The sequence below is a fragment of the Pteronotus mesoamericanus genome, unplaced genomic scaffold (genome assembly GCF_021234165.1).
Source record: "Pteronotus mesoamericanus isolate MK-2021 breed Mesoamerican mustached bat unplaced genomic scaffold, CSHL_Meso_final contig_78, whole genome shotgun sequence".
Lineage (NCBI taxonomy): Eukaryota > Metazoa > Chordata > Mammalia > Chiroptera > Mormoopidae > Pteronotus > Pteronotus mesoamericanus.
In genome coordinates this window covers 12,603,322-12,891,679 of record NW_026555258.1, presented here as the reverse complement: position 1 = coordinate 12,891,679, position 288,358 = coordinate 12,603,322, and the positions used below count along the sequence as shown (strand labels likewise).

Genomic DNA, 288,358 nt, shown 5'->3' with positions numbered 1-288,358 from the left:
ACTTCATCACAAGAGGACACAGTCATGAGCTCAGGAGTCAGAGAGTATGAATTTCACATCGAAACTATCATCTCCGTTGATCTCCTCAGTATCCCCGTGAGCTAAATCAATGATATTTTTCCAATCACAAACCCTGCTGCTACTATTACTGCCATTGCTACAACTTCTGGGAATCATTTCTAAAGTACCTGCCCCTGCTTTACGTAAAGCATATCTAAGCCTCACAACACATCCCTTCAGTTAAGGATGATTATCCCTCTTATACAACAACAAACTGAGGCTCAGAGGAGTTAAGTGGTGTATTAGTTGGCAAAGTACCACACACTGGGCGGTCTAAACAACAGAAATTTATCTCATTTCTGGAGGCTGGAAGTCACACGCGTCAGCATGGTTGGTTTCCCCCATAGCTCCCTCTTTGGCTTGCCGGTGGCTGTCTTCTCCCTGTGGCCTCATATCTTCCTTCCTCTGGGCCTGTGTGTTTCTAATCTCCTCTTTATACACGGACACTGGTCATATTGGAATAAGGCCTCCCCATATAAACTCATTGTACCTTATTTGCCTCTTTAAAGGTTGTATCACCAAATATGTTCATATCCTGAGGAACTGGGGGCTCAGAGCTCAGCATATGAATGAATGAATTTTGGTGGGACAATTCAGCCTGTAATAAGTACCCTGCACCCAGACAGGGCCCATATTTAATATAGGTTATTCTGATTCCAAGCCCACATATCATGCTTCTCCCTTCTAGCCATTAGTAAGGCTTGACCATGTGGTCAGCATCATGCCTGTTTTTTTCCTTCCTTTTTAAAATAGAGTGCTCAGAGGAAGTGTCGGCTCCTTTGGATAGACCAAGAAACTGGGGCTCATGGTAGGGGGTGATTTTTCCCAATTGGGTCACTATTGGATGCCTTGGGATGGGTCCATGTCTCCCGACCCTTGACTAGGAAGAAACTTTCTGTCCTACCTTGCTCCTTTGGATGAGGTAGTCCTTTTAAAATGATGTCATATCCATCACATAACCAATAGCAGCTTTTTAAACATTCCAATTATGTACAAACATGAAGACAGGCACTTAACACACAGAAAGCTGACACAATGCTAGTTTTCTAGGAAATGGCAACCTGGATGAAAAGGTAAGTAATAGGCAGGAAAATACAAATACCACTTGTTGTTCCTTGAGAAGTGCTGTCAGTGAATCCTATAAAAAAAAACTCAGGGGAAGATAGAAGTACTGTAGACTGCATATTCAGAGAATACCTTTCTACCAGGGTTTAAGGGATGCATTTGGCGGGGGGCGGGGGCGATGATTAGAATGCCAGCAACAACTGAGACAGAGGTTCTCTAGACCTCTCTGTGGGACAATTTCTGGTCATACTCTTGTTTATTTCTTAGTGGCTCACCATTGTCTGCACGGTAAAGTCCACGATTCTTGGTTTGCATTTTGCATCTGAACCACGTTATGCTTTAGGTTTATGGTCCACCTTTTCCCCTTTGTGCAACCATGGACTAAGATTCAGTCCCCAGCATGCCTTTCATTTCCTGCCTCTGATCCTCACCTGTGGACAGGCGCTGTGGCAGAGAGGAAAGCGCAGGGGCCTCGGGCAGGCAGGTCCAAGTGCTGGTTCCCCCACTTACTAACTAGTGGGACATTAACAAGTTATTTAATCTCTAATAACTACCTGGCAAGGGATATGTGAAGATTTAATGAAATGAAATATATAAAGCACCCAGCTTACTGCCTACTCTATTACATAGACTCAGGAAATGGTAGTTATCATTAAAATAATGATGCTTTTCTTGTGCCAGCAACTCACTTCTACTGCCTCTTAACCTAAATAATTCCCATAGCACTTTTTCATATTTATACCTTAGCATTCTATTACTGCATCGTATCACCTGTAGAAAGAAGCAGTACAATGTAGTTTTTAGAGGCTCAGTCCTGGAACAGCCTACTTACTTATTAACTGTGTGACTTTGGGCAAGTTATTTGGCCTCTCTGTGTCTCAGTTTTCTTTACTGGAAATTATAGCATCATTTCCTTCACAGAGACAGTTTGAAGATTGATAACATTTACATCATGGTGCCTGGCATAGAGTACATACTCCATAAATGCTAATTGTTATCTCCCGTTTATAGAGGAAGAAAGAAGTTACATACTTTGACCAAAGTTGAATGATTAGGGTGCAAGAAGTTTTAGCATCAGAATTTTGAGATGACTCCTAGGTCTGCGTTCTTAATCACCAGGCATTTGTTTTCTTTCATGAATAAGAAACACTTCCACCTCCGAGTCCTTCCCCACCGTCATTACCTGACACACGTACTTGACAAATCTGCGGGCCCGGCAACAATCAGACTGCACACAGGACAAGCTGGCTCCCGCTTTCATTCACTTGGTGAACAAATCTGCACCAGCACCAGCCAACTTCCTTTATCTACCCTCCACTCATACAGGCTTTGCTTAGGAAGACAGAAGGCTTAGTGGCGAAGCAACACGTGCAGAGTCACATAATTAAAGAGAGAAATGATCAAGTCCAAAATCCAGGTTACATTCAGACAACTGCTGATTTTTGAGCTCCTGCTAGTTGCCACATTTCATGTTAGGCACTGGTGTGGGAGACGGGGAAGTGCGCACACTCCATTATATTAGGACTGGGACCATGTTTGTCTCTGGCACAGAATGGTCATTCACTAAACATTTGCTGAATGAATTAATCCACATACCTACCTACTCATTCTCTCTTCTCTCTCTTCTTTCTTCTCTCTCCATCTACCTACCTGACAAAGCCTCTGCCTCATCTTACATAACATACCCTCACATGAAAGAGAATGTGATGAAAGCAAACACATAATGTATGTTACATCAAGAGCTGTGATAAGAGTGGGTGCTATAAGCACCAAACAAAGCTCTCATGACTAGCAAAATTGTACATCCTGCTCCACCCAAAGTGCCTTCCTGCCCACATGTATTTCTTCCACAGCAGCGCAAAAAGTCACGATTACAACGAAAGCTTATATAACGCTATAGTTATGCTCCTGGCAAGCCCAACAATCATGAAAAGAACTTTAAATACAAACAGAACAAAGAATGGAAGAAATCAAGTTGCATTCTCCAATATGAAAAAATACTGCTATTTTTCTTTTTTTGAAAAAAAAAAGTGGTTCAACATGAAGACCAGAAAAGTAAACACTGCCCTTTCTTAATGGTATGAATCATATACTCACTAAAATCTTTCCCCGTGGCCAAAACGTCTTACTTGGTACCTAAACAAACTTGACCTAATTTCTATTTTCTTTGTAAATTTTGTGTTTTTTAATTCTTCTCATTTCTCACTCTCTTATTTACCTTGAGTCTTTTGTTATTTGTTTTGGCTTGGTTTAGTTAAGTTTAAAGATCCATCAATGTTTTTACTTGTGTGCATGTATATATTTTTCCTTATTTGTCTAAGTAGAAAGCATATAGGCAAAATAAGGTAAATGTTACTTCATCTATATATCCATGCATTCTATGTTCAAAATAACCTCTTAGGACCCTTGATATTTTTCTCACTTTCACTTTTCACATCTTCATAGTCACCAAGTCTTGCCAATTCTGTACCCTATATTTCTCCCAAACTATCTCTTTCTAAGACCAGCCTCAGTCACTGCCTTACTGCAAACCCTCATCGACACACCAAGACTATTGCAATGGCACCTTAAGTATCGGGTCTCCATTTGCTCTCCGTAGAAATGCCATGGCTGCCCTACAATGCTGCCTGAGGCACTTTCCTGAAACCCAGATCTGATCATGCTTTCTGCCAGTTCGGTGGTTTCCACTTGTTAGAGGGTAAAGCCTGAGCTTCTTAGCATGGCCTGATGGGCTGACTTACTATGATCTGACTTCAGCTTCTGACTCCAATTTAGCACCTAACCCAGACCAATTAAAAGGTTGAGAGGAAACAACAATGGAAATTTAATTTTGTTCATTGTCAGCAAAATGACCTAAAACTGCTGGAAAAGTCTCCACAATGTATGTATTTCTGTTGTGTTTTTTTCCTAACTGCCAAAACTCAAAGATAATCTGTATCCTTGCAAAGAGCATTTATTACTACCCCCTCTTTTTTTTTTTTTAAACTACTAAAGCACCTTATGGATACTGCTACTTTTATATGGATTGCACTAAAATATTACCTAACAACTTTTTATGGTAGAATAATGTATGTGCTTTGTAAGACCTCTTGAAAAAAATCAAGAGACAGAATAAAAAATTAAAATTATTCATCATTTGGTCCACTCAGTTCCAAATATTGTTAACATTGTGGTGGACTCTACCTCTAGTCTTTTCTCCAAATGTATATAAGTATTTTGTTTGCAAAAATACAATATACTGTCCATATTGTTTTCTAATTGGCTTTTTGAAATGAAAGAACGTATTGTAAAAATCATCTCTGCCTCTAAAATTATTTTGTAATATCAGTGTCAGCAGTGAAAAGAATGTCCTTGGACGAATGAAACAATTTCCTATTGTTCAAACTACAGTTATGTCCAAATGTTTCACATTACAAACAAGAGAGAAATTACTCTTTTTATAGCTAAATCTTTGAATGTGATTACAATTATTTCTGTTTGACAAATTTTAACTGGAGGAATTTCTGGATCAATGAGGATGTATAAGTTTAAGCCTTTTGAAATACATTTCTACATTTTCTTCCAAAAGGATTTCATTAATTTGTACTCTCAAAAGCAAAGCATGCCCATTCCCTCACCAGGGTAATATAAATATATGCTACTTAATAACTGTTGAATAAGCAAAAATGTGGTCCTTGTTGATTTAACATAGCTCCTCTGTGAGGTGTATTTTCCGCTCCATATTGAACTCGTATACTTTTTTCTCTTTCGTGATTTTCTTAATTGGGTCCTCTGATTCATGTTCCCTTTGGTGCTTATCTTTTTTTTTTCCATTAGTTTTACATACCACCCTTTGCCTGTCACGTGTACCTCGCAGAAATTTTATCTCTTTTAACTGTCTACCTTTGAATCCGTAAATGATCTATGACACAATTCATCCAATCCCCATTGATTTGAAATGCTATCAATATTATATATTGATTCGTAAACAAGGTGGGACAAAAGTAGGTTTACTGTTATGAGTCCACAAAACTGTTTATTCTTTATTATTATTTATTATCATATTATTTTCCAGACAAACAACTGTAACCCTACTTTTGTCCCAACCTATATACACTCGGATCAGTTTATGAACATTTAAAAATGATCCATCAGTCAGTTTCTGTATCATTACTCTTTTTAAATTATTTTTGTTCATATCAATATTCTTCTTATTATTATTATTCACACTGTTATTATTTCAATAGCTACCATTTCCTGACCAAGGCCAACATATAATATTTAAGCATACTGTGCTAAATACTTTCACAAAATATATCTGATTTGGTTTTTTTTCCAAGCAACTCTGTGAAATAAGTACAATTATTATATGTATGTATCTGCTAAGGAAATGGAGACATATATTATATATTATCTAATCAGACAGAGATTAAGACTCAAGATGGCCTGATACCAAACCTACAAACTCAAATCTGTATAAATATTTCATTTTTATTCATCTTTAATATTTTGGGCCTATTCTCTGATGGTTTTCTCTTGGAGAGAAACTACTTACTAACTTTATAAAATCAGCCTTTGAGGGGTTTTTTAGTAAACTTTTTATTGTGTCATCAACATACATATATTCATAAAGACTTGCAAGCAAGGGTGTGGAACCTACACCCAGACAAAGAAATTCATCAGTGCATCAAAGGCCCCATCTCCCATTTATTTCCACTCCCCACCATAAACACTATTCTGACTTCTACACCATAAAAAAGTTTTACTTGGTTTTTGCTTTTTAAAGAAACACATACATTTATACTTATATTATCGTGTTTTCATGTGCCTTTCATTATTTATCTTCTATTATGAAATGTCTGTTCAAATCCTTTATTTTTAAATTTTATTTGTCTTAGTAAGTCCTTTATATATTCCTGATACTAGCTAGTCCTTTGTCAGATTAAATACAGACGTGTGTGTGTGTGTGTTTGCTATTTTACAACCCTTTCTTCTAAAAAAAAGAAAAGGTTTATTTTTGGCAGTGTCTTAACAAATCCATTTTTCCTATTATGGTAAATGCTTACCCTATGATCCTAAATTTTTTTCATATTTCTTCTAAAATTTTTATATTTTTAACTTTTATGTTTACATACGTATGATCCATTTTGATAGCATAATCTTGTGACTGTTGTGAGTTATTGGTCAAGGTTTATTTTTCTATAGAGATATATCATTATTTAAGCATCATTTATTGAAAATACTCTGTCTCCTTTGAATTACTTTCCGACTTTTCTATAAAATCAATTATACAAATATAAGTATGGACCTATTTCTTAACACTTTTGCCTGTTCCTTGATCTAAAAATCTACTCTTTTGCTAAAAGCACTTGAATTTGAAACTACATATTAAGTCTTAAAATCAAGTAGTGCAAAAGTTTGTAACTGTTCTTTGCTTTCAAAAACATTTTTCACTGTTCTAGGTCCTTTGCATTTCCACCTACATTTTAGAATCAGTTTGTTAACCTCTATTTAAAAAACAACTGCTGGGATTTTGGTTGGGATTACATTGAATCTATAGATTAGCATTGAATCCTAGTATTTTAGCAATGATTATGGTTCCTCTTCTTTTCCTGTTTCTGATCTCCAATGTTTGGTCAGCTGTAAGAGACTTGGGAAAGTGCACTGCATGCTATTCTCCTGACCCCTACAGTTTAGGAATTCAGCCGGTGTCACCAGGAAAAACCAACAATTGTTTTAACTTCTGTGACTTTTTCTTTTTATTAGGACCTTCGGCTTCCTAGGTCTTGGCTGCTAGGACAATCATAAGAGCATTTGTTGGTCCTCATATTCATTAGTTCACCACAAGCTGTGCTGGATTCTCTACCACCTAGCAAAGGCCTCTGGCTCCATATTCCGATGATTGGCAAGTGCCCTGAGGAATATTGTAGACGCTGTGTGAGCGCGAGCGAACCTCTCTGATTCTCTTCTTTATGGACTCTGGGAATCTCAGTCTCATTTCCCTCAGTAGTTCTCTTATGTCTTTTAATGTTTTTCTGTTTGTTCTCAGTGAGATATCGGTCTTATGCAAGTGACTACATTATAGCCTGAAGAGAACTCTCCTTTTTAAAACTAATTTGCCATTCTTGACATTTGTCAATTTTATTTAAATTTCATCAAATTTATTGGCTTAAAGTTGTTTATATTATTCACTAGTTATTTTTCAATGTTTGTAGGATGTTTCTTTCATTCCTGATATTGATAATTAGGATACTCTCTCTTCTTTCCTTTATCAGTCAAGCTAAATGTTAGTCAATTTTAATAGACTTTAAAAATAACGGGGCTTTGATTTTCAGTGATTTTCTCTATTATTTTCTCATTTCAAAAAAAAATAATAATGATCTCTCTTTAACATTTCCTTACTTTACTTACCTTGGACTTGCTTTTCTTCTTTTCCTCTAGCTTCCTGAGGCAGAAAATTAGATCATTGTTTTTAGACTTTTCCTTTGGCCTAATAAACCACTTAAAACTATAAATTTCCCAATAAACACTGATTTTTCATATATTGTCTTTTCACAACTTTTGATGTGGTATATTTTGATGTATATTTGAATTCAAATTACTTCCAAGTTTCTCATTTAATTTTGTCTTTCATCCATTGGTTGTTTAGAAGTGTGTTCTTTAAAATTCCAAATATTTGGAGAACTTGCAAATTTCCTTCTGTCAATCAATGAGCATGCTTTGTATAATTAATTTATTTTCAGTTTATTGAGACTTTTATGGTCTACAAAAACACCTTGATGAATTTTGCATGTGTTCTTGAAGATAGTGTACTCTCTTGGGATGGAATGTTCTAGAAACATCCAGTAATTGATAATGTTTAATTTTTCTATATTCTTGGTAAATTTCTTTCTGCTTATTCTGTCAGTTAATGAGAGATGTATTGACATCTCAAATACAATTTTTGTCTTTTTTCCTTTCAACTCTTTCATTTTTTGCTTCATATATTTTGTAGTATTGTTGTTAAATATATATAAATGCTAATTTTTTTATTTTCTTATCACAGTCACCCTTTTAAGTCATCATTTTATTATTATGAAATATTCTTTTTCTCTAGAAATATATATTTTAATATTTATTTTGTCTTTTAGTAATATAACTACTACAGGTTTCCTATACTGTGTACATGATTCCTGTTTCTGTAAGTTTAATTTCAAAATATTTGTATCTTGTGTCTAAACTATGTCTCTTATACGCAGCTTATATTTGAATATCTCTTTTGCATTGATAATCTCTGCCTTTTGGTCAGAGTATTTAATTCATCCACATTTAATGTAATTTTTTGTTTTCTGTTTTCTCTTTTTTGATCTTTTGTAAATTTTTAAATTTTTAATTTTCCTCTCACTTCTTTTTTTTTTTATTGTTCAAATACATTTGTTCCGATTTTCCTGCCACCACTTTCCCCTGCCCCACTCACCCCCACCTCCCACCCTCAATCCTTCTCCACTTTGGCTTGGTCTGTGGGTCCTTTACACATGTTCCTTGACTTGACCATTCCCCTTCTTTTCCTCATTACTCGCCTCTCTCCTTCCCTTTCATTACTGTCAGTTTCTTTTTTATTTCAATGTTCTTGGTTATATTTTTCTTGCTTGTTTGTTTTGTTGATTAGGTCCCACTTATAGGTGATATCATATGTTATTTGTCTTTCACCCCCTGGCTTATTTTACTTAGCATAATGCTCTCCAGTAAAATAGTTGGATTTAGGTCTACCAATTTAAATTTTTTAAATACTTTCTTCTTTTTTTTTTTTTGTTTTTTTTATCCTTTAGTGCTAAACTAAATTTTTTAATATTTAACTTGAATTCCAAAACAGAACTTTTGGTTACATTTCCTTATATTGTTTTTCTTTTGTTTGGTCTCAGAGTTACAACATACATATTTAAATCTACTTAAAATTAATATTGAATTTATTCTGGTTAAAACAAAAATAGATGATTCTGGATACAGTGAATTTCCAGTATCACCTTTCATCCTTTGTACTATTTTAGCATTTACATAATAGGTAGATCAATAGATGAACAGATCAATCAATAGAAATAGATAGATATATAAATTATATCTATAGTTGTACCTATAGCTACATCCACACCTGTATCTTATAATCTTATACAAGTATGTTACACTAAATGCTTGTGGTATCATTTTTTGCTTTAAATAACCATATATGTTTAAAGGAATCAACTGTGATGACTATGTGGACTCATGGATTGATTCTCCTTCAGGAATACAAGCGGATGGGATCATAGTTAACTAACAGTTTCAGGTAATGTTCCCATGAACATTCAGGTCAATCTTCCCCTGGGCCGCTCATAGACAATGACTGGGCAAGCTGGAGATATTAGTGCTGGCTTATTCCTGCTCAGCACGCAATTGCTCTGAGAAATAGCCCGGCTGAGATTTTTCTCTGAAATAGACTGTGCATTGGGGCCTTTCCTACCCAATTCCTCTTCCGTTCTCTCTATTCAAAGATATTGGACCTGCACTATAGTGTAAGGATTTCTGCCTACTCAAGTTCCTTCTTTATTAAATCTTCACAAATGTTTCCTGAAGATAATCTATCACATCTAAACTCATCTAGGTCTCTAATTCTTGGACTACTTAGTTTTATAAGAAGATTTAAATATATATTAAAAAATTTATATATATATATATATATATATATATATATCTCACTATTTCCAGTATACTGCAACCCTTCCTATATATACAAGGCACTTTCCAATATATGTTTTTCATCCTGAAAGATTTCCTTTAGCATTCCTTTAAATTGTGTTAATAGCAATAAGTTTGGTCAGTTTTTGTTTATCCGAAAATGTCTTTGTAACACCCTTTTTTCCAACATTTTACTTAAGTCCACTTTCTTCTGGCTTCATTGTTTCTGATAATAATTCAGCTATTAATTGTAAAATTGTGTATCTGCTTATAATGTGTGATTTTTATTTAGCTGATTTCATTTTTTTCTATTATTTTTGGTTTTCAGCAATTTTACTAAGATGTACTTTCATGTTTTTTTTAAATCTATACACATCTTGGGAGCTATTGAATTGAGCTTTTTAGATCTATAAATTAATGTATTTTTCAAACCACTTTGGAGAAATATTGACCATTATACATATTTCTGCACCATTCTATCTTCTGGGAGTTCAATTGTTAGACTGGTCAATATTGACTGTAGGTATCTGAGGCTAATATATATATATTCATTCTCTTATTTTGATTGAAAACTTTCTATTGATCTTTCTTCAAATTCACCAATTCTTTCTTCTTCCATCTCAAACTTATTGTTGAACTTATCTAGTATTTTTTTTACCTCAGTTGTTACACTTTTCAGAATTAATTTTCTTATGTTAGTTGCTTTGATATCTTTGCCTGCTAAATCCAAGAACTGGACACACTCAGTTTGTATTGACTGGATTTTACTTGTTGTTTGTTTTCCTGCATATTGATCATACTTCCTGGTTCTTTGAACATTTGATAATTTTTTAGTTAAAACTGAACATTGCAGATAATATGTTATGGAGATTCTGGAATCTGTTGTCTTTTTATGAGTATTTTAAGTTCTAAGAGGCAGTTACTTTGGCTGTAGTCATGCTGAATTGTGTCTTCCTGTGGTATGCAGCCACTGATATATTTGCTGTTTTTTGGTTTTGAGCTGTTGTTTTTTTAAGACATATATTCTAGATATTCCCCCTATCTGCTTATTTTAGTGATCAAAGTTTGGGCAGACTTTTACTTAGTTTTGGGGGCTCACCTTCTCTGTGATTCAAATAAAGTTTCTCCCTTAATTTTCTGGTTCCATTAACTTCTCATTCCTCTTCACTCACCCATTAAACCAAGAGGGCTTCCACTTGTCTGCACTGGAATTCTGTGACGTTTGGGCAGCGCCCTGCATGAGAAAGCACCAGTATCACCATTCTTTTCTGGTGCTGTAGCAGGTTTTGAAGTATAAGCTCCTCTGCAGTTTTGACCAGCTTTTTCTTATTTTTCAGTGTCTCCAAATTCTTGTTTTTATTTATTTTGTCTAGTTTTTAATCATTATTATCTATGTGAGAATCCTATCCTCAAAATGTGGCCATTACTGGAAATCGTGGCCATGACTTAATAGTATTTACCTCATGCTAGTTTCCACTTATATGTGTAGGTAAAATTATATGCTATATTTCTTATGTTTTGGAATAAATAAAATGTTTATTACAAATTCCAAAAATAAACTTTAAAACAACCCTTCCTCTTTTTGTACTTAAGAACGATTGAAATTATGTAGAAACTGTGTTTCTTAACGATTTTGAAACCTTTCCATGAAACATGCTGGGCTCTGCAGCGCCTCATATACTTGGGTGATTTTCACATTCCTTCCATGATCACTGTAGATTTCAGACATACAGCATATGCTTACATCAATCTTGATCATTTATATTTACTTAAAAAATAATTTTCTAGATATTTTAAAGTTTATTAGAAAAGGTTGCATATTGTATTCTCTCATCCATTTAAATAACTCCTCTCTATCCAGAAAGTTCCTTCTCTTTTCTAACATGGCCTACTTGAGTTTTTCCTTGTTTTCTATTGCATTCCAGTTGGCTAATTATACATCAGGCCTGTTCTTTACGCTCTGAACACCACGAAGTCAGGTATTAGGCTCTATGTCTAAAACATCTAGTCCAGTACCTTTCACAGTGTTGATCTTTATGAACTGTGTGAGCAAATGAACTCCAAAAATTGTTTGGGTTATTTAGGGAGAAATTACCTGTGAAGCTGACCCAACAGTTTCATTTTACCAGTGGTGAAACAAAGAGGAGAGCTGACTTGCCCAAGGTAACACAGAAAGTCTCTGGTAGAGCAGAGACTTCTTTGAAATAAACCATGCTGTCCTACTAAAATAGATTGGATCTAAGACAGCCTCAATTACCACCTCTTTCATACATATATATTCAATTAAAATATGTACTGATTCCAAAGCAATTTCAAGCTTTGAAATTATGAAAACCTTTCAATTAATATACTTCTCTGTAAAAATCATTGGTCTTAATGTTGTGTCATCCCAGGAACATGTCAGTGTGTGATGGATGTGGCTAATTTAGTGATTCTTCACAACTTTAGAGAATTGCCCTGCCAGTTTTTGGAAAGAGGGTTTGTTTTATTAAACTTGGAATCTACCATCCAGGATAAATAATGTCTCTGTCTGTCCCATTTTAGGAATGTGTTCCAATGGAGAGAAATAAATAAGCTGTCTCTCTCTCTTTTTTTTAATCTCAGCCATATCTATTTGTTTTTATATGACAATAAATATAGAAAACTGGATGAGGGCTTAGGGTGGATGTCAGGAGACCTGGGTTCTGGACACAACTCTGCCATTAAGTGGCTGATGGTTTATTTCCCTTCTAGAGATCACAGATTTCTTATCTTTCTTACATTTCTTAAATTAAAGTGCTTAAATAGGTACACTGAAACTGAGCATACCTTAGAAATGCTTCAGAGGGCTCTATTTCATTGATAAGTCCAGAAAAGCTTTCAGAAGCCCTATCTTTGTGTAACCCCAGAATATAAAAGGGAGGCCCAGTTTTTTAGAGAAGATTTTTTTAAAAAGAGATTTTGCCACTCATCAGGAAGTCAAAAAATAGCACCCCTATTGCAATAGAAGCCATTCACCAAAAGTTTCACAAGGGGAATACAGCAAGTAAGTTTTAAACATTCAAATGACTGAGAGGTGGTGGGTTGGGAGAAGCATGAGGCAAGGCTATATATAACAGGTGGCATTTGAGATCATCCTAGAGGAGTGAATAAGATTTTCATATCCATTGATTAGTTCATTCATTCCTCTAGCATTTCATTTATTCAGTATTTGATTATTGAGATCCTACTATGTACCAGGCACTATGCTAGTCATTGAGGAAACCACAATGAGCATTATGGAGCTGATAGTCTAGAGAAGAAATAGATATTACTCTAATAATCACATGTATCATGACAGAGGACTGTATCTTTACACAATTTACAGTGTGACTTGATATAATCCATTGAGGGTGGGGAGGGAGGGCCTCCTTCCTTGAAGAAGTGACACAGGTGCTGATCTCTGACATTCCCTGGGCTCAGGGGAGGTGGGGAGCGAGACCGAGAAAGGATCTTGAAGAGGGAGGGAGCATGGCGCCCTAAGGGGGTGGAAATGAGGTCAGTGAGTCAGGAGGGGACGTTGTAAAACAACATTATGGCCTAAGAGAATGTGGAAAAGAATGTCGCTTGTCCTGAGGATTATGTGTGATTGCATTTGGGACAGGTTTTTAATACCTGAGTAAGAGAAGACATTTTTGAGGGAAAAGTAGGTTGAGTTGGTATTATAGAGAGGTTTAGTTGACATGTTAAATAATCTGGGCTTAAGCACCATGTGTTAGAGAGAGTCTGAGAAGTTTTATAGACCTTGCAGCCTGCTTTTACAATCTTACATTTGTTGCCAGATGAGAAGGTAAAAAAAAAAAAAAAAAAAAAGTAAGAAAGAAAAGAAGAAAAGCACCCTTCACTCTAAGAAATGGGCTCTGTGAGGGACACAATGTATGCAGGCAGCTGGATGAGGATCGGCACCGGAGCCGCCACACGCCTTGTGGGGCCTTTTATGTGGCTAGTTGCGAAAACGTGTGAGGGATGGAAACTTAGCCTCTCCCTTTTCATCACCGATGCCGTTTGTTGTTGCTTTCTGCCTTTTTTTCTTCCTTGAGGTGTCACCCAAGCAGTACAAAGTGACACGGGGAAAAATAAAAGCATCCCTTTTTCATAGCTGAGTTACAGTAACAGATGGTCATGTTCATTCAGCAAAGACAAATAGCTCAAGTAATAAACACAACAGGGTTGAGAGGTATGGGAGGAAGGGTTTGCCAGGATCCCCATTCATAGCTGGCTCTGGAGAGAAAGCAGTCTGCTTTTCTAGGTGTCGGGAGGGGGACTTGACTGCCTGCCCTGGAATGGGTGTGAGCCCAACAGAGAGCGGAGGAGCCTGCTAAGATGGCTTTTGTCCTGCCAGGGGAGGTAGGGCCCACCCGTGCCCCCTCAGCGTCTGTATCCAGTCTCTCACCAGGTCCCAGGTCTGAGTCGTAAACGTCTGTCTCTCTCTTCTACCAATTTCTTCAGGCCTCTATTACTGCTTGTCTATGTCATTTCTTATTTCTAAATTGTGATTCTCCTTGTTGTTCACTATCTTTCAATTTCAGTAATTAAATGCAATATCCCCCCGACTCAAATGAGCACAAAATAAACTGTTAAACCTAAATTATATCTGTGCCTAAGTCTGTTCTATAGACAATCCTTCCTTTCAATTATTGAATTTTAATTGATGAATAAAATTGTAAGATAAAGTGTACATTGTGATAATTTGATATATGTATACGTTGTAAAAGGATTCCCCACCTAATTAATTAACACATCCATTATTTCACATGTTTACCTTTTATAAATGAGAACATTTAAGTTCTACTCTCTTAGCAAATTTAAATTACACAATACACTGTTATCAACTGTAGTCACCATGTTATACATTAGAGTCTCAAACCTTATTCACGCTGTAGCTGAAAATTTTTACCTTTTACTAACCTGTCCCTATAATCTCCCCACCCCACAGCTCCCAGCAACCACTTTCTGCCATTTTCTACTATTTCCATAAGTTTGCCTTTTTAAAAAAGATTCCCCAGATAGCGATTCCATGAGGTATTTGTCTTTCTCTGTCTGGCTTATTGCATTTAGCATAATGCCTCAGGGTCTGTTCATGTTGCTGCAAATAGCAAGATTTCTTTCTCATGGCTGAATAACAGTCCACGTATTCTTTATATGTGAATAATGTTCCACATATTCTTTATTCATCTGTTGACAGACACTTTGGTTGCTTTTATATCTCGGACACTGCAAATGATACTGCAGGAATGAACATGGGAATGAAGATACGTCTGATCTCCTGTGCTCATTTCCTTTTTATTTACACAGAGGAGTGGGGTTGTTGGACTATGTCTCTATTATTTTCATAGCTCCCTAATACTCTTCTTTGCAACTTCTTTCTTCCTTTCTAGTATCTGAGCTGCTGGCAAAGCCATCTTCCTAAAATGAAGATCTGACCATGTGCCCCTCCCATTTCTGTCTGTTCGCTGACTGATGGCCTACTTGCAGTTCCGTGGTTGTTCTGAATAATCCCATGCTTTCTCTTTCCAGTCCGCTTTTACTGGAGTAGCTTTCTCAGCTCCTACTCACCCGTCAAAACCCTATTCAGCGTTTCCTATCTCTGACGTCTGCTTTGAGCTTGTCTTTTTTTTAGCATCCACAAATCTCTTTGGCTTTGCCATTAATAATTGTAATATGTTTGAATTATTTGTTAAAGTGAGAATTTCCCTATTATTTTGAGGCTTCTTGGAGAAAAAGGGGATTCTTTCACAGTCATGCTTTGTCCCAGAGGCCACTCTGAGCTCTCTGAGCAGCAATGCTAATAGTTAACGTTTATGGAAGGCTGTGAGCCAGGCATTGTGCTAAGGCCTCCTTTCAATGGCAGGGTATTAGGAGCTTAATAATGTTGGGGTTTTCTTTATTCCAATTTGATCATCTAATAGAGTATGATCTATTTGCTGATTCGCAAGTGATAAGAACAACAAATTGTGTCTTTAAAAACATATTCAGCTAAGGACTTGAGATGGAAAGGACAATTAGGAGATGAAGGAAACAAGTCATACATCCGCCATCAAGAGGTTCAGTCTTCCTTAAGGAGTTTGATAAAATACCTGCTGCATACCCAACCTTGAACTAAGCAATGTACCAGGTGTTTGTTTCAATAGAGGTGCTCTACCTTACTCAAAGTCAATGTTTCCAATAAAAGTACAGGGTCTGGCAGAAGTAAGGTCTGCTTGAGTGTGGTTGGTAGGATAATACCATGAGTGTAATAATTTATAGTTTTAATTTGAACCTTTCACCTAAAATGTCATATGGTGTGCTTGAGTGTGATATTGTTATATTATAGAATTATATGTTCATGATTTTGTAATAAAAGAGTTTATAATAAAAAGTGAGCGTCATTTGTGCCCAACCCTGTATATTAGTATTTTGATCATTGTGTTTAAATTCCATGCACATAAAAGGTCACGGCAGGGTCTCAGTGCTGAACCGAAGTCTGAGTTCAATGCTGAGCACTTAGTGTAAGACAAAGAGCATTCGCCTAGGAATCAAGGGTCCTGTCCCATTTGGCTACTTTCTCACTGTGTGATCCTGGGCTAGACTCTCCCTCTGTATCTCAGTTTCTTTTCACCATCTTGAAATTGAGAAAAACTGTAGGGGTGGGCCCTCTGGTGTCTTCCATCTTTGATATGATCTATGGTTCTATGGTTCCCTCCTCAGATGTTTTGTTTTGTGGTTTTACATGCTTTTTTTTCTTTACCTCAGACTGAAACAAACCTCTGCCAGTCTTTCAGGAGTCAATACAAGAGAAGCTACAAGTAACACCAAAGGCTCCTCTCCTGAAGCTAAGACTTTCATATGACTTTTTTGGAGAGTGAGATGTGTTCTTGGGACCAAGAAATGGACCTGCAAATAACCTGTTTCTGGGCCTTGTGTTGTTGTGATGTCACGTGTTCTTACGGAGGCACTAGAGAAACTAGAGAGGTCGTCCTGACGTTACAAAGTCTGAAATCATATCTCAGTTCCACCAACACTGTGACCTGAGGTGAGAAGCTCAATCTCTCTCGCCATGTCTCATTTTTCTCAATATCAAAATAGGATCAATAATGCATAAGCTAATTTTTTTAGTAAATGCTTGTATAGTATTTAGAACAGTTTGGCATATTATGAGAGCCTGTGAAATATTATTATGGTACATATCATTAATCAAAGCGCTACATTTAACATAGAAGAAAACTAAGGCCCAGGGAGGTGATAGGACATTTATGTCATCATAGAGCAAGCCCCTTCACTAAACTAACTAACTAACTAACTAAATAAATAAATAAATAAATAAAATATAAAAGAAGGATCACTGTCACAGCAACTGATATTCTATAACATTTCAGGGTTGCCAGTGTCATCAGATAGGAGCACATTCTCACTTTGCAAGAGAAGAACCCAGTTTGGTGAGGTGAATTGACTTGCCCAAGGTTGCATAGATTATTCATAGAAAAGCTGGGATATGAGCCTGGATAATTCAATACCAAAGTCTTTCCCTAGTCTATTAAATTCACAGAATTAAGAGTAAATATAAGCCCCCACCGCATCCCAAGCCCCAAAGTGCCTCTGTGAATTCTTGGCACTTGGGTGAGCTCCATAACAAAGCTTTGGAAAATTTGGACGTGAGAATGTCACAAGGTCCATGTATCTGTCAAGGTGTCTGTTTATCTGCCTATCCATCATTTGTCCTCCAGTTGTTTTCAGGGGGTGGTGCTGGGGCATGGGGTTGGGAGGATATTAAGCTTGGATTGGGCTTTGCAAAATATGCCTCATCTCTCTTCTCCAGAGTCTGCCTCCTCAAGTGCTCCTTTGAACCTACTGGGAACCTTGATGTTTTCTTGAAACTCATACCCCATACCTCCAAACATATGTCCAAGGACTTTTGCTCACTTAAAACCCTGCTCAAGACGTTTAAGGATCCAACTATCTCCCTATCAGCCTCTCTGAAACATGCATTATCCATCCGTCCTTGAAGCAGTTCCCCTGGTACAATGATTAAAACAGTCCCATGTTGGATAAAACCGATGCAATTTTCCAAAAGTCATCATCTCGGCATTTCCCCCGCCACAGCGGAGCACCTCGCCTCCCATTTCTTGGCTCGCTCATTTGTTTTCCTTCAGGCAATCTTGAAGACACTCTTCCCAGTGACCTCTGCTAAGGGAAGGGAACAGTACACTCTTATCCTGATATTATGCGGACACAATGACAAATAGGTCTATTTTTTATGCTTGACAGAAATGGTAGGGGTGGGAAATAGGAGAGACGTTTTCACTCGTGATATCTTTAACCACTGGTAGAATTTGGAGAAATGTGATTTTTTCTCCTTTTTTTCTTTTTCTTTTTTGTACATATTTACACTTATTTACAAGAGCCAACCCTTTCTACCGTATGTTATATTATAAAGTACTGGGGACAAGGTAGAAACTAAAGCTTGCTTGTTCTGCTTTAGGTTGGACTTTCTTTTTTCTTAAGTTTCCCTCCTTATAGCTGTTCTCATGTGTTCTTCCTTCAATTAGTCCTGGAACATGACAACATTTCCAAAGGAGGCTGCAATCCTACTAGATTTTTGAAGGTAATATGACCAAGAACAAATTCATCATTAGTCTCTCAAACCGGCTCCTCCTAACTTTCTCCCCAACCTATCTTTTTTAGTGACAGAGTCACTCTCCAAGTTAGCTTCTATTCAAACGCTGGAGTCCTTGTTACCCCACCTTCTTTTTCATTTGGCAGGTCATTAAATCCTATCAATTCTTCTTTAGGAATATGGGTTTGTTTTTTTTTTTTAATTTTTTTGTTCATCTCTCTGCATTTCTACTGCGTGTTCCTATTGATGAAGGGGTGACTCTCCTGCATCTCCTTCTATAACCTGTGCTATTTCAATCACATTTTCCTACATTACATAGTCATCTGTTGTTGTGCATTGGATTTTAATGAAAGTAAAGCGTGGCTGCACTAACTACGCTTCCTCACCCTTATCGGTGTTGCATTCGTGTTCTTCCCTCAGAGGGACAGTCACTCACGTGTTATCCTCCTCTATGTCTCTCATATCAAAGAGCAACCAAAAAAGAATGAGCTCTAGACGGAAAGCCTGATAAGAATTTCTTTTTTGTGCTCTTGATCATGGAGGGGTCAAGGTGGCGAAAAGGATATTCCATGAGGTGAATTGTAGGATGGAATGTCCACTTAGAAATAGATCAGGAGATACAGGAGGAGGAACCAGGAGAGTGACCTGCTGAATTACTCCCTCCTGGGGGCTGTGTCTCTCATTCCCTGCCCCACCATCACTGCACCCATCCTCCCGTGCACTCATTAACTCCGCACTCATCCACGCCCTACAAAGGACCATGAACTCCTTGGAAGACAAGAACTTGACCTTTTCTAATCAAGGTACCCTCAGGCCCTAGCAGAGTTTCCAGTGTTTCTTAATAAAGGCTTACTACTTATAAATTGAGTTGAATTATGACAATCTTTGGGGCTAGAGACTTTATAACAACTTTCATTTAAAAGTATCACTTTTTCTCTTCTGTGTTTATTTTCCTTTTGTTCCTGCATGGTACTTCAAGTTCTTCTTCCTTTTTTTTTTCTTTAATTGTAACTGGGAAAAGCTGCATTAATGAAAAAGGAAAGGAAGAACCATCCCCCGGTAGGCTATGGTGGTGAATTAGGGAGGAGTCTATTGCTGAGACACTATTGCATTCCAAGCAATAAAATCCATCAAAGAAGGTAAATCTCCTGAAAAAGTAGTAAATCATTTGCTCAGGATTTTAGTTGCTAGAATTATGGTTGCAAGTAAAAAAGAAAAACTGATGTAAACTGACACATACGAAAATGGCATTTATTATTTCACATCATAAAATATCCAGAACTGGGAGAGATGTGAAGCTGAATAGATTCAAAGAACTTGAGTTATATCCTTCTCTCTTTTTTGCTATCCTTGGAGTATATTCTTGATCCTCAGACTCATTCTTCTAAAATTCATGAGATCGTGGCCAGCAGCAAATGGGCATTGTGGTTCCTTATTCACGTTAAGTAGAGAAACAAGATTTCCAGTCTTGAAACATGTTCTTCCCTTTAGCCAATTTAGAAAGTATGCTGACCCCAAGGTGAATAGTAGACATGAACAGAATGTGACATTCATTGGCTCGTGTGGATTTCACTGGATTCCTGAACCCATCTGTGGCAAATAGGGAAAAGTTACAATGATTGGCTTAGACCAAGATTCCTCAACTATGACACTATTGACATTTTAGGACAAGATCATTCTTGTCCTGGAAACGCTGTCCTATGCATTGAAGAAGCAGTATCTGACTTGCTAGACATCAGTAGCATCCCTCCCAGTTGTAACAAAAAAAAAATCTCTATACATTGTCATATGTCCACCTGAGGGTAAAATCACCCTCAGGTTGAGAACCACTGGCTTGTAGATCAAGTGACTTGTGTATTGAGAATCAACCTCAATGCCAGCCATAATCAATTACCTCTCTGTTCACAAATTTTCTTCTTTGAGAAATACACTTTTGAAGTTACAACTTTTGTTTTAAAATGCATGTTCTATACTTTCAAGATCTTTATCATGGTATGCCCAGATTATTGCACAATCTAACTAGTCTCTTGGATATTTGCTTCTGAAGGTCAGGATGTAGTCTGCAATGGCTACATGTCACCTACCTGTCTCCCTAATTCTACCTTATTCTAACTGCTAATTTCTCATATGGAACCTCTTTGGTACCCAAATTGGAGAGGTGCTCTCTAAGGAGGGACACCTGTTTCAGAATAGTTGGTGTTGCTATGTTGGGGGTGTGGTGGGATGAGAAGGAGAAAAATGTGAAGTGTAGGGGCAAACAAACTTCTTCATACTCATTAGAATAATTACCATTGCTCGGCTTCCATTCTGTAAACAAGCCCCGTGCCAAAAGCTTAATGTGCACTGTCTTATTTAACCCACAATAATGCATGTAGTTTCTGAATTTGTATACCCATTTTACAAGGGAAAGATAAGAAGCCAAGATATGTTTTATTCTTGCCTAAGGTCAGAACTCTTGCATTCATGTAGCATGTATGACATAGAAACACTATTTGAACCCTAACTTCTGCTACTGTAAGCACTATTTTTCAGTCCAATGTCTGCCAGTATCTATGTCACTCTCCTTTTATGAGCCCACCCCTGGGAGTTCTAACTCTCTAGGAGTCTATCATTCATGAGAACAGGGATACTGAACACAGGAAGCCAGAGGAGAGTGGTTGGGGATTGCTCAGAAAGGAAAGGGAGGCTATTGAATGAAAGCCTGAATCTGCCTTACAAACTCGTCTTCACAGGGCTGGCTTCTGACTCATGTGATAAATCCTGCTCCCCCAAGTCCCTTTCTTCAGCCACAGCTGCACACAACACAGTAATCACCATCAGAGGGGTCATCTCCAAATTGCAAAGGACAGCCCAGCAGAGGAAATTATAACAGATACCACACAGTGCCTCTGTAGATCCATCACGCACACAGGTGCTGCATACAGAAATCTAACTCCATCCCCGTGTTTCTCCTCGGCCTTCCTTCCCCTGCTCCAAGCGCACTGGTTTGCACCACATTTTTCAAAAGTCCCCCACTGGTCTTCCTGCTACTTCTCTTTCCTTTCCAATCCATTTTACTTAATTGGATTAATTTCCTTTCCTAAGCCACTTAGCATTTCACTCCTCTGCTACCAAAAATGAACAAACTAATAAAGAACAAGAGTAAAAAGAAACTAAGCGACGGCTTCTCATCTCATTGTCACAAAGCCGCTGGCATGACATCCTCGTCCTCCTGTGATCTGGCCCCAGCTCTGATCTCACTGTCCTTCTGCAGGCCTTCCGATCCCAGTACCCTGAGCCCCGCCCCCTTCACCTCAAGACTGTCCCCCACGACCTTTGTCTCTGCTTCTCCTCCTCCTTAGGGTGCTGTCTGATAGCTGTCTGTGTGGCCTGATGGCCCTGGGTTGGCAATCCTACTTTCTTCCCCAGCATTACCCTAAGATGCTAAAGTCATCACACCCATTTTGGTCCAACAAGGGAATAAACGTTATAAAATCCAAAATACAAGTTAATGCTGTTTGTAGGTTGCAGAGCAGGAGACTGAAATCCACGTCTTCTGACCTTCTAATTATTCATCTGATGTAGTAATGGCCATCATTTTCCACCACACAATTCAAGCATAAAAATGTACAGTTGACTCTTGAACAACATGGGCGTGAGGAGTGCTAGCGTCCTGTGAGGATAACTTTTGATTCCCCGCAAACTCAACGACTGATACCCTACTGTTGATCAGAAGCCTTACTGATAACACAAACAGTTGGTTAACACATATTTTGTATGTTATATGTACTATTTACTATATTGGTACAATAAATTAAGCTAAAGAAAACAAAATGTTATTATGAAAATTATAAGGAAGAAGAATACATTTACAGTATTCATTGAAAAAATGCGCTTATCCCTCATAGACCTCAGCACTTCAAACCAATGTTATTCAAGGTCAGCTGTGTAGTCGAAACTGCTCCAGTCCCCTTTCGCATAGTGATGTTCTTTTCAGACTTCACCTGGTAATATCAGCTCAGCCCTTTTAAGAGCATTATCAGCACACCCTCTTTTCTCTTCCTTTGTCCTAAACTCAAAGGAACCATCTCCATGAGATTAATTCTGAAGCTGCTGGAGCATTTGTATAGGTGATGCTATCTTCAGTTATCTTAATTGCATATTTAGGCAACCCGCCCTACGCCTGCTTCATGTGGCACACCATTTGGTGTTTATGACCATTGCATGAGAGTTAACAGCATATGGGGAGTTCACCCACTCTGAATACTAAGCTTATCCAATCTCTCTTCCACAACCGACATGAGAAATAACTAATAAAAATGATGACAATAATAGAGGGTTATATAAATGCCAAACACAATCGCTATTTTTCATTCTAAAGTTTCTTAATAAATATCTCTTCTCTGCCAACATCATAAAAGTGGGGGAGGGAAAAGTCAAGATATTATTCATAAATAATTAGAAATATTTCTTCAAGCTCTGTTTCAAATCCTTCTATGAAGAACTAAAGTTCCATTTTAGGGTCAACCTGAAGGTGAGGCCAAGTTTCAGGGATAATTGAAGTTGAAACTGTGTGACCTTCCCCAAGAAGTCTCTTTGTATTTATGCATTTTTCTCCAACCAATAATAATATAAAGAGATACAAGATTAACACAACTAAATCAGATGCAGGTGGCTATTTTATCAAGCAGAGGCAATTTTTTTATCATTTTAAAAGCTTTTGTTTTGTGAAGGAAAGAAAATGGACCATGTTCCCTTGCTTTTTTTTTTTTTAAAGAGGAAAAAGCATATGTTTTTTAATTTGAAAGGGAGTATGAATGGTGTTATCTCCAGAGAATTGCTATGCTGGAGTGAATTGTAGAAAATGCATTTACTTGCAAGCTTTCTGGTAAATTCTTCTCTGACTTACAGAGTTAGTGGCATATTATATCAGTCTACCTTTCTAAGAATACTGTACACACATCCTGAGAGTCAATTTCCTGAGCCTCTTTTACTAGATCATCTTGTTTCCTTTGTTTATATTATTGATTTAGGAAAAATCATTTGGCGAATATTGAGTGTTCATTTAAATGAAAATGGTAATATGTAGCAAGAAGCAGAAAGGGTGAGAATATCACTGGGACAATAAAACCTTGTACCTGCACTGCAATTTATGGTTTGCATTATCCTATTTGAACCACTCTGCCCCTGAGAGCGATGGGGACAGAGACTATCACCCCAGTTTTATACATCAGAAGGAGAGGCATGGAGAGTTTCCGTGGCTGTCCTGTGGGCCCCACCTCATCACTAGCTGATAATTGAAGCAGGACTAGAACTTTCTCCAGTCAATTTAATATTTCCTCTTTTACACAGAAGTTGCCTCTTGATTAAAAGCCAACCAGTCCATTCAGAAGCATTTATGGAACACCAACCTTTTAGCTGGCACTACAGTTCAAACAGTGACAGAAGTAATAGTGTTGTGAGTACTGCCTCAGCACACAAGGTGTTTACCATTGAGTCTAAAAGAGAAAACACTTAGCATAATGTTGTCCAGGTCCATCCGTGCTGTTGCAAATGGTAAAGTTGTCCTCTTTTTTTACAGCTGAGTAGCATTCCATTCTGTACATGTCCCATAGTTTTTGATCCAGCCATCTGTTGAGGGACCCTCGGGCTGCTTCCATATCTGTGCTATTGTAACAATGCTGCTATGAACATAGGGGTACATATGTTCTTTCAGATTCCTGTTTCAGGTTTGTTCAGATAAATTCCCAAAAGTGGAATCACTGGATGGACCTGAGAAGGGTGTGCTAAGTGAAATAAGCCAGTCAGAGAAAGACAAGTACCCCATGATTTTACTCACATGTGATATCTAATGAATAAACTGAACTAACAAGCAAAATAGAGACAGACTCATAGATGGAGCGCAGGCTGACAGCTCCGGTTGGAGGTTGGAGGTGGGGAGGGGGGTGGAGGGATCGAGCAAGAAGGAGAAAGAACTCACGGACGTGGACGACACTGTGGTGACTGCGGGGGGGCGGGGGGGGAAGGAGGCAAAAGAGGGATGAAGGGTAATGGACAAAGACACAGTAAAAATGAATAAATAAACATAATTTACAAATTTAAAGAAGAAATAAAACAGAAATGTACACAGTACTGCATAGGATATGAGTATGAAAACTGCAAGATTCTTAGCGGTAGGCAATGCACACTGGGAATGCACAGAGAATTAATGATGACATGCGCTAATACTCGTGGAGCAGTTACTATGTCCCAGTCACTTCAGTGGTAACTTCTCTCACTGATTAGACAAACATGTTCCCGTGTTGACCCAGAGAAGGTATTTTGGAAACTTGCAGGAAAGGAATCCTAGCTCTGGCACTTTTAACTAACATGCCCAGGAGCCTGTGGTTTCACTGCTTGGGGCCTCATTGTATTCATCTGAAAAACTCTCTTTAGAAGAATTACCCAATTTAAAAAGTTCCTGTAAATAGTGTGTACAATCAAATAAAATATTGGCCAATAACAGTGACCCTATAATAATTGGGGGTTTCTGTAATTAGTGGAGTTGTTTTTACTATTATTACTCTGTGGTGAGGCCTGGAGATGCAGAACTGAGTAAGAAAATGCCCCAGTCTTAAGAAACTCCATCTCACAAGAAAGATTTTCATAACTCTCTCTTCCTCCCTCCCTCTTTCCCTCCTCCCTCCCACATCCCTTCCTTCCAATCCTCTTTTTCACTTGTTATTGCTTCCTTTTTTCTTCCACCATTATTTATTGATGAGTGCCTCCCCTGTGCTGGAAAAAGCCCTAGGTTCTTGTTTTTCCAGGATGTATTGGGGACTGACCAAGCCCTGAAGGGGAGCTCAGTCTAGAGAAGGAAATAGCTCACAACAGACAGTCACAACGGAGGGATAGAAATGCTGAGATAGAGGTACCCCGAGACCCCAGGGCAGCACAGCTCAGTGGAAGGGAGGTTAGAGAGAGTTGCAGAGAGCTTCTCCAGAGATAGGAGATCTGTCCTGAACCCTAAAATACATTTAGGAATCAGCCAGACAAATGAGCACTACCTATTTTACTAGGCGTGGGCACTGCTATTATACTAGGAGGCTGAAACTCAGGACGCTCATGCTGTCAAGGGTCCTGCAGGGACTAAATGGCCAAGCAAAATTGTTCTGACTCCGTATCCTATATCATCTCTGTCTACTCTGAGTGTTACATCTCCTTGGCATTTCAGACCTCAATTTCTCTAGCTGGAAAATCACAGTATTAATCCAAAGTTTTCTAAGGGGCCTTCTATCTTGAATATTAAAAACTTTCATGGTCTATGTAGCAATTGCATCGAGATCTTCATTTGGGGTCTTCTCATTATTTGCATCCCTTCCTTGGAAATGCGTTTTACCCCAAGGCTTCACAGATCCCTAAAGACTCCCAAATGTAGATACTCAGTCACAAATTCTCTCAAGACTCCTCTGTTAAAGTCCGTACATCCACTTGGATATCTAATAGTCATTTCCAATGTAACATCTCCGAAGTCAAAATCTTGACTATTTTCAATGTTCTGTCATCTCCTAATCAGTAAATGGTGCCAACACTCACGTAGTTGCTCCAATTAGAAGTCTCTGCTCATGTTCTCCTCTCCCATCTAACAGCCAGCCCATCCACCCTCCAAAATATTTCCTCCTCTAATGAGACCATACCGATGAAGGCACCACTCCTCTGTGGCTGTTTAAACTACTAGGTAAGAAGTTGGTGGGGATCTTAATAAAGGATGAGCCATAAAAATAGCACCAGAAAGCACTGCTCAATCTTAACATCACTTAATGAGTGACAACCAGGCTACGTGTCCCCTGAGATGCAATGGAAAGCCCCAGTCATCATCTGTGAACCGGAATGTAACCAATCCTCTAGATAGAATTTTCAGATCTTAGGAAATTCAGGGGATAAAAGAACATATTGAGGACATTATGAATATGCAATCAGATAAATATGAAATGTGGGGAAATCTACATGACAAAAGATCCAGCTTTTAAAAAATAAAAATAATGTTAATTTTATAAGACATGGAAGAGTTTTTCTTTTTTCTAAGTAACTCAAAAGCAGGCAAAACCACAAAGAACAGAATGGTAGTTCCTTTGGGGAGGGGGTGGGTATTGACTAGGAAGGCATGTCCCTCAAAATTACCTGGCTCATAATTGGCAAAGTTCTTATATGGGTGTTTAAAATTTATAGAGCTCTATTCTTGGGACTTGTGTAAATTATACCACAAACAAAAACATTTTAATTAACTATATGAAGAGGGAGAGAAATTGTTATAGATTAAAGCACACTTAAGAGACAGAGCAACCTCAATGTGCAAATTTTATTTGGATTCTAACTTGGGAAAAAATAACTTAAGCACATCATCTATCTAATTTGAGTAACCAATGTCACTCCAATAAGTTTAATTTAAAAATAAATAATAATAAGTTATTAAAAACCTGTAAAACAGAAACATTTTTGATACAATGGGGAAATATTAAACACAGATATTAGATAACAATAAGAACCTCAAAATTCTATGTGTGATCATAGTAATATAGTAACAAAACAACAAATAGGAGAGGGAGGGAGAAGAAGAAGAGACAGCTGATCTGTTAGAGATCCTTTCTGAATTCAATTCTGGTAAATGTTGGGTGGTATTTACCTCATAAGATTTTAAGCCAGGGTTTAACAAGCTGTGGCCCATGGATTGAATCCAGCTACGACCTGTTTTTGTCAAGTGTTTTTCGAGCTCACCCGCTCCCCTTAATTTACATATTGCCTAGGGCTGCTTTTGTATCTGGAGGGCAGGAGGGAAAGGAAGGGAAGAGAAGGGAAGGGGAAAGGAAAGAGGAAGAAGGAGGGAGAGAGAAGAAGATTACAGGAGGAAAAAGAAAACAGAAAGCCATGGAATATTGAGTAAGTGGGTAATGACTACACACAAGTTTCTTTTTCTAGTCTTCCCACTTTTATAAATATTTGAAGAGTTCCATAATTTTTTTTATATCTTAAATGCAAACACATCTCACCACACCCATAACTGCCCCGCGGGAACCATCACCACTCCTGCACTTCTTCCACGGCTTCTGTTCTTCCAGCTTCCTCTCTTGTCCTCCTCCCCTCTTTTCATTGAACCTAAGCAAGAGTGATCCCTTTATAATGTAAACAGAATCATTTCAGTGTCTGTATTAAAGTGTCCAGTGGAAACCCTAGTGTCTTTTTTAAACTCCACACTTTAGCGTATAAAATAACCATGAATGAACCGACACTCTCACACTCAGGGGCTTCCTTTTCTTATTCTCTGCAGCAGCCTTTGCGCGCTATTCTCTGTAAACTCCAACCCAATCCCAATTCAGGACCTTTTACATGCTGTCCAATTACCTGGGAATCCTCTTGCCTGACTCTTTGATTGATTTCTTCCGATACACAAGTCTCATCAGAGAAGACTTCCACCTTATTAAAATAGCCATCTACCTTAATTAATCAATATTCTCATTCATCTTACACTATTTGATTTTCTCCGTGTATGTATATTTACGAGTAGCTTTTATACAGTTTTCTCATCCACTAGAAAGTAAGCTACTTATAAACAGAAACTAAACTTTCTTATTCCTTAATTTGTTTTCAGCCCTTAGAACAGAAGCATAGCAGAGGGAGTGGGGGGGGGAAAAAGAAAGAAAAGGATAAACTGAGAAATTAACAGATTCATGCTGAGTAGACAGAGATATTTTAAAGCAAGAATTCTAGAGCCTCGTGAAGTCAAAGCAGCAGAACACTGCCAGGTATAGGAAGCTCTGCAGTGCGCAAGTCCCGGAGAGAAGAGAGAAATAGCAGTGCCATTTTCAGCTCACCAGACACTGACAGAACACTCATTGGGTAAAAGATGTGATGCCAGGAGCTGGGAATATAGAAACATCTAATGCAAATTCCTTGGTACTCAGTGGAGTGCTAAAAATGATGAGAATAATGATAGCGAACCTGCTAACCAGTACTGATCATTTCCTGGGTTCAGGCCCGACTCTAAGGACTCTCCTCTGTGCTGTCCCTTGGCATTTCTTTCTCACACTAACACTGTAACTACTATTAGAATCTCCATTTTAAGAAAAGGAAATTGAGACATAAAGAAATAGAGTGACTCACCAAGAGCCAGTAGGCAGAATACTTACAAATAGCTACCGATGTAAAAAAAAAAAAAAAAGAAAGAAAGAAAGAAAAGGAAAAAAGAAAGAAAAGAAAAAACTCTATTGCTGAAGTATTTGCCACATCCCTCCGCGGGATTGAAGGGTAGGAATGATCTGTCAGGACATGTCAGAGGAGACTTCATTGATGAGACAGGTCACAGGTTGTGTGCGTCTGGGGGGATGGGAAAGGCATTGCTACCTGCAATGGGGCTGCAGTCTCTCCAGTGAAGTGAAGGCCATAACACCCCAGAGATGCCAAAACACAGGTAGAATGTGGAACTGCTGGAGCTCTAGAATCTGATAGAGTTCAGAGTTCAAATCCCCTTTTGATATGTACAAGTTCTATGACCCTATGATCACGGTCATAGCCCTAATTTCTTACTCCATAAAAGCCCCTTTTCTGCTGGGTAGTGTTGGGAATTTCTGTGAACCTTGCGTTTGCCGCGCAGCGATCCCTGCAACGTTTTCAGCTCTTACTCCTTCCAGTTTAGGAGCAGTAAATATGAAAAGCACGTCACTCAAGAAATAGTGTGATACGAGTCTGTGAAAAGTAATCCGAGGCCAGTGCCCTGAAAGCTGCGAATGTGGGAAGTTTGGACTTAGTTCCATAGGCTAGAGTTTTAACCTCACATAAAAGGTACCGAGCGCACTAAGCAGGAGATTCTATGCGGTTGTGGTTTTGAGGTGAAGTCAATAGGGAACTTCAAAGTATCATGATGATGATGATGATGATGATGATGATTATACATTGTTCATAGCTAAATGAAACAAAATCTAATTGAGAGTCAAAAGCAGTCCTCTTGCAACTGATGTGAGACCTCTCTAGAAAGAGCGGTGATCTTTTGGGGAAAAAAATCACACTCCAGTTTATTTTTGGAAATGCCATTCTGGCACCAGTCGGGAGGATAGACGGTGGTGTCTGGAACTTCAGTCAGGAGGTCATTTTGAAGGTTGTTTGGAACAAGTGAGCAGCAAACACCTGAGAAAAGGAGCTGCAGAGAATCTGAGAAGACAAGGGTGATGGGACACGCCCTCGTGTCCAAAGGAATTAATGAGGCAGAACCCAAACTGGACATTAGAAAACACACGCAATGGTGGCAATAAAAATAACCTCGAATCTCCAAAAGTTCTAAAGTTGTTCAAAGCAACTCTTGGGACAACTGGATTTGCTCCTGGGACCACAGATAACCTAGAGTTGGTGATGTTGCTGACAAGAGTCTGAGGGTGCAAAGACCTCTGTCCCGGGGTGATGCTGGTGACTTTGCTGCACTATGTGTCATGTAGTTATGGAGGCAGAAAAGGAGGCATTAAAATGTCAACACTGAATACCAGAAACTGGCATTTAGAAAAGGTGATAGGGTGACCAATTAAGACTTTCTTCCATAGTACATCAGCTTCTTCTACATCACAGCAGAAAAGTCTGTCCTCAAAGCTTCGTAAACCTGTGTCTTCCATGGAAGCATTTATTGAAATAATTCTTCCCAAGAGGCCTCACTGAGCACCATTGTACAAATGATTGTACCCTAGGCAGTGGGGGTGATGTCAAGGTCAAAATCCAGGCCCCTTAACCTACATTGTCTCTAGTTTTGCACTGTGAAATATAATAACCACCAGGAACATGAGGCTACTGAGAACTTGAAATGAGACTAATTTAAATTGAGATGTTCTCGAAATGTGTAATACACCACAGAATTTAAGATTTTGAATTTAAAAATGTGAAAAGACTTAGGAATATATTCTATTAGATGTTGAAATCATCATATTTTGGATATGAGTTAAAATATAGGATTAGCAATAATTTCATCTGTTTCTTTTTACTTTTCTAATGTGGTTACTTGGAAAATAATTGCAATTGGCTTTCATTTGTGGCTCATTATGTTTCTATTGGATGGTGCTATTCTAGAAGGTGCTAGCCAATTGGACTCCCTGCTGCCCCTTAGTGTAACTGGCATATTTATGGCCTCACATCTTAGTGCATGCTCATCCATCAAAAATTCCTGAAACCCACCTGAAAGAACATCATTTCTATTTTTCTGACATCTCTAACTACATGTAATACTCTCTCTTCAACTTCTAGAGGACTTTGCTTTTATAATGTATTTCTCTTTAGTTTTTCATTTATTTTGCCAGAATGTAAATTCTTTGAAGACAAGCATCATATATTACACATTTTTATGACCCATGGAGCCTAGCACAGTGCTTCATACATCTTTTTCTCCTGAGTTTAAAATAACTTAAGGATTCTGCAATTGGTTATGGAGTCATGATGCTTCAGGGATCCCATACACTCTGATATATAAAAGAGAGACATTTATCCCCTTGCTTCTGCGTTTGTGATATTGTAGCTAATAATGTAGACTGTCAACAGCTTTGGACAGGGAAAAATAGATGATAAATGAGTTCCTAGGAATCAGAAAGCTTAAACTTGGAATGCAGGCCATAAAAGAGAAGTTAGTAAAACATATATCCATGTACAAGACAGTGGACAGAAAGAGAGGTAGAGAGAGAAAGAGGGACAGCGGTTGGAAAAACTCTGGTTTGCTTTTCATGCTAGGGAACAGCACAAGCCTGATTGGTCAGATTTTAGACATTACTCAAACTAGTCTATAACCCTTAACTTTCAACAGCTTAATGAGATAAAAGTTCAAAGTTCATTTTCCTTTACAGAACAATCCAACGTGGAAAATCAGGAGTCGAGGGCAGGCTCTGCTCTGCACCATCCTTCGGGGACCCAAATTCCCATTGTTTCCCTCATTTTGTGCCTTCTCCTTCCTTCAGGTCATAGCAGGAATCTCCATTCAGCTATTGCAAAAGGATAAAAGAGAGACTGGGAGGTTTATTAATGGCTTATCTAGGAAGAGTCATAAGCAAATTCTATTTACATCCCATTGAACCAAAGTTAGTCATATGGGCACACTTGACCTTAAGGGGCAGCAGGGAAACATGGCCCAGATGCAGGTTAAAGCAGAAGAGATCATGTTGGTTCATGCTGGTGAAAGCTGAAGTCTTTTAGCACAATAGAGTGCAGGTAGGATAGGACCTTCAATCATTTGTTCTTTCATGCAGTCCTTTAATACAGGATTTCTCAACCTTGACACTGTTGACATTTGGGCTGGACAGTTCTTTGTTATAAGGGCTATCCTGTGCACTGTGGAATGTTTACTAGCATTCCTGGCCTTCGCCTTCCAGATAGCACTCCCTCTACTCAGTTATGTCAATGAAACATGTCTCCAAATATTTCCTTATGTCCTGTAGGGGGCGGGGATCACTCCTTGTTAATTTAACATTACTGTATTGAATATCCTCTGAATGCCATGAAATATCTCCTATTTGCTCAAGTGGTAAAAGTATAGAATCCTTGATGCAAAGCCATCAGGAGTCTTATTTTTTTTTCCCTTGTCCTTTATACCCTGCTGTCCTTCATGGATCACACCAGGGAGAAAGGAACTATAGACAACAGATCTTATCGCAATTTTCAGCCCATTTATATGCCTGCATATAATATTAATTCCTACTTTTATTTCCCTGGTTCTCTTGTTTCATGATCAATAATTTGCCTCTGGATTATCTTCTATTTTTAATCCCCATTTAGTCATATTATTCAAAAATATTGAGTTCACCTTCCCACAACTCTTGAGTCATCGTGTTTAGTCCAAGGTACAGTCCTTTTCCTCTTTTCTAACAGGATCTAGAAATCATAAAAGAACTAAAAATACTCTGTCCTAGGAATGTCAAAATATTGTCACTCATGCTGACGTTACCACATCCTGCACTCTTGGTAGTCAACACTAACCAATCGTAATACTCTTTCCTCCTGAACCTGGAGTCCACCTCAGAATCTAGGCAACACTTCTGGTCACTATTGATTGAACAGGATTGGAACGGGACATTAAAATTATTTGATCTCCCAGCTCTGGTCCCACTTCTTCATTTTAGAGATAAGGAAACTGAGACCCAGGTGAGGAAATGGATTTCCCAGGCCACACAGAGTTTTGGTTTGCTGGACTCTTGTTTCTTCAAACAAGGCTTACCCAAGTCCTGTGAGACTTCATTGGAAGTGTAACCTTGGAAAAACTTGCTAAAAGCAGAAGCATTGCTTAGAAGGGTGGTTGGGGTGAACTTGAGTTGAACTAGAGTCTCTTTTCTTTGCTTTTTGAACAAACAAAGTATGTTGAGCAGAGATTGCAGGGGTATAATTACCCCCGCCACTATGATTTTTAAGAGATCAAAGAGAAAAATATGATTCTGAATGCTAACTAAATGCCTGAATTTAAAATTCAAGAAAAATAAGACGTAGTCACATGAGAATAGGGTTAACCACTGCAGAATGCGTGGAGGGTGAATGTGGCATGTATATTTCCATGAAAGAATTTGAGATTCAGTGTTAGCCACAGTCTTTTTTGGAAAAAAATCATCAAAGTCTGGTGGGAAATCAGAGGCTGTTTATGCTTTATTGTTTGTATACAATAAAATACATTGGGAAGAAAAATTGATCCTGGTTTATTTTCTCATCTGGGTTTTATTTCCCTACCTTCAGCTTTCCTCGCTGAGGCTCATACCGTCTGTTTATGTGAAATGGGTTGATGGCTCGCAGCTTGCCTTTCAATAATTATAGGTCTCCCCAGGAAAATGGCTTTACAGGGGAATTTTATAAAGGTTTTAAAGATTTTATGATGAAGGATTCAGCCCTTCCACAATTATTAGTTTTAAAAGGTGCTCTGTAGCCATTGCTAGGAGAACAGCTATCGATCCTTTTGCCAACGGAAGACTGACTCGCACACCCACGTGAGCACTGTACCTTGGCATCTTTTAAAGTGATGTCATAATGGGGTGACATAAAAGGATCATTTTCCTGATTAGAGGGCCTCTTATCCCTGCTAATGGTGACAGAATTAACTTTAGGCCTACGGGCAATAGTAACCACAAATTTCACTTTGGTTTTAGCAGTTACACTGGAGGCTGCAATCAACTTCACATTGTGACATGAAGTTTGCTCAGGAGGCGATGGCCAAACTTGTGAAATAGACACCCTACTAAGTATTTCTGGACTCAATCATTTCTCCTCTGTCATCGCTGCCTTTGCCACCATCTCCTTTGGCTGTCACTACTGAAACAGCTTCTCAGTGGGTCTTTGTTCTGGTTGTGTGGTCCCCTGCTGAAATTGTTTACTGCCTCTTCTCCATTGCTTATGGGAGTGACTGCAAAATGGAACCATCTGCAGGCAAAGCCCCTGGTGCTCTGGTTCTTATATACTTTGTCTGTGAACTTGCTCCCACATGAATCTCGTGAATGAGCCTAACAAATTAATGATCATATCATATCTCATTTGATGGGACGAAATAGTTTATGACATGTCTTTCAAGGCAGCGCTACAGTCGAATCAATGGCTTGGAAGTTTTATAAATTTTAATTTTTGTTTCTTTACTTAGTGAATGACCTTGAGAAAATCATTTAATCTCTGAAATCTCATGTCCTAAAATAAGTATAATACTAAGAACAAACAGATGGAAGGGGCCAGACACAGTAACTGACACGTCATTGCTATGGCATAAAAAGGTACTGTATTTCCATGTGTTATATTGTTTTGGTATAGCATATACATGGCAGGTAGGCCAGCCAGGTTTTATCTTCTCAGTTTTCTCATCTGTAAAGTAGGGATCATGAAAAGGGCCTAGATGGGTTGTTAGGGTAAAATGTAATAATAGATATAACAAGTCTTGTACAGTGCCCCAAATTCATTATTAAACTGTATTTCAACAATGCAATGTTAGTAGTAAGTTAGAGTTGAATTCATGCATGTTGGCCATTTATCCACTCACTTTCTTTAGTGAGAGTTCTTTTAAATGACCGCTGTGGTCCAACTATGTTTCCAGGTGACGGAAGTACAGAGAGGACTGTTATACCTCTTATTCATAAAGGGCTCTGAGTCTACTGAAGCTTTTCAAAAAGGCAGAACATGAAATAGACATGTGGGAAACACTCAGACAGCATTCTATAAATACAAACGTGTGAAAACCAATTGCAGCAAAGAAAGCAGCATGGGAACACTGGCAATTTGAGCATGAAGGAGGAACGGCATCCCAGCAAGCAGCGGTTGGAGTAAGGACAGGCCACAGTGTGAGCAGAGGCACAGGGATGAGAAGGGCCTGTGAATGCAGGAGCCCAGGGGAGGGCAGGGAATGGGATGTCACAGGGCTGGACACGTCTGTTGGCAAGAGTTGGAAGCTCAGGCTGGAGGTAATAGAGATCATTGAAGACTTTCAAATAGCAGAGCAACGTGGTCAGAAAAATGTTTTGAGAAAGTGAAGGTAAGAGAAAGTATAGGAGGAGGGATAAGATGGAGATTTGGAGATCAGTAAGAAGGCTGGTGGAATAATCCGGGTCAGGTAACAAGGGAGCTAAGGTGCATATAGTGGAGATAAAAGGAAAATCCAGATGTGAGACAGACTGCAGCTGTTCTAAGGGAGAAAACATGTAGTCAGTTATTACTATGTGGGGAACACTGTACCCTTTGTTAATTATTGGTCTGTTCTGGCTTATAAACTCAATAATGATTTTGATGCTGAAACAACAAAAGTTTGTCTCATCAAAAGTAAATTTGATTAGTGAATAAGGTCAACTGAATAACTTATCGTCACACTGCAGGAGATGTTGGAACCAAGGTGAGAATCTAGGTTGGTCTGTGGAAAACAGTATGTAGGCTCCTCAAAAATCTAAAAATAAATCTCCCGTCCAATTCAGCAATTCCACTTCTGGGTATATACCCGAAGGAAATGAAAACAGGATTTCAATAAGATTTATGGACACCCATGTTTATTGCAGCATTATTTACAATAGCCAAGATGTGGAAACAACCCAAATGCCCACCAACAGATGAGTGGATTTAAAAGGATGTGATACTTATACAGAACAGAGTATTACTATTCAGCCATGAGAAAGGGGTATATCCTGCCATGTTCAACAACATGATGGACATTGAGCACATTATGTTAAGTGAAATAAGTCAGATACCACTTACATGTGGAATCTAAAAAAGTCAAACCTGTAAAAAACCAGGGAATAACAGTGGTTACCAGAGGATGAGGAGGTGAGGGCTTAAGACTGATAATGTTTAAGGGTACAAACTTGTAACAAGTAGTAAATAAACCATAGAAATCCTATGCACAGTATAATGAACATAGACAATAACATTGTGCCAAATTATGTAATGTGATAAATATTGCTTCAATGGAAATCATAATATATAAATATATGAAAGTTACACACTGCACACCTTAAATTTAGACAATGAAACATGTTAAATTTATCACATTGAAAGAAAAGAATGCAGGTCAGTCTGGACCCAAAGTTTATGTGCGTTCCACATGTGTCCTGCCCCACTGCCTCCTGGGAAGACGTGTGCTGGGATCCTTTTCTCTGATGGGCGAGGCATGGCAGGGGCATGAAGGGCATGGGGCGTGTGCTGGGAGCCAGATCCATGCAGATTCAACCATGCAAAGCCTCCTGTCAAATACGATGACATTGGGCCCTGTGGGCGATGCGGCAATGGATGTGCTTGGGAAATTTCGCAAGTTTAAGACACATGAACACGGGAAATAATGGTGATAAGGAGATAATATATAGGGAATTGTTGCAAAGATTCAGGCAGATAATACATTAGCTTGAACTAAGGTTGGCAGTGGGACAGAACTGGACTTATCAAGGCAGAAGATAGATATTGGCAATGTAAGCTAAGGCGTAACAGCAGGTTTCCCAATAATACGAATCCCACTTTGCATTTAGGAGATAAATAGATATATCTGCATCCTTACATGGCAGTTCCCCCCCACCCCCTGTCTCTCTCTCTCTCTCATTGTGTGTGTGTGTGTGTGTCTCACTCCGTAGTGTCTTCACATGTAATCCCGGGGTGAGAGGATGGCTGTCATTTTTCTCCCTGCTCTTTTTGATTATAGTTAATATGTTATAAGTAATTTCTGTGTCAGAAACTGTGCTAAGAGCTTTATGGCCATTTGCTTATTTAATCTTATAATAGTTTTATGAGGTAGGTGCTAATGTAATTACCGCTGTTAGTATTGCTATTGTCATCCCCATTCTAATGTGGAATCCAGGTTCATGGAAGGTAAGCAAGCTGCCTGGGGACGGTCGCTTGGCTGAGTGGATGAACACAGAGCATGTGTATTTCAGCAGCAGGGCAAGAACCCCCACCGCCGCCTGCCTGCCTCCATGGAGTAATCTTGTAGCCACCATGTGATGCATTATAAGTCATCTAATAGTTCCTTTTGTTCAAGATAAAATATATTTTATACATTTGTAAATTGATTCACAGAGCCTATAAAACATTCTTTACAGATAATAGTGTCATCTCACTCTCACTGTTCATAGAAATAAAAGGCCATTTTGTTTCTTTTAAAACTTTTATTATAAAATAAATGCATACACATGGTAAAAATTTAAATACTTTAAAGGGTAAAATAATAAAAAACAAGTCTCCCTGAAATGTCAGCCTCATATCCACACCCCAAATAGTACTGCCAACTGTTTGTGTGCGTGTATGTGTTTGTGTGTGTGAATCCTTCCAGAAATGTTGGAAGCACAAGCAAGCGTAAGTATGTATCCTTTATTTAATTTGTTAAAAACAGGACAGATCATACTGTATACTGTTTTACACATTGGTTATGTTTTTTTTTCCCTAAATGTGGATTAAAGATCCTCCTATAATTGCACATAAGAAAATTCTTAATCTTTTCAATGGTTATAAAATATCTCATTGTATGGATACACCTTAATTAACTTGATTAGTCTTTTATGAACATTCAAAGAAAATTCTTACATGTCTGTGACTAACAGTACCTATAGGATAAATTCTTAGAAGTTAAATGGATGTGTAAAAGAATCTGTACATGTTTAATTTTAATTGAGATAGCCAAACTGACTTTTTTAAAAATTGATTTGAGGGGGGAGAGAGATCAATTTGTTGATGTACTTATTTATGCATTCACCAGTTGTTTCTTGTATGTGACCTAAGTGGGGATGGAACCACACACGTGACGTATCGGGCACAATAGTCTAGCCAACTGAGCTACCCTGCGAGGGCGAGCCACATTGACTTATAGTACATGTGTTCATCAGCAGTGCGTGAGAGTGTCAGTTTTCCTATACACTTGTTAACACTTTTTGATCTCTGGCAAAATGATTAAGAAGATGTCTAGTTATTAATTTGTTCTCTAATTAGGAATTTTGGAAATTTTTCTTTTACATATGTTTAGTAGCTATTTTTGTGTATCTTTGCATGAGTGAATTTTTCTATGAACTGTTCTTTTATGTCCTTTTGAGTTTCCCATTGGGCAATATTTTTTTTCTTAGTGATTGACAAGAGTTCCTTATTAAGAAAATTATCTCTTTCCCCTGTGTATCGCATATCAAATTGTGATGTTTTACTCTTTTGTTTTGGTTATAATTTTAAATATTGCACAGAGCATTTACGTATGTACACTTAATAATCTGTATTTGAGTAGTTTTTAGTTTTGGGTTAAATATAGTAAGACATTGCCACCTCAAAGTTTCTTTTAATGATTTTTTTCTTTATGTTTACAGTTGCACACTTAATCTTAAATCTTTGCTACATCTAGAATTCATTTTGGCCTGAAAAATAAGATAAGAATTTAGTTTTCACTCCTCTACTCACACCAAATGTCTAGTTTATTGTCCAAAAAAAAAAAAAAAAAACTATTCAATGAACCATCTTTCCTTCTCATATTTGAAACTCTATATCAATCCATTTTTTAAATGTTTGTTTAGGCCTATTTAGAGAATTTTCATTATGCTCCCCTAATTTGTTAGCTTATTCTTGCTACAGTAACACATAGTTTTATTACTACCATATTTTGCCGTGTACTTTTTTGCCCAAATTTTTGAGGGAGAAAAAAGGATGCACATTATATATGGGAATTAGTGCTGAAATGTGGGTGTGCATTATACACAGCAAAATATGGTATATCCTAGTAATGCATTTTACTATCTGATGGTGCTAAGCCCTTCTCATTTCTCTTCTTTTTCAAAATGGTTCTGGCAGTTTCCTTATACTTATTTTCCAGGTGAATTTTGGAGTTATATATATATATATATATATATATATATATATTCAAACTCCAAAGTGAAATATTATATTAATGTATTTTTTAGGATTAACTTGGATATTTAAATTAATATAATTAATTTTTAAAATCATTTACACATTCTTATTTAAGAATGCTAATGTCCACTTATGTATTGAAGTTTTCTTTCATGTTTATCAGTGGAGTTTTAAGTTGGTTTTTTTTTATATAGACCTTACATATATCTTGCTATCCAGAAAGTTAATTTTTATTATTACTGTTATAAATGAGATGTGTTTTACATTTAATTTAGTAATTATGTGTTATTGAATTTATTAATAATTTTGGGCAATTACATTATCTTCTAATAATTTAAGCCATTGCTCTGAGTTTTTAATGATATATAGTTTTGTGTGTTGATAATAATTTTCCATTTTTCCTTTTTTATATGTCTTAATTTCTTTTCTCCTCTAAATGCTATGGCTAGAACTTCCAGAACAATGTTAAATAATAACACAATATTTTTCTTGCTTTGTTCTTGGTTTTAATGGAAATGCTTCTATTGTTACAAAATTAATAAGCTTTTGCTTGACATAGGATTAAGGAAGTATCCATCTATTTCATATTTTATTAAGCATCTAAAAATCAGGTGTAGGTAAATTTAAACATTTACCTGTTTCAGTATTTATTGAGATAACCACATGCTGAACCTCTTTTTGTTTGATTTGTTAAGATATTGAACAATATTAACTTAATACCTAATCTTAAATAGTTGTTTCCTTCCTAGGGAAATATTTCTGCTTGGTTATACTTTGTTATATATTAGTTCATGTAAAAAAGGATTCTATTTTCTAGGGATTTAGGATTTTTATATCAATATTCAGGTATGGGATATATCTGCATTTTCTTATTTTGTCCTAATTGTCTGGTTTGGGTATCAGTATGGTCTCTTTTCAGTCACCTACCCCTCTGCTTAACACACATAAACACACACACACTTCTTTTAAGTTGATAGTCAATGAATGGTCTAATTTTTTTCCCCCAAAACAACCACCTTTCATTGTATTTATTAAGTCTACTGTGCTGCTATTTTCAAAGTCATTAATTTTGTTTTTTACTTATTAATTCTCACCTTTTGCCTTTCTCTTTTTTATATTTTATTTTCTAAACTTTTTAGTTGGATAATTAATTCATTTATTTTCATGACTTTTTATATAGTGATGTGTATACAGAGCTATGAACTGTTCTCCAAGCATAATTAGATTGTTTCCTAAGGCCCGGTCTCTGGCATTTTCATTATTGTTATTTCCTAGATATTCAGCAATTTTAGCTGTGCTTTTCTCTTTGTTCTGGGTCCACTAATGAAGAGGGTGGGATGGGTGGGCTTTCTGATCTCGTCCCTGTCCTGGCAAACCCACTAGAATTTATTGTGATCAGCAAATGTAATCTTCCAATTTCTACTTCTGATCAACTATTGATGTTCTAATGGAAAACAAATACCAGTCTGAAATATGTAAAGGTTCCATGGGCACTTGTAAAGAATGGCTATTGGCTGTACGCTGGTATGGAAGTAATAACAGCCGCCTCGTTGGTTTTATTATTTAGGCAAAATCTCATCTATTTTATTTCTTCTATTTGATAGAGGGGAAGTGTCATTCTTAATCTGAAAGTTTAATTAAGAAACTTCACCACTGTTGTGTTTATGTACTAATTTGGACATTTTCTACATTTTTAATGTAAATGCTGTGATATTAGGAACATAAAAATCCATGGCAACGAGCTTTCCATCATTGTATCACCAAAAAGTACCTTTTTTTTTGTCTTGCCTAGTTCTTTTTCCTATTTGGGCTTGCAACTTAATCCCTGGTTTGTTTTGAATAGTATGTCTTTATTCAGTAATTTACAATCTTTCAAAGGCACTCATTTTAACAACTTATAACTCCGTGTTTTTCTCTGAATCTCTATTATGATCTTTTAAAAATAATTTATGGGTTTATCTCATTGTAATTAAATAGTATGTCTTGATTTTGTTTTCGTTCTATCGTGTTATTTTATGTTAATTTCTTATATTTGTTCTCATTAACTCTTTTATTATTTGCTTTTGGATATGTTCTTTTGTATTTGTTATTTTCTTCTGATAAATTGGAAAGTTTTTTGACAATAAAAACAGTAACACCCTATATGTTATATTTATAGTTAGTAATGATGTATCTAAATATGTTTCCCTCAATTTAACAAATGCAAGTAATATTTATAGGACCCTCCTACCACAGTGAAAAGGAACATCAGCACCACAAACACACACGCAGAGACGCGCTCTTCCTTCCGCCTCCCATGTTCCCATCTCCAGTTTTTGTTAGTTTCGTTGTCTTATGTATCTTCTTCATGGTTGATAGCAGTGACATTGTGCATAGGAACCAAAATTCTCACAGTTCTTTAACCTTAGTTCTACATTAAAATGAAGTCAGTGCAAAAATAATTGTTTTCATAGTTGCTCCTTTCGATGTCTTTTATTCTGCTTCATTTCTTGGTCAACTGGATTTTATGACCATGCCTTTTTTTTTTTCAAGAGAGGCTCACGGGTGACATTTCCTGAATTCTACCACATATAAAAATGGCTTGCAGTTGCCTTCATGCTTGAACACCAACTTGGCATGGGGTAAAATTCTTGTGCCACCCCCCTTCCCCTTGGACCAAGGTGGGCACTGTTTGCACGCTTCGCTTCCCTGCCTGCCAGCGCTGAGTGTTGCCTGGACGACGGCAGAAGCCCGCCTCTCCCCCAGGCCCCTCTCTGCAGGGGATTACCCGCGTGTGAGAATGCCTTTAGGGGATATTTCTTCAATTCAATATTTTTCTGTTATGTTATAAAAATATTGGGGCTTTTGTCTAATCGGTTCTCTTTTTCAGGAACATTAATCATCCATATTTTGCCATCTTCTCTGTTTCACAGCTCTATTTTTCTTTTTGATCACTTTTACTCTTTATTGTTTCTATTATTTTTTAAACCTGTCCTCTATAACTTTGTTTTTGGTATTCAGTGAAGTCTTAACTCTATTTTTTTTAAACTTCTCATGGTGATTTAAGTTTTACACTAGAATTCTAATTATTTGTTTATTCTCCTCTATTTTCTATGTCCTCTTCCTTGGGTTCATTCTCCTCCTTAGGGATTGATCTCTCTGTTTCTGTAACAATGTCTGTTGTGCTTCCCTGAATTCCTGAATGATCATGGCTTTCTAGGCGAAGATTTAGATCTGGTTATCTTCATTCAGTTAATCACGCCATGTTAAAAAAAAAAAAATGTACAGAGATGTGTTAGCAGTAAACCTGTGTCCAAAGAGATATTCAGGAGATGAATTCAGAGATGGCTGCGAAGGGCTGGTTGCAGTTCCTAAGCGGTGGGTGGAGTCCCAGTTTTTATCAGCTGACTTTCAGGTGTGTAATGGGTGTGTATTTTATATAGCACAACTCTGCACAGAAGCCCATCCAGTCATCATGATTTAAATCATCTCTTCCGTCACATCACCACGTTACCAGCTACCCCCACACCCCTGCCTAGAGCAAACAAGCCCCTCGTCATCTGCTAAACAACTATGTGGCTATTGCCACGTTCACCCCAAAATGGTTGCAGGTTAAAAGTATGCCTAACCACTACACATTAGAATGGCTGATACAAAAACCTGGCAGTAGCAATACCAAATGCCGGTAAGAATACAAAACAGCAGGGAATCTCTTTTGTTGCTGCTATGAATACAAATGGTAAAGCTACTTTCAAGGGATAGTTTGGCAGTTTCTTACAAAATCAAATAGAGTCTTACCATGCAAGAAAACATTCGATGCACGTGGGTTTTTTCTCAGTTAATTTGGAAACTTATACCCATATAATACCTGCATGTAAATGTTTGTAGCAGCTGCATTATAATTGCCCCAAACTGGGAACTTCTCAGGTGTCCTTCAGTAGATGAATGGATAAACAGATTGTGGTATAACCACAAAATGGAGCAGTTCAAGGAAATAAGCTATTACACCATTGAGGACATGGACTCACCTTAAACGCATACCGCTATGTGGAAAATCCAGTCTCAAAAGGCTGCATACTTTACGCCATCCTGGTAAAGGGAGAGCAATAGAGACAATACAAATATTAATAGTTTCCAGGTGGAGAGTGGAACAGGGAGGGTTAAGTAGGGAATTTTTAGAAAGGTGAATCTCTTCTGTATTATGCTGTAATGGTGGATACGTGACATTATGCGTTAGTCAAGCCAATGGAACTTTACAGCACAAAGAGCAGCCCTTAATATATGCAAATTAAAAAATAATTTAGAAGCTTGGTCATTCCAGGAAGGAATGCACACTGTGACAAGAGAATTAAACTGTAATACAAATGTATGAAGCAGCCTCAGTGAAGATGGTGGTAGAAGGGAAATGCTGACTTAATTTGGAAATGAGTAGAGTCTGTAAGACAAAAGACAAAGAAACTGCACGTGAACACTGTACTCTAGCAGATGAAGTTGTTTCCGTGGGCATTTTGAGTACAGAGAATTCGGCATCACATGCTTAGACCTGCGAGGGGCAGGTGATCATGAAAATGAATATGCTTTTCATTAGAAATTACATTAGTAAAAAGAAAAATTTCTGAGGTATACAAAACTCTTTATTTCATTTATTCTTCCCATCAGCTCTATATTTTGACCATTCTACCAAAAATTGAGGTTTAAAGAGATTAAGCACAAAGCTCAAGATCATGCATATATTTAATTAGTAGCAGAATCAGCACTCAAAATTCAGAATGTCTGACCTCTAGTCTGGTGCTCTTTCTATATGATTTTTTCTTTCTCTGAGCCTAAAATTATGTGCCCGTCTCAAGTGGCGTTATCTGGTTAATCACCCAAGCTTATCTCAAGAATCCACCGCTGAAATTTAAGAATGACCAGCAAGCACTAGGGGCTCTTTAGAGTCCCCACTGCACTGTCTAGACAGATGGAGGCCATCTAGGCGCAGGCTGGTTGGTAGGCTTGTGGCCGCCAGTGCCTCACAGTGCTTATGGCAGGGCCTTTGTGCTGGCTGGCCTGGTTGGAATATGACCTCTATTATGTGTCAGCTGTGGGAACCTGGGCAACTTATTTGATATCCCTGAGCATCCATCCGTGATTATTTGTAGGAAAAAAAAAGTAAATTTTGTCTGGAAAATGCATGGAAAATTACCCAGCACAAGTAAGATTTTCAATGCAGTGGCAATAATTGTAATGATCTCCAGTAGTCGTTGGCGGACTTCTGTAGAGGTAGTTAGGGCTCTTCGTGGCTTACAAGGCCTCATGTGATCACACGGTCTACTGCGCTGTGGGTGAGCAGCCTCTGTTTGCGACTGTGACACTGAGGAGCTCCTGTAGAAGAAACGTGAGGACAGCTTCAAGCTGTCCTCCTCACCTAACACAATCCTGACCACAGAATATAGATGCTTGCTGTTACAAAACGAGAAGGAGTCTTGGATCATTTCATTTTCTAAACTGATTTCAGGGTCTAGTTGCCTCCAAAAGAATGGCAAGAAGATAAGTTGTGGCCTTAAGAAGATAAGTTATAAGCCAGCTTCTCTCTCTGCCCACCAAGTTGGTTTGTTTTTTTTTTAATTCATAAAGGCTGAGTATGAATCGACTTTATTCTGCTGGGGTCCAGGGCGAGTCACCTCCAAATATGCCCACAATGGCCTATTGAGTTAAATTTACTTGAAAAGCAGCCTGTAGTAGAAAGATGTGTTGACTCTCCTCTGTTTCCTTGAATGCAGAAAATAGACCTCCCTGGGAAAGGTGCCCTCCTTGCTCCAGGGTGGCTGGAAGAGACACCCTGATTGCCAGATTAAGGAATTCAGAGCCTAAGAGCCTGTATAAACAGACCTTATTACATACTTCTTTATAAATTTACTACCCCAAGCCGTCCTCCTGTTCAGATTTCTTACAAATGAGCACCCAAACCTAAGTTTCTTTTCCTGTCAAATCTTCAAAAATTCGTTGTTCCTGTGTCTAAAAAGTTTTCAGAGCTGCCTGCCTTGATCATTTCTCTGCAGATCATTTATGATCTTCCATGTGCACCATATGGAATTGGTTTTTCCCCTGGCAATCTGATCTTGTGTCAATGTTATTACTAGGCCAGCCATAAGAGCTCAAGGATGGGGGGTTGAGGATGGAGTTTCCCCCTTCCCAACGATTCCACACGAGGTGTCTGGAAAAAGTCCAACAATTGTTAATATAATGAGAGTGGTTTGTGCGGCATTGATGTAACCTGGCAGCCAAGGAGAGTGGACTGCAATCCACGTGCATGAACAGTGACGACTTCACTGGACTAGTCAGTGAGAGCAGTAGACACCACTGAGTGAGCATGTGTACTGACGGTGTGGCCATCACATTCAAAATGACTGAGTGAGTAGAGCAACAAATCTGCATCAATTTTTGCATTAAGCTGCCCTGGCTGGTGTAGCCCAGTGGATTGGGTGTGGGCCTGCGAACCAAAGGGTCGCTTGTTTGATTCTTCAGCCTAGGGCACATGCCTGGGTTACAAGCCATGTTCCCAGTAGGGGGTGCACAAGAGGCAACCACACATTGATGTTTCTCTGCCAATCTTCTCCCTCCCTTCCCCTCTTTAAAAATAAATAAAATATTTTAAAAAGTATTTCTTTTGTTAAGTTTGAACATTCCTCCGTGGAAACTATTCGGATGATTCAGAAGGCTGCAGCTATGGGCAGCTAGTGATTGACAGCTTCATCACGAGAACGTGCCTGCTCACGCATCACGTCTCGTGCTGTGTTTTGATGAAACATCAAATCACCCAGGTGACTTAGCCTCCCTACAGCCCAGATTTGGTGCCCTGCAACTTATGGATTTTCCCAAAACTAAAATCACCTTTTAAAGAAAAGAGACTTCAGACGATTGATGAGATTCAGCAAAATACAACGGGGTGGCTGATGGTGACAGAGAACTCTGTGAGGTCCCAAGGTGCCTACTTTCAAGGGGACCGAGGCGTCATTTTCCTATGTACAATGTTTCTCATATCTTGTATCATCTTCAATAAATGTTTCTATTTTTCATAGCACATGGCTGGATACTTTCTGGACACACTTCATAGAAACTATATGGAGAAAAACACCCGTTAAATATTAGAAAATCTTAATGATTTTTTACACTTTTATGTTGATAAAATAAGAGTTCATTACAGAAAATACTTACAAAGTAGAGAATAAAAATTATGTTTGACACCACCAACCATAAATATTCTACTTCGTTTTAGGATGTTTGCATTGTATTTTTAATGTTATATGTAGTTACAATATCTCTATAATACTTTAGCATTGTAGAGGGGAGTGGATTTGATGAATATTTTGAAAGACTTATATAGCCTTACTGTTTTTCAACTGTACCGAATAACAAACCAAAGGAAACATTTGCCAAATAGGGAATTATTGTTTGAAGAACAAGACTTTAGCCTTAATGAACAAACACAGAGGAAATTCTTTATATGTTGATGGTCCTTCTGGAATCCTTAAAGGTATTTGGGAACATTGCTTTTTAAACAGGTGAAACTTTCTCCTCCTTATTTCTATCATCAATTTACTTAGAAAATCTTTTTACTTCTAGATAACACAAAGTTATGTTTCCATCCAGCCTGAATTAGTGGAGTCTGAATTAATGAGGTTTGCCTGTATCGACTTCAGCTTCTCTAAGCATGTGTCCCTCCTGATAAAATCACCTTGGATGCAAAAACAAAACAGTGAGAATTAAAATATGCACCAGCAGAGTGCCAGCTCTATGCATGCCTTAAGAAATCAATGAGACACCATTAAGACTTTAAATCTCGCCCCACTACCAGGAGGTGAGTGGATTGTGTTTCCACTTGGATAAGCAATTCCAGGGCACAGGCTTGCCATAGGAAGTGCCCTACAGGCACTAGGTCTCTGGAGGTACAATTTGGGTTCTATCAGCAAGAACCTGGCAGCAAAAGATGATAAGGCAGGCCCAGCCCAAATTTGAATGGCACCTGCCTTTGATACAAGTTGAGCAATGGGCTGGTGTTCAATGGAGCATTTGATGTAAACCATCATGGTTGGTGAGAGATCCAGGTACTGAGGACATCTGCCAGATCACAGTAGATGTTGGGAATAATTGGGGAGTGGAAGGGAAAAAAATGCAAATAGCAGTTGAGAAGGCAGAAAAACAATAGACTATTTTTTGCAATGCAACTAGGAGATAATTGCCCTAGGAATGGACAACCCTCATTTTTACCTTGACTTTCTCCCGCAAAAGCTCCTATCACCATTCTCAGTACACATACTTATGTTCTTTGTGAGTGTGCCCCACTTCCTGCAACTGAGAGTAAACCCTTTGATGTAACGACTTTGTTGCTGTTGTATCTGGAAAAAACAGACTAACATCTGACACATGGCTAATGCTTCATGAATGTTCATTTAATAATAAAGGAAGGAATAGGCACAGAACCCCTATGTCTCAGAAGAGTGTTTTTAGTATGTAAAGATGGAGAGAGGTGAATTAGGGCTAGGAAGTGGTTGACCTAGAATATCTGTACTGTATTATGTTGTGGGGCAATTTGAGCACAATTAAAGGTTTGTCTTAAACCTTTAAAGATGCTTATGTTAAGTATCAGGTATGGGCTTTGGGAAATCATCCTAGGTCTGAAGGAACAGGAGTTGGTTTCCCTAAATAGGTGGTGTTAAGTTCAGTGGAGGTGACTTAGGGTTTTTACATTTTAAGGTTCTATAGTAACTTACACCTTCAAAACCCTGAGACTCAGAAGTCAACAATGAAAAGCGCAGTGCTTGCCACAAAGTTGGCATAGAATTGTGTTGGAGGACGCATCCTGGATTCCAGGACCACTGGGGATTCTAGTCCTGGTAGCATCACTTACTTCCTGGCTGATTAAGTCCAAGAAGAAGGACATCCATGAGTTAGAAGCACTCTGCAGGCCACTGTCCACCTCATCATTTATTCCTCACATGGCAGCAGGATGAACATTCTAGTGGTTGTGTTTGGAAGAGTGAGTGAGCTTCCTTCTGTGGGATCTGGGTACGTGTATAGTAGTATGCTGGTCTTCTCCCCAATGTGCCAGTACTTGGGATGGAAGCTTTATCTTCAAGGAGAGAAGCCCGTGGTTGTCCAGTGCCATTTTGTGATTGGGTGGGCATATCTGTAATTCTGGTGCACACCTAAATCATCTCTTCCAATCTTTATCAGTGTGACAGGTAATATTTAAATTTTCAACTCCCGATCTCCACTGGCTTAGAATGCAGGTGATGTTGGGCCCCTAAAAACATCATCCGATGCACTTGACCTCAGGGAGTCGAGGATTCCTCAACCATGAAATAGATACACCAGTGCAGGGGCTCTCTGGGGTGTGATGAGGAACAGAGAAGTTGGTGGATGGAGAAATGGATGGTTGTTTCAGAGATGCCCAAACCACCCCGAGGCTCAATGATCTAAAAAAACTCACAGGGACTCAGAAATTGTTATACTCACTTTACAGTTTATTACGGTAAATGAACACATTAAAATTAGCAAAAGGAAAAGGTCAGAGGGTGAAGTCCAGAAGAAACCATATGCAAGCTTCCTGGTGCCTCCTAGCAAAGATGTGTAACAGATGTGTGAAGGATTGCTACCCAGAGAAGCTCACCCAAACACTGGTCTCGGGAATGTCACTGGGATCAGTTACACAGGCTGCAGTGTTTATGTGACTGACCTCAGCTATTCTTACTGCAGGCCCTCAGAGCAAAAACAGACATTCACTCTTAAATCACATTTGTTAGCACCAACTATCTGGTCAGCCTGGTACAGTTGTCCCAAGGCACCAGGCCTACAGAAACACTTCTATCAGGCAGAATGTTCAAAGAGCTTAGAGCGCATCTCCTGGGAGTTGGCCAAGAGCCAACCCTGAAGACAGGCCTTTCTTACAAATGTGCATGGTTTGAGCAACCCAGGGCTGCTAAGTTAGTCCTTTCCTGCATAATGGCCAATTTTAAGTACAATAGCGTAGCCCTCGCTTATCTGCAGGAGATGTGTTTCATGCTCTCCAGTGGATGCCTGAAATCACACATAGCACTGAACACTATATGCACCTCTACATACATACCTATAATAAAGTTTAATTTAGAAATCAGGCACAGTAAGAGATTAACAACACTAACTAAGAATAAAATAGAACAATTATGACACTATGCTGTAATAAAATTTTTGTGAATGTGGTCTTTTTCTCTCTGATAACCAACCAGATAACTGAAGTGGCTACCAAGTGCCTAATGGACAGGCAGGGTGGATATACTGCACAAAGGGGTGATTCGCATCCCGCACAGGATAGAGAGGGGCAGCACGAGATTTTACCATGCTACTCAGAACAGCGCGCAATTTAAAACTTATGAATGGTTTATTTCCAGGATTTTCCATTTAATGTTTTCAGACCATAGTTGACCACGGGTAAGAAACTGTGGAAAGCGAAACCCCAGATAAGGGGGCATTAACTACTGTTCACATCTATAAGGCTAGGTTTGTTCATATGGAAAAGTACCAAAAAAAAAAAAATGAGGCCCATATTTCAACTAGAAGACTGCTATCCTAAAAAATAGCATGAAAGCTTCCTGGTTGGGGGCGGGGGGGATCCACCATTTCCTCATTTCCTTTTGAGACAGCAAGGCAGTAATTATAGCGCCAAGCATAGCAGGTGCTTGAGAAGTGAGCTCAGGTTAAGTAGACAGAGAAGGTATGACTCCAGCTCATCCCAAGTCCCAGAGCCAAAGACTGTTACTGAGACTCAGTGTCTATGTCTTTAAAATGAGAATGGCTAGAATGCAGGGGAGGATGGTTATGCCTATCTTTCTTGCAAGGTCATTTGGAGAATTAGAGATATGATCCTACAGCTCCACGCCTGGCACATAAACAATAAATCAGTCCTGCTTCTTGAGGCACAGTCAGAAGTCAATCCATCCTGAGGGTGAAATCCTAGGGAGGCCCACGGCTTTCCTACTACTTCACCCCCATGTGCTGAACTGGTATCAGAGCAAACCACAGAAAGGCTTAACCGAGGATGTCACCAAGCCAGACCTTTGCTCGAGCAATTGAGAGAAGTGTGCCATGTACCATGTATGAGTGTCGTCTAACACAGCAACTTTCAACATTTTTCAGCTTATGGCACACATAAACTAATTACTAAAGTTCTATGGCATGCACAAAATATGGGTTTTTTTTGCTGATCTGATGAAAATAATAAGTATAATTTTGATTCATTCATACCAGACAATTATTGTGTTGGCTGTTGTCATTTTTTTTACTTGACAATCTAGGGGAAAAGAGGTCAGTGCCCTTGACTAAATAGTCAGGTATTGCATGTTTTAAAAATTCTTGTGGTCCTGGGCAGTGTCACTCAGTTGGTTAGGGCATTATTCCATAAACCAGAAGGTTGTGGGTTTGATTCCCAGTCTGGGCACATGCCTAGGTTGCAGGATCAGACCTTGGTTGAGGACTGCACAGGAGGCAGTTGATCAATGTTTCTCTCTCACACTGATGTTTCTCTCCCTCTCTCTCTATCCATTCTTCAGTCTCTAAAATCAATAAGCATATCCTTGGGTGAGGATAAAAATTTTTTTTTTTAATTTTGTGGCACACCAGTTGAAATCGCTGTTCTGATAGAACAGGATTCTTGCTTTCTAGACTCAGTATGATGCCTCCATTCACTTTGCTTCTTATCAGGTGTCTGAAAAGTACATATTAAGACTTCAAAAAATTTTATTTTTTAATCAGCTTATTGGAGAGTTCCACGCACAATAAAACCATTACATGGCAACATACCGTAGCTGCTGTGAAGGGTTCCTTGCAGCATGACAGGGTTAGGGTCAGTGTCACCAACAAATATCCAGATTGATGTTGCCAGCTTTCTGTTCACAAAAGAGCAAATTCCCTCTGCAAGGGGACAGAGGGAGAGAGGGTTGGTCATACTAGGTCATTCTGCCCATGCATTGGCCTTGCCAGGCAGAATCCTGAATCAGATGCTCCTGGACAAAGGATGTTAAATATCTCCATAGACTTTGAGAGGAGCCCTGGAATGTAAGTGAAATGTTTTTATCCCTGACTTGTATTATGAACAGAATGTTTATGCCCCTCCCCCAATTCATTTCTTGACCCCTGTAACTCAATCTGATGATATTTAGAAGTGAGGCCTTTGGGAGGTAATTAGGCTTAGATGAGGTCATGAGATGGAGCCCCCAAGATGGGATTAGTGTCCTTGTAAGAGGAAAAAGAACCTTGAGCTCTCATTGTCCTGCATGTGAAGACAAGGCAAGAAGATGGTCATCTGTAAACCAGGAAGAAGGCCCTGGCCGGGAACTGAATCTCTGGCACCTTGACTTTAGACTTCTCAGCCACCAGAATGTGAGAAATAAATGTTTGGTATTTAAGCAACCTACTCTACAATAACTTGTCTTAAAGCCCCAACTAAGACAACTCATGTCTGCCAATGGCTCAAGGTTACTGTGTGACCTTGGCTAGGTCTCTTTTACTGCTCTGAGCCTCTGTCTGAAATAAAGAAAATAACACATGGGTAATCCATTTTTTTCCTTCAACAGATATTTACAGAGCACATAGCTGATGGCAGGTACTGTGTTGAAATTATAGGTACAGCAGAGATCAAAATAAACATGCCCCTTACACTAATACATATCTGTGCCTTCTTCTCTGTCCTGCCCACTTAGTATAGTGGATATTAGTTTATTCAACACCCTGCAGGTGCCAGAAATATTACGTTTCTTTTTTTAAAGAAAATTACATAGTTCTGAGTTGTTGCTTACCGGATGAGCAGAATGACTACCACACTCACTAATGGAGTCGCGTTCAACCCTCTCTTAGCTTAATTGTGCACATACATAGTCCCAACAAAATGAGGCAGAGGCCTGGTCCTGGGTCTCTACTGACCACCACCTTGCAACCATTACCTGAAGACACTGTGGAGGACTCCTGCATGCTTCTGCTACAGGAGGTCATGCTGCGGTCACTCATAGGTTCCTCTCATGCTTCAGAGTCTTCACAAGGTTACCCGAATGCTCCCTCGAGGACACACACCGGCTGTTCATTCTCCGAGGCATCGAGCCCAGCAGTTGCATCAGAGGCCCCGTTCCCCATGGGGAAGCAAGGAGCAGTCTCACCTCTTTATCAGGAAACCCAACCACCGTGTCATCCCCCAAAGAACCAGTTCTCTCTAGTGATTCAAGAGCCTGTCTTTCGCCACCTACCTCCATGAGGACTGCAGTCTAACTCTCTGATGGACAATTGTGAGACTTCCTAAACTCCACAGACTAGGTAGCTTAAACCACAGAAATGTGTTTTCTCATGGTTCTGGAAGCTAGAAGTCTACACAAGTTCTTTGCACTGTTTTCATGCATCACTGGTGTCTCCTTGTGTATCTAAATGTCTTCTTGTATAACACCAGTCAGGTTGCGTGAGGGCCCACCCATCACAGCCTCATTTTACCTTCATCGCTTCCCCAAAACTGTCACATTCTGTGGTACTGGGGGTTAGAACTTCAGTATAGGAAACTGGGGGGAAACAGCGCAGCATCTGACGGCCATCATCTCTATCTACTACTTAGTACCTGAGATGCCATTCCCCCTCCTCCTCCTCCTTTTCTTGAGGACGATACCCATGGCGTGGTGCAACGTGGCCATTCTGCTAACCTCCCCCGTGGACTCCCCTGCAGCATGGCCTCTGAAGCCAAAGGCTTCGCTCAAGGCTTGAGGAGAGCTCTTGGAGGGCAAATGCTGTGCTTTGCGGGTGGTGTATGTGAATGCACGGAAAGGACAGTCATAATGGGTGGTTACTTGTTTATGTATGGTGAGCTTGTATCCGAGAAAATAAGACACAGTTAAATCTCAATCAGGATACTCTACTTCATTAATGATAATAATTGATAATAATAGCTTGTGTTTACTATGTACCTGGTGCTTTACATGCATAATCTTCTTTAATCCTCCAATCTTAGGAAGTCATTGTAAGGATCGAAACCAGAAATGTAAGCAGATAATGCACCTTCAAGGGAAGAGTGGAGAAGAATATTTATTTTACTCCCACTCTGTGAGTGGTGCTATTTTAGGTATTTTCTCGGCATTAAGTTGTTTTTTTTTTAAATCTTCAAAACAACCCCCATAATATTGCCCCCCTGGGTAATATCTTCACATAAGGATGATGGAACCAGACTCAGAGACGTGAGCTAACTTGTTAAGGGTCACACGGCTAAGCCTGGGCGCAGGCCAGGCTCCACCCTCCAGGGGAGCTGACCCCAGAGTTTGTACCCTTAATCACTGCCCTAAACAGATAGTTGGCCAGATGGATTTGTTGCTTTATCACTAGGCCGGCCAGAACCTGATGTCAGACAAATCCTTTGAAGTGGATCCATTCCTGGGCACGTGGTGGGCTCAGCACCGCTGCTGCAGGCTGTGGGAAGATGAGTACTTGGTGGGCTTTCCCAGGTATCAGCAGGATGAAGAAAGCAATAGTGAGTGACTGAGAGGTAGTCTAAGCAAATGGCATCAGGGGAAGTCATAATGGTACAAGGGTACGAACAGAAGGGACAGGCCCTTTGGCTGAGGGTCTTTAAACAGGCAAAGTCACAAGGGAAGGCAGGTAAATGGATGACACATGGGGTCACGTTCAAAAGTAAAACCTCCATTCCTCAGGGTACTAAGCAGAAGACCAAAGCAAGGAGAGACTGGACCGGGGACCCAGTACAGGGATCCCAGTATAGAGTGGCGGAGCAGAGGGCTGACTGGTTTCCAGTACATTTGATCTCATGTTATACTTGAAATCCTGCCATGGCTGCCGCTTGCTCTTAGGGTGAATCCAGAGTCCTCATATGAGTTGCAAAACCCTTCATCATATGACTACATAATACTCTTACCTTCTGCTACTCCTCCTCCACATCCCCATCCCCAGTTCTCTCTCTGCCTCTCTTTTCCTCCCCTCCAGCTGAACTGGACCATTGCATGAACAGTTTCCTCAGCATGGAATGATGTTTCCTTCTTCTCTTTGTTCAACGATGACTTATCATTCAAGACTTTTATTAAACATCAGATTTCCTGGTGCTTCCCATGAACTTACTGAACTCCTGTCCAATCCAGGTTATGTGACAGACTCCTATAGCATCTTACACCCTATTCCTTAACACATGTCACACTTAGAAATTAATGCCTGTCTTGCCCCTTTAATCTGCAAACTTCAAAAAATGTTTGTTGAATGAATGAATACGGACTTGGACTCTAACACCTTCAATCTCCACTAAGAACAGTATTTTCTCCAGCTCTTGCTTTGAGGCTGAATTTGTGGGTGGTAATCAAGTGCCTGCAGCTGTTGGGGGGAGGTGGCCTACATGAATTAGAAACCAGGCATGTCCTGCCGGCCTTAATTACCACATCAACATTCAATGAAGCACACTCACCAAGTCCTTAGCTTGGCAGACCATCCTTAGCACATCAAGTTTCTGCAGTGTTTGAAAGATGTGAAAAATAACTCTTTCTGTTTTTCCACTGATGTAGACCAAGTATTTCCCCCCTTTGTCTGCCTTCTGCTCAGCCTAACCTTGCAGAAGAGACTCTCCTCCCAGGTGCTTCCCATTTACAGGTATCCCTTGTGCTATAGGCGGGTTTTTAAGCGAAAGTTTGGTCCTTTTCAGGACAGCAGTAGCAGCCTTTAATGCACCAGGGAGCGCTGAGCTCACTCTGCTGGTCTGGGCTGGTTGCTAGGCAACATCCCTGCTTGCCTGGAAATGGGGTGAGGCTGTACCAGGCTTTGGCAGAGAGCATGCAGGGAACAGTGACTTGGAGCCGCTTCTCGTCATTACTCCTCTTACAAACTCAGCCTTTCACTCTTCCCTTCCCTGATTCCACTTTTTATCATTAACAACAATATCTTTGTGGACTGTGTCCTACCCGTTTCGGGTTTTAAGCGTATGCGTTGTAATGAGTGGCCTGTAAACTTTTGGAAGACGGAGATTTGCCTAACTCATCCACTCAGTTCCTGTGCTGTTGATCATTGCAGAGGAGCTCCACCCGGAACAGGGCACGCCAAGTGCCAGTCTTGAGCCACACTAGGCCCACTGGCAGGATGAAAGCTAACTTTTGCTGAGTGCTCACTGTGTAGCAGAGAAGGACTAGGCAGGTGCTTATCTGCACTCACTGATGTAAAGGGTGAAAATATGGCCAAAGAAACGCCGTCATGGCAACCCAATGAAGTGGCAGTTATTACTCTCCCCACGTGAAAGGTGATGAATCTGAGGTACACGGAGGCTAAGTAACTTTCCAAGGTCGCGGAGTTTGTAAAGGGAGCTGAGAATTGAACCTCTGCGGACTCTAGATCTCACGCTGCTAACCGCTTCATCTTTATCGTTTCCTTTTGTGCTAGATAAATACATTGTGGGGCTGATCCGAAGTTGCCTGACTTTTTTGGTGCCCTGGTTTGAGGTAAATAGTAACTTTTTCTCAGGGGTTTATGAGGATTGAGTTAGATGCATGTGAAGTACCTGGGACTACCAGGGGCACGGTTTACACTACATCCATTTTCCCCCTTCAGTAAATGTGTCCTGAGTCTCACTTCCTAAGACCCCGGTGGCCTTACAAGGTTAGGAGGAGAGATTGGCGTTTATAGTCCGCTTTCCATAGACATTACTTGAGAAAATGTAAAGAAGTGATATTTTTGTAAACATTTAATCTCCTTTAGTCACCATACAGTTTATTCATTCTGCCTTTCTGTCAGTGAAGTCCCCCTGCCACTGTAAGAGAAGGAAAATAGCTTTGCATCTTATGGATGAGAATTCTGGATGTGAGATTCTGGGACTTCTGGGGTAAGGGAGAGGCAAATAGGTTGAGGGTGTCCATAACAGCAGGAAACTGAACCAGGAACAACGTGGGTGTCTTCGTAGAGCCCCACCTACCGTTTATCGAAGTGACTGTCCCTCCGCCCATTCATTCTAAAGATCCCCTCCAGCGGTGAGAGTCTCCACGGGCTGGGCCTGGGATGGGCTTTCGGGAGCCTGGGGTCAGATTGGTGCCAGCTCCGCCCACTGTGTTGAAAGGTGGGAATGGGTCAGCCTGGAGATGGGAGGCTTCCTGTTTGTAAGACAGCTGGGAGGAACAGACTAGGGTTTTCACCTCCTGCCCCCACCTGCCCATTTCACAGCCAGGGAAGAGTCAATAGCACTTTGCCTAAAGAGCCTGCGGGCCTACCTGGAACCAGTGGGCTTCCCCAGTGCTTGAGAAGGTGTTGTATACACATCCGAAATGGGTCTGGGCTCCGAGCCTGACCCCGCTCTTTTCAGAGTTTGGTCTGCCCATTCCTCCCATGTCCCTGCAGAAGCTCGGTGATTAACTTAATGCTACCTGGATGCCCTCCACTCTGGCTCAGAGTGATTTAATGGTTATATATTAGAGTGGTGCCAGGTGGCTTTTAAGGTTTGGGGCATTCTTACAGATAACTTTTTTAGACCCCTTATTTGCTCTAATTGGGGGAAATGTGTGGCATAGTCAGGAGACCTGATTTTGGAGACCTACAAATCAAAATTCCATCATTAGCAACCTGGCCACAGACGAACTGTTTCCATTTCTTCCTGTGTAAAACTGAGTTGGTAATTAGGCCCACCCCGTTCGGTTGCCGTGAAGTTAAATGAGTAACTCACATCAAGTTCTTAACATATTGTTGGGCCTATAAAATGAGGTCAATTGATTTTTAGCTATTATTATTAATTTGTATATTACCTAAAGCATATTTTTATTTATCATTTAGCAAGCATAAACTTTCAGTATACCAGTCACTCTTCTAGGCTCTTTAAATGGACTTAATTCTCCTACCAACCTTATTAGACAGGACCTATTAAGCTCGTTTCTACCGAAGAGATAGTTGATGCCGAGAGGTGAACTGTCTCAGTCACTGCACGGGTGGAGGGTAGAGTGCTCCTGTCTCCAGGTCTGTGCCCTCAGCCAGAGCCCTGTGCTGCCAGTGCTTGTCAGGTCAGGAATCACGTGGAGTGTATTGGTTAAATCCCTACCCTGGGAACTGGGAACCCCGAGTCCTAATGCTGCTTCTGTAGGTGCCTAGCAATTCAGAAAAACCCAGCTCTTGGGTCTAGGTTTTAAGGGCATCGTTTTTGCACGCTAACAAAATATTAGGTGATGCAATTATTAATTGATAATATTATGTTATACAGTTAACGCCATGTCATTAGCAATCCCCTGGCAGTGTCTCTAGTCGTTCTCTAACTGAGAAGAACACCACAGCCCCCTCGCTCACGCAAGCCTGCGGGGCAACCAGGCCGACGCTCCGTCCCCAGGTCAGGCTTGCAGCCATCGCTCAGCACGGCATCCTGCGGACATCGCTGTGAAAATGTAGACCTCCCTCCTTATCTTCAGCTCTGAAGCTTTTAAAAACCTTTTTTTTTTTTTATCAAAGCTATTGTCTTCTTGGGGTAACTGACTCCAGTTAGAAGTTTTATGGAGACTGTGAAGGGGCTCCTTGTTCGCTCTTAGGGAAACATTGGCCCTTGGAGGGAGCCCATGCGGTTTTGGTGGTGACCTACCAAGCAAGAAAGTTTGGGGGTAGAGATCAGCTACTCACCTCAGAGAGCAATGCCATGTGTGGCTCATGAAGCTCATTCATTTATTCCAAGCTACTTACGAGAAGCGTTTCTTTTACTAACTTAACACTGTTGTAGACTGAATGTTTGTGGTCCCCCCAAATATGTTGCTATCCTAGCCCCCAAAGTGATGATGGCACTAGAAGAGGCAGAAAGGTGATTAGGTCATGAGGGTAGAGTCCTAATGAATGAGCTCTCTGCCCTTACGGAAGAGGCCCAAGCGAGTTCTTCTGCACTGTGAGGACACAGTGGAGAGATGGCCCTCTACGAACAAGGACGTGGATTTCCACCAGACACCAAATCTGCCGCCACCTTGCTCTTGGACCTTTCAGCCTCCAGGAAGGTGAGAAATAAATGTGGTTGTCTGTGGTATTTTTGTTTTAGTACACTGAATTGACTAAGACCCTGTCTTTTAAACTTCAGGTATTGCTCGTTGTACAGGGTTCACGGATTAGGTTCTGTGACCACTGGTGATGTGATACTTATCAGTGCATCCTTTATCCAAATGCATTACTTTCCAGTTTAGCAACTTCTTTTTTTAGTGCTTATAAAGAACATATTTACTTAATACATTTGGGATTTCATATATGTTGGGTTTTGTTAAAGTGAAAATAACTACCATCAAGATATTTATCCTTATGTTAAAAACTGCCTTTTTTTGAGGGCGGGAATCTACTGTATGAACTACATTAACTTGATATGTGAACTAGGCCAAAATAAGCTTGAGATAGCGTAAAGGGAACTAAATTCATGCTCAGTGTTCAAACTTGTAGAATAACTTCAAGCAAACTCATCACCTCTGAAGGCTGAAGATCTGCAGGTCTTAATGACCCCTCGGGCCCTGCCGGTCTGGGCTCCATGTGTCCACTCCCTTCCCCGCCTTCCCTGGTAAATCGGCCATCTTTAAACCCAGTAATGTATTTTGCCTTGAAGTTTATTTTGACTGATATTAACAGTGCTACATCACTTCCATTTTGCTCATATTTATCTAGTATGTCTTATCGATCCTTTTACTTTCAACTTCTTTCCTTTTTTTTTTTAAATTTATAGTTTGTAGGCTGACTACCTGTCTTTTTAATGGCCAGTTTTTTCCAATTACATTTATTGTGATTATCTGTGTGGTAAGTTGTGTTATTATGTCTAGGTGTCCAACTGTTTTGTAAGTTTTTCACCTTTTCTGCTTTTTTTCATTTGTAAAAGTTTCCCCTATTAATTTGAAAGCTATATACACTCTATCTATTATTTTAGAGGTTAATCACTTCTCATTCTTTTACTCTACGATCTCTTCCCCCAATTGTTTATCACCATCTAGTGGATCTACATTATTCTTTCCACAGAAAAGAGGAGAAAATGTCATTGCGATAATTTTATCAGCATAGACAACCTAACAAGATACTCCATATTTAAAGTTATATTCTTGGACTTGGATAACCCAAAGCCTCTTTCCTTCTATTGTGTCTATTTGTTTTATTTCTCAATTTTTCTCTCATTCAGTGACATGTAGTCTCTGTGCTACTATGATGTTAATCACTGAAGGGAGCCTTGCTCTAAGTGTGACCTCTTCACGGCCTCCTCTTTGAAGGGAGCAGATATGCCAGGGTCCAGAATTTTCCAATGATTTTGTTTGATAGCTAATTAATGGCCTTCTGTGGTTTCCATGGCAATGCCACGCTTTGCTGCCAGGCCTTATCCAAATGGGCATTCTGTTCAGTCTTTTGCCTTAGCATCAGCATATTAATCAGACACCACAGGTCCTTGGTTGCTGCATCAAATTGGTAAGACACTAATTGAATTAAAATCTCACTTGAAGGCTTCAGGCTTTTCTTCCTCCCAGCTGGGGGGTGGGGTGGAGGACTTTGTTAGCTGAAAGGGCCAGAATAAAACAGGAGACATTTGGAAATCCACAGAACTTTGTGTCCTTTTACAGCGAAGTGTTTTCCTTTTGCCTTTGAATAAATATTTTGATGTCTGACTCTCTCTCTCTCCTGGAAAATTTCTGTATTTCCCTGAACTTTTCAATGTAGTCTCTTTGTAATATGAAGTGGTGTTAGTATTTTCAGGGTGAAGGGAGGATACCTCTCTCTCTCTCTCTCTCTCTCTCTCTCTCTCTGTGCGCGCACACGCACACAGTTGGTGAAGTCTAGGGGCAGAACTCAGGCTGAAGGCCTTAACGGAGCTGCGATAAGGATTAGGTAGCACAGTGCATATGACGCTTTCCTAGTAATCTGTAAAGTGCTGTGCAGACAGAGGGGTTATTAGGGTGTGAGTCTCTGGGAGATAGAGATGAAAGGGGGGAGAAAGAGAGGCAACTGAGGGATGATCAGTCTTAAATTCATTCTTCAGCTTATAAAGATTATGCATGATTATGTCAACCTCTGACACAGAGTCAAAATCCTCACTGTCCTTGGTAGACTTACCTTTTAAAATGATACCTTTCGATAACTATTATTGCAACTGACCCTAAAGTATACCATGCCTATTTATCCCTTTGTGCTTTTGCATTCTCTGTTCCTCGGCCCTCTGCCCCTTTATATCTGCCCCCCTCCTATTCATTAGGGATCAACACTCAGAATGAACTTGCCCATGGAATAAATGCCTTCACCAACCCTCTGAACAGAGTTCATCACTTCTTCAGGGCTCCTCTCTGGATACCTGACCCACAATAGCTCTCATCATCATATACTGTAATTATTGTTGAGTTTTTAATTGGCCATATGTCTGTCTTTTTCATTAGTTTGTGAGTGGCACAAAAGCATGAACCATTCCCTGCAAATCTTTATTTTTCTGACATGCCCCATTCGTGTATTAGGAGTTGAAAACGTTTCATGATTACTGGCCTGCAGAATCTTGTGCTTGATGAAATAGCTGCTATTGGGAATGAAGAATTTCCAACCTAAATGAAGAGTGAATCCTCTCAAAATCTGAGGTCCAAAAACCTCTATTAATGTGAAGTGCATGTTAAATGTTAAAACTGGTTTAAACATATATGCTAATTCATACTAAAAAAAACTAGACCATTAAAGTTGGAATTTACCACTGTGAAATACCTCCTAAACACACAAGTAAACTAGGTAGTTCTTTACCTCTTAGGCACTGTAGCTCTCTCCTTTCATCTTAAACTATGTTGGGAATGGTGTTCTCTTTGAGTCACATTATCATAGACTCTGGCAACCTCTGAGATAGGCCTATTTTATCTAGGGTAGCATTTCTGTGAGGGAGAAATGCACATTCCTGAACTGGAACCAGTGGGTGGAAGGTATGCAAAAGCTGGTCAAGGTATGGGGGGACTATCGATTTTTTTTTGGTAAGATACCTGGAATGCGCACTATTACTCCCCTTCAGTAAAACAAGAATCCACAGAATGTGGAAGGTAGAACTAAATTGCTTCCTGTCCCTGAAATGGCCCAGTCAGCCAACAGCGGTTCTCCTCCTAAGATGGTAAAGAGGATATTTGCACTGGGCAGAAGTTTAGACCACAGGTGTTCTACCTTCTCTTCCAGCCCTAAAACGTGTGATCCTGTTTTACTGCCAATACAGGAATGAAGATCCAGATGCTCAGAGGCACCTCCAGCAAGTACCACCTTAGCCAAGAGATAAACACAGCATTCCTGGAGATGGAGTGGCGTCGGCCCAAACCCTTTACAGGTGTGCTTTCTTGAGTCTCTCCTTTCACAGTGACCCTCCTAGTCCCACACAAGGCTTCTCAGCGTTCATAGATGCCAAAGAATGGCAGTGTTATTTTATGTTATGTGTGTGTACTTTGAGTTAATCAAAAAATAATTTTTTAGCTACTTCCTCAGGGAAGTCAGTTTGGCAGACCGATGCAATATTTAAACCTACCTATTTTATTTTGGTTATTGATTTTTATTCAAATTAAAATTTAATATATGTAGCATTTTTAGGAAATCTGACATCATTCTTTTTGGAGAAAGTAAGTGAAGAGGGTTTCTTGCTTAAAAGATAACAAAAAACTATCAAAACTATCAAAACAACCTGAGACTGAAATAGACTGTGTCCCTTGGCAGTTTGCTTGGAGGAGAAAGCCCTAAGGCGGCAGCATGATTGGGGGGCGGGGCGCAGGAGGCGGGGGGCAGCTGCAGACCTCGCGCAGGCAGTAACTGTGTAGCCCAGGGCATGCCTTCCTCTCTGAGTCTATTTCCCAAAAGAAATCGAGGGGTTTGACCGCTGATGTCTAAGGTGGTGGTTGTTTTTAACTCTGTGTGATTATGCCTTGCTCCCCAGTCCCACGTGTTGTCCAGTGTCTAGAAGCTTCAGTTTATTCAGCATGACAGATGCTTGTGGGGGGGGGGGGGAGGTAGCACCATCATTGTGTCCCCACCCATGTGTGGAAATGAGTCAAAAGAACCACAAAGAATTAAGCATAAAGAGGGAAGAAATCGTAACCGAAGAAATATCTTCTTTATCTATGTCCATTTCCTCCCACAAGGAAAAATGGCAGTGTCGGTTGTACATTACATATAGCTCTCTCTCTCTCTTTTACTGTTTCATCTTAGCACCTGCACAGCAGAGACCTTTTCAGTTCATTGCATATGCTCTCCCCCTCCTCCCCTTCCACACAGAACCTGAGGCCTAAGAAGCAACTCCCTCCAAGCTCCTCAAAAGGCTGAGACCCTTCTTCATGACATAGGACAGACATAACAAACATGCCCCACGGTTTTATACAGTCGCTAGAACATTTTTAGTTTCCAACGAATGAAGATTTTCCTCCTTTTTCTTTGAATATTAATTACATTTTACAAATTTTTTTATTTATTTCGCTCTGTTTCGTCCTGTTACGTTTGTACAACAAAAGGGAAAGTCCGTGGCCAGGAGTCCCAGGTTAACAGAGCTTGGCTGTCATCTGGTCCGACTGTTTGAGGATCTCCGTGTTGTAGAGGTCCAAGGCGTGGTTCACCCTGATGATCTCGCTGCTGGTCAGTTTCAGCCGGTGTTTCAGCATACAGGAGAACAAGTCCAGCTGGGGTTTCCCCGGGGCCACAGGAGGGGCCAGGCGATTGATTCGGTCCCGAATATCCAACAAGAGGAGCATCACCGACGACGAGGAGTAGAACTGGCCACCCTGTGTGTAGGACTGGTTGACCTGCTGCACCGCGCTGCGGAGGAGGTCAGCGTTGAACCTCAGGCTGTAGCCGAACACCTGCACGTCCGAGATCTTGATGTAGAACTGCCTCTTGTTGGGGTCGGACAGGTCCACGGGGCCCTGGCCGGTCTCATTCCGCAGGACGGTGGTTAGCCGAGTCCGACTACGCAGGTAGATATGGACCGTCTCGAAAAACGTTTTCCACCGATTGCCCAGCAAGAGAGTCCAGTTGTAGCACTGGCTGTTTTGGAGACGGATCTTCTCCCAGCGCGGGTAGCCAAATTCCCCGAAGGGCATGTTCCAGCCCTCGGAGTGGCTCCCGCTGAAGGGGTTGACATAGACAAAGAACATGGGGTCCAGGCTGCTGTTGCGCATCTGGCAGATGCGCATTGACATGCCGATCACCATGTGGATGAAGTCCATGCGGTTCTTGTTGCTTTTGAGAGTGAGGGACATGCGCTTGCGCCACCGCGGGTCAAAGAAGGTGTCGAGGCGGATCTCGTTGCTGACGAAGGTGGTGTGGACATAGAGGCGCGAGTCCATCTTCTGCAGCAGGTACTTCAGCTCCAGGTCCTGGAAGTCCAGGTCGGTCTCGAAGCTGATGAACTGCTCGCTCCGCTCCGAGTCCACATTCTGGGGTTCGCAGCGGCCTCGGTACAGCTTATAGCCCTTGTTGCAGGAGCCACAGAGCGAGATGTTGGCCAGGCTGCACATGGCACAGCTGTTGTTCCCGCCAATGATGCAGGGGATAGGGCGCTGGCACAGCGTCGTGCTCCCGTGGCACACGCAGCTCCGCTGGCTCTCCAGGAAGCTTCCCCAAAACCCGTTCTCATTGCAGTAGAGAAGCGACTGGACCCTTGCCAGCCACTGCTGAATTGTCCTGGGGGAGAGAAGGAAAACAGAGAATGTTAACCATCACAGGCAGGCTGTGCATGATGGTCGTCCACCTGATAAGGAACATGGAGCCACCCAACGAATGAAAGGACTGGGAGCAACAGTTACAACAGGAAGGGCTCCGAGTGTAAATGATGAGAACGCACTGTCTGTTCTCCTAATGCCACAGGCCAGCTATACGACACCGTCCCTGGTAAGTTCTGTGTCCTCATCTGTAAAGGGAAGGGTTGGAGTGCAGGTTCTTAAGGGACCTCCTAACTCTCCGATTCCATTATACATGAACCCCAGATAAGTTTAATTTGGGAAATTAAAGTGTCTAAACTCAGACATCCCTGGCTGGATAACAGATTGTAAAAAAAAAAAAAATTCTGCAACAGATAGTAACTTTAACCAACATCAGATGTTTCACCCCTGCTCACAGATTCTCCCACAAGGTTCTGTAACATGCAACCTCAACGAAAACAAATTACATTTTATCATTTATATCACTCTAGAGAGGGTGTAGTGCTTCCATATTGATGATCTTACATGATCCTGATAGTGACTTTTAAAAACATGTAAGAAAGATGTTATTACACCCATTTTTCCAGCGCTCCCAACTCTCAATTCAATGGAATTTCCATCACAACATGTATCGCCAGGTCTCCCTCCCCACTGCCCCTCAACACTTTTATAAGTGACAGCCAAGCCTGTCCCCAGGTTCCAGCCACTAAACCATTCCAGGTAAGAGATGCTCTACCAGACAGGAAGAACAGAAGAGTAGGTGAAAATATGGAAGGCAGTCAGCTCAGCGGCCTCTCGCTTTCCTCATTTCTGTGCAAGTTGCTTCTTGGCCGTCTTCCATGCTACGAATAATCCCTTACATGCGTCTCATACTTCTCACCCTGCACGGGGCACATTCACTCCCATTTTCTCACTTGAGCCTCACAAAAAACACCCTGAGAATAGCGTGGGACTTGAGGTCAGAGAGCACTGAAAATCCTGGCTCCTGCGCATGGGAGCCAAGGTAACGCCGGGCAGTTTTCCTCACTTCCCTAAGCGTCCAGACCACATGGGCTGTTGTGAGGATTACATGAATTATGTGAAAGCTTACCCCCTAGCTTGGTAAGTGTTCAGGGCTCGATAAAAGTTTGCCCTTGTTATTCCTGCAAAGGGACTGTCAGCTCCATTTTATAGACATGGCAATAGAAGCTCAGAGGTGAAATGACGGCTAAAAGTCGTGCAGTGAGTGAGCAGAGAAGTCTCCTGGCCCCCCCTCGCTGTGCTCTTTTTTTTTTTTCAATTAAATGTCAAGTGTCACGAAAGCCCTTCTTAAGGCTGTCGCGGGCTGTGGTGATGATGGTGGCAGTTCTGATCTGGCTTTAGGAGGCTGGAAACAGAAGCTCGTTTGCATTGTACTGCCTGCGGTAGGAAGGGGCAACAATCATTTAATGGATCGTTTCAAAGGTCAAGCCGCAATGGCCACGCCCAAGAACCAAACAGAGCGTTGGCAGCAGAGCCCAATGTTGAAAAGCGTGTGTGATGGCCCAAGTGGAACTGAGTTCAAAGCCCAGTTCTGTAACCAGAAACAAGTCACTTCATGTGTTTAAGCCTCAATATTCGTATCTGAAATGAGAATAGTAAAGCCCATCTTATGCGGTGGGTGAGAGGATTGGGTGAGATAATATATTTAAAGCCCAGAGCCTGGCATAGAGCAGTTATTGAAAAGGTAATAATAATAAGTACTCTTATCCCAAGGAATAAGCTATTCCTTTGAAGGTATTGAGACACTCTCGGGGATTTCACTATCTCTCTGGAGTCTGAGGAAAACCATTTTGTCATATGGGACATTTGAAAACGGATACTGTTGAAACGGCCTCCCCGGATGCTTTGCTTTGAATGAGTTGCTTATCAGCTGAGAGAAAATGGAGGAATAATTAGTGCGCTCCTTTGAAATTGCTCTGCTTTTTAAATCCACAGAACCTTCCAGCCCCTGGCAATAAAACCTCCCTCACACCATTCAAAACACTGTACTGAAACACCTCGTTTTCTTGTCAGTTTCCCTTCCAGGCTCGAAGGCTTGAGAAGGAGGAGCCCTTCTTCCCTGAGCATCTAACCAAAAGACTGACTCCCTCTTAGTGTTTGTTGAATGGATGAACAAACAAAATTAATATTTTTTCTTCTTATTTTTCATTAAGAAAATCCAACTTCTCTTCTCCCCTCCTGACTGCAGTGTTAGTTTCCATACCGTCCGCCCACACAGCTCAGCCCCGCCAGTCTGCTGCGCGAGACCAGCCCTACCACAGCCTGGAGAACAGCAGCGGGCCCAGCCTTCAGGAAACGCAGCTGGAATGATAATGAGCTATGCGGGTCCCATCTCCCAGACCAGAACATTGACTGAATATTGGCTATGAGTCATCTGATAGTTTTGTGAGCTGCAGGGACCTGTCACACGTCTCTGATTGCACGGTTCCATCTGACAAGAGCGCAATTTCAAAATGCCTCTTTCAAATGGCCCACACTTGCCCCTGTCACTCCCTCTCCAAGTGACAGGACAGTACCCCATTTAGAGCTCCTCTGTTCCCATCTGCAAGGCATTCTATAACCCCGCAGAGCGCCCCCTCTCTCGTGTCTCATCATTGGGGTCCTTTGTCAGGACCGCAGCCCCCACTCCTTGAATCAATGCTTCATTGTGAGGGAACTCTCAGAATCCTCAGTGGGGGAAATAAAAAGATGAAAGTTCCTGGTCATGCTGCAACAAGCAAAGGAGCTAGTGGCACATTAGGATTCCAGCCCTGTCGAGCAGGAGGCACTGGGGACAGAGGCCCTCTGAGGCGCGTTAGTGAGCTGAATGGCACCTGCAGCTCCTGACCTCAGAATAATCATGAGGTTGTGGGCTGTATCAATGAAGGCATTAATGATACAGCGAGAGGACTTAGAACAAGGCGGAGTGCAGGGAGGGGGGCAGGGAGGGAGGCCCCGGGAAGGAGGAAAGGGAGAAGGGAGAGAGGTGGAGTGTGGGGGAGGGTGATCGGAGAGGAGAAAAGGATGTGATAGGATGTTTGAGCTGGTGGGGGGAGACGAAGGCGTTGGAGCTAGACGAGCAGGCGAGGCAATGCATGTAGGAGAAGGCGACAGAAAGAAGTTAGACGGGGCAGGAGAGAAACAAAGAAGTGCGGCCACACCTTCTATTGTCATAACTCACAGAGTCAGAGAACGTGGACCCTGCATGGGCCACTCGAGGGCAAGTCGTTCTTTTCTCAAGAGGTGGGGAGAGGGGGCCAGAGGGGAGGCAGTGTTACTATTGAGTCCTTATTCCCAAAGTCAGTGACCTTTCCTTTGCTTTTTAATAATTTTGAGAAGAGTAAAACCAGAAATACAAACTCATTCCAGTTTTTTGATGTTTTTGTTCTTAACAAGCAACTTCTAACAATGAGGAATCTGCCTGAATGAGATCAATCTCCTCTACCTTCCCCATCTCCAGCCCAATAAATACGTGGTACTTACTGATATTCAGAAACCCTGCAATGCTCAAAGGCAGGCAGCACCCTAAACCGGCCAAGGCAATCAGTGGCTACAACTATTGAGCATTCACTGGATACCAGGCATTGTGCTGGAGGCTCCATGAGCATAACCAACCTTCTGCATTACAGATGAAGACAGCGAGGCCTGGAGATGTGAGAGAGCTTGTCTCAGATCACTAAGTGCCTCCCCATTCAGATACCAGGGTCTCTAACTCCAGCCTGGGCGCACTTTCTGCAATGGACCATAAGGTAGAGTAACAATAAGGCAAGCAAGAAGAAAGAAGTAAGCCGGCCACAGAAAAGAGAAATGAATTAAAATAATGGAAAAATACTGAAAGTTTGAGCATGTGAAGGGCCTATTATCACATCCCCAGCTTCCTCTGGACCTGCCAGGATCCCTCTCCTCCATTCACAGATAATTGGAGCTCACAACAAGTGCATAGGGAGAGGCTGGGGACCAGGGTAGTAGGAACTGCGATCTATAAATACCATTTCCCAGGCTAGCTGGTGACAGCCTGCCTCAACCCTGGCAACAGAGGAGTGGCTTAATAGGTCCGCTGGAGGGAGAGGTCTCACCAAGAACCAACACAGCCCGACTGCAAGGCAGTTGGTTGGAGGCAGTGAGGACCAAGTTTTAAAACGCTTTTCTCTGTCCCTGGGGATCCAAAGCATCTTCCGTTTGCAACCAAAGCTGAACTCCGATACATCTAAATCAGCATCTTTCTGTTGGATGGGATTTCAATTCATGCTGAAGGGGGACTGAGGGGAGGGTGAAGAGAGGAAGGAAGGGAGGGCAGGAAAAGGCACTCTGATTTCTAAAGCCGATTGGCCAGCACCCACAGAGGCTCACACGAAGCAGCCTGGACCACAGGAGCGAAAGCCCTGGAAATGTTCACCCCATCTCCCTCCTGTTTAGACCCGAGTCCTGAAACCCAGACGCTTTGGTGGAGGATCCATGTCTCCTAAGTGCTCTCTACATCATGGCGGTTATCCCTTTATCCTCCCATCAAGCCCATGAGCTAGGACTTCCTGGTGATGACTTCCATTTCACTGATGTGGCTTTGAAGGCCAGAGAGGGACTCTGCCTCGGCCACGGTCACATAGCATGGGCGCAGCCCACCAGAGCGCAGGATTTCTGGATCCAAATGCAACGCTCCCTCAGTTGGCCCGCTGTGCTCTCCCTGTGCTCGAACACCCAGACAGGAGAAGCCAGGAGAAGCTGGGCTCCGGGCCCTGGGGACACCTCCGCTGCTCACCTGCAGGCCGTCTTTGCCTCGGCCTGGATTTCCTGGCAACAGGACCGGTCTCCCAGTGACACAGCGTGGAGTCACTCATCATTCAAGAAGGGTGGCTATGCCACCCAGGGCGTCCCATCAGTATTTTCAAAGGCACACATCTCCCTTTCAGAGCCACCTGGGTGGGGAGCCGGGGCTGGTATTCCTAATGCAAGCAAACTCCCTGCTGATTTTAATTGGAGGTTTTGCCTCAGATAGGAATGCAACATGGGCCAGTGGCATTTTAGGGAAGATCATACAAATTGGGTGCCAAGCGGGGAGGGGAACAGATCTAGGCTAAAATAGAAAACTATAATCCATAATTCCCATTTGCCTACCAGGAGCGTTTATTTTAAAGTGGAGAGGAAATGAAAAAAAAAATATTGGAGTTCTGAATTATTCTGTTGTTTATGACCTGTGCTTCATCCTTGGCATTTTTTTTTTTTTTTTTTGACATTGTAATGGGTGTCTGAGTGATTCGTGAGACTCCACAAAATGTATATGCTAGAGACCTCAGACTAGATGGGGAAGACATAGTTGTTTCTAGGTTTCTGGTGATGTGCTGTTTTTTGGTTGTGTTGTGTGTGACTCTGCGTGTGCGTGTGTGCGCTAAGGGCACGGCGCTGAAAAGGGACGACTACATCGATGGTGCCGGAGTGCTTGGGGCTCCACGGAAAGTGACCTTGGTTTACGGATGTGCTGGTATGAATTATAACTGGACATCAGGCCCACTCTGTGTTCACCATTTTTCCCAGATACATATTTAGCTTGTTCATCATTCCCTTGTTGAGATTCTATCATTTCCTTAATAACCTGCTTACCCTTCTTTTTCTCAGCTCTTCATATGAGGTCAGAGCCTCGTTGAATGGCTCATAGCAATAAGGAAGGAGAGACCAAAAGAAGAATTCTGTGGTGCCCTGCCACAACAAAGATGCTCTCTGGTTTGGTTTCGTGGAGGCAACCGGTCTTGTCTGGAGAGGACAGAGGCCAAGAGTCGAGGAGGAATGGGGAGAACAGCAAGTAAAAATCCAATAGGGGACTCTTTCAAATTAGGTTGTCGGGAGCTTCAATGGAGAGGATTATGGAACACTTTTTGCAATTACACAGTTCTGTGTCTCCAAGAAGGTGACAGACAACATCAGCTACATAGCCAAATTCAGCGTTTTGATCTGGGCCATGGATGTGCTAGAGACAAGTGCAGGAGGGAGCCAGGAGCTTGTGGGGCTGGTGGCAGGGCTCAGAGAGGCGGAGGACTGCGAGAGGGGTCCGTTCTTCCTGGGCAGCGCTCAGGCGGGAGGACAAGGGACGCAAACAGAGAAGCTAGAAAGTAAGAAGGAGCCAACCCTGAAGTAGAATAATGGTCTTCTGGGGCAATCGTCTGGGCAGTGAGCTGGGGTGAGCACAGGTGCCAGGGTCAGTTAAGGACATGCCGGACTCTGCCCTATCACCATTTGGCCCTGGATGTTTGACCTTGGATTAGGCACTTCACCTCTTTGATGCTCAGATTCCTTATCTGTCAAATGGGGAAGGTAATGTCTACCTCACACTTTGTCTTCAGAACTGGAATTGAATGTGCAAAGGCTGCTGGAAGGTTTGCAGTGAAAGGAGGTTATGACTGACCATTAACCCTTATTGTCAGGGCAAAGAATACTTTGTTTTATAAATGTCCCAGGTAAAAACATTCCTTTCCCTTATTAGAAAGCCCAGTTCATTATAGCTTAATATCCTAGTCTCACTGGTCACTCCTCCCCCACAGTGTATAATGAATGCTGTCACCATGATGTTTGAGGAAAGTGCTAGGGACATGGGCTTTGGAGTCAGAAAAATTGGGTATTGAGTCATCGCTCCGCTACTCATTACTAACCTTGAGCTAATTGCTTGTCCTTTCAAAGCTTCAGTTTTTTCAACTACAGAACAGAATAATAACACAGTACTTGCAGGGTTGTTTGGAGGATCAGATAAGATAATGGATATAAAGCTTCCGACATATGGTAGGAGCACAGCATTTCACATGAAAATCAACGATTGTGTTCCTCCTGAGCTCACACAGAAAATGGCCCCTTAGAAACAGGTAATTATAGATTTAAAAAATCCAGGGAAAACGTTCAATAAATGTTACTGGGTCAGCTATTGATATTAAAACAGCAAAAACAACAAAACCTCTTTTTGACACTTAATCTCTTCTGTACCCCCAAATCATTAAGAGATGGATTATAGATCTAAATGTGAAAAGTAAATAATGATAATAGTACCAGCGTCAGAAAAACAACTTTTAGAAGAAAACATAGGGGAGCAGCATTATGCTATGGGAGGAGGCACAGATTTCTTAACACGGCTTGCCATAAAGGAAAAAAAATTAATAGCCATAATAAGATTAAAACATATCCATCAAAGAGTGAAAAGACAATCCTTAATTAGAGAATGTATTTGCAATTCCTCTAGCCAATCAAAGACTATTTATTTATAATACATATATAATTTCTGCACTGATTGGACGCTGGGGCTGGTCAAAGGTCTTTTATGCTGCCTGAGGTTTGCAACTCCTTTCTGGGTCTCTTTAAAGCACAGTAGATGCAATTATCACAATTTATATATATCTTGAGAAAGTTCTCACTGAATTATTTAATAATGTAATTTGTCCCAGGGAAAAAAAAACCCTACAAATCTGTGAGAAAAAGTCAGATAACCAAAAGGGAACATAGGCAAGTGATATGAACAGGCACCGCATGAAAGAGGATATTCAAAAGGCCAATAAGCACATGAAACTCCACTTGATTAGTCATCAGGACAATGCCAATTAAAATTGCAACTTGATACTATTACAATAGGATGGCTAAAATCAAATAATAAAAACAGAAAAGATGGGAAACACTGAGTACTGGCAAGGATACTACTGACGAGAAAGGAAATTGATTCAGCAAATTTCCAGGAAAACTGGAAGTATCTATTAAAGAACCCTGAAAGCTGAACTATGAACACTCTATGTCCCAGCAATTCTAATCCTAGTATGTATCCAACAAAAATGCATAGAGGGGGTCACCCGAAGACACATGTGAGACAACAGTGCTATTCATCATAGCCCCAAACTGGAGGCTATGCAAGCGACCATCAGCAGCACAACAGACTTCTACAAAAAAAAATACATGAGCCCAAACTACACAAAAGCACGTGGAGAGATTTCACAGAAGAATGAAAAGGTGAAAGAAGCCAGCCACAGAAGTGTCCACACTACAGAGAGAGGCAGACCTGCGCTGCGGGGGACTGGCAATGAGAGGACTTCCCTGGGACTGAAGGTCCCTAGTATCCCGCACAGGACACACGGGGTTCCTGCCGTGCTGACGACGCCTGACTCTCTTAAAATCTGGGTGCCGCTGGTTACATGTGTGAAATCGTTTTGTGCAAATTTATGCTACTGTACACTTATGATGTTATCACTTTCCATACCTCTGCAATACTGCTGTGAATCACTTACTCAAAAAATCATCCTTTAAAACAATCAGAATATCACTAAGGCAGCAATAGTTTACATTTTTATGTCACTTTTAAACTTCCTAAAGCTCTTCTGTGTGGTTCTCTAATTTTGATCCTCACAACTCTTCTGCGTCATGGGATGGGTGGAGTGGGTAACCTGAATCTCGTTTGAACGATATGAAAAGCGAGGCTCCGAGGGCAACGTGACTTCCTGCAGGGCCCCAGCAACTTCTCGCATCCCCGGGACTGTAACGCACCCACGTGTGAGCTGGCTGGCCGCGTGGCGGGCGGTCGTGGGAGGGGTGCAAGGTAGCTCTGACGGTGGATATGAAGGAGCTGCCCATAGAAAGTGTAAGAACCTAGTTCTGTTTCTGACTCAGTGCTCTGATCCTCCAGATTCTATTCCAAACAGGAAGCCACCTTTGAGCCCCAGGGAAGGGAAAAAAAAAAAAAAACACCCTAAAACAACGAAATGGGCCTGGAAATGCTTTTATTCTCTTGCCGCATTAGCAGAGTGAGTCAACTGCCCTCCTAACTGCAAGTGGAGAATGACAACCAGGGATGGGAACCCAGATCGGCCTGGTGTTTCATCACACAAACTCTGCACATCACTTAAGGTGAAGCTCAGCTGCTGGCATCTCCCTGCCCCTCAGCCACGTCATACACCCTTGGGTGGCTGCCAGGTTTAGCCCCACTAACTGCCTTCTTTTTACCCCCCTCCCCCACAGAAAACAAATGCCAAAGATATTCTTAGGTGGAAGCTTCACTGCCCCATGGTTGGGAGGGCACGGGTTAGCTTCTGTGACTGACAGCCTGCTGCCCCCTGGTAGCCTGGGCTGCTTGTGGGTTTGTACCTCTTCTTAAATAGGACAACTTAATACACACTTAAAGCAGGTCTTTGTCACCAGACTGCCACCCTCCCTTCTCATCCCCCCTTACCCCCAGCCCAAAATCAGTATGTCAGGGACTATCAAAGCAAGCAATTTACTCTAGGGGAAACTATGTGGGGTTAGGATGGCAATTTCCAGAATACTGGAGCCAAACGCTGTGTAGACAAAGCCTGGTCCATGGGAAAAAGCCCAGAGAGGTTTATGTGACTTAGAGGTTTATGTGACTTGCTTGAGGTCACACAAGAAGCTCCTGAAAACGCAGAACCAGAATGTCCCCCTTGGGGAAGGCCACCCGTGTATAGTCATTGTCTTTGCCCCGGCCTCTCTGAAAGGGGCTGACAGCATTGCCCTGGGTGGCTGTGCCTCGGGGAAAAAGGACTATTCACACTCTCCGAGGACTACTGGACGCTGGCTCTGAGCCAACACTGACTCGGCGAGACACAAAATGTGACTGCGCCCCTCTGGTTAGGGAGGTCAGCTGGTCAGCGGAGTTTTAGCTCAGGTCCTTCTCCCAGTGGGTCCTGTGGTCATTTCCTGTAGTTATTTCCCTGGTTCAGAATGCACACTTGGAATTATTCTGTAACTGGAATACTTAGCAATTGGCGGAACCACCTTCCTTCCCACTTTCGGTATCCACACTATACATATACTCACCAAATAGTAAAATAACATTATGGAACACTCTCCCATTAACCAGCTTCCAAGAAAAGAAAACAACAAAACATGCACTTAGGTTGAAGCTTGCGGCAAGCACATGCAACTTAAGATGAATCCACTAAACAACAATCATGGTTGACAATGGTTCTACAGGCCAGTTTTATATTACAAAATGCTTCCTCACAAGGGCCATGAAGAATGAAGTCCCCTCTGTACTAAAGTGTATCACAATGGAAAGAGAAACAAATGAAAAACCCCCTCTGTAGGGCAGGTGGGCACAGATCCTTTGACATGTCTTCCTTAGACAGGGAGAGGTCTATTTTCCCTCCCCTTGAATCTGCGCAGATTCTATCCCTGCTTTGACCGACACAAAAAGGCAGGCATGATTCAGGCAGTTTATGGATTCAGGTCTCAAGAGACTAGCAGCTTCCACCTCCTGCCTCTTGGAAAACTCCCTCATTGAGCTCTGAGACTGTGTATAAGCAATCTGACCACCGTGCTGGAGTGCCACTTGGAAAGACCCCGGAGAAGGGGAATTTCCCAATTGGGCCCAGCCTCTGCCACCTCCGCAAGGGCACCAGACATGTGAGTGGAGCTTTCTTGGAACCTCCAGCCCAGCCGCCCACTAAATATCAACGAGCGCCTTCGATCCACCCCACATGGAACAGAAGAGCTGCCCAGTCAGTCCTGGCACAAATTCCTCACCCACAGATCACGGGCATACTATGATGATTGCTGCTTAAAACCTCTGTGTTTGGGTCAGTTTGCTATATGGCAATAGATGTTCAAACAACTATATACCATGAGCTCCAAAGAAAACTCAGGGTATCTCTCCCCCCGTTCCATTACAACCAAGCCATGTTACTGTGCAGGCGGAATTCTATAAATGGGCCCTCCTTCCCCGAGATTCCAGGACCTTTGAATACGGTATCCCTTCCACAAGTGTGTCCTCATACATGGCACCATTGACCTAAAGTTGGGGAGGTTTTCTAAGTGGACCTGATCCAACCAGATGTGTCCTATAAACAGCAGAGAGTTTTCTCTGGCTGTCGCAGGAAGAGAACTCTTAAGAGTTCAAACGTGAGGAGGACTCCCTTCATCTTTGTTCCTTTGACAAGGCTGGGAACTGCAGAATGGTGTCCAGGAGCCCACAGCCAGCAAGGAAGAGGAGACTTCAGTCCTACAATCACAGTGAATTGTGACAACACCCTGAATGAGCAGGGAAGTGGCTCTTGCCCAGAACCTCAACGCCTTGATTGCTGCCCGGGACGGGGGAGCAGGAGGCCCAGCTGCGCCACGCCCAGACTCCCGGCCCAGGGAAACTGTAAAATAACGAAGGCCTGCTTCTTTCAGCCTCAAAGTTCGTGGTGATTTGTTATACAGCAGGACAAAACTAATATAGTTACTCTGGACTAAACACTTCCCCACTCTGTTTTATTATACGCTTTAATGAAATGACAGGAATAGATTAGATAATATTTAAGGTTTCCTGACAGAAATGGCATTTTATGATTTTGTAATTTAACCCTCCCGAGCCTCAGACTCCTATGGTAAAGCAGAGATGCAGGACCTGCCCAGTGCCAATTGTATCTTATCTGCTAAATTTCAGCCCATCTGTGAAAGAGACACCTTTTGTCTTATTCAGCACCCCTTGCATAGCGCCTGGGACTGAGCAGCTGATCACTAAATATTTGTTGAATGAAGCAAAGAATGGTTGAATGAATGAACATCCCATATAAATATCCCTGTAATTATTCTTTGACAAGAACACAGGGCTGTCAGATAGCAGCAGAGGGCCAGTCATTAATTTCTGTGCGCCTCAGTCTTCTCACCTGTAAATGGGGAGACTCATCCTTGCTCCAGCCCCCTCTCCGGTAATTACAAGGATCAGATCAGCTAACTGGTGTGAAAACCCTTTGCAAACTTTAAAATAAGCTGTGCATGAGGTATCTGTCTTGGTAATAGTGTATTGTTCGAGGATAGGAATGTCCCTAAGCCAATGGCATTAAACCTATTCCTTAATTACACCAGAAAGTGAGTGCCTTCCTGTCGCTATGGCTGCCACTGGCGAGCAGCTACCCCGCCCCTCGGCAGGAGTGGTGCCTGCTGGGGTACAAAGCCACCAGCATCCGCTTAAGACTGGCTGAAGGATGAGGATCTCCAGTGGCAGGAAGGGAACTCACAGGCTGAGGCACCGCCTCTTCACCTGGCGTAAGTGACTCTTTTCCAAAGTAGTGTACTAAGGAGCACCATCTCTTGAGAAAACATCAAAAAGAAGGGTACTATGGCCAAACTAGTTTTAAATACATGCATATTTGACCCCCTTTTCTATTTCTTTTCTAACGCAGCATTTCCTAAATGTATTCAATCAGACACTACTTCCTTTCCCACATCTCCCTCACAATGTCCTACAGGATTCATTTGGGGGAATGCATTTTTGCTTGGTTTCTACCAATTGCAGGGAAAATGAGGTGAGACCATACTTACAACAGTGAGGGGACTCTTCTAACCCGGGATTAGTGTGGTCCCCAGACCAGCAACGCTACATCATTTAGGGCCAGGACCCATCCCAGATCTACTGAATCAGAAGCCTTCGGGTGGGGCCCAGCAACCTGTGGTCAAAAAGCCTTCCAGGGGACTGTGGTGCCCTCTCCAGTGTGAGAACCATTCGAGAACCCACAGACCTGTGGCAAAGCTCATGTCGTCAGAGGGAGGAAACCCTGGATCCAGAGGAAGAGGTATAATGGCCACCAGAGAACATTTACTAAATGCACTCCTTCTACTTTCTTTCCAATGGCTACTCAACACCTATAGGGTAATATGCAAACTCCACAACTAGGTGTTCAATCCCTCCATAGCTCATCTCAACATACTGGAGGAATATTGATTCAATAACATGTAAGGGCAATTACATTAAGAGCTAATATTTACTGACCACATATGCTAAGAACTCTATACATTTCCTAAGTGATATCACAGGAACTTTGTGGATAAAGTTCTGTTATTTATTATCTTTGTTTTACAGGTGAGGACACACAAGGCCTTAAGACAATGAGAACACACACAGTTCACCAGGATTTAACAGCAGATTGTCTGACTCCAAAGCCCATGTACTCAATCTTGATTTATATGTTCTCTCTGATTTCTGATTTCCCATTTCTGGATGAAATTAATCTCACATTCAAATTTTCATAAGTACATGTTGTTTTCTTACCTGAAAAACCATTCTCCAACCCCCCCCCCTTCACTTTGTTGTCCCTCAACTCCTATCTCAAATGTGCCCTCACTTCAGTTTAGCAAATGCTATGTCATTAGGTGCCCGGCTCTTACCCTGTCACTTTGGGAAGAAGAGTACCCTGGTGAGCAAGAGAAAACAGAGTATCATGGAATCATGGAACTGCCATCATGGAATTTTTAGTCAAGGAGGGAAAGTCTGGGATTAAGCAGATAATGGCAAATATGCCAAGTATCAGAAAAATGCCCAGCAGGATGCAGTGAAGATCTACTGTATGACAGGGCAAACTGGTCCGTGAGCTGGACAAGCGTCCTTAAGAAATGGGGCTTTGATATGAAATTTCTAGGATGAATAGAGGAATCCATGCAAAGAGGGAAGGGAATTCTCCAGTCCTCCCAGTAGAAATGTGCGTCCCTCTTCTTACCATTGTTGCTATTCAAATTCTGTATTTTTAAAATGGAAAGTGTGATAGAATCTTACAGGGATGTATTGAAAGGATTAAATGAGATAATATGTGTAAGCACTGAAAACTATGTATGGTACATAATAAATGGTCCATCTCTGTTAACTATTATTTCCTCTTTTTTTTCTTACTCTATGACCTTGAGCAAGTTGCTCCAGTAACAGTGGCCAATTGCTAGTGATAAGAGCTCCTGTCTCAGGGCCAGCTCGCAGTTGACCTCCATGTGAGTGACTTACCACACACCTGACACCCTCCTTCCATCAGGGGCATGTGGTGAGTGAGGACCACAGCACGTCTGGCACTTGTGCTGGCTGGTCCCGGTCCCACTGAGCCCGTGTGCTTCTGTTCCCTCCATGTGACAAGCACACGTACCAAGTCAGTGTTGTGTGTTCCCAAACCTGTTCGCCAGTTGTATTTGCAATTATTTTATCATGGAATTAAAAGCAAATAAACTGATGAAATGTCAGCCTTTTCCATGGAAACTAACTTGAATTCTGTGGAAAAGTTCTACAAAGACCAACTGCTGAACATATTCCCATCCATTTAAATAAAGTGTATCCAAGAAAGTATGGAAGGGTTTAGAAAATTCTACAAACAGAGTATTTCTTAAGTGTCTTTAGATTACTGCTCCACTTTGAATAAGCTAAAATTGGAAATATTATACAATTATTGGTCAGGAGTATGCAAGGAAGCCAGTAAAATGTCAAATAGAATAAACCTGCACCCTACAAAAAGAATTTGGCCTTACTTGGAAAGGTTTGGCCTAGTAATATATATTTATATCTTTTAAGTTAAAATAAAATGTGTTCATGTATGAGCAGTGTATATACATTTTAGTGTTCTCTAATTTAACATACTTTTTTCAATTAACTGACAAATTATTGGTCTCTAATTTGTCTCATAAGGAGCCTTGTGCTTTTACTATATGCTAAAAGTAGCTTATATGTTCTTTTATTGACTTTCTATTAATACTAATTAGAAACTGAAGTTCAGACACCTTGATACAGTGCCAAGGTTACAATGCTAGAAATGGAAGCCACACACCTTGGCCTGTCAGACTTTAGGATCTGAAGTCTAAGTATCTTAAGGTCCATTGCCTCCCTGTTACCCTATTAGATTTTGTTGGGTGCAAGCTTGATCCTCTCTAATGGAAACATGAATTTCTGGGAAGCGGAAAGTGTCTTCATCAAACACCTAGGGTGTACTACTGCTGAGCTCTTGATTATATTAACATTATATCTGCTCATTTCTTTATAACTTATGAAGAGTTTCCACATACATCATATAATTGACTGGGTCACAAAACCCCACAGGGCAGCTACTCCTATTATCCCGATCATACAGATGAGGAAACAGAAGGCTCAGATAGGTTGAGATTTTTGGAGGTCATGCATCTAATAAGTGGCAGAGCAGGGTCTGTCAGCCTAATAAACTAAACCTGACTTCAGTTCAATAAAATATAAGAAGTCACATCTGTCTGCCCCCCTGTCCATGTCTACAGAGATGAAATCCAGAGGCAAGTATGTATAGGATTCAGAGAGAAGAATCAAAATCAGCATGGATATCGGGGGTCATCACAATAGAGATAATGATTATCTTGGTAGGCAGAAACTTTCCACAGACACCAATTAAGCACTGCACGGAACAGGAAATGTGTTAAAAGCTGACATGAGTTCAGAAGGTATGGCCCCAGGATTGGAGCTTGACGTGGAAGCCGCCAAGAGATTTTCATCTCAACAATGCATAATTACATTGTGGTTGGCTAAGGCCTGGACTAGACCGCTGGGTCAAGGCCATGTGAATATGGGAAGTAAAAATAAACCAAAGACCAAGAGTCATTGGAAAATGCCAATAATTAGACTGCCTGCCCTCAAATGAAGGTTCCATGAATCTGCTTTGCCTCACAATTCTATAACCTCTACTAAAACCAGGTGATGGGATATAAGGAAGAAGCGTCTAATCACAGTGACATTAAGCACCTACTTGATGCTAGGAATTTTTCTTCACTTCATTGAATTTAATAGACTCTAAGAAGTATCTATTTTTGCTCTCTTCCCCCGCCCCCCAGGAGGATATATTTCCTAAAGTAACTGATTCCTGAGAAACACTTTCAGGATTCCAATCCGGGTCAGTTGAAAACAATCTCCTTTTATAGTTCCCTTTGTACCGCACTGTCCAGACCATCACAGTCTGAGGGGGCCTGACTTTCAGTCATGGCCTGTTCACAGATTCCCTGAGTAACCTTGAACAAGTCACTTAACTCCCCTTACTTTCTTCATTTGTGAATGAGGAAGATGATAGAAACATGTACTACACGGGTGGCAAATCTGCAGATTATTTACATAGCAATGGGACATAATTTTAAGAGATTATGCCCACATGCCTTTGGGCTCCACTCCAAGCAGAAAATAACTGATCTGTTCATTCATTGAACAGTGTGACCTGAATAGCTCCCGTGGGCTAGGACATGACGCTGATGAGTGGTGGAGAACGTGGTTACGAACACTCGCCCAGAGCGGATGATCTCACAAAGAGGCAGGCGTTAATAAATAGACAGACAAGGGAATAATGGTAAACTGAGATTTGGGCTTCATTTGGGAAGCCAGAGTGCCAGGAAAGCGTGCCACACAGCCGTTTGGCACAAGGATCCATAGCTTTCTGCACTGAGATCTGAGAGACATGTAGAAGCTCCCATGACAAAGGGACAAGGAAGGCTCATTCCAGGTGGAGGGAACAGTCCGTGTGAAGCGATGGAGTGGGAGGGAACTGACAACACCTAGTGAACTGAGAGGAGATATACAGAGGATGTATTATAAAGCTGTACGCTTGAAACTTACTTAATCTTATGAACCAATGTCACCCCAATACATTTAATTTAAAAAAAGAAAAGAAAAAAGAAGGAGGGAAGTCGCGGAGCAGCTGAGAGAGCCACGGAAAGGCGGGGAGGCCAGCAGGAGCGACAGGCAGGGCCAGATCGTGGCAGCCCTGAAGGTCATCGTTAAGTTTCTGCTCTTCGAATCAAGATGGCGGAGGAGTGAGTGGAAGTCACACTGACCTCCTCCCAGGACCAACCTGGAATTACAACTAAATTGTGGAGACATTACCTGGAACAAACAGCTAAACAATAGCGAGAGAAGAGCCTTATAACCTCAGGGACAGAAGAATGAGCTTTAGCACAACCCAACTGGTAAGGAGTGTGGTAGAGGCTCAAGAAGGTGGGCGGGGTGCCCACGGGTGGCAGCACCAGAAGGATATTGAAACTGCCAGCTGGATCCCCCTGATAACCATAAAACCATAAGCAGGGATTGCCAGCCTACAGCACCAGGGCCCAAAAAGTACACAGAAAGCAGCCAGCTGCGAAAAGTGGCAGTGTGCTCTCCGCCTGAGACAGGCGGCTGTAGACACAAAGAGCCATTTAAAGGGCCAATGCATACATTTTTATTTGCAGCTACTTACCTGGGTCTCCAGCAAAGACAAAGGCTGGGTCAGAGTGGGCTAGAGACGCCAGAGGAGAGACTGGGGAAGGAGGCTTTGGGGAGAGAACTGAGAGAGTAGTCGGTGGGATCCTAGTGCTGACTCATGCCCCATGCGGCAGCAGCCATCTTGCTCAGGCAGACCACTCCCCTAAGTGGCAACAAAGTGAGAGGACCAAATAGCCCTGCCCTGAGGAGGGACTCAGCCCTGCTGAGTACAGAGTGGCAGCCATAGATAGCAGATCCCTGGCTAAAGGGGGTGCAGCGTGGACTTGAGACTCTTGAGGAGAGACTGGAGACAAAGGCTTTGAAGGGAGAACAGAGAGCAGCTGGTGGGATCCTGGTGCAGACTCCTCCCCCATATGGCAGCAGCCATCTGGCTCAGGCAGACCATGCCCCAGAGCAGCAGCTTGAGAGAACTCAATAACCCTGCCCCCAGAAAGGACTCTGCCCTGCCCTGTGGTATCTCTAAGTCAGCCTGCTGAGTCCAGAGTGACTAGATTAACAGCCGAAGGAAAGAGCCACAGACAATATATTCCTGGAAGTCTAGAACAGACTGCCTAAGGTCACACAGGGTCAACATCTGACAATATCAGAGGCAGACCCAGAAAGAAAAAAACAGCAGTCTCCTACCATAGCAATTCACACCACAAAGTCAGGAAATCAAGACAGATCCATTTAAGAAGCAGAAGCAAAAAAGAGGAGTCTCACAAATAATGTGAAGACAAAGAAAAACCCCCGAATCAAAGGGAAAGGGGGAATCCCCAGAAAGAGAACTAAACAAAATAGAGGCAAGTAAACTAGCAGATACTGAGTTCAAAACAACAGTTGTAAGGAAGCTCAATGAGCCCAGTGAACTCAAAGAGAACTACAAAAAACTACAGGGAAACTATGAGGAACTTAACTACATACTATATCAGCGTGATAAAGGACACAAGAACTACCAGTAAGAGACAAGAGGAAATTAAGAATACACGTTCTGAATTAAAAAACACAACAGAAGGACTCAAAAGCAAGCTAGATGAAGCAGAGGATCGAATCAGCAAGCTGGAGGAGAAGGTAGAAAAAAGCTCCAAGAAAGAGCAAGAAAAGGAAAAAAAGACTCAAAAAGAATGAAGAGGCGTTTAGGGAAATGCAGGACAACCTGAAATGTAATAATATCTGTATAATAGGGATACTAGAAGAAGAATAAGAGGAGCAAGGGATAGAGAACCTGTTTGAAAAAGTAATGATGGAAAACTTCCCTAATGTGAGGAGAGAAAAAGTCACACAAGTCCAGGAAGCACAGAGGGTCCTAATCAAGAGGAATCCAATGAGACCCACTCCAAGACACATCATCATTAAAATGGCAAATATCAAAGACAAACAGAGAATCCTAAAGGAAGCAAGAGAGAAAGAGGTAGTAACATATAAGCCCCAATAGGGCTAGCAGCTGACTTCTCAATAGAAGCACTACAAGTCAGAAGAGAATGGCAAGAAATATTCTAAGTAACAAAAAGCAAAGGCCTGCAACCAAGACTGCTCTACCCAGCAAAGTTCTCAATTAAAATGGAAGGTGAAATAAGGAGTTTGCCAGACAAAAGAAGACTAAAAGAATACACCTCCACCAAACCAGTATTGCAAAATATCCTAAAGGGACTGCTTTAAGAAGATGAAGAGTCTATTAATACCCAGTTCCTTTCAAAGTCACCAATACTTTATATAACCAATATTTTGAATACTTAATCTGATTGTGACAATGATGTCTTATTTTAATTGTTACTTTTTTATTTGTTGAAACTAAACCTGTTTTTGTAAATTTCTTACCTATGTCTATTATTTTTAAAAAGCTTTAAATGACTTTTTTGGTATTTTTATCCATTTTTTTATTAAATGTTTGTAGAATTTTTTCCTTAAAAAAATCCTATTAACTCTTTTTTAGATGTGTTGCAAATACTCTCCTATTCTATTACTTGTCCTTTAACTTTTTTTATACATATATTACTATATAGTCTTAAATGTTTAACATGGTCATATTATCAATATCTTACTTTATAGCTTCTGGGTATGAACATGTTACTTCAGGGTAAGAAAAATATTATTTTGTATTTTCTCCAAAAACTCCTTAGAGTTTACATATTGATTTTTAACTCACCTGAATATTTTTTGTTTAATGTGTGAAATAGGGCTCTATATTTGTTTTATTTCAAGTAATAGTGGTCCATGCACCTTACTTGTTGAATAAACCTTATTTCCCCATTGATTTGAAATATCAATTTAATCATATATTACATTGTTAGACAGATACATACACTTGTTTCTACAGTGCTCATTTTACTTCATTGATCTACTTGATTATTTCTGTGCTGGTGTCATGTTGTTTTAATTGCTGAGACTTTATAATGGATTACATTTTTTAATATTTTATAATGGATCTTGACATTTAAAAAAATAAATAAAATCAATTTGAATTAAAAAAAAAAGAAAGAAGGAACTCCTACCTTTTGTAACAACATGGATGAAACTGAAGAATATTAAGCTAAGTGAAATAAGCTAGTTGGTGAAAGACTAATACCATATGATCTCACCTATAAGTGGAATCTATTCAACGAAATAAACTAACGAACAAAATAAACCACAGACATGGAAACACGGAGCAGACTGACAGTGACCAGAGGGGAAGGGGAAGGAGGACAATGGTGAAAAGGAGAAGGGACTAAACAAACACGTATGAATGACCCATGGACATGGACAAGAGTGGGAATTGACTGTGGGAGAGGGGGGCAGGGTGGGATGGGTGGGGAGGGAAAAGGGGGAAAAATTGACAACTGTAATATAATAAACATGATTTAAAAAAAAAGTTTCTGCTCTTCCGCCTAAGAGTGGTGATCAGTCACCAAAAGGTTTTAAGCAGGTAGTGACAGGATAGAATGTGATTCTTAAGTAATAATCCTGACTGACGCCTGCAATATAAATTGGAAAGTGATTAGATTAAGAAAGATTTAGGTAAAAAGGCCATTGTGTTTTGGGGGAAGAAAGACCTTAGTTTGAACTCTAGGCTACGACTCATTAAAATAGACTAATTAGTATCACCTGAAAGCAATACTGCCCAAAGATCCAATTAGTGACCTTCTACCAATATTGGGGAGTTGAACTGTTACTCATTCCCTATGACACCCCTCCTACAGCTGGGAAGGACCTCAGAGAAACAGCCCAGTGACTTCCAGATGATTTTAGAAAAATAAAATAATGCATCACCTTAATTTTCCCAAATAAGTTTTAATTAGGAATTCCATAAGGAAAATGGACAACAGGTCGCTCTCAAGGTGCGGGGTAATTACCAGTTCACCACCCAGCCTGCACTCCGCCCCCACAAGGCGTGGGTACTGCGCCCAGGGTTCTCCAGAACACCTGCCCCAGGCCAGAGCCAGGGCTAGAACTCAGGCCTCCCAGTTCAAACCGGGTCCTCTTCAGCACGTTCTGATGTTAGAAACTGAGAGTTGGAGGACAAAGACCCTGCTGCTTGTGTCTCTCTTTTTATTTTTTAAATAGTAGACTTTTTTTTTTTTTTTGAGAGAGAGAGAGAGAGGGGTGTGGGGCGGGGAAGAAAGGGGAGAGAGGAAGAGAAACATGGATGTGAGAGAGAAATATCGATCTGCTGCCTCCTGCACACATCCTGACCTGTGACGGAACTTGACCAGAATTTGAACCCACGACCTTTCAGTTTACAGGCCACACCAGCCAGGGCCCTGTTGCTTGAGTCTTTAAATGCCTTCCAGCACCTGGCACAGGGCTGGAAGACCAGGTGGTCAATAAGCATTTACGGAATTGCACAGAAGTCAGCTAATTCAGAATTGCCTGTGCTGATTTGGGGCTCTTTTGCTCTCCCCCTTCCTCCCTTCTTTCCCACCTTCTTGTATCCTCTTTCTCTCCCTCTTTTCTTTCCTTTCTCCCTTCTCCCCTTCCCTTCTTTGCAATGAGAAGTGCTTTCCACTACAACACAGTATGTTATTCTAATCTAAGCAGGCCATCCATAACCTTGGATCATCTTGCCTCAGGCAGGTAAAACAGCACAGGTTACCAGAAAGGAGTCCTGCCTCTTATTTGCTGTATAAACTTTAGCAAATCATGTAGCATCTCTGTTTCTTAATTTCCCCATTCATAAAATAGGAAGTGTTAGTGCTACCTGATTCAATGAGGTAAAAGTGTGTTGAGTAGTGCCTGGTGCGTGGTAAATGTCTAAGAAGCATTAGCTATTAAATATTGCCTTGGACCTAAGCTCAGCCTCGCTCTCTTCCTTATGAATTTGGTTTCAAGTCTACCTTGCTTGCATTACCTCCTTTCCTACAATACTCAGAGTTTAAAAAGTGCTTCCAGACACAGGCCCTCTGAGGCAGGAATAAGAAATTATTATGCCCATTTTGCAGATGAGAAAACCAAGGTTCGGAAAGTCTCAGTGTCAATAATAGCAGGACCAAAGTCAAAGTCTACCTCCCAATCTTTCTCCCTTTTTAACTGTACCACGTAAGATCTCCTGGTAGCAAAACAATCTTCAGAAACCTTCCTTGTGGGTTCCGGCCTTCCCTCGACCTGTCCAATCACAGTGCCATGACATCAGGGCCGGCTCTTGCATAGGCTAAATGGATCCGTCATTGCCAAGCGTGATCTGGAAATATCTTGCATTCCAACAAGCACTACACTTGGGGTAGATGAGTCTGACTTTTCTTGGTGCTTCCAGAGCCCAGCACAGAATAAGCTCACAGGAAACGCTTGCTACGTTGACCTGCACTGAACCTGACCTCTTCTTTCTAACTACGGAAGATGTGCCTGATGTCTGCCTGGGCTTCAGAACTGATTCAGGGCTCTACACCGGGGCCATTTCCGTTATCTCTGCACACCACGTTAGAGACTATGAACTCTGATCCTGGCCCCCCAACCCATGACCTTGAGGAACTAACCCTGCCTTTGGCATCGACATACACTCAAACTAGGGAATCCAACCAAGCACAGCTGCCCCTCCCAGCTGCTGCACTCTGTTGAAAACCTGCACGGGGCTCTTAACCCCCAAGCCCACCAAATGAAAACAGTAAGACAATTCCAACTCCTGCCACTGAACCTGCCCTGTGACCTTGCACAGGCAATTACATATCAGACTCATCAGTTCCCTCATCTATGAAACAAATTCAACAGCATCAACTTCACAGAGAGATAGTGTGTGAGGATTAGATGAAAAAAATATATGCCATCATCATCGATACTCAAGCTCACTGAGCCTTACGGTGGGCTGAACAATTTATATGCAAAATATCAATGCCTGGTAAGAATAACAATAAGGAAAGTAGCTAACATGTATTGAGTGTTTTCCACCTGCCAGACACTGTTCTAAGTACTTCATGTGGATTATAGGATTTAATCTCCAAAACAGACTTAGGAGGTTGGTACTATTAGTAGTCCCATTTTACAGATGAGAACACTGAGGCTCAAAGATGGTAGTAAGTCCCCCAGGGCTCCTATGTAAGCAGGCCACAATGCTAGTTACACTAGCTACTCCATAAGCAATTGTTATTGGTTTGTGTTTGTTGTTATTATCACCATTAATCTTATTTGCCCAACAAATAGGATAGTCACCTGTAGCTCTAGTTATACTCAGTTTATCCTGTGGTAAATAACTCTCCAAAGAAGACTCCCTGTGCTCCCAGCAACCCATACCTCCCCGTATTCACACCCTTGAATCTGGGCTGGGCTTTTAGCCAACAGAACACAGTAGAGGTGATGCTCTCTGACTTCCAAAGCTGAGTTGTAAGAAGTTCTACAGCTTCCTTTTGGTCTCAGGGTGTTACCGTGTTGTAAGAACTCCGGGTTACGTGGAGAGGGCGGGTGCTCACACTCTGATTGGCAGCCCCACCTGAGATCCCAGGTGACAGCAGCATCACTGCCGGCTTTGGGAGTGAGCTGTCTTGGACATCAAGTTCAGTTAAGCCCCCAGATGACTCCAGCACCAACCAATCTGAGAAACCCCCCAGCTGGGTCCAGGGAACCTACAGAACCATGCCAAGTGATAACAGAGTGTTGTTTCGAGCCACTAGTCTTGGGGAGAACTGTTTAGCATGAGTTGATAAGCAGAACACCCTCTGCCTTGCAGCCCAATACACAGGTCCCAGCACACCTTGAAGCAAACTTCGCATGATCTGTATTTGACTTTTCACTATAGTTTATAGGTAAACACCTCTTTTGAGTAGCAATAAAATAATATATTTTACCTTTAATTATTTTTCAGTCACCATTTATCCACCCTGTGGGTGGAAGTCAAAGAGGGTATAGGGGGATAAATGGTGAATGAAAAAATAAAATTAAATAATAGTATTTATTGATCTTGGGCACATTATTTAACTCTGTGCATCAGTTCCCTTATCCATCAAATAAGAACAGTAAGACAGTAAGAACGCCTAGGTTCAAGGTCACAGTAAGGAGGAAATTAGTTAATTCATACCAGATGCACAGAACAGTGTCTGACATTTAGAATACATATACAAAGTGACAACTCTCTCCCCCTCTCTCTCCAACTCCCACCCTCTTAGTATGTCTTCCACTTTCTTTTAACTGAGTCAGGCATTTTACTAGGCTTTTTAAATTTTAAAATCTTAATTCTCACACTTAACCTGAAGGCAAGAGTTATTATGTCACACTGCAAACGAGGTGAGGGAGTTGCCTAAAGCCTGTTGGCTGATAAATGACGGAGCCAAGATCCAGACCCAGTCCATGTGTGGCTATAGCTCCTTCCCTCTCCTTCCTAGACTCCGCAACACCACCCCTCTGTGACCAAAGTGGGAATCCCCGTGACACACGCGGCGGTGGCAGTATCTGTTGGTGGACTCATCTCCCACAGAGCCTGGCACACAGACAAATGGCAGCCTAGCAGTCAGTTCATTTACAAATTCCAGCCCGTTCAACTCAGGTGGCCCCAGGTCCCCTGGGTTAGCGCCTCCGCCTGACACTGCTCCGTGGCAAGGAAGCATCCTGCCTGCTGGTGTGAGATAGGCTCGTGAAAGCCTTCGATTCGGATGTCAGGGAGCAGCCCCCCACCAGCAAGGAGGTTCGGCTTCAAATGGACCTGCACAGGCCAAGATTCTGTGCCCGCCTCCCCCAGAACCCAGCATTCAATACCCCATAAGTGAATGTAATTGCGCAGCTTGCCCAGGTGGAATTCCAGACATCCTGTCCAGGTGAGTGCAGGAGGGATGCTACGATTCGGGCAAGTTTTCTCATCTTACAAGGAGGGAAGGCAGCGCTGCGAGTTCCTTCTTGGAGGGCCTTGGTGGTGGCAGGACACCTCTAGCTGTCTACACCCGACAGCCTGTGCAGGAAGTGGGCCTCTGTGCTCAGAAAAGGGAAGTGACTTGCTCAAGGTCACAGAGCTCGCTAGTGGTAGGGTACGATCTCAAATTCAGCCGCCTGCCTATCCAAAGTGTTCTTTCTATCACTCAGTGCCGTTCCTCGTTCCTCCTCCCTCCTAATGCCTGTAGCTCCTGTCCCAGAGCTCCCACGCCTCCCCCAGGCCTGGCACACCCTGGGTGCTCTGTGCCCTGTGCCTGGACCTTCTTTTTACTTTTCATGAATGTCTTCCCAGTGTCTTTGGGCCCTTGGACCCCTCACTTCACTCTCTAAGGTGACAGTCAGCAACACTGAAGGTATATGTGCTTCAAACCAGGTAATGGTTACCATTTTCCACCCGATTTGCATTCAGTGCAGTCAGCCCTGGGGATGCAGAGTTTCTTTATCTAAAGATCTTATCAAAAGCCAGATGGTGTTTATGCTGCATCCTATCTCCCCACAATTCATACGTCCAAGTCCTCACCTCAGGGCCTCAGAATATGACTCTGTTTTAGAGGCAGGATCTTTAACGATGGAAATGAAGTTAAACGAGGTCCCTGAAATAAGCCCTAATCCAATAGGACGAGTATCCACAGCAGAAGAGGTGATTAGGACTCAGATGCACACAGAAGGATGGCCACGTGAACACGGGGAGAAGACGACCACCTACATGCCAAAGAGAGGCCTCGGAAGAAACCTACCCTGCCAACACCTCCATCTCAGACTTGCAGCCTCCGGAGCTCTGAGAAAATCGATATGCCATTTAAACCCCTCAGTGTGTGGCGCTTTGCTACGTCAGCCCTAGCAAGCCCTATCTGCGGAGTTTTCCTGATTGCCGACAGAACTCCTCACTCCTCCCGTAAAGACTTCTTCCACAGCGCTGTTTCCTGCGGTCATCCCTGCGTCTCTCAGAGTGCCCGCTCCAGGTCACAGGACACACCCCGGATGGATCTAAGCGGAGTCTCCCTCACACACTCACTCGTGGTGGCCGTTGGGGCGTCTGTTGCAGTTGACAAGGAAGCCATTTTGTGATGGAACCTCTTTCCTAGTCTCTGATTCTGCAGCACTGCAACAAGTGAGCAACTGCCAGAGAAATTCTGATTCACAAAATAATTATCACATACTCAGGGCAAAGCAAAAGGCTCAGAGTTGAAGAGAGTGGAGAGAGCAAGGATGAGCACAGAGAAGTGTAGAAGAAAGAGGTTTTACAATGGGAAAACACAGGAAAAATATGCTGACTGAGGCAGGGTTTTTAGGTTCATGGGATCTTGGGATCTTAAAATGAGGACAACCTTCTATATTGGCTGGTGCAATCTGGGAAGACTTCATGAAAGAGGCAGCATTTTATCTGAGTTTAGAAAAATTAGAGTAAAATGGGTGCCTGGATAGGGGTGTTTGGGACGGAGGGAGACTGTTTAGACAAGTACAGTGATTTTCAAATTGAGTGCCCATAGATCATGGCAATTAAGAACGTAGTATTTAGCTTCACAAAGTTGGGGCATCTTGTCTCTTCCTCTTACGTTTGGGTTTCCAAACCTCAATGCCACTGACTTCTAACTTTGTTGCTGCAGCCACCCTGGACAGTAGCACCTCCACCCCTGAGAAGATAATCATAAACGTCCTCAGACAGTTCTAAATGTGCCCTGGAACAAAATCACCTCCCCCTCATAGCCACTGACTTTTACACTGCAGCTTTGGACCAATCACTTCACTTCTCTGAGCTTCAGTTTTACAGTGTGTGTACGGGGGTAACACCCATACATACCAATATGTGGCTGGCAAAGAATCTGTTCAGTGAATGTGACTTAGCCACAGTCTTTTTAAAAAGCAGATCTCTTTTCAAATGTCATCGAACATGGAACTCCCACACATGAGGTGTGAGCTGCTCTGGCTGAAGCAGGGCAGAGAGTCCCCAAACCTGTGTTCTCGCTCTTCCTCAGTGCCCATGTGGAAGCCCCGAGCCACTGCCGCAGAAAACCCCGGATGCGCCTAGCTCACAAATGCCCTGGGAGACGGAATGTGAAAGACCTGGATATGAATCCCGACCCCTTCCCTCTGGGTCCCTGGGAGAGAAGACACCCCTAAATGCTGTCTGGCTTGTTCACCCTGCGTTTGCCATTCATCAGCACACCTGGTACATCAAGGGCAGGGCTGGGACTAGGGTGAGGCAAGGTGAGGCATCGGAGCATTTAAGGAGGAGCTCACCCTCAGGTGAGGACCCTGCACTCCCAGGACCCGGAGAGGGAGTGCTCCCTTAAATTTTTCATGGCAGGTGCCTTGCTTGCTTCACTCTACTCCTGCCCTGATCAAAGGCCCTCAGTAAACAGTTGACTAATTAATTAGGTAGGCCCGTTTCTTCACCCTTAAGATAGCAATCCTAACATCTGCTTTCCCAAGTAGTTATAAATTGAAAGAGAAAATGCATTTAAAGCAACCAGAATAATTTCCGGTAGCAGTCAAGGCTCTTGTTAGTTCCTTTCCTCAGTCAGATGGATTAGACAGAGCACAGAGGCTGAAAGTTCAGGGCAGAGTCAGAAAACAGTGAGAAATCCATTGTTTCAGTGCGGCCAGAGGCAGCAGGGGAGAAGCCAGAGACGGTGCAGAAAACTGTTGTTCTGGACCATGCAAGGCCTCTCTTGCCACCTCCAAATGCATCACCTGCACTGCACCTCCCTCTGCGGCAAGCGAACATAAGCTAGCACCAGGTCTGAGCCTGCAGAGGCGGTAGGGGGAGCCAGCACTTACCTCTCTCTAGGTAGCTGGTGGTTGGGATTGTGGCGGCAACGGACGCTAAGGCCGAAGAGCTTGCGGGCGGTGCGTTGGATCTTCTGCCTCTGGGCCTCCATGGAGCTCTGCAGGAGCTTGTAGCGGTTCTGCAGGTCCCAGTCGTTGCCCCAGTGCTGATGGATGCTCCCGATGGTCAGGAAGTGGTTGCTGGGGAGACGCTTCATAAAAGATTTAAACTCATCTAGTGGGAGACAAAGGCCAGGAGAGAAGGACTGAGCATGAGAGCCCCAGCTGAGGCGGCCCACAGACCAACAAAGGAGGCCTGCAAATGAAACTAACTTGCTGGAGACTCATGAACAGGGCACTGGCCTGCTCCGCTCCCAGGAGGGAGGGCTGGGGCTCCTGTGCTTTCCATAAGGGTCTTCAACTTGGCTGCTACGGGAGGGAACCCGCTTCCTGTAGGAGACAGGGCTTCCCAAACGTCGGTCATCTGAATGCCAACTGGACGACAATAGGCACCTATCACTTGGATTTATATTTACTCAGCATCGGTTAAACTCAATTTTTATCCAGTTCTATGCTACATAGAAAACCATGATCGCATGCCTTCAGTAGAAAGGGAGCTGTAAAAATCAGTATGATGACAACAATGTTAATAAATTCTGGCCAGATACTATTACCTGCTACCTGACCAAATCCCTGTACCTGCTCTCGCTTTGAAATACAGAGAAGCAGCAAGTGATAGATAGGCATCAAGGACATGCTTGTACCAACTGAAACATTCTCTTTCATGTAATCTTTAGGTATGAGAACTGAAATGGATCAACGTCCCCTGCTGTGTGACCCAGCCTCCTGGGAAGTTGTCTGTTCATGCCATCTTATGTCATGTCCCATTTTGGGAAACTCCAGCTTAAGAGATGGAGACAAACTCTTGAGTCTCCTGGGAGAAGGCTTCTGCCTCTGTGCCACTGAGTGAGTTTCCGGGTGTCAGCATGTGCTACGACTTGACACAGACTTAGAAATTATCTGGGTCAGCTTTTTCGTCCTGCATATCGGGAAACTGAAGTGCAAAGTGAGAAATGACTTTCTGAAGGTAGAACAGCCCATGAGTGCCAAGAGGCAGGACTGAAGCTGGGGCTGCTGTTTTCCGATCTAATTCTCCCTGGTCTACCGCTGCCACGTCCCCCTTCAACTGGTGCGGAAATTAAAAGAATTAAGCGGTTAATCATTCCGCAGGTGAAAAGGTAAAGTGATTAGATTATACATAAAATAAAATGCACGTGTATATGTATCTTGAGCCTAATATTTTCACTTTATGTTCTAAAACCTAAAAGGAAATTTCAGGTACATTAGGCATTCATTTTATGTTTTTAAAAAATGCTTGTACAGCTCTTGATAAGCCCCAGTTTCAGTCTTAAACACCTAACACAAAAAAAAACACATATAAGTGATTTTATAGCAAACCTACGAGGTGGGTACTTTTAGTGCCCCCTTTTCTAGAAACTAGGGCACAGAGAAGTTAATTAGCTTGTCAAGGCCACACAGCCAGTGATGAGAGAACTCCAGACTGGTTCCGAATCTGATGCTGTTAGAATGTTGCACTGACTCTCAACACAAAAAGGAGGATCAGTGTATTGGGAGAAACAAAGAAATAAAAGGCGCTGAACACATACGCACAGGAAAACTGCCTCTGACTCCTTGAGAACTCAGGCCCCTCATTCCTGACAGTCAGACACGCATATGCGCCTGCAGACTGCGTCTCACCACCCAGCAGCGGGGCCACCATGAATCTCTCAACGCTTCAATTTCCCCATCTGTCGAGCTGGTACAATAGCATCTAATTCAAATGTTGAGATGGTGACACAGGACTGCACCTGCCTAAATAGTTCCCGAAATATGGAAAGTGCTCAATGGATGGAAGCAGAAGATTGAAAGGGTGCCGCGGGGCTGCACTGATGGGTGCATTCAGGGAGCAGGCTGCAGGCAGGGCCCCGGCCCAGGCTCCGCTGCCCCGGCCGGGCCAACGTTCCTCCCGGGGAAGACACGCAGCTTACCCTGAAGGCGGCTCCGCTCACCTTGGAGGTGACAGTCCTTTCCATGAACCCAAATTTGGGTCAGATAAGAAAACATTAATTTACAAGTAAAATGATTTATTGAGTTGGCCAAAAATGTTTGTTTGGTTTTTTCCCGATTAGCGCTGAGTTGTCTTTCACTTCATTCTAAACAACTTTGTTAGATTGTATTGTGACAGCTGTCACATCAGCATTTTTTAAAAAAGTTTAATCAAAATTGGTAAATTTTTGCGTAGCCATTTTAATATTGAAGATGGGAGAAAACACCCAACACTTTTGGCATATTATGCTTTATTATTTCAAGAAAGGTAAAAATACAACTGAAACACACACAAAAAAAGATTTGTGCAGTGTATGGAGAAGGTGCTGTGACTGATTGAACACGCCAAAAGTGGTTTGCAAAGTATTGTGCTGGAGATTTCTCGCTGGATGATGCTCCATAGTTGGGTAGACCAGTTGAAGTTGATAGTGATCAAATCAAGACATTAACTGAGAACAATCAATGTCCTACCATGTGGGAGATGGCCGGCATACTCAAAAGACCGAAATCAATGAAGTTATTGGTGAAAATGAAAAATGTGTCTCTTACTTTACAGAAAACACGAAACAGACTTTTTGGCCAACCCAATACCTTCTTGACTAAAAGTGGAAGGGTTCCCTGTCAATAAGGACAAGCAGACCCCCATTTGCACGTGTGAATTTGGTCCTATTTGACCACCAAACTGTGGAGCCATCATCTGTGGCTTTTATCTTTGGCTGGTCATAAATCCCTCCAAATTACCCGGTGCTGAAAATGAGAAGGAGGCAAGTACACATGCGCATGCCACAAAGACATGTATGTATGGATGGATTTGTCTTAATGGGTAAAAACATTTCAAATGGATAAGGACAGGATATCTAGAGTAAACGTGTGCTCCTCTGGGGAGAAAGCATGGCGCTAATAATTTCCATGGACTGTTCAGCTTACCCTGCAAAATCTCAGCATCTTAGCATCCCACCCACCTCCTCAAAGTAGTTCTTTGCCTTGGGAATAAGGACTATATGCTAAAAACCCTTTTTGCTTGTGCACGGGGCTGACATTCTTCTCTGCTCTTTAGCAATGGGGAGAACCTCTTTGCAAAAGCATTTCATCAAACGCTGCTTTTGTTTGAGACCAAACAATCATCGCAATGCATTTCCGTCCTGACCCTCCCGCTTCTCTGCATTCCAAGGATTGTAAGTGGACTAATGGGTGCAGGTTTGTTAAGGCGTCCGCAGCTCCATTGGAGCTGCATGACCTTTTAAGAGCAGAATCACTGATGCATCATGTGCGCTCAGAGCTGGTTGGGGACTTACGAGTTCATGGAAACCAGTGGTTTTCAAATATAGCTTAACAGAGCTCAGCTTTTATCTCTGGTACACAGTGGCTCCAAGGTATGATTTTGTTTGATCAAAAGCGTTCTTGGCTACATATTTGAATAAATTCAAAAATTAAACACATAAACATGTCCTCTCATTTATCAGATGAGGGAGCTGAGGACTGGGGGATAAAGTAGAATTAATAAGGTTCAAAAGCTGCTGTGAGCACTGGGTTTAGAATCAGGGATTCCATTACCGACTCCATCATTTACTATGTAACCCTGGGGAAGGCACTGGGTCTGGGTGCCCTCCCTCCTCTGCAATACAGCAACATCATTACTTACTCTAATGCAGTTCTTGTAATAGATTTAAGGAATATAAAGTTGTTTTAAAAACAGTAATGCTCTCTGTATTTGTCCATTTATTTAACAGATATCTGAGTACATATTTTATGCCATTATTTGGCATCTCTTCGTGGAAGTCTCAAGGATTCCCAAGCTTTTCATGTCCAAAATAGAATACATAGTTTTCTTTCCAAACCTTGCAGGGTGTTCTAGCTCCGTGAATGGTACCAACATCCATCAAAGTATCTGACAGGCCCGCCTAAAAGAAGCTCTTAGATCTCATCTCACCCTTCCTTTCTCAAGTCCTGCTAATTCTCCCTTGTACATAGCTCAGCATCTTTGCATGTTTACCCTTTGACTCCCTATGCCATCGCCCTAACCTGCATCGCAGGCACCTCTCTCCTCGGCGCCTGGGGATGGCCTCCCCTGCTTGGCCCACACTCACCCTCCAAGCTCTGCATCACAGTCAGACGCACAGACTCCTGCTCTTCCTCAGGGCGGCCTCCCTGACCTTCCTGACCCCGTCAACCTCCAGCTCTACGCGACGGGCTCACAGAAGCTTCTTGTTCTTCAGATATGATTAAAATGTCAATTACCTGCATGGCTATGTGAGTAATGCCTGGTTTTTCCATTAACTAGAAGCTGCAGGAGGGCTGAGATCCAACTCTGCACCTCATCCACTTCATGGCCCTAGGTGGCTGCCTTTCCTCCCCAAGCCATGAAAAGCAGGAAATAGCTAAGTGACCTGAGCAGTGACTTCCGGCTTTGATGGTCTGTGAATTCTTTGGGTATCTGTATGAACATCTACATATATATGTATATACACATATACATATTTACACATATATGTGTGCTTATTTATTTAGAGAGACTGACAGACACGCAGACTCGGGAATTAATACAAATGCATTTAACTCTCCATTCTCCAGAGGCTTCCTGTGCACTGTGTGGCATTACTCTCTCTATCTTCTGGGTACAACAGAGACAATACATCACAGGACCACAAACCTGATTACACTATTCATTATCTCACTCACTGGCGATTTATTGAGTGCCTACCCCATGAGAGCTCTGGACTCTCCGAAGTGAAAGGGTGGGGGTGGGGGTCAGTCGCTGTTCTCTCCTCACAGCAGCCTGATCCCAGTCAGAGTTCCCTTTTCCAGACTGGGCTCAGGGCCGTTCACACAGCAGAACCAAGTTCGGCTGCATACCTGAATTCTCCAGGTCCTTGTAAGCTTCGGCCCAGGATTTGGCCATGTTGGCCAGCGTGTACTCCATGATCTGGATGTCGGTGATGGGGCAGTTGCACTGGGGGAACTCCTCCGCACACTGGCATCGGCACTGGCTGTTCTGGCACACGTACTCGCCCTCGCCGTTGCACATGATGTAGCTCAGGGCTGACTGGACAAACTTCTCCTGTAGATACTGTGGGAAGATGATCTGCAGACCTGTGTGAGAATAGCAAGAAGAGGAAACAGAGGGGTTTAAAAAGGTGTTTCATTAACAGCTTCAAAAGGTGATGGGTAGGAATCGGAAGCTGCTAGCTTTCCCCCTGTGTACGGGAACCAAAATATCTCAGGGCCTGCCTAGATCCAGACAGGGCGTAATCGGTGAGGCCTCCAGCTGCACTGCTTCTACTTCAACTTCTCAGGCCATGACCTTGGCCATCTCTGAAATGCATACTCTATTCAGTTATATTAAGACTGAGGTCTTAATATAGACACTTCTCCATTTTGGGAGAAAACTCTTATTGAAAGTACAAGATTACTGTTTATTTTTTCCTATTTCCTTCATTTCTTTCCTTTTCCTTTCTTCAAATATTTATGAACCCTATTTATGAAGCACAAGTCCTGAGCCAGGCACTAGGTCTACAGAGATAAAAAAAAAAAAAAAAAAAAAAGGAGATAAAAAAAAGACACGATCTCAGCCCTTGGGGAGTTTGCAATATAATCAGCAGGGATAGACACAGACACACATCATCATAACACAGCTTTATAGACCTGAAGCAGAGGCGGCCCTGCGAGGCAACGGGCAGCCGGAGACTGCAAATAACACGGCTTGGAGAGCAGGGAAACCTTTGTAGAGGAGATGGTATTTGGGCTGGTTGAAAGTAAATAAGGAATCACTGTGTAAAAAGAACAGGAAGAATATCCTGAAGAGAGGAACAGCAAGAACAAAGACCTAACGTGTCTGTGAACGCAATGAACTTGGGCGGGCGGGGGTGCCTGCTGTAGGGGAGCAGGTATCAGAAAGGAGCGGAGGGCGGAGTGCCAAGACCTTAAATACATACTAAGGAATTTGAACTTCATTCTGGGGCTCATGGGGATACTTTGGTAAATTTCAAGGGTAAGAATGACACATCAAGAGTGATACAATTTCATAAGACCATTGTACCTTAAAAAATAAAATATCAGCGGAAAAATGATATCAGAGTGAATTAATTTTCTCTCTTTTCTTTTCTTTTTTTTTTTTTAATGAAGCAGCCAGGGCCCACTGAGGGAAAGTGGCTAACCCGTGGTTGGTTGTGAGTACTCATGATCACATCTCATGATCTTTTGTCTATACTGGAGCTTATCGAAGTCTTACTCCTCAGAGCCAATGATGGAGAAGGGTTCATCTGGGCATGAGTTCTCCTCCTGTACCCTTGAAATGTCAGCGTAGCCTCTGGTGCCCAGATGGAAGGACAGCCCTGGGTTAAATTAGTTCATTAATGTACTTTCACCTGGGACATTTCTCTCTACCTCATTTGGAGCCGCTAACAGTTTTAGCCACGAATGCATATGAGCTTAATGGTTTTACTACCCACTGTGTAAAAGAGAACTGTTATTTGGATTAATTTTTTTTCATCATTCATGCTTCAGGGACACTCCCTACCCTGTTCATTAGGGATTTGCTGAATAAACTCAACATTTCTCTCACTCCCTGCTTCACAGTTGTGTTTCTAGATTTTTATCTTCCCCTCTCTCATCTTCAAATTATTTTAAAAAAACAAACTCCACCATTTCAACTTGTGTTCATATGGAATCTCAAAAAGACTATTGGAGAGAGGCATTATGGGAATGCAGCTTGGGCCTCTGGCATGGCGTACGGTTGGAAACCACAATAAGGGAGCTAAAAACGGGGCACGGCTAGAGTCTGGCTCCCCTCTCACTACTTGCGTCATCTCAAGCAAGTTATCCTCCCTTTCTAAGACTCCATTTTCTTTTCTAGAACAGTAAAATACTTTTAGTACCTACATCAGAAAGTTGCTGGGAGGACAAAGTGCAAGAATTTATGCAAAATGTCTGGAACAGTTCCTCGCAAGTAGCAAGTAAATGTTAATTATTCCTTTTGTTGATGAAGATGTGATAATGGTACTCCTCTGATTAAAGTTTTTTAAAGTTTCAACAGAACTGAACAGAATGAATGAACAATAGTTGTGGGTATTTACTCAGAAGAAGATAATACTCAGAAGGCAGTCTTTTGATATTTGGAGAGACTTCACAGAAGCAGGGTATAGAATTCTAGGCAGGGGTGGAAGGGCTATTCAGGAATGTGGATCCTATATCAACGTGCATGGAAGGCGCTCTAACAGAGCTTTATAGCTTGGGCGAGCCTGGGTGAGGGCCACATTGGTGAGCAAGGGTCCACGGGAGTTTGAGTGACTGCTTGGAAGGGTTTGCTGTACAGGGACATAATACAAATACCAAAAGGTGGGCAAAACAAGTCAAATCAAGCAGAAAAGTTCCTTCTAAACTAAGTCTGCAATCCTTTCCAAGTATGCATTATTGAGTCATTTTATCTGTATCACAATTTTTACTTCCAAAGCAAAAGCAAAATTTATTTTTAGCTGATCCCTATCCCCTATAGGCATCTGAGTCTATGGATTGGGGTTAAGTTTCTGTTGCTTAAAGGAATTCTATAGACTATACTCACAGTCCTATTTTTCTAGCTTGCTCATCATTTTCTTTCTCCCTTTTGTAGGGGATAAAATATTCTATTCTTGCTCCCAGCCCAAAAGGAATTTGGGGAGAGCATTTTTAGAAAATTGCGTCAAATCATTTCTCTGTTTGGCAAGGATACAAAAGGCAATATTACCTACCCCATTTAATGCAACGGAAAACAGATGAAGTTTGGGGTTGGGGGGTTTCTGGGAGAAGCTGAAATGCAAAACTGGCTGCTCTTTAAAAATGGAAACTCAGAACACATGAGCTGTCTCTGAGGCAGAATCTCCTGGGCAAATTTGAAAGAGAATAATGAAGACATAGCAATTAAAAAGCACTTTTCTGCAAAATGTCATTACTGTTTTAAAGTTACATAACCATTTCTACAGTGGCGGAGGTTCACAGAGCAGTCACTGCCAGGGTCGTCTCCTGATGACCTGCGTCCAACAAAGAGGCCCATTGCTGACCTCCTGGATGGGCACCTGAATCCGGCAGGCTTCAATGGGAGTCGTAAATAATTCGGAGGGGGGTTTGGCCTCTGGAACCACTGCTTGAAAGATATACAGCTGCTGGCTAGGCTAGAATATTCTGTCCCCACAGTTCTCAAAGACACACACACACACACACACACACACACAGAAAGGAAAACTGAGAAAATGAGAGAGAGAGAGAGAGAGAGAGAAAGGCCACCATTATTGCCAGGCATATAAATTTTGCTTCACAAAACCCAGGAAGGCAATAGTTGAGAGTTTCATTTGAACACTAGTTCACCCACGCTAAACATATGGAATATTTTCCCCTCAATCTCATTATACCTTGGGAAAGAAAAATCTTGTTATACTTTAAAATGGAATGTTTCAGTGTTCCGCAGAGTGAGTGGGCAACGTAGATGTGGGAACACCCACGTCGCCTTCTCTTTCCCTGCGTTTTGCCCCATTCTCCCCAGTCCTTCCTCCCACCTCGTGTTCAACACATACATCTTGCAGTGTGTTTTGTGTTTTTCATGCGGTCTGAGATATGATTTCTTCTCCCCTCTGGCACACAGTGGACTAGCTCTATTTTCTGGCCTCCCTCCTTCCTCTGATCTCCTAACATTCTCTTCTTTATTCAGAACACACCAGGCACCCTGTCCTTTTTCAGTCCCTGTGTGTGCCAGTCATATCCTCCCGACAGTCTCTGCCCTTGTCCCTCCATGGGCCTACAATATTCTTTTCCCAGACTCTTCATTCTGCCTTGTCCCACATTCCAACCTTCCCAGATCACCCATGTTAACATGCCTCTTTCTATTTTCTTCGTAGGATTCACTACTGACTGAAATTATCTTGTGACTTTGCTTTCATGTTTATTTTTCCATCTCCCCCAGTAGAGGGTGAGCTTTAGGGAGCAGCAGGGCCTTGCCTGTCCATTACAGCTCTGAGTGTAAATTAAGGTCAAGCCCAGTGTAGGCTCCAGGAACTCATTTGTTACATGACAAAAAAAAAACTATCCTATTTTTTTATCCCAACGGAAAAACATGTTGTTCTGTTAGATTTAGAAGATGTTAGAAATGAAAAGTTAGGTGATCTGCCCAAAGCCCCACAGCTAAAGTAAGAGACTCAGGACCCAAATCCAGGAATTCTAACTGAGTCCTGAAACACTGGAGGGTCCTCCCACCTCTCCAGTGTGCAAGTGTGGAAACTGAGACAAAATCCTGGCTTAGTGTTCCTACGGCTGCTCCAGCTCAGAGTGGCCTTCTGGGAATATTGTAGCCTCTCTAAACTCAGGTTTCTTACCTGTGAAGTTAAAATCCCAATATCCACCTTCCAGGGCTATTATGAGAAGTAAGTGAGGCTGGAAAAGGCATAAACACCACTTAAACAAGAACCTGGTTGTCATGGGCTGAATGTCTGCATCCCCCATGAATTCACTATGTTGAAACCCTTACCACTAATGTGGTACAGTGTGAGGAGGTGGGGCTATTGAGAGGTGATCTGTTCATGAGGGTGGGGCCTCCCTGATCAGATTAGTGCCTTTCTAAGAGGAGGAAGAGACAAGAAAACTCTCTCCCTCCCTCTTTTCTTCCCTTCCTCTTCCTTCCTTCCTTTCTTCGATTTTCCTTTTTTCTTCTCTCTTCCCTTCTTTCCACCCATATTGCTTAAGCCCTACTATGTGCCAGGCACCTCTGCCATGGATGCCAGGGTGAATAAGGCAGGCAACTCCCTGCCTTTGCAGACCTCATAGTGTAGGAAGGAGACAGACGTGCAACCAAGCTGCTTGGACACAGCGACACCAGTGCTCTTCCAGAAGCACAAGGTTTCTGGGGGACCAAGAGGAAGAACATCTAACCTAGGACAGAGTCGCGATGGTCAGAGAGGATCGCCTAGAAGAAGAGGCCTTTAGGCTGAGACCTAATGGATTAACAGGAATTACAGGATGAAAGATCCACAGGAAGAGAAGCCTAGAAAATGAAAATACCATGGACAAAGTTCTCAGGCGGCGGAACATCCAACTAAGAACTGACTTAACAATTACCTTTCTTTCTGATTAAGGTTCATCAGGTTTTGCTTGTTTGTTTGTTTGCTTGCTTCCAAGTTCCCAAGAGACGAAAAAAAAGAGTTCTGGTGCCTCAGAGAAGATCCTAACTCTGAAGGCAAAAATGACACAGAGCAGAGATCTGTCAACTCATTAGAGGATCAGCAACAAAAGTCAAGGATCCTTGTTCCTTACAGACAGGGAGTATACCTGAGATTGGGGTGAGCGGCAGGGAAGGCTCACTGTGCTGCTGAGTTTCAACCATGGGGGGTGGGGTGGCTAAAGTAACAAGAACGTTCAGGGAAACCCTGCACTGGATCCCTGTAGACCTTAAATAACATCTTCAATACTCTTACTGTCTAAAGCAAGTACCTGGTTTTGTTGACTGTTCTCAGTGAGGCTGGAGAACATGAAACAGCTAGAAAAGAAGACCTAATCAACAAAAGCTAAAGGAGCCCCTAAGATCTGGAGATTCTAATCCATACTCCCTCTCTTTTGCTGGCCAGGAACTCTTAGCCTCCAACAAGACACGCAGGGAATTGTTGAAGCAGATGCTTCCTACTTCCTAAGGACACAGGAGGGGCTACTTGGAGATCCGAAACTAAGGCACAAAATTTAAAAATAATAGACAAAAAACTTAATTGATAAGTGAAACATAAAAAGGAGCATCATGTCTGGTATACAGTAGCAGACTATATTTGATAAATATATTTCAAATATTGAATGTCAGTGATCTGTTAAGGAGATGAAAGAAAATAAGCCCACAGACAGAAATTATGGAAGACTTTGTGATGTGTGTCAGATGTGGGTATAGTCTTGAAACCTGAGCATGGTCTTGCATAGGCCAAGGGCAGCCCCCGTGTTCCAGGAGAAGGGCCCACCACGAGTCAAGATTAATGTGTGAATACCTTGGATCAATCAAAGTCTTGTTCAAAGCAAAGACCATGTATTTTCCTGGGATTTTTTTCTCAGCTTTGTTTTATTTTAGTTTATATCCTAATTGCTTAGTATAGTAATATTTTTTTGATGGACTCGCTCTTTTCTGACCTATTTCATTAGATATTAAATGCATGATCTCATACAGTGCTAAGAGGAAGGGAGGAAATCCAGGTTAGGTTCTATTTTGGTTGAATATAATTTTTTTCTATCCTGTTCTTGCATCAGAATGTGGCCCCCTGTAGTTACCTCTGAGCTTTTTCATTTATAAGAGTCCCAGCTGTTGTCGTGTACCTGCTAAGTTCTGCTTGTCAAATTCTGTCTATTTCTGAAAAGCACGAGGTAGGGAGAACAACAAGGACTGCACCTTTTGCTAAAAGTCATCCTGATCCCCTTCCTTGTGAAAGCCCGGGGATTTCAGACTGGCAGATAGAGGACTTTATGGCTCCAACAGCCATTCTGAACTCCAGCGTAATGAAGGCATGCAGGTCAATTACCCATCTGTTTGTGTTTCTATTGCTGTGAATTACGGTATCCATCGCTGACAGCTCATTGGAGTGGAATGAAAATAAGACGATAATTCACTGGGTGAAACTGTGCAGAAAGGGCAAAAAGGCTATGATCTCATTCAGAAGTTCAGCCCTGTCTCTGAGATGGGTCATTTGCTTTCTGGGAAATAAAGAAAGGCAGCTACCTGGGGGAAGAGTGGGTGGGTTCTGGCTCCCCCTTCTGGAGAGAGTAACCTTTTCTGTTCCAAGATACCATCACCTATTCTGTGGGATCACAAGGAGTAGACTTGGAGCCCTTGGATGAAAGATCCATTTTTAATTATCAGAAGTTCTGAAGTTCGATGAAACAGGTTGCTTTACTGGGTAGAGAACTCCTTCTTCAGCAGAATTTGAAGGCTGATACAGTAAGAATGCTTTAAAGAACCCAAGGTCCAAATGGCGTGCCGTAGATTGGATTGTCATTAACTCATATTCAGTGGCCCTACCTGCTGTGTCCTCCCTTTGAAAACATTATATGGCCCCCTCCCGAACTCAGGGGGTTTCACATAACATGTCGCGGCCAATTAAATGGTGGTGGGAGTGATGTGTGCAACTTGCAAAATGAAGTAGAAGAGCCAACATGTAGGTTCATCAGTTTGTCTTTCCCCATCTACATGGGAACAGCAATGTTCCATACTGAGGCCACCAGACCAGCGGAATCACCATGGGCTGTGACCACGTTGTAGCATCAGTAAGGAAGGAGCATTTCCTTTTGCCAACTGCTGAGATGCACGGGCTCTTTGTTCACACAGCATAGCCTCGTCTACACTGACAGACACAGGAGCAGGAAAACTATGACCCAGGTCCCAACTTATCCCACCACCTATTTTTGTAAATTGACTGCATTGGAGCACAGCCACTTAGATTTAACTATTGCCTATAGCAGCTTTCACATTACAAAGAAAGAGCTGAGTACTCGCAACAGAGGCTGAGTGAAGCCCACAAATCCTAAGACCATTTGGCTCTTTTCTGAAAATGTTTGCCAGCCCCTGAACTAATTGCTCATTAGGATTCTTTCAACCTTGATTTTCTAAGAGTCTACTATGTGCTGTCATTCATTCATTTATTAAGCAAAGATCAATTAGTGATCTTCATGTGTCAGGCACTCTTCTGGGCTCTGGAGAAAAGACCGGGAACTAGACACAAAATCCTTGCTCTCACGGAACCTTCCTTTCAGTGAGGGAGACACACAATAAACGGATACAGAAAAACACAGGAGGATTTATACTGACAAAGGTCTTAGGGGCAGGGAAGCTTCTAAATGACAATTTTAACTTTAAAAAAGAGAAAATGGTCTACCAGGGGTGTCCAACCTTTTGGCATCTCTGGGCCACACTGGAAGATGAAGGGTTGTTTTGGGTCACACATTAAATACATCGCAACAAAAATCACACACACACACACACAAAATCCCATAATGTTTTAAGCAAATTTATGATTTTGTGTTGGGCCACATTCACAGCCATCCTGGGATGCCTGCGGCCCATGGGCCACAGGTTAGACACCCCTGCCCACGAAATTACCAAGGATAAAGAGGTAAACTATACTTTTAAAATTAAATTTCATAAAATTTCAACATGAAGGACACCCTTCAAGCTTTAAGAAGAGCTTGATCTCATTTAAATAAAAGCTTCTGCATAGTAGTCATGATAAAAAACCAAGTCTGACACCCAGAAGACTCTTCGTGGCCTTGGTCCCTGGATCAGCAAATGTCTCCCTAAGTTGGCCCCTTTCCTGCCCCACCCTGCAACACCACTGCCTCTGTCCCCCGGGGGCCAAGTGCCCTCCTGCTCGAAATTGGGCCCAGCTGTTATTAGCTGCTTGCTCTCAGGAGGTTAAGGCTAAGAGGCTTAACTGCTCTGATTCTCAATTTCCTCATTAAAGCTGCTGCTGTTGGGCTGGCATAAAAATTAAATGAACAAGTTTGTATTTTGATTGTGCGGTATCTTGATTTTAGGATTGAGTATGTTTGTCAAATCACAGAACTCGTTCACCTCAGAAGGGTAAATTTTTTGGAATGTAAATTATACCTCATGAATTGGAAAACAAAACCAATTATCTAACACAGGCTAGAGTCCTAGCATGTGACAATTGTTCAACTAATATCATTTCCTGTCCTCACCTGTTTTCTGTTGCTTTCCCTGGAGGCCTTTCGCAGCCTCAGGCATCCTCCCGTTGGCATCTGAAAGTGCCCTGCTCGTATCTCAAATTTTACTAGATCACTGATCATATCATGCTATGTGTGTCTATGTTCATGTTCCCCCTGGTCTGTGAGCTCCTCGAATGGACAAGGCAATGCCTCATTCATCTCCATTTCCCGGTCACCTAGCACATAAATGGGCACCAGTAAATGTGTCTGAATGAAGGTAAACGTAGACAGAATGCGCTGCAGGGAGGACTGTGTCTCCCCGCTCTGTGCCCAGCATGCCCCGCCTCTCTCATCCCTCCCTCCCTCATGAGCAGGACCTGGTATCTTCCCCAACATCACAGCTGGAAACCTGAAGCTATACTGACTTCAGCTCAGGAGTGAAAGAGACAGGTGCTCAGATGATACGCAAGGACCTGACCACTAATTTCAGTACGTATTTGTTTTGAATCCATAGCTATAAATCATGATTCTTGAGGACTACCGCTGTTTTTAAAAATATTTCTCTGCATTCTTTCCAAGATACCAAGCACAGTGCTAGATCATAGTAGGTGGGCAAAAATAAAACTGCTCAACTCAGCAACTATTCGGAAAGTCCTTTCCCTCGTCACTTTATTAAGTCAGGTGTTGTCCTAGATCGACAGATACGGCAAATGAATAAGATGGAATTTGTAACCTCAAGAGTCAAGGGGACAGGAATGAACCTGAATGGCAGGTATAGTCCAGCATTAGCCAAGTTGTATGCCACAGAACCATAAATATGCAAAGTACCCAGAATCAAATAGTCAGGAAACTCTGTGTATTTAATCTACCTCTTGAGACTCATAATCCACATTAGCGCAGTGAAGGCCCTGAGAAGGCCTGCAGTGAGTGAGTTGAGTGAGTGTGGTTTATGCCATTTAATCCAGTGCTTCAGTAGCACTGAGCTTTCGTTACGTTACTGTGTGGAAATAAATAACCTCAGGATCTCAATGGCTTATAACCACAAAGGTTTATTTATTGCTCATGTTTCATGTTGGCTGGGCTTGACTCTTCCCCCCGAAGTCTTCCCTTAGGGTCTAGGCTGAAGGAGCAGCCTTCCTCAGACATATGGCATTCATACACCAGGGAGAAAAGAGCAAGAGCCAAGGCAATGTCTCCTGAAGTGTCTGCTGAGACGAGGCATGCACTTCGTCCTCTCACATTCCATTGGCCAAAGCAAACCCTACAGCCAAGTCCAATGTCAACTAGACGAGAGCGCGCACCACCCGTGGGATGGCGCCGCCAGTCACACAGCTATGTGCTGCCAGTCCCAAGAGGAAGCGAACAGTACAAGCATGTGATCTACCACAGAATAAACTTACTGTTATGCCAACCCTTTTTTTAAAAAAAAATGAATTATCATATTCTTCAGCAATTTCACTCTTAAGGTATATACCCAAAAGATTTGGAGACAGGTACTCAAACAAAAACATGTACACCAATGATCATAAGAGCACTATTCACAATAGTTAAAAGGTAGAAGCAACCCCAATGTCCACCAACCTAGGACTAGTAAACAAAATGCAGCACAGCCATAAAGTGAAATTTACGTTGGCCATGAGAAAATGAAGTACCGATACATGTTACATCATGGATGAACTTTGAAAACACCTTGTTAAAGAAGCCAGGCACAATAAAAACACATATTGCATGATTTCATTTATAGGAAATACCCAGAATAAGCAAATCCATAGAGACAGAAAGCAGATTAATACTTGCCAGGGGCTGAATAGAGGGAGGAATGGGGAGTGATTGTTTAATGGATACAGAATTTCCGTTCGGGGTGGCGATAAAGGTCTGGAATTAAATAGTGATGATAGCTGCACAACGCTGTGAATATACTTAATGCCACTGAACCGTGAATTTTACAATGGTTAAATAAACTTATGCTACATATATTTTACCACAATAAAAACTAAAAGATTCAAAACAAATTGATTTGACAGTTCAAATAAATTTAAATCAGTACTTATTTATTGAGTACCTACTAAGAGCAAAACATAGAACCAAGAAGAAGTGGAAAATGAACAAATAAAAAAAGGATATGGTTCTTCTCTCAGGGCTCTTAATTACCATTTAGTAGCAAATATGTACAATTGTGCACGTAAGACAAGGTAGAATGCATCTAGAATATAATAAAGGCACACCGAAACTGCTGTTCGCAGTGCCAAAGGAGAGCTTAATTCTGACTGAGATGATTTGGGGAAGTGGGGAATAAGGATTGACCTAACAATCTTAAAAAATAAACTGGTCCCATATCTATCAGAGTCAATGAATTAACTTCCACGAGTGCTCTATTTCAGTTTTCGCCGTCTTCTGCATGAAATGAGCTCAGCAAGGAACTGTATGGGACACAGCTGTTAAAGGAGATCATATCGCCACATTGACCACTCACCATGCAGGAACTCCATGCTGCACACCCAGCCAAGGGTCTATTGAAAGGTATGGCCCCAGATGACCCACACAAGAGCTGAGTCCTCTGAGACCCCTGGTCTCAACGGCAGCTTATAGCTCATCAGAATTTCTACCTCTTTGTGCAAGTCTAAGTCTTGAGCCACCAATTGATTCCAGATTCCCCCAGGTTAGAGGCAGCACTTTCTATAGCCCCATACACCCAGAATGCTGCAAGGCCCCAGTAATTAATTGTCTGTTGTAAAAGCGTTTCATCTCTTCTGGTTCTGGATCCTTGGGAGAGTATGAGAATAGCTATGGAAATGGCACACCTAGCCACATACACAAGTTGGCAAGTAATTTTAGGAAAATTTCAGGCTTTCTAAAGTAACTAGCAGAAACTGTAACCACTTTCTATAATAAAAACCATGCTTATGATTTATATGCTTCAGGGTGGTAAACAATATAATATACAGCTTAAGAGCACTGGTGTTGAGTGGACCTGGGTTCAAATTCTTGCTTTTCTACCTACAAGATAGTTAAGTTCTTGGAGCCTCAATTTCCAAATCTGGAAAATGGATCGGTGTTGAGGTGCGCATGAGATATTGATATTAAAAAATGAGCTCCACACCTGGGCACATGAGAATTATCCAGTAAAATGTAGCTATAATTATTATTTTCTATCCACCCCCTTGGTTTTTAGGTCAGGTGCTTTCTACATATTTTTCTATTAAATAGAGAATAATGGCTCCAAGGTAGAGGTGTTTTTATTCCCATTTTGCAGATTACAAGTCCCAAAGAAACCCAGAAACTTAATTCACCAGTCCAAACTCTTACCACTTTCCAATGTGCTCTCCTGACCCTCCTCATTCTATTTGGTTTCTAGTTGAGTCTTTAACTGACATTTCAATCCACTCTTCAAAAGGAACTCTGCGTTTCCTTCTGACGAAACAAAGAACAGCGTGCTCCTTGGCTCATAAAGGAAAACCAATACTTGGCTGCCTGCAGCTGGGTGGAAGCCAGCAGTCCCGTTGGCATGAAGGTGCTGCTCTGTTATCCGACAGACTTCACAGACAGAGTCATGGGAAGGCAGTAATGAGGATTCCCATCAGTGTCTCCCAGGCCCCTCCGGATGGAGAAGGAAGGACCTTTGTCATAAGCCATTGGCTACTGGGCTGGTTCTGGTGAGGACTCATCCCAAGGTGCACTGGCCGCAATCACTCAGTGGTCTACGCTGGGGTCACAAGGCCACGTGAGGTGACAGGGGTGTGGGAGAGGGGGGGGCTTATGAAAAGGAGACCTAATCATATCTTGTCCCCTCTTTCTTTCCTATCACAGTTGGACAGGGTCGTGTTACCATTCTACCTGCATCTAGAATGTGTTGTGCTGACTCATAGCTCCTTCCAGAAGGAAGGATCCCTGATGTGGGATGGACATTTGTGTTGGGCATTGAAAGATGAACTGAACTTGATTCAGAGAGAGGACAGAGGTCACTTAAGGCACTCTGGATGTGTGAGTGATAGGATAGAGAGCCTAATCTCGAAGGAGCTGAGGTTTTAGGCCGAGACAGAGGAAAAGAAAAAAAGAGAAGGAGAACAATGAAGGAGGAGGAAAGAAGTGAAGTAGCCCTAGGAGCCCACGTGACTAAGAACCAAAAGCTGGAGGACCTTGGGAAAGAGATTTTACCTTTCTGAGCGTAAGTTTCATCATATGTATAATGGGGAAGATAATCGTGTCTCTTCATTGGTGGGAGGAACAAATGGGCTAGTGGACATCAGCACATGTCTAAGAAGAAGAAGAAGTAACTAAAAAAAGTGTTCTTTCTGAACACTCCTACGCTCTCTGTTCCTTTCTTTCTACCTCTTGTTGCAAGATGATGTTGAAAATAATCATCTTCACTCCATCTGTGATGCCTGGTTGCTGAGGAAAGAGACTGGCGGTGCTGCTTCTCTCCCTGGGCCTCCTCCTCTCGCTTCTCCATCTCCTCCCCCCGCCCTCTTCCTCTCCTCCATCCTTTTTCCTTCCTTCCCTCCCTCTCTTCCTTCCTTTTTCTCCCTCTTCCCTTCTCCTCCTAGTGTCACTTTAGCACCAATCACACACAAAAATTCAATTCAGCAAACATGCACTGAGTTCCTATGTCCGTGGCACTCTGCTGAATATGAAGAAACAGCAAGTTGGCAAGGCACAGCCCTCTCTTACAGAGAAGAAATAAAACCAAAACACAATCAAATGTGTTGCAAGGTGAGTAGAAAAAAATAATCATACCATAAAAGAAGTCTTAAAAGAGGGTTTTCAGAAGAGGTGGTATTTGGAGGATTCGGGGACATGGTCCCAGTCTGGAAGATACAACAGCCAACTCTATAGAAGAGGCATCTGCACTTTGAAGATCGCTATCCCTGCAAGGTAGCACAGTGACTAGCACGCAGTCACTAGGCCCTCAGGAAATGGTCGTTAGGCTGAACTGGATCCAGAATGATGTGGAATGAGAGGTGTAAAAGTTTCAAGAAAGCAGAGCCCACTATGTTCAGGGCAATTCATTCATTTAGTTGTTCATTCATTCATAAATAAATTTAACAAATAATACTCTGAGCACTGTTTATGTACCATGTACTGTATGTTTTTCTAGAGACAGAGGAAGGTCTCTACCACTGAGGAATTCACACTTCAAGGGGAGTCAGATTGGTAATATAATGATGGGGGGGGGGGGGAACGGCGGCAGAGGGAGAGAGAGAGAGACAAATCCTAGAGAAGAAGGTGGGCGGGTTGCCTAACAACCTGGGCAGAGAAGGCAAGAAAACCTTTCTTGGACAAGTGGAAGTCCAGAAATTTAAGAGATGATATGCAAACATGCAAAGTAATACAAAATAAAAATTTAACAAGATGCCTGTAGTGAAATGTAGGAAATTCCATAGATCTGAAGTAAAGATATGAGTATGTGTTGGATTGTAAGATAAGACAAAGAAGTTAGGCAAAGGTTTGATTATGTTGCCTGGTGCCAAGTTAAGAAGTCTGAACTTCATACCAAAATCTCTACAGAGGAAGTCAAGGGTTTTAAGCAGAAACGTGACCGCACTGGATTTGATTTTAAGATCACACTTGTGTCTGCGGCGGGAATGGAGAGTAGGAGGGATGAGAGTCAGGAAGTCTGCCTGGCAATCACTGGAGCAGCCCACGGAAGGGAGGAATGATGGGGGAGTGGCTGAACCACGGCACGGGTGTGGAAGGGGTGTGGGGTGGACGTCTGTGTTGGGCATTGAAAGAAAGATGGACTGAACTTGGTTACAGAGAGGGCAGAGGTCACTTAAGGCACTCTGGATGCATGAGTGAGAGCAGATAGAGTCTCATCTTGAAGGAGGTGAGGTTTCAAGCAGAGACAGAGGAAAAGAAAAAAAAAGGAAGAGAAGGAGAACAATGAAGGAGGAGGAAAGAAGGAAGGAGAAGGGGGAAGAGGAGAAATAATTTGAGATCACAAGTGAAATAGGGAAATGGACCATTTGAAGGTGAATAATTAGAGGGAGGCTTTTAAGACACACTAGCGTCAGGTGGCCCTGCTTGGAGGTGCAGAGAGTCCATGGTGCCTCATGTCACCAGTGTCTCATCCCATATCCCTTAGCTGCCCAACCTCCCACCTTTCAAAGATCTTTATCTTCTTCCTGTTCAACTTTCTCTTCAGGAAGCTGAGAATAGGTTAATGACCTCATTCCTTTTTTTTTCCATTAAGAAAAATATCACATGCTATTGAATCTAAGATGCCATTCACTGTGAGACATATAATTGTTTTATGTTCACTAAGAAAACAACAGCCTGCCAATTAAACTATGACATGTCATTAGTTATAAGAAACATTCTAATTCCAGAGGTGCAACTTAAATCTATGAAAAGTAATCAGAAGAAAAGTTCACGAAAATGTCCCCGTTACCACATCTATGACCTGTAGCCACCTCGAGACCCCTATGTTCTCCCATCCTCCCTTCACTATGGATAAACTAGCAGGCTCTCTTAATTAAAGCAAGTAATTCCATTAATCCACAAGACCCTACTTACTCTTGCCTGCTCAACGTGGACCCTAAATCATCTCTCTGTCTTGCAGAAAAAAAAAAAGTTGATTCACCTACTTTTCCCTCTCTGAATAATAATTTCCATCAGTGTACAGGTTTTGTTGCTTCCCTATTTAAAAAGAAGAACTCCTCTGCTCCACACCACTTTCTGGTACCGTGCTTGTCCCTCCAATGCTGCTCTGCAGCTGGCTGTATCGCCTGCCTTCGCTCCCTCTCTTCCCATTTCCTCTAGACCGCATTGGACGCAGGCTTTCATCTTGGTAACTCCATGGAAACACTTTTGTCAAGATCACCAAAGACCCCATCTTGCTAAACCCACTTCTTAGGTCTCAGTCCTTATCTTAATTCTCATATCAGCAGCATGTGTCACAGTTGACCAGGATCTCTGTCTGAAAAAACATTTTTTACTTGGCTTCCAAGAGATACTATACTCTCTTGGATCTCTTCCCACCTCCTTGGCCACTTCTTCGCTTTCTTTTCTTGTTCCTCATTATCATCCCATTACCCCAAGCCTTCAATATTAAATTCTCCATGGCTCAATAACTGGATTCCTTCTCTTCTCTAACTATACTTTCTCCCAAGGTAATCTATCCAATCTCACATCATTAAATATCATCTCTATGCTAATTTATATCTTGGCTTCTCTCCTCTAACTTTCCAAATGCCTGTTCAATATATACATTTGTATATATAATAGATTTCTCCACCTTAGGTTAAAACTCAATTCCCCACCAAAACTTATCCCTCCCACAGTCTTCACCATATCAGCAAGACACTTCCATCATTGCATTGACTCAGGCAAAATGTGGGGATCATCTTCTGCTTCTCTCATACTCTCACAAGTTTCTCAATCCACTATTGAATACTAATGTCAGCACTAAAAAATATATCCATAATTCAATCATGTCTCACAACCCCGATTGTCACCGTCATGACCCAGGCCACCATTTTCCCTCAACGCGATATGCATAAAAGCCTCCTAACTAGGTTCCTTGTATGTGTTCTTTCCCTAAACAGTCTTTTCTGGTCTATAGGCATTGTGACTCACTTAAAATATAAGTCAGGTCAAGTTACTCCATGGTCTGCATTTGTAATGGCTTCTCATTTAATCTTGAGCAGTATCTAGGGTATTTTTCATGGTCTGCAAATTCCTACATGACCTGTTTCCTGACTGTCTCTGACTGTAAAGAAAATACATTTCTTTGTTTACTTGTTTATTGTCTGCTCCTCCCACATACTAAATATAAGCTCCAAAATCACTGAGACTTAGCTCATTCATCGCTGTATAGCCAGCTCTTAAATCAACACCTGACATAGAGCTGATGTTCAATAAACATTGCTAAGTAAATACATGAATGTATGAATGAAAAAATTTCTGGATCCTCCCTAGGTTTCAGCAAAATATTCTTTCTGCATCCCTTTCCACATCAGTGAGCTACTGAGGCAGAGCTCTGCTCTCTGTGTACCTCACCAGATGGAATACTTGATGAAATTATATGACAATGTCAGTAAAATGCTCCATGGGCTTCTTGGGGAGAGAAGTATAAAAGTAAGAAGTCATCATTATGCTGTTAGCATTATTACTACCAGAAGCCATTGCTTCTTTGACTACTAGTAGCCTCTGATCATTTCCACGATTCTTTTTTTTTTTCTTATTTTTAGTTTCCTCTAATCCTCTTCTTTCTCTTTCTTATTTATTCCTCTTTACCTCTGCCCTGTCTTGTGGACATTTTATGAAATACCACAAGGTAAATGTCATTAGAGTGCTGATCATTATCATCTCTATCTACAAAAATAAACCTCTGCAGACCCTCCCCTCCCAGCCTGGTTCGGGGGAATCGGGAGAGGAACGGAGAGCAACACCATTCTGAGAAGAAGCTCTGAAGTCACTGCCTTCATCCCCTTCCTCATCTACAGAACGGGGTGTCACGGATGCCTTTCTCATAGCGATGCTGTGAGGATTAAAAATGTAATACATACAACTATACAATACAAGTAAGTCTAAATTAAAATAAATATAAATATAATAACAATAAGTTAGCACAGTCCTTGTCTCATAAGGAAGGGCTGAATAAACAGCATCTATTGTCTAGCCTCTGTGCATGCAGCCCGTCCTCCTGCTGGGTTGGACCACCTGCTGCTTTCTCATGTCCCTGCTGCACTCATGGTTTTTCTTTCCAAAGGATGTCAAGATGGAGGACATTATTAAATACATTTTTTACTAGCTGGACATTATATACACAGAAATGCATGCATATACATCATGTGTGTGCAGCTGTATGTGTTCCCACAAAGTACACACACCCACGTATCACCACCCAGATCAAGCAGCAGAATGTCACCAGTACTTCCAAAAACACCTCTGGTCCTCCCCAGCCGTTAGTGCTCCTTGGATTCTAAAACAATGTAATTGTTTTTTACTAGTTTTGATGTATATGGGAATGGAATAATACTGTGCAGACTCATTTGTGTCTGGCTCTTTCACTCAATGTTATCTCCATGAGATTCTTTCGTATTGTTTCATGAAAGGGTATTTATTCTGTTCTCATTTTTGTGTTGTAGGCCATTGTGTGAATGTATGACTGTTTATCTGCTTTCTTGTTGATGGGCATTTGGGCCTACTTCCCTGTGGACATTTTGAGCAAAGCTGCTCTGAACATCCATATCTTTTGGTCAACGTAGGTAATGTCTCTGCTGGGCATACTCTTAGGAGCTGTAATTGCTAGGTCAGATGGCAAGGGCATACTGACTTTTTAGTAAATATTACAAAAGAGTTTTCCAAAGTAATTGTACTGACTTATTCCCCCTGCCCAACGCAATGCGTGTTAAGTTCCCATGGCTCCGCATTGTCACTCTTTGATATTGTCAGTATCTTTCATTTGAGCCCAACTGATCGCTGTGTTATGATATTGAATTGTGGTTTTAATTTACATTTTCTGAGGACTAGAAAAGTTAATTGCCTTTTCAAATGTTTATTTGCCACGTTGATATTCCTGCTGGTGAAGTGCCTGTTCATATCTTTTACCCATTTTCATGTCTTACTGGATTGTCTGTCTCCTTCTTATTGGTTTTAGGAGTTATTTATGTGTTTTGCAAAGAGTTCTCTGTCAGATACATATATCACAGATATTTCCTTCCACTAGGTAGCTTGCATTTTCATTCTATGAATAGCAGCTTCTGATGAACAGAAATTCTTAATTTCAACGCAGTCCAATTTATCAATCTTTCCCTTATACTTAGTGCTTTTTGTATTCTGTCAAATAAATATCAGACTATTGAAAAGTCATGAGATATTCTCCTGTCTTATATTTAACAAGCTTTTTTCTTTTACCTTCCTGCACCAGAAGATTATTCTCCCTCAGATATCATTTTTTTCCCTGTGATTCCTCTACCTAGACAAGACAGAATGAATTACTCCCTCTTCTGGACCTCCATAATAGTATGCATTACTTTCATTATCTCTATTATATATTACCTTGAATCATATGTATCTTCCTGTCCATTCTCTTTATCTCATCCCCACACTCCATTCACTCAATTATCTAAATTCTTCATGATCTTTTTACTAAATCCTAGTCATGATGCCTTCTAAGTATAATAACTCTAAAATTGGTCTATTTTTCTCCACCCCCAGTGTTACCTTCAGGTCTAAATTTGTGACATTTCATCTTAAGTACTGCAATAGCCTCTAACTGGTCACCAGACTGTACCCTATCCTTCTCTAATTAATTGACCACACACAAAAGCTGGCATGGTCTTCCAAAACATCAATCTCCTCATGCTACTTCCTTTGTGAAAACCCTTCCATGGTACCCATTACTGTCAAATTAACGTTCAACTCATTAGCATGCTGCAGAGGCCTTCCAGGACTTGAAGGGTTACTTTGTCTTTCTCACCACTGATGTCTCAGCTCTAATCTCTTAAGGCTTTTTCAGTTCCTCAAATGTCCCCTTCATAAGGACTCTTCTGTCTGCCTCCACATCCATGACCCCACCCTTGTCTTCATCCTTCAGGTCTCAGCCTATGCATCATTTTTAGCAAGAAAACTTCCTTGACTCCCTAGCAAATTAAGTCCCCATGTTAACTGGTATTATAAATCCCTCAGATTTTTCTCCATTAAAATGCATTATGCCTATCATTGTTTAAGTCCATCTTCTCTGTTAGACTGTGTATTTCCTTGGGGTAGAAGCTGAATCTTGTTTACTTCTGTATCCTTGTGCCAAGCTCGATGCAAATATGGCACCTTAAAAAGCATATATAGGGTAGGCAAAAGGAGGTTTACAGTTGTTCATATGGAAAATACTACAATTAATTAATAATAAAAGAATAAACTCTGTGTTTCATGTTCTCACAACTGTAAACTTATTTTTGCCCCACCCTGTATATAGTGAGTTGAAACAAACTGATTTGTGCTCATACGCCCATGGCCTAACACTGGATTTGGCACATAGCCAGTCTTAAGAAAAATCTTCATAAAACACTAGAATCAGTATCGGGAAGGTCTTAAGGACCACTATCTCCAATCACCCAATCCAATGGAATGATGATTAAGAAAACTCTCTAACATTCCAACCAAATGTCATCTACTTATAACCCAGAGAGTCACTAGATACTTCAGTTGACCATTCTAGGTTTGGCATGAATGTGCATTAGAAAATCTATTTTATACAGTGTTTAAACTGAGATCTATTTTATCTCAGTTAAAAGCTGGGGTCCTTGTAGTCTCCTCTAACTAGGTCAGGTCTAGCCTGTTTTACCCTTATTAATGAATTTGACTATCTTTTCTGCAAGACAATCCTGTAGGTATCTACCGACAAGTCCTCTTGCTCCAAAGCCATCCTTCTTCAGCTGTTTATCCTAAGACACCTGCCTTCAGGCACACCGTAGTTTCTTAATGTCCCTCTTGAGGTGTGATGCACAGACCTGAATCCAGTCCTCCAGGTGTGCTCTGACCAATCTAGAATAAGACAAACCTGTCACTTCCTTTTTTGTGGGTAATATATTTCTAACAATGTCACCAACGGAAGACTTGGGTTTTAGGGGACTGAGACTTATACTTCAGTTGCTTTGTGAAAAAAGTAATTCGAAATTAGGTATGAAAGTGCATATTCAGAATGGGAAAGACTGAGGACTTGGAAGATGAGGGAACCCTGGACCTCGAGCTTCATTAGTTTCAAGGTAAATCAGCCTCTCTAAATGTCCCTGTGATCTTAGTAACTTCCTAGTAACATCCTGTGAATCCCTTCTAAATGTATTCCAATTATAACTCCCAGGTCTCTCCTCCTCTAACATGCACAGCAGGGTGATCAATGCAGACTGAAGCCAAACTTCCTGGATTCAAAGCCTGCCGGCACCTTAAGGTCACTCTGGGTACCACAGGAGCCAACTAGTATCACTGGCACAGCCAAGGCAGTTCGGACTTTCTTCCTAGGCATTACTGAACTCATCTGTCTACTCTTCTCTCTGCTAAAGGAGGTAGGGTTATTCTTCATGTATCTGAGAATATGTTTTGTTTTAACACTAAACCACTTTCTCGGCCTGAATTTCCCTGAGGATTTTCATTCATTGCTCCCCACTGACACTTCCAAGCCCTCCCCGAACCATTTTCAAACCATCTTCTATAACAAGAGCATGAATCAAACAGTTGCCAAGGAACCAGAATATAAAAGTCACATTAAGCTCTGCTTAGCTCTACCTGCCAATCTCAACCCAACTTTCCTCCCACTGATATTCAGAATCACCTTTATCATATACCTTTCTAGAAGGTCACATTTTTAGTCTGCTCAAAGTTAAAGCAGTCATTTCTTTTTCTGACTATAAAGTTATTACATGATCAGAAAAGTTAGAAAAGGCACTGTAAGCCCAAAGTAAATCATCTATAACCCAACCATCCAGAGGTAACCTCTTTTTAACATCCTAGCATATTTGCTTGCAATATTATTTTTTCTTATTCTTTTACCCCATCATGCCATACACTTAGTCAGAAACTATCCATTTTTAAATTAACATTATAGCAAATCATTGTCGCATATACTTGTAAATTCTTTATAAACAACGTTTTAGTACCTGCCTAATATTATGTTGTATGGATGCTACATTAATTTACTTAGTTTCCTCATGTGGAAAATTGAGATTTTTACAATGTTTTTTGGTTATTATAAATTATGCTTTTTGAAACAGCACTATCTGTACTTAGAGCCTCGTTAATTTTTCCCTGGAATCTCCTCTCCATTTTATGATGAATTAATAAGGGTAATATTGCTATTTTAAGGGGTATATTATTCTAAGGTCATGAGTATACATGGAGCACCTAGCATGGACCTGACATATATCAGACATTAAACAAATACAAATACTTATATAGAGCAACAAGTTAATCCTTCTAATTGTTACATCGTCACTAGCAATGCCTAAGAGCATCTGTCTCTCTATACCCTAGACAGCACTGAGTGTTCCCATTTGTCAACTTGGCTAAAAACACATACACATGCACAAACACATGCGTGCATATGTGTATGAATACACAGAAGACCACAAAGTATTAAAAAAATAAGGGAAAACAAGATTACACAGAACCAAACATTTCGTAAATTGCCCTATCGCTCTTGGAATTCAAATGACACCTGCCAAAATACACTGAAAATCAAACACCACAATGCAGGAAACCCAGATGATATCATACGAAACTTTAATATATATTAGATCTGGGGCACCTATAAATAATACCTTTTAGACATTTTCATCAAAATAATCAGATAAAGCTCACATTTCCATACTTGATATCTGAAAACTAATTAATAACCGTTAGCTTAATGTCCTCTCTCCATTAAAATTTGTAATTGTATCATGACTGCCTTAGTTTTCACTGGTTTCCCTGTCTTTCTTCTTTCTCCCTGCACATGACACCTGTCCCCATGCGCCTCCCTCTCTGCCCTCAGGCCCCCAGCACCTACCTTGAAGATGAAGCTTACTCTCGGTGCTTTGCAGAAGGACGGAACTCACAGAGTCCAGATTGTCATAGCTGTTACAGCCCAGAGGCCCAGTGCGTGTCTCTGTGACCTGAAGGGGACATGAAGGGTGACAGATGTGGGACAGCCTTGTGTGGGACAAACCCTGTAAAGTCAGCCCCCAGCAGAGCAAATCTGGTAGAGAAAGTCATCTGCCCTGGGCCAATGGCCGCTTCCTGAGCACTTTGGCCGTGCCAAGGACCTTGCCAGGCCATCTCCAAGCAGACGACAAGGCAGCACACTGATCAAGCAGACAGTCTGGAGCTAGAATGCCCAGATTCTGTTCGTGGTACTCACTTCACAAAGTTGCCTTAAGTATTATACGAACTACTAAGTGAAAAGTAGAGTACACTTCAAACACCTGGGCTTTAGAATCAGGAGAGAATTGCTGTTAAATCCTGGCTGGTCCCTTTATTTGCTTTGTGACCTAAGAAAGTCACTTAACTTCTCTAACTTGAAGCTAGTAAATCCTTTCCAGTGAGGTTGGGAGACTAGACCTGATGGCCGTACGAGCCTAACACATGGCGTATATTCAAAAATGGGCACCTTACTGCCAAAAGTCTCTATAAATTGTAATGCATACATATGCATTATTATTAGGCAGAAACAATAAAATTATCCCCACTTTCGAAAACAACAACAACAACAATTTCAGCAAGGAACACAATCACCACCACAGAACAAAACATCCCAATCCTGTGCCGGTGGGTTTCCAAACCATTGTCTTAGAATAAGTGAGGTGGTAAACAACAGGGACGTGGCTATTCTAAAAGATAACTTTGAAACAGGACTAGTTTGGCATGAAAAGAGGTTTCTTCGTCCTGTGAGCCTTTGCTTCCCATTATTTACCACAGGCACATGTAGAATTGTTTTGAGATCTGCACCCAGCTCTAAAGACACAGCAGTGAGTGCCACAGGAAGCAATGGCTTGGGAAACAGCCACAGGGATCTCCAGACGCCTGCTCTGCTCTTTCCCAGCTGAGAGGCCAATGGTCTGTAACTTCCTTTTTCAAGCCTCAACGTCCTCATCTACAAAATGTTAGTAATATTCTCATCCACCTCAGTGGGGAAAGGGATCCTATGTTTCAAGTGTTTAGCACTTAGGAATCAGTAAATAAATGGAGGGCCATTAGCTTTAGATTTTTAACAAATAATTTATTCTTTTTCGAACAGAATAATAACATAGTTGTTAGAACATAGTTGTTATTGAGTGACCCAGGAAAAGGAAGTCATGGGCAAAACTTCCCCACCCGGGTCAGCTGTGCGTGTTGCACAGAGCTGGCAGTGAGACCCTACTGGCCATCTGGGGCTTGAGGGGGTGTCAAGAAATGGCAAGAAAAGCCAGAGTCCCAGGCTGAGTGGGGAAGGCAGTGGTCTTGTAAAAATGGCTTCCAGAATGGCCTCTGTGCGGTTTCTCCAAAAAAGGCCTTGGAGGGAGGCAGGCTGCTCTTCCAGAAGGCACAAAAGAGGATTATCCTGTGACAGGCTTCGATATCTCAATTCCACACCCCATCCAGTGGGGAGAGAACTGTTTGGTGATAATAAAAACCAGGCCTTTGCTTTGCTCTGACTCTGATGGCTTCATAAAGATCTGTCTCTCAGTGCCAAGTTCCCTAACAACATAATCCCCCCCAATATAGGCGATTCTTCTCGGATAAGTGGCTCTTTGTTTGTTGATCTGATTTATTACTCTTCTTCCCAGCTCCCTCCTCAGTAACTCTCTCCCTGCCACATTTTTTTCTTGCTTTGGTCAATGTCTGACTCATCTGCCTGAGTCGCCCCTCTTCACTCTCTCCCCACCCCACATACACGCGTAAACTTTTTCCCTAGAGGTATCTTTGAAAGTCTCAATATAAGGCTAGGTCTGCACTTTATTCAGAAAAAAATAGAGTCTGAAGATTGAGAAGTAAAAGGCAGAGATAATCTGGTTTAAAAAAAATTGAGATGCAAAAAATCTGCATTGAAACCCTCAGAAGAACTAATCAATTATATCAAAAATGTCCTCCCTTATTCTCTTTATAAAGGTGATCCCTGAATTTATTGCATTTAAAATGGAATGTATTTTTTTTAACATGGCTGTGCTGTCAGGCACTGAATTAAAAGTCTATAGCTGCTCTACTTAGTGCAGCTATCAAAATTAAAATTAATTAAAATGAAATAAACTTACAAATTTAGTTCCTTGGTAGCCACATTTCAAGGGCTCCATGACCCTAAATGACTAGTGGCTACTGTCTTGGCCAGGACAGACAGAGGGCATTTATGTCACCTTGGAAAGGTCTACTGGCTAGTGCTGGTGTAGATCAGTATGGAGTAGCTAAGAAGACAGACTGCCTGCTTTTGTAAATAAAGTTTTATTGGAACACAGCCACACCCATTTGTTTACATACTATCTATGCTTGATTTTTGTGCAACAGCAGCAGAATGATTTGTAGACCATATGACATGTAAAGCTTTAAATCCTTATTCTCTGGCCCTTTACCGAAAATGTCCACTCACTAACCCTGCTCTAGAGACTCAAGTTCCAGTCCCTGTGAAGGTTCTTTCCCCCCACCCCCTCTCTCTGTGAAATCCTGAGCAAATGTCTTTAACCCTTGGATTACAGTTTTCCACCTGTGACATGGGGGAGGGGAATAAAAAATGCAAGTGCTTAAAAAATGATTGTAGTTCAGTAATCCGACTCCTGCTAGCTCTGTGACTTTGGGAAAATCATGTCCCCATTGTTGCCCCAGTTCCTTCACTTAGGAAGAGAGCCTGAGAATCATCCACACAGGAGAACTTTAAGAGTGAAGGAGAGGATTGTTGCTAATTATGCCGTGGCCACAGCCGGGGCTGCCCCAGTAAATCAGTACCGATGATCGCACTGTGACAGCGCTCACGCAATTACAGGGCACTTGACGACATGAGTCAGAATGGTCGGCAGGGCGTGCTGTTAGGTACATGGGTGCGAAGCCAGGGATTGCGTCTGCCCATCAGCTCTCGGAATACGTGGGCCACAGTGCTGCTGTCTTAGGAACCTGTCACCTCAACCCACCCTCATCCTGTACCTTGATTGCTCCAGTTGATATCTGGATCTCATGGAGCCTCCTCATGGTGCCATCACGGTCGACAAAGTAGGATGATGCAAGCTGGTGCAGAGCTTCAACACTTTGAGTGGCATTCCCTGACTTCCTGTCGAGGCGACTTTTGTCCATGTACATGGTCAAGGCCTCCTCCCCTGCGCAGAACGGAAAGAAGCTCAGGTAGCCTGTCCAGCTTTGGGGTGGGAGGAACAGCTCCAGAGTGTGGAGGCTAAAAACACCCTCAAACCTCCCATTAATTTGCCCAAATTTCCTTCTGCTACTGAAAACTAAGGGCACAATGAAAGAGAAATAGCCCATAGGTGTCTGTAAGTGCAAAGCTCTGTTGAGACAAGGATCATGGAAAATCTCCTAGTCATCAAGTCCAGTCCCTACTAATCCGCTTCATAGTTCTCACCAGCATCAGCTCAGGACTTACCTCTTCTTTCTGAGGTTCAGTCTCTTCTGAAGATGAATTTGCCATAGATGATCCCCTCCCATTCCCTTCTCCTCCTCCTTTGTTTCCTCCTCATCAACCAGTCCCTCCTTTTCCCCTTCTCATCTCTCCCCCTCCTCTTCCCTCCTTCCTTCCTCCTTTCCTCTTTTTCCTGCTACCCCCTCCTAGACAGACAGGTGGGTGGGTGGATGGGTGGATGGATAAAGAGATAGATGATAGATAGATAGATAGATAGATAGATAGTTGAGAGATAGAGACAGAAAGGAAAAATGATGTGCTTATTATAGAGAAAATGCTAAGCCATCAGCTATGTGAAGTCAGACGCTGTCTGTATTAGCCACTTCTTTACCCCTTGTACAAAGCCCAGTGCTTAGTGTGTAGTAGTCAGTAAATAATTAATCCATCTTTTTTTTTATTCTTAAATACCTACATATACCAGGCACTGTGTTTCTGAGAATATAACAGAAAAGGGGTTACATCTAAGGGAGAGGGGAGATAACAACAAAGTTAGGTATAGGGAGGGGAAAGATGAAAGAGAGATAGAGATGAATATATAAATTTACACATTTCACTACATGAAGTTTTCCTTAGAAACACATGCATATGCAAAGATTAATAACAGAACTACCTTATGGTGCCTTTTATTTCACATAACAAGATATTTCACCAGAACTTCAGACAGGAAGCTCCAGATATACCAACTAAATAGATCTGATCATTGTACATCTGGTTCCACCCTCTGCTAACAGTGAACCAGGGGACGTTTCTTAACCTCTCTGTTCCTCAGTTTATTCATTAACAAGCTTAGGAGAAAAATAGCACCTACTCCATAGAGTTATTAAGAAGAGTAAATTAATTAATACATATGAAGTCCCTGTACCACTGTCTAGTGCGTTGTAGCAACCAAAAATCGCTTGGAGTGGTAGAAAGAAGGCCGGGACTTGAAATAGCGCCATGTGAGCAGGTTTCTTACCCGCCCCACGCTTCAGTTTCTTCATGTGTAAAATTGGGGATGCTAACTGTACTTACCTCATACAATCATCACAGGATTACATTAGTTATTCACATAAAGTGCCTGCCTACTGCCTGGCACATAGTGAGCACAATGGAAGGGCTAACTGCCATTATTTCATCACTGTAAAATATCGGTTGTATGAGATTCAGCCTTACATCTAATCAACCCAATACAATAGGATAGTCACAGAGCAAACACTGTTAATTTTTTTTTTTAAATGCTCACCTGAGGAGATTTTTTTTTCATTGCTTTTAGGGAGAGACGGAGGAAGAGAGAGAATATCGATGCAAGAGGGAAGCATTGATTGGTTGCTACCTATAAGTGCCCAGGCCGGGGATCTGTTCCCAGATCAAGGATCGTATGGGTCTGCACCTGCACCTAGACCAGGAATCGAACCCGCAACCTCTGTTTATGGGACGACACTCCAACCAACTGAGCCACATAGGCCAGGCCAAACACTATCAATACTTTCTGAGGACAAAGTCTGAAATCTAAGATAATTGAAATTTCTTTAGAATGCTGATGGTTTTATCAGTTGAAGAGAAAAAACAACTTACTTTCAGAAGGACAATGGCTATGGCGGGAAGTGGGCACGGTCCTGACCCACAGGTTAACTCCTCTGCCTCGGAGCCCGCCGTGACGGCTTCTAGAACACAGTTCCATTGCCGGAGTCCCCACAGGCAGCCTCCTGTCTGTCTCTGCAGTGCCATCTCTCCCCCTGTCCTGCCCATGCCATTCCTATGCCCCTGTGATTTATTCGTGGCAATCTTCTTCCCAGGCTTTCTTCGGCCTCTTTTTTATTTTTCATTTGTGTGTGTGTGTGCGCGCGTGTGTGTGTGGAATGCCATTCTCCTTCTACCTTAAATGTCTAACAGCCGACATCCTATCCAGCTTTCTGGAGCCAACTCACAGGTCACCTGCTCTTACTAGCCCTCCTCTGTCCTTGACCTGGCCAACTTCTAGGCTCCCCTCAGAAGACGTGCGCGCATTGCCTTCCTGGTGAGCTCCCCCCACCATACACTCCCCTAGCAGAGACTCATCACCTTCCCTCTCTCTGTCTTGCGCTTGTTTGTCCATTCAGTTTAGTTCAGCAGGCACTGGCTATTGTGTGTGTGCTGAGCACTTTGGCAGGCACTGGGGTGACAAATGAATCAGACATTGTCCCCATGCTTGAGTCACTAAGTGACTGGGCGCCTGCTGTCCAACACAGGAGCCGCCAGCCAAGTGTGACCGTCGAGCACTGAAACATGGCCAGTCCAACCTGAGATGCATGGTAGGTGTAAGCTATACAGCAGATACCCTCAAATGTTAAACAAAAACGAAATATCCGGGTAATAGCTTATTCTATCAATTACCTGTTGAAATGATAATATTGTTAAGTGAAATATACTTTTAAATTGATTCTCCCCTTTTTATCTCCACTTTGAAAAATGTGGTTGTGAGCAAATTTAAAATGGCAAATGTGGCTCACACTGTGACTCACATTTTATTCCTACTGGACAAGGCCGGTCTAAGGAAAGCAAGGCATATGGGGGTGATTTCAAGGTATCAGGTAAAGAGCGAAGGTACAGGGATGCACCCAGTGGGAAGCAGCTGAAAGAAGGGCACCTGCATCCCTGTTGCTAAGGTGGGACTTGGGGTCCTGCCGGTCTGGCCTTTCCAGCCGCCCCCATGCCACGCCCTACATATGCTCCATCCTGCACTAATGAACGCTGGTTCTCTTATTGTTTGAAGTCTGCTTTTCTGCTTTTCTCCTGCTAACTTCTACTCATCCCTCAGGGGTCGCCTAAGATGACATCTCCTCTGAGAAGTCTTCCCTGAATCCTCCACCTTTAAACTGATTAAGCACTCTAACCACCTGCTCCCGCTGTCTCTTATTTCTGTGAGACACCACCTATCACATTGTCTGGTGACTGCTTGTTCAACAGCTGTCTCCTTCACTAGAGGAGAAGCACTGTGAGGTCCGGGAGTATGTAAGAGACTTCCTTCATTTCATTGTTATTACCTAGCGCAATATGGGTATGTATTGTATTTTGCCATGTATAATGCATACTTTATTGCCCAAACTTTGAGGGAAAAATAAGAATATACATTATATATGGGTATCATGATTACATACCATGGGTATAATAATCCCATGTATAATGTGCACAAAAATGTGGACACACATTATACACAGCAAAATATGGTATTATATGCTTAACAAATGATCACAGTATTTTGGGGTAAATAAATAAATACGGAACTCATCCAGCCCTACAGCGTTCATTGATTGATACATCTGCCTCAATGACTAGACTGAAATCTCCCAGTAAGAAGATTCATCATCATCAAAATTAATCTCTGGGTTCCCTCTGCCTAGACATGAGTTGGGTTCAGAATAAGACACTCATGTTTGCAGTTTCCCTTGAAGCCTTCACCGGCCACCCAGGAGGGCATGATCTTGCATCCCTCGAATACCATAGAAACCTAAATAGATTTAACTTAAAAATGACTTTATATACAATTAGACTCTGAGTTCAGGGTGGTGGGTGGCGGCTTGGGGAACAAGGACTCTATCTGCTTCTCCTAGATCAGATTGAGAGAGATGTTCAGTTATCATTTGAAGGATAAATGGTGGATAGATGGATGGATGGCTGAATAGATGATTGAATGGGTACATGAAGAGATAGATGGGTGGAAAGGTAAATGATTAAATAAGTGAACAGGCTAGAAGTTAGAGGAAGGCGGCCGAGGAGATAAATATTCCAAGTGTCGGCTCAGGCTCTCTAAGGGGCCTGTGAAAGAGGAGGTGAAACAAGCCTGTTCCCTCTGGACTGAGAACTGGCAGCCGCAAACCTTAGATCAAGAGGGGTTAATGGGATTCTCACTGCATTATTAAGACTTAATTTCTTGTTTATTAAGAGAATGTTCTGTTTAGAGTTGTTTTCCCATTTGAGCATTCCTGCAAATTGCCTCTTCACCCCACACAGCCCTTTCCTCAGCCTCTGTCCTCCGGGGGGCCTTCGCCTCGCTCTCTGCAGTGCGACTTTCAGAGGGAAACAAAGTGGGACTTGGATGCACGGGGATGGGAGTTGAGGCGGGAGCTGTTCGTTTGACCTTTTGAGTCAATAGGGAGCTGCCAGATGGTGTTGGAGATGTCTGAACTGTAGGTTTCTGGGACACTTCTCATTCTTTTTCTTCTGAGCCCCTGTGACTTTATTCTCAGCCTTCCTCTTAGCCAAGGGGAGAGGTCTCAAAATGCAGGGTGGGAAATAGGGGACAGACACACAAACATACACACAAGTACAAAAACATAAAGCTTCATGCATAAAAAGACATTCGTGCAATATATACATTTACATGCATATGCAAGATCACATATACTAATATATGTGGGCATTGCATCCATATGCATGCATCCAATGAGCAAGCATGTGTGTACTGAGTGTGTATATATGTGCACTTACAGGTTAATGTATATCCAAGTACATGTGAGCACTTGCACACATCCGTCTATGCATGCATGAAAGCTTAACAATACACATCGCACAGATATCTGGGCTCTGAGGGCTTTCTTTGGGCCAAAATATGACCTTCCAAGGCCTAAAGGAAACTGAAAATCCTACGTGTTGACACAGACCCTCAAATTTTCTCTTCACCCCCTTCCATAAGAAAATCACTTATACAAAGCATGTTAGGAGTTTAGGAGATTTCACCAAAAATTTGAGGATCCTGTGGATACGTCTCAGCTGTCAGCACTCCCACTGCCTCCACTTGTTCTTCCTCACTCCATTTTCTTCCACTTTCCTCTCCCTCAGGAGCCATACGAATGCATTCACTTGTCCCACATGTGACAGTTTACAGATCATCGTTGTTGTTTGAGTATGCCCTTAGGAACTCACTTGACACCTCAAACAGCTTATCAAAGCGTTTCTCCTAAATAAATACAGTGTTCTCCTTAGGAAAAATTATAGTGAATAAAATTTTCTTCACCTCCTTCTATTTAGACCAGAAAACTCGTATCTAGACAGAAAAATTAATTTCTCAATGTCTCCCATTCATCCAGTGAGTGGTAGGAATGGGCTTTAATGCCAAGTCCCCATGTTCCTTAGCCCCACTAAATGATAGCAATAACAATATTAATAATAATAATAGCAGCAACAATTGGTTAGGTGCAAAACACTGCTCTGAACACTATTTGTAAAGATTTTATTTATTTATTTTTTAGAGAGCGGAGAAGGGAGGTAGAAGGAGAGGGAGAGAAATACAGATGTGCGAGAAACATCGATCGGCTGCCTCTCGCATGCCCCCAACCTGGGACCTGGCCCACAACACAAGCTTGTGACCTGGCCTGGCATTGAACCAGTGGCCTTTCCATTCACAGGCTGGGGCTCAGTCCACTGAGCCACACCAGCCAGGGCCATACTGAACACTTTTGATGCATCATTTTATTTCATCCTCACAATATAAATTAAGTTCTATAGTTATTTCTAGTCAAGGGAAAACCAAGGATCAGAGGAAGAGGGACTTGGTTGGCAAGGGGACATAAACCTCGGGAGGGGAAGGAGGCAGGAGGCAGGATTGGAATCCAAGCAATGGAACTCCAGAGCCTGCCCTTTCGTTCACTATAACTGACCGCCTCCCTCCTCTCCCATTGCATGGAGAAGCCCTTAAGAAATATTTTCCCATGAATTAATGAATGAACAAATGAATGACATGATGTGAGAAGGGCCTCCCTGGACCCTGGCACATTGTGCTCAACCAACAGTCAATCTTCTCCCCTCCCCTCCCCTCTTCTACATGGAGGGAATATCTAAGGCCTGCTGTCCAAAACCAGAGCTCACTCCAGAGCTCTGCATATTTTAAAATGGTGTGCCGTGGAAACAGGAGGGGAGCAAGGCTCTGTAAATAATTCACCACCTTGCCTTGGAGGAATTAGAAATATATTTCACTGCAAAAGAAAGGTCTTTGTTATTTGGGATTTCTAGAGACTTGGACAGAACACAGCGTCTAATGGAAGAGCTGAATTGGTCGCAATAATTTTTTTTGTTTTGAGGTAAAATGAGAAGTGGGAGAAGTTCACAGAAAAGGGTGCAGGTTAATGCAACACTCAATGTAGAAGTGATTTCACTTTCACTTTACAGAATAAAATTTATGCAGCCTGGTTTAACATTCAAAGTCTGACTTTACCTAATCTCTGACTAGCAGCAAGCAATAAATACGTGCTGGTTGCTTGTTTGGGGAAATAGGAGGGTCGGTGGATGAATTAGCTGGTTAAAGACATGACCAGTGCTGGGTCAAAAACTAATGCAGGCTTTGTGGACTGAAAGCCCTAAATTGAATTAAAAAAAAAAAAGAAACTCAGCTTTGTCACTTACTAGCCATCCCGCTTCCGAGTCTCAGCTTTCTTATCTATAAAATGCAGATAATTTGACTTACCATGCAGTTTCAGAGGACTAAAGGCAATGTGCAATGCCTACCCTGGGCAAACACTTAATAAGTAGTGGCTATTATTGTAAAAAAGAATAAACTTGCCAAATCAATCCACATTCCTCACATCACAAAATTCCTAATCTGATCTTCCTCAAAACACACTGGGGGCTCAGTCTAGGAAGCCTCGCACCTGCCTTCCCCCTGGGCAACTCCTGTCGAGCTGAACAGCTACTTCCTCCCTGAAGCACGTATAGACCGTGCTTCCACCTCGTGGTGCTCACCCTCCTCTGCGGGAGAAGATCGTCTGGTACAGTTAATCACACCTCAGTCCACCCAGCCTGCCTCCGTCCATACGCCACTCTTATTTAGCTGCCGTACGCCATATCCGAACGCAGCTCTCTGAGTAGGTGCCATGGAGCGCCATCACAAAGGGCTTTTCTCCAACTGTAGGAGACCCCATCATGTAGGGGCAGAGAACGGATAACTGAGGGATTGTAGCTTAAAATAGAAAATGACGTATGAAGGTGAGATCCAGAAGCATCTAAATGCATTACTCTCTACCACTCCCCCTCTCTTTTGCATTTCAGTGTTTCCCTTTTATTCTCCCCTCTTGTCCTTACTCCCCTAAAGACTGGCTGGACTTGGCGGGAGGGATGGGCAAGGCTGAGCAGGGCGGAGCAGTCAGCCGGCCTTCCTGGTAAAGTAGTCCAAGCCCATGGAAGATATAAATGATACTCCCTTTGTAAAATGCTAACCTCGAGTTATCGGTCCCGGCAGCTGACTTAAATTAACAGAAGAAATTCTCTAAACAACATATGAATTTTAATTATTTCCCCAGATTAGACTACATTCCAAAAGGGAATAATACAATAACCAAATTAAGCATTCCCAACAAACTGAGCTAATTCCAAGGTGAAGCCATGTTTCTGTAAGACAGTGAACTGTCAAGTTAGACTGCCCCAGAAAACAGAATCCACTGCTCCGATAGGATCACAGGAACCAAGATAACTTAGCTTATCTAGCAATATACGCTTTAGAGTGATGTATCGTGGCAGAGATGTTCATTCAGCTTTGATCCCAGGGCATCCCACCCTCCCCTCTGTCCCAGGCCCCAAGTCATGACAAGGCTACGGTGCCATGGCTGCTGACCTACCTCCCAAGGTGGCAGAAATGAGGAGGTGGGTGCCGTACTTTTTGATGATGGTGTCGATGAACTGCTGAGTGGTGGGTCTCCTGCCAAGCAGGCGGATGCTCCTTTGAAACTCTGGCATGAGGGGCACCGGGTGACGGACCAGGTCTCTCCTCTCGATGGCTGTGTTCCTCACCTTCCAACGGGCAAACTCCCTGGGCAGGAGACATGAATGAGACTCTTCGACTTACCACCTCTGCCTGGAGCCAAAGTCTACCCAACCACCCGACCCAGGTATCCCTCTCTAGGAGAGCGACTGACTACGATTATTTTTAATATTTGTTAAGTGATATTTAGAGCTAGGGCTCTCAATCTCTTCAGCCAACAAATATTTATTGAACACACTTCTCATCACGGGGATACTTTGATAAACCAGGTAGACACAGTCATGTTCTCATATTGCTTACAGAGCATCAGGGATACCCACAATCACTGTTGTCTAGGTGCTTATCCATCTCTCTCACTAGACTCTGAATGATACCATACAGGTGGAATCTTCCCACATACATGGTACATGTTACCTGGTAGGACTCATAAGAATGCTAGCTGGACAAATAAATAAATCATGGATGAAAGGAAAGAAGGGAGGGACAGAGGGAGGCTATGTAACGATAGAGAAGAGCTAAGACACAAAGCAAACTGAGACCTGTTCTAAGACAATTACGAAATCAAACAATAAGGCCAGAGCTCAGTTTAACTCAAAAATTAACATGAATTCATTGAACAACTACAACTTGGAAGAAACTAAACTGTGTTTTCAAGATTGTATGGGGGAGGGGGAGTTCCATTCTTCCCTCCACTAATGATAGAATGGCAAAACCAGAGAGCATTGAGCTTAGGAGTCCAACTCAGACTCTCATTCTGTCTCTTGAAAACTATGTGATGTGCTCTTGCGCAGAGCATGCCACTTCCCTGGACCTGCCTTTTCTTATCTGTAAGAGCCAACCGATGCCGTTTCCTATTGCTGGAGCATTGGTTCCATGAAACAGAGTGTGACCCAGGGACGTGGACAACAGGGCGGGAACTGACTGTGGGGGTCGGGGGTAGGATGGGCGGAGGAGGGCAGAGGGGGAAAAGTTGGGACATCTGTAATAGAAGAATAATAAAAACTGATTTAAAAAAAAAAACAAAAACATAAGAGTGTGAAAATGCCTTTGGAAACTGCCGGGCACTAATTCAGTGTGAAAGGTAGTTTTATAACTTTATTTCCTCACACATTCCCAGACATGTATCATTAAAAGTTCATGGATAATGAACAAGGAGCATGCACACTGAATACCAGTAGAAGTTTAAATGGCGTTGGTTCGGGTTACTTTTGCTTTAGTAATGACCTCTTTTCTACCAAAGACCAATCTCCCCAGGAACAACCGGCTCTCCAACCTGCATGAGTTACAAGTTCCAAGTCCCTTGAGAAAAACAGACCAGCCAAGAGGGATGTGAGTTCAGCCTAGATAAATGGTGGGAACCAGGGTTTAATGAAAAGGTCTCTCTCTCCTGCCACAAGATGGGAGAGACAAGCGAAGGAAGGGGCATGGAGCAAGAAGAGGCAGAAGAGGGTGCGAATCCCGCTGAGATGTGCCCAGGTAATTCAGCAGCGGAGCCTGACTCCTGATGCAGAGGACACTGGCTCTGAAGAAGGCTTTCACATCAGGACATGTTTCCAAGCCTCAGGGCTGGTGATCTGTCTGCTTGAGGAATCTGTCCATAATTCATAACATAGTTCAAATTTTACATAAAGTGAGCTGAGTACTTTATACATAGATACTTAAGTCAATGAGCTGCACTCAGCAAACCCTTGCAGAGCCCAAAGTATGATGGCCACAAGAGGGGGATGGGCATGTCACAGTCCCATGTCCTTAAGAAGCTCACAGTCTGGCAGAGAAGAGAAATTTCCAATTTATTGCAAATCAAGGGCTACAGGACGCAGAAGAAGGAACAGAGACTTTTCAGGCCTCTTGGAGATGCTTCAGAGAGGACGTCATAGCTGAACTATAGTTCTGAAGTTCACATGGGGCTTAGATAAATGGAAATATTGTTAACACACACACAACTATGCATATAAAGGAAAGGGCAGAGACAGAGTGAGTGAGGGGGATGCATAATGCATTGTGGGAAGAGCTAAATAGGACAGGAGGTGTGAGAAGAAGGGGATGTGGAAGGAGACAAGATGGGGCAAGTGAGTGACCAGGTAAAGGGAGAGGGTAGTGCGGCAGGTAGCGTGGACATGGGTCCCAATGATCCCAGCCCCGTGGTGTTCACATGCCCATGTAACCTCCTCCTATTGAGTATGGGCAGGGGTGGGCCCAGAAACTTGCTTCTAAAGAATAGAAAGGGAAGGTGATGGAATGTTGCTTTCATGATTAGGTCACAAAATATGGCAACTTTTTTCTCTCTCTCTCTCTTTCTCCCCCTCTTTCACTGCCATTTTGTGAGATGTTCCATAGAAACATCCACGTGGAGAGGACTCCAGGGAAGCCTCCGGCCAACGGCTTCTGAGGAACTGGGACTCACAAGGAACGGAGCTCTAACAGGAACCGTGGGCATGAGCTGAAAAGCAGGCTCTACACACTGAAGCCCTGAAATGAAAGGCACCCAGCTAAGCTATACCCTGTTCCTGACGCACAGAAACTGAAAGATTATAAATACTCTTGTATTAACCCACTGTTGTGCAGTAATTTGTCCCTCAGCATTAGATGACCAATGAAAGGCAATGAGAATCACCAGATATTTCTAAGCAAAGAGTCTTTTCTCATCAGATTGCCCCTGGAATTTATTAAATTATATACACATCAGTTATAGAAATATATATATGGAAATGTACATATATTCCATAGATATATAGCATAATAGATACATAGTTTTATATGTTATCCATTATAATTATACAACTATATTACATATATATTACTTTTATTTATAATTTATGACCTTGAGCTACTATTTTTTTATGTGAATATGGCTATGTTCCTCAAAACTAAGACATTGAGAAGGTACATAACATGTCAGAAGTCATAGAAGTAGTTAGTGGTAGACCTAAAAAGAGAAAACTAGCATGCTTATTTTTAATCACTCTTTTAATGTAGATATTGAGAAGTAGAATATAAAAACCATGGAAGAACCAGTTCTGATACAAAGGAATAATGCCACCCCCACCACCAAATGATAAGCCCATGACACAATTCCTGTTTGTTTGTCTGTTTGTTTAAACAGCCTCCCTCGCCTTCCTGATGCTCCCAGCTCCACACCCAGGGCCTGCTATCTGCGTCGCTTCCTTGAAAAGACTAGGGAAGATGATGCTAGGTTCCTGGTTCCTCCCCTGCAGGGTGGATGCAAGGCCTAATAGAGGGGATGCAAGCGGCCTACTGAATGCAGTGACTGGCTCTTGGGAAGAGTTCAGTCACTAGGGCTTGTTCTCCTGAAGCACTGGCTCTGAGCCAACCATGGCATGTTCAACATCAGGAACAGAGTTCCTGATCCTAAGGAACTCCATCTTACTGGGAAAAAGGGAATGTTTAGGAAAGCTATTTAATACAGTGTGCTATTTGCAATTGTCACTTTAGTCACAGAGTGGTCAGACAGGAGGGTCCCTGAGTAGTCTGGAGAGGGTGAGAGAAGAGATGTCAACGAATTCCCCTACAGAAGTTGAATTTTGAAGAGAATGTAGGATTTGGGCAAGGATAGTGAAAGAATGTTTCAGGAAGGAAAAGCTTTATGTGCAAAACTGAAGAGGAATGAGAGGAGATAAGGCAGTTGGAAAGTGAGGGATGCATATGTATCAGAAGCATTTGTGTGTATGTACACATGTGTGTGAACATGCATGGATTATAAAATGATAAGAAGGAGACACAGATTGTCAGGGATCACAGGACAAAGGGCTTTGTATGCCAAACTTTGTTATTACATTTTAGTCTACAAACTCTGTTCTTACTGGCCAACAACCCAGACTAAACATTTTCAAAGAATGAGTTCATGTGTCTCCGTGCCTATCATAGGGATATTAGACCAAAGACGGTAATAGTCACAGAATTCTATAATTTTATACTTTTTACCAACATATACCTATGCAAAAGGGCATTCTAGTACCCAGATCTATTCAAAAGTAGAATTAAACATTAGAATTGAAACAATTGATTTATGTTTTCAATATCTGAGCACCTACTATTCTTCCAGATCCGAGGATACAGCAGTAAACAAATTAAAAGCCCTGCTATCAAGGAGCATGTGTGCAGGTGAGTGTGGACAGATAATAAAGAAACAAATGTGTAACCCTTCATAGGGAGATACAGCATATGAAGACAAATGGAGCAGAGGAAGGAGGTCAGGATCCAGGGGCGGGTTTCTACAGATGGTCAGAAAAAGCCTTCCTGATCTGATGACCTTTAAGGAGAGACTTGAAGGAGATGAAGAAGAGACCGTGGAGCCACTGGCAGAAGAGTGATCTAGGGAGGAGAAACAGTAGGTGCAAAAGTCCTGAGGTAGAAATATATTCGCTAGGGTTGGGGAGCATCAAGAAGACAGGTTTAGGCCTAGATGAGTAGATGAGCAGAAGACATGAGATGAAAGAAAGGGTGATAGGGAAAAAACCCTCAAAATATGGAATCAAAAGATCTCAGAAGGCAATGTCAGATTTGGTAAAAAAACTTTGTATTTTTAAATTCTAAGCAATATAGAAAGTCAAAGGAAGGTTTTGTTTTTTAAGTATGTTTTATTGATTATGCCTTTACAGTTGTCCCATTTTTTCCTTCCCTTTATTGCTTCTGCCCAGTGCCCCCATTTCCTCCAGCATTTCCCCCCTTAGCTCATGTTCATGGATTGTACATAGAGGTTCTTTGGCTTCTCCATTCCCAATGCTACTCTTAACATCCCCCCGTCTATTTTGTACCTACCATTTATGCTTATTTCCTGTGCCTTTTCCCTCATTCTCCCCCTTACCTGTCTCTGCTGATAACCCTCCATGTGATCTCCATTTCTATGATTCTGCTCCTGTTCTAGTTGTTTGTTTTTGTTTTTGTTTTGTTTAGGTTCAGTTGTTGATAGCTGTAAGTTTGTTATTTTACTGTTCATAGTTTTGATCTTTTTTTTCTTAGATAAGTCCCTTTAACATTTCATATAATAAGGGCTTAGTGATGATGAACTCCTTTAATTTTACTTTGCCTGGGAAGCACTTTATCTGCCCTTCCATTCTAAATGATAGCTTTGCTGGAGAGAGTAATCTAGGTTGTAGGCCCTTGCTTTTCATGACTTTGAAAATTCCCTGCCAGCCCCATCTTGCCTTCAAGGTTTCTTTTGAGAAATCAGCTGACAGTCTTAGGGGAACTCCTTTGTAGGTAACTCTCTCCTTTTCTCTTGCTGCTTTTAAGATTCTCTCTTTATCTTTAATATTGAACAATGACCCAATTTGACATATGTTCTAAAAGAGGAGCAGGCAATCTTCTTTTCTGTGAAGGGCCATAGAGTAAATATTTTGGCTTTGCTACCATAAACAATACATAAATAAGTGAGCGTGGCTGTGCTCCAAAAAAACTGTGTTTACAAAAGCAGATGGCAGGCCCAATTTGGAGCAGAGGGAGTGTGACCCCAGTTCTAAAAGTGTCCCTGACTCCTTTCACAGAAGTCATCAAATTTAACGCACTCAACTCATGGATGGGAAAACGGAATTCAAAGACATACAGTTCTTTGCTCAAGATCACACAGCAAATGGCTGGCAGGGCTGAAATCAGAGCCTAGCTCATGACTTCAAGTATACTGCCCTTTCGAATGCAACATACCGCCTTTAAAAAACATAAAGTTTTGAAAAAAAGTGAAAAACAAGAGAGTGAGAAAGCCTTGTTTGCCATGTTGCCTAACTGCTCTGCCGGCCCAGGAATAATTCCATGTAAGTTTTCAGAGAATGGAACTCAACATAAAATACATCCTTCCTTCTGAGCCCACAGAGCAAGTCAATTCCCCTTGGAGGAGAAGGCAGAACTCACAAAGGCACAGGATCCGTGGAATGCGCTTATGCCCAATTAAGCCTCCCAGCAGGATGGGCAAACCAATTAGACTGAGATTAAAAAAGGATCCTGGATGGGAGGCGTGGGGTGGCTGCAGCAAGGCCCACCCCACCGAGGGAGCAGAAGACGGGAGGCTGGTGACGACAGAGGCGACGCTGGGTGAAGACTGGAGCCAGGGGGGCAGGATTTAAGATAAGCCTGGAGGAAAAAATCGTTAAGTCCAAAGCTCCGCAGTGACTTGGTAGGAATGCCCGCTCCTCCTCCTCACTAACCCTCCACTCTCCTACACACGTGCATGCATGCGTGCGTGCACACACATTCATTGCCATGCTGAGCATGAGGCAGCACTGAAGGACAAAGGACGCTAAGCCGGGCCTGAGGGCTGGCTCTGCGCCCTCGGGAAGGCGTTTGCTCCCCTGGGAAATGAGCAGATGGCTTAGGTGGTCTTCAGCTCTATCTCTCAGCCTGGGCTCTGGAGGTAGAAATCTTGTGCTAAGTGAAATAAGCCAGTCAGAGAAAGACAAATACCATATGATTTCACTCATATGTGGAATCTAATTAACAAAATAAACTAACAAGCAAAACAGAGACAGACTCACAGATGAGAGCACGATGCCAGCTAAGGTGGTAGGGTAGGGGGTGGAGGGATTGAGCAAAAAGGAAAAAGGACTCATGGACATGCACAACAGTGTGTGATTGGTCCGAAGGGGAGGGGGGGAAAGGGGACTAAATGGTAATGGAAAAAATACAATAAAAAATAAAAACATTTAAAAAAAAGAAATCTTGGGATGAAACCTGACTCTAGCACCTTAGCTGTGAGATAGTGGACAAGTTTGCTTACAGTCTATAGTATCTAGATGGGATCCAGGGGAAGCATTACTACCTTAGAGAGGTAGGTTTAGGATTATATTAATTCATGAAGCACAGTCAGTACCTAGGACATAATAAGCCCTCAATCAAATGTTAGCATTAAAGTTATTATCAATGTTATCATTGTTGCTATGCTTATGTGAGAGGCTACAAGAAGAAGTTGAGTGACAAGGTACAGATGGTGGGATGAGAGAGGAAAGAAAATAATCATGATCTTTTCAATGTCACTTGTAGGTAGAGCTTTCGGGATAGGTGGGATTTAAATGTTGTGGTGTGTGTTAAAAGAAATGAGTCTGAATTTAACAAACGAACCAACAGTGTATAAAGTCTCTCCAAGTCTACTTCCCCATATATGCCATGAAGACCAGAGACATGCATCTCCATAGATTGTGCTAAATTAAACAAAATGTTTCGAAAAGTTCTTTGTAAACTGCAACAGGGTATAAACAATTATAAGCTGCTGTTGGTAGTGTTTTTTATTTGCATAGAGCACATTTATAATGATGTTTCTATTGCTTAAATTTTTCTTTTCTGTTTCCCTGTGTAAAGTGGCGGGGGGGGGGGGTGACAATTTCTACTTCTCGGGGCTGTGAAAAGGGAAGTGGTAAGTGCTGGATAAACGTGAGCTTCCTCCTCTGCCTTCTAGATTACTAGGGCTCCCAACCACATTTGACTACGTGAAGGGTTGCTTTCCTCTTCTTTAAGGAGCATGTTTTACAGCGTGTTGTTGTTTTTTTTTAACTTAAATCTGACCTCATAACATAAGTAAGTGGTGGTGTTTTCCAAAACACGTATACCATATAGACTTAAAAGTATAGAAAACTGGAAAAGTAAAGAGAAAAAATAAATTTTGGGTTAAGCATGCAAAATTAATTCTATAAAGCCCTAAACACTTGCTAGAAAGGGACTACAAATGTCTCTGAGCTTCTTTGCAGCCAACAGAAAAAGGAACTTCCATCCAGAAGAGCCATAGAGTCAAGAAGATAACACAGCAGTTGTTGTTAAAAGTTATAAAAGAAACACAGATTTCCTGGATGCTACGATAAGACACAAGAATCTTGTATGGTTTCAAATAAAGAAATGGATGTGATGGCTGCTGGTAGGGGAGGTCTCCAACGATACCACAATGTTTGATTGGCTCGATATAGCCTAATGCACATGCCAAAGCACCATTCAGTAAAGCGATTCCATGAGAGTCAAACGCATTGCAGTCAAAATGTGTAGCTCTCTAGTGGTTTGACTTAATCCAAGGGGACATTTTAGAACAGTTTACAGACACTGTGCCCCCAATAAATGTTTACTGAAAGCATGACTGATTATGGTTACAGGATGTTTGCCTTTGTTTTACCCCTGGGTGGCTTATCCCATTGGTTGCATGAACTAATCTTCTGGAAGTGAACTAAAAACAAGCCTCTGAATATGGAGTGCTGGGGGCGAGGGGCCTAGGACCACCACTTTTATTGTTAGAGGCAAATTATCCCCACAGATGAACAAGGGGAATCACAGAGGAGGCTAGTGAGGAGAGGGAGTGGGGAGAGAGAGAAAGAGAGGAAATTTCTCTTGTCCACTGTTCCCAGTCTCTCCCCATATGACCCCTATTCAGCTCAGGGAAAAGTGAACTCAAGGGTGTATGTGAAGTGGAAATGATGCATCTTAACAAGTAGGGCGTCTCCAACAAATCTGCTGCCTGCCTCCATGCCCCGAAACATAAGTGAGAGTCAAGTGGATCTTGGGGGCATGATGACCCCAGAGGGAAGAGGAGAAGAAAAGCAGGGAAAAACCCTCTGAGCGATGCTTATAAATAGTTTTGTTTTAATCGTAAGACATTGGCTTCACTTTAGAGAGTAAAATAATGCATGCTTACAATATGCACATAAGCCTTTCCATTTTTCAAAGTGTGTTCACTTAAGTAAAAGCACTTTTATGCCTACCCCAACCTCAGTTCTGAAGGCTCTTATGAGTCAGGGAAATGGGGGCAACTAATCCAGGGGAAGCATCTTGGAGTGGACCTACCTGCTTCTCATTGAGTCGAGACTGGAGAGGGAAAAAGAGAAATACAACAAGCACACTTGGAATTACCCAGCTTTTATATAAATGGAGCATTTGCAGAAAAGCAAATGGATTCTTCATGGAGCGCCATCACAGAGGACAGGAGGCACTACGGAGGTCACGAGGATTCATCTGGGGAAGGCAGCTTAGAATGCGCTTGCTTGTTTTCCCCAGAGCAGCCAGTTTCCTGAGATGCCCTCAGGCAGCTGCGCTGCCTCACTGAGGAATCCAAACCATCCGATGGAAGGGCTTGGGAGTGATCATCCAAGGACATCACGGCCATCTCACGAGTGAGGAAATTGAGGCCCAGAGAGGAAATGGGACTTGCCCAAGGCCACAGCACCATCAGTGGTAAGAGGGGCTAGAATCTGGATTCCTAATCTCAGATTCAGTGTTCTCCAGCCTGATCCACTGCCCTGTCCCATAATCTCGATTTTGTGGGGTCTGGAGTGCACTTGGTCCTTTACAAAGCTCTGCCATCATATCGAGGATCTTCCTGATAACCGGGAAGATGAGGAGTAGTATTGTTATCTCCATCAGAAGTAGAGGAAACGGGCCTAGGCCCATGAAGGCCACATGGCAAAGCCATGCCAGAGCTGGGCCAGAAACTTGGATTGTAGGATTCTCTGCTGGGCTCTTCCCTGCTTCTTCCTGCCCCCTCCTCCTCCTCCTCTGCCCACTCTAGCCTCATGTCACCAGCCGAAGGATAGGTGTCAACTCTCCCAAACAACCTTGCAAGGAGCACTTCTGTGCTCTGCAGGAGAACGAGGATACCTATGATATCAAAGAAAAGCAAATGCCCATTCCCTGAGCATCTGAAAAAGAGACACACAGCAGGCTGTTTCCCAAACACCTGGCACTGTAGAGGAGCTCAGGTTAAAGTCAGAAAGGCCTGGCTTTGAACCTAGCAGAAAGCCGCGCAGCAGCTGAGCGATCCTTGGCAGATTGCTCAGCCTCTCTGAGCCTCTTATCAGTGCAACAGGAATCCCAGTATTTACCTTGCAGCGTTGCTGGGAGGAGTAAGCATAATGAATGCAATTAATCTGGCAGTAGTAGATACTCAATAAATGTTAGCTATTTATCCTTTGGCAAGGCATTCTAAACGGGGAGTTTGTAGCATAAAACATAACTTTTAATGGATATTTTAAATGATCTTAATATGCCCATGGGCTTCAGGGATTACACAAACTGCATATAAATAAAACATTTAAAATTCTGTTTACTGGGTTTGTCTCTCTGCTTATTTCCCAAGCATCTATTGTGAAAGCATGACTCATAACTAAATATAGATTAATAAAAGTTTGGAACAGCAATTATTTTCCAATTATCATAAATCCCATTAAACATTGCAATTATATGAATTTTCTTTTTCAGATCACAAAATTTGAATGCTCCAAGGGGCCACAGAGAACATCTTCACACTTCTTGAAACTTTCAATGGCAACATGGAGCCCCTGACAGGGTGGATGATGTTCCCAGGGACACATATCCGTTCTAAAATCCAGTTCACATGCACACAGGCCTTTGCTCACTTCCCTCAGCTATGGTGCATCTTCTTAGGAGAAAAATGAACAACTTCCCTGGGAAGCAATACTACATTTAACTGCCAATTCTTTCTTGTTAAATACTTAGAACTAACCAGTGTGCTGCTATCTCAGAGCCTCTCTGAAAGCCACACTTCCACTTAGGTGGTTCTTTTATCTCCCTGTGGAGAAAGCTCCCCTGTTCCTAGATATTTCCAGTTAAGAAATGTCTTTGTCTTCAACTCATTCAGTACACATTCACTGACCTTTTGGTCCTATGTCAAAAGTTGGGGATCTAAAGCCATGCTTTACCTAAATATATCAAAATCGCAAAAATGATTGAACTAAGGGGTTGCCAAACTACTGCCTACAGACCAGATTGGTTCCACTGTCTGTGCTGTAAATACGCTTTTATGGGCACACAGTCACACGCACTCGTTTCTGTACCATCCATGGCTGCTCTGACACTACAATGGCAGGGTGGAATAGCTGCAACAGAGACCATAAGGCCCACAAACTCTAAAATATTTACTATGTGGCCCATTAGAGAGAGAGTTTGCTGACCCTAATTTATCCCATTGACCTAGTCAGTCAGTCAAATAAAGTATTTTAAGAGAATAATCGAAGACGCGAGATCAAATATTTATAGATTGAACTACTCAAAGAGTAGATTGGTAGATTCTAAGTGTTTGTTGTTGTTTTTTATTAACAAAAAGACTTCCTTGCCTTAGAAATATTTGAAAACTACTGGGCCAAAGCAAATTAGAAAACAAGGACATTTTCCTACAGAACCTGCTTGGAGCACCTTTGAGCCTAAATAAAAATCACTACTTAAAATATAAATGAGAAGGAACTGATCAAAAATGCCGGGATCACACCTGATTATAAAAATAAACATGTTTCAAGTGGAATTTATGATTTGATGATTAAACACGGTAATTGATTTAATATATGCAATGATGAAAAAATACCATCTGTGGTGCCTAAGGCATTTTCAAAGGTACTTGATTGCTCAAACACCACAGGAAGAAGAAAGATAGCACCAATTTTCCGTTACAACGGGATGAGTTGTGATTCCATGAAAACATGACTCCAAGGGCTAGAACTAGGAGGCTGGGAGGTACTGACAGAAACACACAGCCCCATTTAACAAAACAAGCCCTTTCTGACTGTCGGAACCAATGAGAATAGAGCAGGATGCCCTGAGAAGCAGGGAGGCTCCTTCTGAAGATATGGAAGGGGAGCTTGAGTACGTGATTGATAGAGATGCTTCTGGGAGAAATTCGGAATCCACATAGTTGTTGGAAAGTGTTGCTGCTGCTGTATTTACTGACTGGGAAAACCAATGAGTTCCAGGAAAGAAAGATGTGTATGGAACATTAGAAACTGTCTTCTGAGTGCCCAGGTGAACTAGAAATGCTTCAGTCAGGAACTCGTAATTGTAACCACTGACAGGTACATTGGTTTTGAATAGGCAGCACCAGGATACTAAATGACAGTTATGGAAGAGGTTACCGACTTATCTGTTTTCATCTCTGAGTTAGTGATGATACTCCAAAGCACACTGAGACGTCAGCCCCCTGGGCTGTCCCACGGCTCCCCTGAGAACAGGAATTTTAATTCTATTCATTCTTCTTAAGCACATAATAATGGTTCCTCTCCATCAAATAGTCCTCCAATTCCTCCCTTTGAGTGTCCCCACAGATGGCTGGCAAATTTTATTATCCTTGAGCATAAAGGCATTTCAATGGCCACATGCTACAAAAGCCTGGCAACCACTCTTCTGCGAACTCACTTGGTACTTTCCAGTTAGTACCGACCCCTCTCTCTCATACGCTGGTGCCTTTCCACCTAAATCCACAGACTCAGCCATAGATAATATCTATTTTCCAACATAGGACATGCTTGATTCTTCAGATCCATGTGCCTAAGCATAAATATATATTGGTCACCCAACATGGGCCAGCTGCTTTGCATTAATATTCACAAATAACCCTGGAAGGTGGTTATAATCATCCCCATTTCACATATGAAGAAACTCAGGTTTAAGGACGCAGGAGAGGTAACTCTCTCTGTTACACTTTGGGCATACCAGATCTCACTTACAATGACTTGCAACCCAAGATTCTGTCTAGCATGCTAATTGCCTATTAAGAACCTCAAGTCCATGAATATATATGAACTGTTCTTAAACCACTTTGTATTTCTTATTTACCTCTTGCATTTCTGGCAAAGTGCTGCCAATATTTTGGCCTCCTTAATGGTCGGCATTGGGTCTAAAGGCACAGGTCTTGAACTTTGAGCAAAGGCATCGTAAATCCACCATCCACTTTACCATGATAAGCTGCACTACCTTAGACACACATCCTTTTTGTATTACATTTTCCCCATCTGTAAAATGGGCAGCTGAACTGGCTTACTGAACTTCAAATTTTTGTTTAGATATGAAACATTTGACCCATCAATTCATTCTTTTAAATAAGTATTTTTGTTTATTTTGAAGCATCTACTATGATTCTGTCTCTAAGTGGTAGGCAACAGAAGTGAACAATATCAACAAAGAACTTGCATTTTTCTGGGGAAAACACAAATAATAATAATATTCCAATAAATATTTTGTAAAATAGTGAGTAGGCAGAAGTAGAACTTCTCTGGGAATGGGGATGGCCGCAGAACCCCATCTCTCCCCCACCACCCCGTGCTTCAGGCTAAGGTGCGCAGTCAGAGTCGGATTCTACCTGTGGTTTGCAGAATGAGGCCCACAGGCCACCTCCATCAGACTTAGGTGGAAAGCCACGTGCAAACGCAGAAACAAGAGTTCACTCAAACGGCAAGTCACAGCCTCCATCTCTGCCTTTTGAACAAGACTCTGAGTGGCTTCTACAGAGTAAAACTGAGACCCCCAGAACTGATGGGACTCTCGGGGCTCCTCTGATTTGGACAATCTTCTGCATTCCCTCCTTGTAAACTCCTTTCCAACCTACTGAACCTCAGTTGGAAGTCACTGCTACAGGAAACTGTCCCCGACTACCCCAGCAAGCTCAAGTCTCCCTGAACCACTGCACGTCGCTAGCAATTATGTTCTTGTGTGATGATTTTATTGTCGTCCCTTCTACCAGGAACCTCCATGGGGTGAGTCTGTATTTTTCTCAGCACTAGTACATTTCTGGAACTTATAAAGTGCCCAATAAATAATTATTAAATAAATCAAGGCAGCACAAGGGAGTTTATGAATAGATTTCCAGCATTAAGAAACTCATGTTTTTGGACAGCTCCACCCCCGACAATCAGATTGTTATACTACCAACACTCAGCCCCTGGAATATGGCAAGTTACCAGGACTCTTATTTCCAAACTGCCCAAGTCTTCAGCGACTTCCTGTTTCTATACACAACTGTACCCTGTTCCATGTGTAGACAAAGGTGGCAATTTAAGCCTCAGGAGTGAGAAATTTTGGAATTAATCCTTAGCACCCTAGTGCTTTCATTTTCCCCTCTTCCAATCAGTAGCACATCTAATAAGTCCAAATATCTGCAGTAAAAGATTCTTATGGGATTAAATACAAAAAGGTTCTTAGCCAAGACACCTGGAGGTATAAATGTCACCCACCGGGTTCTTCAGTTCTACCTTGACAACCATACACTTCTCCTCCATATTACAGCCAGAATTCTCTCTCAAAGTAGGGCTTGGCTGATGACACCTTCTCCACCTTGCTGGGAAGCCATCAATGAATCCCCACTGTCTACACAATTCCTATTCAATATTCTCTAATTTCCAGCTCCTTCCTCTATTACCTGACTCCAGTCAGACCGAACAGCTCTTTGGACCTATTCATAACAATCGGCACCTCCTGCCTTCATTTCTTCCTCCCATTTTTATTAATTTTCAGAGACTGCCCACTACCTGAAATAGAGCCCAAAGTACTTCATTCCGAGTGCAGTGCCTACCGTGATCTTTCCTGCCCAGGACGGTCCAGCTTCTTCATGACACCTAATTTCCCCTGGCCCTGGCATGTACTCATCTTGTTTTTTATTGTTTTCTTGAGCCCCATCAAGTGTACAAACCCACTCTGACCTCCAGGCTCTCCTCCCTGTTGGCAAAACTCCCCTGCTTCTGCTGGTTTCTTCTCACTCGCCAACAGCACTTTGTACTTCTCCAATTAACGTGTGTCTGACCCTGCACTAAAATCGTCTGTTCACTGCTTCCTGTCCCTGCTCCATGATGCATTCTGCATGAGAATAAAAAAGGTAGCCTGTTCAGGGTATTCTCAGCACCAGGCTGAAGGCCTGGCGCAGAGCAGGTTCTGAAATATCTGTGGAAAGAACCACCGCATTGCTGCCACACTCGGTTGGCTCCACAACTCCCCATGTATTTATTCATTCATTCCACCGACTTCTGAGCACCTACAATGTTCAGGGTGGTCTTCTAAAGGAAGTAGATACAGCAGTGAAAAGGACAAATTGTTGCTCATATTCCAGGAGGACAGCCAGTCAATAAACAAACTAATGACTATGTAATGAAATGCCAGACAATGCTAAGTGTCATGGAAAAAATTTTTAAAAAAAGGTAAGAGGCTAGAAAATAACAGGGATGAAGAGGGTCCACTTTTATATGGGGCAGTAGGAGCTTTTCCGATGAGGAGAAACATGACTGAAGACCTGAACTAGGTAAAGGGGACTGAGGTCTGTTCAGGCAAAGGAAAAAGCAACTTCAAAACATCCAATTTGGTGAGTAAACAGAGAATTTGAACAATGACAAGAAGGTCACCTTGGAGAGGTAGGGAGAGGTGGCAGAGGCTACCTGAAGTGGGCGCTGGTGAACCATGATGAGGACTTTAGATTTTGTTAAGTACCATGAAAGCCAGTGAAGGAATCTGGGAGGGTAACAGGAGTTGAGTTAGGTTTCAGAAGATCACTCTGGCTGCTTTGTGGGGAGGAGTTGAAAGTGGGGATGGGACGCAAGTGGAAGCCAGGGTGGCACCAGGTGGCCTCTGCTGTGGTCCAGATGGAAGCACTGGTGGCCTGGATGAGGGTGAGAGTGATCAGAATGGCAACAATACTGCACATGTGTTTTATAAGTTAAACCTATAGGATTTGCTGGTGTGGAAGTCAAAGAATCTTGAACGCTTTGGGCTTGGGGTGCAAAAACTGGGTCAATAGTGATGCCATTGAACAAAATTGGAAACACTGGTAGAGGAGCACATTAGAAAGGAGAAGCCAAGAATTCAGACTTTGATATGACACAGTTAAGAAGGTTATTAAATAATTGGGCATATGAGTCTGGAGTTCAGGGGAGAGGTCTAAGCGGGGGACATAAATGTGAATTATCAGGACAGATGCTCTAAGGCCACAAGAATAAATTAGAACATATGAGATCATCAAAACATGGGTATATGTCGGTAAGAGGTCCAAGGGCAGTGACACCAGTGTTCCAATATCTAGAAATTGAAAAGAGAAGGATCCAGCAAAGGCACTGAGAAGGTGATCCAAGTCAACAAGGAGGATCAATGAAAGTGAAGGTGAATTTTAAAATTAATGTAAAACCAAAACTTCCTACCGCGGCTGACCTCTGCAGACCTCTCCAACTTCATCTTCTCCCATTCTTCTCCCATCAACTGCGTTCCAGCCACAGAGGCCTCGTTCAAACCTTAAATGGGCTTGGAGTAGATGCCTTGGCTTTCAGTGCCATTGTAGCCTGCAGGGGGCGCACTTCCCTCAGCTCTCTGCAATACTGCTCCCTCATCATTCAAAGCTCCTGGCCACCAGCTCAGAGAGACCATCTCTGACCACCAAAACTAAACTAGTCCCCATCCCATTATCCAGATTTTCATCTACCTATGTCAATTATGTCACTATCTGCAGTAATTTTATCCATTTGTTTACATTTTAGTATTTTCTCCACATGCCTGTACTCTCCGGGCCTCAGCCCTTTCTCCCGCTACAACATACTCCAAGGGGGAAAAAAAAAACCGTTGTCTTATTCACTGGACGGTTCATTGCATGAGCCTAATAACTGTGCCCAGCACTTAGTAGGTGCTCAGCAAATATTTGTTGAATACATGAATGAATTCACCTGTCCGAACCCCATCCATCAAGATGGAAATAAAATCCTACTTCATTTATGGAAACTTCTCTAATACCTCCATCTCAAACCAACATATGAGACCGACAGGAACATCTGGCAGAAAGAGAACAGGTCTGGAAATGAAGACAGAATTGGGGTTCAAAGCTCAGTACTGCCTCTAACCAGCTGGGTGGCTCTGTATCAGTCACAAATTTTCTGGACTTGTTTCCCGCACAGTGAGGATCATAAAGGTCCTTTCTCCACAGGTTTCCTATTAGACAAAATGTATGCAAAGGCCTGGCCACATGGAGGTGATCATAAAGGGTATTATCTTCTAATCATTATCCCTCCCTCCTCTGCATTCCCAGGCAGGCACCTGAACCTCTCATGACACTGGGTTACAATTCTTTTACATGTGGGGTTTGACCCCATCAAGCACTGTGAAATTATCAATACCAGTTCAACTCTGAGTGCAGTGACTTGCAATTTCCAAATTCCTTGAAAACGCTTATAGAATGAATCACCTTCCACTGCCTCAGGTGCATAAGGCATTTGTTCGCCCAAGTTTCTTCAGCTTCATTTTTACTGGTGCCTTATCCCCTTCAGGGCTTCACTGGGACCGCAGGACTTTGCCTATATAATCCTCTGCTGGTCACTCCTTCTTTGTGGTTTCTTTTTTTTTTTCTTTTCCCCTTCCTTTTTTAAGCTAACATCTATACAATGCCTTCCAGCTTGCAAAGCACATTTCAAATACCTCAGTTTAATCCTCAAGCTGTCCTATGCGTTGAGATTTTTACTTAGTCCATTTTTAAAATATAGAAACTGAAGCTCCATAGGCAACTCCAGGTATATGTGGCCTTAAATTCTCTGCTCTCTACACTTTGCCACATCATTCATTAATTCAGTGAATTTTTCATTTCTTCATTTGTGTGTACATTCACTCAGCACATATTGATTAAGCACCACACACTATTCTGAGCACTTGAGATATACAAGGGGGGGCCCCCAAAACTTGGAATTTATTTATAAAAAATTGTGTAGTTATTCTTACATGTTTAAACTTCGGTCACCTTCAAAATACTCTCCATTTGATGCAATAGACCTATCGAGATGTTTCTTCCACTGCTTAAAACAGTTTTTGAACTTGTAGATTTTGATTCCTTTTAGTGCTTCTGCCATTTTTGTTTCACATCTTCCACATCAGCAAAACATTTCCCTTTGAGGACTTTTTTCATCCGGAGAAACAAAAAAAGTCACTCAGAGCAAGATCAGGTGAATAGGGAGGGTGGGGCGGGGGGATCATGCCATTTTTGGGGGTCAAAAACTGCTTAACACTCCCTGCAGCGTGAGCAGGTGCGCTTGTAAATCACCCATCATGAAACAGGCAGGCGCACTGAAAGAGTCTTCCAAACAAACTCACTGAAGCCAAGTGCAGCCTCTCACAGCAACACCAGCTGGTGCACTGATCCAGGTGGGTGCCTAGGACACTCACCGAGCGAGGGAAGCCTGTACAACAGGGGCCGCCCTCCAGAAGAGAATCTGGTTTTCCTGGGCGGGGGTCCCCCCCCATATTAATGAACAAACCAGTCACAGAGGTGAAACCTCTCTTCTAGTAAGAGATGACAGACAAAAGATAATGAATACTTTAAGCAAAAAAAATAGAAAGTGATCAGTAGTATAGGAAAAAGAAAAGTTGGAGTAGGGTAAGGGAGGCTGGATGTGCTGGTCGAAGGGGTACAGTTTCAAATAGGATGGTCAGGGTCAGTGTGTCCCTAAGAAAAGATCTGAAAGGAGGTGGGGAGTGAGCTATGTATATTGACACCTGGTGGAAGAGCCTCCCAAACAGAGGGGACAGCAGGACTCCTGGGGACTAGACAACAGTGACTGAGAGGCAGGAGTAGTAGGAGGGCATGTGACAGAGAAAACCGGGGTCTGACCGTGTAAGACCTTCTTGACCACTGAGAGGATAGGGGTTTTTATTCTGAAATAAATGGGGAGCCATTGCAGGGCATTGAGCTCCATGAGTGACAGGACTGAACTCATGTTTTACAGAGATCACTCCACATAGAGCCTGGAATGGAGAGAAGCAGAAGCAGTGAAACTACACAGGAGGCTTCTGCCATAATCCCCACAGCAGCATGAACAGGGGAGTAGCAGGAGAGGAGATGAGACAGGGTCAGGTTCTGGATTTGAATTTTCAAGGGGGCAAAAGTAGAATTGACCGATGGATTAGATAAGGGGTGTGAAAGAACAAGGGAAATCAAGGAAGAGTAAAAAGGGTTTTAGCTTGAATAACTGGAAATGTAGGTCTTCCATCAAGTGAGATGCGAAAGCTATAGCAGGAGAGATTTGGCTGGTAGTAGGGAGGGGCGGTCGGAAGGCCAGGTGCCGACATGATATACTGGAGGCGCCCACCTGACATCTGGGCGAGAGGGACAGTGTGCGGCTGGGTGTGCAAATCTGGGCTTGGGAGATGTTCAGGCAGGAAACATTACTGAGTCCCCTTCGCCCCCTATGCACATTCTCACTTTCAAAAATGATCTGAGTGAAGACCCATTCCACCAACCAATACAGGCCTACTATTTACTAGGAACTGCTCTAGAGCCTGGCGTTGATATGGCTGGTCCAGTATGACTGGCCCTGCAAACTCTTTGATGGATGCTAGAAACATAAAGGTGAAAAAGACCAATCCTCCCCCTCCTCAAGGAACTGAATCGAGTATAGAAAGCTAAAATCTAAGCTCTGCAACATCAGGAACCACCAGGACTGCTGTGTATACTACATCATCCTGAGAACTCAGCCTCAGTGTGAATATTTATGGAAATGGTGCACCCCAAATCAAGGAGAAAGGTGAACAGGAATTCATATTGAGAATTCATATAGTGGAACAAACGCGTTCTGCTGAAGGCGATGGCAATTGAGATTTTACGTTCAGTAGATATGGACATGTAGCAAAGGGATGAAGGTGTTTAGGGTCACAGAGATGCCAACAATTATTTACAGTCTGGGAACTCAAGTGCCTCTCCTTCTGGGGCAGGATTTGCTTGTTCTCTCTTTGTTAGGCATGTATGTGCAGTAGCCTACACACAGTAGGAGAGGTGATGCCATGAGTGACAATGAGTGAACTTCTGGTTCTGTCTTCAAATTTTTCTGTGAACCTGAGCCAGTCATTTCTCTTATCTGGGCCTCAGTTTCCCCATCTATAAAATTGAAGGGTTGAATAATATTTCTCTGGAGTCCTTGTCAATATTTACTATGATTCTCTGACACAATTAGAGAACAAATGTGTATAAACCCTGAGTGATACTGAATCTTAATCCAAAATGAGGCCAGAGAAGTTCAGATGGGCAAATGGAAGAGGAAGACTTTCCTGGGTTTGGGGGCTGGTGAGGATTTGAGTAAAGAAAAGTGGTAAAGCAATGTCAGGAGTGGGGAGACTTGTGAGCAAGGCCCAGAGGCTGGACTGAAGCAGCGTGGGATGGGAAGGGGTGGGAAGGGGTGAAGCAGGCATGCAAGGACTGGCCCACTCTGTCCTGTTCATCCTGCCAGGCCAAGCACAGCGCCACCCTTTCCAGGAGCTCTTCCAGATCTCCAATAGCCACACTGCCTCTCTAGCCAGAATCAGAGCCTTGCGATCACCTCCTTAGTACTCATTAGTCGATACTAATTATTGACCACATACTCTGAGCCACATGTGTTCAAGAGAGTCTCACTCAACTGTTTTAGCCAAAAGGCCAGGATGAAGAGGAAAAATTTTCAGGCTCAGAGAGGCCATGTTACTTGTCCATGGTCATGTCGTCAGACTGGCTCTGTCTTCAAATTTTTCTGTGAACTTGGGCCAGTCGTTCCAACTATTTCCAACTCTCTTTCTGACTATTCATTCTATCTGTCCATGGTTTATATTCCCCCTGGATGAAGAGCTTCCCAAGGACAAGCCGCCTTTACCTCTATATTCCTTGGGCCTGACATAGAGTTGAAGCTGACTATCAAAATGCAAACTCAACCGAGATGATAGTGAATGTCGAGGCCTAGATACAGACTGCAGAAGCCGGTCAGCTAAAAGCAGAGAGTGACTGCAACTGGCAGCTTACCCTTCAGGCCACCACATTCTGTTTATCGTGAGTCCGCCCCCAGGTTGCCCAGTCAAGGAAACCTCTGCCCGCTTCTCCCCAGACCCACCAGCTGTGTTCTCTTAAATGGCAGGTGCTCTCCAGTTCAGAGAAATAGAGAGCACATCATAGGGAATGAGGGCGGAGGAAGAAGCCAGCTTCTGTCTTCTGGCCTTGAGTGATCCAGCCCTGGAAAGCAGGGCACTAGGAGAGGGCACATGAGGGAGAAGCAAACTCTAGTAGGAAAGACAAAATGAGGAGTAAACAGAGTTAAATGGCTCCCCCCCAGCAACTAAGAGATGGATTTGGTGGAGATTATAGAGAACGTTTAAGGGCCCATGTGCTTCTGCCAATGGACATGGCTGGAGGAGCCAGGATTCATTTCACTGGATGGGACCCCAGCTGCTGGCTCTGCTTTGGGACAGGCCACGTGCAGAGCTGGCAGAACTCATCCTTTATCTGGGCAATCTTGAGGATGTCCCGCTAACTTGCTGTGCCCCAGGGTCCTTCTCTGGAAAATGGGAGGGGTGGTTCCAGCCCTGCCTACCTCACAGGTCAGCCCCAGGGCCAAAAGGGGAGACTGTGCACAGAACCAAGGACTCAAGCTCAGTAAAAGGGGAGAATGTGCCACAAATCAGGAAACTGGGGCTCGAGGTAAGTGATGTCAGAATCATAAAGCATCAAGGAGTGGGTGGCTCCAGGTCACAGAGAATAAATTGAGCACTTACCTTGGAAGATCATCTAACTAAATTATATAGATACAGATATAGATACAGATATAGATAGATATAGAGACATGCACACACTACACGTATATGTATATATACTATATATGCAGTATATATACAAACATGTCTATGTGTACTATATATAAAATATATATGTAGTATATATACAAACATACACTGTGTACAGTATATATGTAGTAGTTTATACATTTTTATATATATAGTAGAATATGTAGTATATGTATAGTATGTATAAAATATATATGAAATACACACACATATGTAAATGTAAATACATGCTATGGATGTTACACAATTATAGTATTTAAGTTTCATCCTAACCTGTGGGTTAAATCACATCTCCAATTATATACATGAAAATGGAGGCTTTGACATTAAAGTGATTGCCCAAGGTCATGCATAAATAAAACCAGAGCTGGGGTTTGAACTCAGGTCTCTCTGACTCCAGGCCTTGTGTACCTAAACTATTTCAGAACTTATGCCTGATAATAGATGGATGGAGTTCATAACACATATCTAAAAGCAAAATTCATTTTTTTCTTTTGATAAATATCTTAGGCTTATAAAAGTCCAACTCCCAATGAACAGGATGCTTTCCAATCAATGAGGAAACATTGCAGTTTGTTAGCATCAAATCACCTCTGTATTTCTAATGATTCTGTCCTACCTTGAGTTATGTATATGTTCTTCACTCCCACCAGACTGTGAGCTTAACACTGTTAGGGTTCTAACCAATTCTGTTTATCCCTGCCCTCTCTGTCCTTGTTTAGCATAGTGCCCAGCACAGACTAGTTGCTCATGAAGTATGTGCTAAGCCCAGTAGGACCACATGGGCCCTCTATCCTGACTGATGAATTTAAATGACTCCAATGAGCAAAGAAGAGAGGTGGGGAGGTTTCGTGCACAGTCTCGATATGATAGACCCCCTAAGACTAATTCTGAAATGGGCATACTGCTGGATAGGTCCCGTGCAACTTCCACAGCCACATAAGGAGCAAGTGTCCAGTCCCACCTACAGGGCGAGGCCCACCAGTTTTTGCTGGATCCCTTAATCCCAAGGCAAGAGTCATGTTGCCTTGGTGGAGCACACTCTCTCGATGGCCCTCATTCTATCCGGCACAGCCATGGAGCCATCTCGGAACTGGAGCCTCGTACCAGGAAGGGTGTGATGTTATTCTGGCTTCCCTAGAAAGGAATCCTCCAACAGTGCAACGGAGCTGTAGCCTGCCTCCGGTCCTCCCCATCTGACCTCTCACTGACGTCTGCCCTGCAGTCTTTGCCTCCCTCACCTCTTCCCCTCTCTTCCAGTTTTTGTTTCTTTTCATTTTATCTCCTGTCTCTTTTATTGTATCGATTATCCTTTCTTCCTCACTGCCTTCTTCTTTCTTTCTTTCATGTTTCCCGCTCATGACAGCCAGACAAAACATCTTCATCGGAGGACTCATTTTCCTGAAAGATCTGTAACAGTCGTCTTAATTGGGTACTTTCCTAAACACATCCAAAACAAACTCCATGAGTTGCTCTCATAACATTTCCTAACGATGGTCCGATTATGTTTAATTATACAACCAATATGTGAATGCAATGTATTTGTTTTTTAAAAAGGTTTCAATTACAGGCAGTAGCCATTACCATGGTAAAACCTTCTTGATTTTTATGTTTGCATTCACATGTATATAAATATACTCTTAAAAATGTTAAGTATTGTTTTGTGTGTGTGCATGCATGTATGTGTTAAATATATGTGGGAAACACCACCATGTGGATTATTTTTATCTTGCTTTTTTTGTCTCAACAAAATCCTCTATAGGAATCTTTATGTCAGTAACAATAGTTGTGTTTTAATCTTTAGTGTTCTACACTATTAACAACCTGCACTGTATTTATGCATTGACCTCCTGGTGGATATCAAGGCCACTTCTAATATCTTCATTATTATTCTATAAATCATCTGGCACTGAACACCCTGGCCCATGTCTCCCAGTATATGGATGCATGTTTTCTCTAGGAAAGTACTAAGAGAGGGCATTGCTGGATCAGAAGACTTGCCCATTGCAAATGACATAAATTTTGCCCAATCGCTCTGCAAAGCTGCTGTATAAACATATATATTTTACCCTTAATTTTCTCTATAATTATCTGTGGATGCACCACAATTTGTTTATCCATTCACCCACTGAAGGATATTTGAACTGTTTCCTGTCATTACTTTTCATATCCTTCTTTCCTCTTCTCCCGGTACATTAACTTCTGCAACAGATGAGATGCAGTGAAACCTCCATGGAGGAAGCCAAGAGCACAGGTCCAGGGACTGGTTTGCAAAGTCAGTTCCTTCCCACTGGCTGGGGAAAGCTGATTGTGTGGCCCTCTTCCTAACTCCACATTTAGTGACATCAAGTAGCTTGATTATGAGAATGTTTCCATCATGAAAGTTGACAAACACTAATAATCAGAGCTTTTATAAGGGAGAAAAGTACACATTGCTAACAGTTGTTAAACATGCATTATGAGCACACCACTGATTCTGGAAGAAGAGCTGAAGAGAACAGAACCAGAGAAAAACCCGCAGCCTCTTCGAAGGTCCCAGCTGAGTGACCCACAATGACACAGATGAGTGTTAACTGCCTGACGGTCAGAGTCAGGGGCCCTGCATCTTGAAGTTGGGACAAAAAGGTTTTAACTTTTCAGAAAAAGAGAACAGTCCTCAGGAATTTAAGCATACTAGGAATCTCTCATGGCAGGAAGTATGGCATCTGTGACAAAGGAAGACCCACCCCACGTCCCACGCCTCACTTACTCCCCAGTGTCCTTGTCTGATGTATTTCAAAAGAGGCCCCCAACATCTGCTTAAATAAAGTTCACAGAAGCAGAGACTAGAATGGTAGTTGTCAGGGACTGCGAGGGAGAAGGAGTTTGGGGGAAGAGGGAAATATTGGCCATAGAAAGTTTCGCTTACCCAGGATGAGTACATGCTGTAGACCTAACATACAGCCCAGTGACTATAGTTCATAACACTGTGTTGTATACTTGAAAATTTGCTAAGAGAGTAAATATCAATTGTTCTCTCCAAAAGAAACAACCCCCCTCAAAAAACTAATGTAATCGGACATATTAATACCCTATGTAATCATTTCATAATGTATACATATATCAAAACATCACATTGTATGCATTACACATATACAATTTTTAGTTGGTAATTTTATCTCAGTAAGGCTGGGGCAGGACCCAGTAGCAGGCCACTCATGACCCGCTCCGGACCGAACCTCCTCTACGGGGTCCGGCAGAAGCAAGGCCTGCTCGAGTGCGCCCGGTAGTATATAGTATGGGTGTAATGATTTATAGTTTTAATTTGAACATTTCCCCTAAAATGTCATATGGTGTGCTTGAGTGTGATATTATTACGTTACAGGATTACATGTTTATGATTTTGTAATAAAAATAGGGGCGTTATTTGTGCCGGGCCCTGTATAATGACTCGCGCTGCACCCGGGGTCTTTTGTCCATTGTTCCTCTCCCTGGTGCTTGGTCCACAGAGACAAATCTTGCCTCTGCTCCTCTCCCTCTCTGGGACCTTCTTCTGTGTTTAGAATTTGGGGTTTGTACTGGATGACATCTCATGGCCTTTCCAGGACCCTGACTCCCCTAAGTCCCTGCCTGTCTTCCCGTGGGCTACCCCCTCCACTCCGCCTCCCTGCTCCCCTCCCACAGCCCCGCTGCACTGAGAGCACATGCGGAACTCAGAGCCTGTCTTCCCGAGCAGCGAACCATTCCCCACACAGTCAGAGGCAGCGCTGCCTCCCTGACTGATTGTTGGCTCATTTTGTTTGGCACTTCCTTTCTGGCCTCATATAGAGCTTATTAGGAAACCATTTTCATGTTACATAGATGGTATCTGCCACCCCACTCCAATGGGGAACTTCAAACAAAGGGATGGATGAAGGACTCCTGAGGAGCCAAGGGAGGCCCTGTATCAACTGAGTAAATAAGACAAACACATTTACCTTGCATCTTCTTAAAACTATTTAGAGCATTTTCTTTCAGTGTCTTTTTCATACTCTTAATGCCCTGACTTAAAAAAAAAACAAACAGACTTCCATTTTTTTGATGAAAAAACTGAGGTTCAGATACATCCCCTGATCTGACAAGGCTCAGACCAAATCACTAACAGAGCCAAGCTTAGGCCTCTGATCTTAGGTTCTTCCTGATGTTCTTTGCAGAGAAGAAAGCAAGCCATATGAATTCAGGCTGTTTGGGGGATGTTTAGTCTGAATTCATGAAAAGGCTGGGTCATTTAAATATTTGAAAGCAAACAAACACCATCTAGTACAGATAGTAGCTGAAATGTGTGTCCCACTGAAAGTCTTTGGTTGGTGAACTCCCGCTCCTTTAGAGCTCGGCCCAGCCAGAGGGTTAGTCCCGGAACTCTGGCTGGGCCCCCGGCTCTGTGAGGGGCCTCTCCAAGGTGCTGCCCCCGTCCTCCACCTCCCCGACCCACCGTGCTGCACCTGTCTGCCTGCCAGTCTCCTTTAAGAGACTTGAGCTTCTCGAGAGAAAAGGCCTTGTCTAATTTACCAGTGTCTTCAGCACCTAAAATAGTACCCCGCAAGTCTCAGGTGCTTAATTACATGTGTATCAAATGAAATCAGTGGGGGGACCCTCCAGAGGTAGCCAATGTCTCATTCACGTCAATGGTGTAGAAAAAGGTGGGAATTAGTTAACCAAGTGTTGATCATTGAAGGCTGCAGTAACGAACTGATGAGAATAAATTATAATGAACATATCAATTCCACATGCAAGAAAGAGGTGCCTATAAAAATGCTTAAAATGTTTGCAAGAAATACTGTCAATAGCACCTTGAAAACTGTGTTCATGCCAATTTACTATTTAGTGGTTTTCCTTTCAAAGAGAGAACAGGAGAAAGCTCACTACCTGCCCAAATCAGCACAAATTCTGAATTAGTGGGGTCAAAATTAATGAGGTTTATAAGAATGTTTATATGCTTTGACCTAATAATCCTTCTCCTGGGAATTTATCCTAAGGAAATAATTCAAAAGAAGAAAAATGTTATGGGCACAAAGAGGATTGTAACAGCCTCGGTTATAATTTTGAAAAAATGGCAATAAAATAAAATGTCCAACATAAGGAAAATGGTAGATAATCTCAGGAGAGACTTTTTTGAACCCAAGCCAGTGTTGAGAAAATTAATGTTGGAGCTATGGATATATGGTAACATACAGAGAAAAAGAACACAGTGGTTTCCAATACTGACAACATGAGTAAGATATCTAGTATTTTTAAATGCTGTTGAATTAAGTCCAATTGAAATTTAGTAGTAATTATTTAGTAGGCCTAACCGAACCAGGAATCTCGCTACTCAATTTATTGCCGAATCATTTCCCCCTCGTTCATCCTTTATTTCATTTGTTGAACATCTACTGTGTATAAAGAGGCACTCAGTATACATAGAAAATGACATGATTCCTATCCTCCAGAACCATCTCAGGTGAAGAACTGCCATTAAATAACTGCTCTAACACCAGAGCAGGTGAGGTTTGGTTTAATTCTGAAAGGAGACTTCAAGGAGGGGAAGCGTGCAGCCAGGTCCTGGCGACTGCTTAGGGTGTTCACAGATGGAGAAAACGTGAGTAAAGCCACAGAGTGTTGTCTAGGAAACGGGGACATACCCAGAGCCCCCAGCACGATGGTGCAGGAGAGGGAGGTGTTGGAGATAATTGTGGTTTGCGGATAAATGGCGGCAAAGCCTTGAGAGCCAAGCCACGGAGCCGAGCCGGCCCTGCTAACGCTGGCTCCGTGAGTGTAGAAATGAGACAGGCTACGGATAGGTCAGGAATTACACACGGTTCTCATTGCTCACTGCCTTTCATGCCTGGCCTGGCAGAGATAGTTCTCCTCATATGGGATATTTTATTCTGTTTTTAAGAGCTCTTCATTTGTCATTTGGGACAGAAAGTTGGAGCTGGTTGCAATCTGCAATCAATCAGCCTGCCTTTGCGGAAGAACTACCAGGAAACTAGTGTTCTTCCTCTGTGGGTCTTTCAGCATTGATGTAAGCATTCAAAAATCACTTATGCAGTGCGTATGAGGAAGGACAGAGGGAGGGAAGGAAGAAGGGAGAGGCAAAAAGAATGAGAGAGAGTGAGAGGGAGGGAAGAGTGATATCAAGGCTGAACAGGATTTCCTACAGGCAAGTAGGATAAATCAGCATTGCCAAGGAATACAGAGATGGATGGAAGGGAGATATTTTGAAAAATATTAAAAAGCACCCATTGTACTAGTTTATTATATATTTTAAATCTTTTATTTCTTTCACTTATGCTTATATAAATCTAGCACTTTGGCCTACAGACACGTAGTTTTTTAAAGCAAAAATCAAGTCATGTGTATATGTGCAACATGCTTTATTTTTCTCAAGACAATATATCATGATTTTTTCCAGATCACTACATATAGATTTCTCTATCCTTTTTACTGACTTTGTGGTATTATAAAGATGGACCCTAATTTATTTGAACAATCCTTACTGATAGATATTAAGGTTGCTTACATTTTTGGTCCTTTGTCGTCTAGTACAAACAGTGCTGCAGAAAATGTCACTGTAGGCACAGACCTCTGTACACATTGTGAGCCTTTCTTGACAACGACCCCTAAAGTGGAATTACAGAGCCGTAGGGCAGAGACATAATGAATTCTCCAAAATGCAGACTTGAACGTCTCTTAATAGGGCCTGAAAGCGTTGGCTTCTTTACATCCTCTACGAATTCCAACAGTTTTAACAAGGCCTTTCACCCCTGTCTCACCCACTCTGTCCCCTGCCTGGACTACACATGGGGGAGACGCCACTGTTGAGGGGTATGCAAACTCAAGTACGGGGCTGAGATGGAAAATGGCTGAGATCCATGGCGGGAAGGCATCGAGACACTGGGGTCGAGCCCCGCCCTGCAGCTGAGTAGAGCTAAGATCCTGACCAGGCCCTTCTAGAAGGTCCAACAATATATGGGGCTGAAGCTTTCTGGACCGTGGTTTTCCACTTGGGAGACAAGTATGTTGGACTTGGTGACTGAGGGCCTCTTTTGGTTCGGACATGCCCTGATTCCAGGAGAAGAACGAAGGAGGGAGAGGAAAGGGGGAAGGTGGAACCTAAAAGAGAAGAGAAATGGGAAGGAAGAAGAAAAACGGATAAAAAATGAAAAACAAAGAAACCAAAGAACAGAACAGTGAAGGATAAGCCCATCTCCACTGTCATTGTTAGAGAAAAGTCTTTTTAAAAATTCAATATGTAGCAATGCCAGAAGCTATAACCTTTGGAAGAAAAAGGAAGGAATTTTGAAAGGGGACAGAGAAAAAAAAGATGTTGTTCTTTTATTTTCTAATCCCCCAAATTTAATTTTGCCCAGATATAATGTTTTTCATGTTGAACAAGACCAAGGGGAGAGTAATAGCTGGTCACAGGGGAGGGAGCGAGGTGACAGATTACTTCTCCCATCCGCGTGTGTCTGTGTGCACCGCAGACACAGAAGTGCTCGGCCCCTGGGAAGCGGGTGGGGTCTTTTCTCTTCAAGGTTACATTAATCACAACTGCCCAAGTCATCATGCTCACTGACCACCTGTTTTTAGACTCCTCCTACACCTTTTTCAGGGACAGAAACCGGTGCCAGGACCTGACCAAGGATGCAGAGCTATGAGAAATAGAAAGAGAAGTGGCCTAGGAGTTAAGAGAGTTTGAGGCCTGAATCTGCCCCTCACTGGTCCTATAACTGTAAACAAAGTCATTTTCCCTCTCTGGGCCTCTTCTGATGTTCTCTAAAATGCAGGGGTCAAGAGAAAACAGTGGTCATCGAAGTCCCTGGATGCACCAGCAGCAGCAGCACCACCTGGAAACTTCCTAGAAATGCAGAATCCTTGGTCCTGCCCCAGACCTACCGGCTCAGAACCTCTGTGAGTGGGGTCCAGCAGTCTGTTCCAGCAAGCCCTGCAGGTGACTCTGATGTGGGCTAAAGTTGAAGAATCATAGAACCACAAAAGTACCTGCTAGTTTCCTGGAACCCAAGCTTAGCCTTAAGGATAAGGAGATGGGGAATATGATATTAAACAACACTTTCCTGGTCTCTGGTCCCCGGGGCCAATGGTGACAGACCTGATGCTGTCATCCCTTCTGCTTCCTCCTCTTTCTCACCACCTTGCTGCTTAAACTGCAGTCCTTGGACCAGCAGCATCCAGGTGTGTGGAAGCCTGCAAGAAATTCTGAATCCCAGGTCCCACTCCGGACCGCTGATTTTTAATAAGATGCTGAGCTGATGTGAATGCACATTCATGTCTGAGAAGCCTGACTCCAAACCCCTTCTGTCGCCCTCCTTCTCTTCCATTTCTTATTTCTTCGGCTTGCTCATTCTTCATCCCTCTTCTTTTTCTTTTACTTACCCTTGGAAATGCCTGTGCTTTCCAGAGGCACGGCTTAGACCTAGGCTGACCATCATGCTAAACAAATCATGCACTACCCACCCAGTGACTTGAATATCAGATCGCATATTCAGAATCGGAGGCTAATAAAGCTGCACTTTTCTCTTCTCCCGGTGGGAGGCAGTGTGGTACAGGCCAGAGTCCTGAACTCAGTCATCATCAGATCAGAGTTCCAGTCCCAGCTCTGCCCCATCTCGGTATTTGACAAAAACATTTAACCTTCAGAGCCTCATTTCTACACTGGAGATATCATCATGCCTTTTCCTTGGGTTTGTTGTGAAAATAAAATGAGATAATGGAAATGAATGTAAAAGGGCCTATTCAAATGCGAGGAATTGTAATAACTATTATCAAAGCAACTCTTTGCCTCGCCTCTTCCACAGCAGACCTCAATTTTGTGCCCTTCACCTCTGACTGCTGAATATGGGCACTGATTTCCACATTCCCGAGCCTGTCCCCGGGGTTTTTACTAGGAAAGCAAATACTAGATTGCTTCACTCCCTCCTTCTCAATAAATGTGTTTATCGCCCTGCATATTCCAACATATCGGTAGCTAGTTACAGAGAGAAAAGGTCGTCGCCAAGAAAAATGTGTCATTCCACAGGAAATTTGGATTTAATATGTACAAGGGAGCAGCACATGGAAATCTCTTTGGAAATGATAAAGTTCTATAATGAAAAATAACACTACAATCCTGGGCTCATTTCAGCAGATAAATATTTAATATAGATCAGGCAAGATTAATTGCCCGCTGCAACACGCCCGTCCTCTGGCTGGTGAGGAAAAAGAGCATCTTTACGTTAATTTACGACAGAGTTTTTGAAACAAGCAAAGCTTCACTTGTCCCGGGTTCGGTCTGCCTGCCATTGAGAAACGCACCACACCGTTCTCCAGGCCTCTGCTCTGCCCTGGCTCCTGCTGCAGAGTGAAGTGGACAGGTCGCTCCTTTGCATACTAATCAGTTCTTGCAGGCCGGCAGGAAAAAAAAAAAAGTTCTAGAGAATTACTGAAATCAGGACGTGAAACCCTCCAGTGAGAAAGATGGTCTTGGTTCTCGTGGGGCTGGAGCAGGATGAACTTGCACATTCAAAACAGAACAGGGGCAACAGCGTGAATGAAGGAAATGATGGCGTGCATGTGGCAGCCACTACGGAATTGGACTTCAAGCAGTTACCTATGTTTAACTCTCACCAGCGGGCAAGTTCAGTAAGAATGTCCCGGTTTTATGGGTAGGGTAGTGGGGAAGCTCAGAGCAGTTCAGTGATGTGCCCAGGCTCCACTTGGCTAATAAGTAGTAGAGGTACAATTTCAATTTAAAGATTTCTCACTCCAGAGGCAGCCTCCTAAACCTTAACCTAATTACTCATGGGACTGCCATAGTTTTGTGCTTAGAGATTCATACCATAGAGAGAACTTCAAATTAAGGCCTTTGGGCTCTCAGGCTCTTTATACCTCTCCTCCCTCCCTCCCTCCCTCCCTCCCTTCCTTCTTTTCCTTCCTTCCTTCCCTGTCTCCTTTCCTTCTTTTCCCTGTCTCATTCCCTCTCTCTCTCATCTATTCTTTCTCATGTTTCCTCCTCCTCTGACTACCCATCAGGCTTTGTGTCCTCCATGGGTTTCTGATGCCTGAGTAGTAATGTCTGTCATGGTTCAAGAAGAAATACAACTTCCCAGAGGGTCCAGCAGGGTCCTTCTGATTTTCAGCAGTGGTATGCTACTTTTATTTATTTATTTATTTATTTATTTATTTATTTATTTAAGAATGATATGGGATCTTGCTTGTGCCAGAAAGGAGAACCAAATGGGCTCACACAGAACCACAAACATGCCTGGGCAACAAGGTGAGCAACCTGGAAACAAAGTAATACTTATCACCTTCTTCCAATTAGCAACACTATGAAAATCATTGCTGCCATCATCTTAATCATCATTAATGTGAACATCAGCATTGGAATCAGCTGGAGATACTATTGTTCCCACCAACAAAACTACTATCACTAAGCATTGTCATCGTCAACATTACTATCATTGGCAACTTTTTCCAGCATAAATAGTCCCTGCACAGCGGAGGGCATCAAGAGTGTCATCACTATGATTGTTTTTAACAAAGACCATCAAATCGAATGCAAGACCACTATGTACTGGAAACATAAATAATAAGGTGACCCTGACTGGTGTGGCTCAGTGGGTTGGTCATTGTCCCGCAAACTAAAAGGTCACTTGTTAAGATCCCCAGTCAGGGCACTTGCCTGGCTTATGGGCGAGGTCCCCGACTGGGGGCATGCAAGAGACAACTGATACATGTTTCTTTCCCACATCAATGTTTCTCTCTTTCTCCCTTACTTTCCTTTTCTCTAAAAATAAATAAAATCTTTTTAGAAAAGAAAAAAGTGTACGGGCTTTGCATATATGAAATTTTGATGTAGCTGGGAAGACAGATTATTAACAATACAAAGTCTGATTTTGAATGTCAAAAGAGGGCTTTTTGGTATTTTGAAAGATGAGAGACAGTCAAACCTGCAATAAGAGGCCACACAAGAGGACAGGGAGCTCACTGGGAAGGCCACTCTAGACTGTGTCTGTCACTCATACATACAGAATTTTGATCAAGTCACCTAACCACTCTTTTCTCAGTTTATTCAATGGAAAATGAGAAGTACTAGACAGATTTTAAACCCTTTCCCAGGGCCAAGGAGTCTTCAAACACTTGAATTGCACTAATGTAGTTGGCTGCATTTTTCCCTCCAAAAAGCCAATTGTCTGGTTGATTTCGCCTTAAGGATATCAGAGGCAGAGAGAAATTTGAGACAGGAGAGGGGAAAAAACCCACCTAACAAATCTCATCTGATTTATCTCTCCTCTCTGGAGATCCAATCTTGGGTTATTCCAAATTCTCAGTTTACAGGTTACAGAACACTTTAGTTTTCAATAATTCACCCATGGGACTTTAAGCTCTCCCTTTTGAGAATGCTCCTTCATATGAAGGACCTGGTTGCAAGGAACAGTTCTTGATATATCCTTATATATCCTTAATATATCATTGCAAGATGAAATTTCCTCATTATCCCTGTGCAGAGATGGTTCACATTTTTAACTTTTATTCCACATACTCTTCTGGGAGTAGACAGCTCTAGGTTTGAGTGCTAGCTCTCCTTACTACTTTCTGTGTTACTTGGGACAAGTTCATTAACTTCTCTGAACCGTAAACACTTCATCAATAGAAATGTTATAGTCACATCTCTATGGTAGAGTAGTTACGACAATTCGATTGGTGACATATATCAGAACACTGAGCCTGCAACACTGGACTTGTTCCCTGAAGATCAGAGAAATAGATATGTATAAAGCTATATAAATAACCTCGGAAATCAAAATCTCAAAGGCTTCCAGGGCTATGGACGTAATGCTCAAGTGTACATGTACCTACTACACTCTCTCAGTGGTAAAGTCTGAGCACTTATCAACATCCAAAGGGAACAGCTGTACCGCAGTCCTGCCCATTGTTAATGTGCATGAGTGATGGCAAAGACTTACCAGACTTATCAATAAAAACAACAACAACAAAAAATATCTGAAGTTTCATCATTCCTTTTAAAAGCTCACTACAGGCCAAGAGTAACATGCCCTATCTTTGGGTCAAGGTCTACATATTACATTGCAGAACCAGAACAGATGGGTGGGTGGTTGTTAAATGTCTGGTCTATTTGTATGCCAGGGCTTCTTCCCATTATTCTTCTTTTCTCTCATCTCAGCTGAAGGGATTCATTTAAGGAAAACAAACGACTTCAACCTCAAAGTAGTTTTCTATTCATAACTCACTGGGAATGATGTTGTCGGTATGTGACTCCGGAAGGCAGATAATATGAGGCAACAGTCACCACTTAGTATTTTTTTTTGATAACTTTTGCATAACTCAGATATATACTGGTAAGCTAATGCATGCAAATATCATGCTAAATGCTTTGGAGAAAAAAAATGGGTAACCAGAACATGAACCTTGACCTCATCGACCAATAAACTCCTTGTGGTGATGAAAGAGGTGGGAAAGAATAGCAAAAATACAATACAGAAAGCAAAATAGTTTTTTTCAGCTGTTATTTAATTAAGCAATGGCCAATGAGCACCTACTATGTGTTATAAAACAAAAGCTGGGAGTAACAGGATTTGGAGGAAGAAAGTGTTAGATCATAAGGAGGATCAAGTCATTTGTTGTGGTATCTTTGGTACATGGTGCAAAATGGCTTCTTACTCAACCTCATGGCCTGAGGATGGAGCATAGTGTCTGGCACATAATAGGTGCTTATTAAAATATTGGAATAAAATAAAAAGAAATGAAAGCATCAAAGAGGGGGTGTCATTTAAACTAATTCTTGAAGTCTGAATACAGTTTCCAAAAGCAGAGGATGGAGAGGAAGGAAAAAAGAGCAAAAGAAAAGGACGACAAAAGGCTCAGAGGCGGAGCAGTGAGGGTGAAATCCAAGGAGCAACAAGTGATGAGGTATGACCTCGCCTTTGTAAAGAGATACAATAGTAAGGAAATTACCAGAAGATCAAGCTAGAGTATTTGGATTTTATATCTGTAAGTACTGAAGATCATAGAAGAGAGAGAAAGTATAGTTTGACCTTCATTTTAGGAAATCAGTGAAGTCTAGCTCTCCTGTGCAAGGGGGAGATCTAATTAGGACACTATTGTATCTATGGGACTGAGAGAAGCTGGTGGAGTATCTTAGGGCTAGGGAATGGAAATAAGAGGGCAGAAAGGAGAAATTAGAAACAGTAAGGTTTCATGTCCCAGCTGATATGTGAAAAGCAAGGAGAGACACGTTTAAGATCTCCATTAATCTGGCTGTGAAAACTCCTTAAGGATATAATCTCATACAGAGCCTCAACTACCACATCTACAAATAATGTCTGTAGAGTGCTAAGTGCCCTGACAGTTACTCATTCTAAGTTCTCATCAGCTCAGAAACCTGGAAGAACCTCTGCATTAGCCAGTAACCTATTAATATAAGTCGAAGATGATGGCATTTTCATTTGTGACTGATCACATGGCTTGGTGCAATTCTTTCATCTTAAACATTCTGAATTAGATAATTTCTCACAAACTCCATTAAAATACCTAGTCCAAGCCATTACTATCTCCTCTCTGGGGAATTCTGTTAGCCTCATTATTGGTCCAAGCTTTACATTCAATAGTATCCCCTACTGACAGATTTACCCACCGTGACCCTTACACAAGTAAATCAGAACCTTCTGGTACAGGCATCAGTGGAAAGTCACCAAGCAAAAATCTACAAATAACAATTTTAAAAAATAGATAAGCTTTAAAATAAATACAACAAGAACTATTTAAAGATAATGGAAAGTGCCCCAAAGCAGACAGAAGCCATAGGAAAGTCTATTCTTGAAAAACTGAAAACTGGAAAAAGTAAGAATTGCAAGTCTATGGCTTTCTGGCTAAAGGTGCTCCCCAGGCCCAAGGAAACAATGTTGGAAAACTGCAACAGGGAACAGCAGAGAACAGAGGTCAGTAATAGAAGAGCAGGAGAAAATTGTAAGGGAGAGTCATGGCAGCAACAACTGCAAATATGTGAGAACCAATATCTGAGTTAAAAACTCTGCCAGTATCATTTATTGATGGCCAAAGGACATATGTGGAGAAGAGACCTCAGGGGACCTCGTGCAAGAGATGCCAGAGAGCAGAAAAGAATCTACCCATCAGTGATAGAAATCTTTGCACAGGGAAAGATCTATCAGATAGTTTAAATGACACCCCCTCTTTGATGCTTTCATTTCTTTTTATTTTATTCCACAGGGAAAGATCTATCAGATAGATAGATCTTTGCACAGGGAAAGATCTACACATTTGCTTCTTTTAAAAAACTAAGTGCAAACCCTAAATGCACACACTTTAAGTGACAGTTTGAATCCTTATGGGCTTAAAAGTTTCAGTAGACAAAACCAAAGGTAGGCAAAACAACTGAAAATTAAATGGAGAGAGAGAGACTCCTTAGAAACAAGAAAACCAAAGAGAAAGAGAGCTCCTCCAAATTGAATTATAATCTCTCTCTAATATTTGGCTGACCACAAAAATTGCATAGGTACAGAGAAGACTTGCAGGGGGCCAAGCTGATAAAGCAGCAGCAGGGAGTCATAAAAGCAAAGTAGTAGTATTAGTGCCTGCACAGCATAGCTGAGACAGATTTAACAGCAATAAGTTCAGGCACGTTAACAGCATACAAGAACAATATCAATAAGAACAAAAAGAAGTATTCAGAAAAATACAACATAATCCAAAGGTACTGCATCATGTTATTTACAATGTCTAGTTTTCAACCAAAAATTACTATACTAGCCAAGAAAATGTAATCCATAAAAAAGGGGGAATCAGATAACAGACACTAATTCCAAATAAACCCTGATATTGGATTTACCAGATAAAGACTTTAAAGCAGCAATTATAAATATGACATATATTTATAAATATATATATATACATATTTAAAAGATTAAAATAAAATGAATAAACAGGGAAACACAACAGATACCTAAAAACTATATATAAAAATAGGAATTCTAGAGATTAAAAGCATTCCAATAACATGTAAAAGTTCATAACATAGACTTAACAGCATAATTGGGAAGGTATAAAAAAGTGAACCTGAAGATAAATCATTAAAAAATTATATAATCAATAAATGAGAGAAAAAAGATCTAAGAAAGTGAACTGCACATCAGAGACATGTCTGAAAACAAATAATCCAAGACACATGCAATCTAAGTAACCAAAAGAAAAGAGAGAGAATAGGGAAGAAAGATATTTAATAAAATAATAGATGAAACTTTCCCATACTTAGTTAAAAACATTAACTTACATGAAGCAGATAAAGTTCAAGCAGCATAGAAACAAAGTCATCAACAAAAACACCTACAGCTAGCATCATATTCAGTAGTGAAAGACTAAATGCTTTCCCTTCAAAATCAGTAACTTTCAACACTTCTATTCAACATTTACCAGAGCTTCTTGCCAGTGCAACAAGACAAGACAAAGAAATAAAAGGCATACAGATTGGAAATGAAGAAGTAAAAGTCTTCATGGATGGTGTAGAAAATCATAAGGAGTCTACAAAAAAAGCTACCAGAAATACTTATAAAAATGCTAAAGCTGGAGAATACAATATATAAAATTCAATTATATTTCTATATACTAGAAATGAAAGTATTAAAAATAAAAATTAGAATTTCATGTATAATACCATTCAAAAATATGAATATGCTTAATAAAGTATGTAAAAAACTTACACACTGATAGCTATAGAGTATTACTGAATAAATTAAATATCTAAATCAATGAAGCAATAAACCATGCTCATGGGCCAGAAGACTTATTGTTAAAAACGACAGGTCTCTCCAAATTTATAGATGCAACAAAATCCCAATCTAACTTCCAACCAGTAATCAAGAAAGTATAGTATTAATGTAAGGAATATAATAGTGTTCACACATAAATGGTCAACTGATTTTCAAGAAACATGTGATGCAATTAATGGGAAAAGGAATGTCTTTTCCACCAACAGAATTGATAAAAATGGATATTCATACTGGGAAATGACATAAACATTGACCCTTACCTTATACCATACACAAAATTTAATTTGAAATGACTCAGCCCAAGTACCGCAGGTCTGTATGTAACTAACTAACAGAGGAACAGAGAGATGTCGGAGGCAGTCCTTATACTTCTGACCAAAAGGGTGGGCAGTAGTGCTTTGGCTCTTCCATTTTCAGTTCATTGGAAACAACTGATATTTAGCATGTTCATAGTCAAGGGGGATCTGTGAATTCTTTATTCAGTTTTAACTAAGTCAGCTCTCCTAATATAGACATATAACTTTGAAAGTTTCCTGAAAAGAAACTACCAAATGAAGATAAGACCAATAAGAGAAGCAAAAGAAAATGGTAGAGCTGGTATTTCTCCTATCCCCAGGGGTAAGCACTTCAGCAGTCATAGTATAAACTAAAAAATCATGACAAAAGCAATTATATCTGCCAATGTTCCCCTCAAAATCTAAAATAGTCTAAAAGACTACTTGACATTAGAGTTTACATCTATCCATAATTGCTAATAATACACTGATAAGCAATAAACTAATTTTTTAAAAAACTTTACTGTTCTTATTTATTCCTTTATCTTTTTAAATGTCTATGTTTTTGCTTATATAATGAACATTACATATCAGTACATGTTTATAACATGTAAATGGACATAAATATCTTACATGTCTATAATATATGCATATAAATAAACATCAATATATGGTAGTATGGGATTTTTTTTATGATAAAGATGCATAATCATAAAAGACCACTGACTTAGGAAATAGGTAATAGAAAAGTAAGATAGAAAAGAGAAAGCTGCAATGGGGAGAAGTGCATGAACTGGAGGACATATACCAGTTAAGAGAGGGAACAGTGATTAATTAGATATAAAAAAGGGGAAATTAAGAACACAAATTCTGGAGTCTTAAACCCTGACCCCTTCACCAACTAACTGCATAATCTTGGGCAATCTACTCATTTCCTCGATGTATGACATAGGGCAACAGTCTTAACAGAGTCTGAAACATGGTAAGCACTCAAGTATTAGCAGTTATTACAAAATTATTATTACTATTATTATTCGTAGTAGTAGTTGTAAGGAAGGGGAATACCTCGAGAATACTGTCCAACCTTTGGCTTGGACCCCTGTCTGATGAAGTGCCATTATTTGAGAGAGAGGACGCAGAAAGAGAATTAGATTACCAGAGAAGGGGGGAAATGAGGATTCTGAGATTTCATGGAAAAGTACAGTGGAAATATCCATTTGGAAATTGGGTAAAGGGAATTTGGAGTTTGGAGGAGAGATGAAAGCTGAAAATAGACACTCGGGAGTTGTTGGAATGTAGGTTATAAAGGAAGACCTGGGAGTGAGCATGGTTACCCAGGAAGAGCACAAGCAAGAGCAGCGTTTGGTTGATATCTAATAGGAGAGGCCCCCAGAAAAGACTTAGAGAAAAATTTAATAACACAGTAGGTGTGTCCCGTAGATTGTTCTTTGGGCTCTCAGGAACTCCACTCATACAAGAGACTGCAGGAGAAAATTAGAATATGGTGCTCTCTCCAGCCAGACAAGTGACAGAGAAGTATCCCCTTTGGACTGTCAAGGGCATCGACACTCACTGAAACCAACCCCCCGCTGCCCTCACTCTGTACTTTAATTCTTTTTGATTAGATATGATAATTAGAATCACTTTGATGGCAGGGGAGTGACTGCCCCCTCAGTTCTATCAAGGTGCTCCTTCCCATCTCCTGGCAACTCTGACCATTAAAAACTTCTCAGCCAGAAGACTGCCTTCCAGCAAACACTACCGATTCCCTCTTGGAGCAGGCCGATGAGGAACTCTACAATTCTAGTGCAGGCTCTGGATATACAAGTTCACAAGCTTCCTGCACATAATAAATACTGGCCCAGTGTCAGGAGCTACTTTCTCTGGTTCTTTTTGAGAGAAAGGCTTCCGAGGTACTACTGAAAATCCAGCACCCACTGACAAGTGGATGAGGAAGTTGAGACATCTGAAGGTGTCTTTCACCTGGCCTTGTCTCCCAGAAGTAGGTGGGTGGTACTCAGCAAAGGAATAAGATCCACAAAAGGAAGAGTATTATAGCAAAGACTGAAATAGAACAGCATAATAAGTACAGCTACGCATCTCCTGTCTACTGTTCCCCATCAGCAAGAGACTAAAGGCTCTCTATTCGAAATTGTGGTGAGTTGGTTTTTTTAATGATTTCACGTCAATCTGCTAATTTTAAGAAAAACGATCTTAAGAAAACACTTTGTTCCCAGAGTCAGGGGATGATGCTCACTGTGAGCTAGTTTTGTGAAGCCAGGGGACCCACAGACCCACACCAGGTAAGAACTGCTGCACATGCCTCATTCCTCCTGCTTTTGAACATCACCTCTGAATCCTTGTACATGTACAAGGTGAAGCACTACATGTTTGCAAAAGTCACCTCCATTCTCCCTTAAAAAGCATTCCAATCAGCATGAATGATATATCTAAACTACTGAGTGGCAGTGATTAGAAGGCTCATCAATTAAAAAAAAAAAAGCTGTGGGACAGTTAAGTATTGAAAGATGTGTCAGAAGGCTTGGATGCAAGTCACTGTTCCTTCACTTACCAGACATACCACCCTGGACAAATCATCCAGCTGCTCAAATCTCTGGCTACTTCATCTTTAAAATGGGGCAACATTATCTACCTCATATGGAAAGTGCCTTGTGAATGTTAGAGCATTACATAGTGAAGGTATATCTGAATAGGAAGAAGAGCAGGAAGAAAAAGAGTGGAAAGAGGAACAAAAAAAGGAGGGGAACACAAAAAAAGGAGGATAACACAGCGTTGAGGATGGAGTACGGCCCAGGCTCCCAATTGCCCCTCACCTCCCCAGCACTCTGTAGAACCAGTGGGTACAAGCACTTTGCCTGGCTGCAAACGACAGTTAGGTGACCCACTCCCACCCCCGACTCCCCTGGCTGTATGACCTTGAGCAAAACACTTTGGTAAGCTTGTATTTCCTAATCTGTAAAATCAGGTAAAGGTAGTATCTGTCATACAGGAATGTTGTGAGGATCAAATGACTTAATTAGGCTATTAGGTTATTTGGCTATTCAGTATCATATAAAACTAATTTATGAGTTCCATTCAGTGTATGCTTTATTTTTCAATGTTGTTCTTGGTTCTGGAATGAATTCCAACTGGATTATGTTTTGGAATTCCTCCCATTATCCTATTCATTTCAGCTCAACTTGCAACATCAAGAGAGAGTGAGTTACATGGTTCTCCTTCCTGAACACTGTCTTTGGAACCCCTGCTCTCTGGTAGCCCCTTTCCTTGCCCTTCTTAATAATAATTATTATTATAATTGTTATAATAACAATTATAATAATAATAATAGTTATCATTATTTAAAAGCAGGTTGAGTTGAAGCTGTTAGAGTGAGAACTCTGTTGTCTACCGGAAGTGCAATACAACCTACATTTTCCTTTTGCTGACAAGCATACCAGGCCTGGGTGCCCCAGTGCTTTTTTGTAAGTCAAAAGAATATTAAAATCATTATGTTGAAGCACAAGTTACCCTTTTATTGGTCAATTTGTCTGGGTCAACTGTCCTCGCACATTTATTCTAGACATCTAAAAGATAGGACATCTAATTGTCATCTTCAATATCATGACTGCTGTTCATTTTGTTATCCTAAAATGATATTCTGAAATCAGGCCATTCAAGGGCAATTATTAGGTACTGAAGCACTATCTTCCCTCTGAACAGTGGAAGGAATCCAAAGTCAGATCTGGGTGCTGGGTGCCTGTCAGCAGGAACAAGAGGGCCCATATTTACATGAAGGTGCAGGGTTTACTACGCACATTTACTTCCAACGTTCCCTTCTGCGCATCACTACAGGGAGGTAAGACGATAAGTTTCTATTTATGGAGAAGGAAATTGAGGCTCAGAGTAGATAGATCATTATTCAAAGAACTAATGCAGAGAAGAAAAAGAAATGTTAGTGCAAGTCTTCTGTTGCAGATGGAGTACATCTCCACTCCATCCTCTTCCTTCATTTCTTCCTTGTACTCCATAACCAATTTTCAAGGTATTCTCTTGTGTTAATTGAATGCTTCAGCACTAAATTTTCAGACTGTGTGCCTAACATCCCCAAGTGCCTAACGGCCAATACCTTCAGCCCCTCAGCCCCTCAGCCCCTGACAACTCCATCTCCATGATCTTCACCCTCACCCTCTTCCAGCCTCCTCCTTCCTCCCATGGTTACCCCTAGAATGCATCATCTCCAAGGCCCCTCTAACGCTGACATACTGCCTGAAAACATTCCAGATCTTTCACTTGTCTATCACAATACCTTCTCCCAACCTCTTCAAGACCTCTACGCCCTTCACAATTTTCTTTCCCTATATCCACTGTCTACTGTCTTCACTTCCTTTGTATGGACTTCAATCCAATGATCTACCTCCATGTTTACATTTGGCCAATACTTTTAACTCTTTTCCCCAATTGTCCTTCCATCTCACTGGCAACCCCTACCATGTTTGAACCCATACCCACCACCTTTACTCCTTCTCAAATTTTCAGTTCTTTTGGAGAATAATATCCCAGGAACCCAAGTAATAGCTGTTATAAATTGGTGGTCACCTAACTGCTTCCTGGTGACTGCTTACGTTTCCTTTATCAGACCCCTCTATGATTCTGCAGATGAACAATTTTGAAGTTTCTCCACACACTACCAGTATTATTTGTACTCCCAATACTCCCAGTACTCCTCAGTGACTGGTTCCTCATCTCACCTCACGAAGAGAACAGAAGCATCAGAAGTCCCTTCCAATCCCATGAGTAAAATCAGTAGGTTTATCTGCACCCACCCCTCTCTTTCTCGTCTTTCTTCCTATCGCAGTAGGAAGGTGCGCCTCCTTTCACCTCCATCTATGTGCTCTTACGCTTTCCCTCCCTGCTTCTTGAGAAAGTGCTTCTTCAGTAGTAACCCTTCTCTGCCCCTCAGCATCAGCCTCTCCCTCTCTTAATGGTCTCTTCCTCCTCAGAAACTAAAGAAAAACAACAACAAAACCCTCTTTATTTCAAGTCTCTGCTCCCTTTCATAGCTATGCTTCTTTAAAAAAAAAAAAAAAAAAGTCTGCTCTCTTGCTTCGCACGTACTCTTCAACCCAGTGCAATCTGACTTCTTTCCCTGACATTCCATTTAAACAGCTCTTGCCAAGGTCAAGATTTAAGTATAAAAGACTATTTTCAGTTCTAATCTTATGTAATATATCAGAACCATGGCTCAGATTACCTACACCTTCCTCCTTAAACATTCCTTTAGTTTAGGGTCCGCAGCACCAAGTCCCTGATTTTCCTCCTTCACCACTGGCCATTCCTCGCCTCCTCGGTGCTTTTCCCTGCGCATGCTAAGCAGGCTCCTCCGTGGGCCAGGGCCTCCCCAAGGGAGATGGACAGTTACCATCGCTAACCTGATGACTCCGCATACCGTAATTTTTTATCCAAGCTCTCTCTTTTGAGGGTCAGAATCATTTATAAAACAAGTGCCTACCAAGTCTTCATCTGGATGTTATAGGTAATTTAAACTCCTTATTTTGCAAAGCTGACTCATCTTCAAACACACAAAATCCCCAGAAGTCTTTTTGTCTTCCAGGGCTCCCTAGCTTGATGAAAAGTGCCTCCACCCACCTAGCTGACCAAGTTAAAAAATATCCCCCTCTTTTTCCTATTTAACCTAGATCTAGTGATTCATCACTGAAGGTATAATCTTGCCACGCCCCTCACTTCTTGAGTCTTCCCTCCCTTTCAACCTTGATGCTCAAATACTGAGTCTCATGTCTCCTTAGATATCTCTAGCTGTAATTTCATTTACGTGGCAATCTTGAAATGATGAAATGACAGACATGGGGAACAAATCAGCAGCTGTCAGGATTAGGGATGGTTGAGGTGAAGGGAGAGGTGTGATAGAGGGACAGCACAAAGGAGACCTCTGTGGGAATGAAACGGTCCTGTGTCTTCGTTGTGGTGGTGATCACATGAATCTACATACGTGGTAAAATGGCACAGAACTAGGCACACACATTGTAATGATGTCAGTCTTCTAGTTTTGATGCTCTACTACATGTATGTAAGATGTAACCCTTGAGGTAAGCTGGGTGAAGGGTATTATTATAGGACCTTTCTTTAGTATGCTTGGAACTTTTTAAGAAAGATTTTATTTATTTATCAGAGAGGGCAGAAGGAGGGAGAAAGAGAGGGAGAGAAACATCAATGTGAGAGAGAAACATCAACCAGTTGCTTTTCATGTGTGTCCAGACTAGGGACCAAACCTGTACCTCAGGCAGGGGCCCTGACTGGGTATTGAACTGGCACCCTTTTGCTTTGCGGAACAATGCCCAACCAACTGAGCCCCAACAGTCAGGGCGACAGTTAATGCTTGGAACTTCTTGCCAATCTATAACTATTTCAAAATAAAAGTTTTAAAAATATATCTCAAATCCCCATTGGTGCTGCTTTAGCCTAAGAAACGGCCCCCCCGCCATCATATTCTATTTTCCTACCACACATTTCGCACCCTTGCCCAACTTTCCCCCATTATCCATTGCTCTAGTTTTTAGCAGGCGTGGCCTTTCTAAGAGGACATCCTGAACATGCTCTGTCTCTGGGCAAAAGCCTCTAATGGGCTCCCTACTGTCCTCAGGAGCTGATTCCTACTGTACATTGTGTGCTGGGACACTGCATGGCACCAGAGCACCTGAACAGGGACACAGAGGGATATCGCAAATGTTCAAGGGAAACAAGGGATCCTCGACATTTGCTGGGCATCGTAGAAACTACTAACGATGTATTTCACAGTTTCAATGTTAAAACACACTACAGGCCTTTCAATGATGGAGTGTGTGTGTGTGTGTGTGTGTGTGAGAGAGAGAGAGAGAGAGAGAGAGAGAGAGAGAGAAACTGCATTCTAGGCAGTTGGTACAATTACCAAGTACTGCAGAAAAATTAATGAGGGACAAGAAATGAGGGTGGCAGTACCCAATTACAAGATTTGAGAAGTAACAACTGTGCTTATTTACAAATAAAATAAAACAATTTTCTTTTGATTTGCATGTATTATTTTTCAAATGGCCACTAAGCTTATTGGGACATAAACACTCCATTAAGTTGTTCGGACCTAACTACTTAATAAACAGAATTATTAGTATTTCTCTGGCCTAAGGGATTCATAACAAAATCACTGAGACATTAAAAGAGTATTTTGAAATGAGAAAATGTGGGAGCCACCACCTGAGGGTAAAGTTCAAAGTCTTTAATACAACATACACAGGGCTCCCTCATGACCTAACCCCATCCTGACTTCCCTGGCCAGCAGCGAACATTTCCTCTGTCCGTCACTCATGTCTGTCTCTTTCTGAACACAACCTGAAAACACACAAATGTGCACACAAGTGCACATTCACACACACATACACACACATCCCTCTACCTTCCTTGGCCTAATTCCTTCTGTTCAGATCTCAAGTTTAAAACCAAACAAACAAAACCTCTTCTTAAAAGCCTTCTTTAATCTCGCAAGAGCTACTTCAGTGCCCCTGTGCTGCCCTAGGACTCCAGCGCCTCATGCGAGGTAGCACCTTGACTGCTTATTGCCTGTCCCTCCCCAGCTCCCTACAGTACTCCTTAAGGGCACAGGTCAGAAGCGCCTTAGTGCCATCAGAGGCTAATGCGGTCCCTGCCCATGGCAGGGACTCAACACATAGTTGTTGAATTAATGCACAGGTGGCCAATGTCTTCCAAAACCATACAACCCCCAACCATCTAGCAGTGATGAGATGTCCCAGTCATTTGTATTCACCTCCTTCCTTCTCACACAAACACACTGCCCCATCAATGTGATATAAAACCGGTGTCATGTCACGGTCACAGAGAGGCTGTCTGTCACAAGTGCTCGGGAGGAAGGCAGCTCTGAACAACACACCTGCAATTTGAAAAAAAGCAGAGGTACCCCCACCCCACAAGCACGCCCTGTCCTGACATGCCGCTGATTGCTGTGAAGGTGCCTGGGTGAAAAGCCGTCCCCGAGGGGCCAGTGTCTCCTGAGCATTAGACATCAAAGACAACCTGGCGCGCACCACGCAGCGGGATCTGGAAAATGAGATGTCGCAGACTGCTCCCATCACCTGGGCTGATTAATAGATGAGACGCTTGCAGATCATGGGACGTGTGCAGTTCACGTGAACAAATGCAAGCTGCTGGGTAAGGACACCTTGCCAGCGCACAGGCCCCTGGATTCCTGCGACATGTGCCTCAGGGCATCAGAAATCATCCTCTCTCTGGTCCTCTTTTTCCCTTGTCCTCCTAACAGGGGTCCTCCTAGTCTAGGAAAAGGGTGATGCTAGCTTCACAGGGCATCTAAGCCACAGAGCACATAGGTCAAGGCTCTCGCCTGTTGGTGGGGTCTCCTACAAGCTTTGCAGGGTGTGTGCTGCTGAATTTCCAGGTGTTGGTGCTTCAGAGATTTAAGTTATCAGTCTCAAGCCCTTGCTCTATGCTGAATGCCATCATACGTTACCTTCTTAGATCTTCACAACAATCTTGGAATGTCTTCCCATTTTGCAGATGAAGAAACTGAGGCTCAAAAGTTTAACAGTCATGCTCAGGATCGCATAACTGAAGTGGCAGAGTCAGATCTCAGACCAAGTTCTGCCTGAGTCTGAACACCTGCTCTTCATTAGTAAGCTCTAGTGACGGTTTTAGGGTTCCCCTAAGCTTAGCTACTGATGTACAGCTATAAGTTTCCATCAAGGTTTGCAGGGACAAGTCAGATATAGATGAAGGGTGGAATGCAGGGCCTTCCTCCAAGCCAGTCTGGGAATCCACTGCTAAAGAAACCCAGAGAGAAGGCCTTGAGAGAGAAAGAAATTGCCTAGAGGCAGAAGCGTGGGCATTCTGGTTCCTTTCATGAGAGATACAAAGGTATCCAGCTGCTATGGAACAGAATAATGCCTTCTGCCACAGGGTGCTCAGAATGGAACTGGGGCAGGTAAGCCTGGAGGCTGCAGCCCAGGAAGAGAGCCGTCTGAGAGGTATCCAAGCAGCGCTATTGGTGGTCCTGAGTGGTACTTGGGAGTTAATGAACTCCATCTTTATCGCCTTTGTCTGGGATCCAGCACTCCTTCCTCTTCCTTAAATTACTGCCACAGCTTCCCAACCCCTGTCTCTCACTCCCCTCCAGCCTCCTTGCTTTCCCTCTTGCGGCAGCCAGAGTGGTCTCTTTAGATGTCTGTCAGGCCCTGTGGGTGTCGTGTTTCAAGCCCTTCACTGACTTCCCACAGCCCGCATCAGACAAGGCACAGGCTCTTAATCTGCTTAACTTGAACCCAGGGCAAACTCTGCCAACCAAGCACCGTGTGAGTTTTCCTTCCTCCGAGCCAAAATGTGACTGCAACACAGGCTCAAAGTCGGTGTTCTCCAAACTGTAAGGCCCACCCCATCAGTGGAAGCTGAAGTCTATGTAGTTGGTACACACCTGCATTGCTTAAAATAAATGAATCAGGAAGGACTAGATTAGGTTAGAATGCAACAGAATATAAAACATCAAGATTCATCGCATGTAGTACGATTAAGATTTTTTTTTCTTGAAATTTCATTTCACATATATCTAGGTATACGGAGTGTCCGTGTAAAATGTATTTTTTGTAGCACGAGTTAGGATCAAGAAATGGAAAAACAAAACAAACAGAAACACTGCTCTAAGTAGCTACATGGGAAGTTTGAAGGTTAGTTCAAATCAACGCCATCCCAAACTGTCCTGCCTCCTTGCCTTTGCAGGTGCTACTCCATCTGCCTGGGCTGCTTTTCTCCCTTCTGCCTTCTCAGGAAATCTGAATCCTCCTTGAAGACTGAGTTCAGCACTCTTCCTCCAGGATGCCTTCCCAGGTTTGCCTCCCCCCCCCACCCTTCACAATTACAATGCTGGAGGGAACTCCCTTCCCCACCCAAATGTGGCCTCCAGGCAGTGCCCAATTTGGGAAGTTAGCAGGAGGCATTGTGGTTATTGGAGGGTAGTTTCCTCAGGGTGCCCCAAGTCCCTTGAGGGCAGGGATCAAGGGCCTCCTCTTCCTATCACCCAGGACACGGGGCGGAGTCTGGTCAGGAGGAGTCTGGAGCTCAGCCAGCATTTTTCAAATGAATGAGTCAGTGACAGGTATTCCAGGTCACACATCCAGTCCCTCTCTCCTTCCTTCGCCAAGATTTGAAACATAAGTGTCCAAAGCCCCCAAGGGCTTGTTTCCACTCTCTTCCTAATTTCCCGTCATAATGATGGCCTATTTTGTGTCATTTTAAAGACACTGTGACAGTCGATTGTTCCACATGAGGGAGGCAGGCAAGTTCTGAACTTGCTCCTGACTGAAGCTGGAAAACTGCTCTGCGGAGACGCCTGCAGCTGTTCACAGAAGCCAGTTCCATGACAGCATGGGAGCAAAGAGGTACAGTACCACAAAGGCACCCACTGGGTAGCAACAAAGCTATCATTCTCGGAAGTGGAAGATCAATTTTAAATAACCAACATGGAAGGTTATCTTTGAATTGACCACAAGTGGCCCAGGAGATGTTTGCTGGGTAACCCTTCCCATCTCCTCTATTCAGGGAGATCTTGGTCAGAAATATGGATTAAATGAGGGACAAAGTAGGGGGAAGGTCCAGGGTGCTGGCTCACACTACGGGACATCATCCCATTATCTTATTTTGAGCCTAGTTGGCATCCTCTAACGTTCTTGGTCCAAGCTGGTCAGTTATTAATGTATAGACAAAGAGTATCTGAAGCCACCTATGAAGGCTAAACTTCTTACTGTCTCTGGAACACTAGTCCGAGAAGAAACCCACCAGACCTCCCAGGTCTCCCGGAGGAATGGAGGCTGTTTTCTCTGGAGTGGAATACTAGTTTCCCACAAATGCTCCTTCTCTGCAGCAGGAAGCAAAAATCTTTGCCTTCCTCAGTGCATCCACAGCCACCCTGACCAAGGCCCTGTCTAAAAACACGGAAGGCCCCTTCCGCTTTGGTCCTGCCGCCAGACTCCCTGGGAACCGGGCCACATGCTGCTGCCTACATTTCAACCATTCCAACTCAAACTCATGGAGACCAAAATCAAAAACCATTTACTCTAATATCCTTCCCACCACCCCTTTCCTCTTCTGTCCAAATATACTTGCTCTAGAGAAAGGTCTCGCATCCTCTCCACCATGGATGTCACAAGCCAGACGACCATTTGCTGCACAGGCCGGCTGTGCATTGTTGGATGGTTTGTAATTTCCCTGATCCCTGGCCTCTGTGAACTAGATGCCACAACCAAAAATGTCCCCAGGTATTCCAAATGTCCCCTTAGGAAGAGAAATATGCCTGACTGACAATCATTGCCCTGGGTCAGAAGTTCCCATGTTTATCCTAGACCCATTAAATCCAAATACATGAGGAAGGGCTCAGGCACTGGTATGTTTCAAAAGCTTCGCAGTTGATTCTAATGTGTAGCCACTTTGCATATTGAATCAGGGTCTTTCCTTACTCCTTAGCTGTGGCTCTGACCTCTGTTGAAGTGCCTATTGCTATACCACAGGGTTGAATGCCAAACTTAGGAAAAAGAAAAAATGGTGCAAAAATTTAGGAAATGAAAAGGGAGAGAAAAAAAGATAAGGCTATTACTTGTGACAGGAAAACTAAAAATGCCAATTCCATTCCCTTTAATTATAAACCAGGAGGTAGATTTCATCCAAAGTGCTTAAAACAAAAGCTCAACAGGTAGGATGGCTTCCCAGGCCAGAGGGCTTGCCCAGCCTCCCAAGCTGAAGAGGGGCCCCTTTAAGAGTGCTCTGCCATGGCCGGAGTCTACAGGAGCAGCATTCGAGCTACCAACACCAAGGAGTGCCCTTGGCTCCTTAAACCTGCTCCCCAGAATGCCGATCACTCTGAGAAAAAGAGGTTATATGGACAGAGAGGTCTAGTCAAATATTATTAACATTCCAATAATGATCTGTTTTCTAAACAAACATTTATGTCACTTGGGAGGCAACGTAGAAGGTTAGCCATTCTGACCTTGAAATCTGCTTGCCTGTGACATGTTCTACCTGACCATGAATTAGCTCTTTCCTTGGACAAGTTGTGTAAATGGGGATGATAACAATACGTAATGCACAGGATTACCACAAGGATCAATCAGTTGGAATAATTTATATATCATGCTAAGTATTTGATAGGTTTTCAATGTTAACAACTAACTTATTATCATTGCGGTTATTATTTATTTGACTCTACGATCTTTTTTTCCCAGAAAACATCTTTTAATAGCACATTAAACTAGAATTCCCTGTAATATGCTTTAAGAAATGCTACTTTTGACTAATTTCAGCCACACTAATAGAAATATAATTTTTGTGCCATATGATATCTAGATTCCATCTGCAATCCAGAGGGTGGCGGTTTCCATTCAAGCTCAACCGCAAGCATCCTGAGTGCTACAGCACGGACTTCTCTCTCACCACCTCCTGTCTATAAGCTCCTTGAAGGCAGAGACCTGCCTAACTTGTGCATCATCTCCCCAGTGTACAGCATCTAGCATACCTAGGTGCCCAATATATATTCTTTAATGATTTCTAGGTAAGGACCACATCTCATTAATCTCAATAGAACCACCCACCCCGCCTCAGCCCCACTCATTTAGTAACTTTACCACAAAACCTACTAAGATATTTTTGTGAAACACAAGAAGGAACCATCAAGGCAGCAGATTAAAACTGAGATTCATACCACTCTGAATAAAATACAAGAAAGTTAGGCAACCAGACTTGGTTTACCAGAATTTGATTTGCACTCACGTTTTAGGTGCTTATTTAAAGCTCAGAGAAAGGTACCCCACAAACCACTTGCTCTGCAACCTACAGGGAAGACCACTCGGTGGGAGACCACCTCTATTCCATAGCCCCTGCCATTACCGGTCTCTTTCCCCTGCCCTGACTCTCCGGAACCAAAGCCTACAAAGGGTACCACAACGCTATTAAATCCACCCTCTTAAATAGTTGCTAAATTTATAGCAACTACTAATGATCTCAAAGTCAGAATAAAATAAACATAAAACACAAAAAGCAATGAAAACACAGGAAACACCTTTGGACCAAACTGACTTTTAAATTAACATGAGTAGGAAAGAAATAATTTTTAGCAGAGCAATCAGCTCTCTTAAGTAGAGGAAAGAATTTGTATTTATGCCGCTCTTGCAAAATTCCAAGCTCCATATGCATGATATCTAAGTTATTTTTCACCACAACCACACATTTAATATTATCTTCATTCTATAGATGAGAAAACTGAGTATCAGAGAGTTTGTGACTTGCCCATGGTCAAAGGAAGCCTCTCGGCATTTGCTAGTAAATCAGGGAATTAAGAACCAAAGAGAGTGATGAACACACAGTGCTAGGGCCTCGTGTTGCGGAGCCTCTAAAGCCTGCTTCGGAGTCCCCGCTTGGCCGCTTCCCAGCTGTGTGACTTGAACAATATGCTCAGACTCTTGGTATCTTAGTTTTCTCAATCATAATATGGACAAAAAGAGTATTTCTGTCTCGGAATGGCTGTATTTAATGAAAATTATATGTGTGGACTCGACAGAAAGTTAAAAATAAGTGATTTTATTAGAACAGTGATTTAGAACCTTATGAAAAAAAATTCCAGATATAAAAAAAATTTAATTTTACAAGGCATTCACACACAAATTTTTTCTTATTTGACCTAGTAGGTAGGACAGATATTGTTATCCCTTCCAACAGAGAAAATAAAGTATCGTCCACATACATAAAATTATACCTATTTGTTATTGAATCCTTTTTTCTTTTACCCTCCACTGTGGATTTGTGGGGTGTGTACTTGTTGTGTGTGTGCTTGTTGTATGTGTGCTTTATTGTTTCCTTTTGCTCATCTCTTTATCTCCAATATATATAGCACAGCTTATGGCATGAGATTTATGTTAAGTTCTAAAGCAATGGCTCCATGAATGAGTGAATGGTGCATGAATGAACTTGTCCAAGATGACAAAGCAAGAAAGCGGCTCTGAAATAAACAAAACTTGAGTCTCCAGACTCCAAGTCCATAGTCTTCTCTGCTACCCCACATTCTATATTTAAATGACAATATTTCACAGAATCATGGAATTTCAGACATGGAAAGACCCTTGGAAACTATATAAGTAACACTTCTACTTCACAGATGAGGAAACAGAGGCTCGAAAAAGTTCCATTACTTAGCTGAAATCATGCATCAAGGAGGCAGGAGACCTGGGCCATCACCAGATTCCCTAAGTCCAAGATCAATGATGCCGCCCCTGCATGCTGGCAGAAGCCAGCACAGAGCCACATCCCCTCCACCCCAGCCCCCATGTGTCAGCCCAGGCCTGCAAGTGACACAGCGTGCGCCTCCTGCACCCAAATCAGTACTTGCGCACATATTACCACTCCGCTTGTGAAGCAACACGAGAGAGGGCGTCTGCTGGGATTTAATCTGAAAGATTCTCATCATTGCCAGTGGCACCGTCTCCCCACTAGGACTCTATGAGCCGAAACCAGCCTCTGCGTGCAGATGTTTGAGGAGGGATGTGGGCTTAACCCACTGAAATGAGGAGAGGAGACCTCCATTTTCTTTCTGAAGCTTGAAGATCACTCAGGGGTCTAGCCTGGATTCAGGGTGGGGGAAACTGGCCAAAGCTTGAGGCTAGGACATTTCAGTAAGGCTGGCTCTGTAGCACATGATGACATGGCACAACCCAGTAGGAAAGCCTGTCTTTCCGGGTGTAACTGTCAAGTTTCTAATGTGCTATATCCATGGTAGCACACAGAAAATCACAGGTGGATACATTCTAGTGTTTCAATAAAGCAGCATGCAATGGGGAGAAAGTGTCAATTGACAACCAGCCTGATAAGTCCCTCCGAGTTGGCTGCTGCTTTGGTCTGACTTGGTCTGGAGACGTACATTTCTCTTTGCTACCTATTTGCACGTCTACCATAGAAGCATCATCAAATCTCTGCATGTAATAGGTTTTACATCAATGCTTAAGGTATTTAATGTTGTCCCAGTTAGGCCTGTCTTGTTCTTCCTTCTTTGTAGCACTCTGTGTGTGTGTGTGTTTAATTAATGTCAGTCTCTCCTATGAAAGCAGGGACCATGTTTGTTTTACTCATCATTGTATCACCTGCCCCCAAACAGCACTGGGCCTGTAGATGGTGCTTAATAATTATTTGAGGATTAAATAAAGGAAGAATGAAATAACTAGATGACCAGGGGCTTGACTTCTGGGTTGAACTCCATCATTTAATTAACCATGTGACCTTGGTTAAATCTTATACTTCATTTTAGAGCTAGAAAGGAGCTGAGAAATCAGCATCATGGCTGATGGCAAACTTTGCTTTAGCAGTGGAATCCAAAGGGAAGCGTACGTAAAGCCTACACCCAAAAGCAGAAGCAGCAAACCTTCTCCAGGGGATCCTGCCTGTTTGCCTTCTCCCCTCTGCCTGCCTCTCTGCACTACAGTGACTTCTAGGACTCCTTCACTGATCCTCTGATTTCAAAGGGCACTGGTTAAAAACCACTGATCTACAACAAACCTATCATTTGGTGAGTAAGGAAAGTAGGATCCAGGAGAGGAGGGGGCTTGCTTAATGGCACTAGAACAGGGCCTGCAGAGCTGGAATTAGTATCCAGATGCCCTGACCCCCAACCTTGTCAGCAACCATTCACTTCTCAGCATGTATAAAATTACCCCCAAAATGTTCGGTTCTGAGAAAAAAATGTTCAGAAGAGGCCTTGCAGAGCTCTGGAACACTCCCCACTCAGACACCATGCTAGAGGGCCGTGAAGCACAGTGGCTGAAAGACAGGCTGTGGGTCAGGGAGATCTGTGTTTGGACCCCAGTTCCACCCAGCACCAGGTGGATGGGCTGAGCAGCGATTTGCAACCGGTGTTCCGTGGCCCACTGACGTGCTGTCAGAAGTTTTAAAACATGCACTACCTGGCTGTTTAGTCAGGGGCACTGACCCCTTTTCCCTTAGACTGTCAAATACAAAAATGACAACAGCCAATACAACAATAGCTGTCCAGTGTGAATGAATCAAAATTATACCTATTTTTACTGTAAGATTAGCAAAACATGTATTCTTTGGTGTGCCGCAGAATTTTAATAATTAGTTTATGTGTGCCATGAGATGAAAAAGGTTGAAAATCACTGGGCTGGAGCAATGCATTCAACTTCCCCAAGTCCGAGTTTTCCGACCTGTAAAATGCCAAGGCACTGCTCATCTCACAAAGGATGATGTGAGAGTTGAATAACCTGCCTTCATGACACACTTTAAGTGCCCAGTGAAAGGTTGCTACTGTTGAACATTCTGTAGTGTAGTTCTACTGAGGATATCCATTTAAGTCTAAGTTATTTCAATAGCAATTGCAAACACATATTAATCATTTAACAAGCATGATAGTTCCCTTATGAACCTCCATTATGGCTCTCACCACGACTACTTATATTCAGACCAACTTATTCCCAGTGTCTAGCAAAGGGTCAGGCATGCAGCAGTTGCTAAGAAACACTTGTAAACAATGAACAGATGCCTTTAGTTTTAGTGTATTTATTCATGTGGGTGGACTTATTACCAAGTTTTGTTTCCAGTCCAGGCTCCACCTTTTCTCAGCTGTATCAACTTTATTCAAGTTAATCATCTCCCCATCTTTAAAATGGAAATATGAGCCCCAATTATCCCTACTTTAAAGTGTCCTCAGGAGACTCAAATGGAAGAGAAGGCCACAGATAAAACCAAGAGGTTATTAATATCTGACAAACCACAAACATCTGGATCTTTACTACTTCATCTTTTCCCCTAAATACAACATTTCAAGCTAACATATTTCCCCATACCAGGGATTTCCGATATTGGAGCATTCTGTTGAGTAATCAATGAGCATATATTCATTTTATGCATAGTCACTGATAGCAATGGCTGTATTCTGCCAGAAACTATTGTAAGGAACCAAATTTGAAATTAAGTACATAACTATCATTCTTGGGTGACTAAAAAATAGTTCTCCTAAGGAACAGTTTAGACTTTTGAATCAATGTATTTTTTTGAAATTCTGCTCTTCAATTCTGAAAGAAGAAATGCACCATATTTCTTATCCTTGTGCTTTTTTTCTTTTCATGCATAACCCATATTTGTTTTTCTTTGTGTCTCTGCTTTTCATCAGGCCCAGAGCACCTTTCCCCAGTAACTCTGATTGTTTACAGCTCCCTCGAGGCTCGCAGAAAGTTCATCTGTGAACTCTTGTATAAATGGAGCCATTTTAAGACCTTAGTCACCAGTGGGCCAACTTTTAAACTAGGATTTGAATATTCAGTATGAAATCAAAGGCATTTGCAGCTGGTAGAGGTTTCATAAATAAGACAGTCTCAGCCCATAATACTACAAAATGGGCAAAGGAGACATGCCTATTTTCATATCGAATACACAGAAGATATAAGATCTGAATCCATGCCTTCCCCGCTGGAGGCCAGGATTCTTCCCATCACCATGCTTCCTGGCTGTCCTATCCTAACCGGTACAGAAGTGTTAGGGTTTATCCTTCTTCCTTGACCATAAGACAAAAATTATACCTCTAGAGAGGTTTTGTTTTGTTTTTTGCATTCTCCAATTCATTTACATCCACAACATTTATTATGCATGTATGGTACAAGGCAGAATAAAAATGGCTTTGGGCACCTGGCAATGAATTTTATATATATATATATACACACACACACACACACACACACACACACACACACACACACACACACACACTGTCCAGAAAAAGTCCATCCATTGCTAATATAAAAGAACAGCTTGTGCGACATGGATGTAACTTGGCAGCCAAGGAGAGTGAGCAGAATGCACATCTGTGAACAATGACAACTTCACTGTACTAATCAGTGGGGGTAGTAGACGCCATTGAGTGAGCATGTGTGCCATGTGGCCATCACATTCAAAATGACTGAGCAAGTAGAGCAACGAATCTGCATCAAATTTTGCATTAAGTTTTAACATTCTTCTCCGGAAACTATTTGGATGATTCAGAAGGTCACAGCGATGGGCAACTGGTGATTGGCAGCTTCATCATGGCAATGCACCTGCTCAGGCATCATGTCTCGTGCAGAGCTTTTTGGCAAAACATCAAATCACCCGGGTGACTCAGCCCCACTACAGTCCAGATTTGGCACCCTGCAACTTCTGGCTTTTCCCCAAACTAAAATCACCGTTGAAAGGGAAGAGATTTCAGACTGTTTAATATATTCATGAAAATAAGATGGGGCAGCTGATGGTAACTGGGAGAACTGCGTGAGGTCCCAAGGTGCTTACTTTTAAGGTGACTGAGAGGGGTCATTGTCCTATGTACAATATTCATTCTATCTTGTATTTTCCTATAAATGTCTCTATTTTTTCATATTACATGGCTGTGTATCTTCTGAACAGTCCTTGTCTGTATTCTGTCCTCCAAGAGTTTCCAGTTAGATAAGAAAGAAATAAAAGAATGCATGCTAATTCTAAATAGTTTAAGTCTAAAGAGGTACAGCTAAGTTGGCTAATTTGCTTGGAGCATCATCCCATAACTGAAAGGTCACCAGTTTGATTCCCAGTCAGGGAACATGCCTAGCTTGTGAGTTTGAACCCCAGTTGGGGCATGTGTGGGAGGCAACCAATTGATGTTTCTCTTGCACGTTAATCTTCCTCTCCACCACCCCCCTTCCCTGTTCCCTTCTCTCAAATGAGAATAAAATAAACCTTAAAAAAATTAAAGAGGTTTAAGTGCAGAAAACTGTAGGAATACCAGAGAGGCTGATCAAGTGAAATGAAGAGACCCTACGGTGGCTTTAATGAAAAAAGAACTTTGGGCTAAGTCCTTTTTATATGAGTAGGATTCCAAGAGCCCAAGAACCAGTTCAGATTATGTCAAGAGACTGTTGTTCACTGAGTTTCCTTACTTATTTCCAAATGTGTGCCTATGTTTGGGTAGGGTATTGGGTACACTAACAGCATTTGCAAAACCACACTACCAACACCTGATGTGGTTGACTAAAAATACTGTGCCCAGGGTTTGAGTCCCAGTCCTACTATTTATATTGTGGCTTTACACAAGTTATTTCACTTAGCTGAAGCTCAGTCACTTCATCTATAATGTGATGAAAAGATAGACCCTATCTCTGGTTGTTTATAGGTTTAAATGAAACGGTATATTCAAAGTACAAGTACTATCCCCAGCATACAGTAAGTACTCAATTAATATTAGCTGTTTGTTCTTCTCCTTGTCATTTTTAATCTCTTGTGCAAAGTAAAAAGAAAAAGAAAAAGTGGCCAAGAGCCTGCTGAAGGGGCATGATGCCTTGGCCTAGGCCACAGGCTCCCCCTTACAGCAAGGCCTATGCCACTGACTGATCCCCAAATGCACTCTATGAATGAAAAGCAAAGACTAGCTTAGCCCAAGTCTTACCTGTATATTTTATATCTGGTTGTAAATCCTTGACGGTGTCTTTCCACAAAGGATAGGTAGCTCCTGGAGTGGTGGAAAGGCCCCCTGTCTGAAATGAGCCAATCAAATTCCTTGGAGACATGTTGGTCTGTCCCAGCTGGTTCCTGGTGGGAGGGCTGCACTGAGATACGGCCCCATATAAACAGGAAGTAGAGGAGCTCAACAAACCTCCAGTTCATGCTTTTCTGCCGGCCTTTTTCCTCTCATTCTTGCTCCATTCTGTGGAGTCCTGGGGAAAAAAAGGGAGGGAGGGAGGGAAAGAGAGGGAGAAAGAGAAAAAGAGAGAGAGAGACAAAGGGAGAATACGGTATTAATAGATCTTTTTAATACTACCTTAAATCAGTAGCGTGCTTTAAGGTTTAGAAAATTCAGTACAGTGTCTGGTTAAGAGCAAGCATCTGCAGAGATCTGGGCTCATATTTCTGCTTTGCTGGTCACATGCTGTATGAACATGTAAATTGTTTAACTTCTTAGGGATGTAGTTTCTTCATATGTAGAACACAGCATGGGCTTAAGTGCCTATGTCTTGGCACTTGGCACATCGAAGGTGTTCAAGGCATATGTATTGAAATAATATATGAAATGAATAAATGCAGAAACAAGAGTCTCAGGGATGTGGAGACAGGACCCAAGTGTCTGTCCCGCCTACCATCTTCACAAACAACCTGCCTCTCCTGACAGGGACTCAGTAAGTGAGAATTCCTTCCTGTCCTCCTCTCACACAGACCTGTACTTAACGAAGGGGCACTTTGCTTCCGTATAATTACAGGAATGCACGAAGTCTCAAGATGGAGCATGACTTTCTGGGTCAGAAACCTTACAAACAAAGCGTTGCTGGAGCTCTTGGAATGTCCCCCTCACCCCAACGAAACGTGACCAGAGAATTCACCTGTTGGTGATTCTAAGCCTCAAGGTTCCCTGATGTTCAGAGGGAAACTAAAGGCCAAGAAACTAAGTGGGGTCTTACCCATCTCTTTTGGGGAGGATGGTAGCAGCATACAGGGGTGCCATGCTGGAGGAATGTTAAGACTAAGGAAGAGTTTAGGAAGAGGCTCTTTGTGCAGAGGAGAAGGGAGACTACAAGGCCATGCCTTGCCTTTTGAAAATTTATAAATTTTGTTTTTATCATTTCCTCATGATTCTCCCTACTAGCTAGAACTGTGCTTTCTGTGCCCCCCACCGCACTTATTCTAGAAGAGCTCATCTGAGTCCAATACTGAAAGGCACCTTGGAAGCCAGGTTTCATCAGTTATCAACAGTATGATTTCAGGCAAGCCATTTAACTTTTCTGAGTCTCAGTTTCCTTGCCTGTAAAACGTGATTAACAATAGCTCCTAGTATAAAAATACAATGACACAATTTATGTAAAGTGTTCCACCCAGTGCCTGGCATTTAGGAAGGCTACGTGATGGTGAGGACAATGGTAATGGAGAATGTTGGTCCTGACGACATTCACTTATTCCCTGCTGGGAGCGTTTGCTCATGTTGTTCCCCTGCCCAGCCAAGGCCTGTTTGTCCTTCAGCGGCCAGCTGAGTCAGGGCCTCAAAGGTCATATCCTTTCTCTATTCATCTCCAGTGATCCTTTCTCTCTGCTCTAGTTGCTCACTTTCCATAACCGTATATTGGTGCTTATTATCTTTTATTATACTTGATTGTTTCTGTGTCTGTCTTGCTCATTGGGATGTGAGCCTTTATCTGGCAAGAACCTTTAAAAGACTGTCTCTACACATGGCTAGCAGTGCAATTTTGGACAGTCATGTCCTCTCTCTGGATCTCAGATTTTTATTTCTACCTTTTAAAAATGTGGCAAGGACACAAACATTTTGCCAAGTGTAAAATTACGATAAGCATGGATAGATATAATATCTTACTTGCCAACTCTTCCAACTGAACATGGGAAGAAAGTAAAGCTAAAAAAACAATCAAACAAAGGGATGGAAATTTCCTACTCAGTTGGATATTTCCTTCTGTTGCCCAACTGCACCATTTTATTATGAGTAACTACAGAAATCTGCTTAGCCCCGCAAGCCCCAGCTGTCAGCGGCCGAGGAGCGAGGCCTGCGAGCAGAGGAGTGGGCTGTCAGAAGCTGTGGCCTGAAGTTTTGTTCGGAGCCTCAGACAAAGCCATACATGGTGAGTACAGAACTGTCGCAGCTGCAGCTGCCAACACTGTCTGCCAGGCCCACCTGAGTGGCAAGCAGGGGGTGGAGGCGACTGTTCAGAGATCCCGGTGGGGAGCTACAACACGCTGAAGTCACAGCGTGTCACCCATACAAACCTTCCACGTGGCTTCTGTTGTAAGTGGGTGCGGGGTGGGACCTTGCTAAGAGAACACTTGGCTGTTAGACTGTTTGTGAGGAAACATGATTCAAAACACTGCAGCTTTCCAAAGTGGAACAAAGCTATGCATGGAACAGCAGTGTTCACGTGTGTGTCTGTGTGCGAATGTGACAATGAGACCTCAGCCCACAGTCCTAGAATCCGCTGAAATCTGAGAGATCTGATCCAGTACTTCCCACATGGTGGTCATTTTGTCCCCCAAGGGGCATCTCTGATTATCATGACTGGGGGGCTCCTATTCAAATCAAGTGGGTAGATGCTAGGGAGGCTGCTAAACCTCCTATAAACACATAGGACAGCTGCTCACAACAAAAACTACTGGATCCAAAGGGTGCAAAAATTAAATCTTGCTCTAATCCAACTTTTTGGGTTATTTTAAACACATCATGACTTCAGAGGCCAACTGTACTAGACTTCTGTCTCTCAGCTCCTGGTTTTTGTTTTGATACGTTGTCTCAACAACACAGTGGGTGTAGATGGCCATGTTTGAACCTTCTTTGTTGTTGGGGCCTACGCTAAAAGCTACATTTGAGCAAGTAAAGATGAGTGCTTCGTGGAGGAAGTCTGAATCTCCGCTGGTGTAGAAAGTCACAATAATCCACAGGACACTAAAAATGAAAAGTTTCTATAAGATGAATTTTAATAGACATGGATTTTTTGTTGGGCAAGAACAAGAGCCAGCAGATGTGTTACCTACACATCGTCATATTATGATAAGACACTGTGACTCCCATTCTGTAAACAAGCCCGTATTATAGTATCAATGGTACTAGAGACTCCGGATCACTTAAAAGTCATGTGACTGGTATTCACTAAGCATCTACTATGTGCTTGGATCTTGTGTCTGTTCTCTTGGCAATCGTCAAAGAACCCATTACAGAGTAGATGTTAATCCAGGTGGCCACAGCTACCTCATTTCACAGGTAAGCACCCTGGGACTTAGAGACATTGAATAACTTTCCCAAACTCACAATTCTGAAGTATTAGACTCGGGAATCTAACCGCTGCATTTCTCATTACAAAGTCTATGTAATTTCAACTACATTCCCACTGTCATCCTCCCCCAGCTGAAATTAGGTCCTGCCCTCCAGAGGTTCAATATATTGTGAGGAGTCACACCCATCCGTGAGGAATTCTAATATGAAATATGCTGTCATAAATGCTACAACAAAAGGCAAAAAATCCAATGGGGGAGGAATAAAGGCCAGGGATAATGTTTTCAACGCAGAGAAATGAAAAAAAACCCTACAGAAAACTTGAGCAGCCTTAAACAGCATGTAAGGTTTTATTAAGGAGAGATGAGGTAAAGGAAATTTCAGCAGAGCAAGTGGCACAAAACAAGTCTAGGGGAAGGAGACGGGAGAATGATGGCATGTGTGCCCAGGGTAGGACATGGGGTAGCAAAGGTTTTAATGAGAATAAGAGCCTCTGAGGTGTTCGATCACCTATATTTCTCTCTCTCTCTCATGAAGCAAGAAAGGTGTATTTCATTTCAGTGTTATATGCTAAGGACAAAGCATTCGGGAGGGCCAATACATTCATTTATTCACCCATTAACAGATTTAGCTGGAAATTAAATAGTAAACAGAGCAGCCAGGGCCCTCCAGGAGCTTCTTTGCTATTGGGTTGGGAGGAATAAACAAATGAGAAGTTAACTATCTATGATGGTGAGGAGTGGTCTCAAGAAAATCAGAGCAGGTAAGAGGCCACTGAGCAAGAGGGGGCTGCTTTACCATGAGGTGCGCAGGAAAAGCTTCTCTGATTAAGTGGGTTTTCAGCAGAGACCTGAAGGACGTGAAGGACTGAGTGGCGCAAATGCCTGAGGGGGAAGGATGTCAGTGGGACGAAGGGAGACAGAGGGCCAGAGCCGCTTTGCTTCTGGACGTAGTCACAGGTCACGATGCATTTCATTCTACCGCAAGGAGCTTACAGATGAGCTGCCATGGAAATTAGTTTGAGGGAAGGAACCACGTATTAAATGAACATCTGCTATGAGCCAGGACCAGGAAAGCTGGTTTAAGGAAGGAATCGCTCATTAACTGAACATTTACTATGTACCATGAACCATACTTGTTGCTTTATACATGTGACCTGCTCTCAGTATCATGAGAGATTATGACTTCCATTTTATACAAGGGGGAGGGGAAACTGAGGTTCAGAAAGTTTAAGGTCCAACATAACAGAGCTGGAGAATAAGAGGGCTAGTACTGGACTCTGTGCTGTCTAATGTGGGAGCCACTGACCACACGCGGTTCTCAAGCACTTGAAATGTGGCTGCTCCAAATCGAGGTGTGGGGTAAGTCTAAATACACATCCGCCAGATTGCAAAGACTTAGTCAGAGTAGCTGAATGTAAAGTATCTCCCTTATATTTTCTACTGGTTACATGTGGAAATACATACTATTTTGTATGTATTGGATTAAATAAAATACATTATTGAAATTCATTTTACCTGTTTATGTCTAACTGCTTTAACGTGGCTGCTAAAACTTTATAAATACACATGTAGATGGTATTCTATTTTTTACTGGACGGTGCAGGGCTAGAATGCTCTATGACACTGCCTGAGAAGGTCACTCATCCTTCTCCCCATTTTTACCAACATTTGGAGGACCACATTCACTCTCCCATACAACAGTTTGAGCCACTCCATATTTGCTTCCTCTTCCCTTCAAAATCAATAAACAAACGGACATTACACGCGTTACAAACAGAAACTTCCATATTCAAGGGCCACATCTCCTAATTGCATATCCTAGAGACAGCCCTGCCATGCATTTCAGAACTGTTCTTTTTCCAACGTGCGTAAAGAGAGCTCTTCTCCCACAGGTTCAGAGCCTGTAAAACAGGGGCTGGTTCTAGTCCCAGTGCCCCCTTGACCCCCGTGGCCTTCTGTCAGTCCCAGGCCCTCTGCTGCAGGGCGCCCTGGTGGACGGGGAGCCGCGGAAGGGGGCTGTGGAGCGGAGAGCACGTGGGGCGCCCATGGCTGCACCGTGCTATATATAAGCCTGCCTGCGGGGTTATTAAGGAAATCAGTTTCATCCCACACAGAGCACATTCTCTAATTGTTGCCACTGTACATCATTTACACCCGAGCAGCATGCAGGAGAGATGAGAGAGAAGGCCTTCCATAGCTTTGTCACCAATGTCCTCCGCCGGTTCTGTGTGCACTGCAGAGCCACGGCCCACCTTCTGTGCCGAGGGCGAGAGGGAATGTTTCCTGTGCTCCGCCCCATCGGGCTCCCTACGGAGGGTCACTGGATCTGAGATGACCTGCAGTGTCTGCTTCCTGAGCCTGGGTCAACCTGATGGTCTCACCCAGGCTTCAACTTTGAAACCCGGATCTCCAGCTAAAGACTGGGCTTCTTTACCAGAGTCCGGTCTTCTCACCAGAGATACGACCTACAGACTGGGTGACCGTGAGTACTCAGTTTCCTCATCTGTATAATGTGAGCAATAACAAGAGGATGAGTATAATACCTCTTAGGGTTCAGAGAAGGGTTAAGTAGAATTTTTAATACAACTATTTTAGTCTCATTTTCAGCTAAAGCCCAAGACAACAGATACCATATTTTAAAGAGAGGTGACTGACCACTATTCAGGATTTCCAAAAAGGGAACCAAAATAAGCTTTCTGATAGTCTCAACCATTCAGTCACATGACAGCACATAGACTTAGATCACGAATGGAGTCTGAGTGAGAACAGGCTGCGTGCCGTGAATCCTCCTGCCCATCCCCAGATTACTCAGCCCCTCACCTGGAGCTTCAATAGGACCACTCAAAGAACATGGCAAATGTCGCCAGGGGGTTGGCGAAACACGGCATATTGGTGTCTGACTCACACCAGAAAAATCTAAAAAAAGAATTCCAAAGGAAATCCAAGGAGGAGCCGGCTGAAGCCGGTGGCAGAGGGGGGCTGCCGTCTGGGGAGGAACTGCTTAGCTCATATGTAAAAAAAATGTGTCCGCCATAAATAACACGTGTGCCACCTGTAAGAGAAAGCCAGGAAAGGTTGCCCTAGATCCTGACCCGGAGGGAAAGAGGACCCCAGCAAAAGGAAATGGAAACTGACCTGCAATTTACCAGTGACTCAGGAACCACTGGTCAGTAAGCAGCTGAAAAGAGATGCATTTTCCTTCATCAAAGGGATCACAAGCAAGAGATTCCAGAGGAAAAGCTCCAGATAGCCCTGAAATACTGCATGTGAAAAACATTAGTGCTGAACACCTGCCAAGCTCTTGGAGCCTTGATGCTAAGCTGGAGAAAAACTGGTCAAGGAAGACTCTTGCTACCTCCTTACCTCTCCATCTTGAGAAAACTCTGTACCCTGAAGATGTCAAGATCAAGGTAAGTGAGATAGAGGAGATCTGGCAAAATAGTAAGTTGGGGAAACACAGAAGAATCTGGAGGAATAGTGAGGTCTCCACTTTAAATAAAATTTGACTTGTTATTATATACTTAACTGGACACATTCATTGTTAAACCAAGACAGAAGATGAGGAACAGAGGCGAACAGAAAAATGCTGAATGTAACTTGAAAATACCATGGCCTGGTCTTAAGTTTCATCCAAATGTCAGGAATACCTGATCCAAGAATAAGTTTAAACAGTGGAATAAGTTTAAACACAGAATAAGGTCTTCTGAATACCTTATTCTATGAATAGAAGACCTTATTCTATGAATCCTGTTCAGTCAAAGTCAAGATTTCATGTATTAAAATACTTAACTCCGTGCCCACCCAGCTCAATGGAAAAGTTCAATTAGAATTTACTCATCAGGGCACACAGAACAGGAAACAAAATTAGAACTCCTAGCGTACATGTTGATTACCTGCTTTCAACACTTAGCCCAAACACCAGACAGTCGTAAGTCACAAAACCCACTAGAGTGAAGAATGGGAGTCCTACAGCTTAAAGAGGCAGGGCTTCCTCACTCCTTCACTTTCTGTATATCCTAATGCCTTGATGCTTACCTGAGCCTAGAGATAGAAAGTTTAGGATTGCATCACCGATTTCAACTAACACAACTCTCACAAAAGGAGCAAGTCGTTTAAAAAGAATTTACAATCACCAAGATCCAGAAACAGTCCAAGTGCCCATCAGTAGATGAGTGGATATAAAAGCTGTGGTACATGTACACTATAGAATACTACACAGCTGTAAAAAAAGGAAATCCTACCTTTTGTAACAGCATGGATGGGCCTGGAGATTATTATGCTAAGTCAAATAAGCCAGTCAGTGAAAGACAAGTACAATATGATTTCACTTATAGGTGGAATCTAATGAACAAAATAGAAAAAAATAAATTGTGGATGATGTGGAAAAAATGATGATGATTCCAGCCAACATGAGAAATAGCCACACTACAATACTGAACCAACATAACGATGATTTAATTGTATTTGTTAAGGAGAAATAACCAAAACAATTAAAGATGATCAAGAGGACTAATTAAAATATGGATTTACATATGCGATTATTAATGCCGATCCTTGCTCCAAGTAAACACTGAGCACTGGGGAATTGTGATGTCAGCTGGTGAAGGTAATGTGTGTAAATAATTCATATGCATACATTCATAGAGAGGTACACAGTCAAAATTTTTATTGAATGTTATGTATGTGACTACAAAAGAAGACTAGAAACCATTAAAATGAACATTCATTCTTTTTTGTATATTTTATATTATTATTTTCAATCACATAATCAACATCTCTAAGAAATTCTACAGGCTTCTCAAACTCAAATTACCCCAAACTGAAGCCATCATCATGCCCTCAAACTTCCCCTTCCCCTGGTACTCTCCACTCAAGTGACCCACGCAGTCTCCCCAGTCATGCCTGTAAGAAGCCTGGGACTTTTCCTAAAACAGCCTATTAAATAGTCTCCTCTGCTGCCACCACCACGCCTCCCCTACTTCCACCCTGCCAGTTCTCTTTGTTTTCCTATTCATCCACTTCTTTTGACAACTTTATCCTTCTCCCATTTTCTACAAACCTAAGTATAATCCTGCATTTTCTTCCCTCCCCCTGGATACTTTAACCCTAGAAACGTCTCTTTTCTAAGGCCATCCCCTCTTGATATCTGCCATTCAAGGCACAGCTCTCTCTCACTTGGACTGTCACAGTCCTCTCCCCACTGGTCTTCCCTGCTCCGCATATCCCTGCCACCTCCATCCTAAGCACCACTCTAGTTGCCAGGGCAATTGCTCTAAATACAGACCTGACCATGACACTCCCCTAATTAAACAGACTCAACAACTCCCTGGTGATCACCCTACCTCTTAGTCTTGCATTCATCAGCATTTACAAGCCAGATCCTGTGTATGCTCACCTTTTCCTACATCTGCTCTTCTACTTCCTACCCTCAGCTCACTCTGTTCTCTCTGTAGTTGCACTGACTGAACACACTATAAACTTTATGCCTCATTGCTTTTGCTTATATGGCTCTCTCTTCTTGAAATGACCATCCCCATTTCCCAATTTTATCATAGGCTATTAATACTTCACATTATATTTTAATGCATTAGTAAGGATGGGTGAAAGACGGCTATGTACCTATTACAGGCTAGATACTACACCAGAAGTCCTCAAGGCCCATGACATTAAATAAATCTACAGAACAATTCTATGAGATAGATAGCATTACTTCTACCTTGCAAATGATAAGACTGAGATTCTTCTTAAAAATCTGGTTATTTTTCCAATGTCACACTATCTTAAAGTAACAAAATTAAACTTCAACCTAAACCAATTCTAACTTGGTTTTATGATTCAGTGCTTAAATTCAATAAGCTAGGAAACCACTTCATCCTTAGTTGTAATTTGTTGTTTGACCATCATCAACAACCAAAAGTTAACTGCAAAGATGTCAACAAAGAAATTGGCTGATAAGTCAAATTGAGGTGTGAAACTTCTGGAAATGTTGAATTTAGGGAAGGCCATGACCATCTTGAAAGAAAACTGAAATACAAGGAATGCTTATTTTTGTGATTTGGGGTGGGATCCAAAATACTATATATATTTTTGTAATTAACAATATATCTATGTTATGCACAGTGTCTTTTTCTTCATAAATATTTCATTTGGAGCCACATTTAGAAATGTAAAGCTCTACTTTCAGGGAAACTGCCTTTTAAGCTTTCCCTCAAAATTATCAGCAGTCTTTGCAGATCTTTCAAAAAGGAAAGGAAATTAACATTTTGGAATGTCTTTTTTGGGTCAGTTTGATAAAATTCGACAAATATTTGTTGAGTCCTTAGTATTTTAATTAGCTCTCACAGTACAGAGTAGGAGGTAGATAAAGAGAGAGGTAATTTAAATATAATGTAATAGGACAAAGACAAGGTATACCCAGTGTTCTGTGGAGCATGAAACCCCACGCTGGGGTCCCTGAGAAGGCTTCCTGGAGATGGGTGGCATCCAGGAAAGAATTTAGAAGGTGACAAATTTTGTGAGGTGACAAAATGCAGGCCCTACATTTCAGACCAGGACAAAAACATGTGAACAGAGTGAAGGGGTGTGGTATGAATACAATATCTATAAATATTACAAAGTTACTGCAGTTAGAGTTTTGAGGAAGGGGGTGACAGGAGATGATGCAAAAGAGCTAAATGGGGTGACGTGTTTTATAATCATATCATTATGCACGACTGGCAGCTTCTTGAAGAGATAGATTCTCCTCCCTTTCCTGCCCCCTCCATGGATATGTATGCCCAGGACCTGAAACCAAACATATGGTAGGCGCTAAATCAGTACCTATTGAGTGAATGAACTCAGTGAATCAAGAGCTAGGATTAGCCCTGTGGGATCACAGAGATCCACTGATAGCTTTTAAACACAGGAGTTCTACGTTAGAGCTTCATTTTAGATGGATTACTCCAACTGTAGGAGTGGTGAATCGACTTAAAAGGGACAAGGATAAAATTGGGGAGGCTATCACAATAGTTTAAGCTAGATATGGCTTGAACAAGATACCTTACTTTTGACAGAAAGTGAAGAAAATGGAGAGGCAAAATTAGCAAGAGTTGATGATTGGGTGGGTGGGGTGTTAAAATAAAGGCCTTTATGATGAGTCCTCTGGTTTGATGATTAGATTGATGACGATGTCATTCATGTTAATAAACAGTAAAAATGAAAAAAAAAGAATTGTCTTAGAGTGGATGATAACAAGTTCCCTCTTGGACTCACTGAGTTTGAGTTTAGGGAGCCATAAACTGGCAAGGGAGAAAAATCCTTATCCCCCAAGCTACAAAATAATAGATTGAGTTTTATTGGAGACCTAAACAGTCAAAATTTCCAGCAGACTAGAAAATCCTTGAGTCCAAATCAAAAGAAAGGCCAAACAAGAAGTAGATATTTGTAAATCAACTTGAACTAGTGACTGTTAGAGCTCTGGAAGTGGCTGAGAACACCCAGTGAATACAGGTGAGACCAGAGTAATGGGAACAAATATGGAGCAATGCTTATCTTTAGGAAGGATAAAAGGGAAAGAATCCCATGAAGGACAGTAAGAAAAGAATGTAAGGAGGAGGGGAAGAACCATGAGAGAATAAAACCAACAGAGCCAGAAGAGCAGAAACATTTAAGAAGAAGAGGGTCTCAAGTTTCAAAAAACTACAGAGTGGTACAACATGACAAGGATTCAAAATGTCTCTTGCACGTAAGAATCCAGAGGTGGTTGACAGTGATCAATGCCTTAATGGGAACTGAAGATATATTGAAAGATAATAAAACATGAAGGGGACAGGAGTGAATGGAAGCATAGGGTGTAGAGTACTTGGCAAAGAAACATATCCAAAAAGCAGTTGTCAGTGCTTCTTTTCTCTCCACCAGAAAAGAAGGCAGAGTCCATGGAGATTTTGTTCTTCACAGAAGGATGAGGATGTTTGTAAACTCAGAGAACAGATACAGAATTAAAGAAGAAAAGAAAAGTATGAAAGAGAAAGAAAATTAGTATTGATTGAAAGAACAGCTTGGGGTCTGGGATTGGGGTGGAACGCAAATCTTTGTACCAGCCATTGGGAAATCAAATAAAAATAAGAATGTGTCCATGCATTTAGGGAGCCATAAGCTAGCAAAGGAGAAAAATCCTTATCCCCTAAATTGCAAAATAATAGAGTTTTATTGGAGACCTAAACAAAGTGTTATTGGAACAAAGGAGGGGAAAAGTAACTCAAACAGAGTCAGTTCAAGAAGATTTCTCAAGGGCACTAAGATTTTATGTGAGTTCTAATGGTTCAGTAGTGATTTCCAGCTAAAGAGAGAAAAAAGGGCTTGATAGAAGACATTTCAGGTAGAGGACCAGTGTGAGCAAAAGGCATCAGATCATGCAAACCCACTGATTATGTGCAAATCAGCAAATTAGATGCTGCATGGGACACAGAGATGAGGAGGAAAAGGATGCTCCGCCCACAGCGGCAAACTAAAGAGCTGTGAGCTAGAAGGGGATGGCACAGACGGGAACTGGCACTACACCAGTGCTCAAAATACAATTATTCAATAAGTAAACAGTGTTCTACTGCATTAATGGCTCTCAATTCTTCCCTGTGGCTAATCTATTCTTAATATCCAGCAGATCAAAGAAATAAAACACTTAAATTTCCATCTGAACCTAAATTTCAGCATTTATTCATCAAAAGCTCTAACTCTTGGCTTGATGCTTCTAACAGGTCACTAATGAAAACGGCTGAGAGATTCCTAGTGGATTCACTTGGATAGAAGCTCCTTGGGCTCTGCTAGTTTTGTGAGATGGGTTCACTCCTTTCTGCAGTGCTTTTTAAATGATGAACTCCGCGGAGTGCTACAACTGCTGCTTGTGCATGACAGTCATGGAACCCAAGGCAGAAGGCAGGGGACACGCATCTGAGTATTTAAGCAGGCGCTGGGCTGGCAATCACAGTTTTAGAAAAACATGGTCAGTTTGGAGACTGTAAGTGCCCTCTCTCACCTGCACTCTCTCAAGGCACTGCTCATTCCATCCTTGCATTCCAGCAAGATTTCAGGCTGCAAAGGGACCCCACTCCCATTTGGTCTCAGAGCCACTTTTAACATAAGCAGGGCTCTATATCTCTCATTCCAGAAATGAGAAAATTAACATTCAAGCAAGGTAACACGAGTGAATTATTTAAACAAAATACACATAATTCACTTAATCCTCAAGACAAGCCTCTGAAGAAGGTATGATTATTATTCCCATTTAGTGGGAGAGGAAATAGGGTCCAAAAAGGTTCAGTAACTTACCAGTGGTCTCACAGCTAGAGTATTATTTTGTTTCATTTTGGTTTTAACCTTAATTTACTGTGAGTTTGGTTCTCTATTGCCACCAATGCACAAAGCAATTTTTCTACACACACCTGCAAACCTACATAAAATTTGCTCAGCTAATGGTACTTCATTGACCCTTCTGTGGTTCTTGTTTTGGGGTGTTCCTGCTGCCACGGGTGCTCCTTGGGAAACATGTCATGGTCAAGTCTGTCTTCCTCTATCACCTCTGTCTCTTTCCAACACCCTCTACGCCCCCACAGATCTGAGAGCTGTTATGCTGCCACGGGAGATCTCCAGTCCTATTACTATGAGACTCAACCAAAGATACAAGGGATTCAGCATTGCCCACCCTTTGGCACTCCCTTGGGTTTCAAAGGGAAGGAGTCTACAGATCACCTAGGTCAAAATCACTAGAGATGCTTAATAAATATTTAACCTTCTGGATGCTTCAGAAGACCTACTGCATTGCAATCTGCAGTAAAAAAGGTATAGGGATCTGTATTTTAAAACAATATTCCAGGTGAACATTATGTACACTAAAGTCACATCCTCCTGTAAGACCCACTGTCCTGGTCAGGGAGGAAGATGGGCAGGGTCATCTGCGGCCATTGCCTAACTCCAAGAAACCTCACAATTGCTGGAATGTCAAATATCACAATAAGCTAGAACCAAGGTCCTTCCCATTGTCCTTCAAACCCCAAATAAAACATCATTACAATGTCTGATTTCAAAGGGCTAAACCATCTTTACAGTGTCTGATTTCTAAGGACTCAACTTGCCCCATCTGTGTGATTTTGAGAAAGCTTCATCACCCCCCTGAGCATGTGTCTTATCTGTGCTGCTAGATTTGGAAATGCTGATCAATAATTCTAGCCACCATTTTCAAGTCCTTACTATAGTAATGATCATGATCAACACCATTAATAAATATTTAGCATGTGACATAACCATGTCAAGAACTTGACAAATAATGTTTTAACTGACTTTCACTACTACCTATGGAATAGACATGGTAGCTTACTGGCCCCCAAACATCACCCTCCCCTCCAATCAGGCACTTTGTTGTGTTGTTTTCCAGCTCTTCTACTGAAGAGGTGAAGTCTATTCCCCATTTCTTGAATTTAGGCTCATCATCGTAACTCCCTTGGGTCAGTAGGGTGAGGCAGAAGTCATGGTGTGCCACTTCTGAGCCTCAAGAGACCTTGTGAGTTTCTGCTTCATCTCTTGTGTTTCTGCTAATGCTACTAGAAGGACGTGACTGGTATTTCAGAAGGAGAATAAAGGACATACGTCAGTCAACCAAGCGTAGGGCAGGGCCCCCAGCTTACTTCAGAAGCAAGAACAGCCCAGCCGAGATCTGTGAGGCTGGATCGGACCAGCTGGCCCCTACCTGGCTCACCGAAGCATGAGATGCGATAATAAATGCCAGCTGTTTAAAGGTGCTGAATTGGCGGTGATGGTGGCGTGAGGGCCGCTAACAGACACTCTCTTCCCACTCTGTAGCAATGCAACAGAGTCAGGGACGTCCGGTAATTTGTTCAAAGTCCCATCATGAAGAGTTAGAGTCAGAGTTGGAATATGATTCTAGGTCTCTTCAAAGTCTAGGCTCTTAACCCCACATTGCACCGACAGCTACTGGGCTGGGGACTCTGATCCCCAAGCCAGGCATCTTGAAGCCTGCGGGTCCCAAGCAGTCTCTGCTTTTAAAATGCATTTTCTTGCCCCAGCCAGAGTGGCTCAATTGGTTGGGCATCATTCTGCAAATTGAAAGGTCACTGGTTGGATTTCTGGTCAGGGCTCATGCCCGGGCTGCACTCGGTCCCTGGTCAGGGCACATACAGGAGGCAATTGATCGATGTTTCTCTCCCTCTCTCTCTCTTTCCTTTCCCCTCTCTCTGGAATCAATAAAAAGAAAAACATTTTTTTCAGTGCATTTTCTCCTCGAGATTTCATCAGGAATTCTGATGATGAGGTCCCAGAATCTGTAGGCTTACAACACTCCCAGGTAATTTCTGTGCATTTGTGGGGAAGGCCAGGCCCTACTGGCAAAAGGAGAGGGGGGCTAGTCCTGAAAGAAGGGGACACTGAGGTTCACTGAGGGTCTCCCCTCACAGGCTGTGAGTGTACAGCCTAATCCATCTATACATGCAAAAGGAGGCTGCAGGTTTTAAACCAGAAAGGAGCATTGTGTTTCTTTGGGAGCTTGAGGAAAGAAGGAAAAAAAAATGGCATCTTTCGGATGAAAGGGCCCTTAATCTTCAAAACACAAACCATTTTTCCATACCAAAGCCCCTTCCAGCCTAGGGAGTCTGCTGAGGCCCACAGTCAGGCAAACAGCTTGTGTTTTGCAGATTAAGAAGCCTTTGACCCAAAAGATCCATTTTTGTGAAACTTCCAAGGAAACCGCCAGTCTATTTCTAGCTGACACGCCCTGACTGAGGTGGCTTGAAATGCAGGCCCAGAGGAGGGCTGCCTTCCCGCAGGGACAGGGGCCTAGCACCCAGTAGGCATTTAGAGGGAGGAGAGAATACCTAAAAGAGATGCTTTTCCCCAAAACCCACAGCTGCTTCATTGCGGGGATGCCCCAAATGCTCATTATAGAATAAATACAACTTCGAAAAACTGAAAGTGCCCATTCAAGGAAGGGCCCTAATAACTCCAAAGCAGCAGGAGTAGGCATATGTCTGGCATGTTGGAACTGTCATGTGACTTCATCTGATCCCCACAACAACACTGTCATACATAGGATGAGGAAACTGAGTCCTCACTTCTTAGACAAGGAAACCGAGACCCAGAGAGTTGAAGTCCTGAGTCTAAGATTATGCAAGCCTCTCTTCAGCCCCTTCCTAATTGGACGGCAGCTCGAGGGCAGTCAGCAAAGACAAAGCCTGTTTATGGTGACCAAGGAAAGGGGGCCATTAGGTTTAACTGACACTGGACTAGCTTGAGTCTACATGCCCGCCCCATGCTAACACCACTGCAGAAGCAAGAGGAGGTAACTTGCAATCCCATGTCTCCGGAACTGGGTCTCGGTACTTACTAGAATCAGGAAGGTGGGCTTGGGCTATATCTTCCAAATTTAACATTATTTCAGGTTACAGTTCTATACTGGTGAAATAAAGGAGAAACTGACATATTACTAGAGAGAGAAGAAGAAAGAGAGGGAGTGAGGGAGGAAGCACTAAGGCAGAGAAATAAGAGAAAGAGATGGAGGGAGAGAGGGAGAGAGAAAGGACCATGCTCAATTTTGGCTTGCCTTGGATGCAGGGAAATTATGCCAGACAAGAGACAGAGTCTGGGAAAGTGGATGGATTAGATTCATCTAAGCCTTAGGAGAGCAAATATTACTGAATGTGGCTTCCAAACAGAAAATGGCTTCCAAATACACTGTAGGGGTTCAGCAGGGTCTGTTAAGAGTGAGCGATCGGGTGGCCGTGTATGCTGGAGAGCAGGGAGGAAATTATAAGGTGCTCCTGACAGCGACGAACAGAAAGAACCAGCCCGGAGGAAGGAGAGAAGGCATCAGCTCAGCTTCCCCCGACAAGGGCCTCTGGAAATGGTCAACTTAATACGGAGTCAAGTTACACCGTGCGATGCCAGAGAGCTGGTCAGTGTGGAAGGCATGGGTTTGGGAGTCAGGAGGCCTGGGCTGGTCCCAGCTTGGTCTCTATTCCACCATGTGACCTGGACCAAGGCTCCTCCAGTCCGTGGGCCTCCGTTTGTCTGCGTATAAAACAGTTGGAAGTTTAAAATGACCCCTACGGGTCTTTCTGACTCGGGCATTCTATGACATTCTGTGACACCCTGTGATCAAATATCAGTGATTCTCACTCATTCAACAGGTACTTACCAGACACAATCCATGTACCAGGCAATGGGCTAGGGGATGAGGTAACTGACTATTCATAAACCTAAATTCAGCTTTCTATGAGATTATCGACACTTCCTTACGGTGGGGAATGACCCAAAGGTGTCATCTGATCTAGCCTGCTCTCCAAGTACAGAAACTTAACATTGCATAGTGTGATGTCCACCGTACTCCTCATTACCCAGAGAGCGAAAGGGCTTTCCTTGAGAGCCACTGAGACCTCACGCAGGCAGCAGGTTCTTCTGCTGAGTGTCACCGAGCCTGGCCTGCTCTCTGGGGAGGCAGTTCTTACTGAGGCTGAACACATGGGGAAGAGTCCCCTGGTCTGCATGCTAATATGTCTTACTGGCATCACCACAGACATGTCATAAAGAGAGTGAAAAGAAAACCCACTCAAAATGTCCTCCTAATACTCTGAATTTTAGGTTGAAAGGTCCTCAAAGAGGATCAAACCCAGCTGTTTCACTTTATGAGAAAGGAAAGCAAGCCTTGCGCCATGTCCCATAGTTAGTTAATGGTAGAGACTGAGAGTAAAGACAGAGTTTTCGTGCCTCCTCCTGCCTACTATTTTTACTCTACAAGCATCCTCTCCTGTTCTTACAGGCACAGATTTGTTGTTGTTGCTAAGGTTTGGTTTTGTTTTCGCATAATGACCATTTCCAGTGAAGTCAACTTGCCCAAATTCGGCAGCTCATTACTCTGAGAGCAATCATACCGTGATGTGCGGGAGCGATGGAGAAACGCTCGGGCCTTTGGGGACCACAGTGAAGAGGTGACGGAGAGGGTGGGCTGGGAGCGCAGGAGGAGGATGCAGGAGAGGGAGCGCGCTGGGGGGCGGGGGGAATGGGGATGCCGCAGTCGGGCGCAGAGATGGAAACAAAGCAGTTGTATTGATTTGAAAAGGCAGCTCTGAGGTCGACGCTGGCAGCCCGGCTCTTTCTGGCAGGTCTGTGAAGGCACACACCCGCCCTTGGAGGTTCACAGCCAGCTACTCTGTATGCAGGGGGTGAACTGCAATCCGGACCAGATGGGATGTGTTCCCTCAACAAGCTGAGAAAGAGAAGAGAGAAAGGGAGGGGAGAGAGACTGAGAATGAAAGAGGATGGATCCCTCTTCTCAGATGAAACTGGTGAAGCGGTCCGAAAGGACAGGTGACCTGACTCTACAGAAGTGGCATAGGGCAACTTCCTCTTCAAAAGTAGGACTATGGGGATCACAGGGAAAGGGTTCAACCTCCTCCCTTTCGCCTAAGCAGATTTCATCCTCACTCATCTGAACCACTAGATGAACCTCCTACTTCAGCTCCTGAACTCAATCCTTCCCTTTTAAAGCCTTACTGGAAATAGATGCTCAATAAATGTTTGATGAGCAAATAACCAGCCTCTGACATTGATTTCATCACGTCAACGATGACGACTTTTTAGTACATCATCACTTCTTCAGGAAACGTAAACGCAAAAGCCTCCAGTCCAGGCATAAGGGATGAGGAGTGGCAGGTGCAGAGCTTAAAAGGGGAGCATGGTGACAAATGGCAGCACGTGATCCTGCCTAGGACGGCAGATTGCTTCCATGCAGGAAGTATCTCTGTGCTTCCCGTCCCCTGATTTCTAGGGGAAGCCAGACGGAAATCCAGATTTTTACATGAATTCTCTCCATTTTTAAGCATGGACAAATGATCTTTTCCCTGGACATGTCAGGGTCAAATACAACACAGCCAAGCGCCAACAGGTGCATGTGTTTTTGATTTTGGTCTTACAGGATCAAATTCAGGCGTGTTAATTAAATACCCAAGCCTCACCCTTAATAAGATGGAACCTAATTCCCTAACCTTGCTTTTCCTTCCTATACAATAGATCCTGTAACCACAGTCAGTCCAATTTCCTAACACTTTGGGAAATACACTGCTATTTTTGTAGATGCAGAACATTTTCTGTGCTTGTTTTGTACCACCTAAGCTCTGCCTCCTCCAGGAAGCCTTTCCTGACTGCACCAGCCCCTTCTCAGATCCTATACCTAACACGGGGTAAAAATTGTTCTTTGTCCTTTAAAACATATACCACCATCCCATGGTTACTTACTAGGATCCTGAAGTGGAACAAGTGTTTGACTATAAACCTAGGGTACCTGCATTCTAACCCTGGCTATCCTCCCCCCTTACTGTGTGGTCTTGGGCAGGTTAATGCCTCTCTCTGAGACTCAATTTCCACCATTTCTGAAATAAGAACACTGGCCTAAGGTAGCAGTTTTAAAGTGGGCTCAGATGTGGCTATGAAGCAGGGATGGGTGTTAAGGTGCTAGGGAGGCTCTTTCGGCCAATCTTGAATGACGTCAACTTCTCAGGCTCTAATTCCTGGCATTCAGATTGTGGGTACATATTTTTTTGCCTCTGCAATTAGACTGGGCTTTTCTTGAACTCAGCTAGGCTTCACTATTATTTATTATGTGCCAGGCACCGTGCTAAGTGCTTTTCCTGTATTTGTATCTCTCGTGTCTCCTCTGAGTCCCTAACTATGGCCTGTGCACACAGTAAAAGACACAAGGAGGGAAACACCAACTGAGAAGTGACTGTCCCTTGATGGCCGCTCTCTGACCACCTTATCTTGACGGTCACTTCCAGTTTCTGGAGTTCAGTGTTCTCTTCAAAAACAAAAAAGACTGAACCAGAAGGAATCTTTCAGCTCAAAGAGGAAAAAAAGGAAAAGAAGGGAAAGGAAAGAAACAGAAGGGATGGGTAAGGCGAATAAATTAGGGAGGAAAGGAAAAATGAGACACTAAATAAAGGGAAGGGTAGAGAAACTTTAGTTTCTCTTTTTAACCTGGACAGCAGCTTCTATAAATCTTGTTTCCTCTAGACCAGAAACAGAAAACGTTTTCTTTAAAGGGCCAGATAGTAAATATTTTAAGTTGTATGGGCTATATTGTCCATGTTTCAATTACTTACCTCTGCCATTGTAGCATGAAAGCAGTCATAGACAATCAGTAAAAAATGTGCACGACTGTGTTCCAATAAAACTTTATTGGCAACAATAGGTAGTGGGCCAGATTTGGCCCCTCTCTAACTGCCCTTGTGCTCTAGAAATGATTCACCTCCCTAAGCCGCCCTCTCAGGAGCAACCTTAGCATTTCCATCCAGAAGAGGGCCCATGAGCTGCAGATGCTCCGAAGAGATGGCACTAAAGTGATTTTACTTATTTATTTAGGACTCACACCCCACTTACGCCCTAGACACAGCTAAAGCGATATTACCAAGTTAAATAAGATATAAATCAGGACAATTAAAAATAAAAATGGAACAAAGAATTGTGAAAATGAGTGGAGGAAGAAAAGCTACCAGGCCCCAGGGAAGAGCTAATTGATCTGGATTTAGTGCTGAGGTCCCTGGCAGCTGAAGGAAAGTGAAGTTAATTGGCCCCCAAGGGGCACAGCCCGGGAGCAGGATCTCATTCGCATCATCCCTCCACCCGTGAAGAAAGGCTGGGCTGAGAGGTGTGACAGTGGGCCCTTCCCCTGGGGTGCAAGGACAGGTCCCCGACCCAAGACCGTCCTTTTCCCCAACCCAGGACAATCTTCAACACATCACGGTAACAGAAGGAAAGCATGGGTTTTGAGATAGTCCGACTCTGTCGGCCTCAGAAGCTGAGGGACTTAATTGATACTCTTCATGCCTCACTTTCTGATGTGTCAAATGAGGTGCTCCCCCTTTCTTACTTCATTGAGTTGTTGGGGGAACTGAAATTATGTATGACAAATGCCCGATCAATGATGGGGAAAGAGAAAACTTGTGATTCTTGTTCATTCCTCCTACAGATTGTTAAAATCTTCATTAAACATAGCTTTTTAAATGAATGCCAGCCCTGATACCACCTGTCTCTGGTGAACAAGGGAGAGAAAGCAGGTGACAATCCTGGAAAGGGCCACAGAGAATAGGGAGCTAATGGGCATCAATGAAAATGATCAAAGAGGGGAAGGTCGGAAGAGGAAGACATGGCTCTGGAAACAAACTCCACGACCAGGTGCTCTATCGACTTCAATCCCTGCCTCCCTCCTACGTGTCTCAAAGTAGTTACAGTTTAGCGACAGCCCTCTTTTTATTTCCTTCTTCCATATCTCAGTCTAGTCTCAGAGCTTTCACTTCGCCATCCAATCAAGCCTATTTCTCTCCAAATGGAGGTCTAAGTAGGTGAGGACCTTAATGAATTCTTAGAGTGAAAGGAGGCAAAGGCTGAGAAGATGCTAGACTCCCAGGCAAGCATGTCATAAACTCGGTGTTGTCTACTCTGGCTGGAGAGACATGGCTTTAAGTGGAGACCTGATTTTTCATAAGGTAACTTTATCTCACATAGTAAAAAAAAAATTAAAAAAAAAAATCCCTATTCAACTCTGTCTCAATCCTAATTAAGTCAAAGAGAAAGGCTCCTTTTAATGCTACTATGTCTTTAGCTTCTCTCTGACATTTTCAAATATTCCTTTTTAATACAAGGAGGGCAGTCCTAACGATTAGGTACTTGGGCAGGAAAGAATATAGCTGAATATAGAAGTCAGCCTGTAAACTAGAGCATCATTGCACTGGTTTTGTTTTAATTGTATTATTTGTGTAGTTATACCATTTACTTAATTACCACCTACTTAGCAAACAATGTTCTTTTAAAAAGAAAATAGTTGTAGGGATAGGAACTTTCCTTTATAAATGTATGTATGCATTTATATATAAGAAGTGGGTTAATTTAAGGGGAAAAAAACAAAAAGTAGTATAGATAAACAGAAAGAGAGCAGAAATTAAGGTGGTACCTGGAAAACCTGACATTTCAGAAACATTGATCTAATGGATTCCTGTTTTAGGGACAAAGAAACAGAGACAAAGAAGAGGACAAGGGCCTGTCCAAAACGCCACGTAAAAACGCGGACTTTGGAACCAACTACCACAACCACCTGGAGAATATTGTATCACCCATCTCAGCCCCTGTTTGTGTGTCTACAAAATGGGAATCTCAGTTACATTTCCATCATGGTCTGGAGCCAGACTCAGAATTCATATGCTGGGCCCCTGGCAGACCTCTAGACATGAGACCAGTAAGACTCCATCTATGTGTGACAGATGATTTGTGAGCAAAATGAACTCGATGGTATTTATGATGGCCTGGTATTACTTTCATTCCTATCCCTAAAACATAACTACTATTATAGCACTACCCAAACTGCCCTATGCTGGAAAATCTATGTACAACACCAAGCAAACAATATACTAAAGAGATTAAGCACAAGGTTCTGGGACTAACACGTCCTGGTTCAAATCCTAGGTTTGCCATTAGTAAACTATGTGACCATGGCAAGTTGCTTTATTTCTCTTTGCCTCAGTTTACATATCTGTAAAATAGAGACTAATATAATACAGCGGGTTATTGCCTGGATCAAATCATTAATGCATGTAAAGCTGTTAGCAGAGTCCCTGGAACACAGGAAGTGTGCACTAAACGCTTCTAGTATTATCAGGGCATGGTGTCAAGCCGAGCTTCCTTGAGGTCATTCAGCACAATGGTACTTCGGCTGCCGTGCTGTATCCAAGATGTGACCCACCAGGTGTGACCGGAAAAGGACCCACAGCTACATAAAGTGCAGATGCAAACAGATTGCTCCGCGATGCCTCTGGGGAATGAGGTATGAAGTCAGTGAAGGGTGAATTTTAGAAGAGCATCCGATTAAAAACACATCAGTAAGAGAAAGCTGGCTATCTGGGTCACGTTCTTCAAGTCATAAACCCTGAACTTAACAACTGCACCTTCCCCGCCTGGCACCACACAGCCCTTCCCCCCTTCTCATCCAGAAGCATTTCCCACGTTCCCTGCATTTACACTGAATTAAACGGACCTGACTTTTTCAAAATGTTTCCTCCTCCTGCACAGCACCCTGTTGAAAAGCCACCCCTGCCCTTCAAAGGAGTTCTTAAACCTCAAAGCCCATCTTTCTACATTCAATACCTGCCCCTCATTCTTTCTCTCTATCTCTATAGGGTAGCTCCTAATCAGGTCGGTGAATTCTCCCTCACGGGGTCACTGAGAAGTGGTGATCGTGGGCAGATACTGAAATCAGAGGCGCTGTTAACTGTCTGAGTTTGTACTGTGTGGAAAGATCGGAGTGCCCCTCTCCTGCCTAGACTCCTGGTTGCCCCCAACCAGGGAGAATTAGTTGGGACACTATATACAAAATGTTTTAGTACTGTGCCTCACACATTGCAAATGCTTAATAATTTATACATTGTTATTATTATTTGGAATATACACACACACATACATATATACACATGAATATAGAATATATATACGTGTGTATGTGTGTGTGTGTGTGTGTGTGTATTCTAGCACCCTCATACACGATCTGGTTAATATTAATCTTTCTCCAGAATTGCAAGCTCCTCAAAAGTAAAGGTCATACTGTCTTGCTCACTTTTATCACCAACACTTAACACACAGTAGGTGTATAACATATACTTAACAGTTGATTAAACTCCTCTGGAGCAGGGAAATACCTGCTTTATCATTTTAACCACAGCCTCCAGCACAAAGACAAGCCTTTCCATGCCTGCTCGTCGCATGAATAGGTGCATGTGTGAGCATATGGATGGATTTCCAAGGTGCTCTAGTTAAAATGCTTACCTGATACCCACTGCTGAGGTTTTGAACATGCCCCCACAGCCCAGTTTCCAGCCACACATTCAGCCTCAAATGCCACAACCATCATCCAATTGTGCAAATGCCTTTGTTTTGCTAAGAGAGCCAGTCAATCAGATGACCCATTCAGCATCCTCTGTTCATCCTTTTTTTTTTTAAACTCAGCCCCTGCTGTGGCTTACCAAGATCCCCCAAGCACGTAGAACACAGAGCCTCAGACTTCCTGCCTCCACCCCCTATGACCCAGTCTCCTCTCATAACCTAATGTTCCAGCATCAGGTTCTTCTCTGCACAAAAATAAAAGAAATTGTTCACAAACTTCTGAAAATCAGCAAGAATCCATGCAACATCTTGGAGTCAGGTATTATCCAGATGGCAGCCTAATCTCTGGCAACAAACAAACTCCAGAGAGCCAGAAGCACCCACAACCTCTGTCTCATTGAATATTCACAAACACACATCTGATTCCCTCCGCATCATGCAGAAAAAGCCTTTCCAAATTGATCCCATCAAGTATACTTGATAACAATTTCAGGCCCTCAACAACATTGTAACTACTTGATTTCCCTTAATTCTATTTTCAACATTAATTTCACCTTTTCATCAATCCCCTTATGATAAGAAGGGTCTTCATCGTGATAGAAAATTCCTGGGAGAAAGGGAATTCTACTTCTGGGTGTCCCTAGGGAAAAAAACATGTCCCATCAAACGCAATAGTCCCAATACCTTCCACCCTAAGAGAAAAAAATAATCTTACTAATTCTTCAAAGAACTTTCTAGAAAGAGGAAACTGCATGGCTCTAAATCTTTTCCATATGCTACTTCAGCTTTTGGACCACCCGTCTGCCACCCATCTCACTGCCTTCTCCATAGCAATACCCCGCATCTTCTAGCAGGGGTGTCCAATCTTTTGGCGTCTCTGAGCCACACTGGAAGAAGGAGAGTCGTCTTGAGCCACACATTAAATACACAAACACTAACAAAAATTGATGAGCAAAAATAAGGTTTTAAGTAAACTTATGATTTTGTGTTGGGCCGCATTAATAGCCAAACCAGGCCGCACGTTGGACACCCCTGTAAGGCTTCCCTTTATTGGAGGCTTTTTCAATGTCTTCATCCTATGCACGCTAGCTTTCTCTAACGTTGTATTGACTGTTAGTTCTGAATTTGAGGTCAGGCGACTTTCAAGTTTACTCACCTAACAGGTTGTAGAAGAGGAACATGCACCTGGTCCTATGATCCTAGTTAATCTGGGCTCCCAACTCCATCATTTCTGATGGTGTGACCCTTAATGATGAGAGTTAACATCTGTTGAGCATTTCCCATGTATCAGGCACTGCTCTAAAATCGTTACCTAGATAAACTCAGGTAATCTTCACAACAACTTTATGAGGCTTTTATTATACCCACTTTACAGATTGGGTAAGCGAAGCAGCACACTGTTAAGTACCTGCCTAAAGTTAAACAGCTAGTTAGTGGGCTCATACCCAGGCAGCCTGGTTCTAGAACCTGAGCCCTTAACCACTAGCTTATGCAACTCTGAAGTCTTGACTGTAAGCTTCATATGAAACTGAAATTTATTTACACTATTGTGTATGTTTCACCACACCAAGCAGTCCTGAACATAATACATGTTTGATTATCTGGAGATTCACTTACTTTATCACACATTTAATGATGACCTACTATTGGCAAGACATTACTGAGATCTTACTGGAGATGATAAAATACACGAAGATATGGTAATAGCATTCTGGATTTGGAGGTGGACTAAAAAACAGACTTATTCTGTGTGACCTATAGCATCAACAACAGTCTTTCAAGTTCCACAGCCAAGTTGAATTTATAAAACCAATTTTTGGAAACCAACATGAAGTTCTCAATGTATTTTTGCTCTAGAAAAGGTCATTTAACTGAACAAAAATTGCAATTACGATTACCAGCAGTTTATAAGAGAACATACATTTTACCCAGCAACATAAAATAGGGACGGCATAATCTCAAAATAAAAGACTGCCCCTCAAATTTAGACACACATTTTAGACCAGCATTTAAGAGCCATCAAGCTCTAAGTCTTGACCAAAGGAGAACGGCACGAAAAGGCAGGCACAAAAGGGAACGACAGGCAGAGACGCAGCAATAGGCGGAGATGGAGCTGAGGGCTGCAGGTCCTGGCTCTCACACACCGAGAAAGGAGTTAAAAAAGCTCAGAGATATTTTGAACCACAGAGTATGTGATTCTATGACTCTTCCTTCGAGGACTTAAAAAATGCTATAAAAATGTAATTAGAGAAGGACAAAAAATAAAATGTATGTGCTGTTTTATGGCCCTGTCACTTTGGGGTTCTGTCCCTGGTGGATTACCAAGGAAGTCAGCTTTCATTACATTACCCAGAAATGTTAGGTATCTCCTTAGAACCCACTATAGTCAATGTGAAGGAGGTGAATGAACAAAAGCCCGAAGACCCAACTTCCTCCCAGACCCCCACCTCCCTCCAGGGTGCACCAGGAAGTCGTTCCCACAGACTCTCCTCTCTGCTCCAAAATTTCCTGCAAAGGCTGGAAATTTTGCCTGAAATTCCACAAGCAGAGTGACCTCTTTGTAGAGTTCTAAGGGATTTTCTTACCCTTGGAGTAATCATAATTGTTCCTTGCTCAGCCTCTCCCTCTGTCCCAGCTCCTTTCCAGAGCTAAGCAGATATTCCTAAAATGCCAATTTGGAAAGTGAAGAGAGTAAATACAGATAGACAGACCTGGTTGGGGCTCAAACTGTGGAGCCCACTATCTGGGAGGGCAAGCCAGGTCAACTCTTTTAACCTCAGTGGCCACATCAGTCAAACTTGTTCCTCTTCCATAGCACTTATTTTTTGAGCATTGGATGAACTGAGGAAAGTAAACAATTAACACAGTGTCCACAAATATACAATAGTTAAATGCTTGGTAAAAGGCAGCTACCATTATAATTGGGTCTTTTGGTGTTCTGAGACCAATTTCAATGTGTCCACGGGGTGAGAGGGTTGCTATACCAACCACAAGCAATGCTTGGACACCACCTGGGTATGCTACAAGGCAGCTCAATTCTGACACTATCTACCCAGAGATCACATCAGATCCCACAGGTTAAGGGCTCAGTCCTATGAGAATGTCCCTCCCCCAACACTTCAGGGGCCATTCACAAGTCCAGGTCACCACCTGTGATTCTGACTGACCTGCTATCGATCAGAGGTTCCCACGACTCCCTCCTTGGATTCGATTAATTTGCTAGAGCAGCTCACAGAGCCCAGGAAAGCCGTTTGCTCACTAGATCGTTGGTTTATTTTGAAAGGACATAACTCAGGAACAGCCAGATGGAGGAGATGCATAGAGCAAGGTAGGAGGAGAGGGCACAGAGCCCCCACGCCCTCTCCAGGTGCGCCACCCTCCTAGCACCTCCACATGTTCAGCAACCTGGAAGCTCTTCGAACCCTGTCCTTTTGGGGGTTTTATGGATGCTTCATTACTCAGGCATGATTGATTAACTCATTATCCATTGGTGAAAGATTCCACCTCCAGCCTCTTTGCCTTCCCCTGAGGTCAGCGAGGTGGAGCTGAAAGTTTCAACCCTCTTAATTACTTGGTTGGCTCCACTGGCAACCAGCATCCACCCATGTTTTCCAGAAGTTATCTCATTAACATAACACAAAGACACCTTTCTTTCCCTCTTCATTTAGGAAATTCCAAGGGTTTTGAAGCTCTGTGAGAGAAAGGAGGGTGAAGACCGAATGCACCTTTCTTATTATGAGCTGCAGTCTCACACTGGGCACTCTTGAATGCATCTATCAGTGGCTCCCTCCCACCTCTGGATGTCAGCTATGAGCTGCTGTCACTTTACGCCATTATTATCCATGTTTCACTCTCCAAGCCTCTTTCCAGTATCTCTGCCTTTGCTTTCTAAATACCCTGCAGGTCTTTTCAGCATGTCCCGATCTGTTTTACCTCTGTTACCTTTTCCCAAGCCAATCTCTGCCAAGAATGCCACCCTACCCTATCCCTGTACCAAACCTAATAACCCCATATCCTTTATACTGAAGAACCCTTGGTCCCCCAGGAAGAGGAAAGCACAGCCTATTCATGACTCTGTGTCAACAGCTATTGTGCTGTCCTACGCGTGGGCTTTTGGAAGGTACGGGCTTTGCCGCATTTATATCAGTATCACCCACACCAAAGCAGGACTGGTGCATACCACTCACCCAGTAATGTTCCATGAATAAGTAAGTAAATAAAAGAATAAATATACAAAATGAACAGACAAAGGAATTGCGGGATTTTAAATGTGTAGCATGAGTGTAGCATTTCACAATTTGCAGAGCATTTGGGTTTTAATTAAACCATTTGATCCTCACAACATCCTGGGGCTTTCCCAGGAATCCAGACTCAGAGCATTTGGGTGACCTGCCAAGTTAAAACACGGCAAAGGACTTGAACTCAAGTCTTCCAATGCCTGGTCCAATCCCCCTTCCCTAACAAACACAGACCTTATTAAGAACTAATAATACTTTATTAGAAAAACTATGTAGGGTCTAGCTTAGAATAGGGGACAAAAATTAGAACAGCATTGACGTTTCCATGGCAAAGAAGAGTGAAGAGAACTAAATGCGGAGCGCTAAGCATACACAGAGGAGCATAGTGGCACTGGCTGTGCGCACGGGAGATCCTTTAGTTTGGGGAAATAACAACCAAAAATGTACTGAAAACAGATCTTTCCAATTTCCTGATTTCACTGATGGCCAAGCCCATTTCCTGCACTGCATTGCTCGCTACAACCAAAGTTTCAGCCCTTGGAGAGAAGCCGAGAAATTTCTGCAAATGTTTTCTCTTCAACAGATGGAGCAGAAACCGAGAAGCATTACAAGGAAGATGGATCGGTGCGTCACATTTGCAACAATAAAAATACAACAACGGTTAAAAGCAGTCTCAGTTAAATAGAACTGGGAACCCAGGGTTGGCCTAAATCTTTTTTTAATTAAAAGTGAAGAAGAATTTCAAAGTTCTATTTCAGCCCCTTGGAGTGTGAGTGCAGTGAATTTGGAATGTTTATGTGGCTTGGCTGGGTGTCAGACTGCCTGAGATTTATGTGGGTTCAGATCGTAGCCTGAGAAAACCCCCGGCATAGGACACAGAGAGGGGAAGTGAAGGGGAGGAGAAAGCACAGAGGCGGGAAAACCTGGGTACAAATCCTCTTGGATGCTATCCCCGTACAGCATACTCTGGCCGCACTCTCTCAACCCCCAAGACCAACCACATAGACTTACCTTGCTGGATTATTATGGTTTCAGCTGGTGCATATATGTTTACCATATATATATTCATATATTCACACATCCATGCATACAAAGTAATGTATGTCAAAAAAGAAATGCATGCATACCCATATGTCCATGAGCAGGAGTGTGAGCACACACACACGCACAACCTGCATTCACACACTGGAGTACTCAAATCAACATATGAACAAAAAAGTCTTAAATACGGAGACTCCATTTCAAACACCAGCCCTGATCACTTCAATTCTAAGAGCCTTGGTTGACCCATCTTCAAAATAGAAACTGTAATACCTACAATAACTACTTCATAGCTTTAAAATCAAATATAGTAGCGTGCATGAAAGCACTTACTTCATTGTCAGAAACACAGTAGATGCTCAACAAAGGTATATGAAAAGCCACATAATCATTTACATATCTTAGCTATTCATGAGCACATTCATTTCCACATAAGTTTATCCACAAACAAATAATGCACATAGGAATCCATGAATACATTCAAAGGCAACTGCATACTCATGTGAAAAATACCCAAACTCACAGTACATGTGAGCAGCTCATGCACACTCATGCGCGCGCGCGCACACACACACACACACACACACTCCCTATGGTATACAGTATCCTACACACCCTACACACTTCTTTAAACCCAGTTCTTGCTGCACGTGTTAAAATGTGCCATGTGATCTGAGGTCCTGAGAGAGAATGTGGAAGAAATGACTACTAAACACAAAATGGGTACCAGGTTAACATTTTTAAAAAGTCTTGGTCAAACAAGCCAATACTTCAGAGGAAACATAAGCAAGGTTGCAGACCAACAACCGTGTACCATGTGTACACAAGAGGGACCTCTGAGGGAAAACACAGGCAGGCTGGATGCCCGAAAAGCTCTGCTATGTGAAATACTTCTCTAGAAACCTTGTAGGAGTCATACAGAACCACATTTTCACCACTAACCTCCTACCACTACTGTCCAAAGAAAGAAGTCCAATATTTAGGGGACTATTTTCTAAATTGGCAGCATGGCTAAGATTGGCCAACATGAATGATGACAGCAGCGATGGTTAGTGAGCAAAGTCATTAATTCCTATTTTGCTTCAAGCTTCCTATGAAAATAAGTGTCTGTTTCAGATGTCAGCGAAGTCAAGGATCACCCCACCAAGAACTTTATGACGTTGAGAAACTCCACCTGCCTCCACCATCAGTGCCCCTGAGCCAACATACTCACCACTGGTGTTATTAAGCATTATAGTTTCCTCATGGCCACCTTTTTCTGGTATAGAGAGTCTCAAGAATGTTTGTGTTTTTAATGCTATATTGGTATTTTCCATGAACTGGGCAGGAAGGTGGACCGGATAACCACAAAATTCCATTCTCTCCCAGAAGACTCTAATTTCATGATTCTATGATTTTTAAGATTTGGTGGTACTAAGAGTTTATTTTTACAGTCTGTGAATATTACATTCTATCTATGGGATTCTGACTCTGGAGTTTTTATTATTCTAAAATTCCCTGATTCCAAGGTTTGATAGATCTTAAAATTCTAAAACTATGATTCTGAAATGCCAATATCATAAGGATCTGACACTCTGAGCATACAGTTCCAAGCCACCAATAGCTGGATGCAAATGTGTTTCTTAGACTCTTCCTCACGAGACAGGCAGAACCTAAGTCAGGTCAAAGTATCTATACATAAATGAGGAAGGCAAAGTACTTGTAAAAAGAAAAATGCCCAATGAGAGCTCCTGAAACACATCTCAAGGCTTCCCAAACGTCTGCTTTAGCCTAATCTTCCTCCTGGACCCCATTCCATGGCCTAGAGATTGAGAATATCTATTGCTAGAATGCAGGTGTCATAGAAGCAAGGCTTAGCAATTGCTTGCCATTCCACCCCCAGCATCAACACAAGGCCTGGACCTAGAAGGCACTCTGTAAATGTTGTGTGATGGAACGAGTCAATGACTCATTGCAGTATTCTTCCTCTTCCTTCATTCCTACTGCCTCTTTCCAACCATCCTCCACTGTTTCCCTCCTTCCTTCTCTTTCATCCTCCTCCTCTTTCTCCATCACCTCTTAGGGGTATGCTAGAATGCCCATGGATAAAAATTACAGTCCTCATTGGAATCCCTTGATGTGTGGATTATTATCTCCATTTTACAGATGAGGAGCCTCATGCTAAAACATGAAACAACTGACAAAAGACCACACAATTCATGTGAGAAAAAAAGTATCCAACCTAAATTTTCAGACCCCAAGCTCAGTACTCCTTCCTTTATCCCATAGCTGCCTCATCATGCTCCTAACAATAATACAAGTAACTTCACAAAAGATTAAGAAAACCAATGCCTCAAGAGAAGACCTCACTTCCCATTCCTGAATTTAACCCTGAATTCACTGAGTCAATCAATACCAATTCTCCTTCAAGATTTCCAATAATGGAGGGCCTACCACACCCAACTGTTCATTTCATTTTCTGCTCTTTGTCCTCCTCTTGAGAGTGCTATACATGGCATGTGTTTATTTTTCAATTAAAGCAAATTACACTTAATTTTGTTTTGAGAACTATTTTTTTTTTTAAGAATTTCACAGCCCAGGGTGAGATAATTGAGACCCTGCTGTTTTTGGAAGCACTATTTAGAGAGAGCAGGCCTGGATGTTACACAACCTCAGAGGAAGCTATCCTTAACCCCTCCCTCTCCCTTGCCCCACCACACAGTGCCTCCCCAGTCCACCCGTCCTTTGTCACTGCCCCAGCCTAGAAGGATATCTTCTGTCATCTGAACCATTAACATAACCTGCCACCAGACTTCCTCTCTCATCTTCCTTAATCCCAGGTTGAATCAAGTCAAGCGTTTTAACGGCTACCAACAACTTTCTAAACCCAGATGACTTAGTATGAGTTCCAAGGCTTTCTGTGGTACATCCCTAGATTATTTCTCTGGCTCCACCCCTCTCCACTCCTTAGCGTGCTGTCCAGTCACAAGGAACTATTTCCACTCCCATTCTCTACATGGAAAGCCCTTCCTCCACCTATCAGACTGGCTACTTACCCTTTGGGGCTCACACGGACAGACCCCCTCTCTGCTCCCTAACGTGCGGTGGCTCCAAGTTCAGCTACCTGGATCATCTCAGGTTGCACACGTCTCCTATCAGACCGGTTCCCTGACACCCCAAATTCTACTGTTTAAAATGTTAATTACATTTTAAGTAACAAACATTCTTTAGAGAACTATTATGAAAGACAGGTAAATAGAAAAGAGAGAAGAAAACCCTTCCTAATGTATCACCCAGAGATAACCACTCAAACATTAGGGTGCACGTTAAGCCATGATATATACAGTATTTTGTACCTTCCATATTTTTTAAATAATTCAACAGAAAACATCTGCGTCAGTACATGTTATGAGTGCCATTTAATGAGCCCTTTCCATAGATGAGGCATGTTGCTAAGTCCTGTATAAACGTGATATTCATTCTCGCAGCAGCACTGCCAGGGAGGTCCTGCCGATGGCTCCATTTCATCCATCACGTTCCCTACCTTCATTCCTCTCCTTAACTTATGAATGAATGTTCTCCTCTTCTATCACTCTTAATGACTTGAATATGCTCAACAAGGTCACACCTAGGTGCCACATGGCTCAGCTCAGTAATGCCATTTGTCCAAAGCTACACACTAAGTCAATGTTGTGGCAAAGCTTTAGACTCTCTAACTTCAAAGTGTGGCTGGAAGCTTGCACGCTGGAGTTGGAACGCTAGGTCTGCCGTTGGCTAACTCTGTGGCCTTGGCCAGTTTACCTGATGTTTCTGTGCCAGTTTCCTCATCTATAAAATGAGAGTGACAATGGAAATTCCTCAAAAAGATATTGTGAGGATTTAATGAGTTTATATGATCGGAGCTTTGAACAATGCCTGGCAAATCATCAACATTATATAAATGTTAACTATTATTACTTTTTATTATTATGACACCCTGTTGCATTAGATGAAATGTCGCCCATGACCCCAGGTATGTTCTCCAACTGGAAATGTCTTGTAGGAAAGAGATTATTACCAGCTTCGAGGCACTACCATGCAAATGAACTTGCTCAATCATTTTTACCAATCCCTTGTCCCCCTGTGTGGCAATGTGATACCAGCAATTACAGGAGAGACTGAGAGTAGGAAAAGGCTCAGAAATATGTCAAATGACTGAGACAGATTTCTTTAATCTGAATATTACCATGGGTCAGAAACCAAAACACAGGACAGCTGGCCATTAGAGCTGAAAGTTATCTTCACCATAGTCCAATTTAACTTTCTCTATTTTTTTTTAGATATAAACTACTTTCTCTTTAAGATTCAGCAGTGTCTGAGTTGGCACTAACACCTTAGCCCTCTGCAGCCCGTGTCATTGTAGCTCTTGATTTCTTTTCCTGTCTGTAAGGCCAGGGCACCCAGTCAGTGCGTGTGGGAGAGCAGCTGACTGGCATGCTGCTTGCTCTTGTGTGAGGTGTTTACCATCCTTTTCCTCGCAATTCCCCTCTCCCTCATTGTTACAGTTTATTTTACCAAATACCTACATGTCTTAACATGCTTTATAGTCATTTCCCCTCTATAGTGATACTCTGAAGTTGAAATTATTCTCCCCGTGTTCCTGATGAGGGCTTTGTGGCTCAGAGGTGAAAGGATTTTCCTCAAGTTATGCAATAAGCGAGAGCATCAGGTCTTCAACCCGTACCACCGGGCCCAAGGCATAACTCCTTTCATTGGCCTGAACTCCTGCCATCAACCGTCTAAGGTGTCATCCAGCTCTTAGCAGTTTGGTGGCCTCCCAAAACCAAGGTTGATCCCTGCTGCTGGGTCTATATTGTTTTAGGTCATGTCCACTGTTGCAAATCTTCAACCACTCCGTCCCTCAGGCCCTGCCCTCCGTCCCTGTCTTGTAGACATCTAAATGAGAGAGGCGTCTGTCTTGCATGGTTCAGGAGATGTTATAAACGGCCCCGCTGATGGGAGGCTTCTCAAATCTCCTTAGTAGCCTGCATTCTCCTTTCTCTGTCAACATCATGAATGTTGTCCCCTCTTCCCATGTTTTCTGGCTGCCAACTTCAGAGCCTCTTAAAAAAGTAATGTAACCTCACAGTACCTCAGCAGGAAACTTTAGCTTTGTGTGGTTATTTGCACATTTAAGATGTGGACGTTCAAGTGCTGCTGAGACCAGGCCCAGTGGTCATGGAATAAGCCACTCTCTAACGCTGGGCCAGAGCTAAGATCTTATTTTTCTTGGGTATGGAATCACCAAAACCACCTTGGGTAACAGTGGTACTTTTAAAAGCAGCTCATGAAGTAGCAGTGTGTCATGAATTGTGACAGCCAGATCTCTCTCTCTCTCTCTCTCTCTCTCTCTCTCTCACACACACACACACACACACACACACACACACACACGATCTTTTCTTTGTCTAAACTCACATGCACACATACACACACAGGTATGTATAAAGAAAAGAATATTGAATGAGATTGAGAATAGGCAGGAAAAAGAAGAACAAAAGACATGGGAGGAAAGGCCAAGTTCTTCTTTCCTATTAATAGAACTTGAGTGTAGATATGGTCATAAGATCATGTACTATAAGAATGTGATATGAGGGGTGGGACTTTTGGCTCAAAATAGAAATTGGGGACACATTTGGCCAATAAACCTATAAAAAGCCCAAAATATTCAAGTTCACTAATAAAAAATGAAAATAGCAATGTGGTGCCATATAGCATTAACAGTTTGTTTTATAATGCCAGCATTCAGTCTTGGCAAGAATGCAGGGAATAAAAGACACTCTTGTGTGGCATTGGTGGAAATCTGTATTGAATACAGCCTTTTATGAAATGTGATTTTCGTTCTTTCATTTAAAAACAAACAAACATTGTTTACTGAACACTAATTTTGTGCCAGACACTGTTCTAGGAGCTGTAAATACAGCAGTGATCAAAACTGACTTGTCCCTGCCTCCTTGGAGCTAACAGTCTGGTGAGGAAGGAGATAAATAGGTAAACATACCGGATGTCAGGTGAGCGTATGTGAGAAGGCAGGTCACGTCGGGGGAGAGGGCTTGCTGTTTTGCACAGGTGGGCAAGGGAGCTCCTCACTGAGATGCTGACATTGGGGCAGAGATCTCTTAACTACACTACAAAACAAAAGAATATATGCCATGCTCGGCACGTGCACTGCCACACTAAGAGTGGTTTTGTACTGTGACATTTCAACCACCTCTAAGTATTGTGGATGAAGATCCTTCTATGTCCTCTGGCTCTGACTCACGTGGCTCAGTTGGGTGAGCATCTTCCCACAGTACAGAAGGTCACCAGTTCGATTCCCAATCAGGGCACATGCCTGGGTTGAAGACCTGGTCCCTGGTTGGGGCACATGCAAGAGGTAACTGATCGATGTTTCTCTTCCTCTCCATCTCCCTCTCTTTTCCTCTTTCTAAATATAAATAAAAAAAATATTTTTAAACAACCCTTCCAGAACCCCCTCAAATTCTATCCTATGCTCTGCCTATATCCGTAATTCCCACTGTCAGGGATGAAAGAGGAGAGGGCAGGTAAAACTGTGGCTGATCAATAACAGTTTTAGGAATCACATGGAAGGCTTCACTGGACTTTGAGTTATGCTGTCCTGTTGATGTGCATTCAGAATAAAATTCCTGATGACCCCTCGCAGCCCTCCCTTGCTTCAGCCATCTCTGGCAATAAAATAGGAAGAAAACCACTTTATCTCAAAGAGTTGTCCCTCTAAAATGCTTCCCAGCAGAAAAAAAACATATTACCACCCCCTGCCGGGTAATCTATTTTTTAATCTTTCCCCTACATTCCTAAACATACCAAAAGACACGAATTTTATTGTTTAAATGGCCCCTGTGCTTCATGCAGATGTTTTTATAGTGCCAGCCAAGGCTTCTTGTAGGTCCTCCCCCATGTCTGCCCATAAACTCATGGCCCATCAAACTCCATGAGAAATCTAGCTTATCCATGTCTGTGTCCTCACACACTAAAACGTACTCACTTAAGACAAATGCCTGTGTCACAGCTCTCAGGAGGCTCTTTTGGGGTTCTCTTGGGGTTTCCAGGGTCTCTAGGAATTCCACAGCCCACCAGAGTTTCATCTCCTTTTATGGACTGCAAATTCTTAGAATGGAGATGTGAGAACTGACCACTTGGAAGTGCGGGTCCTCTAAAAAGCAGTCATACCTTCGATGTCTGCCCTTACTCCACCTGAAGCAGCTTGTAATCTGCAATTTGACTGTGCCACATTACCCCTAGGATCTCTGATTTCTCACAGAGGTTCCCACTGGTTCATTTGCGGGACCTGTGAAAGGCCAGATAAATTATATCTCAGAAACCCCTCTGGGCCAGTACCGGGTTAACCTTTACAAAGGGTTCTAGCTGTTCAGACAGGTCATTCACTTGGGGCCCTGCAACTCCAGCCTTAGCCGTCTACACAAAAATGATTGCATCTGGCTTTTGTTAATTGCCTTCTGAATCTACCTCCTCACCCTTGGGGGTAGACAGTCTCCTAGGTGTTCCCAAGATGGTGCCAACATCGTCATATGCAGCCTTGCACCCGTGAGAAAAGACCTCTGAGAATGGAGAATGGGATTTGTTCAGAATGATATATCTTGTGTCCCACCAGGCTCCCTATTCCTATGTGAGTCCTCCACTGGAGAGCAGATAGCCAGGGTAATTTACCACTCTTAACTTTCTCACACTCAGTCTATTTAGCCTCTACTTCTTAAGTCCACCTGCAATTTCTAAAGGAGGGTTCCTTTGAGAGACAAAGATTTCCTTCACCCTCATATAAAAACAAAAGAAATTAATTTCACTTTTCCTCAGTCTCATTATCTTCTTAATTGTCTTCTTTGCCCCCTCAGTAGCAAGGACTGTCCACGGATTTCTAGGCAGCCTTTCTAGGCTACTGTGTTCCAGAAAAACAGTGGTTTTTCGAGCTACCACTTCATCACTTTGGTTCTGAGAACTGGAATAGTGGCACATCTATCCCACTCAGCCAACCTGTCGTGTGCCACAGTCTGTGCCTCGAGGTGTGACTTTCAGATTTGCTCATTTTTGAGAAGACATCTAAACCTTATGATGGAGCATGGCCACCATGCGTGTGTGTCTCTCTCGGCTTTTACAAGAATTTTGTCATGCAACATTTCCAAAGAGCTTAGCATACTCTTTCAGCAAGGCAGGACATAGTTTGATCCTTCTCAGTTCGCAGAAGGCAAGCCCAGAAAGGGGGCAGATACGTTGGTAAGGTGGTCCAGATACACAGTGGTGGGAGCCAGGACTAGAATCAGATGGCCTGTGTCCTTGTGCTCTTATCACATGAAATTTAGAATGAAGAGGGATATAAAATGAAAAGATACAGTCTCTGATCTCCAAGACCTTGAGTCTTGGCCACCCTCCCCCTCCTCCTCCTCCTCACCATTACTACCTCTATATCTTCCTCTAATCTTCCATTTCCCCGAACTCCTATAGAACTTCTGAAATGACAATTACCAGTCTACCATGAACAGTAATTATTTACAAATTTGCAGATCTCCTCTATGAGACTGACAGCACCTAGCAGGTCATCACCATACCCTCTAAGTCATTTTGTTCAAGGCCTTTCCCAGACAAGATATGCACTAAATATTTATTGATCCAAACTGATTCCAGCTTTCTTCTTTTTCCACCAGATTCCATTTCAATTACTTTCTCCCCAGGTATTCATTACCTTCCTCATTTTCTATCCATCTTCCCTCGTCCAGTTTCCCTCCTCCCTTTAGATTTGGGTATCTCCAGAGAGTACAGCACTCAGAGCAGGGCTAGCAGTTAAGATTGGAAGGGTTCAGTGAAATGACTGATAAAACATGGCCACAATGGTAATCCATTGAGAGAACCTGCTCATAAGCTTCTATCAATCTCCAAACTCTCCTCAGCTAAGTCTGCAGACTACCTGCTTCCCAAACAGGGAGATTCCAAAAAAAAAGAAAAAAAAAAAAAAGAGATGTCAACCTTTCATTCCCTCATCTCGTGTAAGACCTCTGTGATTTGGCCCTTGCCTACCATTCTTATTTTTATCTTCAGGTATTCTCCTTCTCACTCAAAAGCTCAACCACACTATCCTTTACATCTTCTACACTTGCCCCTGTTTAGTGACTTCATCTTTTTTCTTATCTCAGCCTCTAATATTCTTTCCCCACCTAATCACATGGCTGGTTCCTTCTATTTAAATCTCAGCTCCAACATTACCCCCTCAGAGAAGTTTTTCCTAACTCCCCTGTCTAAAGTTATACCATCTACACTTCTTTCTAGCCTATCACCCCAAATTATTATTTGTATGCTATTTACTATTTGATGAAATTAGTTTGCTTATCTATTTTTGACTCATTTATTATCCATCTCTCCCCACTAGCCTAGGAACTTCATGAAAATAGGACCATGCTCATGATACATTTCTAATGTCTAGATCTGTGCTGTTCAGTAACAATTGTCACTAGCCACATATAACTATTTAACTTATAATAAAATTAAGATTAAAAGTGCAGTTCATCAGGAATATAGCCACACTTTAAGTGCTCAGCAGTTACACGTGGCTAATGGCTATCATATTGGACAGCCCAGAGAACATAACCATTATCACAGAAAGTTCTGTTTGACAGTATTGGTCTAGAGGAATAATTGAAAAATAGCAGACACCCAATATTTGTTGAGTAAATGAATGAATGAATGACTCTTTGTAATCTCTCAATTTCAGATTACCCTTCCCACTTTTGTGGTTGTTAAACCCTGTGAGATAAACTAGATAATGTCCATAAGACAACATCCAGCTTGGTGAGGGGTCCAAACAAATGGTACAGGAGACAAGGCTGCGAAAATGGCTCCAGGCAGTTTAAACAAGAATATTCATGGTGATGTGATCATGCTTCCATAATATTTGAAGAGCTGTTAAGTGGGAGAGAATTATACTTGTGTTGTGTGATTTCAGAGCCTTAGAAGGCAGATTTAGGGGCAAGGTTCCAATAAAACTCTTTCTACGTAACATAGACTGGTTTGTGTGGTAATGAATTTGCTGTTGCTAAAAGTACTAAACGTGAGACTGAGTGGCCCTGTGTTATGGATATTACAAAAAGGATTCTTGATTCTTCAATGAGAAGAAAGGTTTGGTTATTGAGAAACCTGAAAACACAGATCCTTCGATTCAAAGACTTCATGACTCCTTCATAACATCAATTTCAAAGAGTTAATAACAAGCCCCTCACTATTCCTAGAATCTATTGAACAACTCAATCCTGTTTGCTGTCCACAGTGGTTACCATTAAGTCAGTGGTAAACTGGAAAGAGTAGAGATGCCAGAGCAAAGGCTTAGGTTCAAATTCTATCTCTGCTCTTTACGTGACCTTAGGCCCAGGACCTAGCCAGCATGAGTTGCACCATCCTCTTCTGTAAAGAGGGCTGTATCTGTCTCAATGGGTGAGAAAAAAGATTAAATGAGAACAAATCCCTGCAACAGTACGGAAATGCTCACGTCATGTAGGACATAATTTTACCTGTCTGTATCATCATTGATGTCCCTATATTGTAGGTACAGTGGTACAATTTTGAAGCCATAATTGCATTGCTTTGAGTGAATATAAAGTAGAGAGAGAGATTACAGCTTCTGCTGAGACTGGAAAACAGCAATAGCAAACATTCATAGAAAAACTATTACGTGTCAGTCCTTGGGGATTAAAAAAAAATTGCTCCTAAAAGACCATATGGAAGAGGGCAAGCTAGACATACACCCACAGAGCTATAAAACAGGACAAACAGAGATGCAAATTAAAATAGAGTTTCAGAGAAAATTACACAAGAGAACAGGAGAGAAAGAGATTAATTCCAAAATAAGATTTTGGGAAGACTTCCTGGAAGGGTCATTTGTGTTGGATGTTGAAATATGGGTGGGATTTGATAAAGTAGATGCTGAAGTTGAGAAATAAAGGAGACAAGATAAAGGAGTTCCTCGCGGAATGATTAGAATGAAAAACAATGAGGAGGATTATTTGGGGAATGACATTTGAAGCTTGTCCTTTTCACATGATTCCCATCTTGTCTTTAACATGATTACCAGGCGTTCATTGGGCAATTTGTTCACCTTTGGAATTCAGCAAGCGTGATGCAGAGGGAGAAGGAGGGCAGCATATGTCTAACCTTAGTGGCCTGTTCGGGTGATGTATATTGGTGATTTTGTCTAAGGAACTGGGAGGGACAAACTAGAGGATGCAAATAAGAAAAGGTCTCTTTATTCAACTGAAGGCGCCTTGGGCAAAGACCTTTCCAGATAAATAGAGGACTTTGTGGTCAATAGTACAAACTCTTGCGAGCACCAAGATGTTTTATTTGGACTGAGCAGGAGAGAGTGTAGGGAGTGTTTTTAAGGTCCCCACCTGCACTGTTTCAAATAAATACATTGCAGCCTCAGCTGGGCCCTCTAAACTCAACAGGGGCCCAGTAGCCGATTTGGAATCTCTAAGCTGTTTCTCCTTGGTTGAAATGGAGTCACAGCTCCCCCTTCTGGGAACTAAAGTGCCATCCAGCCCCGGAAAAGCCTGCGTGGAAAAGGCTCTATTGCAGATGGGCCTGAAACCCCCATGTTTTTTTTCCTCAGTGCTTGCCTGCACCCTGAAACACACATCTTGGAGTCTGGGATCACACTTCTGTGGGGGCCTGATTCTGATTTCTCAAAAGCCTGTCTTTCATAGGGTTTTATATTTCTCCTTCCCTGTGACTATGTGTCCCCGTCTTCCTGTGGGTGATGCTTTTATAGAGGGGAACACAAATTGGTGCGGAGGTTGCAATTCCCTTTTGGGGAATACAGCACGTAAGAAAGGTTTCTGGATCTATGTGTGCACATGTCTGTATGAGTGCATGTACGCATGTGTGCCCGCACAGGCCATGGAGACTATGAGACGTGTAATATGTACGAGGGTGAGATTCTCATTAGTATGAAGATATTAATTTGCCGGAAGTATTTGCATCAGTGGATAGGTGTACACTTGGCTCTATGGAAAGCAAACCATTCCTTAATAAAGATCTCAGGTACAGTTCAGACGCTCTACAGTCACAGCCAGTATTGGGTTCCTGCCTGTGTGTAATTCTCTGAAGGCACTGGAGAAAGAACGTATGTTGTTGTTGTGTGTGCGTGTGTGTCTCTCTGTCTGTCTGACTGAGACATCGGGCCCTTTCTCTCTGGGGTCATATTCCCAGCTGGAGCAGCTTTGAAATGCATCTCTGAAATGAGAAGTTTGATGATGGAAGAAGACAAGCGATCGCCTTGGGTGGGAGCGCAATGGCAGGACAGGGGTGAGGAGCAATATATGGTCCCTGGGCAGCGTGGCATTGGCCCGGGCGCCCGGCTTCACAGGCTCTGCCCTGGGCATACTGCCAACTCCCTGGAGGGGATTCTCATCCCCTCTCTGGGCCACAGAGTCCTGCCTGTCTGCTCTTTAATATTCCTTCCAGATTTGACTGACTATGGATTGAAAAACAGAAATTACAAGCAGTTCTTACATGGGGTCTCTTCCTCTGCCTTCACACCCCTACCCAGAATGAACTTGGGAGCTCTGTTCCGATGTGGATTTCTGCGAGCAGATCCCCTACAGCCCTGTAAAGGCCTCAGTTTCAGGCATCAGCCTCTGGCCAGAGAATGGTGTGTCTGCAAGTGCTTGCAGGTAGCACCGGCACCCACCCGCCAGGGCAGGTTCCTGCCAATACATGTTTGCTTTTCTCTCTCCCCAGAAGATACATATATCCATACATATAAATAATTTTTAAGACAAGGATATTTCTACTTTCATTTTCCCAAAAGGTCTTTTCAGTGGCCCCTCCCCGGCAAGACAAGAGGCTGTGCCCCAGCATCCCAGCCCTTGTCCTCCACTAGCCTTGCTTCTGAGAGCCAAACGGCTGCCTCTTACCTTGGAAAAGTAACAGCTGCCGAATCTGGAAGCCATGAACAGCAGTAAAACTCAGCATTTTTGCTGAGTAGGGCAAGCCTTTAAGAGGCAGCCAGGAATCAAATCAATGGCTGGCCCTAGAGTCCCAGCAGGACCCAGTGGCCACGGACTTACATAGAGAGCCTCCTAGGAGGTGGAGGAAAGAGGAAAGAAGGACTCGGCCTGAACTGTCTTCCTTCCTGAGATTCTGCCCACCACCCCTGTGCCCTTGGCAGTATTTTGGAGCCAAGTAAGAGATGTGAGGTACAAATAGCAGGACAGCAGTTTAAGTCAATTACCGCCATATCCTGCCATGAGTTCTCCACCCACAACCCGTTTCCAAATTGTAGGTCTCTGTCAGTGTACACACACACACACACACACACACACACACACACACACTGCCCCTCTCCCTTCTGCCAGTATCCTCCTAACTCCAGAGCAGCCATGGGGAGATTCGGTGGAGGAAGAGATTCTCTGGGGCTCACCAAGCCTGTCTGAAACAGGGAAGGGAGAAAGGAATCTGTCTTAGGAAAGTACCCCATCCATCTCCTTCCATATCACCCAGCGCTTCCCTAGAAGCAGGAATTTGAGATCCTGTGTAACTGTAATGGATGAGCAAGTCCCTGAGGACTCTCTCCTTTTCCTTTAAGGGGATCCATGCAAACTTGCCCAGATCCTCTCCCAAAGCACCAGGAGCAGAAGGTGCTATTACGCTGTTACAATTACAAATGAAGAAGCAGGGTAGAGTCTATCCCAGACTTGTCAAACCACAGATAAGGAGCTCACTGCTGACTTCTCCCTTTCTATGTCACCCACTCCTCAGTGACTCCAAATTCCCATCAGAATCCTGGAGCCTGACTAGTGTGGAATTTAAAGTGACAGCATCTCATTGCCTCAAGATCTGGCCATTTCTCTTTCATGTGAAATGGTGAGTCCAAGTGTAGCAGGTCTCCATCCTTTGCAGAATTTTCCTTTAAGGGGACCAGTATTGGGCTAAATAAGGTACTATCCTTATCCCCATAATTCTCTCCAAACCCCACGCCCAGAGCCCCAAGAGGAAGTCCACAGCGGGTTTCCCGATGGCTATGTGATCCTGTAGTAAGGATCCCATTCCGTGGAAGCTGGAGACCTAATTAAAAAGACACACCACGCACACATGCAAACACATACGTACAAACATGTACACACACATCGCCCCTTAACTAGGTTATAGGACCTCTCTGTACCCCTCCTGTGTACCTACACACACACACACACACACATGCACACACACACACACATCCCCACAAACACGGGCATCAAATGTAAACGACGACGCTGCACACGCAAACACACGAGCACCACACCAAGTTTCCACCATGGTACACACGTCGGGAGCGCGCGGGGAGCAGGGAGGCCACTTACTAAAAGCCGCATTTAACCCTTTGCGCCCCAGAATACAGAGCATCCCCCCTTCCCGGGAACCTGAGAGGGCTTGGAGGTGGCGGGAGGCAAGGGAAGACGGGAAGGGTGCTGGGAGGAAGGGGGCGGGGCGGGCAGGGGCGCCCCGAATGCGGCCCGGGGCCCGTCTCCAAGGGCAGATGGGCTGCGGGGCGCTGCGCCCCGGCGCCGCCTTACCTGGAGTCAATGTCCGTCTTTGGCGGAGAGCTGCGGGCGGACGCTTTTTATTCGGTTTGGTGGGAACTTGGGAGAGCCCTGCGTCCAGCTCGCATACCGGGAACGGCGCGGGGACTGCAGGCGTGAGGGTACCTGGCTCCTAGCAGCCTGGCTCATACTCAGCCGTAAAGTCCCCTTGGCTGGTCCCGAGGACAGGCATGAATCCAGGCTCCGGAAGGCGGTCACTATTCCCTCTACCCCCGGCTTTCTCGCTCTCGCTGGCTCGCTTGCTCGCGCTCCCTCCCTCTCGCTTTCGTTCGTCTGAGCTTTCCTCCTCCCCCCAGCCAGATCAGTTCGCAGCCGTGGGGACCCGGAGCGAGGCGGCTAGCGAATGGAGAGGGAAGTCCAAGTGCGCCGCGGTCTCAGGGCGGGGAGCAGGGGAGGCCGGGCTACGCGGGGGGAGGGACTTACCCGGAGACGGGCGAAAATGAATGGGGGAGCGGCTGCCGGGGGCGGAGAGGGAGGAGCCCAGAGCCCCGGTTTATTCCGAGGAGTGTTTTGTACATCTTTAGGCAGAGGAGGAAGAAGAGAGGAGGAGAGGAGGGAGGCCCCTTTGCAGAGAGGGGCGGCCTGGGGGGGTCTGAGGCTGAGCCACCGGGGAGGCTCCTAGGTCTGGGGGGAGGGTGGCGTGTCCCCGTGGGAGCACCGAAAGGGACTGAGAAACCCGCATGGTCGTGTCCTAAAGCGCGTCAGCGGCTGTGTGCTTCGCGAGTATCTGCGTGGTTCTGGGTATGCGGGTGCTTGTGTGTCTGTATCCGCCTGAGCGTGATTTCGTCTGGGGAGGTGCTCGTGTGGGTCTGTGTGTATCTCTGTGCCTCTCTATGAGTATTTGACTGTTTGTTTCTCAAGTACGTGTAGGCGTGAGCCCACGTAACCTCCCAGAATTAAGCAAGTTCTCTAGGTGGGCAGGATGTAGGAGTGGGAAGCTGAAGGGACGCAAAGTTCTCTCCACTGAACACGCTCAGGAACGACACGGTTGTCGTGCACCCCTAAGAATAGGATTATTGTTAGGGCATTTATTATAATACTGTTGGCATATTCTGCTGGGAAAAATAAGGCGAAGGGGCCGCCTGCATATTTGACATTAAAGCCAGAGACTCGTTCCCACCAAGAGGCAGGGAAGCAGCGAGAGTGCTGCGGGGCTAGGGCACTAATACAGAAAGCCAGCGACACGGAATCCAGCCAGAGATGCAGGCTGCAGCTGCTGACACGGGCCTCCCTCCGCGGAGCAGAAGCGAAGGCCAGCACACAACCAGAATTCTCACACACTGCCTATTCAGTATGTTTGCTTACTTCGCGTCCTTTTTAAATTTAAACTAAATCAGCAATGAAGATTCGTAGCCCCTGGAAACTTAGGCACTGGTAGGTGGCAACAGAGAAGCTAACAGATGGAGGTGCAGGGAGCAATAAGGAAAAACTGATGAGAAATTTAAGGGAACCCGGATTCAGTAAAAGTGCAGGCTCTATATTGGCTGGAATCCTGTGGCTATGTGATCTTGCTCACACTAACCTTTTAAGCCTCAGTTTCTCACTTGTATAATAAGAGAATATAACTACCTACCTAACATGGTTAGTGTAAGATTTAAATGAGTTAATGTATATAAAAGTACTTAGAATACTTCCTGATGCCTCGTAAGTGCTCCAAGCATGTTACCTGTAATTATAATTGCTATTGTTATTAATGTTATTATTATGCAAAGGGTGATAAGAGAGATGTGATAACGAGGGAGACCTAGACGGATCTAGGGGCTGGTGAATTAATTAAGAGGGAGAGGAGTTGTGAAACAAAACAGAAGATAAATTATTGAGTGAGGAATTGAGAACTTGAGAAAAATTATTTGACAAGGAAGGAGGAAATAAATGAGGAGACAGTCAACTGACCAGAATGAGCCTAGGTCTCAGCAGTCCCGGCGGGGGTGGGGGGAGTCGCGGGGATTGGTCAGGAGAAGAGGGAAGCAGTAGGGCTCCAGTTCGAAGCTCCTCTCTGCTTCTCCTTCGCGCTCATCCAAATCACGGGTGGTCAGCACCACGGACAGCTCTCCAGCCGCTGACCAAGGGAGTGCTTGCGCGCGCTCTCTGCCTGCTAAAAACTTCTCCTTTTTGCTAGGACAATTTTCTCCTTCCCCAGACTTCCGGCCCAAGCTCAAATCCTGGGCAGAGGTTCCTGAGACAGTTCTGACTTTGACTGCAACCACAAAGAGATGCACTCAAAACACAGGCGCCTTCTCCCATCCATTTCAGCATGCAACCCCGGGCTGATGTCTCCTGTTCCTCTCTCCTTGCTTTCTCCATTCTCCCCTGCCTTTTCTCTGTCTTTCTCTACCCCATCTTGTCCTCTACGATTTCCTTCTTTTCTCTTTGTTTCTCCATCATCTCTCTTTGAGTGAGAGTAGGCACGGCAGCCCTGCTGGAAAGGTAGTTTTGAAATCAGCCTGAAAACAACCTAGTTAGGCAGCTTCAGAGGAGGCCCAAGATAGTGACTAATTCCTCTTAGCGCTACTGTCTCAATCAGCCTCCCAAGATGGGCTATGGTCCAGATGTCTTAGAAAGAGAAGGTTTAACACTAAGGAATGTTTTCCTATCTTCCTTTTCTCCACCCCACATAGCCAATATTTCCTTCAGGAAACATAGAACCCTTCCCAGTTCCAATTACTATTAGAGAAAAAGAGAAGAGGAAAAGAGAGGATGTTTGAACTTTTACCATGTACGAGGCATTTGATTTGGAGCTTCCCTATATTATAGTTTATAACTCTCAAAATGCTGTGAGGCTATGGAGTAGGTAATACTAACCCATTTTTTACATCATAGGAAATTGGAGCTTGGCAAACTCGAGCAGCATGCTAAGGGACAGCTAGGAGGTGACGGACTCAGGGAGTCCATACCCAAGTCTCAGTCCAAACTCTTTACTGTGTCCTCTGGGAAACAGTGGAGGAGCACTGGAGTGATTGGAGAAGCTTAGAATTTTAATGGGGCCATCACATCCAACTCCAAATATCAACTTAAATGACTGAGACCATTGCGTCCTCTGTGCGAGTGGAGTATTTATCAGCTCTTGTGCCTGCAGGAGGAGGTGAAGGTTTTGCATGGACAGATGTAAGACTTACCAAATGCCTTATGGTTTGAGTTTTGAATAAAATTCCAACCTTTCCAGGTCTTAGTTCATTTGCATTTGGCTCTGGTTAGCTTCCCTGTTTCTATGAAGAAAGGCTAAGAGAGCCATTTTTTAAAGTCTCCAAAGACTCCTTGGTCATCAGAAAAGTTCTCAGTGCAAAGCATTCCTAATGACTTATGAAGAAAGCAATCGGAACCATATGGATAACATTTCTGCAGAAATACACATGGGTGGGAAAAGGTTTAGAGGCCAAAAATATATTTCTTTTTTTTTTCTTCTTTGCCAAAGAAAGAACATTTAAAGCAGCTTGAGATATGTGAGAAATGTCTTGTTCTTTCTTTGGGGTGGGTGTTGGTGAGCAGCTGTTTGCTATTTCCACTGAATTTACCAGGGCTTGCATGGGGAGGAGGTGCCAAACAATTAGGGTAGACTTAAGAAAGAACTTCCTATCTGTAGATCTCACATGATCTAGAATAGGGCCTTTTTCCAAGGACATTTAATGAGACAATGTGATGGTTCCTTTTGAGTTTTCCCATTATGAGGATTTGATAAGCATTGGGTCATATGTTTAGAGTTATAGATCCTTCTGAGAACCTTTTAATTTCTATAGACCCTCTCTTTTCTGGAAAAAAGAAATATATTTTCAAAAATATCCACAAAATTTTTGCATGGCATTTCATTGGCCAATCCCGTTCATGAATGTGTATACCTGCATCCCAGCTTCAGGACCTCTAGAGTAGATAACTTTTCTGGTCTCCAGCCTGACTTTAGGTTTTATAGGTTGCTTCATTATATTTCAGCTTAAGAAATTGAAAAGTGGAACCCAATAGGGAAATCATAAAGCCGGTAAGCAGCCTTTTTTTCCTAGAAATAGACAGGAAAAACAGACAAATGTTTGGTGACAAAGCGGAGCTTTCACTTCCCCCTCCTTAAATAAAGATAAGATTTAGCCCTATTTGTGCAGGACTCTGAGCCACCTGCCACTGCCTCAAAAGCTTAAGTTTACTACTCCTGTCAAATCTCAAAGGAGTTAAAATCCCTAAATCTGAGCTTCTTGGGGTTCAGAACAGACCAAGCAGCTGCAGGAAACAGCCCACATTTGTTATGTGCCTACTGAATATGAGGTGGTATGAAAGATTCAGAAATAAATATCTTCCTTGGTATCTGCCTTCTAGAGTCTAGACGAAGTCCACTGCTGAGCCGTACTTATCCCTCAACAATCACAACGTACCACAGGATGCAGCTGGCATGTGGAGGTCTATAGGAAATGCTCCAAGAACTAAGAGGAGAAAAAGTTTGCCTTTATATGAGATACAACATTTTGCTCCCATCAAGAGCTATTTTTTCTTTGTTTCAAAAGCAGCTGAATTAATAAGAGCTAATATTTACTGAGCGATTACTATGTATGAGCAACATTCAAGCCTTCCATGTCCCTCTTATCTAGATTTTTATTAGCATCTCCTAATTGAATAAAAATTCTATATGCCTTTTAAGTCTCTCTCTCTCCCCGCTGCTCCCTTCTCCTCTGTTACCCCTTCCCAAACCTGCTGGGGCAATCTGCTCAAAACAAAGCTCTTATCCACCATTCTGCTTATCCAAACCTGGAGGATTTTTAACTGCATGCCACTGTACTGACATGCCCTCCATCATCCCTCCATCATCTGGCCTGTGTTCTTTACTATATTATTTATACCTAGTTATCATCCCTGTACCTTCACTACTAACAAAAATTAACTGTTAATTGCTTCTGGTTCCCCCTGTTACTCTTTCTGTACCCTGATTAGACTGGTCCCTCTACTTCCATGTCTTTTCCTCTCCCGTGACCCTTTACTTCTGACAAAGTATGGCTCCTCCTTAAATATCTATTTCACATATGTCCTCTACTACTTCAATTAAAATAAAACACATTTTAACATGAAGTGTACAAGGCTTGATTTTTCTCCTTAATATCATGTCTCCCCCTCCATTCCAACCACACTGGCACTCTGCCCGTTACTAAAGTTTACAAAGTTCCTTTATGCCCAGGGGTGTCCAACCTGTGCCACATGTGGCTCAGGATGGCTACAAATGTGACCCAACACAAAATCATAATTTACTTAAAACACTGTGAGATTTTTTTGTGATTACATGCTGCAATGTATTTAATATGTGGCCCAAAACAACTCTTCTTCTTCCAGTGTGGCCCAGAGATGCCAAAAGGCTGGGCACGCCTGCAACCTTGTGCCAGCTGTCCCTTCTGTCAGAAGCCACATTCCACCATTATCCAAAGCCTGCTCACCCTTCTAAGGGTCAAGGAAAGTGTCACTTCCCTGATCTCCAGACCAAGGCATTCTTATACCTGATATCAGCGCTCTCATACCTGAATGTCTCCTCCATAGCATGCAGCTTCATTGTAATTGAACAGTGACTGGTGATATTATTTGTTTAACATATGTCTCCTGAGCTAGAACTAGAACTCAAAGTCTTAAAAGTTACATTCATAATGAGGCCTTGGCACCTAAAAGTACAGTGAAAAGGTATTAGCCATACCCTATGCCCCAGAGCTACTCTGTGTGCTTCACAAATATTATTTCATTTAATCCCTCAAATAGTCCTGTGATATCAGTACTATTATCATGATAATAATCCCCATTTTCATATGAGAAAAACTGAGACGCAGGGAGGTTAAATGCATTTCCCAGTATCATACAGCAGATCTGAGACTCAGCCAGGCCACCTGGCTACAGCAGCAGAGCCTGCAGTCCCTGTGCCACCCCAGGCCCTCACCTGGGAGAAGCCCTGGCTACAGTTATTGGATAAACAGGAATTCCTGGTAAACCCTTCAATCTCTAAGAATATTAACACTCTTCGCTTTCTGCCTTTCATGATGCTTATTTGCATATGTGAACCTTGATCTTGGTATTCCCAGCTACTGGCTGTGATCTTTCAGCAACCACACTGATTCTGGAGCCAAGCCATCGCCTGCTAGTACCCTTACTGGGAGTTGCATGCCTCCTGGTCTCCCAACAGGCTCCCTCAGGTACGAGGATGGTTGCATTTGGACACGAGCACATGCAGGCTTGTTTCACTGGACATGCCCAGCTTTCTCTCTCAACTCCCTCTCTCCTCCCCACTGCCAAAGTTCTGGCTTCTTTACGTCTGAGCTTGCCCAGGGTGTTACCATGGTGGCATATGATTTCTATAAAGGAATTTTCAAAATGTGTCCAAAAAAATACTATCTTGCTGGCTTAGTCTCAAGGAATAGCCCTACTGAAAATTTCAATATTCGACTTGAATTAATAATTCAGCATATGTCAGCCCTTTCGAAATCTCAGACAGTTTCTCCCTTGTTTTGCTTTGTTTTTTGGAACTGTACTTTCTGCAATGACTGAAAGATGAGGTAGGCGCAGCAGGTAGCTCCACTTTTTCAGAAAAGGAAACAGGCTCAGGAACTTAGTATCACTTACATGAGAATAACATTTTGTCATGATGGACCCACAGCTTGACCCCAGGAACTAAAGCTCATCAAGGCTGGTGTACTGGTTCTCTCTTTATTTCTCTGTTAATCACTGTTTCGGTGGTTTAATGATGAATCTATTCCACTCTTCGCCTCCCCTCACCTCCCTCTTTGCAACAGGCCTGTCCTGCCCCAGCTCCCACTCTGCCACATTCCACTAGGGGGAGCTCTCCATAGGCTATTAGCTGCACATGACTGCCTTGCACCCATTTTCCTATTGTGCTAACACCACCTTTATTTTTCTTTGGGACCCCAGCCTTCTAAGTATCTCAGTTCTTGGTTCTACAGGTGCTGATTCTAGCCCATGGCACTAGGGCATAGGACCAAGACTGGCCAGTCAGGATGGTCTATCCCAGTGGTCACTATGGTTGGTTTAGATATGGGGACTGACACAGGTTGGTACAATCATTGTCATCCCCAGAACATTTACTGGAACCATTATTAAAAAGTACTCATAAAAACAAAATGATAATATTAAACATGCCTTAGCTGGTAAAGTCCAGCCTAGAATTCTGGCGATTACCTTTGCTACCAGAGTGAGGAAGCTTGACTGAGAGCGAAGGCAACATGGAGGGAGACTTACCCACAAAATAGGTCCAGACATACCTGGAGTCACAGACACTTGCCCCCATGAGCCAGTACCATTCCTTTCTATGTAAGCCAGTTTGGTTTGGGTTTTTGTCACTCACTACCAAATGTATGCTAATAGAGCATTATCAATCAGGGTGATTGAGTTGTTAGATACACAGCGTGAAGCATTTGATTTACAGAGACCAGAAGTGGAGATGAACTTGGAGCCAGGTGAACAGACATCAATCCAGGTCTATCTTTAGGAAGCCCTGTGCTGCAAACAAATCAAGCCTATTTGTCCTTCTGGGACATATGTTCTCAACTTACTTGGGAGGCAGAATTCTACAGATGACCCCCAGTGACCCTTGCCCTTGTATAATCCCTGTCCTTTGAGTGTGGGTAGAACCTGTGAATATATCACTCTAGTGATTATGTTAGATTATGTTGCAAGGAACAGTGGGCAGTCTCTAGGCCCTGACTGACAGCAGGAAAACAGGAACCTCAGTCCTACAACCAGAAGGAAATAGATTCTACCTACAGTGTCAGGGCTGAGAAGAGGACACCAAGCTTTAGATGACAATCACAGCCTTAGCTTAACCATTGTTTTCAGTCTGATATGACCCTGAGTGAAGAATTCAGTCATTCTATTCCTGGACTTTTGACCTACAGAAACTGTGAGACAATAAATGGGTTTGGTTTTTTTTTAAGCCACTAAATTTGTTGGAATTGGTTGCACATCAATTCCACACAGGTTGGTACAATCATTGTCATCCCCAGAACATTTACTGGAACCATTATTAAAAAGTACTCATAAAAACAAAATGATAATATTAAACATGCCTTATAGAAAGTTAATATAACCTATAAATTAGGTAGTTGTATCAAATCATCTCTATAGTCTTTCTTTTCAGTTCTGATGTTGCTTGACAATACCTGCTGGTGCTAAATACCTATGGATTCCTATACAATATCTCAATGCCTGATAGCCTACCTCATGTCTATTCATAAATACTTCCCAGATTAGAGAAGGAGAAACTCCTCCCACTCAGCTTGTGAAGCTATTCCAACCAGTAATTTCTTCTCTTTTAAAGCCTTGCTCTGTTGATTTATATTTTTGAAGTTAATTCCTTCTGGATAAACATGATTATTGGGAGTAGGGAATGTGAAAGTGGGTGTCTATTTGCCCCACAGCTTGCTCTCAGTAAGATGGTCTTCGATATGGTGACATCATTTTTTTCTGCGATGTGAATAAACCCTGATTATTTTCAAGTCAGTGAGCATAATGGATATGAGAAATAGGCTTTGGAGTCAAAAGTCAAACAGATTTGGGTCCAAATCTGACATCACTATCTCCCAGGAAGGCACAAAATAAGCCTTACTAGGAACTGTACACACAGAGCATTAACCCCTTCAAGCCTCAATGTCTTCATCTGGTAAATGAGGATCCAATACTTTATCCTGAATTTATTTATTGAGTACCTTCTTTGAGCCAGACCTTCAGTCTGTTGCAGTGAACAGACCAATCCCCCTTGGGAACACACTGTCTCATTAGGAAGTAACCCTTCTCCCAACAAGGTCACTGTGATGATTAAATGAAATAAGCACGAAGCACAAACGAAGGCTGACATGCAATACCTAAATTAATGGGAACCAGGTTTAGAGGTGTTATATCTCTAAGAGTTATATAAATATTAACAATGGCATTTCTTGAGCACTTACTTTGGGCCAGGCACTTCTTTGGCTGGTTTCCATGTGTTAACTCATGTTATCGTCACAACAATCCCAACAGGAAGATGCTACGATTATTATCCCTAAAAAGAAAAGAATTAACAAGCATTAAACTAAGATTTAAATTCATATAATTGAACTCATAATTCAATGCACTTAACCATTATTCTCCACTGCCTCCCATTTGATGCCTTTAAAGCAGAAAAGGGGAGAGAGTTTTCGTTTTGCTTACAAGTTTCCTTTTGAATGGTTACGCCTCCCCTATACCTCCACCTTATATACCAGGAGTGCCCAATACATGACAAATTCTGAGCAAGTCACCATCACTGACTGTGTTAGACAAAATCACATCACTAGTACTGCTGTGTTCTTTATTGTTTTTATTTACTATATGTTTCATGACCATAATGTGCCAGAAAGTTTGTTAAGAGCTTCACAAATATTATTTAATTAATTGATTAAAATAAGCTTCAAAACAGCTGTGAGTCACAGGTTCTCTCCACTGTCATATGTGAAGAAACTGAAGATCTGAGAAGTAAAATGATTTGCTTAAGAACCCACAGTTAGCAAGAGCTGACGACTGGCTTGAAATCCTAAGTCTATGTTCTTAACCGCTGTGCTCTTCTGTGCTCAGCCCTGCTGGCTCCCAGTTTGGCAAACTCTAACACTGGACTGCATTTCCGTGCGCCCACAGTGATATTAAACTGGCCTACAAACACATTTTCATTCAGCTTCAGCATCAGTGCTCCTGAGAAGGTATGGTTGGCTTGTTATTTTTTGACAAAAATATCCTTTTGTCAGTGTTTATAATTGACTTCTACTGCAATTAGCTTGATTATACTCATTGGCTAATCTTTGTTTTCTTTCAAACTACCAGAGAGGCTTAGATTTTCAATATTTCTTGGTGCCTCCTTAGTGTTGCCTCTTGTCTGTCTCTTGCCTGGGGCAGCCATTGCCAGTGGATCACAAAACCCTCTCTCACAAAACCCCAAAACACTTCTTAGTCCAGCCCTCCGGGCAACAACTACTGATCAATTAGATTAGTCATGAGAGATAAAACCTATGTGTCAGCCCTGGATGTTCTCTGCCTGAGACAGGTCAAGGTCCTCTGTAGATGCTAGGGATAAAAGCATGCCTGTCTGATGGCAAGATCAAATAGAAAGAATTATTTAAATTGTGAAATAAGGATACCTTCATCTTTCTATCCTGAAGGTCAAGCACTGTGTAATTCATTGCCTTCTCCATGTTTTATTACAGATGTCAGCACAGAAAACAGTTTGTGGAACCTGGGTCTCTACTGCTACTTGTGTAAAATGCAATATTCATGAAATCCAGACATATTTGTAGATATCAAACCCAATTTCATTGATATGTGGGCGCTGCGGGCTTTACTAGAGACAGGTACCCCAAGAAACAAACTAATGTCTATTTGTTTAAACAATGAGAGTGTAAACAAGCCATGGTTAATGAATTTAGTCATTGTTTTTCTCCACTAGAACGTGTGCCTGTATTAGATCTTGCTGATAATAACACTGTTAAGTAATCACACCATGATACGAACAAGCCATATACTTTTTCATGCTAATCATCCTGCAGGATCACTACACACCCCAGGGGGCTACAACAACTTCAGACAGACTTTGAACAGGAGCACTTAATCAAACTTGCAGTATCAATTAGCATTCTTTTCCTTATAAATGACAAGAAACTCATATGAAACTAACTGCAGCGAAAGAAAGAAAGAAAGAAAGAAAGAAAGAAAGAAAGAAAGAAAGAAAGAAAGAAAGAAAGAAAGAAAGAAAAGAAAGAAAGAAAGAAAGAAAGAAAGAAAGAAAGAAAGAAAGAAAGAAAGAAAGAAAGAAAGAAAGAAAGAAAGAAAGAAAGAAAGAAAGAAAGAAAGAAAGAAAGAAAGAAAGAGAAAGAGAGAAAGAGAGAAGGAAAGGGAGAAAGAAATGTATTGGTTCATGTAACTGAAAAAAAACAGATGAAGAACCTGCTTGGGTTTGGCTTCATGTCATCAGGACCCATCCTGCCTGCCTTTTCAGTTCTTTTTGTTGTTGTTGTTGTTGTTGTCTCCTTTTTTTAAATTGTCGTGCAATTACAGTTGTTCCTATTTCCCCCCATCACTCTCCCCTGTCCTCAATCCCCCGCCCCCACCTGCCCCACCTGTCTTTCTGTCCTTAATCAATGTTCCTTGATGACCCTCCCTTTCTTTCTCATTATCCCCCTCCACCTTCCCCTCTGGTCACTGTCAGTTTGTTCTTCACTTCCTGTCTCTGGTTCTATTTTGCTCACCTCTTTGTTTTGTTGATTAGGTTCCACTTATAGGTAAGATCACATGGTATTTGTCTTTCACCACCTGGCTTATTTCACTTAGCATAATGCTCCCCAGTTCCACCCATCCTGTTGAAAAGGGTAGGAGCTCCTTCTTCCTTTCTGCTGCATAGTATTCCATTGTGTAAATGTACCACAGTTTTTTGATCCACTCATTTACTAATGGGCACTTAGGTTGCTTCCAACACTTGGTCATTGTAAATAACACTGCTATGAACATTGGGGTGCATAGGTTCTTTTGAACTTGTATTTCAGGATTCTTAGGGTATAATCCCAGCAGTGGAATTGCTGGGTCAAGAAGCAGTTCCATTTTTAGTGCTTCCACACTGCTTTCCACAGTGGCTGCACCAGTCTGCATTTCAACCAACAGTGCACTCTTCTTTGTCCCTTGAGTTGATGAGGTGATTAACGATTCATTTTTTTGTAAGTAGCTGGAGGACGAATATTAACTGCTCTCAGGAGTCCCAACAAAAATCCCATGATTGTGTCTAAATGGCTGTTATAAGGTTGTGTCCCCGTCACCGAATCTCGATCATGGTCCTCTTGTGTTCCATTTCCAAAGCATGACTCAGTATCACTTCAGTCAGATGGATCAAGGGGGAAAGATGCCCCCTTGAAAGAAAATTTGGGGTGCTACCACGAGAGACATGGAGAAGAGGTGAATGCTCCATAAGCAACAGAAGTCCACGTTACCGACCCGTTGGATCTGAATCACCGCTGACTATTACTAGTCTCTCCTAGGAAAATACACCCCAAAAATGACTTTACATTTTAAGTAATTTTTTAGTAGTTCACCTAAAAAGCACCTGTGGATGCTCAGGATATTTACCTTCACCAGTAGCTGTGCTCCCCTCAGGAACGTCTTAGAACTGGTACCTTCATCTGCCACATGCAGACCGTGTTTTTCTTACATCTTCCTCGGGGTTCTTACAGGACCCCAGGATGCTTTAACAGAGAGATTCTTAAACACTGCTGACCCTTCCATGATTTACAATTCAATGATCACAGTTCATTGTGAAATATTTTAATGATGTTATTAAACATCACCAAAGATAGTAAAGATTGATTTTATTTCTTTTTATAAATTTACATGCCCAAACTTGCAAGCATCACAAAGAACAGGAGAAAATGCAAGTGATTAAGAAAGTAGAAGACAGAAATAGGTTTTTTTTAATTGCTTCTTTTTCCCAGTTCAAGAGACTGCAGAGCATAATCCAGGTATCTGTATATTGAAAATATCAAAAAAAATTAGCAACAACCCGCACAAGGCATTTTCCCACTCTCTGATCTCCACCAGGAGCTTTAATATAATGGTTTCTTTAAAGCATATGGATGGCCATGTCTAATCAATATGTTGAGAGATCTACGAAACTGGCATGTAAGAAGAACCCAGATACTACATTTAGAGGCGCATATCCTCCTGGCAGCTCTTCTATTCATTCAACAGTGTGACCCCGTGATTAGCACAAACTCTGATGCCCAGGCCTCAGCACTATGGCAACAGACTCTCAGCTGATGAACTGTGCCAAAGGATGACAACGGTCCGCTTCTCTCCTACCAGATCATCGCCAACCTTCTAAAAGCTGGCTGGTAAAAACAGCCACAAAGCTCCTAAGATCCCATAGAGACATTGAGGGTTAATATATAAAATTAGCTATATCATAATAAAACATGGCAGGAGAATAGTTCCGTGTGGTTATAAAGACTTTCCCATAGAAGTAAAGAGTATAATCTTTACAGCCGGACAAACTTGGGTTCAAATTTCACCTCTGCCATTAAGTTAGTTGGGCTAGATTGCTTTATTTCTCTGAGTAGCATTCTTCTCATATGTAAAATTGGCCCAATAATATTTAGTTTAGAGAACTGAGTAAAGATTTAAAACTGCTACTACTTGGCAAAATGCTTGACACACTTAATTCTCAGTCCGGTATGTGATGAAATCAGATTGTGTGTAATCTCATTGCCCAGGGAATTAAGATTCACGAAGTAGCCTATACCTCATAAATAGTAGATCCAAGGTTGAAACTTAGAGCCTAGGGTCTCATCTGGCATAGAACATGCATTCAGTAAATGTCAGTTGAGTAAATGAATGAAAAAAATCAACACATCTACATTTAGCAACAACTAATCCAATCTTCTTTTTCCTCATATTTTTCCTTCATGCAAAGTTTAGAAATTCTAACACACAACAGGCAACGAGAATAGGTTTTCTGCTTGGTGCATTACCCTGGATAATGAGCTAGTGAAACAATGAAAAATATTTCCCTAGTTTGTATAATGTTACCATTTTTTTTTTTTTTTAGCATACACAGTGAGGAAGGTAAAGCATATGAATCAGAAGATGTATTTTTTTTTTTATATTCACTCTGTTTAAAACAATAATAATTACCAATATGTTGAAATGAACCTAGGAGCTGAGAAAAAGCTCTGCCTGGTTCCTCAAATCTTTGACAGGCCATTCAAGATGGACCAAGATATGTCCTTGCTGCTCTGCAAATCTTTGAAGGCACCAAAGGGTTCTCTGCACAGGGACACTTCATTTCCCATTAGTATTTTGTAGACAAGATGAGTACCAAAGTCCCTTGACCAATGAACTAGAATCAGACCCTGTTTTTGTTTTTCATACTGTTTTCAGGATATGAGTGTGAGCTGGGGAGAGGCAGGGAGGTGTTTTTCCAGCCCAGTTTTCAAGCTATGCAGCATGCATTATTTTCAAGTCGGAATAGTTAATGTCTGTTCATCACAAGCTCAAATGGGGCTGAATGTGCTCCTGGAGAGTTGTGTTGATATTCCACAGCTCTCCAGACCTCTGGTGGAATGCCAACTGTATTTCTCTTCTGCAAACAAATGCCCCTCTAAGTGGTGATCCTATTTGACGGTGCCCAGAAATCATTGCACAAACATCTGTCTCCTGGGTAGCTGCCATGTCTACCTTCGAAAAGATCAGTGGGCCTTGACTGTCTTCTCCGTTATCATAGGCATGGATCCCTCACACAAGTCTCTGCAGAAACACAGGCGAGGCCAGACCTCTCCCTGTGCTTTTAGTGTTTCTGTGCTTTTAGATTTCCAGAGGCACTTTGTCCACACATTAATAACTATGCAAAATTTCACGGTTAACAGATTCAATTGGGACTGTCTGTCTCTAGGAGATCTTGGTCTAGTCTTGAGAGTTGAGGTAAAATATTCTTTCACTGATGGATTAGGAATTGTTTCATTTTTGTTTTTGATATTATTGTTGATATTTTTAAACTACCATCAGCATTCTCATCCCATTTAAACTGCATAATCCTTCATGCCTTAGTGAGCTGGCCAAATTTAGGATATGGCAGAGTGAGCAAAGGTCTTACCCATTGGGCACATCTACATTCAAGCTGCACAAATGGAATCCCTTGGAATCCAACAGCAGCTCAACTCTTGAACGTTGTTGGATAGGATGTAGGGCAATGGGCTTCTAATCTCATCTGACCCACTCTCTTCCCAGCTGCTTTATTTATCTGAAAAACTAGGGATGCCTTTAAAAGTATCCACAGGGCCCTGAATCAAGGCTAAAATGACCTTTAAAGGTCAAGTCTTCTACTCTGCCCCATCCCATTTTCAATCTGATGTTTGAAACTCAGCTATCAGGGAAGACAGTTCAAATAAATTAAAACTCCAAGGATGAGTTGGTATTACAGACTGTTCCTCAGGTCACTGAATGGCGGTTGCCACTGAAAACTACCCTTCGAAAAGCATCCAGTCCACAGGAAGGAGAAACATTGTCTCCTCTTGGACTAGTTCTTGGAAGAGGCAGTGGCTAGAAACGTGTGGTTACTGAGAAACTGAAGTATGGCTAGTCTGAACTGAAATGTGCTCTTAGAATAAAATATATAACATTTATTAAGAGTATGGAAAAGGAATGTAAAATGTCTATATTTTTCATGCCAGTTACATGTTGAAATGATGGTATTTTGATATATGGAGTTTAATAAAATGCTATAATTAATTTCATCCATTTAATTTCACTCTTTGTAATGTAGCTACTAGCTATTCCAAAGGATTTTGGAAAAGGAAATGGTCATGTTAGATGAGAACAATGGAATGATCAGAACCTGGGAGGGAAGAGTGACTTAAGTCATTGGCCCTGGAAAATGGGTCGAAGGTAAATAATAAATGGTAATTAAACAACCTTATGTTTTTTCCTCACATTAATACCCAAAACAACTCTATGGTGACATCAATCATCGCATTCCCATTTGAAATACCAGCTAACTGAGGCCAGGGGAATTGAGGTGGGGTGGTAAAAATCTAGCCCGAGGAAATGGTAGAACTGGGTAGATAAACAAAGGTCTTTCTACCATCAAACCCCTGCTCTCTCTCCTATACCGAACTGTAGCCCTCTAAAATGTATTTACTTTACTATAGCCAGTAGGCTGAAGATTTTTAGTTTTGATTCTTCATCTTATCTCCTTTTGACCATCACACACAGAACTGCTAACGGAATTTAATATTGTTGTATTTTTGTTTTTGTTTTTGTTTTTTTACTACAACCATTTCTGACCCCTGCACTCTGCTTGGTGCTGCACAAAAACAGTTTGCCCTTTGGGAAGAGAGTGCTGGGTCTGTGCGCTCCCGCGCCTGGACTGGTGTTTACAAACCGGGCTGGGCAGAGGGAGACCCGGAGCTGGCCAAGTACAGCTCCAGGGGGCATGAATTGCTGGCCAAGCTGATAATGGAAAATGGAGAATTTCATCTCCAGGTCAGTGACTGAATCTGGTCCAGTCTTTCACTGTCTGTTCTTATATGATTACGTGGTAGATAGGAGCTGGGATTTGGGACATTCTCCAAAAATTTCTCTGTTCTCCGAATGCTCTCCCTCCCTCCTTCTAGCCCAGTTCCATGCCATTCTTTTCTTTTAGGCCTAATTTCCCCCCAAAACCTTCCCTTATTAATTGGAAATGAAAAGTTAATTCCCACTGACCTCACTTCCTCTCGTACAAAATGAGAAAAAGAATTAAGAGCAAATTATATAGAAAGGCAGGATTAATGTCATCTCTGTATATTCTAATATGGTTACTATTACCATCATTAAATAGCATTAATTTAATAAAACATCTTATGTGATTTGTTTTAGAAATGAAGGTTTTAATCATATTATGAAGGATTTTTGAGTTAATGGTATTATTAGGCTGTTTGATAATGTTGTCCATATATATCAGGCATGAAGTATCATTTTTCAAAGGGGGGAACACAGTGGTACAAAGAAAAAGTTAATTAGTTTCAGAATGAGTAGAGCTGCATTTAGATTGGACTCTTCTATTTACCTTATATGTGATATTAGGTGAGTTACTATCTCAGCCTCAGTTTCCTTATGTATAAAATGTACTACATAAAATGTGTGCCCTTTGAGTTGCCATATGTCAACTCAGTAAATCAGTTGCCCTGACTGCTAATACCATATTTTTTACTGCTTTATGTTTCAGAGGAGGGGTCTCTAATGTGAAGAAGCATACATTTTACAGATGAAAGAATAATTCATTATGAGTTTTGAGAAGAAATTATGAGAATCCTATTTCTATTTTTCTTATCCTCTGAGTTTAGTTTTCTTATGAATGTAGGTGATAATAAATATATAATATAGGTGTAACAGTGAATAACATTTATGAATATATTACATATATAGAGAATGTATATTTATGATATTTTTACTTTTGGAATATACTATCAAAAGTGCTATAAATAACACTGTTTTAAAAGGGTCCTTTACATTTTTCTTAAGTCATAAAAACTGAAGATGAGAAATGTGAAAGTAACTGAACTAAATTAATTAAATGCAAGGTCATGCCTTAAAAGTTAAATTTTAAAATTAATGAATTAAATAGTTTTCATGTATCTCCCTCTTTTTCTCATAATTTAAAACACTGTTAAATGATAGTTGTCTTTTTAAAACAGCATGTTAACAGTGTTTGTGGAGTCTGTCACATGCGCAGAAATAAAAATGTATGAAAACAACAGCATAAAGGCCAAAATAAGAGAAAAGGAAGTATGTTGTTGTACAGTTTTTATATAATATTCAATTTGATAAAATATTACTTGAAGATAGATACCAACCAATCACTAAAATAAACAAAAAGGGGATTAACAGGTAAACAAATAGTAGAGTTAAAATAGAATCACAGAAAATGCTCAATTAATGAGAACAAAAGTTAGGAAAGTAAACAAGAAAAAGTAAACAAAGAACAATAACTATATTAACAATCAAATAAAGTGGACCTAGAAACAGAACATTGGCACAGGACAACAGCAGAGTTCCTGTTCTTTCCAGTAAACAGGTAGTGGTGGGTAACATTCTAAGAACCCCTTAAATCCACCTAAGTTCAAAATGATCAAAAATTTACTGAGTACATTTTCTGATCAAAATGGAATGAAACTAGAAGCCAGGAAACACAAATGGTTTTGGAAAAATCCTAAAATATTTTAAACTAAAAAACACACATCTGAGTAATCCATGCATCCAAGAAGAAATCACAAAGGAAGTAGAAAACATTTTGAACTGAGAACAGATTAAACACAGCATCACAAAATTGTGGCTTCCGGTAAGCCAGTGCTCAAACAATTTACAGGATTATATTCTTACTTTAGGAAAGAAGTCACAAGTCAATACTCTATAAAAGCTAGAAAAAGAAGAGCAAATTAAATCTAATGTAAGTAGAGAAAAAAAGAAACACTCCTAAGAATGGAGATTAAGAAATTAAAAATGCATTTTGCACATTAAAGTTAAAAATTAAATATTGAAAAAATAAAAAAGCAGGCAAATGATTGAGGAAATCAGTGAAACAAAAACCTGATTTTTTAGAAAAGATCAAAATTAGACAGAACTTAGCCATATTTGATAGGAATAGAGGACAAACATTTCCAACGTCAGGAATGAAAAAAGAGACATCATCATAAACTCTATAGACATTCAATGAATAATAAGAGACTATCATATCACAAACAACTTTGTGACAAAAATTTTGACAACTAAGATGAAATGTGTGAAGGATTTGAAAGGCATTAACTACTAAGGCTCAATGAACAAGACACAAGTAACTGAAACACTGTATCTATTAAAGTTTAGATATTCATACTGAGAAACTTTCCCACAAAAAAATTTCAGGCCTGGATGACTTCATCCAAATATTACCAATTCTACATAAATACTTCAGATAAATACAAAAAGAGATAACACTTTCAAGCACTTATATGAATGCAGCACTACCCAGATATCAAAACCATGAAAAAAAATAAAGAAAAATATAGAACATTATCTCATAAATATAATAAAAATTATTTAATAAAAAAATTAACCAAATGAATTGAGCAATAGCATAAAAGGACAAATCCTCATGAGTAGCTGAAACTTTGTTTTCAGAAATTCAAAGCTGGCCTAACATGAGTAATTTTGCAAAGCCATTCTGACACTCACGACTCTCATCAGCACACACTTCAGAAGCTGAGAACAGGAGGCCTCTCAACAAGGCTGCCGAGACTTGAGGAACTTGCCCCAAATCGCAGGGCTCCCAGGCTATCCGCCCTTCTAACAAATTCGGGACAAGTCAGGGTTTTACGCTCTCCCCTTCGGTTCAGTAATTCACTAGAGTGCCTCAGAGAACTCCGCAAAGTGCTACATTTCTAATTGTGGTTTTATTTTAAAGGATACAAATCAGGACCAAACAAAAGAAGCGACCTCTAGGATCAGGTTTGGACGGTGCTGAACATGGAGATTCCACGTCCTCCCGTTATTAAATGAGGGCATACCATCCACCTCGCACATGAATGTGCTAATTAATCAGGAAATTCAACCGAATCCTGGTCGGCATGACTGACTGGATTATTGGTCATGTGCTTAAACTCCATCTCCAGCCACCGTCTGCCACCCAGAGGCCAGGCTGTATCATCTGGCTCAAGACTCTGCTAACAGGTTCGTCTGTCCGTCAAGGCCAGCCCCCAGCCCAGAACTGTCTAGGGCCCCATCATGAAGCACCCCATCAGTGTAAACGCTGGGTTGATCTCAGGGACCCGCAATGAGTAATGAAACACTCCTCTCCGTTAGGAAATTACAAAGGTTTAGGCATTCCATCCCAAGAACCCAGGGACAAACATCAGACAGATTCTTTGTAATATAACAACATTCAAAATACTGTCCATGTTATCTACCACATCAATAGACTAACAAGAAAACCTATATGATTATTTCAATCAATGCAGAACAAGTATTGGGAAAAATTCAATATTTATTAATGATAAAAAGAAACTTTCAGCAAAAAAGGAAGAAAATTCTCAGTCAGAAAAAGGGCATTTACAAAAAGCCTATGGTATTATTGGGTTGGCCAAAAAGTCAGTTTAGTTTTTTCCATAAAATAAAAGACACATTTTTCTTTTTCACCCATAACTTTATTGATTTGGATAATTTGAGTATATTGACTATCTCTTGCTATTGACCTCTAGTGAGTACAGCCCAGGGTTATTGCTAAACATCTTCCAATGCGTAAGACAGCCCCACAGCAAAGAATGATTTGGCCAAAATGTCAATAGTACCAAGACACTTCGCAAACCACTTTTGACACGTTCTATCAGTCACAGCACCTTCTCCATACACTGTACAAATCTTTTATTGAGTTTCAGTTGCATTTTTCCCTTCCTTGAAATAATAAAGGATACTATGCTGAAAATGTTGTATATTTTCTTCCATCTTCAGTATTAAAATGGCTGCACAAAAATTCACCAATTTTGATGGGGGTTTTTTTAATGCACACTGATATGACAGCTGTCACAATACAATCTAACAAAATTGTCTCAAGTGAAGTTAAAAACAACTAAGCACTAGTAGAGCCATAGTACAGAAAAAACATAACAGACATTTTGGCCAACCCAATAGCTTATTCAATGGTGAAAGACTGAATGTATTCCCCAAAAGGCCACACACCAGGCAAATATGTTTGTCCTCATTACTATTAGTCATTCTTGTATTGGAGATCTTATAGTGTGCCATAAGACAAAATTTAAAAATTCAGATTTAAAAATAATGAGCTCTCTTTATTTCTTTATTTGTAGATGACATGATTGTGCATAAAATCCCCTGCCCCCTCTTCTGCAAAGCCTATTATAAAGCTACAGGAACTAACAAGTGAGTTAAGCAAAAGTGTGTTATACCAGATCAGCGTACAAAAAGCAGTTTTTCTTATACCAGTGATACACAATTAGAAAGTGAAATTAAAAATATATACATAATTTTAATGGCATCAAAAAGCATAAGCATTCTAAGATAACAATATATGGTAATATCTGTGCACAGAATATTTTTAAATATTGCTAAATTTTTAGAAAAGATGTGAATAACTGGATATGTGTACCATATTCATGAATCGGAAAACATAATATTTTAAGCTATCAATTCTCCCAAACTAATTCGTAGATGCATATAAACCAATAAACATCCCAATAAGCGCTTTCTGTAGAACTCAAAAATTCCACAGAAAAAATATATTTTGTGATTATAAAATATGAATATGAAAATGTAAGCAACCTAGAATAACCAAAACAATTTTGAAAAAATAACAAAGTTGGGAAACTTAAACCACCTGATTGGGAGATTTATTATAAAGCCACAGAATTAAGACAGGATCATTTTGGCAAAAGGATAACATATAAATCAATGGAACAGAAGGAAATATCAGAAATGGATTCAAACATAATTGGTTAATTGATTTTTGAGAAAAGAGCCAAAGAAATTCAAAGGAGAAAGGTATTATCCTTTGGAACAAATGATGCTGGCACAATCGGATATGCACATATTAAAAAATGAACCTCAACCCTTACCTCACCAGTTGCACAAATGAACTCAAAATAGATCATAAAATTAAATGTAAGAGCTAAAAACTAATTCTAAAAAACAATATATGGAAATCTTTGTGACCTTGGATTAGGGAAAAACACAGATGACTATAAGATACTGAAAGGAAAATTAGAAAGAATTTTCAAATAGGGCCTCATCAAAATTAACTTCTTTGCTCCTCAAAAAGATGCTGTAATGAAAAGGGAAACTACATACTGGGAAAATATGTGGTAAGTATATATCTGATAAAGGGCTTGTAACCAGCATATAAATAACCCATTCTACTCCATAACAAAAAGATAAACAATAGATTAAAAAAAAAACAAAAACAAAGAGGAAAGAAAGAATCTCAACAGATACTTCAGCCAAAATGATATAGAGATGGCAAACCAAGCAGGGAAAAGCTACTAACATTGTTATTCATTAGGTAAATACAAAGTGAAACCACAATAAGATACTTCTACATGCCCATTCATTTTTTTAAATTAATTAATTTATTTTTAGAGAGGGGAAGGGAGAGAAAAAGAGAGGGAGAGAAACATCAATGTGTGGTTGCCTCCTGCGCACCCCCTACTGGGGACCTGGCCTGCAACCCAGGCATGTGCCCTGACTGGGAATCGAACCAGTGACCCTTTGGTTCACAGGCCAGCACCCAATCCCCTGAGCCACACCAGCCAGGGCTCCATGCCCATTTCGAATGACTAAAATTAAGAATGACAATAGCAAGGTTTTGCTCTCACATACTGCTGCTGGGAATGAAAAATGATACAACCACTCCAGAATTTTGTATACAGTTAAAATTTAACTGTGCATTTCCATTCCTAGCTATTTACCCAAGAGAAAGAAAAACGTATGTCCACACAAAGACTTGTACATGAATGTTAAGAGCTTCATAACAATAGGCAAAACTAAAAAGCCAAATGTCCATCAACTGGTGAGTGGATAAACAAATTGTTGTATAACCATAAAAATGAATCTGGAACAAACTAATGATATCCAACAACATGAATGAATGTCGAAAGCTTTACGCTATGTGGAAGAAGCCAGACATAAAAGACTACACACACTGTTGGATTCCAGATGACTTTGAAACCAGCTCAGTGCTTGTGACGGACCAGGGTGAGGAGTGGAGATTGACTAAAGTGTCACAAGGGATTTTTTAGGGGTGAAGAAAGTATTCTAATCGTGACTGTGGAAGCGGCTGCATGATTGTAGACATTTGTCAAAATTTATTGAACTGCATACTTAAATTTGATGACTATTGCATGTAACCTATACCTCAATAAAGCTGATTTTAAAAAACAAACATGTGTATGATTGTCAGTAAAACGTCGAGGAGAAGGGTACACTTCATATTAACAGTGATTATCTCTGTGTTTCAGCATTAGGCGTGCTTTTTGTCTTCTTGCTGCCATTCATTTACTTATTCATATATTCAGAAATCTATTTACTAATTAGCTCCGACATCCTCCAAATCACGAGAGATACAATGGGAGGCGAGAAAGACATAGTTCCTGCTATCGGGGACCGTACACTCAAGCCACCTGCTTCTCTGCGTGTCCTGATCTTTCTGTGATGAATATTATTTTATTTTTGTCACAGGCAGGAGGAAAAAATCTTTATAACTTCAAGAGTTACAGTGTCTTTTAATCCTCTTTTTGTATAAGTTTGCGTCTCTGATTCTTTACTGTGCCACTTTCGTAATCATCAGCATATGTGCAAAACACACAATGTATTATGTAGGTCAACTGTTGTCACCTTGACAAATAAGAAATAATGAGAATCTGACTGCTTCCCAATATGTGTTAGAGGAAACACATGACATACTTTAAATTTTATACAAAATGGACCAATATTGGCATTTTATATAGTTACATTGTTTATAAAAGTAAATACCCTATTTAAGTGATCTATACAAGGGGAAAAGAGGAGGAAAACGTACTGGTATCTCAGGATGGAATGAGCGATTATATGAGTGTGCATGTTTTAATAATATAGTCATTATAAACTTCCTATAAAACCACTGAATATTTCAGCTGGATAAAACCTTACCAATCATCTACTACAATATTCAGATTTTAAAGACTCATAATGACTTCTGAGAAGCAAATGGCCTTTTGAAGACCACACTGCTCATTACTAGAGGAGTTAGAAATAGAGTCCATGTGTCTCAAAGACTCAAAATCCAGATTATACAGGTGGCTAGTACTTTGGAACTTATAATTTACCAAGTTTTTAAATTATATGGCATGTGTTCTGCCTTTTTACCAACACCAATGCCCCGTCCCAAACAGACGTTATTAATCAATCACCACACTTTCTGGCTGAACTCTGACAGAGCCTCAATCCTTCCTAACAGTTGTTGCCACAGTTCCTACCAATAGGTCCAAGCAAACACTTGGATTGAAACACACATGAAACACACACACATGCACACATCCCTTCTGTACATATATAGTAACTCATCGACCTTCCCAAATAAGTCTTTATTGTCCTGGCTGTGTCCCACAGACTTCGCTTGAAAAATGCAGAGAGTAACCTCTTTTCTAGCTTGATCTGAAGATTACATGAGGCAATAGATGTGAAGGAACTTTGAAAGCGCTGGCACTGCACAATGGTAACTTGTCTCTATTTCCTGACCTCCATTCCCTCTCTCCTCCAAAAGTGTATGTGGCTGTAGCAGAGCTCAGGCTCATTTCTTCTGCCAAAAATCAGCTTGCATCTTGATATAGAACCAAGGTACAGTGAAAGGGATTTAGGTTGAGTCCTTTAGTTCCCTGTCCATTATATACAGTTAAAAGAAAATAACTATAAACATGAGCACTGAGTAAGATGTTCCCGAAGAGAATAACGCCAAGTAGTTGGACAGAGAAGTTAATGATTTGAAGTCCTGCCATATTCCCTGATTAATCTGACCGCCTGAGCAGTGGCTTTCTCCAGCCATGAGCTGGGGAAGACGTGGAAACAGTTGCTCCTCTTTAAAGTACTTTCCAGCATGAGTGATAGTTTAGAACTTACTCCTGAGCCCCAAGCACAGCATGTGCAGTAAGTAAAGCCCCCTGGGTGAACCCCAAACCCTCTCTTTTGCAAAGGTGATGCGTTTGAGAAGAGCCTCCAGTGGCTTCCACTCCACATTCAATTTTTTGGCTAAAATTGCACTCCGAGGAAGGGGATTAAACATTACACAGTTATATAAATAAGCAACAACGACAAAAAGCACAAGCGAAGAGCTGCCAGGGAAAAAAACAACATAGGAAAAACACAGTAACATTTTTTAGATGGACAGAGCAGGCCCATTTGAGAAATGCTATTTGAGCTAGGACCTGGGAGATCTGAAGGAGCCAGCAGCAGAAATGGGGCAAGGAGAGGACTTGGGGTCAGAAAGCAGCGGGCTCCAGACAAAAACCTCAGTGTGGCTGGGGCTAGAGAGTGCAGGTGGCTAAGGTGGCAGGCTGGGCAGTGTGGGTGAGAGAGACCCATAGTTTGAAATCCATAGTTTGGGATTATTTAAGTAGAACTTTCACACAAGGTGGTAGGCATTTGGGTAGTAGTTTTCTAAATTGTTACAGGCAGCCTTTGCACAGTCTGTAAAAGCAATGTGGACTCCTCAGCCCTGGCGAGAAGGAACAGGAGCTTTTTCAGAGATGCAAATGCTGGGTTTGTCTTCAAACCACAGTGAGAGTACAAGCTCTTCCAGCGTTGCAGGTTTAAACCCAGCAGATCTGTGTGGGCTCCCAATACAATAATCACATGGAAATGTAGACACATAAACAAACTCCATTCCCTTTCTCTTAACAGGGTCTGTGCTACCTTCAGCTTAGCTCAGAGACGATTAATTGTAGCTGCTTGGAGGACAGGGCATGTTGTGAGTGAATTAATGTGCTTCGAGAGCCCTGTGTGTTTGACTTTTCATGTTGTCTAAATTTGTAACCTGTAAGACTGCATTTCCATAAGTTTTGAAATGCAATGTGTTCTGTGGTGCTCGGAACTCGATCAGGATGAAAAGAGCTTTAGAAAGTAAGATGTTATTATTGTATTTGCCTTCACAAGAGAAAACAGTCAAAGGAACACAGAGAAGAAGAAAAAAAAATGATCCTACATAGATGAGCACTCCCACACACCCTGCAACCTGGGGGAAAGAAAGAAAAGAGAAAGAAAACTAGAAAACCTCATATGAGAAAAAGCCTTAGCAAAGACTGAACACTACAATCAAGCCTCTGTGTGGTGAAAATTTTACCTTTTTGAACCCCAAAAAGAAAATTGTACTCACTAGAGGAAGAAAGGAGTTATTAACAAATCAATTATCTGATGCTTAAATAATATACCTGCTAAAAGGAGGCTTCTAAGTGATCCTACAGCAGAGTTAATTAGTTCAGCATTTTGGCAATAACCTCATCTCCCTTCTCTTTAGCTTAAACAAAAAATATAAAAGGGCACAAACTATTAATACATAACACCAACTATGCAATAAAGCAGGTTTTGTAAAGAAATAAATTTGGTAGGCTGGTCTTTACATCGAACTGCTCTTCTGATGTAGGTGAATTTGGAATTTTCATTAAAGATTCTGAGCAGAGCCCTGTTCAGGAAATTGGCAACCCTGAGTTCCAGACTTGGCTCTGCGATTTACTACTTGTCTGACAGTAGGCTAGCCACAAAACCTCTCTGAGCGTTATTTCTGTCATTTCTACAGTGGGGATATTAATATCTATCCAGCTTGTCTCTTCAGTGGCTGTGATGAGCAAATAAACCATCACAGGTGCAAATATTTTGAAGATGTTCACGTTCAGCAGTCATGCAATGACTGTTTTACAAGAACACAAATGCAAAACAAGGCAAAATGCTAGGCCTGTTCTGTCCAATATGGTAGCCGCTAGCTACTCATGGTTACTGAGAGCTTGAAATATCACCGGTGTGATGAGAAATTCAATTTTTAATTTTATTTCACTTAAATCTCCACTTAAAAGCTGATACTCGAAAATTGTTAATGAAAGCATTTGCAGTACGTTTGGAAAACTCAAGTTTATAAATCAACTTTTTCAATATAGAAATCTTAGGAAATCTAAATCTGGGTAGGGTTTTTAAGATTTTATTTATTTTTAGAGAGAGGGGAAGAGAGGGAGAAAGAGAGGGAGGAAAGCATTAATGTGTGGTTGCCTCTTATGTGTCCCCTACTGGGGACCTGGCCCGCAACCCAGGCATGTGCCCTGACTGGGAATCAAACAGGTGACGCGTTGGTTCACAGGCTGGCACTCAATCCACTGAGCCACACCAGCCAGGGTCAAGTATTTTTATGAAAATTTAGTTTTTGTATTGAGATATGTTTTAGTATAAAATACACACTGGATTCGGAAAATTTAATGCAAAAAAGGGAAATTGTTTTATTAAGAATTTCAAATTGATTACATATTGAAATGAGACTGTTTTGAATATAATGGGTTAAAATATATATGCCATCTGTTCCTTTTTTAATGCAGTGACTATAAAATGTAGAAGGGCTTGGGTGTCCTGCTTCTATTTGTATTGGACAGCGCTAGGCTGGTGTGTGAAGCAGGGTGTGGAGTCAGCCATGTCAACATGTAAATGTTTCCACAACTCCAGGATAGGCATCATCTCCATCTCCTGGAAGGACATGGACTGGGGCGGATTGAGCGCTTGGTGTAAACTCAAGCAGCCACAAATGTACAGCGGGGATCTGAACCTATGACTTGAAAGGCCTTATTTTCTTAGAACACCAGACAGAGGCATGGAGTTCACCTCTGGCTGCGCGGCTAAAGAAGAATATGCTGCTAGAGGTCTGGTCTAGAGCCAGCAGGTCTCAGTCCCAAGACAGCTTTGCTATCAACACCCTGTAAGACCTGCCTGGGGACAGAGCCTGCCCCTAGCTGACACTTGGTTTTCTCACTGTCTAATGAGAGTAGGGCCCTGGGAAAAAAATGTTTTAAAACCGAGACGTGGGTCAGTGGTAGAGGCACAGCTAGCTTTGGGAGATGCACAGAGACTCACAGCTACATAGGAATATTAACTCTATTTTGATTATAATAAAGTAGCTATATATTTATTTTTACATGGAGAACATATATAATGTGCACATCATGCTTTTTTCCAAAGATAGTACTGTTTTCTTAAAAAAAAAAAAAAAAAACCAAACACCTCATTTAACTTCAGCAACAGAAAAATTTAAAGAGAATGAGAGTGAACAATAGCAATGACAGAGAACTTGAGGTGACGTGCAAACACCTGAAGTTTGGAAAGCTGCTTTAGAAGACTTGTGAGGTCCCTCTGAATCCAGATTATGGTTATGCAGTGTTTGATTCGGAGAGACAGCTCCTCCCTTGGAGTGCAGTCTTGCTGTGAGACAGGGCGGAGAGCCCCAAGAGCAGGTGGAGAGACGGGAGGAAGAAGAGGGTGCTCCTGGCTGCACACGGAGGCCTGGGAGGGGGTCACAGGCGCTGCCCTTGGCTGGGCCCCGAAGCACGGGCAGACAGAGACACAGGCTGTCGAAGGGCAGGGAACCTCAGAGGTATGCTTTTCCAGCTCTGACACCCTGGGGATGAAGAGTAAAGGCTTGGAGTCCAGTGAGCTCCAGGCACATCCCAAAGCATATGTTTGTTTCAAAGAAACAGGGTAGCAGGCACCTGTCTTCTGCTATGTAAATGGCATCCAGCATCCCTACTGCAGGCATATTCAGATCCTGACACAATGAGTTCCCACTGTGTCTACTGGACACCTATTCTCAAAGAAATTTAAACAGTAATCACTGCCTCAGCATCCGCACCCCACTAGCATGTCCTTGAAGCAATTGTTATGCACTCTTCCAGGTCCTGAATATAAATCAATTTTCATGACAGCAGGGTACAGAGAAAAGAGCCCCAGGCAGGAGGCAAGGAGCCCCAGGTTCTCTACTCTGCTCTCTTACCAATTAGTGAGGTGACATTTCCCTGGACACACATTCCCTGGACACCTGGTATATGTCAGGGGTTACGCTGAGCACTGGGGGACCATGGTCAAGGGTAAGCAGGGCCTGCCCCCTCTCTGGGCACTGCACTTACTTCCTAGTCCTGGAGGGAGGCAACTAACTGAATTACTGCAGAGAAAGCCACTGCCGTTCTCTGGCCTTGATTTCCTTTCTCTGACACTTGCTAACTGCGTTAGCTAATCTATGAGATGGGCTCTTCCAGTCTATCTATTCGTTCATAAATACTTTTTTGAGTTCCTACTCTGTGTCAGGCACTTTTCTAAGCACTGAAGTTGAACTGTGCCATGTGGTAGCCACTAGACACATGTGGCTTTGGTGCACTGAAAGGAAGCCACGCTAAACTGAATTGTGCAGTAAATACAAAATATACACTGGATTTCAAAAACCTAATATGAAAAAAAAAGAAGCAAAGTACCCTGGCTGGTGTGGCTCAGTAGATTGAGTGCTGGCCTGCGAACCAAAGGGTCACCAGTTCAATTCCTGGTCAGGGCACATACCTGGGTTGCGAGCCAGGTCCCTGGTTGACGGCATGCGGGAGGCAACCAACTGATCGATATTTATTTCACACGTCACTGTTTCTTTCTCCCTTCCTTCCCCTCTCTTAAAATAAATAAATGAAATATTTTTTAAAAGAAAAAGAAAAAAGCGAAGTATCTCATTAATACTATTTTCTAAAGATTTCATGTTGAAATAACATTTTGGATATATTCACTCAAATAAAATATATTATTAAAATCACATTCGCCTGTTTCTTTTTACTTTTTTTCAAGTGGCTACTAGACAATTCAAAATTACAAATGTGGCCAGCAGATGTGACTCACATTATCTTTCTATTGCACAGAGTTGTTATAGAGATGCAGCAGTAAACGAAACAGTCTTTCAAAGATAAAAGCCCATATAGCAACATGAGGGGAGGGGTTTGGAGAACTGTTGTCTAATGACTCTTAATAAATCAGAGGGTTGTTAGAAGCTGACATTTGATGGGACATTTTGCACCTGGGCTTCACCATTTCAGTTGTATAAAATTCCACATCTGGGAGGGGCTTTCGATGTCAGCATGTTCAACCCCCTTAATGCATAGGTAGGGGAGGGGGAAAGCGCCGGAAATCACAACTCCAAGTGCGCGTATAAATTCAGGCTGAGCTTAAACCCGCTGACCTTCAGAGTCATGCTCTGCTCTTGTTGGTTTCTCCGGTCAGCTGAAGAGCACTGAAGTCACCTTTGCTCAGGACTTGTCAACAACGGTGCACCTAGTGATGATGAAGGCAAGAGGGAGGCCAGAAAGCAGACTGTCTTTCCCGCCCTGCCATTGCCTCTGTAGCCTTGATTAAGTCACCGCACTGTCGGGCCAAGATCCCCCCATCCATGCAAGATGGGGATTGAATGCGATGACATCGAAAGCCCTTCCCAGGTCTGGAATTTTATGAAACTGGAACGATGGAGCCCAGGTGCACAATGTCCCATCAAATGTCAGCCTCAAACAAAACTTCTGATTTATTAAGAGTCATTAGGCAACATTTCTCCAAACCCCTCTCCTGCCCAGAAGGGTGTTTAGGGAAAATTCAAATTAATGAAGAGTCCTCTAAATATACTGTGTCAAACTTTTTTAAAATATGAACTCACAGAGAAGCGGGGAGGGCTTTCAAGTGAAGGCATGAGGGCCGCGCTGTCACTGCAGCCGCCTGGAGACCCACCGAAATTCCTTAGCAGATTATAATTAAGATGATCCCTCGGGGATCACAGGAGGAAACAGAGGGGAATTCCTGTTCGGTCCACAGACACTGGCTTTTGGGATGAGCTGTAACCAAAGACAGGGCTATCATGGCAAACCAGGCGGCAGCCTGCGGGCGTGGCCGCGTTGGGAGTCCTGGTCCGGCCGATCCTTGGGCCGGTGCTCCGGCCGACCGGCCTTTCAGCCAGTAGCCTCCTCTTCATGAAGGACCCCAGGTTTGTTTGTTTTTTTTTTTTTACATAATCTACAAATGAAGTTATACGTGAAGTCACCTGTGTGAGTGTGTCTGCGTGGGTGTGTGAACACTATCTGGGCATTATCCACTTGGCATATGACCCTCTGCCCCCGCACCTGTTAGAGGTGGTAGTCAGAGAAGCAGGTATTTTTCCACCTCTTCAGGAACCCACATGCTACAGTTTCCTTCAAGGATGATAAAGGTATTCAAATGCAAATACCACTGAAGGAGAAACACAGGCTAGGCCACGGTGAATGATATTCATACTAGGCTACAAAGGAGAGATTGATTAGTGATGAGAATCAATAAACCTGGGTTGCTCTGTGACCTTAACTAAATATCTATCTCTGAGCCTTGTTTCAATCACTCACAAAATACGAATGTATGAAATCTAATTCCTTTAGTGTATTGAACCTTGAATACACATTAGAATTCCCCGGGGCGGGGAGGGGGAAATATTTAAATCAAAACCAATTAGGGTCAGGTCATCAGTTCCTCGATGATTTCAAAATTAGGAAAGTCTGCTCAAGGTGAACCAACACTTTCTGATGAACAAGTTGGCCGATATTCATAGCTAGCAGGTCCGTCTAAGAAGGGGGAATAGTGTCTCAGGGTTGGAAGGTGCTCCACACACTAAAAGAACAATGAGCAAGTAAACCACAGCAGAGCAGTGCAGTCCAGTAAAAACATGATAGGAGCCACATACATGACCTAAAATTTTCTAGTACCCACATTTAGAAAAGTAGAAAGCAGGCAGAATCAATCTTAATCATCATTTTCTTTAAATCACTATGTACAAAATAGGTAAGCATGTAATTAACATTATGTAATGAATTTCTGTAGCCACATTCAAAAAATAAAAGCATGTGAACTTCATCTTAATGACGTAGTTTATCTAATCCAACATATATCAAAATATTTCAATGCGCAAATAAAAAAATCATTAATGATAATTTTACACTCTTTTCTATCAAAGTAGTTGGAATTGATGCATCGTTTCCACTCAGGTTACAGTTTGAACCAGCCACTTCTCAATTGCTCTTTAGCCCCATGTGACCATGGCCCCCAAGTTAGCCCAGATTGAGGCCTTCTTACTCAGCTGCGGTCAGCGGACTACACCCTGGGCATCGCCTGAGCGCTTGTTAGAAAGGCAGAATCTCAGGTCCCATCCCAGACCTAGTGAATCAGAATCTGCATTCCTCAGGTGACTCGTTTATACATTAAAGACTTGAGGAAGTCTTGTCCTTCCCCGGAGCTACCACCAGCTCTCACCTGTACTAGTACAGGAGTCTCTTAATCCCTTAACCTCTTGGCGATCCTGCCACTGCCTACTTTGCTGGGCAATTTATGTCCAGTTTTCCTTCCCAGACACAATGAACTGCTCTCAGTGACTCAAGTCAGCATGTCCCCTTGCACTTCTGAGCATTTACACATGTTGTTTCTTCTAGAAAACTCTCCATCTACCCTCCCTCCCTTCTCATGGCTGATTGCCAGTTGAATTTTAGCTTTGATGTTCTTTTCTTAGGAAGACACCCGTAACTCACCCCCTGACTTCCCCTCACAGATGGGAAGCTCCCTGATGACAGGGATGGCATGGGTCTACTCACTGCTCCAGTCCAAGCATCCGGCACAGGACTGGCACATAGGAGGTGGGCAGGGTCAGGGGATTCCCTATGTTTTGTTGTTGGAAGGGAGGAAGAGAAGGAGGGGAGGTTCCTCCAAATACAAAACTGAAATTGTGTTTTCTGTTTAGAAAATTCTCAATATAACACTGAAAGTGTGGGCCAGAGGGTGGGAAAGAAAAAGGAACCAACAGGGTTCAAAGGCCACTGTGGCATTTAGAGACCACGACTGCCTGGAGGCAGGCCGCCCAGCATCTGGACAAGTCACTTCATCTCTCCAAGTCCCAGCTCCTTCTCTATGAAGTAGGGACGGTGATGCCTAAACAGGCGTGGACATTCTGTGAAAACCCACACCTGCAAGGCTTTGTAAACTGTAAAGTGCTACGGAAAGAAAGGAATTGTGGTGAGGTTACCTGGCACGGCAACCCTTCCCCTGCTCCTCTCCAGGCTCTGAGCTTCATTTTCCACTTGAGTTTAGAAGTCAAATATTTAGCTGTGCTAATGGGGTATTGGATCTTTTCATTACAGCCCCACCACTCAGAGTGTGCAGCTTTGCTGGGATAATAAAAGATGTGAGACCTGGCCTCGCAGCTGCTTAATGCAGAAATGCTATGGGAACACACCTGGGGTGCGACTTCGAATGGAATCAGTGGTGAAGTTAGCCATGTCCCCAGCAGAGATAAAAGCATTAATATCCTATTTCACCCTCAGCCCACACTGGCATTATGTTGATTAAAATTATTTCTGAAGTTTGACTTTTTTTAAAGAAAATTTGTAAAGCTGTACATTCTGAAAGAGAGAGATGTGGGGGGGGATTTTTATAGGAGTTGGATCTGATACCTCTGCTTGAAGTCTGGTTTCAGCTTTGGCTTTAATGGCATACATTTTCGCAGTCCTGTGGCTTGCATGGAGCCATGGGAAGGCTTTGCTAAGTGCGCTGGGCCTCCGCCAGCCCCAGCCTTGCCTTCTGGTCTTCTGTGTAGTGTATGTGTTCCTGTGTGTCTGTGCAGGCCTGTTGTTCCGAGCCTGTTTTATGGGATATGAAAGAGAAAGCCTCTGCTGCAGAGTTGACGTGCCTCACAAGAAAAGGTGCAGGTGGGCGTGGGTGTGCCCGCTCCCTGTGCAGGTGAACATACACACATGTAAGTTCATACAAGCATGTGGGCATTGGGTCGGTGTGGGGAGAGGTGGAAGCTGGTAAGAGGACTTAGTTGATGAGGAACAGGTAAATTATACATTAGGTAGAAGGAGGTATATGCATGTTACATATATATATATATTTACATTAGAATCACAATCTTAGGGTGTGGGGTCCTATATACAGAAGACTAGGCAGGACCATTGAGAGGGAGGTCTGCATGACCACAGGTTTGTTCACAAGATGGATGCAAGGGGGTATGTGCCTATCAGTCCACAGATACTTACTGAGCATCAACTACAAATTTCTCAATGTGCATGTGGTCCAATGCAGGACAATAGGTCAGGAATACACTAGCCAACTTCTCTATCCACGTCAAGCCCATCTGTGTGTGGTAGGGTTTCTCAACTATGGCATTACTGACATTTTGGGCCAGATAATTCTTTGTTGGGAGGGGGCCTGTCCTGTATTTACAGGGCACGTGGCAATGTCTCTAACCAGAAATACCACCCACCACTTGTGACAACCAAAACTGTCTCTAGATGTTGCCAAATCTCTCTTGGGAACTAAATCACCATATATTGACAATCACCGGTCTATGGAGAACAAGAGACTTAAAAATCGCAAAACTGATCATATAAGGAACTCCATGTTGTTGGGGGGGGGAGGCAGGGAACTGTGAGAGGTCAGTTAGGGTACGCTGGCCAGACTGTCGGGCTGCAGGCTTAGAAAAGGCCTCTGGGATGGACAAGTTGCATATGTGGGGCATGAAAGGCGCGCATGGCTCAGCTGAGTGAAGTGAGCAGGAGCAAATGTTAGAGGGAGGAGGCACAGTGTGGGAAGACAGGCCCCGACAGAAGAGGAAGGAGTCCATCATTCCACACAAACCAAAGATGCTGGGAGAGCCCCGTGGGCATGAAGTGAGTAGGAGAAGAGAGAGTGGAGAGGTGAGGTCAGCTCTTGGGGTGGGACCTGAGCTCCCTCACCAGAATATGCGAGGAGAAGGTCAGGAAAGTGGGGCATCAGACAGTGGCACCCCAAGTGTCATTCCCGTCCTGAGAAGCACTGTGCCTCTGAAAGAATCTTGAGATTATAGTGATGAAATTGTGGAGAATGTCTACATACCTGCTTACACCCAAGGCTTTTGCTTAATGAAGAGAACTTGAGGCAGCACGGTGTCAGCCCTGCCTGTCTATGAGATCTTCTCAAGAGAGCAGGTGGCTTTAGTTTTATGGAGAATGAGAATCAGGCTTTTCAGTAGAGTGTTTCCACTTACCTTAGAGGTACACCTGGATCACAGCTACTTCTCAGGCTCGCCCACAGAACTGCACAAAACCTCCTTCATCTATGAGAGCGCGCACACACACACACACACACACACACACACTCTCTCTCTCTCACTCATACCATTTCATCTCCTTATAATTAACCAATAAATAATGAGCAACATATGAATGGCATTTTAAAATATACCAAGAAACATAACAAGGCCTTTCACAATTGATATTTCCAAGGCTTCTTTTTCAACTTACAGGAAAGGGAACTAAAGCTCTGAGAAGTGGCAGGACTTCCCCACAGCCACACGTTCAGGTCACGACAGAGTGGGGAGTGGCCCCGGGTCTGGCTGACCTCAAGTGCCTGCACACACACCTTGCCTCCCTGGGAGGAGGTACACACACACACCATCTCTCCAGTCAGTCTCTGTTTATGAACGTTCAGCAGCTCTATAGAACTTTGCTAGGGTTCCTGCTACCAAGAGGCCACCCCTGATGCAGGCCCGGTACTATCACCAAACTTGCCAGCCACCTCCCTGCTGCAAGTCAGTCAACAGTGCTCAGGAAAAGGCAGCCTCCTCAGGGGGCTATCAAAGTTCCTTTACACACTCTCTTCTGCCAGTCTCTGCAGCTTCATCTCTGCTGTTCTCAGAACGGCTGTGTTCTCTTGCAACTTCAAGTGTTTGCATACGCCGTTCCCATCTCTAAGAATGTCCTGGCCCCTTGTTGTCCTTTGCTTTAAGAACCTCTAATACCTTTAAGGACTTAGCTCATTTGTCACCTCTCCACCAACATTTTCTTGACCAGCCCGCAACATGAACTCACGCCTACCCTTCCCAGGTCCTTTCCACCAAGCTCCCGGCATCCTCCATTGCAATTGTGTGTCTGCAATTTCTCTCACAAGCCTGGGAGGCCCTCCAGGGCATTGGCTTGATTTCTGTAGCCTTCATTCACAGTAGATGCTCAAGAAATACTTTGTTATTCTACTCCTACACACCTCCCTTAAAGTGCTTTTGCTATCTTTAGGAGAGTGAACACCCAATACATCTGCTAGGTTAGTCACCTGTTTAAATCGTTAGAGAGAGAATGGCATGGGGCGAGGCTGGAGCAGAGGGAGGAGGAATGGTGTGTGTGTGTGTGTGCGCGTGTGCATGAGGGTGTGTAGGAGGAGAACATTCATCAACAGTGTCAACAGAGGTTCCCAGGGAGGGCCTGTTGACACTTGTCTCCTTTGAACTCTCTCCACCCACTAGAACTGGAACGGTGTGGTCCAGTCCACCAATCCTGGCTTTCCAGAGAGTAAGCCACTGGAGCACATTCAAACCTGGGGACTTCCTTCAGGGACCCACAGTGGGCCAGTCCAGGGACTGCTGGTTACACAGCTTCAAGATGGCAGACGGTGCAGTAATGCAGCCAACTCAACCTTCTGAATTCTTTTGCAAGTGCTCCAGTACTAGCCTAACAAGTCTGGTTTCCTGTTTCCCTGTCTCTAACAAATTCTGTCCTTCCAGTTTTTATTCTCCTAGAAGAAATCTGATAGATTCAGCTCATCCTCCCAAAACAAGCTATTTCATGATTTCCTACAAACCTATGAATTAATTCTTCTATGTCAGGTGATTATACCTGATCCAATTAGTATCTACCCCAAAACAGCAGAACTCCTCTGCAAGTGGGGCAGTTTTGTCTAGAAAAGGAGGTAGGGCATCAGGGACACAATAACTGATGTGTTCCGTAGCCACCTGGTTAGCCACGGAGGATAAGGCAGGTTCAGTGGCCTAGAGCCTGGAATAGTCCCAATCACTGAGGTGAACCAGACACTGAGGACCAAAACTCACACTTCAAGGACACTGCTTCTAAGGACAAAACAAAGTAGTCAGGGGCGGGGGTAATATGCAATGGGCTGAACAGAGGGGGCTTTGAGTGTCTATTGTGACAAAGTCAGCATTCAAAGACCTGTGACATTTGGCCTCTTTATTATAAAATCCTCCATGTTCTGACACACTCTGAGCATCTTAAAAGTCTGGATCATGCCTTACTTGTTGTTATTTTCTAGGACCAGGCATAGTACTAACATAGAATTGATGGCAAAAGGAGTTTATTAAACTGAATTAAGTTCCTTGATATCTACCTTCAGGTCTGCCTGCTCTCTTGCCAGTTTGTGAGCTACTCGAAAGCAGAACTGGGTCATCCTATTTATTTTGGTATCACCTTCTTAACCAACCTGGCACAGGGCCTGACAAATAGTAGGTGTTCAATATGTTTTTAAAAGTCACACCGTATACACATGCCTCTCAGTTACTCCTAATATACACAGACCTCTTCTACAGACATTGACAACATCAGGTTGGGAGTCAGTTGTCCAGGTACAAATCCAAGTTAACCACTTACTGGCCATTTGACCTCCAGCTAGTTACTCTTTGTACCCGCGTCTCATATTTCAAATGGGAATAATAATACCTACCTTATCGGGTTGTTGTTTTTTTTAATGAGTTAATGCATGTGAAATGTTCAGAAGAGTGCCTGGCACAGAATCAATGCACACTGAATTGTGTTATCTTGTTTTCTTTCACATTCAAACACTCTCTACAAATAGTTCCAAATATACATGCACCAATCCAATAGTTATTTTTGCCTCCTGCTTTATTTATCTGGAATGGTTTCAAAGCCTTTCTTTGTTCCAAAATTCTCAATCAATTGATAGCTTCCTAACCAGGAGCAAAGCCTGTGATAATGTTCTCACAAGCTGACACACGCCCTCTTGCTGGAATATCATCCAGGTAAAAAAACTTTGGTTTTCTTATTTTTTACAACTTCTCCCAGATATTGACTTTGTGTAGCCACTGTGGACAGTCTTCCAGAGGCTCCTGAACACAAACTACATTTGTATATGCGGTTTAGGCACTAAACCCAGTCCTGTGGCTACGCTGTCCTGACGATAATGAAATCCCAAATGTCAGATGCCCTGGAAATAACAACAACACAGATGATGATAAAGAAGAAGAAGAACATTTACTGAGTTCTTACCATGTTCCAGGTCCCTTACTAATGGCTTGACAGGTATGAATAAGACATGTCTCAGAAGGGGACCTTTTGTTCTACTGCTAGGGTCAGAGGAGACTTCATAGGAGCACTGGCACTTGATCCAGGCCTTGCAGAATGACCAGGCATGTGACTATTCATTCACCCTACCCTTCATTCATTCAGACAGTGCACACCAAATAGCTACTCTGTGTTGGGCTTTTGGCTAAGCACTGGGCATTTAGTGATGGCCAAACTTGATCCAAGTAGCCAGTGTAATGGTGGTGGGGGGGACACATGTGTGACTATTAAATACAATATTCAATAAAATGATTGCAGTAATTGATGCACATTCAAGGTACAATTAAATCATTCATGGAATGATGGAAACAGTACCGAAGTCCGCATGTGGGAATCAAAGAAAGTTGCACAGAGGAAGTAATATTTGAGCTAAATAATAATGAAAATAAACCATCTACTGAGTACTTTCCATGTAGCAGGCATTGTGCTACATAATTTATTTACATTAAGCAACATAACCACCAGAAAAGGTATGGAGCATTCTCTCTTCGTTTTTGGAAACTGACAAAGTAAATAGCTTGTCACAGTCACGTGGATAGGATGGGATGGAAGCCAGTGTTCAGTATATCAAGTAGTCCGTGTCAGGTCTACTTGATGCCAAACTCTTGGCTTTTAGCTCTTCCATGGCCTGAATTTCTCTGAAATCAAGGAGAGATCCAAAGTAGAGGCACTCCTAGGAGAAAGAACTTACACATACGAAGGCAGAGAGATGTGGAAGAGCCAGCAGATTTGGGAATGCACCCATCACTGCTGCTGGTGGGGCAGGCGTTGGGTGGGAGTGAGCTCTGAAGAAAACGATGGAGGCGGTAAGGGGAGCTCCAACTGTGAGGGCGCTTTGTGCTACAATGAGGTGTTTGAGCTTTGTGCTACAGTCTACAAGGAGGCAAGAAAGATTTTGAGCAAGACTAAGATAAAACCCAGATCTGCCTAGGGAAAGATGGATTAGGACAGAGGCTAGGGTCTTCAAATGCCAAGCTAAGGAGTGTGTGCAGTTATGTGAAAAGATATTGGCAAGAGTTAAAAGAAACTCTCCTTCGCCTTTTTTCTCTCTGCCTGTCAATCTAACCCATTGAGATGGAAGGTTGTTGAGTTTATTTGATTTCAGGAAATGATATATTCTTTATGGGTTTTTTTTTTTTTCCTTTCTCTTGCTATCTTTATTTTCCCCCTGGACTGCATATCATTGCATGCAGTGGCCTGCACATTCTCAGTTTTCGCCAAGAAATGTACTTTCGGGGTTGTTGGGCCTGTAAAACATGAAATTAACCAGTGTCATATCTTTCACGCCCTCCTCCCTGCTCACCCAGGAGCCCAAATTAAATTTCACACCGAACAATCCCAGCAGCTGACATGCTCCACAGACACCCAGCACATGGCTTTGATGGCTGCAAGGTGGATGTCTCTGTCACCAGGCTCCATGTCAACCCCGCCACCACTCCCATTTTAATGGCAAAATTTAGCTGATTTTGGACTTGGTCGTCAGCTGCTGTAAATTCCCCCAGGGCCAACAGGATCTGTCCCTGAGTACAGGAGTATTTGCACAGGGGTTTACAGCTTACAAAGCAGCACCCACGAGAGTCTGTTGAGCAGGAAATATTATACACTTCTCACAGGCTGGGAAACCAAGGCTCTGAGAGGTAACCAAGGCCACAGGGGTCTTGGGCCACATGTCTAGTCCCTGCTATACCTTCAGATAAGAGGCATTTACAGGTAACAGGAGAAAGCCTAATATAAGACTGTCCCTTGGTATTTTCTTGAGTGTAGAAATTGCCACTTTCAACCTCCCCCTTTATTTTAGTCCCCACCTTCTCTTTCAGTTCTGTACAAACCACATCCCTGCTATTCCCACAGCCCCGGCAATCTCTCTCTCCACCCCCCGCCCCCACTGTGCCCAGATCCCGCTCAGCACATCCCTACTCACCCTGTCTCTAACCTGTTCTCTCCATTCATCATGCCTTTCTCTAGAATACCCGTCTGTCCAAGTTTTTCCATCTTCAATCTTAGCTAAAAGTGCCCATCCATAAAAATGCAGTTCTTTGTCTTCCTCATAATTAGTGTGTCCCTAACCACGGTCCCATCCAACCGGAATGCTCACAGTACGTCTGTCATAGGCTGCCGTGCATTTCACTCTGCAACCATGTGTGGCCAGGGGCCACGCCCAGTCCGCACTGGAGCGTTGTGCAGTGTTGTGCATACAGCAGTCATCCGTGTCTGCTTTACTAAATCCAGCGTCATCCATCAAATTGCAAATGTTGTTGTGCCCTGTTTCAGTGCTTTTGCTGGGTGAGAGCATCTAAATTGGTTTAATAGATCTGGTCAGGGTTAATCTCATAGATAAACCTGGAGAATGCATCTGGTGGGTGCCACTGAGTAATACTTCTTCCAGGATTTGTTTACATTTTATCTTGCCTAGCAAGTCAGATGACAAACTTTGGGAGCAGGGGACGGTCCAAGGGGAGAAAAAGGGAAAAAATAAGCCTTACTAACTTCGGAAAATAGTCATGCTGAAAGGCATTTCTAAGTATGTGTAATCCCAAATGTAATGCTTTCAACATTGTTCTAGCCCTTATAAATCCTCCTTCAATTGTTGTTTAAACTCTTCCTGGAACAAAGGGGTCATTAGATTTATTACAAGGCACCACCTCTCACAGTGGGGTCTCATTGTGAGACCCACTTTCCTTATCAAGCTTAAATTTGCGTTTTCCTTCACTGCAGGGCCCTGGTCCTGCTCCCTGAATAAGCCTCTGTGTTCCTTCCAAGACCAACACCTTCAAATATCTAAAGACAACTCTCATGCCTTCCTCATGTTTTACTTTCTTCACTCCACCTGTTCTACAGAACTTGGCCCTGAGTTTCAGAGAGAAAAGAGGACTTGCCCAAGATACCAGAAAGTTAGGGCCACAGCCACTATCCTGATGACCTTTCTATTATACCACGAGGAGTGTGATGGTTAGTTTATATGCCAACGTGGCTAGACTAAGTTATGCAATTAAATACTAACATAGGTGTTTCTATGAAGGTGTTTTGTAAATGTGGTTAACATGTATAATAACCAGTTGATTTCAAAGGAGATTATCCTCCATTACCTGGGTGGGCCCTCCTCTAATCAGTTGAAAGGCCTTAAGAGCAAGACCAAGGTTTTCCTAAGGAAGAAATCCTATCAAGGGTCTGTAGCTCCTGCACTAGAAGTTCCCATCTGCTGGCCTGCCCTACGGACTGACAGACGGACACATGCACACACGCTATTGGCTCTGCTTCTCTCTGCTCCTGCTTTGTCACTGTGAACCCTGATTAATACAAGGAGCTTTATCCTTTACCCAAAGAATTGCCTATGGCTGGGGGCTAGGGGGCTCTGAGGAGGACTTCAGAATCTAACACAAGACTGAAAGTGGAGGCATTTATGAAAAGGGAGCCCCAGAGCACCTCTCATTACCGGCCAGGAGCCTAGGGCTGGCGGCCTCCCTAGAGCACAGCAGAGCTCCATACATTCACAAGCGGGTGTGGGTAGGGGGAGCCATGCCTTTGTCCTGTGCTCTTGGAACAGGCGCAGCAGACTCTGGCCCCTATGCCAGCAGGCCCCTGGCTCTGCAGCCACGGCGCCAGGCCGAACCGGGAGAAGGAGCCGACCAGACTGTGCTTCTCCCCAAGGCGAACGAGATCCATCAGATGCATGTGACACGGGTTAGGCAAGCACCTGCTCTTCTGAGGCCTGGGGCTTTCTACTAACCTGGGAAGGAATCTGCTGCTGCGGCTTGCTCTTGGAAAGGTTAGCTGAGAACTGCTTGCAGTGGTGAAGACTTGGAATGCTTTTAAAACTGCCCCAGGACACCACTGAGCACACAGTGAGCTGGGGGCGAGGGGGAGGGGCGGGGCTGGGGATGGGGCTGGAAAAAAGAGGGCTCGGCTGCTGGGATCAGCTTCCTCAGGGCTGAGAGGTGACAGAGGCTTATTCAGGGAGCAGGACCAGGGCCCCTGCAGGGAACATGCTTCGTGGCTGAGCTGCCCGAGACCTAATTTTGGATTTTTTTACTTCCTAGTTTTGTGGTATCTATGTGATTCAGTTTCCTCATTTGTAAAACAGGGATAAAAACAGTACTTCCTTACAGGTTTCTGCAAGGGTTATTTGCACTTGTAAATATATGTAATACATATAACACATACAAATTTCCTGGCACATACGTGCTTAATAAACATTTGCTGCAGTTGCTTGCTATTCATTTCATCCTTACCACATTTGATTGAAGTTTCATTTGTTCCTGGTCATGGCTGGAAACTTGTCCCTAACAGATAGGAGAGTGGTGAAGCGCCTAAGTCTTATCATCATGCAAGCCAGGGTCTCTCCCTCTTTCTGACTTTGAACAAGTGATTAGACTGCTGAGTTAACTCATGTGAAAATGGGCATAAAAATACCCAGACTGGTGATGTGGTATAATGGGTATGAGAATAGCACTGGGGTCAGGCTGCCAGAGTTCAAATCCCAGCTTTGTCACTTGAGAGCAGTGTGGCCTTAGACAAGTTATTTAATCTCTCTTTGTGGCAGTTTCCTCATTGAAAAACTGGAGACAACAATAGCACCTATCTCCCAGGGCTCTTACGAGGATTAAATGCATTAAATATGTATAAAAGCTTGGAACAGTGCCTAGCACTTACTAAGAACCAGATAAATGACCCTGATTCTCACTGTGCTCTGAGTAAGGATTAAATGAGATAAATGCTTTAAAAATATCTGGTACGTAGCAGATGCACAATAAAGTAACAGTGACTGTAGTAGCAGCCAATACATATAGTATCAATAGTAATATCATCATCATATTCTGACTTTTAGAGACCAAATACACTTTCTATAAGGCAAAGTTCATCTTTAGGCCTTCTCTGTTGTAATCCCTTTCAATTTTCTAGATTAATATGGCTGAGTCTCAGGTCCATGTGACTTCTCTGTTAAAATAATAAGCCTTCAGTAACTTCCACTTGCGGAATAAAATCCAGCCTCTGGATGTCTTTAATTTATCCTCCATGGCTCAGCTGTTCATGAGCTTTCCTAGCTTCACTTCTAGTCTCACGCAGTTCCCCGTCTCTTCCCTGCTTCCACTGCACAATCTGGATCTGAGACGATGATTCACATTAGACCATCCAATCTGAAAGGGTGTCAGCCTGGATGACGGGAGGATCACAAAATCGTAACAGAAACCAGACATCAGCTGCCTGCTGTGTACCAAGTACTATGCTAAGTAATATACAGGCAGTCCTCCCTTCCAATCTGATACTCACAGTGACCTTGTGAGGCAGGAATTATTAACCCCTTTTTAAAAAGGAGGTACCGGAGGTCCAGCCAGGTAAAATGACTTCCCCAAGGTGCTATGGTTAGTCCCTGACTGAGCTGCTCATGACCTTCATTGTCTTATATCCCTGGCTCCCAATTTCTTAAAAAAGAAACATTTTATGTAAGTATAACATGCAAGAAAAGTAAAAGTATCATAAATATGTGGTTTCATGAATTTGTATAAACTGAATAGATCCATGAACTAAAATCAAGAAAGAACATGAATAAACTCACCGCCCCCCACCCCAACTCCTTCGGGTGCTCCCTGCTAGCTCCTATTTCCCTGAGCTTCATTTCCCATTAAATCTTGTGATTTAATGTGTTCAATGACACATGAATCCTGTGTTCATGTGTTCAATGACATGGGTTAATTTGCTATTTTTGTTCTTGATAAAAATAGAATCGTTTGTACCTATATTCTTTAGGTCAAGATGTATGTGTAAGATTCATCCATACCATTGCCTACAACCATAGATCATACATTCTCATTGCTGTATCTCCTACTGAATTACCTACGGTTCCGTGCTGGTGGGCGTGGCCACATGCAAAGCTTCAAAAGAGAAAAGTCTGAATCTGAGTAAATATCACAACACTTAACACTTGGAAAGATGGGGATGGGGTTGGTGCTGTGCATGTGAGCAGGCTATTCATGTGTTAAAAATTAAAAGGAGGCAGGATAAATTGATAGCCTTCAAGTTCAATACCTGATTCATGTATTATTTTAAAGATTGTGTCTAAATCCAAGGACACAATTTTACACACATGATTAACAATTTGGAAATATTTCAGAGACTTTCCATAGAAAGACAGGATCCCCAGAGAACTGAGTGACCTGTTTCTGCCCAAGAGTCAAAAATCCCCAGCCCAGTTCATTCTTCTGGTCTCAGTGACTCCCTGACCTCCCTGACCTTGACACCGCCTGTTGCCCTCTATCTGAGCTGACCTCCCTGGAGAGGACACCGTGGTCAGCCTAAACTTGTAACTCCTGCCTGGTGCATCCTTCTCAGCGGCCCTACAACTTATTACTCCCTTCAACTGTCCTGGGTATTATTATAGTTTCCAGGTTTCTGGCTAGTGCTGCCATGAGCAGCCTAGTACCCACGGATATGTTTCTGGTCTTAAACAGTTTTATATCTCTGTATGAAACTAGACGTGTATGTCAGAACTCAGGTGGTCAAGCTGCATGAATGTTTCCTCTTAACAAGGAAAATAAATGAGCATGCACAGCCACACAGATATTATTGCTTTATTATCTCTGACCAGGAGAGGTCTCTGGAAGAGGCTGAATCTGATGACTAGTTACGGTCACAAGCACCTCTGTGTTGATTGCACTAAGCAGGAAGAGCCCCTTTTGGCAGGCATTCTCTGGCACCTTAAAGAAAGTCATGAATTCTCCCCATTCAACAGGGTAATTTTGACAGCTATTTGAGGGGATCTTCATGGCCAGCTCATTCTGCAGGCCCATCAGGATGTAGCCATATTCAATAGTAACAGTGACACCTCTCATTTGCGCAGCATTTTATAATGTAGAAAGCACTTTTTACATGTGTTTCTGAATGTCACAGACACACCCATGTATATTTTATCAGTACTCCCTTCTGCTACAATTTACAGACAAGAGAACAGGCTCAGGGATGCAGCTGTTACCCAGGTTGCAATAGCTGAACCTGGTCTCACACGTGGCTAGGCTGACCTTAAATATTCTTTTAAAGATATTCTGCCCTTTGCCTAAAACAAGGTATTTATTTGGGTGCCTGAACAATACTTCTGTAGATAAGATTACCTGGTGATTCCTACCTTAAAGAAAAAAATCTGGGGTTCAGATAGTTTCTCTTGTGCTACACAAATGTAGACCTTCCATCAACTACAAATGAATTCTCAACAGCTATTTGTAAGTGAGGAGTGAGCATGGCCCTAGGAAGCCCTTTGACAGCAAGCGAAAGGGCAAATCCCAACCTACAAGCTGTAACCCATCAGAATTAGGCAGGACTATCTGACCATCCCTGATCCCGCAAACCTGCCACTTCTGGTTTCTAGTTCTAGAATCCACACTACTCAGCTGAAGGGATCGTCCTTTTCTGAATCCCTGTGGTTGATCCAGTTTTGCTTGTGACGGGGTTCATGCCTCTGATAGGTCTTTCCACTCCTCTGGTTTGCACCCAGGTTTGAGTCTTGCTATTCTCTACCATTCTGCCAGTCCAAAGCCTGGGGAGGATTTGAGGTTCTTTTATGTGAGAAAACACTGTTCTCCTGACAAATATCGCCCAACCCTCATCTACACCTGCGGTGAGGCGGGTTACCCTTCTGTTTGGATGAGAGTAAAAGTCTGATTCTAAAGTCTTCCAATGGGATGGCTGTGTGGATCCCTCCTAAAATCTTCCAATGGGAAGCTGTCCCCTCCCTGTCTAGTATCTACAATACAGACAAGTAAATAAAGCACCCAGAATGAAAGACAAGATTATCTCTTTGACCAATGACTTGATTATCTGTATCAGAAATCATCAAACTTTTCTTGTAAAGATCCAGACAGTGTATATTTTAGGCTTTTGGGCCATTTGGTGTTTGCGGGAACTACGCAACTCTGTCACTGTAGCATAAAAGCAACCGTATATAATATGTAAATAAATGACTGTGGCTACATTCCAGTCAACTTTAATTTACAGAAACAGGAAGCAGGCCTAATGTAACCTAGGGGCCCTAGTTTCTTGACCTCTGATCTATAAGACCATTTCTGGTTCAAGGATCCTACCATCAATTTACCACAATATAGAATCTCCCAAAAATTAATTATGACATCAGATATTTGACAGCAGAGTAAAATGACCATGTTAATTTCTGTTCATTTAACTCTCCCACCAGAGAGGTAGCACTGAGAGGTTGATAAAGCTTCAAAATAACTTTTCTGCTTAAATTTTGAAGGGAAGAAATGCTGAAGGACAAGACAAAATAAAGAGAAAGTTCAGATTTTTTTTGTTGTTGCAATAAAGGATCTTGGCTCACAATGGCTTACCCTGGTACTTTCATTATCCATACAGTTAAGCCAGGGTCAGTTGATCTCAGAGTGGATCGAGTTGCCCTCAACTTGTCTTCAAGAATAGGGGCCCTTTGCATTTTTCTCCCCTGGTGCTTGCACAGTACTGGCTTCACACTCTTGTGCTTGTCAGCTTATAGTTACAAGATAGATGTAGCACCTCCAAATACCACATCACCACAGGTCTCTGTCCCATGTAGGGAGGAAAGGGATTGAGCAAAGGGCCTTCCCTTATGTAGGTTTTTTTCATGAGGGAAAAGAAATGTTTCTGAGAAGCCCCTCTGAAGACTTTGTCTCCACTTACCCAGAATTAGATCACATTCTCATCCACAGCTAATAACCAGCAAAAGAGAAAGGGGTGGCCCAATGGTTTAGAAAAATCGTGATTCTAGATAAAGAAAAGAGATTAATGGTTTGCCAGAGGGGAGGGAAGTTGGGGGGGATGCGTGAAAAAAAATGAAGGAATAAAGAAGTACAAATCAGTAGTTACAAAATAGTCATGGGAATAAGAGACTATATAGGCAACAATATTGTAGTAACTTTGTACGGTGCCAGGTGGGTACTGGATATATCAGGGGGACACTTTGTAAAGTATCTGATTGTCTAACCACTGTGCTGGTACACCTGAAACTAAGACAAAATAATGTAAATTGTAATTGAAAAAAATAAAATTAAGAGAAAAAAAGATAAAATGGGCACTTTATTAAGTTGAATGATACGATTTCACAATAAAAATATAATAGCTCTGGGGAAAAAAAAAAAAAAAGAAAAATCATGATTTGCCCTCTAGGGTGGGGTACATTCCCTTCAATGAAACTGAGTAGTGTGTGCAAGGAAGCAAGGGTTACAGGGAGGAGGGGATGTGCGGATGGTTGGTGGGTAGGAAACCAAGAGCTTAGGTCACATAAAATGCGAGGGAGATTCTAAAATCCTCCATGAGCGTGGAGTCATGCAGAGCCTGCTGGAGTAAGCCGAGGGTAATACACTGTCTTGAATTCAAGCCCTGGCTGAGCCAAGGTTCTCAGTCCCAGTGGTTCTCAGACATTAGGCTCCTCACAGTCACCAGGGACCCCTGTTAAAATGCAGCAGCCTGGGTCCCTGCCCTAGGAATTCTGATTAAATAGTACTGGAAGAAGGGAACCAGGAATGTGTTTTCTCAACAAGTCTCCCAGGAGAATTGATGCAGGTAGCCTGCTGCTCACACCATGAGAATTGATCACTTCATGATTTTGAAGTCTGGATGAGAGCGATGTCCACGGTAGAAGCAGCTGTCATCCACACTTCCGGTTTATCTTACAAGCAAAGACACGGACACGGATGTGTAAATACTGGGGGCATAAAGCTTCCCTCTGTTGTGAGGAATAACTACATCAGGGACTTTTTCATCACATGACCATCAAGCCAAAGTGCTTGTATCAAATGTGTCTCCTACTACACATATACAGAGCTGCAAGGCTGAAGTTAGGGGACTTTATGTGAGTGGGATTTGTAAGCTACCTGGAATTTTATACAGACAACATAGCACAAAGGTTCTGGGTGCAGAGAAACTTGGATTTGATCCCTAACATTATAAATTTGAACAGTAGCCTAAACTTTTTAGCTTCAGGATCCACCTATGTGAAACGGAGGAAATCATTTTTCCTCTATTCTTTGATAGTGATTGTTTAAAAAATTGAGAAAAATTATCACTATAAAGTATTTATCACGGTGCATAGGGCCTCTACATGCTCAATAAACGTCAACACTCATCACCGTCTTTGTCCTCATTGTGTTTGTAGTAGTGGTGATGGTTTATTCACATTTATGCACGTTTACAGTTAATTGAGACTGTCTTGCTAATATTCTCATTTATAGATGTGAAACTGAGTCCCAGCTATGTGAAATTACTTGTCAACTTTACCAAATTAGCTGGCCGAGTTGGGTCTCAAACTCAAATTGATTTATGATTCTCTAATCAAATTCTCTAATAATCTACATACTAAATTCACAATGAACAAATGTGACCCAGTTTCCTGGCACAAGTTAAGCAAGCACCCCACTCTGGGGAAAGCTCTTGTATTTTAGCCCCCATCTCTCTCTCCCCCCGCTGCCCCTCTCTCTGACCTGCACCCTGGCCACTGTGCAGGAGGCCCACAGGGTAATTAAAAAGAAAAGTCAAGGTGCTCATTGGTGGGACCAGGAGGCAAGGTGATGTGGCTCAATCTGCTGGGAATTGACTGCAATCAATTTCTCTTTAGGCCCGTCCAAGGCTGCAGCTGTAAAGCGCTCAGTGAGCTGATCAATGGCGGCCTTGAGTGCAGCGAAGGGAGACAAAGTGGTGGCGGCAGCCCCGGGGCCGTCGGCAGCCAGCTGGCCAGCCCAAGCCCGAGGTCAGCCTCCGCGCCCTTCTCCCTCTCCCCTCTCCACACGGCTCCCTGGCAGAAGTGTCACAAAAAGATGGGGCATCTGAAAACACATGAGAAATGTTCCGGGAAGCTCTGGGGAGAAGAAAGAAAACTCATTTGCTAAAGATAATAAAAATAATAATAATCTTATATTCATCATCACAACTATAATGACAGTCGCGGTAATAATGGTAGGGCACCTGATTTTATCTTCTGCTCTCTGAACATGAAACTACATCTCTATATCCAAATGAAAGTCATTTAAGGGCCATTGTTTTGTAGCAAATAAAAGTCATTACATTTAATACAATTTTAATTAATGTGAAGGAAGCCTAGTCTTTCTATTTTGTACTGTTGCTCCTTCGTTAAAGAAATAGTCAAGTGTTATGATGGTGTAGCACCAAGTATGCATTGCACCTTGCATACAGTAGATGCTAACATCATTTTTTTAATTTGTGAGACACTGTGTTATATGCTATGAATAAAAATTTAATGAATAAAATGTCTTCTGCTTTCAAGAAACTCACACTCTAACAGTAGTGTATAAACAGAGTGCTTAGTCCAATTGGGCTGCTGTGATAAAATACCAGAGACTGTGGAGCCTATAAATGTTGGAAATTGATTTATTTCTCACAGTTCTGGAGGCCAAAAGTCTGAAATCAGGGTGCCACCATGGTTGGGTGAGGGCCCTCTTCCAGGGTGCTGACTTCCAAGTGCATCCTCCCATTGTGGGAGGGGCGAGGGTGCCCTGTGAGGCTTCCTTTACAAGAGCACTAATTCCATTCATGAGAGCTTCATCCTCATGGCCCCATCAGCTCTGAAAGGCCCAACTTTCTAACGCCATCATATTGGGTTTTAGAAGTGCAACACGTGAAATTCACGGGGGCATCGTCTGACCCTAGCACAGGGGACTAGGATGATAAAGATGAGAACTCAGCAGTTAAAGAGCCAGAAGAAAAGAGGTTAGTTCTGATGGAGTCAGGGTAAAATGTGGGTTGGGGGGACAGAGTAATTTGAGCTCCAATTTGAAAATTGAATATAATTTCTCCAGGGAGAAAAAGCCATTCAAGGCAGAGAGAAAAGCACAAAGAAAGCGTACAGCAAGTTTGCTGCAGGCGAGAAATCTAGTGTACTTACTTAGAAGGTGCTTGAAGAAGAGTTACCAAGAAAGGCTGGGGAGGCGGGCAGGAGCTTAGGGAAGAAAGGTCCTCATCTCACGCAAAGAGATTTGCACACTTTCCTTTTCCAACACTTAGCCAATGGGAACCAAAAAAGGTTCTTAATAGAAGAATGTTCAGTTCTCATCTGGAAATTGGATCATTATAAATAGAAAAGGAGAGAGAGAACTGAAACAATTATGCAGGACAGGGAAGAAGGCAGAGAGGCTCAAAGAGGTGAAGTATAATCGCTCAGATAAGCAGCCAACAGTGGATCTTGTCCCCATTTTTGACTCAAATTTCAATATGCTTTCCAATACTTTATACCAGCAAGGCAGGTAAGAGCACTGACTTTGGAATTAAATAGATGTAGTTTAAATCTTGGCTCTGCCACTGTTGGGCTAGATGACCTCAGGTAGGTCAATTAACCTCCTTGAGCCTCTTCATCTATAAAATGGGGATAAAATGCCTATCTATTGAGGTAACACTGGATGTATTACCTCAATTTTTTATATATATATATATATATATATATATATATATATATATATATTTCCACAGAGTCTTTAGCATGTTGTACGATTTTGATAAATGTTAGATGTCATTATTATTAACTTCAAATACCCTCCCCATGTTTCCTTTCTGAACCTTTCTTCCACTTCTTTTGACATCTCTTTGAATACTTTAGTATCTTGGATTAATTTTAGGCATGATGATGGGCTATCAGAAAGGCTATTTTGGTTTGGAGGGACTTTCCCTCACCGTTTTGAACACACCACCCAGCTGAATATCATATATCATCTGAAGAGAGGTTAAGGGAGATGAGGAAATATGAAAGGGCATGAAAACCATCTTCAAAAATTTCAAAAGCTATCAGTTTTAAAGCGGGTAAGATGCATTCTTGTTTGGTTTCAAAAGTAAAAGTTTACCAGTGCATGGAAGTTACAGAGAAGTTTGTTGTATTTTGGTAAAGAGAGTTCTATTGACTAATGTGGTCTGCGAATCAAATGTGCTAAATCACCTGGTAGCAAGTTCGCTGTCACTGAAAGGATTTGAGATGAGATTGATGACTGCAAAAGGTATTTTAACTGGAGACTGAGTTAAATGATCTCAAGTTCTTTCATTAAAACCATGAAGCCATCCACTAAATGTAAATAAAGGAAGCCATTTATAAATGTGTTGGAGTTTCTAAATGAGATTATTTGGTGTAGTAGGGTATGCATACTGACAGCCAGGAGTCAGATCCATCCTGTAGACATGTATTTGTTTTCCAGCACAGGGGCAGACCATATTCTGTCTAGTTCGCCACAGTTCGCACCATCCCCTATTGTCCTACCCTAATGAATTTTACCCATTCACTTTAACTGCTTGACCCTGTATGGACAGAGACCAGAAGTCAAGAGACTCAGTTCTGCTCCTGGCTCCGCCAGTGATTTGCTCCGTTACTTTTAGTCAGCACCTTCCTGTCTTAGACTCAGAGTCTTAACTGTAAAATAAGGGCGTGGGATTCAGTACTTACCCCCTATTCTGTGCTAGCATTCTGAGGTCTGTTATCACGAGAAAAACTCACTCTAATGGCCTTCCTTGGAAAAGCACTGTCTGTCTCTGAACTCCCTCGAGAGAAGTGGACATGTATATGTTGTCTTTTCCAAGAAATGTGATTTATAATCATTAATAAAAACCAATGAATCTGCCATCAACCTTCTTGGCTTTTCTGGGATTCCCAGGTTATTCCAAATCATTAAAAAAGAGATAAAAATAGCTTAATATCGCTAATGTGTTCTCTGTTGAGATAAACACTTTGTAGGCTTTGTACTCAAAATAGCTACCCCCCCACCCTATTTTAACTGAACTGATTTAACTGACCAAAGCTTCACTTGAAGGTTTTTGTTGCTGTCATTTCCCTGAATAGAATGACAGTTAAAAATATGAAGAAAATGATAAGGAAAGAGGAGAATCTCAAAGACTTAAAAAAAAAATGCAGTAACTACTCAGTCCTTGTGAAGCTTGTGTGTGAGGTTCTTTCACTCCAAAGAGCAGCTCCGCTGTGACTGGAGTCCATTTGCTAATTGTGTGACACCGGGCGCTCCTCCTGCTCCCATTACAGGACAGCCTCTCTTATCTGCTGAGATCAGGCTCTGTAATTGTAGGCTAATGGAAAGTCAGAGAAAGCGGGAGTGCACTGGAGTATTAAAGAGCAGCCTCCCAGCAAGGGGGGGCTACCTTGCAATGGGCAGTGGTCAAATCTTCAAAGAAAACGGAAAGTGTTGGTTAATCCAGAGAATCGATTAGTTCAGGAGTCAAGGATGATCGTATTTAAACAATTAGAAAATACAGAAGAGCGAAAAGAAATATGATTGTCTAAATCCACTCAGAGACAGCGTTTTTATATAAGGACTTCTAGAACTTTCTCTTCACAAATACTTTGATATGTAATTAATATACACGGTCTCTAAATATGTTTTATAATATATGGAAGGTAACATATAAAGAGGTATACAAATAAATCATTTATTACCCACATAAATCATTTTATAACCCATATACCTAATGTCATAAGCATCCATTAAGAGTCATAAATGTGAATATATATCATAATTTTATTAGCAATTTTATTTCCTCATTTAAAACCCCCAGTTATTCACAAAATGCCACCTTTGACACACTTCTGTTTTTCAGGTTTTCTATAATGAGCATGCATTAATTATGAGCATGCACTTAAGAATATGAAAAACAGAAAAACAAACCAAAAAATGCAAATATACTGGTTAAGAAATGGCGTATAAAGGTTTAAGACTGTGGATTTGTGAACCAAGCATACCTGGTTTCAAATGTTAGCTCTGTTCCTGTGAATTGTGTGACTTTGGGCAAGTTACTTAGTCTACCTGAGCTTCAATTATGCCCTCTAACAAGGGGAAGACATGAATCATAAAGGCTTGCTGCGAGGATTAAAGACACCAATGTTCAGGCAGTGCTTTGCATAGACTTGACACACAATAAACAGCTAGCAAATGGTAAGGATCACCATCACCATCACTGATTTAACTGAATTTGAAAAGATACATGACCAAGTGGAAAAAAAATTACAAAGAAATCCACTTTGTTTTGGAAGTTCCTGATACCAATACCCATGTATGCTCCTTGATTCTTGGATATCATCTATAGCAATATCTTATTCCATTTAGGGACTATTCTCCTTCCCAATTATAAATAGTTATGGCACTTTGAGTCCAAGGCAGTAAAGAACTATTTAGGATGATTATAATGATAATACAAATCAACACAATTTTGCTAAGGGGCTACCGCCACACCTATATTTTTAACAACTTTATTGAGATAATATTCACATAGTATACAATTTACCCAAATTAAGTGCAAAATTTAGTGGTTTTTAGGATATTCACAATGGTGTGCAACCATCGTCATGACCGATTGTAGAACATTTTTGTCACTCCCAAGGTAAAAACTCAAATCCCTCGGTAGTCACTCCCCACTCTCCACACCCAACTTTTTGAGCTGCCAGAGTATTTTCTAAACTGATTGCACCATTTTATATTTCCAACAGAAGTGTGTGTTCCAAATTACCCACATTCTTTTCAACAGTTATTATCTTTTTGATTATAGCCATCCTAGGGTGTCTGTAGTGGTATCTCATTATGTTTTTAATGTGTATTTATTTAAAAGCTAATGATGTTGAGAATCTTTTCTTTAGCTTATTGGCCACTTCGAAACCTTCTTTGGAGAACTGTTATTTCAGAACTTTTGCACATTTTTTAATTGGTTATTTATTTTATCATCAAGTTGTAAAGAGTTCTTTGTATATTCTAGGTATAAATCTCTTAGCAAATACATTATTTGTAAATATTTTCTCCATTCTGTAGGTTATTCTTCCACATTCTTCACGACGTCCTTTCAGGCATAAATTTTTAAAAATTTTGATGAAGTTCAACATATTTATTTTTCTGCCACTTGTGCTTTTACTGTCTTATCTAAGAAACCATTGTCTAACCCAAGATCACAGAGATTTACATTTTCTTCTAAGCGTTTTATAGTTTCAGCTCTTACATTTAGGTCTATGACATATTTTAGTTAGGTTTTGTGTATGGTGTAAAGAAGCCACCCCACATCATGAGATGTGGGTATCCAGTTGTCCCAGCACCATTTGCTGAAAAAACTATTTTTCTTCACTGAATGGTCTTGGCATCCTTGTTGAAAATCAATTAACCATAAATGTGAGGGTCCTGAGCTCTCAATTCTATTTTATTTATGTACATTTTTATTCTAATGCCAGTACCATACTACCCTGTTTTATATTATGTTTGAAATCAGAAACTGTGAATTCTTCAGGTTTTTTTCTGAATATAAGTTTTGAATTTCTTTTGCTAGCTTTATTTATATTTTATTTTCAATGCTCCTATAAAGGGCATTTTTTTCTTACTATCATTTTCAAAGTGTTCATTGCTAGTTTATAGAAATTCATTTGATTTTTGTATATCAATCTTGTACCTTAAAAATTGTTAAATGCACTTATTAGCTCAATAATTTTTATGTATTCCTTAGAGTTTTCCACATAAAGGACCATGACATCTATAGATACAGTGTCTTTTTCTCCATTTAAAGTATATAATAAATAAATAAATATATATGTTAAAATCCCTTGCATAGAACCTCCAATGCAACACTGAAGAGAAATGCTGACCGCAGACATATTCCTGATCTTAGAGGAAAAGCTTTTAGTCTTTCAACATTAAGTATGTTATTAGCTGTGAGTTCCAATTTGTAGCTGTTCTTTATCAGGTTGAGAAATTATTTCTAGTTTGTTGAGTGCTTTTATCATGAGAGAATACTGTATTTTTATTAAACGCTTTCCCTGTGTCTATTAAAATTATCATGTGTTTTTTGCCTTTATCCTATTAATAGGGTATATTACTTTGGTTTACTCTCATAAATTGAATTAGTCTTGTATTCCTAAGATAAATCCTACTTGGTCATGGTGAATAATCATTTTTATATCATGCTGGATTCAGTTTGCTAGTATTTTTAAAGGATTTTTGTATCTATACTCATGAGATATTAGTATTAAATTTTGTTTTCTTGTGATATTTTTGTTTAATTTTGGTATCAGAATAATACTGGCCTTTTAGAATGAATTACGCAGTCTTTCCTCCCCTTATATTCCTGGAAGACTTCGTAAAGAATTGATGTTAATTCTTCCTTAGAAGTTTGCTAAAATTCCCAAGTGAATCACATCGTGGGCTTTTCTTTGGGGTGTTTGACCTCTTTTTATTCAGATTTTCTATTTCTTCTTGAATCAATTTTGGTAGTTTGTGTCTTTCCAGGCATTTGTTAACTTATTGTAGGTTATTAATTTGTGGCATACAGCTATTCATAGTATTTCCTTACAGTTCTATTTCTGTAAGGTCAGTAGTAATGTTCCTGTTTTTATTCCCAATTTTATTAATTTGAGTCTTCTCTGTTTTTTTAATTGGCCAGTCTAAAGATTTGTCAATTGTGCTGATCTTTCCAAAGAAGAAAGTTTTAGTTTCATTTTCTCTCTTTTCTGTATGTTGTTTTTTCTCTCTACTCTTTATTATTTTCTTCCTTCTGCTCACTATGGAGTTAGGGTTTTTTTTCCCTTTTCCCAGTGTGTTGAGGCATAAAGTTAGGTAACTTCTTACCCCTACATTTTGAGGGCCTGCAGGCTCAGACATAATAGTCAAAATAGTAAGAGCAGCTATTTATTTCGTACTGTGTTAGATATTTGTATACATTATTGCTAGACTCTGTAACAAACCCACAAGTGAGGCATCCTTATCCCCATTTTACAAAAAAGAACACTGAGTTCTGAGGAATAGATTGAGTTGCCAAAGACTCATAACAGAGCCAGTAATTACATCCAGTTCTATATGGCTCAAAATTGGCCCACAAAGAGAAAGAACAAAGCATGATATCGGGAGTCATTATACCTGAGCCATTTCCACTCAAAGCACCAACGAGAGTCCTGCCTGAAACCCACTTGCGCAATGCTTTGACCGTCAGTGACCTCTCCTTCTTGGGGTCTTAGCTTCAGCATCATTTCTGAGATTCCTCTGACCACTCTTTTGAAAAGAGGTCCATCTCCTCAACCTGTTTCTCAGAATTCTATTTGTTTGTTTTGTTCATTCATTACCTTTGTTCATGTGCTGCAGGTTTACTTGCTTATTTACAAGTTTGTTTTCCAATCTTGCTTTTGGTCTCTTTTCCTCATTAAAATGTACATCCCATGAGGTCCTTGTCTTGTTCATTGCCTTTTCTCAGCTTCCACCATAGACCCTGGTTCATAAAACATGTTCAATAAATATTTGTAAACTGAATGAACAGGTAAGACAAGAGGTACCTAAGGTCTGCTCAGATAAAAAGTTATGGAATTCTCTTGCAGCTATTTTCCAGTGGTAGAAATTCACACGAAGAAACTCAAGAAAAAGGAAGTGAGAAATGCTCACAGAATTCAATTTCTATACCTCACAGGCACTAGAACTTCACTGGGTATTCTCCCCCGCCCCCCCCCCCCAGCCCTCTCACTCCCTCCCTCTCTTTCTTTCTCTCCCTGGCCTCCCATCTCTGCTTCTGTCCATCATGGCTTCTAGTCTTCTAAGGACCAGCTTTGTAAGTCTGTTACAAATTTAAAATTTTGTGTTTAAAATTTAAATTTTGTATTTAAATGATCCATGTGAATGACCAAAGCCACATGGATAGTGAGTGAGACTCAACACCAGGTCTTCTCACTCCCAATGCACACAGCTATTTTGGACAGAGATTCAAGATCTCCTGCCCTAGGCCCACAATGTAGAATCCATTTTGTCAAGTTCTGTGTTTCATAGGCTGGGAATCTGGAGGCAATCCACTTATGGGACATTCAGCCTACAGAGGGTCTCTTGACTCCTGCTGCTAAAGAAATCACATTCTTGGATTTTTAAATAAACTATTGGCTAGAATATCTAAGAGCCTTTCTTGCAGACCTTGACAGGTTTATATTTTTTTTAATTAAAAATCCTGGCCTGAGGCAGAATGAAATGTCTTCAGATTTGCAATCAGTGCTTGTGTTTCAGATCTGAAATGCACTTTAGAAACCGGAGTTTCGTGTGTGACCTGATCTTGGGACACCACACAGGGGATTGCTGACTTCTGTGAATATAGGTGTTTTCAAAGGGAACTGTCCTTGATTATTTCCAGGGGGCAAGAAAGACTCCCAACTACCCCCATGCGTGAAGGTCATTTTCCTCCACCTTCTTTCCCACAGTCTGAGAGCAATCAGCCAAACAATGCCACGTGACTGAGAAATCAAAGGGCCCGTGAAAGATCCAGGACTGTGTATAAGGCCTTCTAACAACTAACTGACCTGAATCAGAAGAGATTATGAATGTGCACACACACTCATATTGATGTGGGACAAGAGCACTAAGAAAGCTCAGCACCGAGGCAGCATCATGAAAAAACGCATGAATTAGGCATCCAGTTCGTATTTTCAAATACAATAAATTGTTAGGGGGGAAAAAGGCCTCTGGCCCCCATTAAAATAGCCGGCACACACTGATACTGTGTTGGAAATTTTCACAAAAATGTTTGAATTTCACACACATACCTCAAGAAGGCAATGCCTCAGCGATTGAACTAACAAATGACTATCTTCCAATGTAAGAGGGTAAATAAAACCTAATTGTGTATTTACTTTATTTACTCGTTTATTAATACTCCCCAGGTTCCTCAAGGATTAATGCAGAATTCTGAAAAGTACGGTATTTTGCCATCTATACTGCGTACTTTTTGCCCAAATTTTTGAGGGAAAAATAAGGGTGCACAGTATACATGGGTAGTACTAATTCCATATCTATTTAAACATTTTTAATTCTTTTATTTATGCTTATGCATTAAAAGTGTAACTCTAGAAAGCAATAATGATATCCAGATACAAAATAAAACCCTAGAATATGATCATCGGTTTTGTTTCTAAATGTAAATTAAAAAAAAAAACTGAATTAAAAATTAAAACAATAGATTTTTTTTTTCATGAAAGAGTGGGCCAAAAACATGGGTGTGCATTATATATGGAAAAATACAGTACTTTGTTTTTAAATTTCCTCGGTAGAAATCCAGTTTTTACATCCAAGCCGAAGTCAGAAGTTAAAGCAGGGAGGCGATTTGGGAGGGCCCTCTCCATGCACCCCGTCCCAAACTTCACTACAGTCATGTTTGCAAAGCAAAACTCACAGGTGAAACAACTGACCTGAATCCTCCCAATTAGTAAAAATACAGAGTTAATACTTGCACTCGGGTTCTCCGACTCCACAGTAGCCCCTATTATCTGAACCACCTCTGATTCGAGTCACTCCCAGCTCAACAAATCAGGCGTTTGCTCAGGGCCAGGCCCTGGGCTGGAATTGGGCTCAAAGAGATAAATGAAACATGGCGCTGCCTGCCCAGGGGGTCATGGTCTAGTGAAGAAACAGACAGAGAAATACTCATGCCCGCACTGGAGCGACAGCTACCGGAGAAATTGAAAGAGTTATCAAAGAATTACTTCTCTGAAAGCTGCTGATCCCAAATAGTGGTTTTTTCAGGGTAATTCCTTTCAAAATTTCAAGAAACAGATAATTCTTGTACCTTATAAGTTGCTGCAAGAGCAGAGAATTTGAACAACTCTTTCATTCATGGTCTGAAACCAGAAAAACTTACCCAAAACAAGCTTCCCAAACATCAGAGGCTGCATGTCTACCATCGGGCCCAGCCCCAACCTCAGCAGTGCTGCATGGACCAGGTGTGGACCCTGAACCGATGTCCGCTAATCCCCTGGCCGGCCAGCAAGAGACTTTCTCTCTTGAGCTGTGGGAAATAGAGTGAGAGAGAGGATACCAGGCCCATATTCGATGTCAGCACTAGGAGGACAGTTTACACGTTAAGGCACATCTGACCGCAGAGAAAGTTTTCTAAGCAGGAGAGGATAGAGACAAGGAGAGATCAGAGGCTCAGGAAGCCGAGGGAAGCAAAATATCATGTAACTTTGAAGAGACCGACAGTGGCTTCGGTCTCCAGCAAGTTGCCTGGCTCCAGTTCCCGTGAGACCACGCTGGAACAGCTTCGGTTTCCATGGTGTTGCCTTGTGTGTCCTTTCAGTGACAGCTTCTTCACCACCCCCCCCCCCCCCCCCCCCCCCGCCACTAGATGCACGCGCTTCCCCTGTGCTGCACAGGATCAGCTTCTAGGCTCTGGAATAAAGATAGCACTGCCAGATGATAACGGCTTAAAACAAAGAGACACAATTATCATTAGTTGCAAAAGTTAATGTTTTGATACCTAGGACACTCAAGAGAATCAACTAAAAACTATTAAAATTAATAAGAAAGCTCAGCAGAGATACTGGGTACAGGGTAAATACACCAAAATAATATCAGTTTTCTTAATCGGCAATAAGTACTTGGGAAATATGATTTTAAAATATCTTATTCACAGCAACAATGGAAAACACAAAATGCCTATAAATAGCTTTAACTGAAAATATGTAAGTACCTATGGAAAAAAACCACAAAACTTTACTGTGGATGTAAGAAATACTTGACTAAAAAGGAAGATAAATGGTGTTCTTGGGCAGAAGAATCAATAATGTAAAAAGATCAGTTTTTCCTAAATTAACTTATAGGTTTATCATATTTTCCATTCAAAATCTGGACAAGATTTTTGGAAACTTAACAAGATGGTTCTGAACTCATCTACAATAATGACAGGTAAAAGCAGCTGGGTCATTTTTGATAAATAAGAATTATTGGAAAGAATTACCCTCCTATATTATACAGCAAAAATCGTAAAAACATTATGTTTCCGGTATAATAAGACATGTCAATGGACAAAACAGGTTTTGAAAAATAAGACTGGCCTTACATACACACATACACACACACACAGAAGTTTAATATTTTATTAAAATGATATCACAAATTTGTGGGGGAAATACTACTTTTAATACATGGTTATGGGGCCCTTTCACAAGGGGTTAAAAGTCTTGGAGTGCAGAGAAGCATTCACCAATCCTGTCTACTTTAATGAGTTACATATTTATAAAATAATTAAATACTTTTAATTTTTTTAAAACAAAAAGTAACAGTGAGAATTAATCAAATTGAGGGGCAAAGAAAAAGAGAGATTTTAATTTAAAAAGGGAAGAAATTACCCACAGGAAGGAAAGTTTGATGTTATTATAAAAAATTTAAAATAGTTTGTACTTAAACATCAATGACAAAATTGAAATACAAGGGGGCAAACTGGAAAAATTTAATGCAAACATAACAGAATAAGAGTTAACCTTAAGATATAAAGAAAATTGATACAAAACTTTCAGATTCCAATTGATAACTGGCCATAAAATGTCACAAA

General features: G+C 42.2%; 1 protein-coding gene across 1 annotated transcript; it reads right to left on the bottom strand.

Annotated features, from left to right (window-relative positions):
- Window positions 1-61,768: 61,768 nt before the first annotated feature.
- On the bottom strand, window positions 61,769-229,212 carry BRINP1 (BMP/retinoic acid inducible neural specific 1). The gene is made up of 8 exons (XM_054584471.1): window positions 228,855-229,212; window positions 185,766-186,033; window positions 128,741-128,931; window positions 120,689-120,858; window positions 117,591-117,696; window positions 95,315-95,551; window positions 90,368-90,590; window positions 61,769-63,292 (listed from the first exon to the last, which is right to left on the bottom strand). The coding sequence occupies exons 2-8, from the start codon at window positions 185,981-185,983 to the stop codon at window positions 62,152-62,154; spliced, it is 2,286 nt and encodes a 761-aa protein (XP_054440446.1). The 5' UTR covers window positions 185,984-186,033; window positions 228,855-229,212; the 3' UTR covers window positions 61,769-62,151.
- Between the last annotated feature and the right edge of the window lie 59,146 nt (window positions 229,213-288,358).

What these genes read in the sequence shown, in the direction of transcription:
- BRINP1 (XM_054584471.1), bottom strand. Translation starts at nt 185,983, where the DNA reads ATGAACTGGAGGTTTGTTGAGCTCCTCTACTTCCTGTTTATATGGGGC. An exon ending in CATTTCTGCCACCTTGGGAG is followed by an intron (nt 120,859 to 128,740) that starts GTAGGTCAGCAG and finishes CGTTCTGCGCAG; the next exon opens with GGGAGGAGGCCTTGACCATG. An exon ending in CAAGGACCTGGAGAATTCAG is followed by an intron (nt 90,591 to 95,314) that starts GTATGCAGCCGA and finishes GTCTCCCACTAG; the next exon opens with ATGAGTTTAAATCTTTTATG.